The 243,154-nt window shown below is 41.5% G+C and overlaps 12 protein-coding genes, 2 long non-coding RNA genes and 3 other non-coding genes across 28 annotated transcripts; 5 read left to right on the plus strand and 12 right to left on the minus strand.

Annotated features, from left to right (window-relative positions):
* Window positions 1–26,212: 26,212 nt before the first annotated feature.
* LOC120800483 lies at window positions 26,213–28,474 on the minus strand. Its single transcript, XR_005708989.1, has 3 exons — window positions 28,281–28,474; window positions 27,644–27,711; window positions 26,213–27,284 (listed from the first exon to the last, which is right to left on the minus strand). It is a non-coding gene; the product is annotated as an uncharacterized LOC120800483 (long non-coding RNA).
* Window positions 28,475–38,654: 10,180 nt separating this feature from the next.
* On the plus strand, window positions 38,655–61,212 carry gna12a (guanine nucleotide binding protein (G protein) alpha 12a). Its single transcript, XM_040145947.1, has 6 exons — window positions 38,655–39,401; window positions 45,123–45,341; window positions 57,142–57,192; window positions 57,288–57,488; window positions 57,808–58,014; window positions 59,033–61,212. The coding sequence occupies exons 1-6, from the start codon at window positions 39,084–39,086 to the stop codon at window positions 59,192–59,194; spliced, it is 1,158 nt and encodes a 385-aa protein (XP_040001881.1). The 5' UTR covers window positions 38,655–39,083; the 3' UTR covers window positions 59,195–61,212.
* A 5,819-nt stretch (window positions 61,213–67,031) lies between these two features.
* Window positions 67,032–80,797, minus strand: ern2 (endoplasmic reticulum to nucleus signaling 2). Of its 4 annotated transcripts, none has more exons than XM_040146487.1 (24): window positions 80,460–80,797; window positions 79,065–79,182; window positions 78,938–78,971; window positions 78,290–78,362; window positions 78,135–78,207; window positions 77,852–77,974; window positions 77,653–77,754; window positions 77,254–77,313; window positions 76,909–77,125; window positions 76,126–76,204; window positions 75,781–75,931; window positions 74,503–74,654; window positions 74,167–74,355; window positions 73,362–73,515; window positions 72,981–73,085; window positions 72,782–72,869; window positions 71,869–72,058; window positions 71,622–71,718; window positions 71,205–71,404; window positions 70,767–70,914; window positions 70,196–70,323; window positions 69,786–69,909; window positions 69,616–69,683; window positions 67,032–69,487 (listed from the first exon to the last, which is right to left on the minus strand). In XM_040146487.1, exons 1-24 carry the CDS (start codon window positions 80,547–80,549, stop codon window positions 69,305–69,307), a joined length of 2,946 nt encoding a protein of 981 aa, XP_040002421.1. In that variant the 5' UTR covers window positions 80,550–80,797; the 3' UTR covers window positions 67,032–69,304. The 4 variants fall into 4 exon arrangements, with proteins under 4 accessions (XP_040002421.1, XP_040002420.1, XP_040002423.1 ...); XM_040146486.1 differs by having other exon boundaries at window positions 67,033–69,487; window positions 72,782–72,872; XM_040146489.1 differs by lacking the exon at window positions 72,981–73,085 and having other exon boundaries at window positions 67,033–69,487.
* A 437-nt stretch (window positions 80,798–81,234) lies between these two features.
* LOC120799755 (carbohydrate sulfotransferase 12-like) lies at window positions 81,235–88,520 on the minus strand. Of its 2 annotated transcripts, none has more exons than XM_040145099.1 (6): window positions 88,415–88,520; window positions 85,915–86,571; window positions 85,509–85,651; window positions 83,576–83,704; window positions 83,239–83,431; window positions 81,235–82,283 (listed from the first exon to the last, which is right to left on the minus strand). In XM_040145099.1, exons 2-6 carry the CDS (start codon window positions 86,458–86,460, stop codon window positions 82,038–82,040), a joined length of 1,257 nt encoding a protein of 418 aa, XP_040001033.1. In that variant the 5' UTR covers window positions 86,461–86,571; window positions 88,415–88,520; the 3' UTR covers window positions 81,235–82,037. The 2 variants fall into 2 exon arrangements, with proteins under 2 accessions (XP_040001033.1, XP_040001031.1); XM_040145097.1 differs by having other exon boundaries at window positions 81,235–82,310.
* A 3,261-nt stretch (window positions 88,521–91,781) lies between these two features.
* Window positions 91,782–105,920, minus strand: eif3ba (eukaryotic translation initiation factor 3, subunit Ba). 2 transcript variants are annotated; one of them, XM_040146026.1, is made up of 19 exons: window positions 105,914–105,920; window positions 97,697–97,887; window positions 97,468–97,587; window positions 97,321–97,378; window positions 96,991–97,119; window positions 96,723–96,880; window positions 95,907–96,038; window positions 95,726–95,792; window positions 95,593–95,639; window positions 95,270–95,480; window positions 95,109–95,181; window positions 94,896–95,018; window positions 94,709–94,787; window positions 94,328–94,466; window positions 94,117–94,242; window positions 93,764–93,841; window positions 93,243–93,351; window positions 93,014–93,126; window positions 91,782–92,347 (listed from the first exon to the last, which is right to left on the minus strand). In XM_040146026.1, the coding sequence occupies exons 2-18, from the start codon at window positions 97,705–97,707 to the stop codon at window positions 93,026–93,028; spliced, it is 1,761 nt and encodes a 586-aa protein (XP_040001960.1). In that variant the 5' UTR covers window positions 97,708–97,887; window positions 105,914–105,920; the 3' UTR covers window positions 91,782–92,347; window positions 93,014–93,025. The 2 variants fall into 2 exon arrangements, with proteins under 2 accessions (XP_040001960.1, XP_040001959.1); XM_040146025.1 differs by lacking the exon at window positions 105,914–105,920 and adding an exon at window positions 99,554–99,804 and having other exon boundaries at window positions 97,697–97,889.
* On the minus strand, window positions 93,973–94,057 carry LOC120800994. The gene has a single exon (XR_005709040.1). It is a non-coding gene; the product is annotated as a small nucleolar RNA SNORD60 (small nucleolar RNA).
* LOC120800995 lies at window positions 94,557–94,638 on the minus strand. Its single transcript, XR_005709041.1, has one exon. It is a non-coding gene; the product is annotated as a small nucleolar RNA SNORD60 (small nucleolar RNA).
* Window positions 99,770–107,677, plus strand: brat1 (BRCA1-associated ATM activator 1). Its single transcript, XM_040146024.1, has 12 exons — window positions 99,770–100,335; window positions 100,748–100,896; window positions 101,011–101,158; window positions 101,357–101,813; window positions 102,409–102,534; window positions 102,655–102,746; window positions 102,837–102,940; window positions 103,064–103,250; window positions 103,860–103,933; window positions 104,801–104,885; window positions 105,002–105,279; window positions 105,783–107,677. Exons 1-12 carry the CDS (start codon window positions 100,209–100,211, stop codon window positions 106,731–106,733), a joined length of 2,778 nt encoding a protein of 925 aa, XP_040001958.1. The 5' UTR covers window positions 99,770–100,208; the 3' UTR covers window positions 106,734–107,677.
* A 1,197-nt stretch (window positions 107,678–108,874) lies between these two features.
* Window positions 108,875–114,057, plus strand: LOC120800458 (GRB2-related adapter protein-like). Its single transcript, XM_040146578.1, has 5 exons — window positions 108,875–109,013; window positions 109,130–109,227; window positions 109,838–109,957; window positions 112,624–112,933; window positions 113,061–114,057. Exons 1-5 carry the CDS (start codon window positions 108,936–108,938, stop codon window positions 113,238–113,240), a joined length of 786 nt encoding a protein of 261 aa, XP_040002512.1. The 5' UTR covers window positions 108,875–108,935; the 3' UTR covers window positions 113,241–114,057.
* An 82-nt stretch (window positions 114,058–114,139) lies between these two features.
* slc5a10 (solute carrier family 5 member 10) lies at window positions 114,140–137,637 on the minus strand. 2 transcript variants are annotated; one of them, XM_040145879.1, is made up of 14 exons: window positions 137,608–137,637; window positions 135,857–135,961; window positions 135,213–135,272; window positions 134,586–134,690; window positions 134,338–134,443; window positions 133,682–133,762; window positions 133,354–133,559; window positions 129,651–129,786; window positions 120,100–120,207; window positions 119,859–120,009; window positions 119,487–119,655; window positions 116,397–116,612; window positions 115,763–115,856; window positions 114,140–115,600 (listed from the first exon to the last, which is right to left on the minus strand). In XM_040145879.1, the coding sequence occupies exons 1-14, from the start codon at window positions 137,620–137,622 to the stop codon at window positions 115,407–115,409; spliced, it is 1,746 nt and encodes a 581-aa protein (XP_040001813.1). In that variant the 5' UTR covers window positions 137,623–137,637; the 3' UTR covers window positions 114,140–115,406. The 2 variants fall into 2 exon arrangements, with proteins under 2 accessions (XP_040001813.1, XP_040001814.1); XM_040145880.1 differs by having other exon boundaries at window positions 115,757–115,856.
* Window positions 121,162–132,272, plus strand: LOC120800074 (protein FAM83G-like). The gene is made up of 5 exons (XM_040145878.1): window positions 121,162–122,814; window positions 125,034–125,201; window positions 126,095–126,219; window positions 127,320–128,718; window positions 131,079–132,272. Exons 1-5 carry the CDS (start codon window positions 122,323–122,325, stop codon window positions 131,448–131,450), a joined length of 2,556 nt encoding a protein of 851 aa, XP_040001812.1. The 5' UTR covers window positions 121,162–122,322; the 3' UTR covers window positions 131,451–132,272.
* Window positions 137,638–141,199: 3,562 nt separating the features above from the next.
* Window positions 141,200–159,116, plus strand: chtf18 (CTF18, chromosome transmission fidelity factor 18 homolog (S. cerevisiae)). Its single transcript, XM_040146595.1, has 21 exons — window positions 141,200–141,421; window positions 142,447–142,536; window positions 142,631–142,781; window positions 143,643–143,832; window positions 143,971–144,063; window positions 145,174–145,226; window positions 145,337–145,478; window positions 145,606–145,830; window positions 145,923–146,015; window positions 147,476–147,543; window positions 147,711–147,804; window positions 147,955–148,053; window positions 148,161–148,291; window positions 148,946–149,060; window positions 149,221–149,445; window positions 149,615–149,764; window positions 151,672–151,802; window positions 153,575–153,719; window positions 153,856–153,951; window positions 157,092–157,161; window positions 158,825–159,116. Exons 1-21 carry the CDS (start codon window positions 141,334–141,336, stop codon window positions 158,944–158,946), a joined length of 2,571 nt encoding a protein of 856 aa, XP_040002529.1. The 5' UTR covers window positions 141,200–141,333; the 3' UTR covers window positions 158,947–159,116.
* Window positions 159,117–159,212: 96 nt separating this feature from the next.
* On the minus strand, window positions 159,213–163,042 carry gng13a (guanine nucleotide binding protein (G protein), gamma 13a). Of its 5 annotated transcripts, XM_040147403.1 has the most exons (4): window positions 162,624–162,753; window positions 162,227–162,385; window positions 159,676–159,783; window positions 159,213–159,513 (listed from the first exon to the last, which is right to left on the minus strand). In XM_040147403.1, the coding sequence occupies exons 2-4, from the start codon at window positions 162,250–162,252 to the stop codon at window positions 159,408–159,410; spliced, it is 240 nt and encodes a 79-aa protein (XP_040003337.1). In that variant the 5' UTR covers window positions 162,253–162,385; window positions 162,624–162,753; the 3' UTR covers window positions 159,213–159,407. The 5 variants fall into 5 exon arrangements, with proteins under 5 accessions (XP_040003337.1, XP_040003341.1, XP_040003339.1 ...); XM_040147407.1 differs by lacking the exon at window positions 162,227–162,385 and having other exon boundaries at window positions 162,636–163,042; XM_040147405.1 differs by lacking the exon at window positions 162,227–162,385 and having other exon boundaries at window positions 159,676–159,780.
* Window positions 163,043–164,542: 1,500 nt separating this feature from the next.
* LOC120799771 lies at window positions 164,543–168,106 on the minus strand. Of its 2 annotated transcripts, none has more exons than XR_005708880.1 (6): window positions 167,846–168,106; window positions 166,567–166,663; window positions 165,528–165,684; window positions 165,219–165,313; window positions 164,911–164,997; window positions 164,543–164,763 (listed from the first exon to the last, which is right to left on the minus strand). It is a non-coding gene; the product is annotated as an uncharacterized LOC120799771 (long non-coding RNA). The 2 variants fall into 2 exon arrangements; XR_005708881.1 differs by lacking the exon at window positions 167,846–168,106 and adding an exon at window positions 167,398–167,618.
* On the minus strand, window positions 165,400–165,488 carry LOC120800996. Its single transcript, XR_005709042.1, has one exon. It is a non-coding gene; the product is annotated as a small nucleolar RNA SNORD60 (small nucleolar RNA).
* A 2,159-nt stretch (window positions 168,107–170,265) lies between the features above and the next one.
* Window positions 170,266–221,008, minus strand: si:dkeyp-9d4.3 (caskin-1). The gene is made up of 22 exons (XM_040146604.1): window positions 220,885–221,008; window positions 210,205–210,256; window positions 207,612–207,709; window positions 204,465–204,610; window positions 204,148–204,243; window positions 202,587–202,708; window positions 202,109–202,217; window positions 200,819–200,927; window positions 199,937–200,031; window positions 198,390–198,504; window positions 197,521–197,831; window positions 196,250–196,391; window positions 195,968–196,152; window positions 194,783–194,864; window positions 193,205–193,272; window positions 191,291–191,398; window positions 190,659–190,760; window positions 190,323–190,461; window positions 188,820–189,622; window positions 188,109–188,727; window positions 185,478–186,096; window positions 170,266–172,290 (listed from the first exon to the last, which is right to left on the minus strand). The coding sequence occupies exons 1-22, from the start codon at window positions 220,976–220,978 to the stop codon at window positions 172,194–172,196; spliced, it is 4,311 nt and encodes a 1,436-aa protein (XP_040002538.1). The 5' UTR covers window positions 220,979–221,008; the 3' UTR covers window positions 170,266–172,193.
* Window positions 221,009–224,255: 3,247 nt separating this feature from the next.
* LOC120799730 (suppressor of cytokine signaling 1-like) lies at window positions 224,256–232,863 on the minus strand. Its single transcript, XM_040145054.1, has 4 exons — window positions 232,639–232,863; window positions 228,602–229,048; window positions 226,459–226,646; window positions 224,256–225,372 (listed from the first exon to the last, which is right to left on the minus strand). Exons 2-4 carry the CDS (start codon window positions 228,836–228,838, stop codon window positions 225,048–225,050), a joined length of 750 nt encoding a protein of 249 aa, XP_040000988.1. The 5' UTR covers window positions 228,839–229,048; window positions 232,639–232,863; the 3' UTR covers window positions 224,256–225,047.
* Window positions 232,864–243,154: the final 10,291 nt, after the last annotated feature.

A 243,154-nucleotide genomic window follows, 5' to 3' on the forward strand; every position in this document is an offset into this window, starting at 1 on the left:
GATTACTTTTCCTTTACTGTGGAAATCAATGAGAGCACTCTATCGCTCAATTTAAAACGCCCACACCTTCCCAGCAAACTCAGATGCACAGACACAAACACACGTATACACAACGAAACACACACCTGTAGATGATAGTACAGGGCAGGTAGGGTTGCTTGTGATTGTGTGTAGGAGAGTGGAATGGAAATATTTTCTTGCACCCTGGTGACAGAACTTCTGGTGACTAAGAGAACTGAGAGAATTAATTAATTGACCCTCTAACACACACACACACACACACACACACACACACACACACACACACACACACACACACACACACACACACACACACACACACACACACACACACACACAGTCTCTCTCTCTTTTATTCAAAACAGTAACTCAGACTTCGTCCAGTATTCCTCTGACTCTCCATCTCAACTTTTTTTTATTCCACTCCACCACTTCTTTCATTCTCTGCCCTTTCTCACAGTGTATAGCTGGTCATGTGGTATTCTGAAGTCACTGCAGGTCACTGTCGAGTCGTGTGTGTGTGTGTGTGTGTGTGTGTGTCAGAAACACTGAGCCAGAGTAATGGGTTTGTTCAGCCGTCCGTTGCAGTTGTTTAGCCGTTGAATGATCCAGCAAACCGGTCAGAATCACCAACTACAGACACATTGTCAACTTCCAATTTTATTGTACGTACAAACATATACATTTATACGCATAGGCAAAACATGCATATCCAATTTACACTTACTTCAGTCACTTCATGCACCTTGGGCAGATCAGGTAGCAATCTGAAAAGATGAGGACAGCGTCAGGAATGGACTGCTCTACAATTCACATTCTGTCCAGATTTTGATAAGCTTATGCACCTCCATCTCAGAGCTGCATACAGAGTCCTTAGTCCTCCACTGTGTAGCTATGTTAGTGAGTGGTATATCAAAACAGACACTTCTAGGGTCTACCCCATGTGATAACGACTGGCAGAAACAACAATGAAGGCATATTAAACACTCAAGTTTCATATACAAAAGTACGGCGGGGATCTTTGGGAATCTCACAATTTAATTCCGATTCAATTCAGAATCGGTTCTCGATTCAAAACAATTCTCGATTCAATACACTATATTTTGGCTGTTACTCCAATGCACTGTGTGCCAAACCACTGACAACTGTCTTTTCCCACTGAGCTGCAAATGAAAAATAGCTGAGAGTTAAGCTAACTGGTCTTAATGGGGGCCACTGTCTGATTAACAGAAAAAAAGCAAAGACAGGTGTGTGAGAATTCGCAGTTTTGTTATTCAAGTTATTTTTGGCTGGACCCCAACAGCGGGGCCAGTCCAATAAACATGAATGTTGTCACGGCCGATGGAAGCAGCACAGGCAGGGTGGACCCGAATGCAGACCCAGACACACAGGCAGGTTGATGCAGTGAAGTAGCTTTTAACAAGGGAAAACAGACTTACTGTCAGACAGACGGACAAGCTGGAAGGCAGGTATCCAGGTACAGACAACAGGAAAATAAACGTAGGTAGCAGGTACATGGGAAACACCAAGGTACGGAAACAGGAACATGAGCAGAACATTAAGAACACAAGGGATCATACACAGACGTAGTGACAAAGAGTAAGAGACAGAGGTAGGTTTAAATAGCGACTGGGATAATGAAGTAACTGAGAACAGATGTGTGAGTGGGCAGGGAAGCTAGGTATTTAAAAGTGAAAACAGGTGTGTAGGTGTAACAGGTAAAAAGTCCAGGGACATCTGGCAGGAGGACGCAAAACGGCAAATAATCAGAAATGCAGGAAACATACAAGGGCGAGAAGCGAAAGAACAGTAGCACAAAGAAAGTGAATACAAAATTAAACAGGAAACAATAACACAGGGTCCAGGCATACAGTCACTCAGAAGAGCAGTATGTCTGTGACTGACTGAGTGACATGAGTGACACAGTGACTGACTGAGTGATAAAGTTACATCATTGGTCAGCTGAATGCTGAATGACTGAGTTCACCTCACACCATTGGTCGGCCCGCCGAGTTGTTGGAGTTTCCCCATTGGTCATTGCGCTTTCAAAATGAATTGGCGCATATAGTTTCTATAGGGTCATCAAGGAGCCAATGAAAGGCAATGTTGACAATTTCGTGACTTTGTTGCTAGATTCACCAACTTTTCACACCCCTTTAGCGATTTTTCTTCCCAGAAGAATCTAGCAAAGAATCTAGTGACTTTCTGGAAAAAACCTTAGCTACTTTCCTAAGAAGAGAGTCGCCAGTATTGCCTTGTGAGCGCGAGATCTGGCTTTTCCTCCGCAGGCACACCTCTCTATGCGGCTCACTCAACTTGACCACACAGCGGCTGACAAAGACATGAATAAGCTTCTAACTTTCTCTCTGAGTGATCATTTTACGAGTACTCTGTGTTTGTTTTCCACATTGTTTTTGTTCGTTTGACTAGTACTTACATACATTACACGACTTTTGATTACTGTTCATCTCGATGAACCAACTCGTAATATTCGCTTTCCAGTACTGGATATAAACATGCATTTATTCACATTTTCTTTTACTGATTTGCTGGAAGTTTGGTTTAAATTTGCTTTAAATTTGGATGTAAACTTGACTGATGTCAATCCAAGAGAACAGTGCTAACCACTGTGCTACCCAGTCTAAAATCAATCAGTCTCTGTAATGATGTATTCATTTCCACTTGTTCAACTTTTGGTGGCAGTGCATCTGATGTGATTCGGGCAGAAATCATGTTCACGGACAAAGTAATGTATCAAAGATTTATTCACGTTGCGTTTTGTCACGTCACTTCACTCTAATAAAGTAGCCGTAACATTGTATAATCCCGTATGCATTGGCCTGGTGGCTGGCACGAGCTATTTGTCACACAGCATAGTATGGTAGATCAGTATTTAAATGTTATATCAATAAATTAGCTCTCTACTGGATTACTGTGTTGCAAAATGACAAGCAATTCATGAAAAAAATATGCTGGGTTACAGAAAAAAATACTTTATTATTGTTACTGAGTATAATTCTGTGACACTGTATTATTTACACCAACCCTTGGGCATGCGTAACTATAGCAGCTAGCAGCTAGAGGGGGTAAAGGGGATATGACGCCATTGACAAGCAACCAAAATTAAATGCACCATTACATTGAATAAAACTACGGATTTCTCTGGGTTTGAATATTGTCAGTACCATTTGGAATAATGTAAGTACACATGCCAACATAACATATTACATTGGTCATTTTTAGAAATTTTAATGCGCAAATGTTGCATATTATTCCTTTAATAAGATGACTTTTTAGCCATCCAGTAGCTATCCCATCAGCTTGAGGCACATGAACCTGCTCAGCATAAATAAACTATTGACAGTCACATAGTGAGCTTCAGCAGAAAGAGAAAAAGGTTAGGAGAGCAAAGAGGCAACCAAGCAACCCATTCTTATCACTGACTGTCTCTATAGTCAGTGATAGCAGTGCCTCCATTCGCTCTGCACAAAAGCTCATTTGATCCAGAGTGACACTGTGCAGTCACAACACTGCTTCAGTAATGATCCCCAATCACTGGAGAGAAACCTGACAAAACAGGTGCGATACCAAATAATCAATAGTAAGATTTCCTGATTGTCAGCGGCAGCAAATTACATTTGAGAAAAAAGTTCCTATACCTCTATGGTTGTGTCAACATGTGCACGGGGCACGTTACAAAACTATTCGAGTTTTAATTAGTTTTTATTTTAAAAGTGATGGGTAAGATACTGCGTTAGCATGTTCTGCAGAGGTTAGCAGTCTGCTAGATTTATATTGTTATCTGCTGATGGTATTCTATTTATTTCCAATGCAGAGAAGGTCACATTTTATTCCAGGTGATTATGCTCTGAATTGCCTCCATGTCTGCTCTTGATGAATATTTGATACAGGCATATGAAAACATGGCTGACTATGGAGTGTATTCCATTTGCAGTGCAGACTTTTCTTTTCCGTGTGTGTGTGTGTGTCTTTGCCTGTTTGTGTGTGCCTGTGTGTGTGTGTGTGTGTGTGTGTGTGACTGTGTGAGTCAGTGTACAAGCCTGCCTGAAGAGGTGTTGTCTGTGACTAAGTATTTTAGAGAGTTTTTTCCAGGCAGGATTTATTATTTGTCCTCGAACAGACATTTCAGTAAGTGCAAACAAATATTGTGACATACAGTATGGCTAACAATATAAGAAGACTTCTAAAACCCTGACTGACTGTTGAAAGACTCATCATACATTTATATGACTGACTTCGACAGGATCAATTTGAAGGTCGAAATTAAAAAGCCCCAAACAATCTGAAGATAATGTATGTCGACTGTCCAAGGTGACCTGCCTTATTTTCCGCAGACCAGTAAGGATTTTCTACAATGTTGAAAATCAGTCGTCATGGCCAAAATGGAGTTACAATTGGGTTTTAAATCGTGTTTTGTGTTCCAAGCTTTAAACAAACAAATCTATGCTTGAACAGATCTTAGTGGCACATTTCACCTCTCTTGTGGTACTTGCAGGGAACAGCTAAGCAGCAGTGACAGACAAACATTGACAGAGCAATCATCTAGCAGATATGAAAAGAAATACTAACCAGATGCTTATATTTGGTCTCTTTTTATCTGTTTGTTAGTTAGCAGGATATTTACAAAAAAATAAATAAATAAATAAATAAAAACAACAACCTGTCAACAGATTTCAGGGACATTTGGTGAAAAGTTGGGCCCAGTAAGAACTAATTAGTTTTTGGTACCTCTCCTGATCCAACTGTGCCACAATGTTTCAATTACAAAGCACATAACCCCTGAACTCTGATGTGTAGAAGCAAAGCTGTATTATTCCTGGATTCCTTGTTTCAAGAAAAGTTTATATTTGAAAACATATTTTTTCACCCCTCCTCCAACGAATTTTATCAATTTTCCACAACATTTGGTAGATCAGACATTTGAAAGAGTGCCCAAAGTTACTTGGTTATTTCTAAAATGTCTCCTACAGCTTCTCTGTAATTGACTCCATATTTTTATTTTTGACGTAAAGCCTTGAGTGCATTGTACAAATTTTGATGACAAGTGCACTATGAGCTATAAGCGATTCTGCAAAATGTAATGTCATCCTGCCCACATGTGCTATCATTGCCACATGATGGATTGAAATCACCATACTGCAGGGGCAACGACTCTGAATTCATGGAAAGTTTGCATAGTTCATTAATAATTTTTTTTGTGCAAATATTGTTTTAAGGAAAGGTAATTGCTCCCTGGATTATGTTGCTTGTGAATGTTATTTCAAAATGAAGAAAGTGCTACAAGCTGCTATTTGTACCACAAGTTGTAAGGAGGTGGCTGAGGTGGATGGATGAACTGTACAAAGCGCAGAACTTTGACACCAGCGTTTGCACACAGTGTCCTGTCCTTCAAGTCAGGACCATGATCTTTCCCTAAACTTATCCAAATGCTTTAAGTGCCTAAAGTTAATCATAGCAAACATTGATAATGACTTAGTTGCTATGCACAGATTTTGTAGGTAAGCAAATGAAATGTGTTGTCACTGTACGCTTAGTGCAATAAGTAGCTACATTTTGTGACTTGGCAGATACATTCATTAAAACCATTTCCAAATTATGGTGATAAAAAAGTAATTGAGGCTGAATTAAGTGTTTTCCTCCGAACAGTACTACATGAACATTATCGTCAGAAGACATGGTTGGATCTTGCTTTTTGTTAATATGATGTCTGTTCATGTTTATAGTCAACATATATTAAGCTCAGTCTGGGAAACCAAAGCGTTTTAACCATCAAACCACAGCTGCTCTGTAAAGTAAACCCTCAAAAGTAAAGTTCCCATCCTCAAAATTCCTCTCAGAACTGCCGTGCAATTTGCCAAATATCATCCCGAACTCAGCCGGTCAACCTCCCTGCACTCAGCTGTTCTTCTGTATTAAGTTATCGACCACTATCTTCAGTGGTCGTGATTGAACAGTCGCCGTACACCCTATCACTCATCCAGTCAACGTTTCCGCTCAGTGTGCCATGTTAACACACTGAGACCTGATCTGGGACTTCGATAAGATTCATCCTGATGCCAGTCTACTGGTGTGTAAACTGGTGTTCGTCAGTGTAGCAGCATGCAGAGTTAGACCAGCATTTGCCTGTCTGAGGACAGTGGAAATCTCTGATGATGGATGGCAGCTGTAAATTCGGCAGAGGAAACATTTACATGCAAATAATAGCATCTGTCTGCCCGCTGCTTACGCATGACATGCACAAACGCGCAAATCCGTGCACGTACGCAAACATAATGCAACGCGCAGTAGCAAACAAGAAAAGACACGAGTAGAAATGCGAAAATAGACACACATGCAAACAGCAGAGGTAATGAGATGATGTATGAGAGCACTTAAGCCCCCTATCCAGGGCCTCCTTTACTTCACTCTCCACTGATCTGTTTGCCCCGTGTGTGTGCGTCTGTGTGTTCCTCTGTTGTTCTCTCTCCTCCCTCCTTCTCTATTTTCATGTGTATGTCCATCTCTCTCTTAGTGTTGGTAAGATATAACTAGATTACTCAAAGCTGATGTACTTGTTTACACCAGATCAGAGAAGAACAGAAGAAAGGACAGAAGCTGCTTTTGACAGTTCTGAGATTTGTGTGTTTGAAATCAGAGGATTAGTGTTAAAGAAAACCAACGTTGTCTCTGTGTTTTGTTTGAGGTTTTTTTTCTCCAGGATGATGAATCTGTCAAAAATCAATATCAGGATTACAACTGGAAACATAGTTCATACCTTTCTTCCTCGCTAAATGTATCACCACCACTAACCACAGGAACATTGTTTGATGAGGAGAGGTGAATCTTACCTGTCCTGAGGGTAAGAAGTTAATGTTAATTTCGTTAACAAAAACTGTGACCAAAAATATTAATTATTCTTATTTCTCATGACAAAAACAAGACTAAAACTAAATAAAAAGTAATCTTAAAAAACGAGAACTATGAAGAAACGTATCATAATGTCGTCAACAAACAAAAACTAATCGATATTAAAAATGGTTGATTTAATGACAGGTCTTTTTTATTGACCCGCATACACCTGCAGAATCACACACTGTAGTCTAGCTCCTGATTAGTAAAACAGTATCCTAAATGATCTGTTCTTTAAGAGTTGATTTAGTTAGCTGTTGCTCTATCATTAATAAGAAGCATCTAACATTTGGTCACATTGTGTGTCCCTGTCAGTGATGGTATCTGATGTTACCGGTTCATGGGAGAAACAGATTATTGGATTAAATTAATCTATAATCAACTGAGAGTTGGACAAGAAGTAGAAACAAAACAGCTGAGACAAACTACAAAAACATGCAGTGAGCACACCAACATTTATAATAAGTTAAGCTAATGTTAAATTATCAAGTGCTATGGTTGTAACGTTGATGTTACTATCAGACAGCTATCTTTCGTGTTGCTATCAGAAAGAATGAGTAATTTCCAGGAATAATGTTCCTGTAGATGTTCGCTTAACCTTTAAAATACACCGTCCCACCCTTGGGACACTTTGGCCTTGGTAGGGCTACTTCTGGTGTGTTTTGGTCTGTACCGATCAAACACACCAACTAATATAATAATGTATAATTGACAAATTATACATAGTTATACATAGTTTTATACATAGTCTCCTTAAATAATTTCACTGCGTCATCGAACATTTTAGCTGCTCTCAAGGTAAAACACAGACAATGAACAGCCTTTTAGCAAACAAGTGAGAAAATCAGCTACTCTGCATTGGAGAAAACAGGTAGCTGTGGTAATGTTAGGTGAGCAGGAATGACAGAGAGAGAGTAGTTGACACCTGCAACCAATGGTTACTGTACACAAGATGGCTGTAGCCTCAACGTGCATAGAATATATAAAAATTTAAAATGCATGACCAAACTGAGACAAAAATTTCACTGTCACTAACTAAAACTACATTAAAACTAAAAAGAAAAACATCAATTGATTAAAATTTGACTAAAACTAATACACATTTTCATCTAAACACTAAAACTAAAAACTAAATCAAAAACAAAATCATGTGTCAAATTTAACACTGGTCACAAGATATATCTAAAGCGTTGTGAGACAGTTAATGGGACAGGAAAAAACTACTCAAATTCCGATTCTCTTTTTGTGATTTTTCTGTAAACTTTGATTTTTTTTACCTAAAAAATCTGGATAATTTTACCTCATCTGGCCTCCAGCAGTTATTCATATGATTCAGTCTGACAGAATTAAAGGGGGGAAAAAAAAAAAAAAAATCAAGCTTTGGCTTAAGTGTTCTCAACTCATACAAACTTTCAGTCTGTGATGGGGTGTTCCAAGCAGAAACTACTTCATTATCAGGCCTCCCTGGTAAAACAAAAAAAGATGGGAACTAGAGGCCATCTTGTGATGGGTTCAGCTGCGACGCTCGTCAAAATATTGATGTTCCGACCCATGAGTACTCAGTAGTCATTACTACATTATTACATGAGTACTCGGTAATCATGGGTCTTTGCCCATCTTTGAACTCGACCTTCATTTTGATCTCAACTACACAATCAAAGTAAAAACAATACCAGCCACGCTGTCACAGCTGGTAATCATTGTGTTACACTGCCACTGCAGAGAACCAGTTCTCCTTATAGAAAAGTAGTATAATGCATAATGGAGGACAAGAATTGCCTCATCTTGGGTAGGATTTTGCAGCTAAACTTGTTGTCTGAGAGCTGTTTAAGCAAGAAGCTGGTACTCCTCAATGATTCACCAACTTTTTTACATGATGAAATTGAATTAGTTGATCAGACAATCTGAACTGTGTGAATGTGATGCAACAACTGTAAAAATCACTGACATTTAGTATCCTTGGTAATTCGTGGATTGAATCGGGTTTGTATACTTCAAGATATGATCTTTAGATAAGCTGTTTAGAGATGGAAGGTATTATATGGTCTCCCTGACAATCAGACAAAATTCCTATTAATTATGTTTTGAAGGCAACATAATTGCGACTGGATTATGTTTTCTATTAACTAAATGAGAAATGTTGTTAATGTAAGTATTTGGCAAGCCATAAAAATGTTGATACTGAACATATCACTAAAATGTTTACTTACAACAATCTTTTTATCCGATATTTCTGATATTGCAGTACAATATCTGCCTGTAGTGCCTACAGCATTATTAAAAATGTTTTATGTTTACGCATACGGTTAAGGCACTTGGTTATTGTTAGGGAAAGATAGTGGTCTAGTTTAATACAGTTAGCTTAGTTAGGTGATATGTTGATTTAAGTGTTGTTATTTGTATAAATTGGCTCTCAAAAACCTGTATAGCTGTGTCAATCTCATCCACATTCGTCATCTTTTTTTGTTTGAGATGGATTATTGCTATGGCACAAGAAGATGAGGTCAAAATGCTTAATTCCACCTATAGCTCTGATTGGCTGGGTTGGTTTTCCAACTGGGCGAACACGCGTCAATGAGCACAACATCTGATCTGAAAAAAAATCTAAGATGTGGGTGCTGAGCCAGAGGTCGGAAACCATGCTATAGTTTGGTAGATACAGGTATGTGAAGGTAGGGGCAGGGCAAAAATACTACCAGCCAATCGGTGTTGTGGATGAATAAATGAATAATGACTAATGATATGTTATATTAATGGACCTCAAACAGACTGTTTCAGTAGAGGCTGGTGAAGAGCTCTGAAAACCAAATGACTTTTGGCAAAACTGAGGAACTTCTAGTGAGAACAAGGTTAATGCGGTCATATCAATTTGTCACAAAAATAGGAAAATCTCAACTTGTAAAGTAATGGTGTACGCCAAAATGAAAGTTAAGTCATTATCTACTCACCTCAATTTAAAGGATCACTAAACACATAGCCATTCATCTCTTGCAACACAATTGCAGTTAGTGGGTCCAACTTTTTACTTCAACTTTCTCCAAACAGCTTCGACAGCATCGTCCAAAAGCCATGTTACCAAGTGTCTGCACTCTGGTAACTTACAGGATATTATTTATTATCATACTTATAGGAGAATGCTGAGACAGAACTGCAGGGGTTAACTAACCATTTGTCTGGCGATCCTACAAACCTTAAACATCTGACATTGGGTGACTATATAATTGCTGAATTTTCCTTCTGAGGTGAGCAGTTTCTTCAGTGCAGGTGAAAAGATGGTTGTGTATTTGTTTTACAGAGTGTGGAATATTCAGATAAGCCTGCGGAGGCAAATTAAGTGAACTGTTTTATGGAAATTTATATGGTGGCGTGACCTTGTTTGCTGAGAAAGGTCAGCCATTAACACTGTACTGCTACTGTACAGCAACACATCCATTTGCACTAACCTGCAATGTCACACACATACATAAACAAGCACTAATGCATGCTTACAGTGCAAAAAACGAATAAGTATTTGCCCGCATCCTGATTTATTTTATTGTTATATAGAGTATAGCTCATACTAAATCGTTTTAGATCTTCAAAAAAAATTTTAAATAAAGACTGAGTAAACAGAATATACAGTTTTTAAATGATATATTTATTTATTGGGGCAAATAAGTTATTTAACACAAACTGGGCAGGTGTGGGAAGTATTTGCCTCTGTAATCACTAAATCCGACCAAACATCATTGATAATTCGGTTCAGCTGCAGTAAACACACCCAGGCCCGATTATTTATTTGATTTAATAACCCTGTTCAATCTACTCATCATTAAAATAGAACTTTTTAAGCAAAATGAAGTTGGCTAAAAGGTTGTAACAAGTTGCAAACTATGCCACGATGAAAGGAAATTCCAGAGGAGATGAGGAAGAAGGCAACTGAAATACACTAGTCTAAGAATGGTTAAATCCATTTTTAAGGCTCTGGGACCCCGAAGAACCACAGTGAGAGCCATTATCTTCAAATGGAGGAAACTTGGCACAGTAGTGAACCCTAGAGCACATCGACAACTGATCCAGGAAGTCACAAGACAGCCAAGGAAAACATCCACAGAACTGCAGGCCTCTCTCACCTCCGTCAAAGTCAGTGTTCATGACTCTGGCATCCATGGGAGAGTTGTGAGGCGAAAACCACTGTTAATCCAAAAGAACATGAAGGCTTGTCTAAATTTTGTCAAAAAACACCCTTTTCTGATTCTGATTACCCTCGAACCTTTTGAGACAATGTTCTATAGACAGATGACTTGAAAGTGGAATGTTTGGAAGACAGGGGTCCTGTTACATCTGGCGGAAACCAAACAAACTTTCCACAATAAGAACATCCAGACTGTCCTCACAGGCTGTGACCCTTCCATAGGCTTAAACACATGTTTATTATTGTAATCATGACGACAAAGGTCCAGTACACTTGCAGAAAACAACAAGCAGTTTATTATGACCCATAGTTACACCTTGTTTTTGTACTGCAACTTTAACCAGCCACAGTAATTTTGATGGGAGCAACAGGAGAATTCAGGTGATGTAGTATATATGGATGGTCAGGTCAACAAAACACAGGACTCTGACACGGATGATCGCTGTTTGTTTGCATTTGAAACCAATAGTCATCGTTGTTTCTTTTATCCATGACAGTTCCACAACCTTAACTGCTTGTTTATTACTATAACCATGATGATGAAAGTCGTTTTAACTTAAACAAGTATTTATACCCAAACCATCATCTTTTACCAAACCTAACCAAGTTGTTTTTGTGCCTAAACCTAACCAAACCGTGACTGTTCCATAAGTTTAACTGCGTGTTTATTATTGTAACTCTGACAACAAAGGTCCAGTACACCTGCCAACGTGGGGGCACTATATGAGAAGATGCTTCTCTGGGCCATATCACAAGGTAGGGACATGACCTAAATGCTCGTTCAGTGTGGTGGGAGGACTTCACACCCACAAAAGAACATCCTAAGCATGGGGGTGCTAGTGTGATGGTGGGGAGATGCCTTCGGGGCCTGGGAGACCGGCCATAATTGAGAAAAACATGAATTCTGCTCTCTAACAGGAAATTCTGAGGGATATTATCCAATTAAGAGTTTGTGATTTGAAGTTCAAGCATAACGGGGTTATGCGGCAAGATAATGATCCACAGCATAAGAGCAGGTCCACCTCTGAATGGCTCAAAAGACACAAAATTTAGATTTTGGAGCAACCTGGTCAACGTCATGACTTTAACCTCATTGAAATGCTGTGGAAGGACCTCAAACAGGTTGAATGTGGCTGAATTAAAGCAGTTCTACATAGAAGAGTGCGCAGAAATTCCACCACAGCAATGTTGAAGACTGATCTCCTGGTGTCAGAAGCATTTGGTTGAAGTCGTTGCTGCTTAAAGTGGCACAACCAGCTATTAGGTTTAGGGAATATCATTACTTTGTCAGATGGGAGATATAGGTGTTGGATTACCTATTTGCTTTAAAATTATCATTTAAAAACTGTATTTTGTGTTTCCTCAGGTCTCCTTTGTTTTATTTAAAATTTAGTTTGAAGGTCTGAAACCATTTAGTATGAGATATACACAAAAACAAAAGAAATCAGGAGACGTGCAAATACGTTTTCAGGGCACTATATATGCAAATACACCCAGAACACAAACATTTATGTTCCTATAATTTCTGTGCATACTTTCAAGCATAAACTTGCATTGACATTAAACCACACACACTTTTCAGTTTTTGTATTAAATCTCCTAAAATGAATCTTCCATCTCCTCCACTCTTAATAGCCTGCAGGGAAAGATAGGAGAAGAACTGCAGAGCCCCTGTTCAGGTCTGATAAATAGACTTCTCTGAGCATCAGCTTTGCCTTCATCCTTTGCTAAAGAGGCTCCACAAAGTGTCTTGTCTTTGTCTTGGTGTTTAATTGTATGTGCATGTACGTGCACACACCTTTTTCATGTTTGCAAAGTAATCTGACACATCCACAACCAGCAACTTTCTGTCCAATGAGATCTCCCCCTGTCTTACTGCGTATCATTCCAGCTGATGTTTTCTCCTCATGCTTTGCATATAAATTGCTAAAAATGTTTTCATGATGTCTGATGAACACTGGAAACAAGCACCGACGATGGAGCAACAGAGCATAAAAAAGACTACAAAAACACAAAGAATATACACAAACATTACTAATTGTATGTGTGTGATATTGCAGTGGAGACTGTCCGAACCGGTTACTTGTAAAAAAAATCTCTCAGTTGCACATTAACAATCTGTTTCACTGTGTGTGTGTGTGTGTGTGTGTGTGTGTGTGTGTGTGTGTGTGTGTGTGTGTGTGTGTGTGTGTGTGTCAATACAGCAATCAAATGACCAACAATTCATCTGTTTACTGCTTTTTTTTAGGGTGATAAAGGTCTACTTTGCAGAAAACTAACAATTGTTTCATCAAGGGGTACAACAATAGAAGCCTAATAATGTTTGAGAAGGTGGTCTGTACAGTGATTACAAGTGAGAGGGTGACATGACCAGTATTTTCCATCAGTGAAATTGCCGCTTCCTGGAGAAAAGGTCACCATCTGTGTTTTGGTACAATGTCTCTATTTCAGTGGAGACTGTGAACAGAAGAACAAGCAAGTGCTCATCTTATAGTTTTGGGGGTTTTTTTGGAGGAAAGAGATAGCTGATCATGTGAAAAAAATAATGCTTGCGTATTAGTTAAAGGTACTGTACCAATATGTTCCACTTTCCACTAAAATAATTTTTTTCAGCTTTGAAAGTCACACTTCGAAAACTTCCACTGTCAAGTTTATTCATGACGTTATGATGAAAACTGTTGTTTGTTGATCAGCACCTGTGTTACAATTCTGGTTTGGACTCAAAAGCAGGAACTGCGGAGCGGAACAGCCAAGGTTAAATGATGTTCACTGAGTGTTGGTTCAAGGTCAGCAATAAGCAGTAAATCAGTGAAGGCAAACAAACCCAAATATGGTAAAAGCAGGCGGGCGAAAACCAAAAACAAGCAGAAATAATGAGCAGGCAGGCAAACAAGAACAGAAGCTTGAACGCTATGGTTACAGTAGCACAATAGACAATCTGGCAAATTGCAGTGGGAACGAAGACGGTATAAAGCTGCATTCATGCCATATATTTTAGACCATAATCACGAGTAGGCAAGTGACAGCTATGGTATCTCCCACTTGGCAAAAATAACTACAAAATTCAAACTGCTGGAACATGGATAGGATAGATGAACCACCAGCAGTTACATCTAAATAGAATACAATATTGAAACTACTACAATTAATTCAGTTTATTGAAAATGAGCTATAAACTATTTGTTTGTACCTGGTTTCACTTGCTAATGAACTGCTTCAAAAATGATTCAGGAAATGTATCTAGTGTGACTGCATGTCTACAATGTCTTAAAAAATCCCAAATTGGAGTAACAGGAGATTATGCAGTTCTTCCAATTGTGCCGATGTTCTTAAAAACAGCATGGATATACACTGAGGTTAAAGAAGGACAGGTGTGGGTGGGACAGACAGTGTCTTTGCGACAATTACACTGTCTCTTTGAAAACGTGATCAAACTGCCAACCCTGTGACTGGTGGATGACCCACTCTACCTCCTACACCCATATGTAATGCGATAAAATCACATTCCAAAACCATGGAAATCAATCTGCTGCTATAACAACCTCCAGCCTTGTAGGAAAATCCTCCTCAATATTGAGGAACCTGGCTGCAGGGGTTTGCCCCCCCCAAAAGTGCATTACTGAGGTCAGACACTGAAGTTGGCCGATAAGACCTGGCTCAAATTCATCCCAGAGGTGTTGAATGAGGTTGAGGTCAGTGCTCTGTGCAGGCCAGTCAAGTTCCTCCCACACCAAACTCAGATAACCATGGCTTTGTAGACCTCGCTTTTGCGTGGGGGCACTGGCATCTTGAAACAGGAAATAGCCTTCCCCTAAACTGCTGTCACACATTTGGATGCGGGCTACTGCCTAATTATATTTGTATGGTGTTGACTTTACATTTCCTAAGGGCCCCAGATGACGAAAAACAGCCTCAGGCCATATTGCATGTTTTAATTAACATGTTTCTGTCTTCATCAACACTAGAACAAACAATATATAATGATACTCATCACCTTGATCACCTATCAAATATAAACTACATGGTTTTTGAACATAATCACATTAAAAAAAAAATCTTTTGAACTAGCAAATATACACATACATTACAGAAGTTTTGATTAAGCTCTATAGTAGTAACCCTAATCCTGTTTCTAATATTTTATTCCTTCACGTATAAAAATGAGGTTCACAAAATACTAAAGCAATGTTCTAACTAATGGATCCCAAAAAAACACTACCACAGTTGTTAAGGCTAAAATGTGACCCAGAAATTAGTCAACACAGAAACACCTACAGCAGTCTCAACAAAAACTGAACATTTTAAAGGCATAGTTCAATATTTTTTTTGGGGGGGGGCGTATTTGATTTCTTGCAAAGAGTGACATATGAAAGTGGTCTTCTTATCTGCTGTGGGTACAATATATGGCCAGGAGCTGGTGAAGAAGCTGGAGCCAGGAGACGGTTAGTTTAATCAGCCCTAAAGACTGAAAAGAGGGAGAAACAGCTAGAACTGCCGTAATTTCTTATTTTTTCCTTCTTTTTTGTTTTGTTTTGGTTTTCCTATTGTTTTTTTGTTTGTTTTTGGACAGAATAAACTAAGAAGATATAAGGTTTTAATCAGTGAGCTTTCAAGGTGTTTCGTATTGTTGGTATAACAGACAGATATGAGAGAGGTTATTGATCTTTTCATCCAACTCTCGGCAAGAAAGTGAAAATGCACATTACACAAGATGTAAAACTATTCCATTAACGTAGTGTTCATTTTGAGACTGTTGCCCTGCAGTACATTGCCAGGTGTCTTTATTTTTCAGGTTACTCAGTGTGGGTGTATTTTCCTTTGAGGTTAATTTTCAAGGCTGATTTTGGCTTTAATCATTTCATGTGGTTTTGTTCTTATTCTAGTGTTTAACCGTATATTGCAACTTTCACAAATCAAATTGCTGGCCACTTTATGACAACACATAAGTGGAGAACATACACACACATAAATAAATGTAAAAGCCGAGTTGTTCACTTCAAAAGTATAACATCTTAAATGCCTCTCCAGTAGAGAAAAGAACACAAGAGCACATGCACAAATATACAGCTTCAATAATTAAGTGGCTAATCACAGAACATAGAAAAGAATAATCTCTCTGCTATTTACTGTCGACATAGCTGTGAACATGAAAGCCAGGACTGTCACACACATATACAGAGGGAGAGAGAGAATGATGTTTTCTTGTTTTTCTGCTTTCACCCTCTCATTTTCATGCCGTTTTATTCTGACTCATCAAGAATTCTGTAAGAAGTTGTCTTTGAAGACTTTGGCTCAGTACCATGCTCTCTTGTCCTGGTTTTGTTGATATTTTTCTTTCTAAATGTTAATTTGATGCTTATGTGTGTGAGTGTGCATTTGGATTTGTCTGTGTATGTGTGTGTGTTTGTTTGTGGTTCATGGAGTCCTCAGGGTGGTGTTTACAAATAAAGCCCGAAGCTGCGTGACAACAGTCGCCATGATACTCCGGCACTAATTAACTAATTAATACATAAACAGAGAAAAACAGTGTGGTGAGTGGACATACTGACTGACAGAACGACAGCGAGTTGCCGTCTGTACCATGAAATATGGTGAACTTTTTAGCAAACAGTGGCAGCGGTTACAGAGCAACATCACCTTTTCATTTGTAGTCATGTTTGTTACCAATATTCACTCTCCTTTAGCTCTATTTTTGGTCTCCACCAACTCCTGATGGAAATATCTGGTTCTTTAGCTGTTAAATGCTCTACTATGCCCGCAAGCTCGTCACTAACTGTATCTGTTTGTTTTTTAAATTCCTCAGGTAAAAAAGGGCTTGTAGAGTCTCTACGGTTGTAATGACTATTGTCTTTGCCATTGTTTCAGACACACGCATACACACTGAATCATCAAGGTTTTCTGGATGTTTAGGGTGGCACGGGGATATATGACTCAACTTGCAAAGGTAACACAGGTGCAGGTAACAGAAGCAATGGCACTTTGTACAGCAAGGTAACCTCTAAGAAAGAAAGTCTCTAAGAAAGACAAAAGTATCAACACTGTTTCATCTTTTACAAACACAGACATGATTTAATAACTTCCAGTCTTTCATAACTTCCTCCAGCAAACTGATCATACCAGCAGCAGGGGTCTTCTTGATATAATAACAGAGTCCTTTCATTTGTTTGTTTGTTTGACTCCCCTGACAGAAAACTGAGAGTAACAATCTTTCTTCAAATATGTGAAAGCATTTCACATCTTTGCACCTGCCTATTAACATGCACCCCGGGACATTTTATTATAATCATAGTGTCTAGATAAAAGTATGGGTATAAATAAATGCAATATGCACTGAGTTTATATCATATTTTGACAACTCAAACATGTGAATCTAAGGAACAACAAAGTGTGAACGCAGTTTTCAGTCCTCATTAATAAACTGTACACTAGTAAAAGTAATAAAGCAAAGTGAGTGGGCAGTCATAATAAAGAATGCTAATAATAATAGATTTTTCAGAAGCACAATGACATGGAACAGTTTACAGAAAGTAGTACGTTAAAGGATGTTGGGTAAACTCTACTGGGTGTTGATACAATCCTACATCAGATCGGTTCACAATCTGAATGATGTCAAAAAAGTGATAAAATGTGAAATAAAACCCGTTTTTGTTCCTCAGTCATCAAAGCCACACTCAAGAATACATAACTAAAACAGAACATCACACGTTAAATGATCAAAGCCAAGATTATATTATGAGGTTCTACCTCCAGTCACTAGCTATTGATTTTTTAAGAATTATTTTATTTATGTACTATTTATTTAAACAGGTCATTCCCACTGCGTTTAAGAATATATTTTCAAGGGTGACCAGAATACACAAAATATAACTATATGATTAACAAAAGCACATCTTGGATTTTTGTTCTTAATTCTTCTAAATTATTCTTGTTTGCCTTTTTTGAAATAAGACAATAGATCGATTTGACCATAACATAACAAAAACATAATAATGTGTTTTTACTGATATGTATTTTAAAGGTACCCTGCAGAGTCTGTGACCACTAGTAGTACTATGGAGCAGTTTTTATGAGGGGATTCCCGTTTTGCTTGAATCATGCCCATATTCTAGGACACATACGTATGCGTACGAATACACAGGGCTGTGCATTACAATTTCCTACGGCCAGTTTTACACTGACCCACTAACCCTTAGTTGGTGACAATAACATGCAACGACGATGTTTAAAAAAATATCTCTGTTTAAGAGAAAACTCAACAGGGGACCTTTAGGTGAAATTGGTGTGGTATTTACAAGGGCTGTCAAGTTTTCAAAAAAATCAATTTGGAACAAATGTGAACCAATTTGAACAGGCACATAATTCATTTGAACCAGTTCGAACGCTCCACATACTCCATACATACATCTCCTGTGTTCAAATGTCATCAAACATGCCCAAAATATAAAATAAAAGTTGAGAAAACAATTTCACCACATGGTCAACAGTTATTCTGGATCTCTTGGTAATATCACATGATTTTCAACAGCATGCAGAGAGGATTATCTGGGTGTCATCTAAACAAAATGCAGATTTGAATATCCAGAGTTCCATTACAGCTGGATATCTGCTGATGAAGAACATGTGATATGAATGAAACCATCAGAGCAGCCACTAAACGAACCATGTGGTGTGACTGTTTTCTCAAATGCCGTTTCCAAGGGCAAGAATGAACCCTGAGCATTGGATAAAATAAAATAATTAATTCTTTGGAGTGGGACTTGAGTGATATTCTTTCATCTTGTCCAGTTTTCACACTTGTTAACAAGCGACTGTGAAGCGCTTATTGATGTGCATGTGCCTTTTGGAAACACTATCAGTCTTTCACACTTAACATCAAGGATGAATTGCATAGCTCTCACAGCACAGGATTTCAAATTGTAAACAGTTTATTTTTAATGAGTACGATTTGAATTCTGTGTGGTCACAACTGGCCTGCATGTATGTCTGGAGAGTTAAGATCATCTGTGAAGATAATGACTTAATACCAGCCTGAAATCGGGTCGCTTTTGTGGTCATCCTGAAGCAAATTGGGCTCAAGATGGACCTGCTGATCCTCAAGTGTGTGATGGGCAATAAAGATAGGTGTAAAGAGAACCTTTATTCACATTTGTACCAAAATACTTCTAGCCACTTTGCTACAGAGCACACTGATTTTAAGTTAGGGGTTAATGATGCCTGATAGTTATTCCATGTCTTGAATATAAAGCATGGAGCTGAAGTGATTAGTTGATCAATTGATCAGTCGTTTGACAGAAAAATAATCAGAAACTATTTTGATAATCAATGAATCGTTTCAGTGGTTTATCAAGCAAAAATTGTGAAAAAAGCCATATATTTGCAGATTTCAGTCTCTCAAAACAGAATATTTGCTGCTTTTCTCTGTCATATATCACTATAAAGTGAATATTTATGGGGGGGGGGCATCTGAGGACGTCACCTTCAGCTCAGTGAAAGTTTTTGGTGTTAGATTGACTAACCAACTTATCAGCAGAATAATCAGAATAAGCAGAATAATGTGTGTGTGTGTGTGTGTGTGTGTGTATGTGTGTGAGAGACAGTGTCCTGGTTGGCGACAGACACCAATTACAAACATGTGGGTCAGGGACCGGTGTGTTTTGGTTACTTGGACAGATGCATTGTGTTTGTTCAGTCATGCAGGAAAACTGAAGCCTTTTCAGAGCAGACAGGGGAAAGAGGGTCATGTGTGTTAATATATGGCATACAGTTCCAGACAAACAGACACACACACACACACACACACACACACACACACACACACACACACACACACACACACACACACACACACACACACACACACACAATGAATACCTCAACAATGCTCACAAAGAACACTCTTACGGCGCTATTAAAGTGGAATATTGGTCTGTCAGGGGCAAAAAGTTTGCAGGAGAAAAGCGAAAACTGATTTGTTCAGCTCTGTCAAAAACTAAAATGTCAGAGCTCTTAATTAAAACAAATTCAATCACATTTCATCCATACAAATATACTACAGCATTACATTTTATTAATATTTAGAGGGTAACACACACAGACGCACACACACGCGCACACACACACACACACACACACAGACAAACTAACAAGCACATTAGTTCACCATTGTTCTTTCTGAGCTAATGTGTGTGATAACAACTTTACCGTCTAACGGTGGAGGGCAAATTAAAATTTTCATAAATTCCATTATTTATGCGAAATATAATTTGGAAATGATATGCCACACTGGTTAAATGCTGGTTATATATCCGGTTAGCACAGCACATCTTGTTGTGTCATGTCCACAAACAAATTGAACTATTTTCTGTAGAACTTCATCTGCCTGGAATATGCAGCATAAAATAGATTTAAAAGTAGACTTTCTGTCATAAAGCCACTGAAATAAAAACTGATAAGACTTCACAAAGATGTTATCAGGTTTGAGCTACTATTTTCTGGGCTTTTATATATTTTGTGATATTCTTTTTATTGTTTTTTAAAAGAAGAAGAAATTTCTGTCAGCACTAAGTTTATGGAAAATGCAACATTCAGTCGTAGATCTTTGTTTGGCAAAAAACTAATGATATGAAACAGCTTCTTACAACATCATATACCAGAGCCACTGGCTTCAACAAGCAGTCAAAAAAGAAGCTGGATCACAAACACATGGAATAATTACACCAACAATAATTAATTTAAAAACATCTCTAAAATGAGGTCCAGGTCAGGTCCAGATTACTCAGTTACAGTACTAGATGTATTATTACGATTTAACATTTGATTTTTTTTTCAGTGATTTCATATTTCAAAAACTGGACTTTTTTCAAAACAGTACTTTCAAATACTAAAACTTCTCATCACATTGGCCTAAATGATTTTTTAATGCCGCATCATCATATTGAGCCAAGACATTGGCTGCAGAAGTATTCAAAAGGAGTCAAAAAGCTGATACTTGATTTAAAAAAAACATCCAAAGATCATCAGATCTTAAGATACTTTGTTTGTCATATATTGTGAATTTGATGCCTTAAGAATATCTTTGCCCAAAACACAGTGCTTATAAACTATCTTTTGCATGATTTCATTTTTGGACACATCTGCCCACCAGGTGTGCAATAGACAGCACTTAATCTATTGTTCATTTTTGACAGTTTGTTATTTAGTTTTCATACTGTTATTATTATTTTTTATTTTTATTTTTTTTACCCTTTCACTAGTAAAATCCAATAAATCTTCATAGTAAAATGACCAAAATATATGTCACTTGTCATCATCTTTCTAATGATCCATGTAAAAATTAAGTGCTTACATGAATATCTTCTTATCTGCCACTTTTTATTGTTTGGTTAAACGTACGCAATTTAAACTACTTGGTTAAGATTTGGAAATATCATGGTCATGGTTCAAACAAACCAACAACTCTGTACACCATCCATCTCTGAGATTTTTTGTGGAGTTATGTCACACTACTTCCATTGTTCTTATTTTTACTTTTACATCATTATTTGCACAACAACTAAAGGTAACTCGTTGAAAAAAAAAAATTGGAACACGGAAATTTTGAGTTTTCAAATAAACCACCAATGCTGCAATTTTCTGTCTGTCCTGCCTTTTCTTGGTCTATAAATACTGTGTGATCTTTAAATTGCTTCATATTAGTTTTAATGGACCTCAGGAAGACTAGCAAGGGATCACAATAAAGAACAAAGAATAAAAAGAGAAACTGACATGCTGCAAAAAGATCCACGAACTCATTCATTCAGATATCAGACAAACTCACACAAACACACATTCAAATACAGCATCTGATAGCTAAATTGTAATCCAGGATTAGTCAGATTAAGATCTATACCTCTGCCTATGTATGTAGGACGATTAAAGCCAGACAGGCCTGTTTACAGAGAAGAAAAGATGATCAAATCAACAGGCTTGTCCTGGAGTGACAGCTGCGAGAGATAGACTGTGGAGAAGAGCAAATTATTTGTTGTGCGGTAAAGTCTCTTGTTCTTTGATGCAAAACCGTTGTTTGCTCTTCTAGTAAGAGCGGGAGGAGGGGGGTGAGGGGCAGCAGTGGAGACGGAAGTGTAATGAAACTAAAGAAAAAGATGGCAGAGAAGAGGGAAGAGTTTTCTGTGCGGCGACTGATAGAACCTGGATGAATGAAAAAAAGTTGTAATTAATAAACTCAAGGGATAATCAGGAGTCAGCATGCACACGTACTTGGACATGCAGGCTTTGCTCATTCTGTCTCACAGTCGTCCACGAGTTGCGCATGCACACACACACACACACACACACGAGGCAGAGTATATCGCTCCACACAGCCAAGGACCAGAGGCTGCTGTAGCGTGATGGAGAAGCTGAGAACAAATATAAAGTGAGGGAGCACCTAATGAAGATTTTAAATGAGGAAATTCCTGTGAAAATATGATAACCCTCCCTCCTCCTCCACTGTGTCCCTCCCCTCTCCCTCCCCACTCTAATGTCAATACATCTTCATTCCCTGCTCTCCCACCCCTCCCCTCCCCTCTTCCTCTCCTCTCTTTCTCTGTGTCCTGCACACCATAAACTCTGCATTATTTTAATTAGGATTTGTGCACTGCAACACTTTAATTTTCTCGTCCTTATTTTCCCCAGAAATCTCTGTTTTATTAGTTATCAAACCATTCCAGGCCACACTCATAATTACGCTCAGTCCCAGGGGGAAATGTGTGTATGTGTGCACACCACAGGGTTTACTCTAGACTTGTGAGGACTTAAGGAAACCTAATTCACAATCTTTGCCAGTCTTCCTGGAGAAAACAGCAGATTTTAGAGATAAAGACTTGGGTTTGTGGTTAATTTTACGAGGTAAAATGAAAGATTGTAATAAGGCTAATTAATGAATGTAAGTCAATGCAATGTACTCTAAAGTAGACCAAAACCACTGTGTTTGTGTGTATGCATGAGGGAGTAAAAGGAGGTTTTTCCCTCTTTATAAATTCATTGTTTGGCTAAAAGGGTGAGGGGTTATGTTATTTACCTGTAGTAATTGGTTTTCCCAAATGGCAGTTTTCCTCATTACACGCGTGCGTGCGCGCGCACGCACACACACACACACACACACACACACACACACACACACACACACACACAAACAGTATTGAAGGTAAAGACACCGAAGGTGCTACTGTATTTCAGATACGGGAAGCACAAAGTCAACACACTTGCAAAACACACACACACACAGAAACAAACAACCACACAGACCTGCGTCTGCTTGTGCGCGTGTCTGTGTGTGAGTAGCGGGCAGTGTTTTAGTGACACAGTGATGTAAAAAAGCGTATTGAGAGAACTAATCAAACACACGGTCTCACCCACAGTGTCACAAATACATCCATTATGCAAAAATTATGATCTCTTTGCTTTGTGCTCAACATGATCTCAAATGAATATTAAGGGATGGAAAGATGGCAGAAATTGTGTTTTGTGTGTCTGTGTGTGTGTGTGTGTGTCTGAGGAGCCAGCTTTTCCATCTCTCCCTCTCTGAGGTGAAAATAAACCTGTCATTTGTCCATCTCACCTTACTGCCTCTCCCTGATGTGGCTTTCCACCTATTTATCTCCTCCCAATCAGACTTCTACGGTCATTGTGAGATAAGACATTAACATTTGGTTTGGCTCAAGAATTATTATTATTTTAAAGATGCAGTTTAAGACTTTACACTGCAGTATATATGGCTATTAATAGTGTATATCTCACAAAAGGGTGCTTTACTTACAGATCATTTTCACAGAGGACATTTTGACATTTCACAGTGGGAAAAAGCAAAGGTGTATATAACTGAATCAACAATGACTTAATATCATTTACCTGCTTCAGTTACATGGCCCCGGTTTTGTACAAGCTGGTTCATTGTCACAGCGTCAGCGCTTAGCACCAGGGACTTGAACGGAACGGAGCCGAATGGTCATTCAATTAGTAACACTTATGCTGTTCCTACTGTCACAAGTCATAATGTCTGCTGTGAAAAATTTCTATTTAAAAAGTCCTAAAACACAATTATGATGAGACAAAGGGGCTGAAGATGTCTGGAAAGATGATGTCAGGGTTTCTATCCAAATGCAACGCTATCTCCTTAAAAATATGTTTGCGTACAATTAAACTGCAACAACAAATACATTTTGACATTACATTTTCTATTAACATAATGATGATGATAAACTGTTAATTTACATATTTGGCAAGTTGCAAATATGCTGATACTGAACATATCAGTAAAATGGTCACACACGACGTTTAGTTTTTCCAATAAAATATCTGATCTTGCAGTACAATATCCACTTGTATTGACTACGGCATCATTAAAGTTTTTATAGATATCTTTAGGCATTCACAGCACTTGGTTAAGGTTTGGGAAAAATCATGTTCTGGTTTAATACAGAAAAAAGTTCACAGTGACTTCAGACACAATGTGTATTTAAATTGAACCAAAACCATGATCCTTCCTTGACCAAAGTGCATTTGTTGCATACATTTAACAGGACAGGAGTCTGAATGTGAACCCCAGTCTCTGGTGTGACAGTCATGCACCTGCCATCCGTCCAACCACCTCCTGACGATTGCGATGGAGTTAATAAATGTAGCGCTTCATTCATTCAAAATATATATTAGCTATTCATGACATTTCTACCTGTCTGTATATAATACAGCCAGATATTATTTTTCTTACAAAATGTCTTTGGTGTTGCAGTTTATTTGTATAGAAATGTTATTGCTGGGAGACAGATTTCGTGCAAATATGGCAACTTAAACGTTACCTAAACATGAGATACTGTGTGAAATAGTCTGTCAGCTTGTCTCTACATGACATATAGATAAAGTTATGTTACTGTAAATAATACATGCTCACTGATGAATAGCTATTACAATAGCCCTCCTGAGGGCTAATGTGATTCTACTGTGGTTGACTCTTAATCGTCTGCTTTTAAATTACTGACCTTTGGTGTAAAATACAGTCCGGGAGCTGTCAATCAAACATGTTTTGCACATGCCCACATTTTCCTGGTTAAAGGTCTAATCAGTCAAAATAAGTAAAAGCCTATTTGGATTTAAGTATGATTCCTGTAGGTGTGCTAACCTTTCACTGTACCTTTAAACTGCAGTCAGAGACATAATAAACTAACCACAAGATTGTATCACTCTACAAAAAAATGTCTCTTTCAGAAAAAGAAAATAGAAAAGAGCAAAATTACCCCAAATCCAACTATTCCTTGAAAAGCCCGTTGTGTGAGAGGCCCATCATTAAGGCTCATTTAATATTAAAGACCCTTTACACCCACCCACAGGTGCTTTCAATCCTTCTGGCTGATTAGACCGCAGGTCGATGTCTACTGGTGCTATGCTGGGGATTACCTGAGGTCAAAGAAACTCCACTGTGTCCGAAATCACTCAGTAATTACTATTTAATGGGCTATAGGTACTTTTAGCTGCTTTATTTGAGTGTCTTATATCCAAGTGTGAAACTGATGCTCTACGTTGCCCTAAAAAAACCCTGTTATGGAACAGGAGAGTAGTCAATGGTACGTACACCATTTTCTGCTAATAATCCCATAGACCAATGTGACACATTTATAGTTGTGAAAGTAAGAGTCATGCAGCTCTACACCTGTGAGTGTTGACACAAAATGAAGATGATCCATCAGTGTCCAAATCTCAATTTACTGCCCCTACAGAGTAAACTATTAAGTGTCCATTATATAGTGAGTAGTGAATGAGTGAACAGGGGAGTGATTTATGATACGGTGCAGCAACAATGATGAGACATTTAAGGAACAGTCACATTACTTTTCCATTCAACCAAATTTCCCTGCACTCTGCTCTACAAAATGGATGTGATGTCACCGCTCTGATGGGAGTACGAGATAAATATTGATCAGAGCACGATCACACTATAACCAGTGTGTGAGAGTGACACCACACTTTGCAGTTTGGTGGTGTGATAATGTACAAAAAATAATGAGGAAACAACAAAAACAATTCCCATTCCCAAAGATTCACAGTGCAACAGTGTTTTTATTGACAGACCAAGCACATATGCGTATGGATATGCAAATGGGGTGAATATTCGTTGGTAAGAAATGTAATGTATCTTAATATAGGGGATAATGATGCATTCACACAATGTCACCAGAATGGGAAGAATGGGAAAAACTCTCTCATTATGCAAAGGTGGTTAGCCCAAGTGCTAACCTTGTAGACGCACCAGATAAACAGTGTAAATTAACTTCTGGCAGTTCATTACCAAGGCGAAAGGAGATACAAAAACAGTGTATAGCTTAAATACGCACTATGGATTGTATTAGAGTTCATATTCGATTTTATTTTTGTGCAACTACCAGCAGTGGTGCGGTTTTCTTTTCATCACATGGGAGATACTGTCGGTGTCAGAAATTCCCCATATGCCCAACTCTGAATTACAAGTTGGAGGCTGACGTGAACAGTTTTTCCAATTCCTCCTCCTCCTTTTCCACTTTCTCGTAATTACGATTGAAACAAATGTTAAATTACATGAATTTGTCCCACCTAATCAGGTGCAACAATACTAATGAGACAGTCAGTGAGATGTCAATCAAGCACATTTTGTACCTGCCCACATGGTCCTGTGAGGAGGTCTTATTAGTCAAAATACAGTAAGCCACACCTGTATATGCAGTATCGTTTGGGCCTCAATGATGTACTGTCACACTGCACTTACAAACATATTAAAGCTATTCATGACATTTCTACCTGTCTGTAAATCTGACCTGTTCCTTTTAAAGGCTATCATATATGTCTGAAATGTGAATAACTACTTTACATTCAAGGCCCTGCACACTCACACAGGTTTTCTCACTTATTGTGGCTGATTAGGTATCTGCTCAGGTTGAAGTTTTGTGGAGCTAAACTGGGGATGACGTGATGACACCAAAGTCCATGTGCTGACAGACTTTTCTTAACATCACATGTTTTGAGTCCTCATAGCAGAAAAAAGCACTGGTAAAAGTTATATAATTGATGATGAGTCAGTTCCCGTGTCTCTCTGTAAACCTGCGTAACAGACCTTTTTCACCGCAGGCGTTTTGACTTGTCATAGCAGGAAAATCACGGGCTGTGACGAAGATCCCTGCAATTTAACACATAAATGATGTCCAGACATAGTTAATGTTACTGGTTACGCCTGTGTTTGAAAGGTTTTAAATGTCTGCAGTTAAAAAGGGCTATATAGGCCTCCGTCTGCTTCCATCTAATTGCTTGTCGAATCATCTGACAATATCTGAAACAGTGTTTGAATAACAGTGGAGCCGGCGGGAGGCTTAGCTCCCCCGAAAGAGACCTGAGGTCCACTGGAAGTGTTAGAGACAGGTGCTACCTTAGTCCCACTTTGTGCCTCCTGTCTATTGGATTACTTTACCACTGGTTTCTCTAAAAGATAACTAACCAGCAGTGTTTGAAAAACTCATAAGGTCATTTAAACACACTTACTGCTGTTCTGATGGTATTTTGAGAATCCTCAAAGACTCTTGTAACCATCTGGATGCAAAAGGGGTTACCTGTGCAAAACATATTTATGACAGTGGTCAACAACACTGTTCATATCATCGTCTGGCATTCACTCTGTGTTCCTCTGCTGTCACTCTCAACTTTGAAAGGGGCTGTAATCATCTTCTGGTTTTGCTCCGAACCTCACCTGTATGAGTACAACTCAGTTTCTTAACACAACTGTCTTTTTAACTCTTTTACAGGTTGAAAACCTCCTATTAACTTTGACTGCATTTACTGGGTTGACAGGTTTCACTTTGCTAGTTTACCGCTTCTCTACTAGCCAGATTCTTAATTTTTTCAGTCTCAATATACAAAACAGTGTTTATAGGTCACAGCAAACACTATTAAATAACGTCACTTGAACTGCTGGGGTTGATCTAAATTAACTTAACATTTTAGCTGGCTCTAAAGACTCTAAATGACCATTAATGCTAACTTTTTCGAATGCTAGTAGGCTAATGCGCAAATCTCTAATGCTACCAGCACATATCCCTGCCTTGAAAAACAAATGTTTATCGTGTTCACAAGAGTGTACTGTATTTTGTCACCATGACGGTTCATATTAGAGTACTCTTACCCGTGCAACATATTTATGACGATAGCCAGCAACACAGAATCATCTGGCTTTCACTCAGTCTTCACTCTGGATGGGAAAACGGACTGTAATCATCGTATCTTTTAGCTCTGCTCTAAACTTCCCACAATACTTGCGATACACATTTAGTGTTTCCGGCTGGACCGCGACCATAGGGGCCGCCCCATAAACGCGCATGTCCGTGACTGACTGACCGAGGGAGTGAATGACAAAGTCACAGCATTGGTCAGCCGAATGCCGCGTGACTGAGTTGGTGTTACGCCATTGGTCGGCCGGCCGCGTAGTCTGAGTTTCCTCATTGGCTGTTGGTCTTCCATAACGGATTGAAGCAAACAGTTTCTATTGCGCCATCGGGGGTTTGGAGGGGGGCGGTTACGGGCAATGTTGAAAACTTTGTCGCTAGATTGACCGACTTTTCAGACCCCTTTGTTGACTTTTCTTCCCAGAAGCACCTGGCGTAAAATCTAGCGACTTTCTGGGCAAACCGTAGCTGTTTTAGGTCGGGCTTTCCGTCCGCGGGCACACCCCTCTATGCGTCCCACTCAACTGACCGCAGGGCAGCTGACAGAGACGCCATGAGCTGTAACTTTCTCTCGGAGTGATCATTTCACAAGTAAATGCAGCCGAAATCACAGCACGGTCGTTGTCTTTAACTTATGTGTGTGGTGATTTTTTTTTTTTTTCACATGACGTGGCGGTTATAAAATCAGGATCTTAGCAGGGCAGAGAAGCAGCTTGGAAATGGCTTGGAAGTGACTGCTGGTTAACATGTAGTCCTGATGGGCCGCGTTTCAGTCACTATTTCAAAATAGTCTGATAACAGAAATAGAAAAACATGTAAATGAGAACAGCTTTACTGGGAATTCAGCTGCATTGAATTACTGTATATGTGAGCAGAGAGAGTAGGAGAGAAGAGAACAGATAAAGCCATATAGTAGGTTTTGACCTGGTCTTGTTTAAACCGGTCTTTACATTATGCAGCTATGTTCATCACAAATTCACTGTGCAATTGGTCTATTAACCCCTTAAGGGCAACAGAAACTGATTAATAACCATTAGCATTTCTAGTGCTGCAGTGAATGATATAAGAATTACATCAAATCAAATTAATATCTAATGTCCTGTTATGTAATTTCAAATGTATATGCGCAGCTATGCTGAGATCAGTGCCTCTGACTTTATCTTCGGTCAATAATGAGTGTTGCATGATTGATCTGGACATGTGCAGGGTGTACGCACGTGTCCCTGCACGAAAAGACCCCCCCCCCCTCGCCCCGAAAGCCACAGTGTAATTCAAACACTTGTCTGAAACCCCCTTTATGATGGTGGAATTGGGGAGATGCGTCCAACATTTTTTCAAACTTTCCAAGGGGACAGTCACTCAGTGGTCACTTATTGCAGCGATTGGCCAGGTGTGGAGATGTGTCAGAGTAAGGCGGGGTCAGTCTCTCAAGCTCACATTGAATTCTTCACACAACTTTTTTTGTGCATAATTGAGTGAATCAATATCTTTGAAAGAGAGAGGAGCTGTCCGAAACGTGTGTGCCATTACCCCACTTGTATGATTCATCACATTGAGACTAAATGACACAGAATTTTTGGAGAGAGATTCGGTTGAAATAGAAGTCGTGTGACCTAGTTTATTTGAAACACACTAAGGCCTTAGGAATGATAAAGGTGGAGATTGTCCTACCCTAACAGGTGCAAAAAATGAATAAGAACGTGACAGAGATTTCAAACAAGCACAGTCATGTCTACAGAGTCCTGAAAAGAGATCTAATTAGCCAAATTAATTCGAAACACCTGTGTGATGTGCCATGGGTATGTAGGGGCATTTAATGTAGCTGCGCTGCAGTGTTTGCCTACTGTATTTGTCCCCCATCTTTCATTGTTTTGTGCCATTTTAGGCAGTGCAGAAAATCCATGCCACCCAGTCTGTTCCTTTATTGACGCCTAATGGTGGAAGAACTATCTTCTCTCACCAATCAGATGTGCAAAGTGACTCCTTATTTCCATAAAAGCTTATTTCCTAAGAAACACTTGACATAACCTTCTCCACACTGAAAGACATTTTCATTGTTCTCCTTTTCATTTACTTTCTTTAAAAAAAAAAACCTTCATCATTCTTTTGAGAGCACTTGCATGAATGCTACAGAGTCACAAAGAAAATTGCATGGTAATAGTACAAGGCTCAGCCTTGTATTCCTTAATTTTACTTGCTTATTATTTCAGTCATACAGGAGCAGAAGCTCACTCTACTGTTCCTTCCAGACTAATTCACTCTGAATAAGAGTGGCAGCTAAATGCCTCAAGTGTAAAATGGAAAACACTGGCTTGCAGACAGGAAAAAGCTGGTGGGTGGTGAGGTGCTGAAATACCATGTTCACCTGTATTAATGTGAGGAGCCAGCCAGAGCCTTGGCTCCATGGTGAGCAATCAATGGACCTCGACTCTCAGCAACCTGGAAAACTATTCAAAGTCTGGTTTTAGAAATACGGATCATTAATTCTATTATCAAAAAATAGACATCATCATTACAGTGGACAACAACAGGCATGAAGGAGGGTCACTGTCTGAAGTAAAACCATATATGAATCAAACTACAGCTGCAACTAATGATTCTTTTCATCATCAGTTCATCTGTCCATTATTTTTTATAGTAATCAATTAATCATTTTGTTTATAGAGTGTCAGAAAATACTGAAAAAATGCCATCACCGTGTCCTAGAGCCCAAGGTAACTTCTTTAAATTGCTTGATTTGTCTCAATCAAAAACCCAAACACATTGAGTTTACAGTGGAGTCAGAAAGAGAGAAAAGCTGCCAATCCTCACATTTGAGAAGTGAGTGTTTGGTATTTTTGCCCATTAAGTAACTTACAGCATAACATTGAGAAGATTGTCATAAATGATTAATTTTCTCTAGACTGATGGAGTAATCATTACAGCACTTAAATTCAAAATACATTGTTTGTCATTGCTTCACAAAATGACCCATGGGAGCATGCCCTTGTCTGACGCCTATATCACGAAAACACAGGCAAAAAGAGTGATTGGTCAAGGTGAAGAAATGATCTCTAGTCGTGGTTCAAAGAAGACAACATTGACTATCAGAGAACTAACAGAAAACAAACATGCCAAAGTCACACGCATCATTCAACCAACCATCCACCTCCTCCTGGAGAATTGGGACAGATGGCTACGACCTGCAAGGTGAGGGTCACATTACCAGCAGAGACAGCCGGAGCAGGCTGCTTCTTGTACCCTTGTTGGCTTTTGTACTTGCACTGTAGAAGAAGTCAGACAGCAAAGAAGCAAATAGTACAACTCCCCTTCATCAAAACTCCTTATAGAAAGGGAAAAACACCTGCTTCTGTTTCTGATCTGACAGATATTGATTTGAACAATCCAAACAACACTGCTTTAGTTCCAAGATCTTTGCAATTAAGGTTGTAATAAATTTTTAGCCACTTCGAGGCAGAGGAACCCAACACTGACATACTGAATCACATTTTAAGTTGATATGGAGAACTTGTTAGCTAACAGTTACCTATTCAGAAATCCAGCTTCTGCGGAGCAGAATTAGCTTTCATGTGGCGTCATTTTTATGGCCACCTGGTTAAAGTCCACTCTCTTTTAGCTGTTTTCGGTCTCCACAAACTCCTCAGGGAAATGTATAGCTCAGTTTCTAAATGCTCCATTATGCCCGCTAGCTAGTTGCTAATTTTGTCTGCTGTTTGGTGCTGAGCAGGTACAGTTGGTCTTTAGAGCTCTCGTTTGAAACAACGGTGATGAGAGCTGCGAATAGGGGGCCCTAAGACCGGAAAAAAAAAAGATCGGAAATTTGCTATAAACCTTCAAAGAGCTGAGGGGGACTGCAGAGGCGCCAGGAGATAATTCTCTGTGGGGTCATCACTATGGCTGACCCCTTTCACATTACACATAATCATTTGATCTGTTGTCATTGTTAAAATATTAATTATAGCCAGATTAACTTGGTGTGTATTATTACCAATGGGGAATTATGGCCAAAAGTATGAAAATAAGAAACTACTAGACTGTACTAGACTGAAATGTCCTTTAACATTGCAAAAGTAGTCAAATTCAAACACAAACAAAAGTTGCAAATCCTTTATACTGACTGCCACTCAGCCCACTGCATCTCATCTTTCTGACATCGAGCAATGAGAGCAGCTCTCCCATTAGAGATGGGAAGAAGAGAAGCATGTTGCGCTGACTGGAGTGTGGGCCTGTCAATCATTGCTAACAGCTGCTTTTGGCATTTCAGTCAGGTAGCAAAGGTGTGTTTGGTGCCAAACTACCTCAAGTCACACAGGCATTCAGACAGTGTGCCTGAATAACAATATTTCATCAGAGTAAAGTGGGAATAACAGGGAAGAGGATGAGCAGGGTAAACATAGTTCAGGATGGAGCGGCAGTCGTGTTGTTAAGACTTTTAACACAAAGGCAACATACATATGTCTTCAAGGTTCTCCTCCACCGTCTGTTCTCCAGCTGTAGTGACTCCTGCCTTCTTCTTAAACACACACACACACACACAGTCAGACCACTCTACACACTCTTCCAGGTTCATTAGCATATAAATAAATCATACAAATACAAAAACACAAACCGAGACAATGGGGCCAACACACAGATGCATTTTCCAGCGGTGTTAAGAGGTGAATGTGGAATATTTGTAGGTATAAGCAGACTCCAGTGGTTTCCATTAGCGAGTGTGTGTGTGTGTGTTTGTGTGTGTGTATGTGTGCCTGTCTGTATATGTGTTTGTGTGTGAGTGTTCAAAGTGTTCCAATCCTGATGAAAGGGCTTTTAGGCTAATTACATGAAAAGAGTGTGTTGCTGTCTTGATTAGTTTTAATCTTGTACTTGCATCACTCTCTTCCTCATACATACAAATAATATGTGCAGACTCGGACTGCACCGGTTCAACAGACTCAGGCTGCCGTTGAATTTTCAAATTAGAAAGTCATTTTAACAGAATAACTCCTTCTGATGTGTGTATGAGTGTGTGTGTGCTGTCACGTCTTCCACAACACCAAACTCCATGATTGAGCCAATAAAGTACATGATGTTCTGAGCGTGACTTACACAGCCCCTTCTTGGTTCGTTGCTAATACCTTGCTTGCTGACAGTGTATTTCATTCAGCGTCTCACTTCCCCTTCTGTTTTTAATTGAGGGATATAAAGGGAGAATTTTACACAGAGGAGGCACAAAATATATATATTTTTTGTTTTCAAATCTAATCTAACGGCGCCCTCTGTCCAGAGAAAGCCAGAACTGCATGATTACATCCTTTTAGATTTGACATGGATAACTGTCTCTTCTTTTCTCGGAGTGTTGATCTCTGGATTCAAAGGTGCAAAGTCCAGCAAGGTAAACTTTATTTATATAGCCAAAAATTATACATTTGTCTCAGAGGGCTTTAGAATCTCTACAACATATATCTTTGATATGAATAAGTAAAAACTCCACAATAAAACTCTGTAACAGGAAAACAAAAAGGATAAAACCACAGAAAGGCAACAGAAGAGGGATCCCTCTTCCAAGATGGACAGATACAGTACATAACATTCGATATTAAGTAAATGTTAAATGTAGTAAGTTAAAGAGTCTCGGGCAAAATGTAGAAGTGTTTAGAGTAAACACAGTGGATTGCTTTGGTTTTATTTTGTCATAAAACACATTTTCCCAAATATTCGCAAAAATATGTCAATATACAATAAAATATATATAATTATAATCCGTTATAAAACATGGACATACAGAAACACAAAACAAGCAAAACAAACAATAAGGAGCATATAAACCAAAGTTATTCTGCATAGAATTGAAACATGAGATTGGACACATACACACAAGAGATATAAAGCAGAGTCAGAACAATTAATATTTTATGTTGTGGGGTTGACATATTTGCTAGTTCAAAAAAAGTGCCTTTTCGTAACACTTACAAAAGAGGAAAATGAATGAGTGGTCTTCCGGGGGTACATGCATTCAAGATTCAAGTCTGAGCACAAATGCTCCGGCCTTTTTTGCTATCCAAATATTTCAGTTATATTCAATTATACAGTATTTTCCTCCCACTGCTTTTAGAAAAAAACTCCCTGACAAAGTATAACATGTAGAACTTTGTCTGTACAAAATCCAACTAAAAATCATTTAATTTAGATCATCTGACTGAAATGAGTTATAAATTAAATTTAAACTTTACTTTCTCAGTTGTTGTGTCACAGAAATATTCTTTGCCCACAAGGACGCATATGAAGCCTATTTCATGGAGGACATTGTACATGTCACAATAGGAAAAGCACAGGTCTAAATAATAAAATAATAAGGGCTGAATTAATTCCATTTGGCTACTTCGCTTTCAAGGTCCTGGTATTGTCCATGCTGGCTCACTGTCATAGCTAACAACTGTGCTTTTCCTACCATGATGAGTCAAAATCTCTGCTATGAACAAATAAAACATATACCGTATTCTACAGACGTACAGTTAGGTGCATGAGTATTTCGACAGTGACGCAATTTGCCTCTGTACACCGTCACACGATGGATTTGAAACTAAGCATTAACCGTTCAGGAATTTCGGCCATTTTTATACATAGTCCCTGGTTTTCAGAGGCTCAAAAGTAATTGGACAACTGACTGACAATCAGTTTCATGGCCGGTTGTGGCCTGTTCCCTCGTTATTTCACGACAAATTAAGCAGATAAAAGGTCTGGAGTTTATTCCAAGTGTTGGATTTGTTGAATTTGGTAGCTGTTCATGGGAACTCCCAATATGCGGTCGAAAAAGATGCCGATGCAAATGAAGGAGGCCATCATTAGGGTGAAAAAACAAAACAAACCTATCAGACGGATATCAGAAACTTTAGGAGAGGCCAAATCAAGGATTTGCTACATTCTTAAAAAGAAGGAATGCACTGGTGAGCTGAGCAAGACCAAAAGGCCAGGAAGACCACGGAGGACAACTAAAGTGGATGACTACAGAATTCTTTCCTCGGTGAAGAAGAACCCCTTCACAACATCTAGTCAGGTCAAGAACACTCTCGAGGAGGCAGGCTCATCATTGTCAAAGTCTACAATCAAAGAGACACCTTGATGAATGTAAATACAGAGGGGTTCACCACAAGGTGCAAACCCCTGGTAACACTCAAGAACAGAAAGGCCAGATTAGACTTTGCCAGAAACCTGGCATCAGCAAATGCATCTCAAGGGTCCTCCCTTAAATTGAATATCGAACACATTCACTCCAATGTTACACCGAAAAACCATCTGTATTACTTCTTGATACAATAACTGACATTCAGGAATTGTGTTCTCTCTAGCATTGACATCTGTTTTCCTGGCTTTGATAACAACTGAGAATCTATTTGATGTCATTTATTCCTTCACATCTCTGCGACAGAGATAAAATGGAAGAAAGAAAGTGGGCCGGTTTCTAAGGAACACCAAGATGAGGCCATGCCAATTCAAATTAAAATGACAAAAATGAAATAAAATTGCAACACTGACTGAGAACACTTACATGCCGATGTCTCAAATGCTGATTAGTTAGCATTGCTCAGCATCAATCCCATCCAGAAGGATTCTCTCGGGTGGCCCTTACTCCTCCTCACAGTCTTCCACCTCCATGTCTGCTGCCCCATCCAGCTGGCTGGTTTCTGCTGGGTCAGCTTCCTTTGGCTCACAGTCACCATCTTGGTATAAGCAGGCAGTTGGCGGGCAGAGAGGAGTCTGCTCGAGTACTCGAGGTCTGCGGACCCAACTGGCATGTGTGACGCAGATTATTCTCGTAGTGAAACTGGCCCTGAAGCAGCCTGGATCATGTGTCTGATTAGCCACAGACAAACTCCTGTTTCTCTGGCAGGGATGTTGTCAGGCAGAGGGTCTCCGGTTGGCTTGGCTGAGCAAGAGGAATCGAGTTTCCCAGGGACACGGACCGGTTTGTAAAGTAACGGATGCTACAGATTGGCTTGTTTGGCTGTTTGACAGGGAGGACAAAGTGGAGAAATTCTGATGACAAGAAACCCTGAGTGAGGAGCTGGCCTGGAGAGAAATGCAAACTTCGCGACTGCTCTACTCTATTTAAGCTTTATTCAGCAGAGAAAGATTTGCTGAGACTGGTCTTCTCTTTTTCATCAGTGCCTTGATCACGCTTGATAACGTGATACAAATTTACAATACTGTAAAATACAACCGCAGTCACAGTCACAATCTGCTGGCCTGTAAAAAATTGTCATCTTCATTACTTGCGCTTCTTTTTGTAACACATTTCACGGTTTGTAAATAAATAAATTAACCTGGTAAGAGAAATAATTACACAAACATTTGAGGTTGAATATATTTTACTGAGAAGGTTTTCTCTGTGTTGTTTGTGTCATGTTTTGTGGACGTTGTAGCAGCCGCTCAGCTGGACCCGACTGAAGGCACGAAGGCATACTTTTTAATCCACTGCCAACTATGTTCTCCGTTGTGGTAAATTATGGCTACTGCAAGAAAATTTAAGCTGTTATAGCAATCACCACCGCTTCACTTTCATTCAGGCAATAACTTCATCATTCAGAGTTGCCAGTTTTTTTCTTAGTTCAGTAAATGTTGGAGTAAACGTTTTGCAAGAGAGGAAATCCAAAAAAAATGGTTGTCCTTCACCTGACCTGTTTTAACAACCTGCAGCAGTTTTTCATCATGCAGATACATACTGTAGAACTTTATGAGTACAATAAGTCTGTAGGAATTCAATGGTTATGTGCATAAGGAACCTCATGTAAATGCAGTAATATATAAATAAAATCTCGCTGTTGTTGGATGTATTTACGTACAGTATGAAAACTACCGGGGTGGCGGTGGTGGTGGGGGACGGGGACGGGGGGGTGAACCTTATGTTTCATTTTGTAAAAGAAGCAAGACCCTCCACGGTGTTATTGATATATTCTCTGAACCCTCAATCTCTTAGTTTTAGAAAATACAAAACCCTGCCCCCCAGTATATCTCTAAATGATAAAGCTCTGTAAATAGTCAAGCAATGGTCCCCTATAAAGTAAAACAGCATTTAGTCAGTGTCTAGTTTATGAGGATTTATGTGTATAACTTTAGCCGATATGACATTGAAACCCTTGACCTTTGACCTTTACTGTCAGCCTCTCTGGAGACACTGTGACCACACTGTATCCTCTTAGTTTTCATGAATTATATGGATGGTTGTGCACTTAAATGTAGCTGTAATGTTGTAATTATACCTATCATTTGCATGTGCCTCTTTGGGGCAAATTTTGCCTTTATGTTTTAATTATATATATATATATTCATTTTAATCCTTTATTGATATTACTGATAGCTGATAGAGAGTTATTGTTTCAGTTGTGTTGTATCTATTACATTTTTGGTGTGGACCTTCCTTTCATGACTTCATTAATGTTTTATTTTGACATTTTTTAGTATGCGGATCCCATGAAAATTATCAGCTGCTATGGCAGAAGTTAATGGGGATGCAATTTACCGACCAAACTAAACAACAGAAACAAACAAACATACAAATTAACACCTTAAGAGGTTGAACAGGCTATAATACTGTGTAAATCCCTTTATTGGAAACCCTAATTTGACTCTCTTTTTTTAGATTTTTTGAACAAAATAGATTTGCATTTCATTACAATCAGAAAATTTTATATTGTAAGCGGAAACTACAATAAATGCTAGAAGGAAAAAAAACCAAAACATAGACAAGAAAAAAACAATGACGCTAAAAAGAGGGGGGGGAAATTCCAATTATAATCATCACCTTTACCATCAAATCAATCTTGGGGTCTCTTATATATTACATATTATGACATCTTTACCAGAAAGTTTAAAATCGAGTTTGTAAAGTTCTAAATGATCAAATTTTACCAAAATGTGTCGATGAAGTCACAGTCAGGGAAGAGCTGAATGAGAGATTCGTTTTCCTTTCAGCGGTGAGTACAGTTAATGTCGACGTCTGCGGATCCTGAAACAAAAACCGTGGCCGGATATAATTTATGTAGTGTTTTTAAACGTACTTCCCTCAGCACACCGAGTAGGCGGAATTCACACGGTACCAAACCAAGTTTGATTGCGACGCACAGCTTCAATTTACTGGTTCCAGAAACGCCTTGAGTCTCCGCCCGGTTCGCTCTGATGGCGTTTGTGCGGGTCACGCGTCTCGCGGACGAGGACTTTGAACTGTCGCTCCTTCCGCGTTGCGCTCGGTGGCGCCCCCTGACGGCGAGCTCCGGTAGTCCACCCTCCCTCCTCTCTCTCTCTCTCTCTCTCTCTCTCTCTCTCTCCGCTGCCCAAGTTCACAAACCGCTGGCTGTGTTTAGTTTGTATAAGCTGTCCCGCTGTGTGAGTCCTTGCGTTCGCCTTTACTATTGTCGTGCGTTGGATGGACACACCGACCTCAGATCAACTTCAGCCTGTATTTTCGGCGCAGGACGCGCTCAAACACCCCAACTTTGAAACTTTTTGGATGTTTTCTGCCTCGGTTTCTTAACTATCCACACTGATTTTTTTTTTTTTTTTGATGGCGCGGTCTAACCAAGATGGACACGTTTTGTCTGCCGGTTGGAGACTAGATAACCGCTTCATCCGCTAACTGTGAATGTAGACTTCATTTATTTACCCGCGGGAAACGTATTACTCATCAGGTGGATGTAACCGGACTGGGTCATTTCCACCCCAGAGGTCACGTCCTATAATGAACGTTTTCCCACTGAAGTTTCGGTGAACTTTTCCCACGACTCGCCATGTCGGGAGTGGTCCGCACCCTGAGCCGCTGCCTGCTCCCGGCCGACGCCAGCCGGGACCCGGGCGGCAGCAAGGAGAGGAGCCGGGAGAGGGACGCGGCGCAGGAGCGGGAGGCGCGGCGCAGGAGCCGGGAGATAGACGCGATGCTCGCCCGGGAGAGGAGAGCCGTGCGCCGGCTGGTGAAGATCCTCCTGCTCGGGGCCGGAGAGAGCGGAAAGTCCACATTCCTCAAACAGATGCGCATCATCAACGGGCAAGAGTTTGATCAGAAAGCAATGCTGGATTTCCGGGACACTATCTATGAGAATATACTGAAGGTAAGGACAAGGTTTCATGGGAAATAATCTGATTGAGGCCTTAAAGCAAACATTTATCCCCGAGTCCAAAGTTTAGTCCTCTACATCTATAATCTCTGCTGGCAACACATGTTTTGGTTTTGTTTTTATTTGTCTCTTGAGCCACACAGAGAGGTTTGTTGACATAGTACATATTTTTATCCTGAAGTGTGTGTGTGTGTGTGTGTCTGCGGGTGTGTGTGTGTGTGTGTGTGTGTGCGTGTGTGTGCGTGCCTGCGTGCGTGTGTGTGTGTGTGCTCTCCCTTTGTTTGCTGTCATGGCTGGGCCTCCTTCACCAGCTAACAATACCAGACTATTCCTGAGGGATGAGCACATCCGCCCTGAGTGCCACACAGCCCAGACAAGGATGATAAGAGCCCGCACTTCTGCACAGCCAAGGCACTATGCAGCACCCTGCCCCGAATACCAGCATACAGTGGCGGTCTTGTCACGTGCCAGACCCAAGACCCCCCGCCCCCACCACTATCTAAACTGCAGAAAAACATAATGTATAACGTGTAGGAGCCCATAGAAGAGGCAAAAACAGGCAACAGACACACTATTAGTATGACAGAGTTGCTGCAAGTAACAGTTATTTTCAGTAATGAATCTCTATTCCTTTTCCAGTTAATCCAGTCATCATTTAGTCCGACAGAATAATAATAATAATAATAGTGAGAAATGCCATAAGTCATGTCTTCCAGTTACTTGTTTTGTCTGACTGACAGTCCAAAACCCCATAAGTATTCAGTTTACATTCAAATAAAACAAAAAGGGAAAAGCAACAAACAACAATCAAATGATTATTTCCATCACTGACTAATCTGGCAATTATTTTCTTGACTAACTGATACTTGTTTGGGCTATAAAAATCTCAGAACATGGTGAAACATTGCCCAAACTGACATCTTGCTTTTTTGGCCGACTGTCTGAGAAACTGTCCAAAACCCAAAAATATTCAGTTTTCTGAAGAAATGTAGCAAATCTTCACAGATGACAAGCTGAAACCAGTGACCGGCATTTTTGCTTGATAAATGATCAAGATTAATCCAGTGTCAGAATTCATGCCAATTCATTTTCTGTCGATTGACTAAGCGATTAACACCCAGATATCTAGTTTTCCCCTTTTGTTTCCCCTTAAGTGGCTTTAAGGTTGTTAAAATCACCATTATCAACTACCAAAATAGTTACCGATTGGCTACTGATTTTGTTTCATCGATCACTTCAGCTCGATCCAACTCAAAGCTACATGATGTTTACAGTGACTGAAATATTCAAACCCAAGACCCCCACGTTTTTTATGGCTGCACCTTTTTGTCAGACGGAAAGAGATCTACACGTCTTCTGCATCGTTTAAGACACATTTACCCCCAAAATCCAGCCAGACATATTTGACATATCTCAGACGTATACGGTATCTTTGGAAGCTCTCCTATCTCCCCTACAATTTAAAATAAAGTTATGTGTATGCGTATGTGAACTATGTTTGGCTGCGCAGCATGAGTTTGAACGGAATGGCCCCCCCAGCAGCCTGTGAGTCGGCCTATTGCTCCAGTACTAATTACTATAATGTTAAATAACACAGATCATCAAATAGAAACAATTTAGTGGCAACTATAGGCCTGGAGGAGAAGGTGCATTAATTAGTACTCGTAAATGACACAATCCCATTGAACATTATGTAATGTTCAATGGGATTGAACATTACAACATTCAATGTTCATACAGTAAATTATGTTAAAACAAAACTTAATGTGTGTATGTGAAATTGACTTATCACAATGTGATTCACCACACCATAAATGAAACATGACTCCATTGATAAAGCTGAGAACCGCTGCTGGTTTGACTGGATTGCTGTCTACAGTTCTACAGTACAGTACAGTCTAGGGCGTTGGCGGAGGAACAGCTTCACCTGACCCCCCCCACACACACACACACACACCCACCCACCCTTCATGGGAACCTAATGACAGAGAAGGAGAACATAGCAGGGAGGAAGGAAGGATAAAGCTGAAAGAGAACGCACAGGTGTGTGGCACAATTCAGGTGTGGTTCTGCTCCCTGAGCGTCAGTAATTATACCTCCAGTAATGGATAAATCTCTGGTGTAGTCCTTGTCAAAGTGGAATCATTTATTTCTCGTGAGTTGAGTTTAAACCGGTGCAAGCTGAGTCCAAAAAGCTGCACACACCAAATATAGGTAGCAAGCTAGTAGGAAACAGCTTTACACTGAAGAGTGGACCAATGACTTTTCCATTTATTCCCAATCTCTACCTTTCGTAAATACAATTATCTATCTTTAACCTCTTTTTTCTAAACTGAGAACATGTTGGATTTCACTTTTTCTTTAAGCAGGTTCATCTTATCTCTCTTTCTCTGATTGTCCCTATTTGTCAAACGTTATCGTTTTCCCGCTTGACCGAGTTTTTGCCTGAACCCCATCAATCCGGGGTGACGCCACAAGTTCACAGATGGAAAGTTGCGTATGTCTTACACAAATAGTGCGGTCCGCTGATTTTTCTTAGCTCCTTTTCAACAAATTCCCTTACGTTTTCCCTCTAAGTAGCTTTAAAGCGAGACAGTGTAAGCTCTGAAAGAATGAGTAGCCTATTCCTTCTGTAGCGAGTAAAAAGTTGAATTCGTTAGCAATAAAAACACACCATCACTCAGTTGAGTACACTCACGGGTCTTGCTGCTACAGGTTCACTCGGCCTGGTACGACCAGTAGCTTGGTGGCTAATGTGATGTTAGCCAACTTGCCATTGATATTGCCGTGTCAGTTCACGAACTGTGTGACGTGTCCAGCTCCCCATTTAGGCTATTGAAGCCCCAAAACTCAGCATATTTGGCATCTTTGTAAAGTATTGGATCTCCATGGAAGTTAAAAATAAAGTTCTGCGGCTTTCAACACAGATTGTACTGATTGAACTGTACAGACTGAGGAGGTTAATTACTATTTAACGCTTGTTTGTTACAGGGCAGGGGGAAGAGGCACTGGTCACCAGATAGGATAATGTATTCTGACAGTTTTTGGTGTCTGCTTTACATTGGACAATGTTTTCTGTCTCCCTGTGTTTTGAGTGGATTATGAGGGGGGGGGGGCTCCTCCTCCAAAAGGCAGAGGAGGAGGGCAGTGCAGTTCATGGGGTGGACCACATTAATGCAGGAAGGCAGTTCCTGTGTAGGTACAAAACAGTGATAAAAGAAACAGACCTCTGACAGCTAGTGTAGGCAACTGCTAACAATGCCACTGACCACGTCATGACTGCAAGAATACAAGTCGTCAGCTCAGATGTCAGATTTTCATGTTTTTCTAGCCCCATGTAGCCAGATACTGAAGACCAGTGACACATAAGACAAATACCAAGAGCCGAGTTTTATCGAAGTCTGTTTCCCCTTTCGAATGGTGTTACCCTCCACGGTTGGGGTTAGGGTAAGGTTGGGTTCAAGTCCAGCCATTTAGCTCAGTGTAATACTCCCTGTATACTGGAGTTTCAGGTTTGTTATCTATCAGCTACACCTACTGTGCATGTCAAAGAGAGAGACGGGTTCGGAGGACGTGTCCCAGACAGAAGCTGTGGTCCAGGTCAGAGGCTGCATTCTGTGAAAGGACTTCAGTTTACAGTCCGAGTTGTGAAATTTAGTCCACCAGAATAAATGTTAAGGCATCTCTATAATGCCCCATTATCTGTAAAGCAACATATCTGGAATGTCAACATGAAAAAGGACATGACTTCCATTATTTACTGTTTTTTTTTCATCAGTGTAGTAGTTCAAGTAACCCATTTACCAGTGACTGATGACAACCTGAATGCTACCTGCTAAACACAAATTGGGCAAGTGCTATTTCCAGACAATATAAGTTGAAAAGGGTCACCTGAATACCCTCATAAAAAAAATTTGGCCAGTTCGCATGAGAGAATGGGGAGGACACTCTGGCATTATACTCCAAATTTGGGCAAAAAAAAAGGCAGCATTTCTTTGCCAAATCCGGAGAAGGCTCTGGAACAGGACAGGCCTGATCAACTTGATATGGCGTCGTCGTATTTGGTGTAAAAAAAATGTAAACTACAGAGGCGCACTTTATGACTAAGGACGTACACGCTGGTGCACCAGCAGGGAAACAGACAGCCGTACAAACATGCAGGCATACAGGAAGAGGGACAGACAAGAATGAAGTGGATTATGCAAGAAATGCACAGATTATTAAATTGATAAGGTTCATGTAAATTCACACACAGAAAAAAAAAAGGATTACATGGACAAGAGTCACGACTGGACGTGACTCAAGACTTCCTCACAGTGACTTTCTCCTGGCAGTTTTCCCTACCAACATGTCGGTGTTGGATCTGCACATGCGTCAGGCTATGATGACATGTGTGTCTTTGTGCTTTAACACTCGTCTCATTCTGGGGTTTTCTCAGTTGTTTATGTTGTCGTCTGTCTTACTCTAGTCGTGAATGACGGATCAGACTTAGAAACACAACCACACCACTTAGTCACGAAGGGGGCGTCCCAGGCAGACTACGCACACAAGCGCACACACAAGCTCACATGCCTCAAACATACACACATAGTAGCTGCAGTAGTGAGAAATTCTACTAACTGTCACATCTTCCTTTCTTTTTTTTGTATTTGCCTTTTTTTACACTTGTTATGCAACCATCTGTCTTAGGAGGCGGGACCTCTCCTTAGGTTTTCCGTGTCTAAGGTTTCCTCCAGATTTATCTCCTTGCTTTGGGTTTACTTGGAGGATTTTCTTTGTAGAGATAAAGTTGAGCTTCGTCAGAGACTGTTGATCTTGTCGGCATGTAAAGCCTATTGAACGTGACGTTAAGCTCTACAAATAGACTTGACTTGACTTGACTACTGCACAAAAGTTAGGTGGTAATGAGTCACTGACAGACACACACCACACACATGCATACAGGTCTTAACCTAGGGTGACCTCTGAAACGCTTTGTAGTTCACTGATGATGTTTGCTGCTGAGTCCTGTGTTGTGTCAAGCAATAAACTAGACAATCAAGCAAACAAGCTTTATTAATTCTGTACATTTTGAACTTTTAACATGCTATGAAATATGCTTCACATCAGAACCAATTATTAAGCCATAAAAGTTGACGGAGAGAAAAAGATAGAACGGAATAACAAGCAACTTAATAGTTAAAATAAATTAGATTTAAAAAGTAGTAAAGTAAGGTGCAAATAACGACTGTCAATATGAGACTATAACTAAAAAAAAAAACTTGAAATAAATTGGCTGCAGAACATCGCGGGTTATGGAGGGATTAGATGAAAAAAGGTTGAATAAAAAGAACAACAAAAGAAGAAACAGATATAAAACACTGAATATCTGTGTGTGTGTGTGTGTGTTGGTTACTTTGATCACTCAGGAGGAGACCTCCCACACGGATCGGTCCACATGGTTTTCATGGAAAACCACCAGCAGCCACACACGCATGTGTTGAGTAGACGTGTGTGCGTGTCAGAGACATGCTTTATGCTTACCAGTAACGCTAGACTAGGTGTTGACCTTTGTCTCAGGAAGCAGCACATGCAGTGTGTGTGTGTGTGTGTGTGTGTTTTTTCATCTGTGTGATCAGGAAATATTTGTACAATACTGCTGACATAAGAAATAGCAGTTGTTCCACCACTTCACTCTATTCAGGCTCGTACTGTCCCGCTTGTGCGTTTCTGCAGGGCGTGCGCGTGCTGGTGGACGCCCGGGACAAGCTCGGCATCAGCTGGCAGAGCTGTGAGAACGAGAAGCAAGGCATGCTGGTGATGTCGTGGGAGGGACGCGTCGGCGCCTCGGGGGTCGAGCCCAGCGAGTTTCAGCTGTACGTGATGGCACTGAGCGCGCTGTGGGCAGACGCCGGCATACAAGAGGCCTACACGCGGCGTTCTGAGTTCCAGCTGGTGAGTAGATTAGAGGGGTGGTTTCCAAATTTTTTGTCTAATGTACCCGTACGGCCTTGTTAGATGAGCTGAAGTACTCTTCTATTGACTCCACCTGTCTCATTACAAATGTGTGCCTCTCTACTGACTTTAAACTAGATGTTATTTAACAGTAGTGATTCCAAAACTAGATATAATGATACTATTTTTTTTCATGCAAGACACAGTGCTCCCAGATTTGTTTGGCTGTTGGAGCTGGTGATCTACTGATTATTGTGTCAATGAATAATCTTATAATTTGTAATTGTGATTTTTTTTTTGGGAATCAATGAAGGATGAATGGATGAATTAATGAGAATAGATAGATGGCTGTGCTAAGAACTTTATGACACTTTATTTACTCTAAATATCACTAACCAGAATGAGCATTTACAAAGTGCTTTTCAAAGGGCAAGTATGAAACAATAAAGTAACTCAAGTGAAAAATTTAGATCAAATAATAAGAACAAAGGACAAAATAAAATACCACATATATATTCCCGCATACGCAGACATACGCAGTACATAAATACATGCTTGGAGACATACGCATACACACACAACCTCACACACATATGCACGTGTACCAGATCCAAATACAATTATAAGAAAGCCTTACAGTGGAAGTGAGTGAGCAACTTAAAAGATATTAGAAGAAGATTTAGCAGTTTAAAGGAGTACTTCAGCGAAAAAAAGATAGAGAAAAAAAAGGTTCGTTAACTCTCATAACCTGGAAAGATGGAAGAAGGAATTTGTCCTGGTATTCAATCACAGACATTTCAGACATAGTCAAGTGAAGTTTTAGTTTTCTTGCATGAAAACGTCCATAGTTATGTCTCAAACTACTCCTGCAGCAGCCTTTGGACCTTTTAACTCGTGACCACTTAAAAACATCTTAGGAAATCTACTAATGACTGATTGTCACAGTTTGCATATGTCTGTGTGTTAAGACATCCTGAACCAAAGAGATTTTTTTTTGTTTATTTGTTTGATTTATTTAAATATTTTTTTCACAAGTTTGAACAGGAAAAATTTAGTTATTCACAAGAAAAAAACAGCAAACATTAGAGGAAACACTTAAAATATATATATATAATAATGCAGTACATAAATACATGCTTGGAGACATACGCATACACACACAACCTCACACACATATGCACGTGTACCAGATCCAAATACAATTATAAGAAAGCCTTACAGTGGAAGTGAGTGAGCAACTTAAAAGATCTTAGAAGAAGATTTAGCAGTTTAAAGGAGTACTTCAGCGAAAAAAAGATAGAGAAAAAAAAGGTTCGTTAACTCTCATAACCTGGAAAGATGGAAGAAAGAATTTGTCCTGGTATTCAACCCCAGACCATTCAGACATAGTCAAGAGAAGTTTTAGTTTTCTTGCATGAAAACGTCCATAGTTATGTCTCAAACTACTCCTGCAGCAGCCTTTGGACCTTTTAACTCGTGACCACTTAAAAACATCTTAGGAAATCTACTAATGACTGATTGTCACAGTTTGCATATGTCTGTGTGTTAAGACATCCTGAACCAAAGAGATTTTTTTTTGTTTATTTGTTTGATTTATTTAAATATTTTTTTCACAAGTTTGAACAGGAAAAATTTAGTTATTCACAAGAAAAAAACAGCAAACATTAGAGGAAACACTTAAAATATATATATATAATAATGCAGTACATAATAATATATTGTCTAGTAGAAATACTGTTTCTTTTTTCCTGCTTTCCAATCATCTTGTGACCCTTTTGGGAGGTTCACGACCTATAGGGTTACAAAGATGAGCCACTTCCACTAATCCTCCTATTAACGTCTGTATGAAAAACCCAGCCTCCGGGTCATTCACTGACCAAGAGTCACGTTTACTCATAAGTTACTCACTGGCTGAGCCGCGAAGCTTCTGGCTTCATGCGTCACAGTAGGCAAAGAGTACCCAACGAGTGACCTATGACCAAGCAGGACTTCACTCATTTATCAGTATGAAAATGTAATATGGCCTTTTGTGGATCAGTCTAGTGGCAAGTAGCAATTTCTGGTTCAAAGTAGTGAGTCAACCTCTTTTTTCTTTTCTTTAAAATACACACCAAATAACATCCTGGAACTGAATACAGCTCGGGAGCTTTGATGCCCATCATTGCTCTCCATTGTTTCTTTCTCACTCTGCTGTAGGCTGTCAAATTGAGGAGTGATGCCAAAAAATAACCTTTAATAAAACACCTCGGTCTGTGTGGGTTTTCCATTTCTGTAGTGCCCGTGGCTGTGAGCCGTAAATGTTTACACCACGGATTCCATAAATATTTCCCCATCACTTGAGTGATGTCGGCAGTCGAGACTTCATGGTAACACATTCACCACGGCCAGTTGTCGCCGAGCTAATGATCACTGACTTGCTCTAAAATGTCAGATGAATGTAACTGGATAATATCAGAAAGGTTTTTACCTGTCAACTCCGTGCAGGAGCCCTGCACTGAGGGAAGCCCGTGGAATTATTTATTGTTTTTCTGAGCAATTTACTTCTCTCTTTCATTATTTGGTGACTTTCCAAAGACGTAATTATTATTTTCTCTTTTGACTGTAAATGGAGCCGGCGAAGTGGAGCCCCGCGGAGTTTCATCTGCCACGCTACACTGCACCAAACCCAACCTGAAACGTCTCGTAGATTGCAGTGTAATTCTCTTCCCTTTTAACCCTAATATTTTAAACACTTACTGATCAAAACCAATGGGTTGCACACATCACCGATGGTGGGGTTGTCTCTTTTTATTATATAACTAGTTACATTGAATAGATGGAAAATAAAGCAGTATTTTTTTTTTATTGAAAATGCCAGGTATTCTTAAAGGGGTTTGATAAAATGGCACATTTACTTACCCAAATGCCAGAGCAAGGCTGAACTTCATTTATTTTTTAATTTGAGATACTTTGAAATCATCATCAAAAGACATTATAATATTATATTGGTAACTTGTGCCCTCTTTTTACCTAAGAGTTTTGTTTTCAGTGAGCAGTGGGGATGGAGGTAGTGAAAGGTAAAGGGGTGAGTCCAGTGCTTTCTTTTCTCGATGGTGCGTTTCTTGACAGGATCATGCGTTGTGATTCATCACGTACTTAGCAGCGATGGTTTTTATCCGTGCTAGTGGCTCTAGGGGTGGCAGCGTCAGTGTCAGTCACACACTTTGGTCAAGACTGAAATATCTCAGAAAGGATTGGATGGATTGCCTTGAGTGCCACCGGTGGGTCAAAGTTTTCACCTGTGCAGGCAAATGTCCCAACATTTGCAGGATGGAATGGCACAAAATGTGATGCATCCAAATGATTTTGATGGTCCCCTGATTATTCCTCTAGTTCCACCAAGACGTTTTTGTGTTTGTTAGTGAAATGTCTCAACAGCTATTGGATTGATCGCCACGAAATTTGGTATTTCCTGTGTCTAATATCTTTGGTGGTCCCTCGACATATCATCTACCATTGGTTCAAAATTTCAGTTTGTCCAGTACTTTGGTTTATAATCACATACCAACAAAACTAAAGACATTTCCATCAGTATTTCGTGTTTAGTTATAATAAGCAAATTTTAGTATGCTAACAAGCTAAGCTAAGACGGTGAACATGGTCAATACTAAGCTGCTATATGTTAGCATGTGAGCATGTTAACATGCTGACATTAGCGTTGTGCTCAAAGCACTGTTGTCCCTAAGTACTGCTTCCCAGAGCTGCTGGCATGGCTGCAGACTCTTGGTATTGTCATTTACTTTTTACAGGACAAAATTTGGGATAATTTTATGTCAAATAGGACAAATTTATATTATGTCAGTTGGGGAAATGAAAGCTTGTCTTTCTTTAAATTAGGCAAATAAGACAACTGTATTATAAACATTAAATCTTGCCAGGACTAGCTTTAAAGAATAACTGAAATGCTTAAAGATTTCATCGAAGAATTTCCAGAAAGAGTAACAAAGGATATCTGGCAGCCTATGACACCTGACAGTCTCTATTCAGTTTTTTTTTCCTTCATCTTTTTCTCTGCTGTCTGAAAGAAGAAGAAGAACCAAAATGATTTGAGAGTGGTGTAAAGCAGCCACTTAACTGTTGTTTAAAGAACGATTTCTGAGCGGCAGAATGGCTGAAGAACCAATTGCTTCTACAAGTGTCTACAAATATGCTGTGAGGGGGCCAGACAGACTGTTAATGACGCTTAATGGTTCAACAGAATGTCATGAATGATCACTAACCATATCCTCAACATAGCATCGCCAGCTGGTCTTGTTGTCAGTGCGCTTTGTATTGGCTCTGGCAGCAAGTTTATTTGTTCTTTACTGAAAGTGACACTGAAGCTACACTGTCTGCTCGGAGCTGTAAGCTTGACCTTTCGCCTCGTTACACATTTATCAGTGACAAAACAATCTGGAGTCAGACAGAAGCCACTTCCGTCTCCATCTCACTTAACATACTGTACGTGTGAGTGTGTGTGTGCGTGTGTGTGTGTGTGTGTGTGTGTGCGTGTGTGTGTGTGTGTGTGTGTGCGCGTGTGTGCGGGAGATGTCAGTGCACAGCTTCAGCACAGGGTCAGTCTGCCTTGTCTTATCTGGAGTCACTGTATGATAAAAACTAGTATGCTACAGCTGCACAGGCCACACATTATTCCGGCTTAAAGGATGAGGCTCTCGATATTCTATATTTTTCTCATCGTCGTAGCAAATCCCATGAAAAGACCCAAACCGACAATGAATTGAACAAGTATCGTCTGTGTAAGCCTGATACAGCTTAGTCCTCTGCGCCATAGAGCTCCATTGTTGTCCGAAAACTATTAAAATTACATCAGTGTTGCACTGGGTGACATGGGCCACAGTAATTGTTTTGTGTCAATCCCACATACACCGTCCTGGAGCTGTAAATACTCACAAGCACAAGAACATCTGCCCTGTAGGAAAATGTTTGTCTTTTTCAACCTGGGTGTTGTGGCATTACTGACTAGTGAGTCGTGCTGATTTTGCTCTCACCACCTCCGTTGTTCTTCCCAAAGCTTTGTAAACTTAAATTTTACATTCATGATTTTATACACTTGTCTGCAAGTCCAAAATGCTAGTCAACACGCAAAGCATCCCCATGTAGCGACCGCGCTAGCGTCTTGGTCAGCCACCTTACGAAATACTCATCTGCAGTCATAACAAACATTTTTCCCTTATCATTTCACACAGTATGTAGCATCTATTTCTACAGCTGTAAAGGGATATTACAAAAAATGCCCTGAAAGCCCTTGAATGCTTTGTAGGGGTGGTTATCGCTCCTGCTTACTACACGGACAGCTGACCATTTGGTCCTAACCAGCCAGTGCACTTCGTTTTCTTGCATTCCCATGTAAGACAGAACGTAAACAAATCCCCTGTCCTTTGCGCGACGTCGAACGCGAGCCACAGCTATAAATATTTAAACAAACCACGTATAAATGAACTGGTATTAAAAGGCAGCTGCTTGGTTTGCTGGCAAGTTGCCCAGGAAGTATATCTATATGCAGTTAAAGAGCACGATAGGGGTTACTTTCTGTTTCTACTTTTGTTTGGAGTTGTGTACAATTTAACCCTATTTGGGAAAACTTTAGGAGGATTGCACTGTTTGCTCCAATATACATTAAAGTGTGACTGAAGATAGTACAGAAAAAAAGAAAGGCACAATTTGCTCCTGTTTTGCTCCTATTTGCTAAAAAACTATGGAGCCCGTTGTTTTAGGAAACTACTTAACAATTTTTTCAAAACTGAAGTATACATTTCTAATCCTTTTGTAAGATTTACACCTTGAGTAGGAACAAGGGCTTTGGGGGCTAAGTGTCACATACAGGGTAGGGGAGCTATGAGGTATTGAGATGGGCTAACGCGTTGTCGGTTTTGATCTTTTTACGGGATTTGTTGACAATAAGTAAAATACAGAGTATCGCCAGCCTTATTCTGTCAAAGTAAGAAAAACAAAAAAATGTCTACTGTGGAGTAAATGTGCTGAGTTAGATCCCCCCCACTCTCGGAGAGGTTTTCCGGGGATACCACAGTCAGCTTTTCCCAGGCACAGCTGGAGCTGGGCCACAGGCAGAGAGAGGGAGAGGGAGGACAGAGAGAAAGAGAGAGAGTCCGGCGAGAGGGAGAGAGGGCAGGGAGTGGAAAGTAGAGAGGAGCAGCGGGGGGATGGGGAGGCTGAGAGAGAACGAGAGAAAACGGAGCGAAGGAGTGGAGATAGTGACAGAAAAACAAACTGAAAGCGAGCACATGTAAGGATTTTGTTTACTTGCAGGCTTCTCCATGTTCCCACCACACCCAGATAACACACAGTTTGATATAGGGTATAAACACCAAAACCTCCTTTGCTTCACAAAGACAAGGCTGCACATCATGCTGTGACGGTAAACTGTTTTGCTGTTGTCTACAGCGGCAGAGACTTTCTGGATAAGTACTAGTTTAGACTATACTGTATAGGGAACGTAAGACACAAAGAGGCTATAAAAGAGGCTGAAACGCACACACACACACACGCTCGCGCGCACACACACATTCCATATGGTTGAGCAAATGAGATTTCAACCTGGACGTCTCTGCTGCTGCTGCTGCTGCTGCTGCTACTGACATACGTACAAGTATTAGTTACTTTATCTACTTTAAGTGTTTACAGAGGAAACATCTTTTTCTGTATATCCCTGTTTCTGGGTTTGGGGGTTGTGTTAACCCGTCTTTGCTTCTTTCGTGCCAGCATCATCATGTGTGTGCTGTGGTAGAGAGCAACTCGAGCTAAAAAAATTCCATTTTCTGCTACTTTATACTTCTGCGGCCCACAGATTTATTACAGCTCGGGTCTTATTTTCATTGCATCTGGGCAATAAACAGAAACAGTCAGACCAACTTAAAGTACACAGGACTGTTTGTTTAGTTAAAGTCTTACCAATTTAGTTTTTAAAACACTGCAACAGTTTCAGGGAACAAAAGTTGTAGATAAGGAAATTGTGAAGAAATGAAACGCCAAGGCAAAAAAAACCAACGACTAATACATAGATTACATGTTTGCTTTTTAGTTAAATTCGTATCTGAAATTTTAGCCTATTAAAAAAACATGGCAAATAAAAGATTCAGTAAGGGATCTGTTAGATTTAATTCAAGTGACTGCTCAGAACCCTACACAACTAACAGAGTACTGACTTAATTTTTGATAATTTACTGGGCAAAAATGCCAAACATTCGCTTCTCAAACATGATCATTTGCTGTTTATATAATTATAAACGGAATATATTTGAATTTTGGACTGTTGTTGAGACAAATTGAACAATTTGAAGATGCCTCCTTGGACACTGGGAAGTTTTAATGGCCATAATCAAAACATAATCTATGGATTAATCGATAATTAAAAGAAGTGTTAGTTACAGCCCTGGATTATTACTCAGTATATTCACACTGTGAGTTAAAATACCACTGTAGTTTGTAGTGTGTAGTGAAAGACTTCATTGGTCAAACGATAGTGGCACACCCAGTCTCACACACACTGCAAGTGACACATATACCTGTGGCCACACACACACACACACACACCCACACACACACACACACACACACACACACACACACACACACACACACACACTGCAGAGTGTGAGCTTATTCAGGTCTTTGCTGTAATAAAGCCCCTAATCTGCCCATACAAGCCATGAATGGAGACATTCCTCATGCCTTATTCAACTACACACACACACTCACACACACACACACACACACACACGTTTGTTCCACTATCCCCGTGGGGACACTCGTTGACAAAATGCATTCCTAGCCCCTTCACCTAACCTAAACCTAAGTCTAACCTGAACCCTAAAACCAAGTCTTAACCCTCAAAAAGCAGTCTCTACCCGTGGGGACCTCAGTTTCTTGTCCCCATGAGTTAGTGGGATATAAGAACAAGTATACACTCACACACACACACACACACACACACACACACACACACACACATACACACCCTATAGCTATAGTTTACAGTTTTACTACTTATGGATCCGGATAACAAGGCACTAAAACTCATTCTCAGCCTAATAAAATTAATATATTTGCATATTTAGTTTGATGCTTCCACTGCGTGAATGATCAGGATGTGTCATTTCTGCTGATTGCAGTTATAGTGTCTATGGAAATGATCTGTGTGTTTGTGCGTGCGTGTGTCTGTGTGTGCGTGTGTGTGTGTGTGTGTGTGTGCGCGCTCACATATGTCCATGTCTCTGTCTGTGTTTGCGTATCCCTTCATCTCTGGGAATTCCCCTCTCCCTGCTTTTCCCTCCGACCAGCCCCTCCTCCCGTTGAACAACGTCCTGCTAAACCAATCAGAGTGTCCGGCTTTGTGTTTCCTATTGCAGTGACACTGTAGGTCAGCGGCGGGGTGATGGGGTCACATCTCACCCACACAGGGGTCACGTTTCCTGGTTGTTACGCGACACGACAGGGACGACAGTGATGAATTTAACAGCCACGCGAGAAGTTACTGGTTCTGTTTTCGCGACGGAAACTGAAAATCTGCAAAGTCTGGAAAAAGTTGCTGTCGAGATGGGTTTAAAGAGGAATAATTCTATATTCTAGTGAGGCCCAAGTGTGTGTGTGTGCGTGTGTGTAAGCATGTGTGTGTCTGTAATGGTAGTGCTAAAATGACTTCGTAACTCATTTCTGTCTGACTAGCTAATCCCTCCCTCCCCCCTGTCTCTCCCCACTGTTTTCACACACACAGCTGTTTCCTGTTGAATGTGTGTGTATCTAAGAGAGAGAGGGAGGAGGAGAGAGATTTAATTTTAAACTATAGTCAGGAATCATAAGTGTAAGGAAGAATATTTAAGGTAGTTTGAACATTATGCAGCTGATGTTTCAGCTTAAAACCGGGTTTTTTTATGTTTTATGTACAGTGTGTATTGTATTACAGATTAAAGTTTTGGTTTTGCAAGTTGTAGCTCAGTTACTACAAATTACATATAACTGACACCACAGCGAGCTGCAAATCATGCTGCTGTGCTTTAGAAAACTGATTGTATTGAACTTTTTCTCCTGTTCCAGGCCCGCGCCAGTTTCCATTCATTTCCGAAAAGTATGAGAATCAAATAGCAGCCTCTTAAAACATTCTTGAGCTGTGTAATCCATAACGGTGACGATCAGCCTGCACTTAAAGAGCTTTACTATTCAACAATAGTGTAGCATTGACAAGAATGAATGGAGATTTGATGTTCACTCTGATGGATGACAACTCAAATCGAGTCTTCTAATTGCTTTTCCTGCCGTACGAAAATGAAGTGAACTCAAAGGATCCCTTCAAGTGGTTACAATTGATATTTTTACAATAACAGTGTTTCAAAGGTCAGTGTGACAATGTGAATGGGATCGCTTGTAGTGAAGAAGCTACAGATAATTATCACCTCTCGCCCTCAGCTGTACAGAGCTTTATAGAGCTTTATATCTGTTCCAATCTGGTTCAGTTGCTGTTAAAAGTCAGGAGATAAAATCATAAGATGTGGGATTGCCTTCTGATAAAGTTGCTACTTTTCTTTCTCAATAAGATTATGTAAACAACTGTTTGATTTTTTTACAACTGGATTCAGGACTATCTAAGTCATGTAACAGAGAAATGAGAAGTCAGTTTATTAGGTTTTGGTGCAGAGCCAACTCCAGCTAGCTTTACCAAGCTTATGCTCTTTGTGGCCCACATCTCTTTCGATCCACCATCTCATCCAAACGTAACATTTTCCTCAGTTTCCTTGCCCTTTTCTGCACAAACAGGCACAACGAGTTAACAGCAGCCCTTTTTGGTGGATGCCTGTTTCTGTTGAAGTGCCAATAAAGTTACATGCAACAATTCATGTTCTCAAGGGATTTCAGTGGTTGCCTTGTGACGCAACATAAATCATAGTTAACCTCTCATCCAGTGTGTTGTACATGTCTCCGACAATATATGGTAGTTTGTGTCTTTCAAGACCAAAATAAATGCTTATGTTGGCATAAATAGTTTTTTATGTGTGGGATGTCTAGTGTGTGTAGGTTTCATCAATCTTAAAGCTGCATTAATTGATTTTTGGCTACTTAGGAGGTGCAGCAGAACAAACTGTATCTACAACATTGACATATTAACACCTTATAATGGCAGGCGTGCTAGCTAATAGTCTTCGAGCAGACATGGAGCGACATTTGCATTTGGAGTTGTGTTTCTGGCCAATAAATGAATATAAACCCATTACTAACTCTCTTTTAAGCTTTGTTTTGGTCTCCACCAGTCCTGAGGGAAACATGTGGCTCTTTTAAATACTTTGTCTGTCTGCTATTTAGTGCTGGACGGGGAGGGTGTAGTTGGTACAGTGTGTTTGTCAGAGCTTTTTTCCATTAAACACAACTGCTGCTGCTGGAACCAAGCTTGATGAAAGCGGAGTTTGTGGTCCAGACAAATTAATGTACTAAAAAACACTAAAACGCTACTTAAAGCTGAGGGGAGATGCAGTGTCTGGTGTTAATTCCCTGTGGGTTCGTAACTACAGGCGACCCCTTTCAAATTACACACAGTCATGTAATCCCTTGCTATTATAAAAAGTGCATAAAAAGTGCAGCTTGAATCTATGCTTACAGAGCTTTATGGAGTCCTGGAGTCATGTTAGTTTCTGTGTAGCAATGTGAAAAAGTACACTAAATGTAATTAGAGACAACGCTGATAAAAACATGGCACATTTAAACACAAAGAACCAGTTATGATTCAGTTACATCACTTGAGTCACTTCAGTTCACGGTCTAGTTATACATTCAGAACACTGTGATATTAGTCAAGCCTGTCCTCAAAAGTAGCTTGACAAGTATCAGAGCATGTTAGAAAAAATACAAGGGAATTCGTTAGGGATGTGCGTGATTAGTCGACTAAACGATTAAACGTTGCTACCCTTGCTCGTCGGCACAAGAAATACTAGTCGGTTAAAATCATTTAAAAAAATTTTTTTTTATGTATAATGCCGGTTAACTTTTGCATCTAAGATGTTAACTGCCCGCCTTTAATTGCCGGGCAACAGGCAAGGTGGAAAGTGGAACAGTTGACATCTCGTAAAACCGGTGGCAGTATTTTGATCTAGAAAACGAAAATAAGGTTGTATTCAGGCTGTGTCAGAATAAACTGGTATATTACCACTCGACCGCAGCAATGGGCAACCCCATTCAGCGCAGGCATGTGGACGTTAACCTGCAAGAAAAGAAGGCTGCTGGTGCTAGCACTGCTAGTGTTAGCCACACTGGGCAAACCAACACGACATGCAGTGTTTCCCATTAATTAACTAGACTGTGGTGGCCCGCCAGTCTAACTGGTCCCGCCATAGTTTCATAATGAACCGAAAATATTTTTACAACTTTCATAACAACATAAAGGATCTCTAAGGCGTAGTCGGACTGGCTACCGGAATCCCGCCCCCTCCCCCAACTAGTAGATTAGTCAAAATTTGAATTCAAGTTTAATCGACAGGGAAATTAATCAGTAGGAGCATCCTTCATTGATATGATTATGGTTGGTCGCATGTTTTCTGTCCTTTGTTGCATAGATTGATGTATTATTAAATCAATATGCTTCTATGAAATGAGACGTAAATAAGGAGAAAATACAAGCAATTAAACTGTTGAAATGATCAGATTAAATGCTTTAACTTGATTATTCGTGTCTAAATTTGGTTAATGTGTATTAAGATTACTCATTAAGATTACATTACATTTTCAAGTGTAATGTATTTCTTCCTTGTCCTGTCTACAGAGTGAATCAGTGAAATATTTCCTGGACAACTTGGATCGTATTGGACAACTGGTAAGGGACGAGTTAAATCTTAAGTTCACTCTTCATTGCTTCACCTTTTTCCTCTTTCGCTTTTTAAAAATAAAAAGTTTATCTCCCTTTTTCAGAACTACATCCCAAGCAAGCAGGACATTTTGTTCGCGAGGAAGGCGACTAAAGGAATCGTCGAGCACGACTTTGTCATCAAGAAGATCCCTTTCAAGATGGTGGATGTCGGAGGGCAGAGGTCCCAGAGGCAGAAGTGGTTTCAGTGTTTTGACGGGATCACATCGATACTCTTCATGGTGTCATCGTCTGAGTACGACCAGGTACCATTCAAGGACACATACATCCACTTCCAATCATGTAACGCTGATGTGGAGATTTTAAGAGGTTTGTCAGACAGTCTGATCATTATTCTCTTGACTTTTAGGATTATGAAATGGACAAGAAACATCAGAGAGACTCAACATTTGAGATTTACACAAAGCTCTCTTTGTGGGTTGGCTGAGGAAACTTGATTGTTGCCTCAGTCGTGGCTCCAGTTCAAATCAGCAGTCATATGATGAGGACTGAATCCTTAATTGGTGCTCAGATAAAACCTGAAAAAAAACAAAGGATAATGTGTGTGTGTATGTGTGGTTCCAGGTCCTGATGGAGGATCGAAGGACTAACCGTTTGGTGGAGAGTATGAACATCTTCGAGACGATCGTCAACAACAAGCTCTTCCTCAACGTGTCCATCATCCTCTTCCTCAACAAAACAGACCTGCTGGTGGAGAAAATACGCACAGTGGACATCCGCAAGAACTTTCCCGAGTTCAGAGGAGACTCTCGCAGGCTAGAGGACGTACAGGTACGCGCGCACTTATGCCCTCACCCACCCACACGCATACATTAAGCGAATGAGCATGTATACTTTACGCAATCAATCACAAACAAGGTTTCAGTCGGGGCACACAAGAGGGCAGGTTAATCCAACGGGGTGCTCAACCTCAAAAATACAATCAGTTCAAAAGCAGAAAAAGGTGGCTCGCAATCAAAGCCTGTAGAGCTTCACAGTCTATTAAAATATCATTGATGATGCATTTCGGGCCATCAGATATTTATGAAATATAACTTACTTTTTCAAGCCCAGTGAAACGAAGGGAATGTGGTGGGCCAAGATGCTTTGACCGGCTCAACACCGCCACCAAACCACAGGCCTTAATGATAGTTTTACTTTTAAACCTTTACAGCAGTTGCATTCTTGTATATCTGTTCTTTATAACAGGGTGTGCTTTGTTAGACTAGGCCTGGCGGTCTGTAGTAGCTTTCTGAGAGTTTACCCCCGTGTAACCTGCTACCTGTAACCTGTAAATTTGCATATGCACGCAGCAGGTCATTTCATTGCTTAGGATCCATTGCTTACTGATTTTAAATGTCATAGTGATACAATGCGAAGGTTCCTGGCTTTTAAAAACTTCAAAACATAAAAACTTCTAAAAAATTTTCTTTTGGGGGGGGGGGTTGACATAGATTCAGATGTTCAGCTCTGGAAACTTACTTGGATATTATTAATCATGTAGCCATAAATATTCTGAATGTTAGGATGTATCGCTACTTTTAATAATCCTTTTCCTTTCATCCTCCTCCCCCACGTTGCCTGAAGTCTTTGTCATGCAAATGTGTACATGTAATGAGCAGATTAGAAACCCGGATATCTGTATAAATGACCAAGAAGTTGGCTTTCTCCAGGAGAAATCAAGTTTCTCTAGTCCTAACTTGATTACGGAAACAGGGTTTCTCATACACATGACATTTAAGAAATCAGGTAACTGCAGAAAGCTGACTTTAACTCAGTTACTCAAGTGTCCCTGCTCCGCTCCTTGTAGGCGTTCCTGGTGCAGTCGTTCAGTCGTAAAAGGAGAAACCGAGGGAAGCCACTGTTCCACCACTTCACCACAGCGGTCGACACGGAAAATATCCGCTTTGTCTTCCACGCCGTCAAGGACACCATCCTGCAGGAAAACCTCAAAGATATCATGCTGCAGTGACCACGCTGCAGACGACGGCATTCTCTGACTGTAAACTGTGAAACCAGCCGTGAATCCAAGCCTGGAGGACCGCTGAGAAGGCCTGCTTCATTGTGACGCTTATTAACACTGACCTGTGGAGCAGTCAGTTGACCCACAGTGTGGATCCAACTGAACTCTGAACCTGTGGAACCATGAAGTGACTCTGGACCCGTTTGCCCACGTCGGCCTCTGTGGAAACTGTGAGGGTCATAGTGGACAAGACCCTGCATGTAACCTGTAAAAATGTGTGTATGCTGGAAAGACAGTCACCTTCTCCTACTCGTAGCACTCAAGTGTTCTTTCCTTAATATACATGTTAAGAAATGTATTAAAAAAAAAAAAAAAAAAAAAGCAGAAAAATGAGAGAAAAGCACCAGCTACATGACATGAGCACTGAAAGTGTTTTTCTCAGATGTATATATGACTATTGACAACCCTGTCACTAAACCAAGTCGGACTGCTGCCTGTTGAAATGTAGCTGGATGGAGCAGTGTGAGCAAACAAGCGGGAGGGAAGGAGAGTGAACAGAAAGAAAGAGAGAATAAGGAGGAAAGAAAGTTTAGAATGAGCTGAAGAACGCCCTGTCCTAATGTACATGTGACAGAGGGAGAGGGGTGAGGGTTTGGGACCATACCGGTCATATGCTGTGTTACGTGATAAGGCTGCACAAGTGTTCCTGTCAATTCCCCGTTCTCTCCTGCAATGTCTTTCTCTCTATCTTTATCCTTCCTCTCTTACTTTATTTTCCTCATCCTACCGTCATACAAGAGATGAACAGCTGCAGATAACAAGTTGTAAGTCCCTTTTATCCTCTCCCTCTCCTCTTCTCTCCAGCACAATAGATAGATTGTTCGCCTCCTCCCTCTACAGCAGAAACAGTAGACGGTCAAATTAGTGACTCTTCTGGGTTTAAAGAAACACACACACACACACACACACACACACAGAAACACACGACTCCTGGTCTTGCATGAATTATGGTTCATCTCTATCCCTATGCCTTTCTTCAGTTTCCCACCAACATCCCAGTATATGTACCACAATAGCCTAGACTTAACCTGAGGCATATTGAAAGTATCCGATTTACAAGAAGACTTCTGGATACGGTTACACTGTTTGTTCCTGGTCTATCGTCCTGTAAACGTGAAGGGACCAGCAGAGAATGACAGGGTTGAACTGTTAACGACTTCATTTGCATGTTTCTTTCAGCCATTTGGGCTTTACTGTACTGGGTGTAGCAGTTGGGGTGAGAAGTCCACCTAAAAGATTGACAAAAAACATCAAAACAGTAACGAGTGAAAAAAACAAGCCAGACTGAGCAAAAACACGTGGAATTTAGCTAACTTATGCAGATGATAACACACAGAGAGATCCTTTCCTGTACGATGTCTGGTATTTTCTTCATCAGGGACACCTCAGAGTGTATTATCACGCTGTTAACATGTTAACCCCATAGGTAAAAAAAAAATGTTTTAAAGTCAGTTTTAACCCTTTGTTAGGTCTAGATGGTAAGATCAAATGATTAGGCGATCAATTGAACAGAAATAGAAAATTATCCAAAAATAATTTTGATAGTCAATTAATCGCTTGTTAATAATCAAGTAAACATTTGCTGGTTCCAGGCTCTCAGATGTGGAAATTTTAATTTGGTTTTCTCTAATTAAAATGGATTTAAATTTCAGACTGCTGGTCGGGAGATGTCACCTTTGGAACTTTCACCATTTACTGAGATTTTAAAGCTGCACTAGTCAATATTTATATATTACCAATTGGGAAAAGTTCCTGTGTGTAAAGTAAAGGTTGCTGATAGTGATGAACCCACAGAGAGTTATGAATCGACTCTGCAGTTCCCCTCAGCAATGTGGGGCATTTAAGCATCTTTCAGCTCTTTGTTGTGGTTTTATAGCCCACAACTTGGTTCAGTGTAACTGTTTTTAAGATCACAATTTCCAGCTGCAACAGGCAGCTGATTTTAGCAAAAAAAAAAAAAAAAAAAATCTCTGAGAAAACTCACTGTACACACAAGCAGCAGACAGACACAGCAACCCACCAGTGAACATAGTGGGGCATTTAGCAGCTAAAGAGCCGGATAGTTCCCTCAGGAGTTGGTGGAGACCAAAACGGAGCTAAAAGAGAGCGAATATTAGATTCTTTCTATGGCAGGGAACACAACTCCAAATAAATGCTTATGTTGCTCTAGATGTGTAAATAAACAAGTTTGTCCTATCAACTTAAAACTTCAATGGCGTGTTCACAGCTTTTTGCAAAGCCCCCTGGTGGCCAAAATCAGTTGATGCGGGTTAAAAGATCACGTGAATAAATCAAGTAATCAAAACAATTACCGCCAGATTAATCACTAATGAAAATATTATTTATGTTTGTTTCACCAGTGAGAGTTAGCTGGTAATGTAGCATGAAACGAAAAAGTACTGTTGCTATGGTAACTTGCAGTTTTACATCCCTTGTGCACTGATTTAGAGCGGTGGTTAAACTGTCAACTGTTACTATGTTGGAGGTGTCCTTTTACGTGATTTTAATGAATACCCGTCAACCAATCAGCACACGAGCATGTATTTTCAAAATATGTTCAAATTCGAACGCATATCCTTCCCGGGATTCTTAAAATAAGTTCCCGTCTGATATGTTTTGTTTTTTTTTTTCAAGTGGAGAATTTGTGAAATGAAAACGCTGATTTGATTCCCAACATTTGGATGATGTGCATTTTGGTACGCAGCAGTAGGACACAGCTGGGCTGCTCCTCCCACCCTGAGTATTAAGTCCAAATAGCCTTGAGGGGAGTGAGGCTACTCATGAGCACTTCCACACGCCTTATTATAATACTGTATTAAACTGTGTAATTTGTCTGTTTTTGTGTGTGTTCAAAGTGAATTACGGCCCTTTTGTGCATGTTTATACTTCCTGTACATAAAATACTGTAAGTATTTGCCTGACACTGTGTGTAAACCGTACAATACAAACACCACTCAATCTAACAGTATCACTGTAACTGTAATGTTGCTGTAACATTTGTCGTTAACTAACCTACCTTTTCCACTCACACAAGTTTTTTGTAAGTGTCGTCATTGCACTGGATGTGTCCGAGAGAAAAACGACCAGAAAGGAAAACGTCTGGGGGGCGCAATGAAACAAATAAACAGACGGCGGACTTCGAAAGGCGAGCAGGGTGGAGGCAGAGGATGAAGAGAGGGAGGTCTTCTGCTGTTGTTTTTTGTTTCCCAGTCCTTTGGCTCTCCGCTCTGTGGTGAAATACACTGCCTTTTGCTGACATGGTGTTTCTTTATTTTCTCAGTGTTGGCGTCTGTGTGTATTTGATTGTGTATATGGTAAAGCAAGAGGTCAAGACCCTCTGAGCTTGGAAAGTGAACAGTGGTAGAAAGATTAGCGGGGGGGATGGCTGAGGAGTTTAAAAAATGTTTCATGAAGCAGAGACGTGACGAAAAAAAGAAATTCAAATATGTTTTTCTTCAGTCCTGGGGCAGTTCAATCACTATTAATGAACACAAGCAAAGTGAGAAAGCAGAGAGTTGAGTCTCCTGATAAGTAATGTCGTACTGATGTACAGCCTGGAGGCAAACCGTAGGCTGTCATTCCGCATAATGTAATATGAGGCTCATCAGCTAGAGCTATCAGACCACTGGGCATAAGAGTAAGGCTGAAGTCGGGGCGATATCTCCATTACCCAGCAGAGTCTGACCTTTGCTTTGGCTTCTAATCAGAGGAGCTCTGATACATAACAGACTGCAAGTCTCAAGAGAGAGGGAGGGAGCCCAGAAACAACCAGACCAGGGTTTTAGCGTTGTTTTAGAATTCACCGCTTAACATAGAGTTATTTACACAGGAAGTGAGTAGAATGTAATTTAAGGTCTACACATACAAACACACGCATGGCACAAACACATGTGGCAGCCTGCAGGAGCTCCGTAGCCAAAAGAGACAGAAATGACCCTGTGAATGGGTAGGCACAGGCTGGGGGACGGACAGACAAAGGGAGGAAGAGGGAATACAAGAAAAAGTAAGGGGGGGGGAAAGTGTGAGTGTGTGTGTGTGTGTGGGGGTGGGGGGGGTCATGTTTCCTCTGTTGAGCCCACTTCCTGTCCTGATCCCGAAATGGAGAGACTGTAAGAACGACATCCCTTTGCCTGTTTCGATCTGTCCCCTCCCTCTCCCTCTCCCTCTCCATCTCCCTCTCTATCTCTCTCTCTCACACACACATACACACACACACACACACACACATCGGAGAAACCCGAACCACCCTCCCGAGGTATCATACAAAGGAGATGAGAGGAAAAAGAGGCAGGGAGCAGAAAAATATATCCCCAGTGGTCTCTGAAACATAAGGAAGCCTTCGTTTATAGAGGCAGAGAGGCGCAGGACATTTTGTCCTCGAGTTGCACTTCAACATTTGTGTGTTAGATGTGGCCAACTGTATGTGTGTGTGTGTATCTGTGTTAAACTGTGTTAAACTACATATCATGGTCGTTACCAAAACACTCATACGGGATAGTTTAAGGGCTGAATACTAGTCTGTCCCGGAAGTGACTTATTTTATATTTTACAGATTATTATTATATAATGGTAACATGTAAATGTAGCAACACGTAGCGAAATACAAACTTATTAATCACTTATTACTTATTGATTACTAGATAAACCAAGGGCAACAGGCCTTTTTCACAGCAGACATCTTGACTTGTCATAGTAGGAAACAGGTGATACTAATAACATAAACGATGGCTCCCAGTCAGCCATGACAACAGTGAGTCAGTCTGTCAGCATCATTACTTTTATTATTTACCCCCGTGCTTTTTCCTATTGTAACATGCCAAAATGTCCTCTGTGAAAAAAAACAGAGCAGCAGGAAAGACGCAATTAAAAGTAGGTGGACGAAAAGGAACAAATACGGTAAAAGGGAAAAGATTAAAAGACCATAGAAAAGAATTTAAAAACCTGGCATAGCAACCAACTGTAAACGCACAGTGAACCACCACGAACAACATATCAGCATGCTGGTGTGGCAACTACCCAGCAAAAGCTTGGTGACACCCAAGCAACCCACCCCACATGAATGATCCCATCAAAACCTTAGTAACCACCTAGCAAACCCCTACCAACACCCCACTATAAACCAAGCAAAATGGGTTTTGCTAAGACAGCAAGCCCAGGTACATTTTCAAAAAATATAATCTTATTCTAGTTCTAATCTAAATTTGCTAAAATTATACATTAGAGAAATTAGAAATATCAGTAAAAAAAATCAGACTCTGTTGACTACACTAATATACAAAGACCCGAGTACTATCACACGTTTATCTGTATAGCTGTGTGTGTGAATGAGTGTGTGTCTGCATGTGCGTGAGTGAATATGGTCTCATGATTCTGGTTAAGCTGATGTTTCCCTAAGGCTGTTTTGATTGGACCTACAGCTGAACTCTGATATTCAATAATGAGCCAAGTGCTCCCTGTGTTTCTGCCTCTGCCCTTCACACACAAACACACACAAACACACACTCTCACGCGCACACACGCGCGCACACACACACACACACACACACGCGCGCACACACACACACACACACACACACACACACACACACGGGAACTGACCAAACGAATGAATCATACAGTGAAATATAAACAACTGGTGGTTCATTAGCCGATGATCTGGCCATGACACATCACTGGAGCCCAGGCCGTCACGTCATTAAACCACTTCTGTCTTAGTTCACACCGACAGTGGAATTAACTCTGTGATGCCTGGCAACTCATCTGCTCTGCAGCACGTGTTTTTCCTCTTTTGATGGCAGAGCCTTGAGGGCCTTTTGTTTCTTAATCAGGGGAAACGGGTACAGCAGATAAACAAATGCACGTGGATGTACAATGACAAACACATACATATGCATGCATAACCTTAGAAAAATTACTTCATGCCTCATGTAACAATTAAACGGAACATATGGAAACAGTTTAGTAATCATTTGTCTATCTTCGCCTCCATATTTCCATTCTTTAACACGAAGGGTCGTTTGGAGGCGCAAGAGAGAGATGTGCAAGGTAGATGTGTCCCTCTGCTGGTATAAAAGAAGTAATGCAACATTTTAATCAACTATATTGCACCACTGCCTGTGTCTTGGGCTCTCATGTTTTATCTTGTAACTCAATAAAAAAAAAAAAAAAGAATTAAAAAAGGGAAGGTAGGAATGCACACAAATACAGAAAACATTCACAAAAAGACAACAATGAGAAAAAAAAAAAAACAACCCTCATAAGACATTAAGCTGCAAATTTACACAGGAAGGACATTTTTAAGTGGGACATCTCCAGTTGAGTATTAGAGGAGAGAGGAGAGCACAAAATATAAAGGAAATGAAAGTGAGTAATGAAAAGTGAGTAAAAAGTGTATTTAAAAGTGATTTCTGTAGGTTTCACCATTGACTTCTCTCTTCCAAGATTCAAAAGCTAGTCATTGACAGGTTTCCCAGGAAAATATACTTCTGCCAGGTTTTGTGTGAATTGATCACACAGCATGTCTCAGCATGTCTCGGCATGGCTGCATTCACAAGCGCACGACGCATTCAGATCCTACTGTAAACTTAACCAGTTCACCTCCTCCTCCCCATCAGCGAATGTGTGCCTTGTGGTCGCGAGTAAGATCGACTCTTTCACGATGAAACCGAAAAACCTGCCGGATCCTGGGTCGTTAGGCTGCTGTTGTTGTTCTGCAGGAATCTGCTCTTAAATCTCAGAAGTTTGTCGGTTTTCATGTGTAGCTGGAGAGACTGAAAAACCAGGATCCCATATCAAATGAAGTCTCACATTGCATAATTAATGTCGCAGAATGCATTATTACTAATGCATCATTACACTGTAAATTAATTACAAACACTCTTGTTATTCTTGTCTATCAGCATTAACAGCATGAGGTTTCCCTCTCCAGGTGTTTTTAAAAAATGAAAATAACCTACTGCAATTATGCTCATTGCCTGAAAGTGAGACGGCTACACTGCACCCCTCTGCAATTAAGAGGTTTATTTTTAATTTATCTCATTATTTTATGTTTACTGTTGATCACTGCGGCAACTCCAACTGTAGCAAGGCCCTAGACAATTAAAACCTGTGTATTAGGTGCAGAACATTGTGCTGTAAATTGTCTAGTAGTACTGAATTAATTTAATGAATGATTCCAGGAAAAGGCAGGCCCTCGCGCTGACTTCCAAACTGCCACCATGCGTCACTGCGTTGACGGAGGAGGTTTGGGAAAGAGAAAGGCAGCATTTTTTTAAAGACATTTTATCTGTTGCGACAGAAAGTAAAACTGGGAAACGCAGAGCTGGACTCTCATGGACGGTAATTACATGCAGCTGATTTCACTCCCCAACAAAATCCCAGGAGTTTAAGTGGTACATTTTAATTAAAAAAAGAAAGTCCTAGGATGGCTTTTAAGGGAAATTTTGCGTAGTTACAATTGAATGTAATGTTCCAAATTGCGAAAGGTCTCTTGTACTGCCAACTATTAAAAATAATTCAATGTGTTCTATTTTGTTTTGTTTTGCTTCAGTAGAGGCTTTCCCATAAACCAATTTCTCCAGTATGTTGAGTATTTCTCTGTAATATCCATGTAAAATAGTCATGAATAAATAAAGTCAGTGTTTGGTGGAAAAAAAACAGAATTAATATCAGTGTTATCAATCAGCTAATGTGCTTCACCGAGACTGTGTGGGTGCGGTTTGGTCAGATATGATTGATTGGGCCTGGGAACACAAGCAAACAACCCCACAACTGTCTTCAGATCCTGATTCAAATGTTGCTTAATCCACGGACAAAAACACAAATACACAAATCCGTCATGTGAAATAACCAAAACTGTGCTGACTTTGGCAGAAAATAGTGCGTTCGTGCAAGACCACATCGCTCATAGCAAGAAAGCTGCTTGAAAACATGTTTTCAGGGTCTTTAAGACAGGATTTTTAAAGGTAAGTTTTACCTTTCCTGTAGTCTCATATGCAACGTTGACGACTAATTGATTACCACGCTGTAATAATGAAGACAACAGAATAATTATTTGTGACAGTTTTCTTTTTTCACTGAACACCAACTTGGCCGTAATGGAAGTGTTGATATTTAAGACCACAAATACGAACTGATCTTACAGTCTGCTTTTCTCTGTCCGTTTACAAACTCAACACGAGTCTTGATTTACGTCATTCTTTGGCACACCCAAAGCATCAATTTAATCCACTCATTCAAAGAAAAAGTACAAAAGTTTGATTCCTCATCATTCATTCTACTGCAGCACTATAAACAAACCGTCACCCAGTAGTTGGGGGGGGGGGGTCACGTGCATTTAGTAGCATTTTGCGAGGCTTTGTAGGCTTAAAGGCTCGCGCAATGCTGACGTTCAGGAGCGGTGATCCGATGAAACATACTGCATTTCAGTTAAAAAAGGAGTAAACAGCACAAAATTGCTCATACATGTCTGTAAATTAAAATGAGATGGGAGATGTAGTTGCCATTTTTGCATTATTGACCAGACACACTGGTGATAGATTTTTTTTTTCTTTTTTTTTTTTTTTTTAAAGATTTTTCACAGCATATGTACAATGCCAACATCTTAACAGTGCCAGTGATAGTTGTACTGCCTTCAGTGTAAAAAAAAAAAAAACCCAACACACTCAACAGCTGAGTACACTGTTCAGTGAACGTAGCCACCTTCAGCAATGCGGTAACGGACGCGCACACACACATACATCAAATACATAAAAAGAAATAGCAAAGCAAATATTGTGGAGTGTTTGGCACTTTCTTCCACGTGGGGGGGGGGGGGGAGCGCAGCAGGAACACCGACAAGGGGAAAGTAAACCGTTTCAGGAGCTGGTCCAATGGATAATGGAGATTTCTTCCATGACATGCAGCTTTGTAACACTTTGCTTGTAACAGCAACACAGGCTCCATTTTGAACGAAACCTGTTGTCCGGGGTCTGTGCTACCCATAGCGTGTGCATCTCGCTTACAGGTTGCTGTGCTATTTAATCCGGGCGCCGAAAGCCGCTCAGAAGTGATCGTCACCTTCCACAACAGGCTCATATTTTAGTAAACTGAATTGGTTCAGCAAGCTAAAATCCAACGAGGTTCCATTTAAATCTGTTATTGGGGGCTCTTATTGGTTCCAAAGGCAGAATTCCTATGTCTTTGAAAGCTAAAGCCTGTAGCTACAATCTGAAGGTGAGACTCGAGCAGCATTAGTTGTGACACTTGATGTGCACAGAATGTTTGTCATTTATTTCAAACGAATATCCTCATCAAATGAGCGATGTTTGCTTAATAAAATGCGATATAGTGATATATGTGATAAGCATTATATAGGTTTCAGGTAAACGTCATGGTGTAGATGTTTGCTGCATGTCATACCCCTCTCTCACCCTTGTTTCCTATGTGACTCTGTAATATGAACTATCCAGTAGTGTCAGAAATGCCAAAGAAATAATTTTAAAAAATTCTTTAAAATAATTACCCTCTTTAAAAGAAGCTGGTTTCCCATTTGTCCTGTTTGTTTGTTTGTCTTTTATCAGGATATCTCAAAATTGAGCTTTTGGTGAATTTTACAAAATTCACCAAAAGCCTCTCTCCTGAATTTGTTTTGGGAATAAACACATTGCTGAACTATTGAATTTCATTGAATAAAAAATATCTGGCACCTGCATCTCATGATTCGTTATGTGTATTCTGAGGGAGTAACATATTAAGATATAGTTTAAAAACATGTTCTATTATTAATATAACAAATGTGTGCAGCCTTTCTGGAGATATGCATTCTGAGTGCTTTCTAATTTGTTTTTTCAAATGATTTCTTTAGCAATAGCAGCAGAAAAATAAAATGAATCTATAAAACAAATCAAGACATATAAAAAAACTTTTTCACAGCACAGTAACTTCCCCCCAAAACAGTATGGGCTTTACAAAAGCAATAACAGGGCACTGTCAGGGTTTTCCTTTGCTCACCAAAAGATACACCAGTGTATGTGTGTGTAAATGTATAAAGAATACGGAGTGCATGGAGTCATGTGAGAGTTATTTGGCGCCGGGGGGCAGGTAGTAGGGGTGAAACAGTCTCTCGTGGGCGCAGATGTGCAGCGCAGCATGTGTGTGCATCAGCAACCGCGGAAACCGTGAGGTGAAGTAGCTGACGAAGCCTTCGGGGAGCTCGCCGAGAGTCTCCTGCACCTCCGGAGGCAACTCGTGGTAGTGATGTTTCTGGAACGTCCAGAATGAAAGAAAGGCAAAAGCAGGCTGAATGCGTCAAAGTGTGTCTGCTTGTTTAAAAAAAAAATTAAATTAAATAAAAAAATCGAAGCGCATGTCGTGTAATCATGCCGACTGACCTTATTCCTCATGGCTCTCAGCAGATCTCGGACCGAGTTTCCTTTATATGTCCTGAATCGCCGCAAGTCTGAAATGTACATGAGAAAAAATACATCACAGACCATTGAAGGCTTTGTTATCCGGCACAGGTATGTGATACTGCTGTATGTGGGCATGTTTGAGAGTGTACCTGTCTGTAGAGGCACAGAGATATGCATCCTCCAGTTGATTCGGACCACAACTCTCCCTGCAGTTTCCAGTCTGACCACGATCGGACTGTCTGCTGGTTCCTTCTCTATGCGGTCACTCACATCCTTCGAAAAGACACATGAAAAAATGTTTCTAGAGTCTACAGACAGAGACTTGGAGGCTTCGCAAAACAAAGGGCCAATACATAAGGAAAAGCTACACTACCCAGGCATTGCTCGATCAGTGTTGATCGCCAGAAAGCAAAAAAAACCAAAACGTCTATTTAGATTTTTTTTTAAAACAGCAAGCAAGATACAATAAGTTTTCCAAAGGCATGAAAAGAGACCTCCTGTAGTACCACAAACTTTGCGGTCTGAAACCAAATGAACTCATTAAACTGACTTAACACACCTGGAAAAAGAGCAGCTGCTTCTCCGGGCTCCAGAAGAACGGATGTTTGAGCACGCAGGCGGTGGAGGGGCGTGACTCGGCCTCAGCACTGATCATTTGCTCAATCAGATCCTGCGCTATGACGTCATCTGATTTGACAGATATACAGGGAATATCGCTTTCAGGTTAGATTTTTGTGATGATTACTATCCAAAATGCAGTCCGTAACCTTTTTTGTGTAACTCTGCAATAAACAGAAATGTCTGAAAAGTGCAAGTGAGCCAGAAATGCAAAAGAAGAGGCTGAAGAGGTTCATTTAGTGCAAATAAGTTAAGTGACTGGCGACACTCTCAAGTTAACTATTCCTGTTTTGGAATTTTACAAACATTTTTTAACAGGAATTCACAGCCTCCACAAAATAGCAAAGGAATTTACAGAATTATCTTTTAATTCTTTAATTTCTGGGACTGAAAGAATCCAGATTTCTTGAGGGACAGATGTATTAGCAACGTGTTTTGGAGTAAATACTATAATCATTAGGATTCAGGCGTGAACTAACCCAGAAGGACACATGCGCACTGACTGCCCTCACCGTGTATATCCGCCATAAAATGTGAGAGTGAATACTCTCCTGACAGGATGTTGACCTGCCGTCTCAGCGCATCGCCAAAAGGGTGCTGCCCCCTGCTGACCACGTAGTAAAACACACAGCCGGCTGAGAACACGTCCACGGCAGCTGTCTGAAGAACGAAGAACACAAAAAATGCAAACTTTATTAAAGATACGACAATGTGTACAGTCTCTCAGCCATGGTGTTCGGGTCTGGTTGATATGTACAAGCGGTCACAGGAGATTTCTAAGACTGAAAAATCAAATCAACCTGGTTTATCGTCTGTAACTATAAGAATTTCATCAAATAAATTATTTGTAAAAAAAAAAAAAAAGAGAGTGTTAAAGTGTCAATTTTGCATCTTAAGAGTTTTTTCTTACTGTGGCCAGTTGCCACTCGACCCTGTAACACGCATCCTACCGGTTTATTTCCAGGCGTATCCCGCAGTACTTCAGGTGCTATCCATCCTTCAGTCCCTGGTATTCCCGACCGCAAAGAAAAGCTGCTCCGACCGTCTGGAATCTTCTTACAGAGCCCAAAGTCAGAGATGAGAGCTCGGACCCGACCCAGCACGCTGGGGCCAGAAAGGAGGATGTTTCTAGGCTTCAGGTCACGATGGACTGAGGGAAGAGAGGATGGAGGGCGAACAGAAATTGTCATTTTTAAAAAAAAGCAGGTGGGTAGAGAGAGACAAATAAGAGAAGGATTTCTTATTTTTCAGCTGTCACAGTAAAGTAGTACTACATGCCACGTTTCCAGCTGAAATAGTTTAGGAATATCATTTGTGCCGACTTGTGGGTATGCACGTATACATGTGTATATGTGTGTATCTCAGACCTATGTTGAGTGAGTGGAGGTGTGAAAGGCCACACATGGTCTGTTCCATCAGAGTTATAGGATTCAACTCAGGAAAGCAAGATGGATCCTCCACATACTGGCGAGAATACAGACACATAATAAAACACGCAAAAACATACGTCAGTCTTGTCGTTAAGGACTGCCAAATATAAACTGCTGTATAACAGTAGAAAACGGGGCACTAATGAGGTCTCACAGTACTTTGCTCTTTCACAAACACACCGACCTGTTGCAGGGTTGCAGCGCACAGCTCGATGGCGATGTATGTGAAGAGGCGGTCTCTCTCTGTGCAGAAGTATCGGATGACATTCGGGTGCGTGTCAGACTCTCGGAGGAGCTGCACCTCTCTCTCTGCCACCTCAAAACACTCCGGCAGGATTCGCTTCACCGCCACATGCCGTCCGTCGAATTTACCCCTAACGTCACAAACGCAGCGCATTCGTAACATATGAAGTACAATGTGTGGCTCAGAACAATATATGTTGTTTCACAATTTCTGCAATTTTGAGGCAGTACAAACAGTGGAGAGCATTTACTGTTTTGACGGTAGACTGCATGCTTAAAGAACTGAGGTTTTGTTTATTTTAGCCCATTAACTGAAAAGTGTGTATGCTTTATGTCCCTGCTGACCATTTTCCAAAGCATACTACAAGTTTTTTTGTTTGATTTTCTACCCGCAGTCAGTGAGCCCCTGGCTTACATTCTTCTCACTACGGTATGACAACCAAAGGGCAGAGACTTACAACTTGTTTGAGGGGAGTTATCCAACACAGTGACATTCAGCAGCGTTCTTAATACAACAAATAACCAAATAGCTGCAAATAGGCAGCTATTTGCTCACTATGACGGATTACTTCCTCAAACTGTCTCACGAAACAATGTCTGCAAGTTCATTTTCATTCTGTAATGAAACTCATGTTAACAAATATCAGTGTAAAACAGTTTTATAACCTATGTAATGCTTTGGAAAATAGTTGGGAGAAATGGAAATCATACCTGTTTTGCAGTTAATGATCTGACATGCAGATCCACTAATACAGTCCACTGATTGAGGCCGAGGCTATCAACTATGGTGACAGCACTGTGGTAAAATATGGCCCAGGGAAAAACTCACATGTACACATATTATGTACTCGTACCTGAATACAAACGTTCCCGCTGTGCCGTGGCCAAGGACCTCGGATGGAGTGAAGGAGATTTTGCCCACCTGCACCTCCTCACTGTTTCCTTCTGAGAAAGAGGAGGGAAAGAGGAAAGAGGCAGAGAGAAATTAATCTCATCTGAACGGTGAGGGACGGAAGGAAATAATATACCACGTGTCTAAAACACACAAATTACCTGCTGTGGGTTTTTGCGCAGTTGTGCCATTTTTATCAGCGTCTGAGGTGCTACTACTGTTAGTGTGAGGACTAGGTGGAGGGTCAGCGGATGCAGGCGCAGAGCCTGGATATAGAAAAGTGTAGATGCACAGTATGTATGTATGCATCTCCCCCAAGTTTTACATAGAACTCACTTTTTCTGTACTCACTTTAATCAAGAAATAAATATTTCTAGGCTATGAGAAAAAAATGATGCTTCAACACTACTTTATGCATTTTAATAATCCTTCATGTCTCTGGTGCAATGGAAAGAAAAAAGTTTACTCATGGAACCAGACCCCTAAGTCATTAAATAAAGGGAATACAGCATAACAGGGAACATATTTAATCAGTTTCTTACCACGGGAGAGGTTTGTGTCAGTAGAAAGGGTTGTGTCTGAAGAAACCAAGGTCACTGTCTGAACGTTTGTCTGCATGTCGGTCTGCATGCGCTGGAGACGAGACTCAAAAGCCTCCTCCATTTGCCTTTGAGCTTTCAGCTGCTGGGCTGCGCGCTGGAGAAACACACACACACACACACACACACACACACACACACACAGACTCGGATCACACTAAATGCTATTAGAAGATGGAGATTGAGAGATCAGTATTGCGAATATTGAAGAGGAGGACTAAATGGAGCTCCTCTCTGAGAAAGATTAGAAGATTGTAAAATTCTCCTCTGCCACACCGCTGCGACGCTGTCAATAAAAACACAGCAAATGCCTTTCAAGACCAAAACTCCAAATACTTACATAACAAATTATGCTCCATTAGATAAGATAATGAATTTGCAAATATTTCTATGCTGATACGTTGTCTTCATACAGTATGACACAGAGGTGCTATCAATGAATTTCTTATTGTAATCATAATACACCCAAGCTTAGAAACATAGCTTTATTTCAACACAGTGAATTGCACTTGCGTGAAATTGTGCTCTACAAAAAAACTGAACTTGTTAATGAATTAATATACAAATTCATGCAGGAGGGTACTACAAAATCTAATCAGATCATTGAGTCTGTAGAGACAAGGTTTTCTGTAAATATGATGTGTCTATCGTGTATTGTAAGTGTAACTTCCAAGAGTAGCTCTTAGAAGTCTGATGAATACGAGCCCTGCATTTTAGACGCACGTAGACGTAAGACGCACAAACTCACAACGGGGTACGTGAGCACGAAGGCCAGCCATCCTCCCAGCAGCAGCGTCAGAACAGCCAGAGTCAGGCGGTCCTGAGTCATGTAGACCGGCAGCACGGTGCTCGGCCTCTGAGCCTGTCCTGAGGTCCCCCCATCCACCCCTCCTCTGTTAGCATTAGTGTCGCTATGACTACCAGCAACCGTCTGGAACTGAAGGACACAATAAGACAACAAGGTCTCTGGCGCAGCTTGAAGTAGGTTATAATGGACAGTAATAGATTAATAAGAGAGAAATACTGTCTGATATCATTACTGGGCTTTACTGACTCTCAGGTGTAAAGTTGGGGTGCGACTCACATATCTCTGGTGGTAGTGGGAGGCCGGGGAGACAGGGGAGGCAGAGGAGCCAGGTTGACGGGGAGGGATGACGGCCTCACCAGAACGCTGCAGGGTGACTGGGAAATCCCTCAGCATGGTGGTGTGGGCTAATGGAGGGAGCTCATGATGGCCTAAAACACACAAAGACGCAGACATAACGAATTTAGAGCCACATGAGTGTCTGTGTTTGTGTCAGGGCTGGGGTCGCTTTCTTGTCCGGTCAATAGATCAGAGAGCTACTTCAGTTCAGAGGGAGCGTTGCAACCTTTTCTTCTTAAGCTACAGTTCTTGCTTTTAAAACTTCTGGCATGTTAAAAAGGTTTCAAGATATCGAAGGTCCACTCTAATTAAATAATAGTTCAGCTTTATGAGAATTTTATTTTTAACCCAATTTTCTCAGCAACAGATAAACTCATGCGGTTTCAAGACATGCTGAACATAAAGTGAGATTTTCCAAGCTAAAATTATTTAGAGTTCGCCTGCTCCGGCTCAGTACTTGGATTTTCTATACAATCAGTAGTTTCTCTGCTCAAAAGTGATGAAATACACTTTCATCAACAACAGGGATTAAATACCTCACTGTTTTTTTTAAGTTAACATTTTCCTAAATTAATATTTTCACAAGAATATTAAAAACCCTGGTGATTAGTTTGTGGTTTGGAGTACCATTTACAAAATACACATTGTAATAATAATTTGCTATGGCTGCAGGCAGATGTAAACAGGAAGTTTCTTAATAATGAAATAAATGACTGTGTATTCAAAACATTACTTCGGTTAGATCATCCCTAAGTCTTTTGAGAAGTCTAAATATGTGCTACCCTAAATAAGATCATTGTTGCTATTAGATCCCACTCACATCCAGTAATGGAGGTAAGGTGGCTGCGTAAGCTCTGTATGTGTGAGTGTGTGTGTGTGTGTGTGTGTGTGTGTGTGTGTGTGTGTGTGTGTGTGTGTCTGAGTGTGTACTTGTTCTTATATCCCGGTGGGGACTATAACCTGAATGCACACTAACCCATTGGGGCTTGTGTCACCATGGAAACAAAAAAATTGAGGTCCCCATGGGTAGAGACTGCCCCTTGAGGGTTAAGACTTGGTTTTAGGGTTAGGGCTAGAATTAGGTTTAGGTTAGGGTTAAGGTACGGGTTAGGGTTAGGCTTTATTTGCGATGGCTAGGGTTAAGGTAAGGGGCTAGGGAATGCATTGTGTCAATGAGAGTCCCCACGGGGATAGTGGAACAAGTCTGTGTGTGTTTACCTATTAGCAGCCAGTGGTTTTTCCGGCTGTTTGTGCTTCCTGGTGGATAGCGCACATCAGTGGACGGTGTAATCTCACACTCCCCTCGCTCTCTGACCGTCACTCCAGCCGTCAGAGGACCTTCGATCCGAGCCAGGGTCAGACCCCGAGGCTGCCACGGGAACCAGAACCACAAACCAGTCACATAACAGCCATTTTATTATCACCACGATCATTATGAGTTCCTTACTTTTTGATACATCTGATCTGAGCAGGAGGGAGTATTACTACAGATGGGGACGTTAGAGGACACTGGGTGTGTGAATGTTGATATATGATAAATATGGATCATATATTTGAACTCACCACTAGAGAGACTCCATGGTGGACAAGGGAAGTCGAGGCATAGAGGTGAGAGTCCAGTTTTCCAACATAGAGAGTCGGTCTTCAGGAAACAAACAAACAAAAGCCAGGTGATTTCCTCAGCTAAAAAATAGTCAAGTTGTCAAGCTTGTTTGTTTGTGTTTCTATCAGCAGGAAATCTCAAACACTTACAAAGTGATTTTTATTTTTAAATCAAATATTAAATCGTCATATTGGTTTTTGGACAAGAAATAACTGATTAGATTATGGGTTTTCCACAGTGAAACAATCATCAGTTGACACCAATAACTTAAAAATGGAGGTAAAAACTAGTTTTGAATCACATCATATTATTCTGTTGCCAGAGAACATGCTGGTGTCTGACTGATTGGCAGGCGTCTCTTAAAATATAAAGTGTAACCAGACACCTCAAACACAGATCCAGCCATAGATGTCTTTTTAACAGAGCTTGTCTTTTTGCCTGTAGTGAGTGGATATGGAAGCATGATAATATAACTCGAAGAGAGAAAACAATAGACTCAGAATTTGTTTGCGTCTGCCTTGCCTGTATTAAATTTTAAGCACTTGCAACAACAACCGGGTTCAGTATAACAGCAGGCTGCGAAATTGTTCAGCAGTGGCCAAGGTTTGTGCTTTCTGCAAGCCTTCTAGTTACAGTTATTATGAAGCTATCAATCAGGAAACCAGCCAGAGGATATCACTTCAGGACCCAACACAACACAATTGGGAGTTTGTGTGTTTGTGTATATACAATTTTTCTCTTACACAAGTTGTGTTTGTGCGCTGGCTTGCTCCTTCACAAACTGATAGCTCCACTTCAAAGTGGCATGTGCGTCTGCCTGGTCGCCGGCAGAGGAGAAGGTGAGGAAGCGTAGCGTTTCCATGGCAAGGGACAGGTGGGGGGCGTGCCGTAGCGACTCACCAGAATACAGGTAGACCCCCACGACAGGTGAGCCATAGTTCTGACTCCACAGGACATCACCTGGAAGACAAAAACGCAGCACTTACACTTTTACTAGAGGGCAGAGATCAAATAAAGGCACACGTTCAACCCTTAGATATAAAGGCAATAATATATTCACATAGCAAAAACCACACACCTCTCCCTACCTGACTCTCTGTCAACTGTCACAACAAGTCCATCACCACTCGACACAAGATGGGCCATTTCTGGAGGTAAAGCAGGTAGCACAGGTTAGTATTGCACAAGTCGGAATGCAACATCTTTTTCAAAAAGGTTAAAAGATTCTTCGAGGTTTTGTGTTTAGTGGCGAAGCCCTCGCTCTTTGCAGTGTTCATTCTTGGACGACTTTATCTTGTTACGGTTGTGCACAAGTTTCCCAAGTAGAAAGCACTAAAAGAGCATCTACTGCGCCTCTGCAAGGGTGGCACAATCCTCAGAATTTGCTTTCTGCAAGGGTTTCATCAGTTCATGTTTACATTTAACTAATCCAGCTAATTAACCTGCCGTATCAGTCTGTCTGAGTGAATGTGCATCCAGAGACGTACTGTAGTCTTGTTTCTCATCATAAGGGGGAGCAGAGTAATCGTTGTACGTGGCGTTCCATCGCAGCTCCTGTGTCTTGGTGTCAAACATGGTAACCACATATTCTGGAAAACAAACAGGTGCCAAGTTCATAAAGCTCAGGGCAAGATTCGCGAGAATATCTCAGCCACGTTGCGTGTGTGTGGGCGTCAGCCAGTCTACCTGTGCGTCCTATGTAGAGCAGAGGAGTGTTGGGGCAGATGGATTCAGAGGAGGAGGTGGTTAAACTGGTTTGCTTCTCCCCTGTCTCAGGATCCACTACGAACCACACATCCTGCTTTTTGCCTGCATGCATGCGCACACACAGAAAGCAGATAACAAACAGCAATGAGGTATGTCAGATATTTATACCTTTCGTCAGTCTTTCACCGACGTTCTCCTGACAACTGTCTGACACAGTGATAAAACAGCTCATACTTTTCTCAGCATACACACAATGTCTCACCTGTATACAGTATACCATCAGAGCTCCTGCAAGGAGCTGACTGAACCAGCTCTGGGATGGTGAAAGGCAGTTTCTGCAGATACATCAAAACAAGTGGGTCATTAAATTTAAACAGAAACACAAACTGAAAGACAAACACACGTTGCGTCCCTCACCATCAGGCCTTCCTTGTACTTGCCACCCAGTACGTATAAACTGCCGTCATTGGGGTCTGGTAGAAAACCCGGCCTACAAAAACAATATTCATACATCAGTACAATGATTAGTTTATACGGTATATGTTTGTAGGAATGGGTGTTATTGGCAATTTTCAACACTGTTTTCAATTTACAATAATGTTGTTGTCAAAAAGAGAATATATTTTTGAGCATTTTCATGCCGTTATTAGAGATTAGACAACAGAGAGATGACAGGAAAATAAGGACTGAGAGACAGGGAACGACATGTAACGAAGAAGGTCTCTGGCCAGACCCGAAACGGCCAGAGCCTTAACCTCTATGCCACTGAGGTGCCCCTTCAAGTCCCTACTTCGAGGAATTTTTTTGAACATGCTTTTTCTACAAAACTCTTTAAATGTTGTTTAAACACAAGCAGCTTCGCCTGAATTTAAAAAAAAAGTGTAAAATTATGAAAATTTGGGATTTAAAACAGGAGATATCTGATCAAAGAATAAGTTAAGAAGACAACAAATCTGATCTCCTGATTTGTTGCAAGCTTTTGGTACTTGACAGTTTTCAATACTCCTTGGATACATTGCAGTTTGATATCCAGACCCTATGTGTGTGTGTATATATGCTACTCACTCTGTGAGGTAGACCGGCACTTGGATGATGGGGTCTGAAAGAATTCAAAGAAACAATTTCATGAAAAATATTTTAAAATGAAAATTATCATTGGGAAATAGTATTGATGTCTGTGCGATGTATGAACCTTCTCTTAGGGTCCACTTGATGTCTCCTGATTGTTTGGAGACGGCATGCAGACTACCATCCAGTGTCGAGACGAACAGGAGGGATTCTGGAAGGGTGACTGATCTGACCCCTCCGACCTGATGGGTGGCCAAAGAGAGAGGGAGAGAGAGAGCGAGAGAGAGAGAGAGGGAGGGAGAGAGAGAAACTTTAGGCCAGCTGTCTGACAGGGAGTTCAGTCACCGTGTCATGTATCCAAGATTTCAGCATAGCTCAACTACAGTTATGTGTGTGCGTGTGTGTATGTGTGTGAGTGTGTTTGTGTGAGTGTGTGTGTGTGCGAGTTTGTGTGAGTGGGTGTGTCAGGTCTGCCAGGGGTTGATAGTCCATCCTGGCAGTAAGTTTCTGCTCAAATAATCATACTGTGTTCCTCATTTAGCAGGATATCCTTATTCCATTTCTCAACACTACACCCTACATCGAGAGCTTGTGTGTGTGTGCGTGCGTGCGCGTGTGCGCATGTGTGTGTGTTTGTGTTCACTGCTCCCATATTTACCCACCAAGGGGTGGCAACTGGCAGCACAGAGCAGAACAGCACTCTGTGGTACGAGCACACGATGGCAAACACAGAGTCAAGATGTGGACAGAGACGCCCATGCGCGCGCACACACACATACACACACACACACACACACACACACACACACACACACACACACACACACACAGGTGGATTATATAAAAGGTATCCCTATGCACAGACTGGTAAAAGCCCCCCCCACCCCTCCTGCATAAAACTGAAAGACACACAAAACAGTTTGCGTCTCTTCATGTTAATTTTTCATTTCTTTGTGTTTTGTGTGTCTCTTTGTAGTAATTTGAGACTCTGTACGGTCATATTGTGTCTGTTTGTGGTTACTGCGCATTTCGTTATGGTCATTTTGTATCTCTTTATAGTCGTTTTCCATTCCTTTCTGATCATTTTGTGTCTTTTAACTAAGTGCTTTCAAACAATGGATATCAACAGTCACTTCATACAGAGTGCTTTGGCCCAGGGCCCCCCTGACCTCTCGGGCCCCTGGACACACACACACACACACACACACACACACACACACACACACACACACACACACACACAGACAGACAGAGAGAGAGAGAGAGAGAGAGAGAGCGCGAGAGAACGAGAGAGTATTAACTTTCTTCAGGCAATTCAGACTCTCTAGTAAGCAGCTAAACACTTTAAACGTCCTATCACATCATGGCAACTTTACTCGATCCCTAAATAGACACAGAAGCGCAGCGGGATGCCAGTTGCGGTCTAAACTCCGTATAAACAGCAGGACACAAACAGCATTAACAACAACAACAACAACAACAACAACAACAGAAAACAGCCACACAACACAAGGTTCACCTGAAATAGTTTCCCGTCCCAGGACAGCAGGAGAAGCGACAGCAGCAGGCGTCCCAGAGCCCCCATGACCCCGAAAAGACTTTCTTTCATGACTGAACAAACGGGGGACAGAAGCTATTGAACTAACAACAGAGGTCGAACTCTCTCTCCATTTCCAGCGCGGGGGTCCATCGGTCAGAAACTTAACACCGGCCGTTTCACATCCCCGGAGCCGTGCTGACAGTTGCCGAACACGCTGAGATCTAAGCTAGCAGTACCGCTTTAAATCCATAGTAACACCAACGCAACCGTTCTTGCCACTATTCCATGTTTCCGTGTTGGGACGGAACCGGTGACGTCAGCAGGGAACTGTCAAGGACCGGGGTGACGCGCCCCTCCCCCCTCCTCCCCGCGCGCTGAGTGACAGGAGGCTCAGCCAATGGGCGCGGAGGTTAGGAACAGAAGGGGAGGGGCTGCAGAAACGGCTGGAACACGTGGAAACAGACAGCAGGACAGCGGTGAACGCAACGAGAGCGTCTTTTTTGTGCGATGGAAAGTGGTGGAGGGCGTCATTATTCGTTGTCTCTTTGCACTCCCCACAATATCATACACACACCACAGTGGTGGAAAGTAGGTTCACATCAGGTTCTGGTCTTAGGTACGATTTCACGGTACTTTTACATTCATTTCTGCTGTATCTCAGTTACTGTACATACAGTATTTACTACTCTGTATACTTCCACTTAACAACATTTCAGAGGGAAATACTGTACTTTTAACCTTTTATTTTGCTACTTTGTATTTGGCAGATAAAGACATTGCAAGTTCAGATTTTACATAATGTCACAATGGATTGTTATACATTTACAATACGTTAAGTTTATATTTGGTACTGTGTTTTGACACATATGGATAAAGGATCAACTCAATAGCACCTTCAAAACATCAGCATATTTCAAAATTTTTAAACTCTATTCCTAGTTTGTAAAGCAGAGTTTCTGTTAAACATCTCAAGTCCCCAAGCATAAGCTGAGATCCTCATACAAGACAAAGCTCCTCCAGAGCCACAGCAGACATATAAGATTTACAGTGTTTGGTACTTTAAATAAAAAATTGAAATGAGAACTTTTGACTGCAATGGATTACTTTTGAAATGTGATGTTGGTTACTTTCAATTTTATCCACAAAAACTCTGAATTCTTCTTGCATCACTGCCTCGCCCACACGCACAGTAAAATTAGCAAAAGAAAGTGGATCATTTACAAAAACATTTTATTCTTGTGCAACATATTTCCCTTCAGAAATGTCAGCTAACAGTTAGCCCCAGTCCTTTCACCATGACTTACCAAATATACTATTCACAAAATACTATTCAAAGTGCCTTTGCATGGGGAAACAGACTGGGATAACGTAGCTTGTAAGCGGCTTCCAATATGAAATGATGACAAAAATAAAATAATACTGGCAGGCACTTCTGTCAATTGAGGTAAGCACAGAACAAATGAAACAAACAGCATCATGGATTTCTCTTTTAAGGCAGGTAGGTGAGGTGTGGGCTCTACACACAGTGCAGTGCCCAGGCCTTTGGCTCTGTGTGGATTACTGATGGAGTACGCTGTCAGGTTTGGGATAACCAAACAGCTCAAAGTCTGGTTCATAAAGCTTGTACAGTTCTCTCCTCATTGCTATGGGAATCTGTGCAAACCAGTCTCTTTCCCAGCTGGCTGCAGTTCGGTTCCGTGCCCCTGAAGGGAAGCGGAGCAGATGATCCACCTCCAGAAGCTTAAGCAGGTGATCCGCATCACTTTCCAGGGTTTCTAGTCGTCCAATGAAGTCATACTTGACCTGGCATGGATGGCACAGACGGTACACCTGAGACACACAAAAGTAAGGCAGGTACTTTTAAAACTGTTTTAAAATTGTTTGTGACTTTGTGTGTAATATCTGCCTCTGACTGTTTCTATCATATGTAGAATGCAAAAAAATAAGAGCAGAATATAAAAAAAAGGAGTAGAAAATAAAGACCACATTAGTGAATAAAACATGAAAAAGAATAAATGCCATTTAACATTTAAATGTTCCCGAAACCAATAATGCCATGAAAAATGAAGATATCTGTTAGTTTAAATATGTACTGAAAAATCCCAACATGCAGATTAAAATGGCTCCTTTTTGTGTGGTGTTGACAGGCGCTGTTGTTCCACAATACGACACACAATAAAAATGGATGATCTGCCTCCATTAACAAAAAAAAAGTTGTTGCCCTGGCTCGAACAACAGCTGACAAAACAAACGGGGAAACTGATCGGTACAAATAAGCTTTTATTGACTTTTTGTAAAATAATCAAATTGGAACTGACAGTGAGGTTCCAAAGGTGCCGTTGTCTTTGTATCCTTTCTTATTAGGACGAAAAGATAAATTAATTTCTTGTGTATTAACTGGGAATCCAAACCAAAACGGGGAAATGTCAACATTGGTACACTGTGTAAATCTTTATAGAATTACCGTAATATATAGTATGAAATTGGGTCACGCACAAAGTGCAAATGAAAGGGGACAATCTTAGGTAATAGCAAAAAAGTACATATAACGTATGTTGGTAATAATTTTAAAAACAGATGTGGATGGTGGGATATGACCAGTGGAAGAGGGGAGTGAGAGACAAACCAGGGAGATGAAGCACAGACTTTTTTATGTATGCATATTGTGATTTCACAAAATCCAATCATCTATGAAATCAAATTGTATTAAGTGTAGTCTTACACGGCTCGTGCCCCTGTACCCGTGTGAGAGAAATACCTGTCGCCAGTGTTCGTTGAAGATGCTCTCCTTCTCGGTGTCTGGATCCAGCAGGTATGTGATAAATTGCTGAAATGTCGGTTTGATTCCCGCTGCAAACGCCTCAGCTGCCGTCTCTGGCAAACTCCCAGAGACATTACCATAGCGACGCAGCATGACCGAACCAAACTGCCTGTAGAAGTCCTCGTTGGGCCTTGAAACGCACAGAATTGCACACACTTTAGTAATTCAATAATCAAAGAACTGCTGTTAAGTCAGTGAAGTGAGGCATATTCCTCTGCCTTGAACCAGTGTACACGCACAAACACACACTCACTCTCACCACCACGAAACACACCTTCCAAACTTGTTCCTGAAGGCAGAGATGAGACGTACGAAAGGGTCTCGTATAAACAGAAACTTGGTGTAGTGCTGGAGCTTGAGTGCCATCAGGTGGCGGGACAGAGAACCATAATGGCGCCAAAACCTGGTAAAGAAGACACGGAGACACACGCAAAAAACACCATGAAGGATACTCCGTTAGCGTCACTGTCTTCTTTCTTAAGCGGCAGTTGTGATGCTTTAGTTTGCCAGTCAAACGTCCAAATTGTGTAGCTGTTTAAAGCTTCATGCGATACTGAAAACTTTTGATGTCTCTGAATGACTTAAAAACAAAGCCAAAAAAAAAAAAAAAAAAAAAATCGGTCCTAAAGGGGAAAAAAGATGTTTCTTGCGCAAAGTTGCAGACAGAAAAAGGTATGTTCAGATGCTCATATCCAAACACAGAAAGCTCCTCAGGGGTAGAGAAAGGTCTGTCTGTGCTGCAGCACCAAGCCCCGCCTGTCGTTTCCACTCTCCTCTTCCAGGCGTCAACTCAGTAAATAACTCCTTTAGCATACGGAGAGTTTGACAAGCACGGTTTCAGTACCACTCAGGATCTAAGTGTCATCGCAGAGCTGATGAAAAAGACCATGTATCTTTTCATTAATTAATGCCCCTGTGAAAACGAGTGGCGACAGACACAACACGTTGCAACGCAGAGAAATCATACAGTAATTTTACAAACTTTCATTCGTTAAGTTTTAATTGAAGAGGTTATAACAGTGACATTTTCTGTATTTCTTAAAATTCTTACATCAACAATTTTTAGAAATGGATTCAGCAGGATATTTGGGAAACAAGAGACCCCTTTATATTTCCTTTATTTCATTTATGGCTTGCTAGGGAGATTTGAGTTGTTAAAAAAAAATTACAATGGGGGCTTGGTCTCTCTAAGTAGGAACTTGGTTTGTGTAGGCTACATATTTACTTTAAAATACAAACATGTTTTTTTTCTAAAAATATACAATACTTTTATATATACAGCTCTGTCCAGCAAGTGAGGTGTTTTTGCCAAAAAACTGAATGGATGAAGTGCTCTTCTTTTAGTCAAAAAGTAATGTATTTGTTGTAGCTTAATATTGACTGTACTTTGAGATCTGTCACCTGTGAGGCACTTTCAATTAATGATGGCTGAATTCCATTTAGCTGCTTAAGTTTCAGGGTCTTTGGGGGGCTTGTACAACCTGAAGAGGAGTTTCCATTCCACAATTGCTTCGTATCAAAAAAGTATAAATTTAAAATATAGCAGCATTAAAAAGGGTGAGAGAATTTACAGAAATAAAATTGACAGTTAAATCAATTAATAAAATTAAATTAAAAAATCCGATATTTCTACCAGAGCATTACTGGTGGCTCGTCAAAACTTTCTTCAGGCCTGAGGTGGCACAAGGGTGAATTTGGATTTTTGATGTCAGTAGTTTTAAAATCCTGGTTATGGCCCCTGCTCCTGCCTCTATATATACACAGTATACAAAGGCTAAATAAAGGCTTTCCATGTAAAACATATCGTGATCTTAAAAAATATCATGGACTGTTTTAGAATAAACTACCAACAGTATATTAAGTTGTTAAAGTTAGCTCCACCTTGACAGGATTAAATGCTGCTTACATGTACATGCATCTTTAAAGACAGTCAAATAATGTATATATGATAAATATACCTCCCTGAATAGTGCCATTTTGCATAATGAGTACTTTTACTTTTTATATTTAAAGTAAATTTTGCTGGTAATACTTCTGTACTTTTACTTAAGTACAATTTTGAATGGAGTATTTTTACACTGTGTTATCACTACTTTTACAATAAAAGCGCTCAGTACTTCTTCCACTACTGCAACTTAACAATACAGTTTTGAGTATTTTTAGGGTGTGTGTGTGTGTGTGTGTGTGTGTGTGTGTGTTTGTCATACTTGGCGAAAGTGAGGTGAAGAGAGGAATTGTGTACAAGGTCCGCAGGTACGGCCTCTGGGTCAGTGTAAGGTTCTCCTGAGGAGGGCGAGATCAGAGACTGAGACAAAACCACCATCACTCTCTTCCAGTTGGTGCACGCCACCTGAACGGAGAACAGCGATGGAAGGAAAGAAAAAGTAAAGACCAGCTGTTTCAGAAAGACAAGGGATACTATGAACATGTGCCTGTGAATGCGTGTTTGAAGAGGAAAAACAGGAAGCTGTGATTTTACTATGTTTTTGTCGTCTTACTTACTTGCCTTTTGTCTTACGCTTATATCCACACACAGTGGGCTAAGTCACCACCCACATGTGTACCACCACCTACATTTTCACACAAACACACACACATACAAGATATCTGTACCTTGGGAACGTAGCAGTAAATAATCTGGTGTGTATCATCCACTATCAGGTGATCCAGTTCCCTGTTGGGGATCTGCTCAAATGCCCGAGTCCTTCCAGGGAATTCCACCGCATCCTTTCCGGAACAAACATCCATAATCCTCCGCTTCCTTGCCTCCTGTTCTCTATCATCAACAGAAGTATGACTCCTTTTCTCCTCCTCCACATCCCCGATTGTTTCTTCCTTCCTCTGCTCTTGTTTGTCCTCTTCCTCCTCCTGCTTTTGTTCTTCAGCTGCCCCTCTCGTCTTCTCAGGGACGTGTTTCGTACTGGAAGCGGTGCTGGGGACAGTGGAGGAAGAACTGGTCTGGGCTCTGCTGGCGGAGGGGGAAAGTGAAGCACCTGTAGTCGTCCGGGGGCAAGAATCAGATTGAAGTGTCCTGTGTTTGGGGTCCTGCAGCGGATAGAGGTTGAAGCCCCCGACGTCGTCCCAGTAGACGATAATCAGCAGGATCATAAACAAAGACCCCAGGATGAACGCCACTCGTAGACCACGCCACGTACCCATGGTTATATCGAATCGGGAGCCGTGATTGGTGAAGAACAGAGGAAGAGATCATGTCAACTCCATGGTACTCTTCTATCACGGAAGGAGGGACTTCCTCCTTTCCGGCTGCAACTGAAGGGAAACAGGAAATGTTACAAAGACCCCAGTTCTCCTTTTACAGCCTGAGTTAAGTAAAAGGATTATAAGAGCTGGATATTATAGTAGCTAAAAAAACTCAGAAGCAAGTACATTTACTCAAGTATTGTACTTTTACTACGCTACTAAACATATCTACTCAAGTACTGACATATAATTTTGAAATACTACACTTGAATATTTTCATTACTGCATATACTACATTGTACCTACCCTCCGACAGATATCAGAGGAAAATATTGTACTTTTGAAGTTTTAAATTACTACATTTTATTTAACAGCTTTTACATCACCTTACAAAATATGATGCACTGTATGGACTAAATTAGACACAGTTATAACCACAGGTGGGCGGAGTAGTATTCAAGTAAAAGCCCAATTGCTTTTTGATAACAGTTACTCAAATAGAAGTAAAAGTTGGCACTTAAATACTCCATAACGTCACAAAATATCCAGTTGAGTACGTGTATGAAAGTATGAACTTTTTCCTCATAATGACTAATTTGACTTGTGATACTTTAACTACATTTTGGCAACATGCTCTCTCACTCGTACTGGAGTATTTTACATTGTCGTATCAATACATTTACTTAATAGCTCTTAACACCTTTTCCACACTGGGATGTGCCGAATCAATTCAAGGCTTTAAATCCAACTTTGTGTGGGACATTTGCGAATAGCCCAGATTAGGTTAATTTCAAAAGTATGCGATGGCGTATAACGCACTATATGCTCTGGCTGTATTGTTGTATTTTTGACCAGCAACCGAAGTTACCCAGGGGCCGTGGGAACCTCAGGCTCCGCCCGGGTGCGCTCAGCTGTCACAGAGCTGTGAACAAACTGGGAGTGCGGGGGTGGAGGCCAGCTTCGGTCCCGAGCCCCTCTAGAGGGTTTACACCCTTTAGTGTCCTTACCCATTAAAACATCTGCTGGCAGGGAAAACGCTGGAAAAAGTGACCGTCCTATTAAAACCAAAAAGAAAAAAGAAAAACGAAAAAAAAACCCAACACAATCCAGACGATAGCAGAGCACAGCAGAAACTCCCCCGGCTCATATTATGACGGAGAAAATTACTGGTTTCTGTGTGGTTTTTTTTTTTCCCCCCTCGAGGTTTTAAATCTAAACTCCACGTTGACTGCAGGGGCCTATTTCGAGAAATTAACATCCTCGAACTCCTCGTGTCTTGGCACGCGCTGTCCCCACACACGGCACACGCGCGCGCGAGAGGAGAGAAAAAGAAAAAAAGAAAAAAAGGTTAAACATATTCCTGATACATGAAATGTGTGTGTGGAGCTCGGTAGTCGGTCTGCGGTGTTAGCTGCAGCACTCCTTGTCTTGTTTTGTTTTGAACTCTGTTTTTAAGAAAAACCTCGGCCGTTCGCCAAGGGAGGTGCAGGTTATAGGACCATTTTATTTCAGGTAATATTCCTCTCCCCCCCCCCAAAGGACTCGCCATCACCTCCTCCCGGTCCTCGGTCGGAAAACAACCTTAATTTATACAGTACACAGGTTACAATGTGCCCATTCAACGGCAGCACCGGACACTGTCTCTCTCTCTCTCTCTCTCATGTGAACGGTCACTTTCGTTTAACGCCACAGCAACAGCCGAGGGCAGAAACTTATTATTATTTCCCCCCCCACCAGTCTCCTCTGCTTTTTCTCCCCACGAACCTCCTCATCATGCCGCCTTTGATGTGGGAGAAAGGCCGGCGGTTCCCTTTATGTCTTCACGCGACAATTAAGCCGGGACCGAGCGTAAATCTGTCGCTCTGAGGGAAAAAAAAACGCCACACAAGACCTGAGTCACGGTTCATCTTACCCGGCAGATGAGCGCCATGGTGTCGGTCCTTTTGTCGCCAGCTCTGTGTCCCCTCCTCTGTCTTGTCCGACAGCCCGGTGATGAGACCGGGTGGGCACGACAGGACCGTAGCGGTCTACGCGGTCCACAGAATGAAGCAGAGTCTCGCGAGATTTTTTTTTTTTTTTTTTTTTTTTGGGGTGGGGGGGCACCGGCCACCAGCTCTTCCACACTACACTCCTCCACGCTATACACACACTCCCGTTTTAACCCAACACATCGCCCGGATTTAGGGTGGGAAACTATAAACCCGCCTACGCCTATGACCCTGGTTTCCAAAGTACGGTCCTGGGACCTCCAGGCGGCCCCAGAGGACCCGATTTAGGCAGATTTAGGAATGGTCTAACTTCACTGGTAAGAAACAGCAAGGCCGTATTAAACATTTGATGAAAGCCCATTTCTGTTAAAAAAAAAAATAAAGATAATTTATGCATGATTAAAAAACTTCCTATGTAGTTGTTTTTTTTCTCAGTAATTCAGTATTTTTTAACTCTGTGCAATAACTTGGACTTAGTATCTCATTTTTTTACTCACTAAGTCAGAAATTTGACTCCGTGTGAAATAATTTCTCATAATTCTGCATTAGTATCTCATTATTTTACTGAGTAAGTAGGTTGTCTCATTCCATAATTCTAATGTGGTGTCTGATGCAGTAGGTCATAATATTAACTTAGTATCGATATTTTTAGTCTGTGAGGCGTAGTATCTCAATTCTGGCTGACCATGATTTACGATTTATTCTTTTATTTTTGAATGTGTGGTTTTAGCAACTTGAGTGGCGTTCACACTCTCCAATTAAAAAACTGATTCTAGTATTTTGGGACTGAGAATGTTTAGATTTGACTATTTTGGGGGCCAACACGATAATAAATAATGGAGAGAGTTTCGTTCGTGATTAAGTATTCTGAATAAGACCTGGATAAAACAATTTAGAAACTTTATATTTGGCCGTCATAAAGTACAGCTTTAATATGAATGAGTACAAACATAAAAAACAGTAGTCTCAGCTTAAATAAAAAGTGAATATTTCAAGTACGGTAGTATTTAATGCTGGTCTGTTGTGTTGAATTGCATTACACATTAGTGGGGGTTTCTATTTTTCTGGTAACTCACTGTAAATGCTTGCTTCTTCCTTCCTAAACTTATTTTGTTATAAAAACCTAAACATCGTGTCATCCAACTTGGAATGAAGGCTCGAGAGCTGCCTCTTAATGAGTATTTATAGCATCTGTGAGCCGATGGGAAAATGTCTCCACTTCAAAAGTCCCAGGCGGCTCACCAGCAGTCCACTGACAGTCAGGATCACACCGGCTCTTTCACTAAGGCCCCCCATTAAGGACCAGATACATCAATATATGGATAAACCATGACATTGCCATGTCAGGACCCAATGGGCTTTATACCTTGCTGTTTCTGAACCCAAATCGAAGGCCTGTTGTTGATTTTAGATGAAGTCCAATGTTTCAGGATCTTAAATATGAGTCGTGACTCAGACGGCGTTGAAGCTTGAAGGTACATTTGGGGACATACAGTACCTTTTCCTCACAGGAAGATAATGTCCTCTATAAATAAGTCATTAGTTGCCCCGTTTTTGTTCACCTTGTCAAACAACACAGTGAGAGTCTGTACAGGAGAGTGTGAACATACATTAGGTCCGTTAGGATTAAATAAGGTAGAAGATCTCTGCAGCCTATAGTGTCAATATTCTCACTAAGGGTGGAACAACAGTGTTTGACCTCACATTTCCATTGGGGATTAAACACACAGACTAATAAACAAAAAATGCTGCTAGTACATAAGAAAAAACTGTTCCCTGGATGGTGAGTTTCTGCAGAACTGGTCTGTCTTGGTACCAATGAGGCAAATGTTGAATATGAAATGCACTATACTGCAGTTATGGACGCCATAACAAAAATGCTATCTGACCAGTTTATGAATCCCTCACAAACAAAATAATACTATGTTTTGCATTCTGCAAGCAGATTAAATGGCTTTTGTGCCGGGGCTGGGATGGGTTTAGAATATATGAGAAAACTCAAGGATAACTTTCACCTTTATGACAGACCAGCAATCCAGAAGAACAGAACCCATGATCTTGGTTTTCCTAAAATATTTCAGGACCACTAAATACACAGTATGTATGAAGCAGTGAATGAGCTTGATTTATAAATATTTTGAACTGTGGTGAAAGATAGAAATATCAAAATATGAGCTCATTTGAGCAGAAAGGAATTTCCCCTTAAGCACATTTTCCCAGCAATTTATGACCTTGAACTTCTAGTGGCAGCTGCATAGGTGATGTGTCAGCGGCTGGATCTGGACTGAGACGCCGCCGTGTTTTCAACTGCAGTTCTGAGGAAGCAGTAATCTGTTCATGAGATGGGCTTTGTTCCAAACAAAACAGGTTTAAACTCATTTTTAACTCAAGAGTGAGGCTGCATAACAAACTTGCTCTCTGGGAGAAAAATGTACATCTGTAATCCCAGTCTCCTGCGTTTTGATTACATAATGAATAAAAAAATAAAAAAACATGCCGAACTGTTTTTTTTTTTGATAAAATCTTACTTAAAATGGATATAGAGTCTCAACGTGGACATTATATCTCTTGGTAAGCAACTTTCGTTTTATAGTTGCAGATGTACAGTAATTTTGTTATGAAGTTAAATGGATTTTTCATGCATTTTAAAAACAGAAAAAGGTGCCAATAATTCTTACGTACTGATGAGGACTGCAGCCTTTGATGGAATTTTTTCATTTCTGAACATTTGCAAAATCTGGTCACGCTACTGATGTATTCCAACAAATGCAGCCATAATTTCCTGTAAATGTGTGGTTATTCAATGATCAATAGATGAGAGATGTGTTTACGCCTGCATTTGGTTTGAACTAACAATTACTTTCAACATTTTCTTTCCAATTCATTGTTTAGTCTATGTAATGCCGGACAACAGTAAAAAAATGACCATCAGTCTACAAGAGCTCTTTGTAACATATTCAGCTTCATTACTTTGTGCAACCGACAGCAAAAAAAAAAACAAAAAGATATGCAATTTACAAGTATGTTGAAACAGAAAAGCATCAAATTCTTAAACTTGAGAAGCTTGAAACTCAGAATTTTTGGTACTTTTGCCTGTTAAATGACGATCAAAATGGTTGTTTTAATTTCCAATCAACTTATCAACGATCTGACTAATTCCTTTAGAGCTACCTGTATATATTTAGCTCAATAGTTGTGATCATGTCACTCAAGATTGATTCTGACCCGAACAGGAGAACAGATAACTCCCTCTATAATAAAAGAACCAAACACTCAGACAGAGCCAGGTAATATTGAGTTTGAATGTTTATTTAAAGTTATTCCCACTGCACAACCCCTCCCTGTGTGAAATCCTAGTCTGAAAGGAGGAGGATACAGGCCACTATAGCGCCACATCAACACATTTATTAACAAGGCTACTTGTTTAGTCACAACACCTCCACCCGCCACTGGTATGGCACTCTGTGTTGCTCTGTGATAACACACTAGCATGGTAAGGCTAGTTCAAAAAATAACCCCTGGAGGAAGAAAGAAGGTCCAATAAGAGACGGGGCTGAGATTAGAGGGAGTGACTCCAATTAATTAATAGAAAAAAGGAGCCAGTATTACTAAATATCAAGTTCCACAGAGAGAAAAATGGGGCTGATGATGGTGAGAGACAAAGAAAATATTCAATACAAAGTATCCTCTCTCTCGTCCCTCAATGTGGCTGCCGATCCGCAAGGCGTGGTTCGATGATGTCGCTAATGTTGAAGGTTGAGGCTTGTGATGAGCCTCAAGATTCACAGCGTGGTCGTCGTCCTTCTCCAATCAATGACGCAGTTCCTCTTTCCTCCTTCCACACAAAAACGGAATGACTGGGACAGAGAGGGAACAAGTTGAATACAGATCCAGAATTTGAGTGCCTATTCCCATTTTGGGCCATTTATACAAATAGGGAAACACCAGCAGTAGTCATCAATCTTAAAGGCTCAATTCATTATAAAGGCAATTGCAGAAATGTGACTAATCTTGTTGTCCCACGTTATCTAATAATTGTGTTCTATTCATTCATCAAATTCAGCAGCTGCACAAGGATTGAACGAGTCGGTCCACTTCAGCCAAAACTTAATTCTCCGAGAACTGCTGAAAGCATGTACTGTACTTTAGGGGACATTTTGTAATGAAAGACATTGTTGTTGCAGCTTTCAGTGCTTTGAGCAGCGCATAGTAAAATCCATTCATCTCCATTTGCATTGGGAGGGTGGCACAATTTTCACTTGCAGATATCTCAAAAGTTTGGCACATAAAACTGTAACAAATCTACATGGTCAGATACAACTAGGGGTAAATAACAAAATAAGGGGGTTGTTTGTGATATGGCCGTTCCTTTAACAGGGCCTAGTTTGCAGTTTAGGCAGGACCACAAACTGAAAGCGGACTACACAGTGACACAATTTATAAATAAAGGTTTTCCAATAAATCACAATTTTTTGTTGGACCTTTCAAACGATCTGCATGTACCGTATGTATGCAAGTGTTACCTGCGTAGGGGACTACAGATCTCCAAGGGGAATGATTTCTTCGTTGATAAAAAACTCAATGGTCTCCTCTTCCCAGTCATCCACATTGCTGTCCAGCTCATCGGTATCCACTCCTGGAAAACACACACACACACACACACACACAATATGAGGGAGTTTCTTAACTAAAAGTAAGGACTGTCGAGGGAAGCGAGGGAAGGTTTAGGAGTAAAAAATTGAGAGGTCATACCTCCTCTGAGCTCAAGGCGAACGCTCTTCTGTTCCAGATAGATCTGCAGCGCCGTCTCCCTGTAGCGACGGTACTCCTCCATCATGGCCCTGCGCTTGTCCACCAGCTCCTACTCACACACACACGCACGCACACACACACACACAAACATTTAGCATTTTGTGCTAAAACCCCGTTTTTGATGGATCATCTTATTGTCACGACACTAATGTTAACTTTATAATGCAAACTGATTTTAGGGCTTGTAAACATGCAGCTTGATCGTTTACATCGCTGGAACCAGTATCATTAAGTTAAATTTTATTTTGAAGACTGATACCACAGTTCTGCTTCAAAGCAGTTTGAGAGCTTTTAAGACTCTTCCTGAGAGACATAAAGATGCTAGTTTTTTTTAGCCTGAGGACAAATGATTTACACAACACACAATCATTTGTTAACACTCTTAACTGGTTAAAGATGGAGCACCATTCCCAACACAAAATGCAGGTAGGATATAGTTAAAGAAATGGAACGGGTCAAACCTTCGAAGCCTTGGACTGGCTCAGACGATCCTTCTGCTCAAAGATCTTTGAGTATTTCTTAAGATCCTTCTTGATCATCTGCAAGAGACATAGGGGTATTTACTGGTGAGGCAGACCGCAAAGCCACAAATCAAGAGTATGACTTGTCATAACATAACCAACACAATTTCAAGAATGTGCTGTAAAAATACAGAGGAAGTTTTAGCCATGAGCCTCAGATCAGAGTTGGAATCAGGAGCCAAAGTAGAGCTCTCATACGAGGTGTCAGAAAAGTTAGGTTAGTCATCACTGGCTCCAAACCTTATGTTACGTTACGTTGAGATATACTGATACATAGATAGATAAAATGGTACCTTGATCTGTTCTACACTGAGCAGGGTAGGAGGTCTTGGTCTCCAGAGCAGCTGACAGAAGCGGTCCTTGTTGTTCTTCTGAAGAAGACGGCCCTGGAACGTCCACAGCCAGTATGCATTGTCCACCTAGACAGAGGAACAGGCCAAGGTCAGTATGAATGTCAACCCATCAAGAGTGAATTGGTCTGGCTGGGATGGGAGCAGTGTGTACCTTGTGGCTCCACCAGGAGACGGAGGTGACGACATAGCGACCGGTTGGGTCCCACTCCACGTCAGAGGCCATGTAGTGCTCTGCTATGTTCATCATGGTGCAGTCTGACGTGTCCACAAAGGCAAGAGCTCCGTTCATACTGCACACATAGCGAAAAAGTGAAGGTTACACACACGCAAAAAGGCATTCATCGTAGCAGACACACACAAGTGCAAATATATTATGATATGAGCCTCAGATCAGAGTTAGAATCAGGAGCTTAGCTCTCATACGAGGTGTCAGAAAAGTTATTTAATTTGTCATCACCGGCTTAGTGTGTCTGTCCCTCACACAAACGCACACACACACACACACTGACACACACACACAGATTTAACTGACCTCCTGAGTCCAGCCAGCACCATAAACTGTCCCTGGGGGCTCCAGAAAATGCTGTTGGCCTGCTGCTTGTCAAACATCTCTGTAGAAAAAGGACACAGTGACACATTCAGTGGAAGTTTATGGGATGTCCTTGACTGTGCAACATAGTGTCAATATGACAGTTAGCATGTGTGTCCCATCTACTCACTTATGAGCTCAATCTTGCCGTTGTTTTTGACATGATAGAAGGAGGCGTTGATTCTGGGCGATTCTCCGTGGAGAACAGCGAACTTGCTGCCGTTGGGCTCCCATGCAAAAGCTATGATGCTTTCTGGAAAGACAAACACAACCAACCATAGATCGGGGTTCTTTTTCAACGGGAAACAACTGCTGTTACTTTGGGTGTTTGTTATGTTCTTACCCTTCATCTCCACCACATCAACAGGAACCTGCTTCTCTCTCATGCGGAAGATTTCAAAGTTGGTAACCACACCCTGAAGACGACAAAAAACTAGATTTAGCATTTGATTTTTACCGGTCAGCTCCCATCTATTTCCGCTCACTCTCTCTGCCTCCATGTACCTGTGTTCCTTTAGGAGTCCTGTCCACTTTCACACACAGGTAATCTCCATTCCTCTGCCAGTGCAGTTTGCAGTCAACAACATTGAAGAGGTTGCGGACTCGGATCTCCTGACGGGAAGGCATCTGCATCAGAGTCACTCTGGCTGGGATGTCTTTGTCCTCAGGTACCCAGAATGCTATGATGTTGTCTCCAGGTGACCAAGAGAAGTCCCTGCAGACACAAAAAACAGATTCTTGTTAAAATATCCATACAGAATGCTCTCACAATTGAAAGCATGCAATTATAGGACACTAATAATGATGTCATTATCAAGGACCCTTACTTGATCCCAGTAATCTTGAGACTCTTCTTGTCGAGCAAGCCCATAGACTGGAAGGAGCAGAAACATGGCTTTAATATCACTTGCACACTTAACATAAATACAAGTATATGTATTTTTTTGTAAGCCTGCTTACTGGAGTTTCATAGATGCTCAGCGTGTCTGGGGTCATCCTGGCAAAGAACTTTCCATCGTGGCTCCATCTGAGAACAAATAAATAACAGTACATTCAAACACCACAACATTAACAACAGCAAAAACAGTGACATTGAAATTGAATTCACTTTTAAAAGAAGAGAAACACGTAGTGAACTGACTTAAATATGGGCCAGTGTGCAGAGCTCTCGCAGTGGAAGCCTCTCTTCTTCTGTCCAGTTAGAATGTCCCAGATGATGATGGCCTGTGGGTCCTCCTTGGTATCCATCAGCGGACTGAAGGTCACCACATACCTGCATGGCATCACAACCACACATGAAGCGTTAGACAGCTCAGATGCCGCACAGTTCATCTAACAATATCCATCATTCGATACGTCTTCACTGTGCTTTTTCTGAACATTGGCTGACATCTTGTGCCATAGCCAGGTCATTGTCATTAACTGTGAAATATACAACGCCACATGATCCACAAGGTTTATTGTAAATCATTATTCTTTCAGATGATATTCTATTGGTTTTCTTGCTAAATAAAAAATGTACACATTGATGCTGCGATGTGCTGATGAAGGCACTAGCTCAACGTCTGCACGTCTACATCTTTCTTTTGAGCATGAGCCATATCGATCTGACTTTACATGACAGAAATAAGATGACTAATGATCAAATATCAAAATATAGCCTGAAATTGTGTATTGTTTAAATGGTGTGCAGACTGAGCAACAGAGATAAGAAGTGCAGAGGGGACTATGTTTCTGTGCATTTCTTTGCAGATTGCACAGAAGAATAATTTTGCCATATTTCATCATTAACAATTTGAGATTGGTATTCAAACAGCAGCATGTAGACATCAAGCAGTAAATCAGTCAATCCACATCCCTCAAGAACATTTGATGCTAGTGTGTATATGTACACACCGTGAAAAGCGCTTTATCAGGTAACACATTGTCAGTGCTGCTAAACAGAAATGTTGATTACCTCTCGCATGGTGAGAAGTCAATGAGAGACACGCCCTGATGGCTGAACCTCTGAATCTGTTTGAACTTCTCGCCACCCCACAAAGCAATGCCACGTTGGTGGAATGTCGCAAGATAGGTGCCTTTAGGAGACCAGCGCACGTACGTCTCTGTCCAGCGCTGCATCAAGACACAAAGACATTATTAGTCTGCAAACCTACCAGTTCTGTTGAATTATGTCTAATAAGGCTCTTTAAACTCTGCATTTCCCACTGTGTTCAACTACTTACTGCTCTCTCTTCAACTGTGATTGGCTCCTTAGCATCATTTGAAAAAATGGCGGTCCTCTCTCCAGCTTCGTAGATCACACTGTACTGGTCACGACAGTCTGGGTCCTCAATCCAGTGGCGCATATTACCCTGAACGGACAGACAAACATACAGAGTTAATGGAGTGGAAAAGCCTTTTGCGATGGTATTTGGTTTGTTGATATTAGGTGGCCAATTTTCTAGGGTTATGTGGAAAAAAACAGATTTCTTACCAAACTGAACAATAACCCCGTGAATAAAACTATGTACAATTAATAGTCAAGAGTAGTAACTGTCATTGCAAATACTCACAAAATCTTTGAAAGGCTGCTTTTCTGGAGTTTCCCACTCATCACTGATGTTCATGTACCTGACAAAATGAACACAGAAAATTAATGTTGTACCCTACAAATTTGCATTCACAACTATGGAATCTCTCGTCTGACACTGCACACTCACTTGTCAAAGTCCGTGAAGAGGTTGACCCTGAACGTATGCTGTTTGTCGAGTTTGTATCCGTCTGCATTCTTCACTGCCTCAAGGGCTTGAGTAGGAGCAGCATACTCCAGGAAGATGTACCTACGTTGGACAAAAGGTTTGTTTCATATCTTAAATTCAAAATTAAGGCAGTAGAAAAGGCATAAAAGAGTACAGACCAAATCGCATGTGTGAGACGACAGGCTCATACCCTTTGGTCATGCCATCAGCCTCTGGGTAGAACTCAGTGGTGATCTTGCCGAACTTGGAGAAAATCTTGTGTATGACGTTCTTCAGTTTCTCCAAACGTTCTGGGCCCACCTGAGGAACGTTGTCCACCACCACCACCGAGTCTATGCCATCAGCCTCCTGGGGCTTCTCCCTCAGGATGTCATCCAGGAGCTCTAAAGAGAAGAGGGGAAAGAGGGAAGATCAGGGCCGGCAGCAGTAATGTTAGTCTCTTATTTGATGTCTATGTGGGCTTCCTATTACATTTTCATGGTCCAAGGACTTAAATAAGACTAATGACAATACTTTTTATTATTTTATTTTTTTTAAAGTGGAAGGTAGCACATGGTCATTGGTATGATTGTCATACTGTATCCATTGTCCCAGTGATGGTACACTGTGATGAACATAGTCGCCCATGGTCAGAATTAGCTAACTGTTGAAAAGCGAAATAATAAACCACACAGTTTATTAGGTACATCTAATTGAAACAAATGCAGTTTAATGCAACAGTCCTGCAGGAAATCCTGCCTTCATGAAGGCTGTAGTGTTCAGTCTTTGATGAAATTGTTTTACAGAGGTAGTCAATCAACTTGATGGTAATTTTGAAGGCTGTAGTTTGTGGTGCTCTTGAACTGTATTGTAATATACTGAGAGGTGTCTGTAATAAGTGGCCTACCCTCACTGATACAAATGGGTGGACAAAATATTATTTCAGTACAATTAAGTATGATACAATTAGAGCTGCAATGATTAGTCAATTAATCGATTTCAGTAATTTTTCAGAGAAAAATGCCAGCCTCTCAATTCTTAGTAGAGTATTTGCTGCTTTTCTTTGTCATATATGATAGTAAATGAGATGTCGTCTAGTTTTTTACTGTTGGTTGGTCAAAACAAGCTATTTGAAGATGTCAGTTTAAGCTCTGGGAATTTTTTTTTTTTTTGATTTGTTCTTTTAAATATTTTTAAAGAATTGAGAAAATAATCAGCGGCTTAATCGAAAATGAAAATAATCATTTATCTCATCCCTAGATTCAATGGAACCAACATACCACAGCGTTAATTGACCATAAAGTTACTAATAAGCTCCCTAACTCATTTTCTACAAAAGCTGAATATTAAAACCAGCCCGAGGATTGGATTGCCTGCAGGACTGCTGTCTTAGACTGCATTAAACGAAGATAGGTGACCTAATAAACTTTCTCATTTTTGCCGAGGAATTTCCAGAATTCCCTGGAGTCTGTTTTGGAAAAGCAATGCCATAAAACACATACAAAGCAGCTTAGTAGAGGGGAGCACTCTGGTCAAACTGATGTGCAGTTCGTTCACGTTTTATCTGCAGGGTTGGGGGACGTTATAGAGCCAACTCCCATCCACTTTGGGTTAGGATTAACGTTACACTGACGCGAAAGCTATCTTTTATTAACAGCTGCTTCACGAAAACCACGGGCTGCAGGGTCGCAGTAGAGGTCTTGGCCTTATTTGCTCATTCGGGTAAGAGAAAATGCTTACTGTTAGCTTCATCTGACTAATGTGCTGTTTAAATTTCCCAAATGACAAGGCCACTGTGAGAGGGTGTGTGGGGTCTGGCTGAGGCTTTAATTGGCGTTAAATGGAAGTGTTTCAACACCGGCTGATGTTAGCTGGATTTGGGAATACCCTTGATTAAAATGGTGGAGTATCTGCAGTAACCGACTGCTATTATTACGTCCCTGAAGGCAAAGTGACAAGCTAGCTCCGTAGCATCTTTGGTAGGGCCACCGTTGAGCCCGTTAGTACAGCTCCTAGCTAACCGTTAGCACCAGGCCAGAAAGCCGGCGTCTTTCCTGCTGCCGCTCACCCTCATCCTCGACGTCATCTACGAAGTCCTCCGGGTCGCTGAAGGAAGGCTCCTCCTCTTCGTACTCGGGGTCGTCCACCATATCCACCGTATCTTGCATTTAACAGGACTACGAGACGGATTTCTCACTACAACGGAGCAAAAATCCCAAAAGCGAAGAGGCTGGCGGTCTTCGGCCGGTGTGCCACCATGTGCGACTACGTGAAAATGGACGATGTGACGGAAACGTAACACCGGAACCTGGTCGGAGGCGAGACGCGCGGCGCGTAAAAAGTGAAGTTGCAAAACATAGGGCCCGGCGGTACGTGGCGCCGGCATAAGTCATCTAACCTATCCACGTGTGTACAGATCGATAAACGGCGCCGCTGCCTTTATTATAACGCTCACATTTTACACTGAGAGAATAAAGAGGGAAGTCGCACACCGGTAGATCCGAAACTGTTTCCCGCGAGATGGACGACTAGAAGAACTACAAGGGAACACTACATTTCGTTTTTCAAGCTAGCGTATGCCACAAAACTTAGCTATATTCCAGGTATATTTCCAGACACGCTCATACTTCACTGGTAACTATTAGCGGCGAAGCAATAAGTTATTAGTGTCTGCTGTAAAGCATTCCGGTGGGTTTATTAACACACACAGGCAGGTTAGTACCATGGACAGAGAGTGCGTGTCGCTGCTGCCCCGGGTCTTTGAGGTGCTGGTGGACTCAGGGAGGTCTCTGCCCGATGACACCAGCCTGGAGAAATTGCTGGACTGGTTCACAGGGCACACCAAGGCTGGTTAGTACTGAGTTAGTTTTGGGATAGTTCGGTCACTCCTGGCTTCCTCTCCTGCTGCTTTCCAATTCATTGTCCTGCTGCGAAATACACTCAATTCACCTGCTCAATTGAAGCATAAACCTGAGGGTCTTTTCATATGGCTAAGGGACTTTTTTTTTTTTTTTGCAACAACATGGTTCTGAAATGTGCCCCACTAAATTACAACATAAACTGCAATAGGGCTGCCTCCAACACAGCCTAGAGTTGCTGCCATTTGTAGTCCGGCAAAAGCAAAACCACACATACAAAATGGACAAAGAGTGAGAGGAACAGGGGGATCTCTGTTGAGGTTTTTTTTCCAGCCCTGGATAGATTGATGGATAATAAATTCCTATCACTGTCTCATGTCCATTTTTTTTTCCTCCTGATGAAGGGGGATCTCTGCTGGAGGCGTACCCATGTCTGCTTGAATTCATATCCACTGCGACTAACAAAACCTCATCGGACCCCGGTGTCATCTCCTTCGCTCTCAAACTCTCCGGCTTAATAGCTGCCACTGAGGACGGCTTCAGTTTGCTTCAGGTAGAAACTCATGACACCTCGTACTTTTACGGAACTGTTATCACCAACTGTTCTAAAGCCAGCCAGCACTGACTGTAACCTGACTCTAGTGACCCCCCCCCCCCTCACACACAGGAGTGCTCCGTTCTGGACCTTGCCTTTAACCATCAGCGCTGGCATGAAGCAGGGCTTTGGGAGGATCCCTGTATACGGATCGGCTGGATCCAGGGCTTAAGGAGCATGCTGCAGCACTCAAATGCTCTCAGTTTCTTTGTACAAGCAGGTGACTCTCTGTGTAGGAAATGAGACAATCTCTTCTTGTTTAAAAAGACGATTTCATGACGGAGAGACAGGCAATGTTAAGGACAAAAGACGTGCAGTAGGCCTAAATTCATATTTCAGACGGAGCATGTTACCATTTCATGATTTAAATTCTGACAAATCCTGATACATGTTTTATTTTTTATGTTTGATTCTCCAGATTTCATTGCGCCGCTCCTACAGCTCCAGACAGACACGAGTCTATTTGTTGCCTCAGCTGCCAATCAAATGCTCGCCCACATCCTGCTCTCCTTTCAGCCACCGTCTTCTGCAGGATGTAACGGCGTAGATAAGAAACACGGGGATGACAAGAGGACAGAAACTCCCACCGCAGACGCAGAGCATCCAGGCGTCACCATGGAAACCAGCCAGGATTACACCGCTGTTGTCGTGGCAATCTCGGAGTACCTCAAGGAGTCGCTGGTTCCCAAAGAAAACACGCGGCTCCATCAGAGTCTGCAGATCCTCAAACTGCTGGCCCTGCTCCTGGCCCAGGCCAGGCCTCCTCTCCGGGACAAGCTGCTCCGGACAGTCGCAGACTCTCTGGAGGAACTGGTGACAGCAGGCTACAGTCAACTCACACTGCCTCTGATGGACATCATTCTGGCTGCATACAGGTAGACCGGCTCTCTCAAAAGGGGCGAAACACATTAGAGTAGAGCTTTAAAGAGCTTTAATGTTTGCCAGGTGCAATTTAGTTTGAAGAATGTAGTCACATGGTACACACAATGCATAATTATATGCAAAAATGACAATAAATTAAATAAAAAAAACTAGAGGACAACCATGTTACATTCACAAAAACTAATAGGCCAATTTTCACTGTTTTCTTAAAAAGCTAATAACTGATGGGACAAATTAGCTCACATGACTGTCAGTGCTAGCGCTAGAGAGGTAAAACCTCTGTCCCGCTGAACCCTGTGTAAAGGATGCTGGGAGAAGATAGAAGAAGATAGAAGATAGAAGATAGTAGTTGAAAATATTTTAATATATTAATATTTAATAGGCATGCTAAAGTTTTCGAGTATACTTAATTTTGTCATTTTCACAGTATTAATATGCGGCATTGATTTGGGACATAGCTGTAGACAAATACAACTACTGTGCATGAACATTATGTAAATGGGAGGAAAAAAAAGCAAAGTGATTATAATAAAATCAAGTCAGCTTTTAATGAGTGGGTTCGGTTTTGTTCTGCATGTTTATCTTCAGCAGCTCCAGCACTGGTGAATGTGTCCCAGACCAACTTGTCACCCATCTTCTATCATCCATGTTGAACGTGAACAAACCCTCGGACCTGATTCATGCTGCAGCTGCTTTTTTCCGCAGAGGCCGTCCGTAAGCATCTGTCCACAGAACAACAACTCACTCTTCACACGGACTGCTGGCTCAGCCTAACCAGTAACACCTCAGTTTCTAGAGATTTTAGCTAGTTTCTCCTTCTGTCTTTCTGTTCAGGGACACTGTCCACACAGCCCGGGCTGTGAGAATACTGCTGCTGCCCCTCAACATCATAACTGGCCAGACTCTACTGGGCACAAACACTGCAGGTAACACACAGAGATACACTCATTAGAAAAAAGTGAACAAGAATCTGTTGTTTAGCATCTGTGTGACTAATATATTTTCTGTTCCTGCAGTAGAAGAGCATCAGTTTACAATGGTAGAGCAGCTGAAGAGTAAGACCCCCTGCATCTCTATGATCTGTGTCTGTCTGACAAACACACCAAAGGTCACACTCATGGTGAGAATGCAAGGACATCTGAGAAGACAGAGGAAATGGACTGTATTTCTTACTGTATGTGTGGCAGCGTAACGTCACTGTCTCTCTCTTCTTCTTCTTTTTTTTTTTTTTCTTTGTGCCCAGCCTCCTGACTTACTGCCCTGTCCTCCAGTTTTAATTGTCACTGCAGTTCTGTCATTGTTAAGGATCTGCAGTGGCGACTCTCCCTCCTCGTCCACTGGCTGTCCTGAGGTTTTCAGGAATGTAATCGGCAGTGGCAAAGTTCAGAAATGTGCTCTAGAGGCTCTGACAGGTCTCAGCAGCAGCCCAGGTAAAACTTGGCCTATTGCAGTAGAAAAATCTCCTCCTTTCCTTTCCTGATCTCGTTTCCTTCACCTCAGTAGATATTGTAATGGGAAAGACAGCCACAGTGCCAACAGCATTCACCTGATTTCAGCTCAACTAGGCAACATATTAGGAGACATGACATTATACAAATCTAGTGTATATGAATAAAACTCTTAAAGTAAACATTGAAGACATACATCAGGGCGTCACAAAACTTCATAAGGTGATTTCTCTGTACAGTGTCCAAATGTCTGTCAGTAGGTATTAAAGTAAATTTAACTTAATAAAACAAAGTTTAAAATTTATCCAAATAATTTGTAGGATTCGAAATTGTATATAAACACAAAGCCAATGTGAACATGGCAGCTGTGGCTCAGGTGGCAGAGCAGGTTGCCTGCCGATCGCAGAGTTGGCCGTGTGATCCCCAGCTCGTCCTGTCCGTGGGCCAAAGTGTCCTGGGGCAAGAAACTGGACCCTGAGTTGCCTCACTTGGAAGTCGCTTTGGATAAAAGCGTCTGCCAAATGAGTAAATGTGAGATTAGAACATGTGAACGTTAGATGACAATTGACATTTTCCTTGTGTGTGTTTCAGGAGTGAAAGACAAGCTGATTGAGGTGTTCACAGTTCTGATACAATATCTGGACAATCCTGACTCTGACCCCACTGTGAGTCTGTGTGTGCGTGTCCGTGTCCATTGAACGCAACTTTCAGCGTTTTCACACAACACACATGCAACGCTTTCGTTTACTTTATCTTTGTCACTGACATTCTACTGCTAGTGAACAGTTAGTTACACCATAAGCCCATAAGCGCTTGGACGCTCGCACATCAAACCCATGCTACTCGCATCTCACTCCAAAGCCACGGAGGCGCAATGGCTCGCAGTCTCTGTTCCGGTTCACCCTAAAGGTGTTCAGTGGGGCTGAGGTCGGGGCTCAGTGCAGGCCAGCCAAATTATTCCAAACCAAACTGGGGAAAAAAAAATGTCTGTGTGGAATTTCACTTTGTGCATGGGGTCAATTTGCTCCCCAATCTGTTGCCTCAAAGCTGATTGAAGTCTAAAATATCGTTATAAGCTGTAGCATTAAGATTTTTAGCTAATATTGAGCTAAGGAGACGAGCCTAATCCAAGAAAAACAGCCCCAGACCAGAAGTGCACAGCGGGTCTGACCACATACTGTGCTTTTGGTCATCCGGTCTAGCAAAAGACATCATGACTCACTGATTGTCTTAACCTGTCTAAAGTTAGAACTATTCTCCTCCGTTTTTTAGAGTTTTTTCAACTTGATGTTTTTTAAAAATTGTTTCTTTCCATACATCTTATGCATTCTGTCATGCCAGACTTTATACATAATGCACAGGTATGTGGATATGTAGGCCATTTATGTTGTATATACAGTACATATGTAGATTATGAGTGTTGTCTCTGTGATTATACATGAGAGTCTCCTAACCAACCTAAAGTTTAGAAAGCTCGTAATGTATTTCATATGGTTTTGTATCATTAAAATTCCTATATCTGTGTTTCTCAGGTACTACACAAGTCCTACCAGGCCTTAGTAAAGTGGATGAGTGTGTGTAAAGACCTCTCCTCTATAACAGACAATCTCAGACAAGGTAAGGTTCACCAGCAGCCTCCTCACTGGAGCTCAGAAACGCAGACAACAGACTCTGCTCTCTTAGTGGCTATATGTCGTGTGAATGAAATTGTATGGTGTGTGTATCCCTATTAGATCTCATCGAGGTAGTGAAGAAACGTGTGTGCCACATGCGTTGGGAGGTGAGAGACTCAACTGTGGAGTTTCTGGGAAAGCTGTCAGGTGTCCTGACATCAGCCGAGGAGGGGGCGTGCGAGTCGTCGGCGGCTCTGCTGGCCGGCTGCTGTAGCGCTCCCCTCCTCAGGGCGGCGCTGCAGGATCCAGAGAGCTATGTGAGAGCCAGTGCCATCTCCGCACTGGCACGGACCTCGGCAAACAGCTGGCGGCGCGGGGCAGCACTCACACAGGAGCAGGTAGGCAGAAAGGATTTCATATTTGACTCTGAAAAACACGAGACTACACAAAACTTCACGCTAGACCCCTTCTGGGCTACCCACTAAAAAAATGTAAGCACTGTTTAACGACAGTAGTAAGTACATCTTGACTGTCAGAAAACTCCCTCCACCCAAAAAAAAACAGACAAAGCAGAAGTCATGATTACTGGGCCAAACAAATGTGCATCCAATTTGTCAAATACCACCCTCAGCTTTGATGTCGGTATTATTATTCAAAATTCAGTAGTTTAAATTCTTGGTTTCACTTTTCCTTCCGAGAGACACATCAACACTGTCACTTAAGTAACTTTCCTTGCTTTGCCGAGTTTGCCAATTTCTAACGCAGTCAGGTGCAGAAATTCTCATTCATGCATTCATATCATCTAAAATCAACTACTATAGCATTGGTCTTCTCAGGTCCTTCACTTTGTATAACCTAAACTCGATTGTATTGATAATCCTAACTGTCTGTGTCCCTCCAGACTGACACAGTGAGCCGGCTGCTTGAAATTCTCTCCCAGGACACAGAGGGATTCGCCAGGAGGGCAGTTGTGCGATATTTCATCGCCTGGTTTTCTTCACGCTCCTCACACACGTCTCCGTTGTCACGTACCTCCTCGTCCTCCTCTCTCCTGATGAGCTCTGTGAGCTCCGTGCTCTCTCTAGGCAGTGCGGATCTGGACTGGGAGGTCAAAGTTCACACTTTGGAGTTGGCTGAGCTACTGCTGGATGAAGCCTTCTCAGGTCACCCGGGTTACAGGAAGGGCTCAGACACACGTCACGGCCTACCAAACCCGTACGCTGTGGTTTCTGATCAGAATCACACGCTTCACACACACAGTGGGACACACGCAAAGGGTGTGGAGTCAGATTTGGCCGGTGTGTTAAACAATGTGGTCGAGCAGGGAGTCATCTCAGCATTGTTGAGCAGTTTGGTTGACTGCGACAGACCTGTGGGGCTGAAGGCCTGTCAACTCCTGATCACACTCAGAGAAACAGTCTGCCCTCTGTCGCTGGAGGCCTCGGATGCAACTGCTGCCATGGCAACAGTGGCCAGGGTGTCCTGTGAACTGCCCGGATGGGGCTGGGGGCGGGAGCTCAGAAAAACACTGGGGATGGAGAAGTGCGATCAGGCTAAAGAGGCAGACGTCTCTGCTCAGGGACGTTTCAGTGGAGCAGATGTGGTTGCTTCTGAGGGCTGTGGTGAGATGGGACAGGCGGGCGTGAGCGAGGGAGGCGGCAGTGCGCGTGTTGGTGTGTGCGAGGTGTTGAGGTCCCTGGGTTTAGATGCGAGGCTGGCCATCCTGAATCAAAGCAGTGACCACGTCCATAACTCTCCCCTCTCTCTGCTGCAGGACATACTGACTGCGAGTGCTGCACACGCTCATCCAGACACACAACCAGGCCAAGAAGTCATAGTGGACTGTTACTGACACACACACACACATTTTTATTTTTATATATATATATGAGTGTTTTTATGAATATAAGCAGGTATCTTAGGAAACAACATGATCAGTAATTTTTGACTTTGCAAAAAATTGCGATGGACAATATATTCATCCATAAGCCAACTGATTAAAATCTCAGCAGTTTGGAGAATTTCTAAACTTTTGATATTACAATTCCATTGAATACCGAGCGGGGAGTTGTTGATCTTTGTTGGCTTTTTCATGGTATAATGTTGAATGTCTATTGATTTTTGAATATACATTGATACAAGGCAGCACCATTTGTCTTTACTTCCAGCGGAGGGCAGTCACAGCTCACCAGTAGAGTTCTGCACAGGCCTTTAAAGTGAGACCTTACAAGACCTGAACCCGTTTCTTTTCAGCCCAACCTGACTGAACCCAAAATCTATAATTTTGCCTTTTTCATCCATTGCTCACCATTAGCTCGCCAGGCAGATTCACCTCTAGCCTATTTTGTGCTGCCCGCTGGGCATCCACACACGGGTGGAGACAACTGGCGCAGTCGCACTAAATCCACAGTGGCCACGGAGCGAAAGCAACACATTAGCGGTGGAGCAGCAGCAGCTTCATTCCCACGCGGCTGATGTAGAAAGCTGTGTTGATTTAAAAATGAAGCCTATTTGTTTCAACACGTGCGTGAGATGGATAACTAAAAAACACAGTTGAAAGGTGTCTAATGTAGACAGTAAGAAAGAGAAAAATAAAACCTTGATACCTCAGATTTGAAAATAACCAAACGTGTACTTATTTTGTTGGCACCTTTGTCAGGTAGCAGAACTCGCCAAACTCTCATATTACCATTATTATCGTGTCTCTTACACAATGATTAACAGCTCAATCAGAACAGCATTCAGTTCTACTGAGATCTGTAACCTCGTCTGCCTAATTTTCTATGCACACATTCATTTTTGTAAATAAATGAACAGATTAATCTTTGTGAAGTTTATATAATTTCTCTGTTTATCCATTAGCACAAAAATGTTGTACCAACCACCCCTCCTACTACTTCCCCTTTGTGTGTGCTGTTGTTGACTGTGCTGACATGGCATTTTGAATTATTCACCTCTAACACACCTTTTGGTCTGGTTCGATTTAGTTGCTCATAAGACACTATTGCATTATTCTTACAAGGTTCCTTTTGTTTACATATGTAATGCAATTTCAAAGTTTTCCAGACTCCAGTTACCTTAATTGCTGCAGTGGGTGGGAAATGCGGTTTTGATAAATACTTAGATCACCCGATGACACCTTTTCAAGGTCAAGGTTAAACTTTATCGCCGTTATACAATAACGGTTTGCAGAATGAAATGCAGTCGCAGCCCCCTCCACACGGTAACTCTATAAATATGTGAAATATTTAAAATTAGAATAGAAGAAAAACAAGCTTGAAGAAGGAAAAAAGAGAAGCACTGGGAGGAAGAAACAAAAAAAGAAAAAATATTTCAGCAAGATGTACGCTAATACCACTGCAGGTTGTAGCGCACAGACTTGAGGCCATAGCCGGAATGAGGGAAGAGCAAAGGGGGTGATAATAGAGTAACATAACAGAACAGTATATTTAATGGTGTGGCTTCTGAAGATGAAGCTTTTAACCATTGGTTTAGCGATCAGCTGTTAGTTTAACTTTTTTTATATTTGAAAAGGTTTGAAGAACAAAGAGTGAGCAGGTGAATCGGCCGGAAGCATCTGTTTAACCTCTGCAAAGACTTGTGATAATCAAAAGAAGAGGTCAGAAACACGCTGGGTCATCACACTTCGTTCTCGGGTTATTTTCATCCTTTCCCCTTCTGTCTCTCTTTTCCACCAGCCGCTGTCACTGATTTCCCTGGTGGAAACGCTTCATTAAAGCCCCAGAGTTTCAAGTGTGTGGACACCGAAAGATGGAGGGCAGCCGCTCCCTCCACGTGTTCACACACTCTCTACCTCGGTCACATGGAAGAACAGAGGGACACACGCGCAGAGAAAACTCTCCTCATTAACTAATGAGCAGGATGTCGGCGACTGCTCGCACACACACACACACACACACGCACACGCTGATTATCTCGTCCTGTAATAGAGTGTCATCATCCTGCTGAGCTCTACACACACAGCTGTACTCTCTCCCTTTTCATTCATGAGGTGAAACTGCTCTCCTGGCTGACTCCACTCGCTCTGTTCAGCATGGAGGCGGTGGCTCTTTTCTCTTTCACAGCATCAGAAGCAGACGAGATCAGTTTTCAGAAAGGGGACATTATCAAGGTATGTGGGGGTGTGTGTGTGTGTGTGTCTTGAGGTTTTAAAATTTGAAATTTGCCAAAAGTAACAGAAAGGCTGCATGTTTACATAGTGAAAATAATTGTGCATGTGTGTTATAGGTGACAGAAATGGAGGATGATTCTTGCTGGTTAACAGCAGAAATCCAGGGGAAGCGTGGCTACGTGCCCAAAAACTACATTTCCCTCCTTCCTCATCCGTAAAGAACAAATTTGTCCACATGTTGTATTCATTGAAAATAACAAATCAATTTAAAATAGAAGACTGACATTCATACTTTCAAAATTATTGTTAAGGTTTACTTTAACTTTGTTACATCAATGGTTTCCAACCTTTTTGGCTTGTAACCCTCAAAAATGAGGCGATGTCTACTTGTGGTCCTTCATCACAGGTTATGGTCTCAGTGTTCAACCAAAAAATGATTTTTCCCTCAGATTGTTTAGAATTTTTACTCTAAAAACATTTTTTTTAGAGGCCTTGAAGTCAAATAATCCATATTTTGCAAGAAAAAAAAAAGTTTAAAAAAAATTAGAAAGAAAAAAGATAATTACTTGTCAAAGTTTTTCTTTCCCTTTCTCTGTCACTGTAATCATTTTGTGACCCCTCAGAGTTAACTTGAGACCCCGTTTTGGGGTCCCGATTCACAGGTTGAGAACCACTGATGTACCTAATTGACTTGATTTTTAATTCAGAAGGTGCTCATGCTTATGCCGGTTTAAAGAGTAATATACATGAATATACCGTAACTCTCAAAAATACACTGGCTCAAGAGGAGGGTGTAATTTACATACCTGTCTGTGTTACCATAGATGGTTTGCAGGGCGGGTGTCGAGACTTGAGGCTGAGCAGCGTCTCCGCTGGCAGGACACCGGAGTGTTCCTGGTGAGGGAGAGCGAATCGGCTCCCGGAGAGTTTTCTGTCTCTGTCAGGTCAGTGAAGGCACCACATAATGCAAACACGGACATCATCCTCTTTCAGGGTGAAACATTGGTCTGACGGAGTCAAGGCAAACCTCATGCTGCAGACTGACGTAACGTTTCTGCTGCCATATTTGGATTTTAATAAGCTGGGAAATGCACAGTGTGGTGCGGCAGTTACTGTACATTTGTTGTTGTGTTGTGTGTGTTCACGTGTTGATTCCCTTCAGCCACCCCTCCCTAGCTCCGCTTCACCAAAGTGTGTCTTTATAACCGAGCATCTGCTCCCGGGTCGGATCTCAAAAGCCAAGAGACAGTTTAACACCTGGCTGGTGGACTAAGCTGTACAACCAGAAGCGCTGCATGGAACAGCGCAGGCAGCAGCATCTCCTTGCAGTAGGGTGTTTGTTTGTTTTTTTTTCCATCCGACTGAGCACATCAGCAAGTTCCAGCAACCACGTGTCGTTGAGTGTGTGTCACAGTCGGCAGAGGGGAGAGCCAGACTATTTAACAGTGTTCTACGAAAATCACCAAAAATATCACAGCCGCGCAGACGATAAGTGTGTGTGTGTGTGTGTGTGTGTGAGTGTGTGTGACAGACAGAGAGAGAGAGAGAGAGAGAGAGAGAGGGAGGAAGTGTAATTTGGGCCACCAAAGTGACGTGGGACACATTTAATCATTGAGGGTAAATGAAATGTGTTCAATAATAATCAGGGCATTATGTAATGCTACGCAGTCTTTAATTAGACACGGGTACATTATGCAACTGACACATGCCACAGACATGTATGTACATAGTGTTTACACATGAATGTTTTAAGGAACAACATCTGTCTCCCTGCAAGGGCTGAGAGTTAAGAGGTGTACTATTTTTATATACATACACACACACACTCTCACTAAAACACACACACACACACACACACACACAGGCAGACACACAGTGTAGTCCTCAAAGTGATCAGCAGGGGGATATAATATTCAAGGAATGTTCATAAGACTCATGAGTTGTTGTTTTTTTTTGGTTTGTTTTTTTTTCAGAGTTTTTTAGTTTAAAGTTATTAGTAACACCTGAGCTCTTCTGGTGTACAAAACCAAAAAGCATCTTGATTTCTTACATGCTATCTGCATAAACAATATATTATAAAGAGCGGTATGTGCCGTAACCAGTCAGTATGTTGTATGGAACTGGGACACAGCAAGTGACAAACATTTGCGCCCACATCCACCCCTGCAGGCACTTTAGGGGTCTCCAGGTAACCTCACCTGGAGGAAACCCGCGCAGGCACGGGGAGAGCATGCTGCGAGGAAGCAGCTGTGCTGCCCCGACATATTAACTACAACACCACAAAAATCCCCCAAAACATTTCACTTCTCAGGCTGATGCATTTCAGCAAACAAGCCTTTGTCAGAGCACCACAGGGCTCTGGAAGGTGTTGCCTTCTTTTTAGATTAATTATGTAATTATCTTAACAGTGTAAGGCTGGGACGGGCTTAGCAACCAACTACTCATTGGACAATAGACAGATTACTTCAAATGCAATAGTATGTTGTGCATGTTTGCTTTGTAATTGAAATATGTTTCTATCCGCAAATAACCGGACAAACAAAATGACCAAAGGCAATCACTCTCGACAAAGCAATGCAGTGGAAAACAATACACCACGGCAACGCAATAGAAGCATTATGTACAAACTGTGAAAGGTGTTGGCTGAAACTGCAGCATTATGCCTCTGATTTTTACAAGACATAATAAAGACTTTATTAGTAGAATGTGCTATTATGCTCCATTGTTACATAGCTGCTAGATAAAGAAGAATGGTCATCAAACATACTCTATTTGCATCAAAAATATAATGTGACAAGTTAAGTGCAAAATATTTTCTAATGTGAGGTTCTTTATTTTAGTTGAATTATGTATTTTATCAAGTATATTATGAGGGCTTTCTTTTTTTTTGTTTTTGTTTTTTTGATTAATCGATTAATTGTTTAGTCTACGAAAAATATCAAAATATTGTGAAAAAATCCCCAGGCTAGTGGCGAGGCTGTGGGGATGGCAGTGTCGCTCTGTCAGTCCATTTTGGTCCAAACTGAAACGTCTCAATAATATGTGATAGTTATTGAGATGAGTTATTGGATTGTCGAGAAATTAGCACAGACGTTCATGGTTCCCAGAGGATGAATCCTAATGACTTTAGTGACGCCCTGATTTTTCTCCTCTAGCTCCTCTGCTCTTCTATCTCTCTATCTATCTATCTCTCTATCTCTCTATCTCTCTATCTATCTGACTGCTAGTCCTGTTTCACTATTTTTGCTTTACAAACGACTGAAAGGATTCATTGATTATTCATTGAGTTGCCAGTTATTTGTTCTGTCGATCCACTAATCGATTGATTGTTTTTGCTCTCTATATATTACACCCTCTTTCATTTTTGGCGATATCTTCACTCACATAGTTGCTCACATACTGTAGTTACCTTTTCAAAACTACACAGAGCAGATTCATGCGAGGATACCTCCTGTGATGATTTTGGAGACGGACCTACACACGCGGAGGTTCGTGGTTTTCATTTCCCACAACACGCCTGTGTGGGTTCCTAAAATGAAGCAGCAGCGGGTGTTAGAGCATGAAGGAGTGTGTACCTGCCTGCCTTTCTCACCTCTCTCTCACTCTGCAGCTACGGTGACAGGGTGGAGCATTTCCGAGTCCTGGAGGGGGGTGGTCAGTACTGCATCTGGGACGAGTCGTTTTGCTCCCTCAACCGTTTGGTGGATTTCTACAGAACTCACAGCATCGGCGTGGAGAAAGTGGTCTGTCTCAGAGACCCTCCCTCATCCCCACGCCTGCTGCCCCACCCTGGATGTAACCCCTATCCTAACCCTTATAAAAGCAGCTCTCAGGAGTCCCTCCCCTCACCCCGCCTCTGCTCTCACCCCTCTAACCCGGAGAGAGAAACCTGCCCACATTTGCTGGAACAGGTTTTAGTGGTATGACAAATCTTCAAGTATTTTTTTATAATTTTTGTTTTTTTTGTTTTTTCAACAAACGCCTTCTGCTTCTGTTAAATACACACCTGTTTGTCTGATGTCATGGCTCCGCTCTGTCTTTGTCTAGAAACCTCGTCTGGCTCACGCCCTCTGTGACTACACCCCCCCTCAAACTGCCCACCTCCACTTCCTGCGCGGCGATATCGTTGACCTGCTGGACTGCTCTGGTTCGCTGACCTGGAGAGGGCGCTGTCGAGGCCGAGTAGGCATCTTTCCGCCAGAATGCGTCCAACCGCTGTTCCACTGACACCGTATCGAACTAAACACCCCTCAGTACCACGGCCGTATCGCTTACCCACCAGGCTGTACTGACTCACCTTACATATCCAATGACTGAGCTAGAGCTGAAACAATTGGTCCAATAATCGATCAATTGACAGCAATTTTCATTATTGATCAAATGCCCTGAAAACTCATTTTCCTCAATCAGCTTCTTACTATGAGCTATGGGTTCCTACTTGTGGACAGTATTTTCAGCCAAAGTTGGTACAGATTTGATTATTTACCATGAGAAATTTCTTTATCTCTGTAAAAACGATATCACGTACCTGTACGTCTATGTGGTAACACTTAAATTTAAATCCCCCCTTTTATCATTTATAAGCAGCGGACAAACATTTAATAAATCCTTTACAACACACTATGATGGAGTTGTAAGTGTTGGCAGACGCGGAGACTGCTGTGTGAATAGATAAGGAATGACAGTATTGTAAAACACAGTTGTAATGATATAAGATAAGTCTTAATAGGAGAAATTATAACTGCTGACAAATTAATATAAAGGTATAAATGTCCTTTATAGTTGTGTACAACTATGTCATAGTACCGTATTAACCATTTATTAAAGTTTATATAGTGCTTATAAATTCTTAATATGGGGACTTAAAGTATACCTTACCTATATGGATATTTACGTGTCGTTCTTTATCGTTCTTTATGACTTAAAAGTGAAGTTTAACTTTGTGCTCACTTTGTTTTACCATCTTGTCCATGACCCTAACCTCCTCTATAGCAAACTGCACAGAAGCCAAATAAAGAGTGATATTTTCTGGTTATAAATACTGTAACCTGCATTTGTGGACAAACACGTGCAGCTTTGATGAATATGTCTTTACATTTATTAAAGATATCACAAGAAAAAAACATTTGATGGAGAAGCTGTCAAGGTGTTTTGTCTTTGAAATGACATGAGCTTTTCACATCCAGCAATCTGCACTTCTGAAAATTTCTTAATGAATTTCACCAATAAAAAATTAACTCAAATGCACAGCAACATAGACCTTTATAATAGAGTTTCTCAGCCTTGAGATTGATGCCCCTTGTTATTAAATAGGCCGGGGCCATAGACAGTTTACGGTACTGATGAATTGTAATTTGTCAGATATATTTATAATCATTTGTATTTAAAAAGTACAACTTCTCATTATTTCAATATCATTTGGATGCATTTTGAGTTCCAGCTGCACTTTTGAAAACAGACCACAAATGTGTGCCATATTTAAATTTACATGACAACGTAGAAACTCTTACTGCGGTCATCAGTGTCTGGGGACTAAAAACAGTCACGGAGCAGAAAAGGTTGAGAAATTCTGATTTATAATCAATAAATAAAAGCTTAATAGCACGAAATAACTAAACAGATGCAAGGCCATCAACATAACTAATTACCATTAACCATATATGTAAATTCAAAAGGAAATGGAATTATGAGTCACACACAACCTAAACCACTTAGATGCATTCTTACGATATTATCTCACTTTATAATTTGTAAGCTTTAAGGACAAGATACGATGCGCATTCAGCACTAACTGCACATTCACGTTAGCTTGTTACAAGCCACAAGATTCATTGTAATTTGTACAATACCCTTCTAAAACTTTAAAACTTGGTTGCAACAAGTAAGAGGGAAAGGTTTTATGAACAAATCAATATCCTGTGGTGGAGCAATGGTAAAATTATAAACATAACATCAAAGAACATCAGTAGAAGTACTGTATGTCTAAGAAAGGGGTTTTTAAAAGACAACACTGAACACAGTCTGAGCTGGTCACCAATTACTATGTGTAATTTGATGCAGATGTAGATTGCTATTATGAAAAATAATACATTTAGAGGTTTCTGCAGCCTTGATGAAGGGATCTGCTCTCTGGGGATTTTTTTTTTACTTTGAAATGTGGATGTTTTACAGCACCTGAAACTACAACTGTGGCCCTCCTTTGTGAAACACACTGTGTTGATTTTTAAAGGATTCGGGTAAAATATACAGTAAAAACTGTTTGTTCCCCCACCTACTTGGAGCTGGAGAAATCGGCTGCCGTTTGGCAGGCGGGCGCTGTTTTCAGCTCACGCTGGAGAGACTGGCGGGAGTTCAGCACGAGGGCGAGGCAGGATGTTAAATCTGATTGTCCACTCAGGCAAAGTATGCATAGAGAAAAATGTTAATGCTTATCAGCAGGAGCGCGTTGGCACAGCAGAACCTGGACCAGAACACGCTCTCTCTGACAGTTGGAATTCTGGGGGCTGGAGTCTCCTCTGATCGCTGCACTGCTGAGATACACAACCCTACCGCCCGACCACATGTCGACCGGCGAGTCGGCTCAGAGCCTGCGACACACATGCAGAGCAGATAAAGGAAGTTACTCAAACAGTAACTAGAGCAGCATGTGTGTGTGTGTGTGTGTGTGTGTGTGTGTGTGTGTTTGTGTGACTATTTATCACATGATGGCCGGTTTTATTTTCAAGCGGTGTGAATACCCAGACGCTTACCCTGAGAGGTACGGTGGCTGACAGAGGACACTTTCTGTAGAGGAATTTCTCTTTGTGGCTCTTCGGTTAGTGTCCACCAGGTCAGGTTACACACCTGGGAGAGGAAATTTGCACAAGCCATGTTAAATGTAGAGTGGCTGAATGTGTGTTGAGTTTTATATCCAATATATCCAATTCCTGATTCAGTTTTATTCTGGATGTTTATTCCGGGCAATAATTCTTCCACACAGACAACACGGAGCATCAAAGTTAGGATTATGTTTTTTATGCAGAGAAAATTGCCTTTATATAACAGTAAAATGTTTGCATTTTTGGTGAACATACAGTATGTTACGGCATTTTATCAGAAACGCTGACGTTTGCGTTTTGAGTTCAAACGCAGGCCAGAGAGATGTCAGATGAGAACAAATGGGTCACCTTAAATAATGAGACTTAAAATATGAAGCATTTGGTGTGTCCTTCTATTGTGTGCAACAATACTTCTGCTTCTTCTACTTGTTCAGCTGACTGTTTCTTTACCCTCGCTTCATCTCAGTTTTTATTTTTACTAGATAAGATTACAGGTGTATCAATAGAAAAACCTACTTACATACTTCCCCAACAGTTCTGTTGTTTACTATCTATGTGTACACACCTGCTCGGGGCTGGGCGGCGGCGTGAGCAGTGACACTGCCGTCACCACGATGGCAGTGAGCCCACAGAGCAGAATGGCGAAGTGGAGGTAGTGGACGCCGCGCAGCACTGCAGGCGCAGAATCCACAATGCCACATCTGGGAGGAGGGAAAGCAAACTCCAGCACCATCCTACACACACCCACCACCAAACCCACCATCAGGCCCCAGAATGCACCCTGAAAGCACACAACACACACACAGGTGAACACATACAGATGACATTTGCATGCCTTCTTGAAGTGATATGCCGCTCTTCCGGCTGCTGAGAGCCTCAGTCCATTTCTTGGAGCAGCCCGGGGTCACACTTGGGTGTGTTCGGCTCGTAGCACTCTCGCTTTCCCACAATGATGATCTGTCGTCTTTGTCTTGTGACATATTAACACACTGTCGCCTTCTCTTTTCAGCCTTCATCAAAGAATGTGATCTGTGCGGTTCCACTTAACACACAAAGTAATCACCTTGTCACAGCACACAAAGCAAACATCTGTACCTCTGCTTCACTGCTCATCGTGTTTTCTGACTTTTACTCCTCTCTCTGTTCTCGGTCATTAAACTCTTTACTCTAAACCATTTCTCTCTTGGATCTATTTCTCTACATGTGAATAAAATTATTTAAGGTAACAGTGATTTTTGTTGTTTGGTTGCCTACGTTTGTGCAATGGTCTGTTTTTCTGACTCTGTTTAATATAAAATCTTAAAACAAATGGAGCTGAATACATCATAAGACACCACGTGTGCTAGAGATAATCACAGGGTTTATTAATGTTTTTATGAGTTACACTTTCTGCCGTGGTTCAAAGAGTAGGCCATATTCCCACGTCAACAGGTCTGTATCGTTTGCTCTCTACATTGTCAGCGTGTGACAAATCATGTCCATTAATGTGTACCCTTTGACCCCATGGGTCAACACCATAAAGCGATATGCTCACTGTGTTTATCTGAACAAATACAAACCTCGTGCCTTCTGTGTAACAGTGCTGTTGACCCTGCTCAGTAACTTATTTAAAGGTGTAAAGTGAAATGGTAACATCAAAAAGAAATGGATGGTTGGCTGTGACATTTTATAACTCCTCCAGTGAGCATGGGTTTGGTCTTTTGCAGGTCTAAAGGCGTCTAAGTTTCTAGCTTGTGTAAACTGAGCTAAATTTGGTACAAAAGCTAAAGTTTTTAGTCATCTAGGTAACCAGGGACTGTACATTAATGTGTAGTTAGTTACGCCGTTGAAACATGGCTAAAGAGGCTGTAGCGATGCTAGCCGCTGTGTGAGGCTGTACTTAGGCAGTGCTTTGAGCTAAATGCTCAATGTCATTATGCTACCGTACTTACAATGACAGCGCTAACATGCTGATGGTAAGCATGTGTAATGTTTACCATATTCACAATCTTAGCGTAGTGTGTTGGCATGGTAGTATTTGCCAATTAGCAATAAACACGGTAAAGTACAGCTGAGCCTGATGGGACTGTCGTTAGGTTAGCAGCTGTTTGGTACATGAAGAGTTAAAGGATCACCAAAGTTATTACAATTAACCGTGACGGGGGGCAGGAATGCGTGTACTAAATTTCACGTTAATCCTTCCAATAGTTGTTGAGACATTTCACTGAAAAATAAAAATGTCCACGTGCTGGTGGCGCTAGAGGAAAAGTCAAGGGATCGCCAAAGTCAGTGGGATTTATCATCCGGGGACCGTGAATGTCAATACCGAATTTTATGGCAATAGATATATTTCAGTCCTTTCACCTGCAAATGACCAAATCAGTATTTTCTAGGCTAATGCCACCTCATATTACATCCCCAGGCAAGACCATTGTAAACCCACTGTAATAAAAAGTAAAAGGTAAAATTTTAATAAAGTGGAATCTGTAGCGTTATTTATCGGAAATAAGTAATATTTACGTTACAGCAAAGGAGAAAACCCCTTTCATTCTGAAAAACCTGAGAAAATCTTCTTCATTTCAGTAGTTGAACAGAGTGCCAGCAGAGAGCAGATACACCCAGGATTTGCTGTAATAAAACAGAGATTAAATCTTGACTATCCAGCAGAGTGGTCTTTATTTGCAGTTGAACAGTGTTTCAAGACACGTTTTTAGCTCCGGGCTGATACACATTCTCACTACGGCACTGTTATCTCTTTGACCCCACTCTGTTACCTTTATCTTCTACTAATCTTACTTTCCTGCACTTTCACTCTTTTATGAGACAGAAACAATCAAATTCACTTATTGAATTGAAAGAGCACCACATTCATGCTGGTCCCCCCGGAGGAAATAACAAACAATACACTTCACGTACGCATGGACTCCGCACCAGGCCGTGAGGGATGTTTGCACTTAGCTGGATCCCATGTGAGGCTAATAAAACTGCACACCAGTACAGTGTAGGTGAAAGGACAAACAGTGCGCCGGGGAAAACCTCACAACTCCAGAATCTTCTGCTGGGTAGTTTGGTGTCCAGAATCGAGTGAACTTTGAATTAAGTTTGAGACATGTTCGAGACAAGACTCACTAATGAATGTTTCCAGTGTGTGTGTTGAGAAGTGTTGTCTTGTGTCTTTGAAGTAGTCACATAAGTCTTGAAATTTGATTCTGTTTGTTTTCTGTAATAACTACTGGCGTACATTTAAGTTTTTAACTGTAATTAGTGCAGTAATAATTACTTGATTAACGGATTTGTCAATCAACAATCACTGAGTCATTTCTTAAGTAAAAATGCCAAACATTCACGGGTTGTAGCTTCACAGATGTGAGGATTTGCTGCTTTCATCCCTTTTTTTTCTCTTACAGTATCAGTGTCAATTGAATTTATTTGGGGTTTTGACTGTTGATCAAACAAAACAAGTAATTAGAGGACATTATGTAGGCTCTGGGAACTTGCGATGGACACGTCTTTTGCTGTCTTCTGACATTTTAATGGCAAAACCATGAATTGATTAATGGAAAAAGTCGGATTAATAGAAGATAAAATAATCAGAAGGTGTAGCCCCAACTATAATATGTCTATGGACTCTTGCAGGACTTGCATGCATGCATATGTTTTTGGGTTCGTTACGTACCTGCTCATTGGTCCTCTTCCAGAAGACAGCCAGAGTGAATACAGCAGTGACCGGCGGAGCGAGGTAGCTCGTCACAGACTGGATGTAAACGTACAGTTGGCCACTATTGGCCGACTGCAGGATGGGGATCCACACTACGCTCACCACCACCAAGATCACTGTCACAATCCTGCAGTAAACACGTACAGCAAATCTCTTTCACTTTGTCCACACACAAAGCTTCTCTTTTCTTTACTGATCCGGGTTGGTGCAAGTTCGACCCACCACAGCACTGAGGGGGTTTTAAAGTCTTGCTCAAGGTCACGAAAGCACAACAAATGTTCTCCGACCACTGGGCTGCCCTGTGTGGCCCTCCATACATGAATAACTTACCTGCCGACCAGTAGCAGCTCTCTCTCCGAGGCCCGGGGGCGATGTTTCTTCCAGATGTCCATGGTGAAGAGCGTGGAGCTGCTGTTGAAGATGGAGGTCAGCGACGACATCAGAGCTGCCATCATCACCGCTATCATCAGCCCCCGTAAGCCTGTAATACACACACAGATGCATGCAGGTGAAAAAAAAAAAAGGAAAGGAACAAAAAAATCCAAGCATTGACACTGTTCAGTATTCTCACCGCTTGGCATGAGTTCAATGACCAGTTTGGGAAAGGCGATGTTGGAGCACCCAACCTCAGCTCCACACACTCGCACACACTCCTCGGGATCCACGCATCCGACAGTGTCTGAAACACGAAGACAGTCAGACACCATGTACACACAGGATCGGAAGACCAAACTAAACATTTTACTCATGCAGAATTCCTGTCGTCTCTCATTTCTGCTTGAGAACGGGCATAAAGAACTGAGGTAGAACTCCACTGTAAAACTCCACCAGAACCTGTTCTCAGGGAACAGATGTTTGTCAAATATTACAGAAGACAATGATAATACATAAATATATGACCTTTATTTTGCAGTAAAAGTATCTTAACCGGATACTTTTTATTCAACTATAGTATTCTATCCTTAGCCAACTGAGCTTTCGCAAAGAATGGCTTCCTTGGGCAGTTTAGGTGTAGTTTCAGTTGTACCGAACCTACTTCAAATGTAGTAAATTACAAGGCTTCACTCAAAGTGCACTGACTGATTCCAAAAAAATGTGACCAGTACATGTGTAATTACTCGAAATCCTGCTAAACTGCCATTTTTTTTTTTAAACTTTCCTTTGGATTAGACCCTCTTTTATTTTATTTGAAAGCTGTCTTTGCCAATGTTGTATTCCTTTTGGATGTGATTTTTTTATCATATATTCCCAGTGCACACACGGTGATGTGAAGCACTTTGAGCTGCTTTTTATGTATGAACTGTGTACTGTAGGCTCCACGACTGAGGCTGGACATTAACAAAAAGGCACAACTAGCATGATCACATTCATCCTTTGTTCACTGTTTGTGCATAGTGCTTATCGCGTGACGTTAGACTCACATGGGAAAAGCGGCCTTCATTTCTCGTCTCCCTGGGTTACTACGTTTAAAACCTAACTCCATTCTCGCACTTTGTTTTAACCCTCGGAAACCGCCTTGCTGAACCCGGGACTTGACCCCTCCTTTTATTCTTAAAACTGTGTCACAACCGATCCAGACATTCAGCTGTTCTTTTCTCACGCCGTGCTGTGACTGGAAGTTACAGCGGCCCACTCGGTGACACATCACCAACCAGCAGTTACACACAAATAGCGAAACGCTGAGTGTGTGCCCCGGATTTACCTAAAGAGGAAACTGCCCCGAACTGAAATTCCTCTCCCCGACATGACCATTATATCTAAAAACCGCAATCATTTTGGAGGTTTAACTAGAAGCTCCTAACGGAAGAGTGCACCCTGCCCCGGGACATAACGAAAAAAAAAAAACCCGCAATGGAGTCCCATAGCGCCTGGAAGAATTACTGGGTTAGTTATTAAACTGGGTTTCGTTCCTCTCCCTCTGTCCAGGCGGGAGGGTGGAGTTTAAACCGTCGCCCTGCTAGCCAACTACCGGACACTCCGCCCCTCTGCCTCCGGTAACCGAGCTTCCGTTGCGAATTCCAGGGGTCAGGCACAGACCGGCAACTCCCCCGCGGACCCGGAGGAGGCACGCACCGAAGGGGAAGTTAGCGAGAGGCAGACCGCCGCGGACCCGGACCCAGTGAAAGCCGAGACTCGTACGCGTCACGGTTGGGGAAATTTATGACTTTTCTTGTTTTCCGGGGAACTCGGCAGTTGCCATTTTTGAGCAGCTGCGCGCGGCCGCCGCCGGACTCCATCGCCCCGACAGAGATCGAGGAAAAGTGACTCGTCAGCGCAACAGTTGGACTGAGTCAGACCCAGTTTCGACACCCTCGGAGGAGGACTCGTGACCTAACGCTGCATCTCAAGCGCGTGTTCCGCTCTGCATTGACTCACTGGCAGACACGCGGGCACACTCATCCACCCGGGCGGCAGCCGCCGTGCCCCGCGGCTGCAGCAGCTGAACCGAGGCGCCGCCGCCGCAGGTACCGGCCCCTGTCAGGTGAAAGGCGTGGCGCTGGGCGGGAGTGGGGGAGCTTTGTTCTGACAACACCTGAGTGAGTGTGAGTGTGAGTGTGTGCGTGTGAGAGAGAGAGAGAGAGAGAGAGAGAGTAACCTGAGATCTGGGCTGAGGTGGAACCGTTTCCCCAAAGGAGGATCTAACCTCACGGGCCCAGGTCACGCGGACACGTTATGGACCGTAATGACAGATCGCGCTTTTTCGTGGTTTGACCCTTCGGACCGACGAGTGGAAACTGGGTCAGAGTGGTTTCGGTTCTTAACTGTTTATTGACCGGCGAATACGCCCAGGGCCATGGCGCTGTCTCAGATCCAGTGCCTGGACGACCACCACGTCAACTGGCGCGTGAGCGAGAGCAAACCGGAGTTTTTCTACAGCGAGAACCAACGGCTGGCGCTCGAGGCGCTCATCACCAAGGGCCGCGACGCCTTCGGGGACCACATCCGCGAGAGTGGCGTCCGGGCCTTCCTCTCGGACCGGGAGCTGGAGCGGATTGCACACACGGCGGAGGCCTACCGGCCCGGGTACGAGCATCATCAGAAACCAGAGACTCCGGGCCCGGGGAACATCACGCCGGGCTCCGGGGAAGAAGCCGGAGACGGCGAGGTGTCGCTCCAGTACTGGCCGGACCGGTCTGAGGCCTCCGTGGTGGAGCTGGACCTGGGCTGGCCCGAGGCCAACTCCTACCGAGGGGTGACGCGGGTGACCGTGTACACCCAACCTCCGACCGAGGGGCACACGCACATCAAGGAGGTGGTGCGGAAGAGCATTGCATCGGCCCAGAAGGTGGGAGAGGTGGATGGTGATGATGGTGGTGAAATGTGGGGATGAAGAAAGTTCAGGGAATCTCCAGCAATATCAGACAGAAAGTAGCAGAAACATTTCACAACACCCAGAGTAAAAAAAAAAGGGGAAAAAAAATCAAAGAAACCAGTGGTGGAAAAAATGCACTTACTGAACTACTGTACTTAAGTACGACTCTGAAGTACTTGTACTTTACTTGAGTATATCCATTTTACACTGCCTTATATTTCCACTTCACTACATTTCAGAGGGAAAAATTATAGTGTTTACTGAGAATAGCTGTGTTGATTCAGCTCTGGAGCATGTCTTAAAGATTATGCTTGTGTTGTTGTATGGGGTGTAATTATATCGTAATGTGTTTTTAATATCTGGCTCCTCTATCTGTAAAGCTGTGGTGGACAAAACATATGTTAATGTAACATAGTCCAATACAAAAGCACCACACTGTGCAGGTCCAAAATGTACCACGGCACTGAGTCGGCACACTGCAACAAGCTGCAGTATGAGTCTGAACAAAAGCTGAAGCGAGGTGGTATTTTTTTTTTTTTGCCCTGCTACTGAGTCCATCACATTACCTCATGGTTTTAATAGTTTTTCTGGTCGCTCGGTGTATAATCCAGTTCACTACCGCAACCCCACAAACTGCAAAGCTGTGCTTATCCGACACGGTAAAGAAAAGAACCTTACAGGTTCCACAAAGGTTTTGCAGAGCTAATGTGTTTGGCGCTGAAATGATTGGTTGATTAATCGGTTAGTCGGTTAACAGGGAATTCACTGGCAGCTATTTTGATAAAAAGTTGAGGTTTTTTTTGTTTGTTTGTTTTGTGCTAAAAAACATCAAGCTTTCTCTGGCTCTAGCTTCTCCGGTGTCCGGTTTTACAGTGTTCTCTGTCCTACGTGATAATAAACTGCACAAATTTGGACTTTTAACTGTTTTTCGTGAAAAACGAGGCATCTGAAGATGTGACTGTTGGGTCTGAGATATTATAATGAGCACATGTCACTGCTCTGTGACAGTTTAATTTAAAAAAAAAACAGGGATCAAAGAAACTGAGAACATAATTGGCATGAAAATAATCGTTAGGTGCAGCCCTCTAGCAATGACGAATTCAGAATGATTATTTGAGGTTTTGACTCCCTTTTCTGTTGCACATTTGGCCAAGTCATATATCTACCAAAAATAATCTGTCATTGTCTTCTTTGGACTGAATTTAATCCGGTGTGTCTGTCTTGCCTCACAAACCTACCTCCAATCTCTCCTCTCACATATGCCAAGTCACACAAGCTCACAACAAAGTCTTAATGAAACAAGCCTGAACTTGACATGCCAGTGGAAAAAAAAATGTTTTGGCGTCACTGAATACATTACATGCCAGCACCCCTACGCATAAATCTTTACCTCCTGCATACATAAATTCTGGCACATGCACATTCGGTAGCTCTGCCCCAGATCAACACAAGAAACACTAAGATTTAATTAATTAGACTCACCTCCGCTGCTTGGAAGGCAGTACAGATCCAACGCATCCAGGCTCAAAAACGAGTGTTTCCCGTTATATATTCAGCTTATCTACTTTCACCTTCTAGTTTTCTAACTTTTTCTGCGATCGGCAAGACCATGTTTCACTGTATGCGCGTAGACAAGAAGACAATGAGAGTAAAGTTGAATTGAAATGTGCGGTGAACAACTGGAACCCTCAGGTTCACCAGCTAGCTTTTTCCAGAGCTATTTTCTTGTTCAGTTTGTTCGTTAAGTTGTCGGTGTTCGGGGCTAACCTCTATCTATTTCTGCAGTTTTAAACTTAAAACCGGGTCGGGTGAAGGGTGAATAGACGGCGCTGTGAAGAGTGTGTGAAGACAATCGTGCTGTCATCAGTACTGCCGTGTTGATGAATGCGCACTGTCCAGCCACTTCACACATTATCACCACCCTGCAAAACACTTCTAGCAGTCCCTATATGGGACATCTAGTTTCAGGGCGTCTGGAATGTTCTCTGTCTTTGAGGGTTTAATTTATTGTTCAAATGCAGTTCTCACAACGTTCCAGCTTCCTTTGAGGGTTTAATGGGTTTAATATTGTCAATAAGAGCCGCTTAAATCAAACCCACCCACACAGAACAGGAAACACTAACGACATTTGTGGTTTCCTGTGTGTGTGTGTGTGTGTGTCTGTGTGTGTGTGTGTGTGTGTGTGTGTGTAGGTAATAGCCGTGGTGATGGATGTGTTTACAGATGTGGATATCTTTCGAGACCTGCTGGATGCAGCATACAAACGCAAAGTTCCTGTATACATAATCATTGACATGGCTGCAGTCCCCTGCTTTCTTTCCATGTGTGGCAGAGCTGATATGCACCGCGGGCACCTAAAGGTATGTATACAGACACAGACACACACCCAGATGATGTTTTGATAAGTGGGGGGGGGGCGAGTTGGATAGCTACTCTTGTATAAGCATACAATAATAGAAAATGGTTATTTTGATAAGCTCCAGTTCCAATATTCCAACAAAAATTTTCAATAATAAGTATATTATTATACGAGGGAAATATCTGAAAATAGGGTAAATCATTGACGTAGGGGTGTTTTCGCCCGCAGGCCTTGGTAAGATGCGTGCACCAGCAAGTTGTTTGCCATAGGCTGAATGAGTTGAACTGGTTGAGGCAGTAACTGAAAATACTTAGTGTTTCATGGGGACTATTCCAAAACATTTGGACTGGAGGCCAGAAAGACACTAAGCACATTCCTGTCTTTGCTGCAGACATTTAGATAAACCATTTACACACTGACTTCGCTTATTATAACATGTTTATCTTTCATTTCTCTTTTTTCCTTCCTCATAGCCTTGACCAGCAGACATCCCCCTCTTTAAACTTCTCTCTTATCTGCCATCTCCGCTGTTATCATGAGCAATAGTGTCTCCTGTGAGAATTCGCTCAGAACATTTACTTGCGAGCTAGCGCTCGACCTGGTACACACCCTTATCACATGGCTGAAGACAAATACTGCAGGGTGTGTCATACAAGCATGCACATACAGTACATAGATACAGTCCATGCTCTAACCTGTAGAGTCAGCCAACATGAAGTTATGGTGGTATTAAAAGGGAAGAGCTGTTCTCCAGCAACAAGAAAACTCATTCGTTTCTGTCTCTCCATCTCTTGTTGCCTTTTGTTTTCTAAAATCCCTCCTCCTGTAAGCACTAAATCCCTAAGGGTCTTTGTTTACATAGCATTAACTCTGTATGTACGTGTCTGTGTGTAGAATCTGCGTGTGCGCTGCTGTGGAGGTGTGGAGTTTTTCACACGGTCGGCACAGAAGGTGCGTGGTTCGCTGAGCCAGAGGTTTCTCCTGGTAGATGGAGACAGAGCCATCTCTGGTTCATACAGGTGAGCAGTATACTATGCAGTATGTTGTGCCTTTCTGTGTATCGTTTATTTGATTGTTCAAAGCCGAACTAATATTTTTACATTGGCAACAGATATAATGGCTATATGTAATGTGAAGGGGCTCACTCTTAAGAGATAAACCCACGGAAAATGATCACCTGACTGCAGTTCCGCTTTGCTCTTCGGAGCATTTGGCGTCTTTCAGCTCATTGTTGTGGTTTTCCGGCCCACAGATTTACTGTTTTGGTTCAGTCTCCCTGCTCTCATCGAGTCTCACCCAGTTTCCAACAACAGCAGACGGCTGTTGCAGCTGTTTTCAGCAAGAACAGATAAACCCACTATGCGCTATGTACCCAGCACCAAACAGCAGACAGACAATGTGTGGTGAACATAGTGGAACATTACGCCGCTAACGAGCCAGATATTTCCTTCAGGGGTTGGTTGAGATCAAAACAGAGCTGAAAGGAGAATAATTGTAAATTATCACACAACAGTTAGCTGATTCGTTCGCCGTAATAACTTAATAAGATGATATGTCAGTTTTGAATTTAGAGCTTATTGCACTGCTCCCAAGTGGCCAAAAAAGAAATTAATTAAAGCTGACATCATTGCACGCTAATTGACCACCCGAACGCCCACCCCTAATAACACTGATTTGAATGGGCTGAAAGCATTGACTGCACCTGCTTTCACCAGTATTGTATAGTTTTTCTACAAAGGAAAACTTAGACCACTACATCTGAAGCAAATCTGTAGCGTGTCTAATTTCGGAAAACTAGACAGATTTTCAACCACTACAAACCTTCACTTCAACACATGCAGACTTTACAGTTTACTTTCGATGTCATCTATTTACCAGTATTTCTGAATGTTCTTCCAAACTGCATCCCTTGTTCTACCAGCAAGTTAAAGAAAAACAATCTTGCAATGTGATGAAAGAGCACGATTCAGTGTGTAACTTCAGGGTCCAAATGACGAACTTGAACTGGGACAGCTTTAATAGAAAAAAAATGTTTGAAATCTGAGAAACCTTTTAGACAAGCATATTAATAGGGGAATCACTGCTGTGAATTTATGTTTCCATGTCTGTGTTTTTCCAGCTTCACCTGGTCCTCCTCTCGTTTGGACCGTAACCTCATCACTGTGATCACAGGACAGGCAGTGGAGACATTTGACCTGCAGTTTCGTGACCTTTATCTCATGTCCAGAGGTGTGTCTCTAAACAAGGTTCCCATGGTAGACGAACCGATCCCCGACCCGCTCCCTCAGGCGGCTCCTGCTCCTGTGTCAGCCACTGTTGCTAGGAAGCTCATCAATCCCAAATACGCCTTGGTTGCCACAGGAACCCACATAAGCCCATCCTCCTCTGACCAGAACTCCAGCAACAAGAACTCAAACTCTCAGAATCCCACTGGGCTAAAGATTATGAAGGGGCGTCTTAAGGACGTTATCGAAGAACCACCCATACACCCGGCTTTAGCCAATCTGGCCAAAGCGTACCTGATCCCATACTTGCCAACCTGGCCAGAGCCAGACCCACCCAGTGATGTGATTGGCTTTATCAATATCAGGGATGAAAAGCGGGCCAATCAGGTTCACCTACAGAGGTCAGAGAGGTTTGAGGTCAGCCAGGCTATACGCTTCAGCTCACCACTGACACTACCAGACCAGACTGAGGAACCTGCTTCAGGTCAGGATGCAAACGCTGCAGGAACAGCCAAAAATCCCTCTAGGATTACAAATCCAGAACCTTCTACTCCTGTGGGTCCAACCAACAAAGAGGTCAAAGAGAAAACACACACGGCTCTGAATAAAGACCAAACCGATACAACAGATTCCAGAGAGGCCCCTCCGCAGACGAACACACTTCCAACACAAGAAACACACAAACCAAATGCACAGACTCCCAAATCATCATCTAGCATTACTGCTGATTCACAACCAGCAGAAAATGCTAAACAAAGTCCAGAGACACAGACTGCAGCACCTCCTGTTCCTAAACGCCGCACACTGCATTTAGTCATCGACCCCGCTCCCTCAGAGCAGCCTGGCCAACCACAGGTGACTATGATAAAAGTGGACCAATTGGAAAGTCTAAATGACCCTTCTGTCAAAAAGAGAACCCGGGAGGAGCTGATGCCAGGCCGTGGCGGCATGACAGCAAAGGACGACGGCAGCAACGGCAACGGCAGCCAAGACAGCACCAAGGTCATGTGTGACCAAGCAGCCAATGATGATCCTTCAAGTGCTTCCACGGCGTCTGAGGAGGAGTTTTATGACACTCAGCAGGAGCCAAGTGACCTGTTGACAAACGGAGTGACGACAGGCTCAGGCCGCGGGCGTCGCCAAGGAGACGGGGTCAACATCATGGCCCGCCTCTCCCAGAGCATGCTGGACCTGCGGGAGCCCAGCCAATCAGAGGACAGCGCTGCCCTCATCCGCCAATCACAGCAGCTCCGCAGACAAGCTCACCCCTCCCCACACAGGCATATAGGACAGGTGAGCATCCAGTGGAAATAATTTCATTACTATTCCTCTAGTGTTGAAACAGTAAGTTAGTTCATAGAAAATTAATGGCCAACGATGAATCTTTCAAACCATTTTATATTTGCTGGTTTCAGCTTTGCTGCATTTTTTGTTTTCCAACAATGTGCATTTTTTCACATTTTACAGACTAGATGATTAAACAGTTAATTCAGTTTAAATAATCGACAGATCACTTAAAAAAAATACTATTAACTGTAGCACTGAAACGATTGGTTGATTAATTGACCAATAGAAAAAGTAACAATTTTAATTGCTCAATAGTTTAATTTTCAAGCAAAAATGCCAAATCATAACCAGTTCCAGCTCCATGTTTGTAAGAATTTGCTGCTTTTCTCTGTTTAATAACATTGTTTATTGAATGTTTGAGTTTTGGACTGAAGGTCAGACAAAATAAACACCATAAAGATATTACTGTGGGCTTTAGGAAAATGGTATGGTTGTTTTTCACTGTTTTCCCACATTTTATAAACTAAATGATTAATAGATTAACTGAAAAAATATTCAACAGATGAATCATAATTCTAAATAATTGTCAGTTGCAGTTTTACACACACGGTGATGTTGACGCAGATGTTGACGCAATGCTTGTCTAAATCTTTTAAATCCTTTTTTAATGTTTAATGACTAATCACTGACGAAAACAAGTGCAGAGGATCCCAGAATTGATGTTTGTCATGAACATGTTGAAAACACAGTCCAGTGACTGTCCATTTACAAGAAAGACACGGATGGCGTCACACATATTTATACAAATTAATTTCAGAAAAGGTGTGCTTCACCAGTGGTGTCAAAGCAGGCCAACTACCTGCTTACAGTTAAACATGACGAACCATTTTCCTGATTAAAAGGTGTGTGACTGTCAGCACACATGCGTGTGCACGCACCTGGATAGAGGGCTCGGCTGATCATGCCAGGGAGGATGATGAAGATGAAGGGCAGCATCTTCAGATAGGCAGCCAGGATCGATGCTCCTTTCACGTGACTCATGTTCTTAGCAGAGAGGGACCGTTGTACAATAACCTGCACATGCAGAAACACAAATAGTAATAATGTTAATTTTATTTATGTAGCGATTTTCATTTAACTAAGAAATGTATAGTGTAATAGAATATACATAAATAAGACTAAAGAAGGATTAAAGTGCTGTTTAACAGATAAAATTAAGAGAGCAAGTGCAGTACAAGCACACAATAAAAACAATATGAGAAAATGCTTTTCTAAAATAATTTGTTTTTAGAGAGTAAGCAGGCCACAAATATAGTCACACACGTACAGTATGTGACTTAAAAATTATTCAAATTGTTAAAGTTAAAGTTGAGATTAAATTATTCACACTTAATGAATGCATATAGACCACGATGATACTGTAGCTATTGCGCATATTTTTGTATATTTCAAAAGAGGATAAAGCCATTTTTTCCATGGCATCTGTTGACTGACATTTTACAGTTGGCATTACAAAGAGACTTCTAATAGCTAAAAAGTGGAGCACATCATAGCCCTGTAGCCTGTGAGCATTGATAGAATGTTCCCCCTTTTTCAACAAGCCCACTTAGTTTTGTACTTAAGGGTACAAAACCAACGCTAAGCCATCTATCCCTTTAAGACATTCAGCATTTGAGAGGAACCATCATGCTGTTATGTTTGAATGCAATTTTGAAAGTAAAATCTAGCAAGCTAGGCTAACTAGCTTACACTCAGAAATTAAAGGCCTGATTGCCATGCTTGCTAATGTTAACACTAATTTCCATAGTCATTAGTTTTCATTCATGTTGTGTCAAACTTTTGTCAGATGTGACACTGACTAACTGAAGAATCTGAACCTATGATAATCACATGTTTATGTTTTATCGGAGTTTAACTGAAGGAAGTTCTGAGATAACCAAATTTTAATAGTAAGCCAGATCTGTAGACTGCTCACTTGCCTGGCATCATTTGAATAAAAGTCATAAAATGATCTGGAACTTCCCTAGTTTGAGTCTGGCCAGGGACCTATGTTGCATGTCATTCCCATCTCACTCTGCTCTAATTTTGTTACATATCTCAACTGTTTAACAAAAGCATAAAATACCCAAAAATACTTTTTTTTGGAAAAAGGAAAATAATAAACATATGACCCAAACGTAACATATAGATAGAGAATAGTAAAGGACCCGGGATTGATCCCTGGGGCACTCCATGTGTGAAATCGGTATTGGAGGATTTACAGGATTTTCAGCTACCGATAGCCAGCCAACCCATAGCCACACAAATGGACAACATGTGTAACTCTTATGGACTTGTTCATGTCTCACTCATCTCTCTCTGTCTAGTTGTTCCAGACCTCAAGATCTCCGGGTCGTGATGTAAGACTGCGAGGACCTAAAGTAATCATTGCCAAACCAGGAAGTTACCACCGCCCCACCCGAGCAGCTGGCCCTGTGATAGGAGGACACCGTTACTGGCAGGGCCAAACACTGCACTCTGATTCGGCCCAGCTGCGCACAGAGACACGGTCCAGCCGGTCACCAAGACGCCACAGCCCAGGATACAGGAAGACTGAACACGGCTCGCCACAGCCGCCAGCCAACTCATCAGGGTTACTAGGAATTTCTCTCACAAAACTGAGCAATATCAAAAACCTGAAGGCACGAGGAGGACTGTCACAGAAGAAAGTGTCTCAAAATAACAAGGCTACTAGGTAGAACTGCCACTGCCAATACAGGTATACGAAGATGTTTGTTGATATAGACTTCCTACTAAGAAACTGGTGATTCCTCAATGTGTCATTCCCTTTTATCAAACCCTATGGCTCAACACACAAGAACCGGGATTTTTTGACTATGTCAACAAGGAATGGCAATTTGACTTGATGGCGTGTTTTAAGAGGTATTGTCTGTAAATGAATCGCATCTCCTTCCAAACAAATGCTCCCTGGATAAAGGCTTCCGATTGGATGGTTTCAGTAGTTTCTGGCTGACAGTGAATTTTAAAAGAAGATACTGATATCTAGGAGGAAATGAACTCTGATAATAATATAATGTATCAGCTGATATTTATGTCTTTTTTAGCAGGGATTCCTCAAATTTGGTTATAAAAAAGCTAAGATTTCTACTCGAGGCAGGTTATTTTGTAGATGATAACTGACACCCTACTAGATTTGGTCAGCTGTGACAGTCTTCCTTGCCAAATAAGCCACTTATTATAATAAGGCAAATATTTATAATTTACCCAAGTTGCTTTCCTTTTTCAGAATTTCATATTATAACGTATGTAGATATGATGTATCTGTGACATGCAAGACCAGCCGATCATGTTTGCCCGCTGACTATACGAGCCAGGCTCTAGTGTTGGTACCTGTGTGATCAGTTATTGATGGTGCGAGGGTAAAGCTACTGTGTTTATTTCTTTTACTTATGTGGCAGATGTTATTGATTACCTGTGCGGCTTTAGAGACAAGGTGTATGCAATGTTAAACACTGATGTGGGACCAAAACTGAATGTTGTAAATAAAAAGACAGATTGTTGCTCTGTTGTTGTCTCAACCAGCTCAGGTAAATCAGCAGTTGGTAAAGAATCCTGCAGCCATATGCATCTCTGTGTTTCAGGAAAGTCTTTTAGTCTTAAAGTGAAAGTCCATAACTCAAGCCTATAACATCTGCACCAAAACAACTGATCCGGAAATAATCCAGAACAGTTACAGAGGTATTTTTAAGTCTGTCTGCTTTTGCCTCATAGCCGTAGAAAAATATAATTGTAACTTTTAGGTTTCTAAAGGGATTTTTGAAGCCTGGTGTTCGGTGTATTTTGGCGCAAGATCATCATCTGGGCATCGGCTGGAACCTGACCTTTTTCTTTTGCAGAATCTTGTGGATGCAGCCGCATTAGTAGAGTGGAGTCTGGTAGGGCAAGTAGTATGAACAAAACCAAACAAATTTTTTAGGTTAAAATATTGAAAGGTCATTCTTGACCTTGGAAACCGTAGTCAAAACAGTCCCAACACACGGTCCATTTAGGAGCTCTTCGAGAGATTGAGTGTTTTGCGATACTTAATTGGAGGAGTGAACAAAGACACAGACCAAAATTATTTCCGAAACATCATAAATTTCTGGTTCAGCTTTAACCAGCCAGATTTACTAGAGTTGAGCATCTACACACTTTTTCCTATGCCATGGACAGTTCCGACAGAAATTTTGGATGTGCTCATTTTCCAGTTAATTTCCAAATATGCCTTATTAACAGACATCTCAGGATATTTTTACAGGACTTAAATAAATCTAGTAAGGCAAAACATTATTATTACTGGAGATTTTAGCAATTGAAAAACTAGGAAGACCTACCAAGACTATAGAAAACACACAAATTAAAATATTTTTCCTGTTGTATCATTTTAATCAACAACTGCCTCCAGAAAATAACTTATAAAAACACATCTGATGTTATTAAATTTTTGAAATGTATTTTGAGAGAGAACTGAGGCGTCTCCAATTCACTTGGAATCAGTTGGCCCTTCTGGGGCAAGCCCACGGTGGTCATTGGAGGAACTACACCTTTAGGCACGTGTGTATACGCGTGTGCATGTACTGTATGTGTATGCTGTAGATGTACCTGGTCGGTGCACCAGTACCACGTAGCCAGTATGGTGAGCCCCAGTGTCATGCCAGGCCAGGGCAAGTCTCCAGTGACGGCGTCTCTGAACAGGTGCATGGCGTCCTGACGTGGCAGGTGGCAGGTACTGTTTGGAATGATCTTACTGGGCACCGCCATGCTGTACACACGCTCCAGGTTACTGTACCCTCCAATCTTGTTGAAGGCTGTTGATCAAAAACACAACTCCAACTATACGTTCCTTATAATAAATGCTGTTTTATGCTCACATCTGCAAATGTGTATGCACAGTTTGTGTTTGCCTTTAAATGATGGAAATTGCACATACCGGTAATCGTTAGGATAATTGCTCCCACAATCATGATAACTGTCTGAAGAGTGTCGGTGTAGATGACCGCAGCAAGGCCACCTGAAAAGAAGGGAGTACGGGCTTTTTAGCATCAATCCACAACAACAGTTATATTTATTATGCCTCTAAAATTACACAAAAGCGGGCAAAACAGATGTGACTGCGTACAGTATGTCTTCTGTCGTTTATGAAATTGTATTTCTGACTCTAAATGTAAGTGTTTCCCTGATGACTGCTAATCCCTACTAGCCATTGGTCTGGAGACCAAACTGCGAGGTTGAGCGAGCATGCAGACAAATGTGAGAGTGCACAAAGATGTGAAAAGAGGGAGAGAGACACACTGTGAGCAAGGGTCCAAGGGGTTTTAGGGCACACAGAGCTGTGAATTTAATAGAGAACAAATGAGTAACAACTGAAAGAATGAGGTTATTGAGTGAACCTGTGGATAATAGCAATGCAAATAATAGTGTGTTGCGCACAGAATAGATTTTTTTTTTTTTTGCTCTAATTAATAGAGTAATTAACCTAAAAAATTCTGCACATGCAAAAAAAAAAATCTTTTTCTGTGTTTAAAATGTCCTGTGGTGTGCTCAAAATAGAGATACACATATAATGTTTAGCGTTTTTTTGTGTACCTGCAATAGTGTAGAGTGCAGTGACCACCAGCATGAGGACAGTGGACAGGTAGAGGTTCCATCCCAGACACACCTGAACGAACAAGGCTCCAGAGTACAGGTCAGTCTGGTGATGGAAATGCAACACATCCATCAGCAAAGATTCAGTCTCATAGCAGACGGTGTTTGTGTGTGTGTGTGTGTGTGTGTTTGTGTGTGTGTGTGTGTGTGTGTGTGTGTGTGTGTGTGTGTGTAACACATTGTCGTACTGATATCTTTGTGAAGACAGACAGCAGCAGCGAGAGGACGGCCAGGTAGGTTCTGATCCTCTCTCCTCCAAAACGACGACCCAGATACTCCGGCATCGTCACGATCTGAACACACACATTTCAACATCTTCGACACACCACAGCTACACAGAGGAGGCAAACTTAAGAAGCCTATGAGCTCAGCATGATCTACCAACCAGCAGGTGGTGACGGTGGATAAGTTCAATATGTTCAACCTTCCCCCGTTTAAATATAATTATAAACCAACAAGGAGAAAAGGTTGTGTGTGTGTGTGTGTGTGTGTGTGTGTGTGTGTGTGTGTGTGTGTGTGTGTGTGTGTGTGTGTGTGTGTGTGTGTGTGTGTGTGTCTGGCTGTGTGTGTGTGTGAGTGTGTGTGTGTGCTCACTGTAGTGTAACACCCTGCTGGGGAATTTTCAAGGCGGGGAATGCTTTTAAGGAGAATGTCCTTGGCACCCAAATGTACCTGCCGAACCAGCCTGAACAAGCAAGCTTGCACCCATACATGTGTGTGTGTGTGTGTGTGTGTGTGTGTGTGTGTGTGTGTGTGTGTGTGTGTGTGTGTGTGTGTGTGTGTGTGTTTGTGTGTGTGTGTTTCTGCAAACTAACCCCCGAAGAGATGTAGACAGGCACAAATACCCAGGCCAGAGCCAGCAACACATAGGTGGCCTGAGAGGGGAAACCAGACAGAAAGAGGACAGAGAAGAATGACCAGATTGCTATAATCAGTCGCCTCCGGAGATAAAATCTCCCTGGTCAAACTGAGGAAAAAACATTTAACTCTTTAAGTGGTCTGAAAACTCATGAGGAAGCCTTTGCACTGGTACTGTGGAATGACTCATGCCTCATGTTCACCGCCTCCTACAGCTGGGTGGCATTTAAAAAGTTCTGCTGCTGCCCCCTGCTGCGTGTTGCCTGCTGCATCTGTTGAAAGATGTTCAAACACCAACACACACACTGCAAAAGTAGTTTCATCTCGTTCAAGGAGGTAATTAGGTAAAATAGCCACTGCACTGCTGAGTACATATGTTTTCTTTTCGGATATAAAAGGGAATCGGTCATTGAAGATGTATGCTGTTGTTTTCTCGCACAAAATAGCTCGTATTTGTCTCGTCAGCACACCACGAAAGAAAAACCACATGCAGAGGGATTAGCAGGCTAGTTCCGCTCCATTCCAGACAACAATGTGTTCGGTTACTATTTCCAGATACATTTGAATGGCATCTCATGTGTGCTCGTGTTTTTTTACCCACATTCCATTCAAAACCAGTGACAGCGATGCCTCCAGCGGCTCCAGTCCCGGCCAGACCAATAAACAGACCCGAGCCCTCCGAACTGGCAAACAGAGAGGCGCCGATCTGTACACAGCAGTGATGGAAGAAGTGTTCAGATCTTTTACTTAAGTACCAGCACAACAACGTAAAAATACGTTAAGTGTTAGAAGTTAAATGAACTCAAAGTAACAAAAGTAAAAGAACTTTCTCTGCAGAAAAATGTATCACATATTACATTGTTGTTAATGCTGATGCATGAGTGCACAAGCAGTATATTATGGTCGTAGCTGGTCGAGGTGATGTTAGTTTCAACTAGATCATTTAGAGGTAGTTTAGTCCGGCGGTTCCCAACCTGTGGGCCGGGCCCCTCCAAAGAGTCACAGTATAAATCTGAGGTATCATGAGATGATTGATGGGGGAGGAATGGGGAGAAAACAGGCTACTGCTGGACAAAATTTGCTTTCTGGATGTTGCTCTTCTCTTTGCTTTATTTGTGAATTACTGGACACTTTTACTTCTTTGGGACTCAAACATTTCTTTAAATGAAACCACCTGAGAAGTTTAAGGGGAAAAATCATTCCTCAGTGGAACTGCCAACAACTCGTAGACATCTGAATCGTAACGACGGGCCCCAACTAGACACTTGTTCTTGTAAAAGGGGTCTCAAGTGAAAAAAGGTTGGGAACCGCTCATTTAATCTTCAGCAATGTCTTGTATTTTATATGCTTATCATACGTGTTTTTGTTTTTTCGTTTTTTAAATTGTAAAATCTCAATCTGAAAAGTAATTAGCCATCAGATGAATGTAGTGGAGTAAAAAGTAAAATATTCCCATCTGAACTGTAGTGGAGTAGAACCCAGTAGCATAAACTGGCATCCACAAATTACATTGTTCATAATGCCCAAGGTTCACGAACTATCAGTATCGCCTATCAACATTCATCTCCTTACTGATGTTTACAACCAGGCACTAGTTTATCAGAAAAAAGGCTTCATACAAGCACAATTTAAAAACACAGAACATCCAGAGAATTTAAACTTCTCCTCGGCCTTTTGAGACCTTTATGACTTGTCTTTTTTTTTTTTTTTTTTTTTGTCAAAAAATAGTTATTCACATGAAACTTATTCTTTGACTTTTTATCAACATTTTGTGTGGGTTCAACATTTCACATTTCCTGTCTTTGTTCTCTCTTCATTTGTACCATTTTTAATTTTGCACACATATCAACAGGTAGTCGAACTCTATGTAGAAATTAAAAAAGGGTTATACAATGATAGGTCTGCAGTTGTAAATGTAATTAGAAGTTTATGAGTGGCCCTTTTCCAGAAGATAAGTGCTCAAACTGTCATTTGGAGGGGTGTCCCTACTGAATTAAAAACATAGCTTGAAAGACAGTCGGAGTGTGGTGTTGGAGGGGGATTTTCCACAGCCTGGCAACTAAAAGTTGTTCTTATTAAATTGCTTATAACTGAACCATAAAGAATTGGTAAATGATTTATTAACCATTTATAAAGCCATTAATTACAGCTTATAAACCCTTTATAAATGGTGCCTAACACAAAGTGGTACCATTTTGACTAATAAAAAAGTTTTTCAGTCTAGGATGGGACAACCCAAATCTCAAAACCACTCAGAACGCAGATGAAAATGTATGTTGTGTTAAATCTATGATAAAATCATCCCAGCATTTTGCTGCGTCTACAGATCATGAGATGCAAACACACACTCACCGGCCACCAGGCCATGTCCCGTCCGGCCAAAAAGTATCCGCTCAGCGTGTTCCTGCTCACCCTGCATGACGACTGACGGAGAAGAAATGTCACGCACGAGCAGCCAGACGCACGCACGTAGACAACGGAAAAGCACACGCATATAAAACTCTGACTCTTACCCAGATGCCGACAGCCAGGTTGAGGAGAAAGTAGGTTGCTATTACAATAATGTCAGAGAAGCTGAAGGACTGCGATAGGGCGTAGAAGTTGATGGTGGAATTCGACATCCTCGGTGTTCACGAAAATACACACACACACTTTTAAAATACAGCAAAAACATGCGCGTTTGCGTCCTGAGTTGCCCTTTTCTTACAGCCACACACACACACTCACACATATACACACACACACACACACACACACACGCACGCACACACGCACACACACACACACACACACACACACACACGCGCACACACACACGAACCTGCTGAATCTAACCCTTAACAGCTACACAGTAAGAGTCTCATCCGACTACTGATTTACGCTCTCACAATCTGACAGTGGGGACCTACTTTAGAAACCCCCTAAACACCATGAAGAACACAATACACTCCCTAAAAACTTGGAAACCACCAGTCTAATAAAAACAAAAAAAACAAAAACTAACTTTAATTGCCTGCTGCCCTTCCAACACATCAACAAGAAGCAGTCTTGCTGACCAACACACAGCCAAACACACACTCCAGCCCTGGCCACAGGTCCCCTCTCAGCCGAACTATAAGCCGACCTGGCTGTTATCGAAACCCTGAGACGGAGTGTTACATGTGAGTGTGAAGAGGGCAGTCCCCTTGCTTGAATTGATGATTAAACACATCACCTTAATGCGGCACGCAGCACTGACACACACACTGTGCCAGGGGATAATGGAGTGTGCGGTGTGGGCGATCCGTGGAGTACAGCAGATGCTCATGTGGACCAGAGGCCATGCTGATGCACACACACACAGGCACACCGACACAGACCCAGACACAGACACACGCACAGACACACGCAGACAGACACATACACACAGACGGTCAATCATTGATGATGACAAGTTTATAATCATTAGCGTCCAAACACATCTGCCGGTAAGTGCTAAGAAGGGTCAGTGAAAGTGTGTGAGAGAGAAACAGGTTCAACAGTTTCTGAACTGTGAATGGTTTCATATTCAGTGACCTTCAGGAAGCCGTCACAAAGTCTACATGAAATTAACTCACTCCAATAACACGGCGAAATCCGGAAAAACCCTCGTGCCTGGTCTCAACGGAAAGATTCAGAATTTTTTAAGTCTGCCTTAAAACAATAGACAAGGGCCCAGAGGAATGTCAGGACAGTTTTTCTTGCCGTAATAATTCCTCCTGTTCTTACAGGCCATTGAAAGATCCCTTTCCCACTGCACTTTGTACGTGATGGGGTAAAAAAATCTGCAGTCCTTGTTTTGTGTGTCAGAAACGCAGTCAGAGGTTCATCTGAAGCCAATGAGAGACTGCGGCTGTCCAATTTAGTCAAGTGGATGTGGTCCAAAGTTACAACCTTTTTGGTACAAATTCCCCTCTTTTTATCATGGTCCTTCTACTGCAGCTCAACAGGGAAACATAAGGAGAGAATTTCAAACTAAAAGCACTGTTATTTTAGGCGATCCAGGCTTGATTTGTCTGCCGAAGCCTCATATTAGCTCCAGAGAGACTTTCAAATAATTTTTGTCGTAGTTCTCATTAATTTTCCAGACTTTGTTCTATAAAAGTGTTTGTTGCACCCAAAACATTTTTTCATCTTTAGCTTTTACATTTTGTTCTCTGTCCGTGTGTGTGTGTGTGTGTGTGTGTGTGTGAGAGAAAGATTAATGATGATGTGTGTGACGTCAGGGTGTCTCCATCGCCACCATCTGCTCCTTATAGCAGACAAACACCTGCCGGCGGGTTGTGTGTGACACTGAGTTAATTTCACATCAGAGAGCACGAAAGCGAAGTCACTCAATTCTCGGTCTCTCGCCCTCTCACGTTGTTGCTCAGTGAAAAGTGTCCACATGTGTTCAGATTGAAGAAACAGTTTTGTAGTTTTGTCAGCACACACACACACACACACACACACACACACACACACTTTGGTGTTTTGGAGTTTCACCACAGAGCCATCAAAATGAAACAAGTCACGTTTGAGGAAAAAATTACTGAGCTGTTGCCTCGTTCCTTTTTAATCTGAACAGCAGTGACACACACTGTATGCTGATGTAGTTACTTATTGAGGCACATGTCCATAGCCAGTGAACAGCACTTAATGGCACTTTTCTTAGGTTTTAAGCACCGTTTCCGTGCTGCACAGAACCCCACGTTTTACTAACACTTGTTGGATATTAAAGAAAAGCCCTAGAGCCCATGGGGTCGGCCATTATTTAGATGACAGTGGTCTCACGTCAACCATAATCATTGCAAAAAAATGTTTTGTTCAATTTCAATGTGCTCCACACAAAGGAAAATATTTGCACAAATACACTATATAAATATGCAAATTATAGCCAAGCCTAGCAAGGAAAGACACTGAATTCACAATGCGAAAACTTCATCCGGAAGTACATTTATGGCTGTAAATAAAAAGCAAAACCAAATTAAGTACAAAATGAAATAAAGTGTCTTGTAAACATGTGAGAAAAGAGAATGTAACATTTACTCAAGGACTGAAGTTAGGTACAGTTTTGAGGTACTTGTGCTGTACTCGAATATTTCCATTTTCTGCTACTTTATACTTCCACTCCACTACATTTATCTGACAGCTTTATTTCCTAGTTACTTGTACTGAAAAAATATATTTATTTCTATTAAAATATCATTAATAGAAAGATGAAGTACTAACATACAGTATGTGCCCTATCTGGGCCACGTAGCCACATAATTATAGAAAAGAGTTTGAGCGATAATATATACGGAAAAACATTATAAATAGATAAAGTACTAGTATCCTGTGTTAAGCTTTGTATGATACAAGGAAACGATTCTTTTCAACATGGTTTTATTTATATATAAATTCATATAACAAACTGTCATGCAATAATCTCTTATAGGATTCAGAGGAAAGTATGAGAAATTAGATCTGCGGAAAAAAAACCCAGTATACATAATGGTAACGGTGACTTTCCGGTCACACAGGACTCAACAGCACGTTATTCAAAACTGGAAAAACGTAACACAGGACAGTGCGACCTTTATGGAGAAGAAAAGATGTTAGAACATTAGAGGAGGTTTAATTCAGGGCGATGAAATTGAACTTTGATTTACGGGATATTCAGCGTAGAGGTCCATTAGAAAACATCCTCTCTGTTTTTGTTTGATTTACCTAGAAGAACACAAATGTTTGAGAGGATACGATAGTTTTTATTTATTTAATTACTTATTTAACATTTTATTTTTAACGGCTTAGAATTTGAATCTCGATCCACACTCCACGCCAAGTGGTGGCGGTATCTCACCATTTCGTTGTTTGGAACCAGAAGTAGAAGAGGTAGAAGAAGCAGGTGACCCTTTAACCCGGAAGTAAAACTTCATAATAAAAAAAAAAAAATTGCCGGGAAATTCAGCTCCGTCGAACCGTCTGCCTGAAGTAGCGAATTATTTTTTGTTTTTTTTAATTTAAAATGCATTAAGAGTGTGTTTGTCTTTAGACTTGACGAAATTACAGTGTCTCGACTTGTACCGTGTAGCCGACATGGACGAATACGACGAGCTGTTCGGGAGAGAGGACGACTTCGAGGAGCAGTTCGCCGACGAACTGGAAGTTTTGGCTCAGATGGAGGGTGAGTCCACTTGTTGTTGAGCCAGCTAACAAGCTCAAGCAGGAGCTTTCATGAATTTTTCCTAAATACCAAGGGTAGTCGCACTTAAGCTCGAACTGTTATGTTCATCTCCTCACACTTTGCTACAACTTCATACATCCAACAGAGGCAGACCTTTGTCTCTGTTGGACCCGTTCGTGCTTCTTCGAGTTGTTGTCCACTATCACTGGAATGTGAAATTTACACACTCTCATCTAACACCCACTGCCATTTAGAAATAAATCTGGATCAAACCTTACTCGAAAGCTGTTCATCTTGATTCACGCAGGTACAGTTACGAGATATGACTGAGATTCAAGTTTAAAGCTAGATAAAGATGCACTGGCCAAGCCTGTTATGAGATTATATCAGCTTTATTTAAAATTATGCCACACACTATTCATAACATAGGAAAGTTACATCTATTCATACTGTACATAGGGTTTTATTGCACATTCTGCCTACATCTTAGTATCATTCATTCATATTTATACACAACTATCCAGGTTTTGCTCCCGTTTGCTGTTTCTGGTTCAGATGCCAAACTGCATATTGATAAATGGATCCTTACTCTGTGCATTGACAATAAACGTCAGTTTCATCTAATTAAACCGTCTATCGATAGTAATACAACACACATAATAACGTCTCTTCTATTTTCATTATTGATTATTCTCTATATTTTCTAATAAATCTAATTATTAGCCTATAAGATGTCGGTAAACGGTGAAAAATGCCCATCAAAATTTCCCAGAACCCAAGGTAACGTCTTCAAATTACTTATATTTATTACAGTTATGATGATCTAAAACAGAAAAAACAGCAAATCCAAACATTTGAGAAGCTGGAACCTGAAAATGTTTGGCATGTTTGCTTGAAAAATGACTTTACTTATTAATCAGTTCTCAGAATTGTTGTTAGTTTTGTTATTAGTGGTTTATCAACTGATCATTTTTAGCAGTAATTATTATATCTGTGTGTGTTTGTGTTTGATTGTATGGCCCCAGGGGAGTCTTCCAAGCCGGTGAGACGTCAGTGTCAGGGTCCAGGAGATGACATTTCAGACATAGAGCACCTGCTGGACGGTCAGCCCATCAGTGAGTTCAGTCTGGGACTTCCTGTGTGTTTTGTCCTGGTTGTCTTCCTTTGTTATCATAACTTTGTACCTAAGATCTAATCATGTCCTTACAGCTCCAAAGGCAAAACGGCAGAAGCAGGACACAGGCGTGGCCAAGCAGCTATTCAGCACATCACAAACTCAAGAGAGCATAGCCCCGTCGCAGAGTGCTGACATCACACCTCCGTCCTCTCCAGAGCAGTTTGAACCCTCTCACACCGTCAGGTAGGAGAGATGGACGATGAAGATTGGGAATATTGGGGGGGGGTACAATTAAGTGGGCCGGTATTAAACAAAGTCTGAGGGTGGGCAGCTCATTGATGCTATGGAGGGAATAGGAGACACCAGCAGAAGGCATTCAATGTTCTAAACAAACAGGATGCAGCTGCACAGCAAAAATGTCATTATGGTCATTATATGAGTGTAGACTGATGCGCAAATTTGTCAATTTTATCCATTTACAATTAAATCTATAACACAATAAAGTGTGCAAAAAGTGAAGAGGTCTGAATACGTTCTGAAGCCGCTGTAAAACTTTTTGTATTGTCTGTACACATAGAAACTGTTAATAGATATCCATCAATAAACAGTGCAAAAAGGAGGTTCCCAAAATGTTTCCCAAAATAAGAAATGGGAAGATATTTTAATGCAGAAAGTACCCATGTTTTGATACTCAATTCGCAAACAAATTAGAGGCACTTTAAAGCATCACAAGGATGAAATATGGCAGTGTATGAATTCTAGAGACGCATAAGCACTTAGTTGCCTGAGGAAGAGCTGTAACTTGTGAGTCTCATCTTTGTGGGTTATGCTTTTTAAGGTCATATGTGCTGTCTGATCACTTAAATATTGTATTAACATTCAAGTGGCTTTTAGCGACTCCTTTTTCTCAATGTTCAACATGTAGAACTCAAACAGTTACTTAATAAATTCAATGATTAACACTAAATTACCCGATGACAATTTTAATGATCAGATTAAGTCAATTATAAAGAAGAAATTTCCAATATTAAAACCTCCCAATTCTCAGGATTTGCTCTGTGTCTGTTATATCATTATAATGTCTCATACTTGTTTGTTTTCTAGGTCTAGTCTTGCTGTGTTGGATATCAGTGGCTTTGCTACGATCCCAGAGACGCCCAGGCGACGTCCCAGAGCGTTGCAAACATCTCAGTGCGTGCTGAAGCGACCTCCTTTAGAGGGAGACTACATCAGTGTGACCGACTCATCAGGGAGTCGGGTCTACCTGCGGCAGAAGGAAGACACAGGAACGAAGGTTAAACTCCTCAGCAAATCACACATCTGCGATGTTGACTGATAAACAAACACCACATCCCACCTTGTTGTAAACACCTGATTGACCGCCCAGTGTTTATTCATGTCATATGTCTGTATCTCTCTGCACTTTCTCCAGGTGGTGGACTCCAGAGTGGAACCAAACTCCGAGGGTGCACTGGGGCTGCTGGCAGTGCCAGTAAGTGTGCTGAGAGAGCAAGAAGCAGAGAGGGTGAGTGGTCCCGCCAATGTGGTATGTGTTAAAGGTTCATTAGTTTCCCTAAATCACAACATTTATCTATCATGAGCCAAATACAGAGAATAGTACAACCACTTTCAAACAAAGACCTGAGTGTTTCTGCAGCCAAAAAAGTAAGTTGTTAAATGTCGGACACAAAACTATGTATACACTTAGCTCAGCAACCTCATTTTGTGGTAAGCAAATGTTTGGGATTTTTACATGATAGAAGTCTAAACGGAAAGGCATTATCCATCGATTTTTAATTTCAAATTAATATTTTTTTTCAATGTTATGGATTTGAAAAATTAGCATTTTATCTAATGCCTTAAACCCAGATACAAAATTTTGCAGTGGCCCCACTTTGAGGCCAAAACAACAAACCGCATACATGAATTCATTTACTTTATTTGTGGATGTACCCTTGGGTTTTTTTCACTCATTCCATTTTTTTTTAATTTATAATATTGGATTATGCTTTTTAACACATAAACACAGACATCTCCAACAATACCAACAATACGTAGTGGCCACAAGAACTAATACATCTGACGTAGAGCCACGATGTATGATGTACATACCAGATGACAGAGTGGAAGAGAGAACTTCGCATTCACACAGATATGTTGTGGAGGTTTAAATGGGATAATTCCAGTGCATCTTTGTATGTGTATATACGTATATAAGGTATTGTAAATAAATGCTCAGTCCAAATAACAGTTAAAATTATAATAATTAAGAATTTTGGAAAAATTATTAGTAAATTAAAAAAAAAAATCCCACCTAATAACCCAAAAATGTCAGTGGCTATTTTCATAATTGCAATCTATAATTCCCTTTAATATAATATTTGTAAGTCTTTTATCAGTATATTTAAAGAATTATGTCTTAAAAGAAATTATCCATTATACACTTAAATCAGTATGTTAGCTATACATCCTAAACTTCCAAAGCTATTTAATAAATTCATTGCACCACAACAATAACAAAGAAAGCGTCAACAGGTGCACATATTTGGTGACCGGTGTGTGCATGAATGAACTGAGTCGGCTGAGATTGTACATTTGGTTCACTTCCTTTTCTTTTCTCTTTTAAATCACGCAGCGTCATCAGCAAGTTGTGGAGGAATCTCAGCGCCTCACAGAGCTGCTGGCCAGGTAACGCCACCCGTCTCCCTCACACACATGCACATACACATACACACATATCAAGAAAGTGAATAAATGCAGTATTTGCTTTCTAATTGTCTTTTTGTGTTGCATCATAGCAGTGTGAACGATGTGTTAGTTGAACCCGAGAGCAGAGAGGATGAAGAGGACGATGATGCTGCGGACACAGAGGGCCGAACCTCACGCCTCTGGGTGGACAGATTTTCGCCCCGACACTACACAGAGCTTCTCAGCGATGATGTAAGTAATGTTTCTGTATAACTGAACTGAAAAGTAAATAAAACCCCTCTGTAATGGATAAATCCAAGTCTTTTGTTGACACTGATTGAAAATCTTACACCAGTTGTGCGTGACTGCGTCTTTGCAGTTTACCAACCGCTGTCTGCTCAAGTGGTTGAAACTTTGGGACACCGTTGTGTTCGGAAGAGAGAGGAAGTCCCGCCCGGCACGCTCCGACAGACAGGCTCCCAACCAACACTCAGCCAAACCCAATCAAGGCTACCAGAATGCGAATCGCTTCAAGAGCAAGATTGAGATGACTGAGGAGCTACTGGAGGCTGAGCTGGACCAGTACAAAAGACCCAAATTTAAGGTTGAACATCTGCATACTCATGCCAGTACAATTTCGATTTAATGACCTTTTAGTTGTTATAGAAGAGCTCATTTCTTTCTGTCCGTCTCTAGGTGGCATTGTTGTCTGGTCCTCCAGGCCTTGGGAAGACCACCTTGGCTCATGTTATCGCCAAGCATGCTGGGTACAATGTGGTGGAAATCAATGCAAGGTAACGCAAACCAAGAAGAAGAAGAAGAAGAAGAAGAAGAAGAAGAAGAAGAAGAAGAAGAAGAAGAAGAAGAAGAAGAAGAAGAAGAAGAAGAAGAAGAAGAAGAAGAAGAAGAAGAAGAAGAAGAAGAAGAAGAAGAAGAAGAAGAAGAAGAAGAAGAAGAAGAAGAAGAAGAAGAAGAAGAAGAAGAAGAAGAAGAAGAAGAAGAAGAAGAAGAAGAAGAAGAAGAAGAAGAAGAAGAAGAAGAAGAAGAAGAAGAAGAAGAAGAAGAAGAAGAAGAAGAAGAAGAAGAAGAAGAAGAAGAAGAAGAAGAAGAAGAAGAAGAAGAAGAAGAAGAAGAAGAAGAAGAAGAAGAAGAAGAAGAAGAAGAAGAAGAAGAAGAAGAAGAAGAAGAAGAAGAAGAAGAAGAAGAAGAAGAAGAAGAAGAAGAAGAAGAAGAAGAAGAAGAAGAAGAAGAAGAAGAAGAAGAAGAAGAAGAAGAAGAAGAAGAAGAAGAAGAAGAAGAAGAAGAAGAAGAAGAAGAAGAAGAAGAAGAAGAAGAAGAAGAAGAAGAAGAAGAAGAAGAAGAAGAAGAAGAAGAAGAAGAAGAAGAAGAAGAAGAAGAAGAAGAAGAAGAAGAAGAAGAAGAAGAAGAAGAAGAAGAAGAAGAAGAAGAAGAAGAAGAAGAAGAAGAAGAAGAAGAAGAAGAAGAAGAAGAAGAAGAAGAAGAAGAAGAAGAAGAAGAAGAAGAAGAAGAAGAAGAAGAAGAAGAAGAAGAAGAAGAAGAAGAAGAAGAAGAAGAAGAAGAAGAAGAAGAAGAAGAAGAAGAAGAAGAAGAAGAAGAAGAAGAAGAAGAAGAAGAAGAAGAAGAAGAAGAAGAAGAAGAAGAAGAAGAAGAAGAAGAAGAAGAAGAAGAAGAAGAAGAAGAAGAAGAAGAAGAAGAAGAAGAAGAAGAAGAAGAAGAAGAAGAAGAAGAAGAAGAAGAAGAAGAAGAAGAAGAAGAAGAAGAAGAAGAAGAAGAAGAAGAAGAAGAAGAAGAAGAAGAAGAAGAAGAAGAAGAAGAAGAAGAAGAAGAAGAAGAAGAAGAAGAAGAAGAAGAAGAAGAAGAAGAAGAAGAAGAAGAAGAAGAAGAAGAAGAAGAAGAAGAAGAAGAAGAAGAAGAAGAAGAAGAAGAAGAAGAAGAAGAAGAAGAAGAAGAAGAAGAAGAAGAAGAAGAAGAAGAAGAAGAAGAAGAAGAAGAAGAAGAAGAAGAAGAAGAAGAAGAAGAAGAAGAAGAAGAAGAAGAAGAAGAAGAAGAAGAAGAAGAAGAAGAAGAAGAAGAAGAAGAAGAAGAAGAAGAAGAAGAAGAAGAAGAAGAAGAAGAAGAAGAAGAAGAAGAAGAAGAAGAAGAAGAAGAAGAAGAAGAAGAAGAAGAAGAAGAAGAAGAAGAAGAAGAAGAAGCAGAAGAAGAAGAAGAAGAAGAAGAAGAAGAAGAAGACGAAGAAGAAGAAGAAGAAGAAGGAGTCCATCCTGCTTCGACCAATCATCTGCATCTGTAATGACCTGTAAGAGAGACTGTGGGCTTCAACAGCAGCAACAAAGTGGAAATTGTACATTTTTGTCAAAGCTTTATGGACATATAAATGTTAAACGTGTAAATTACGTCTTTTATATGTGTATTTTATTTACTTTTGTCCAGCCTTTCTCTCATGACCTCTTTTTTTCCTTTTAGTTATGTTTCAGCTCTCAGACCTCTCAGGCAGCAGGCCTTCCTCCTGTCTTTCCCTCAGACTCAGCCTTCCCGCCTTGCACAGAGACTGGCAGAGGTCAGTTCAAACACACACACACACACACACACACACACACACACACACACACACACACACACATCCACATGCAAACACACACTGACAAGGGTAGACAAACGCACGTAAACACACCAGCACTGCATCTTTATGTTGCGCTTTCGTTTGTAGATTTCACTCCGGCAGGGGATGAAGGCGGACACAGGCACTCTGATGTTATTGTGTGAGAAGACAGACAACGACATCAGGTCTTGTATCAACACACTACAGGTGGGTGGCAGCACTATGAAGGAGGGTCTAGATGTTGGTGAGCCTCTGTTTATGGGCAGGATGTTGTGTAATTATATGAAAGTGTGTGCACTTGCACTTGTGTGCAGTTCCTCCAGGGTCGTGGCCACAAGCAGCTGGACACCAAGACAATCCAGTGTGTCTCTGTGGGACAAAAGGACCAGAACAAAGGCTTGTTCCATCTGTGGCAGGAGATCTTCCAGTTACCTCGTACAAAACGGTACAATTTTTCCCCTCGTCTAAGTGTGGGTCATATCAGAGTTTTTCATGAAACCATAAACGTTTCTCTGCATCTGCTGGATGCTGAGACCTCTTTCAAAGACAACCATGGTCACTATTATTGTTATATACAGCCGGGAAGTACCAAGAAAAGCGTGATACAAATATCCATCAATTCATGCCCTTGGTATACATTAATTCTAAGCTTTATCATCCCTACTGGTTTTCATTGACATCTTTCATACTTTGGCCAGTGTGACCATGAAACAGGTATTAGATTGTATTTTGTGGTATGTGATTTTAAAAATGTCTTTAAAAATCTTAAATTTAACTTTGTGAACCTGCAGAAACCATTTATAATCTGGTCAAAACAAGGAAACAGTTAGTATTTTTATGGTAGTCATAAGTCTGCTGTACTTTCTGTTTTCTGCGAAAGACTTTTATATTGTACTTTGACCTGTGAGCCTGAAATGAAGATCATCACAGCCAGTCAGAGAAAAAGGGAAACCTTTGGTACAATAAAAAGGCAGTGCAGCAGGAGTGACTATGTTCAAGTTGTTACACCTCCAAATCAAAGGTGACATGGTCTCATCTGCTACCTCCCCCTGCTTCTTTGGCCCTCACTAACCGGGTGTTGAATAATTTGTCCTTTAAGGAAACGAATTGGTGAGGGGTTTGAGGAGGCGCCGGGCTCAGGAGGTGGAGCTCAGCGGTTTCAGCACATTCTACACTTGGCTTCATCTAGTGGAGAGTATGAAAAGGTTTCTCAGGTAACAGACATAGAGCACCTTGCTTCCTTCCGAAGGCCTCTACTTAAGTGATAAAAGTATCATGAAAACTGGCCCATGCTTTACTTGCACCAGAAACGCTCTCCATTATGATATCTTTTGACTGACCCTCGGTGGAATACTTCTGTCTCCTTTTCCTCAGGGTCTGTATGATAACTATTTGTCCATGCGTGTGAGGGACCCCAACCTGCAGGGTGTGTGTGAGGCTCTGGATTGGCTGTCGTTCTCAGACAGGCTGAACCAAGTGATTCTGCACGGCCAGAACTTCTCCCTGATGAAATACCTGCCCTTCCTGTCCGTCACATTCCACTTCTTGTTTGCCCACACACATGTGCCCCGCATCAGCTATCCCCACAGCCAGCACGAGGTACTGATCGACTAAATGCACCATTGTGGACCTAATATGACAAATAAAAAAAGGAGCCCAACGAAGCGAAAAAAGATTTAAAAAAGAACAGACGTATACATGGCATGTTTTAACCAGGAAAGTCTAGGCAATAACAGTTGAGGTGCCATCATTGTTGTTTCCTCTCCAGGCCGCCTCCCGTCTCCTCAGCAGCCGGAACGCCTTGTCCTCCATGTTGGCTGAAATCCCGGCATGCATCAGAACCAGGATCAGCCAGCTCAGCCTGTCGCTGGATATTCTCACACTGCTCCTCAACATCATCTGTCCCAAACTACGGCCTGTATGTAAAAGCCTATACAGTATACCTGCATTCATGTCGGTGTGTTAATATAGTTACTGGAATCTCAGGTTTTTCTGCCCTGAGTGTATTTATCACTCGTGGACCTGAGAGAAAATACACATAGAGTAAAAACATATTTATATAGACTCTAATAGCACCATGCAAATTATGTTTTTATATGACACTGGATTTAAGCGTTTAGTAACATTACTGATCAGTTACTTAAGTTACAGATGTTGCTGTCCCCAGTTTTAATGGGATAACCCCCAAATTCTAACATTTCAATATAATGTCCAGCTCAACATCACCTCTAACTACAACCTCAGTGTTGAGTTAACACCTCTCTCACCATGCCAGCAAATACTGAACGTTATAACTTTCTTTCTCACAGAACAATTGTATTGGATTGCACTAAAGGGGCCCTGTGGACTTTTCTTATAAACAAACAAAAGCGACGTTTACATTCAGTGTTACTCACCAAAATGTATTGTGTGCGTGTGTGTATCCTTGAGGTTTAACAAATGTGTCGAGTGCATTTCCTTCCTCATAAAAGATTTGCAAAGCTGTTTTTTTTTTTTTTAGGCATTCTAAATCCAGTGTTAGTTAGATCCACGTCAACTAGTTTGCGGCCTTATTCTTCCCTACCTCTGTTGGTGCTTCGCAGCACTTCTTGTCGTGTTACCCCCACCTTTTTATCAGTGGAATATTGCGCTACCTTTGGTAGGACTGTGAATCACATCACCTGTGTACATGCGTGCGTGTGTGCGTCCTCGCGGATGTGCACAGTATAGGTTTACTTAATAATGTGGCCAGGGAGTGTATTTTACTAGATGTAGGCAATGGTGAAAGCTGTTGAATGAGGTCTGATGGTTACCCTGAGTAGCTTGTTCCTGGAGTGAGGCATTTCTCTTTTTGTGTGTGTTTTTAATGCAATTTTCTTATTGTTGAGTGGTGGAAAAAAAATCCACTAATCTCAGTTGTACTGGTATGCTGACCTCAGCAAATACTAACTACCAAATGTGTCTGCTGCTAGAAACTACTAGTGGTTGTAATGTGGGTAGATAAGTGTGAAAATGTTTTTAGTATGTTTAAAAAAAACACCACAGAATGTATTCTAAATGAAATACAGTGTAAATGTACCAAAAAACTATGATTGTTACCATAATCTCCCTGGTCAAAGTATATTTAGTTATTGGTTTATTAAGTACACTTAGGTAAAACTAATGCAGTCTAATACAGAGAGGTGTTTATGCAACTTTATAATCAGAGGCTGCAGTTTGGGATTCTGTTTAATTGCATTGCGTTTTACTGACGGGTGTTTCTATTATTTTGTCCATCCCATTCATATCGATAAGGGTAGGTTAAACAACAGAATGGCTCTCTTTACGATACAGTTCAGTTCAACAACAAAACAAAATAATCATAAAGATGAACCTGGTATGTACGTAATATGCTGGAAATTGAGTGTATAAAGAGTCTAATTTTGGTAGTTTTGATGCTCAGTGCTTTGGACACAGCTCGGTTGATGCTCAGAAAGTATTGAGTTTTGATTCTCAGTCAAAATTTGCAGTTTGTGCTTTGTTGAATTCTTATTACACTGGTGGGGGGGACCATCAAACTCAACAAGGCGAGGTGGCCGAAAGCGCTTGGTGGATAAAGCATGGAGGAGAGTTGTGCAATGTGTGTTTCATAGACTTGCATTGAAGTAGAGCTGCATCAATTAGTTAGTTGACAGAAAAGTTAATCGCCAAGTATGTTGATGATTGATGCATCAAAGGTAAAATTTGCTATGGTCGGGAGTTCATAAGAAAAAAATAGGGGGAAGAAATTAACACATTGCTGATCGTGTCATTATCAGTAAAAAATTCAGTGACAGTGCCTAATTGCAAATCCTGTGTTTCTTCCAGGTAAATCCGCAGCTGTTCAGCAGCAGAGAGAAGGAGCAGATGCGTGACCTGATCGACACCATGCTGGCCTACAACCTCTCCTACAGGCAGGACCGCACACCTGAGGGACAGTACACATACGTGCTGGAGCCGTGAGTAGACAGACAGACAGACACACACCCACACACCTGTACGCCACTGTATCCTGCATGGGGGCACACGCAGAACAGATGTGTGTTTCTGGAGCGTTGAAGGTCGCTGCTCTTGTCCGCACTGTGGCTCTCTGTATGATGGCTTAGAGAATAATCCCTGTAACGCCTGGTGTTTGTGTGTGATGGTGGTGGCAAACTGCAAAGCCCTCACCAGTGGGGTGTACAGGTGGATTGACAAACAGAAGACAGGATGGATAGGTAAAGTTGTTGAAGGAGTGACGTTGGGAGGAAATAGGTGTTGAAAAAACTGGAGAACATCCAAAATAGAGCAACGTTAATCTAAAATACAAAACTGAAAGGAAGCATACCTGAGAACGTTTCGGTTCAAACTTAGGTCGCGCTTTAACCTGGGAGACGTTTGTTTACTTGGACCTTAATTTTTGTGACTACCGAGGACAGCCGAGACTCTGGTGTTGAAAGGATGGGATAACTAGTGTTCTCAGCCTGTTATGTGCTTTAATGTTGAACTTCTGTCTCTGGTGTTGTCACATATTCTCAGTGCTCTGACAATATGTAAATACAGTCAGTGTACTATCATAATACCCAAAAACAAATGTGACTCTGGTTAAGTGCTGAAACAATTAGTTGATTAACAGAGAATTAATCAGCACCAAATGTGATAACTGATTAATCATGGGAATATTTTCTTAAGCAGAGTGGTTTTTAGCCTCTCATATTTGGATATTTGCTGTTTTTATTTATTTATTTATTTTTCCTATGATACTACATAAACACGTTTGGATTTCAGACTTTTGGTCAGACGAAAGAAGCAGTGTTAATAAGTCGACATGGACTTTAGGAAATTGTGATTGGTATTTTTATCTATTTTGTGACATTTTAGAGGCAAGGTAAGTTTATTTGTATGGCTCCTTTTAAACGACCAGACAATTCAAAGTTCTTTACAGAAGACCTAAAAGGCATTAAGGAGAGAAACACAAGGCAATATTACAAGACACATTATGACAAAACGATTAATCCATCAAAGTATTGGCAGATTAATCCATTGCGAAAATAATTATTTGCAAATGTGGTTATCAGTTAATCTATCAGTAAGATAGAGCTAAATGCAAAAATACATAAATGTAAGTAATTTAAAGTTATGCTCAGTATATGTTACTTGAATCACTGAAGGTTGTGAATTATATGTAACTTGTTGTAGAATCTTAATTCAGATACTACAGATGACTACCTGTGCTCAGATTAATATCTTTGTCAGAGGTTAAACTAATATTAGCTGCATAGTGTATAACCCATCATGTTAATAGGGGAGTTTGAGCCCTCTTTCGTTACACTTTGCCAAGTTCTGATGATAACAGCACTGATAATTTATAATGATTACTTGCAATAAATAGCTTCCAGTTACACAGACTGGTATTATCTTGTTTATGTTATATTTAGGTCGATCAGGTGTGTGATGAGGGAGCGTTTGCGTGTGTGTGTGTGCGTGTGTGTGTGTGTGTGCTTGACGGAGATGGAGATAAGCGGAAACAGGATTAAGGTTTCAGATGATGCAGATTCAGGGTCATATTTTGGAAAACATAAACCATGGCACCAAAAATGGATGCTTTTTGTTATTTTGTTTGTCATCTAACAGAGTTCACTTCTGTGTCAGCTGGATCATGTTATGAGTGTGTTTATGTGTAAACAGTGGGTGCCTCTTGCTGTTTGTGTAGAGCTTTCTACTTAGTCTGTGTGTATGTGTGTGTTCACAGGCGTGTTGAGGAGGTGGTGAGGTTTCCTGGCCTGCCCCCACATCGCCAGCTAACGTATCAGGCCAAACAAACCATCAGCAGAGAGATGGAGCAAGAGAGGATGAGGAGAGCTGAGCAACTGATGCTGCAGCGTAACCCTGTAGTGGTGAGACTTCCATTACACAACATGGTTTACCCAAGAGATCATGGGTTTGTTGTATACAGTACAGCCCATAGACAATCAGGTCACTGTGTGTGTTAATAATCTAATGTATTTACAATTTACTGTCTGTCCAATGCAGAGAGAGGAAGAAAAAAAGAGCGCTTGTCCTAAACCAACCAGGAACCATCAGCAGAGGCTGGAGAACATTGTCAAACAGACCACAGTGGAGAGCAGGGTGAGACACATAAACACACACTCAAACTGGTTTTTGTCACTTAGAGGGTCCTAGGTGACACAAAAGGGAAATAAAGGGAAACTCTCACAGTTGTACCAAGAAAACCAAACGATCAAATTTATTTACAAAAACATTTACAAAATATACTGACTCAATGTGTGAAATTCTCTTTCAGTATGTTGTTTGTGTCTGTGAGTGATTGTGTATTAATAATGTGTGTAGAAAAATAAAGTTCAGCAAAACCGAAGTAAACAAAAGAAAGATTCGGTGCAAGGGGGAGAGTCAGCAATGAGGTTTTAGATGGAAGGAATGGAGACGGCTGAACTTTTACCCCATTTACACCTGGCATTAAAAGTCAGTCTGTATCTGGATAAGGAAAAATGCCAGGTGTAAATGCATGCAGAACACATAGGAATGCGACTGGATCAGCCAGACCGCATTTCGAGGTAATCTTCCTTACACTGTGATCAGATCTGACATTCTTCCACCCACCAAGTTGAAAGGTCACCTAACTCCGCCTTTCCCTGCAAGCTTAAGCAAGCCAAGCAATCGCTACATGTAGTATCAGTAGCCACCAAGTCTTCCCTAACAAAAGGGAAATAACGTCCATTTGAGGCATTGCTTCCCCTGACCTGGGATGGGCCATGTCTATTGACAAGTCTGCCAACACTGTCTAACAAATTTGCATATTGAGAGCTGATCTCAGTGTGGGCACAAAAGAGATAAAGTAACAAGAAGGCATTTTAAAACCAGGGGTTTCCAAAACCGTCCAACATGAAGTGTGGAAGGAGTATAAATCCTGCCTAAGTCAGGATTTTGCCAGATTGGGTAAATAAATAGTTGCCTGCGACGTTGTCTGACAAAATCCACCATACACAAAGGTTAAAGACAACGGCTGTGCTGTGATTTCGGCTGTATTTATTTGTAAAATTATCATTCAGACTGAATGTTAGAAGCTCATTCAGGTCTGTGTCAGCTGCCGTGCGGTCAGTTGAGTGAGTCGTATAGAGGTGTTCCTGCGGCGGGAGAGACTGACCTTGTGCTCGCAGGGCAATACTGGCGAATCTCTTCTACGGAAAGCAGCAAAGGTTTGTCCAAAATGTTGCTAGATCTGTCTCTAGGTGCTTTTGTGAAGAAAAGTCGCCATAGGGTCAGGAAAAGTCGGTAAATCTAGCGACAAAGGTGCTAAGTTCTTAAGACTGCATGTAAACGCCCCCCTGATGACGCAATAGAAGCAGTTTTTGCCAATTCATTTTGAAAGAGCAACGGCCAATGGTGAAACATCAACTCAGTCACGCAGCATTCGGCCGACCAATGGTGTAACTTTATCAGTCAGTCAGTCAGTCAGTCATGGACATTCGTGTTTATAGGGCTGGCCCAGCTGTTGTGGTCCAGCCAAAAGCAGAGAGGTACAAGCATACAAGATAAGCAGAGAGAATTAAAAAAACAAAAAGAAAGAGGAAAAAAAAAAAAAACTGACATGATTTTTTTTTAATTTGTCCCCCATGGATCTAACCCTTAGTGTTAATGCAATCAAACATGCTCTGGTTTAAAGTGAAGTAACAGTTTTTGGTGTTTCATGGTAAAAGACGTTTTCCTATTGACTGCTGCTTTGTCCTGCCAGTGTTGCTCCCATTCAGAAAACATAGTGAGTACAACTGTATTAGCATATGTTATAGGGTAAAACCACACCCTGTACAGTATATACCCTAAAGCAGTGTTTTCCAAAGTTGTGTCATGGCACCTTTGGCTTGTCCTTTAAGGCAGCCCAGGGGTTGCGGCAAGACTTGTCCATTCCCAATTTTTCTGAATATCAATAACGTTTTGCCACATCAAAAAAACACAAGGTGACATTTACTGTACATGAACTACATTTTATGTTACGTTTTCAAACATCAAATGAAAGAAATAGGAAAAAAAAAATTAAATTCACCCCATTTAAAAATCCTTTTAAATATGCAGCCATGATGCGGCGAATATCACTGACACGACAGCTCAAAGTTTTCACAGTAACACAACACCTTTACTTGCAGGTGACATTTCACAGGTACACAGCTTTCTGAAATATTGACTGTCAGAGCAGGTAATGGTAAGATTTATCAATGTCAGTAGAGCTCAGAGAAATCTTAACCCCCCAACACAGTTCAAGATGAACAAAATGAGCTAATTTTAATTTTTAATAGAACAAAACTTATTTAACTAATCAGTATATTTGTTTTTGGGCTTTTTTTCCCATTATTTCAAGTTCTGTATTCGGCCTGTATTATTTCATTGCAAATTTCTGTTAGTTCATATATGTCCCGTATTTTACATTAATATTATTTAATTTGTTACGTCACTCAAATAAATTCGTATAACCAACACAACAAGCATACATCTACAAATTTTTCAGTAAAAGATGACGCCATGGATATTAGCAGGCATTGAGGGGTGCCATGGGAAAAAAAAAATATCATTATGAAGGGTTTGGGAATCACAGCACTACAAGATGGGCAGCAGTCCATTGTTTAGCTTACACACTGGGCAGGTGCGCTGTGTTGCTCAAGATGTCTTGAAAAACATTCGATAGAAAACTGAACTGTTTTCGTGTGTTGTTTTGCAAGTTTTTTCGGAGGCGGGCTCATTGGGTAATTAACAAAAGATTAAGTCTTTTGTGGTTGCTCTGTGGTTATTTGAGAACGTTGTTGATTGGGACAGTAGTGACAGCACAGCCATCCTACTGGTGTTGCGCTTCCCACAGTTGTATGTGTCAGTCGATGCCTGTAGGTGGAGCCAGAGACGAGCCCTCGGCATCTGTTTGCACTGAACGTCAGAGTCGGTTTGATGGGGCTGCAGTGTTTTAATAGCTCAGTGATGAAGAGAGGGAGCCTCTAGAGGGCAGAAAGGAGGATAATGAGAAGCCACTGGGTTACGTTCCCCAATGATGAAACTGGGAATTTAGGCTAATGAGAGGGTGTGTGTGTGTGTGTGTGTGTGTGTGAGAGAGCGCGGAAGAGATTGTTCTTTGTTATTGACCTTTATTATTGAGGACAGTGTTTTAGAAACTTCCTGATTAACTTCTTCCTCCTCCTGTGTGTGTCTGTGTGTCTGTGTCTGTGTCTGTGTCTGCGTGTGCGTGTGCGTGTGCGTTCGTTCTGCAGCCGGAGGTGGATTTCTTCGGCCGAGCTATTGCCCCCAAACCTCAGAGGCCGCAGCCGTCCTCAGATACAGGTACTTGCAGACTTTGTGCTCAGTGACGTTAGTGTCGCTTCGTTTATTCAAACCCTTTGAGGGCATGGGCTGTTTAGGGAAAAAATGCCTCAGGGCACATCAGGTCCAAACACACCAGAGGTGAAAACTGATGTGTGTTATGTAACGTTTCTAATTTAGTGCTCCTAAGGCAGACTGCAGGCAGGCGATCTGAACTGTCAGCAGAACTGCCACCATAATGTTGGCCATATCATATCTCCGTTATCAACAAAAAGGACTTGACACGGCCGGATCTACAGTCTCCATCTTATATTTAGACATCTGCCAATAGAATACACAGTGTTCGTATTTTATTTATATGAATTAAACGTATAATAAAATCTAAATTAAAGTCCTATGTTCATTGTAGCTCCAGGAACATAACAGAAGTTTAGAGACTAGTTACTGTGGTTTGCCCTGCCAGTAGCTTTGTGTCATTGGAACCAAGCAAACATCGCAGTTCCAGACCATAAATAGAGAAATTTGCATTAACAATAGAGGTGTTCAACAGACTTTTGTATTTTGTTTTTTCTCCTCAAACTTGGCACCTTTTGCTTGCAGTTTTGAAGTACACACAACTTTGGAAAAGCATTTTACCGTTCCTCTGTGACTTCTTATCCAGTAACAGACACCCAGTTTTTGCTTTTGTGTTTATATATAGTACAATAATGTATTATATACAGTATTTCTCATGTACTGTATGAACATGCAGCTTATTCCATTCAAAGTGGAGGAAAAAACTATTCTGTGAAATTTAAAAATTTTTTTAAAATCTCTTAAGTCTAGTCTGAGTCAAAGTTGTGTTATTTGTCTGGATGACAGCTGTGCCGATAGATGACGACTTTAACTGTGATTCAGAACATGCTTTGCACAAGCACCTGTACGCTTTTGTTCAGTTGGTAACACAGGCCCAGATTCAGCACTCAGTGGTTCTGGCGATTTTAAAAGCGGACCCATTAAAATCACGAACCTCCCGGAAATTGACCGACAGGGTAATTGGGGTGGAAATGAAGAGTAGTGGCTGTTTGTAGGTCAAAGCAGGAACATCAGCTGAGTTCAGTCAACCGAAACAGGCACAGCCCTAAATCCCAGTCCTGATTCCACTGTTGAATACCTGGAGATCAGTTTGAGGGTGACTGGTTGGTGGATATGATCTACATTACTTTCTGAGATTCACTGATAAACTCCAAAATGGACAGTGGACTCACACTTGTGTTTTTTGCATACACACCTATATACGCTCTGGAATTTTACCATGTAGAATTTCTTCTCTGAGCTGCATTCATTCAGTCAAGGCTGTCAACTCAGTTTGTAGTGGCCTAGTGTGCCGCTTTTTATACAAATATATATCCCAACGAGTTCCATGCCGTGAGCGGTATAATTTTCAGATTTGCGGAAAAAAGATAGCTCTGGATATTGGATCGGTACTTGGTACCTGCAGAAACTCTGAGTTGAGGTATCAGGAGAGAAAAGGTTGGATACGTGGACCATCAAAGACACGAGCATATAACAAAATACATCACATACAGACTATCGTGGTGACACAGATGAAGATCAAGAACCAGTCGATGAGCCCTGTAATGTATGTTGTGTTGTTTTTTTTTTTTTTTTCTTTTTTCAAATTGCTCTTTTCCTCTCGCTGTAGGTGAGAAGTGTGTAGTTCTTGCTATGGGAACAGCAGTTGGCAACAGTGACGTGTGGTTCCGGTTCAACGAAGGCATGTCCAACGCTGTCAGACGAAATGTCTACATCAGAGAACTACTGTAACACACACACACACACACACATACACATAACTGCTCCACTTTCAGCTGTATATCTTTTACCTGTGTTGCATGTAAGCGTCAGAATCAATCCAAAATGCATCTGTTAAATTCAAAACAGTCTTTATTTTGATTGACAGTGTAAAGAGCCAATAAAAACGTTGTGTTGTTGAACATTTCTCAGCAGTCCATCAAAACAAACCTCTGGAGAGCTACTCCGTGCTGTACACTCACACACACACAGTAATCTTCACATAAATTCATAGCATTCAGGAGTGTCCAAATAAATAAACAAGATAATAGCAATATTGTGTGTGTGTGTGTGTGTGTGTGTGTGTGTGTGTGTCTGTGTGAGAGAGAGTGAGTTAGTGCAGAACAACTGAGTGTGGGAGTGCATGATTCTTTCATTTATATGCATCCGTGATAGTGTGTGTGTGTGTGTGTGTGTGTGTGTGTGTGTGACCATTAGAGGATCACACACTTCCCCTTTTCCACCCAGGGGTTTGCTCGCATCAGCTCAGGGTTCAGGAATGGATCTTCACAAACACAACCCTCGATCCACTTCACAAGCCTGCAAATCCAAAACACACCGTCAAGACAAATCTCATACTCTGTAATTAAAGAGATTTTGTGTGTGTGTGTGTGTGTGTGTGTGTGTGTGTGTGTGTGTGTGTGTGTGTGTGTGTGTGTGTGTGTGTGTGTGTGTGTGTGTGTGTGGACAGTACACACTCACTCAGTAACAGTGATAGAGGATTTCTCTCTGTTGATTGCCAGCTGATACTGAAGGCTTTCCACTTCTCTCCTCATCTGTGGGACATCTAACTCCTCCATGATGATACTGCTGTTCGCACACACACACACGACAAAAACACACAACAGATTGAGTAGATGGACGGCTACAGCAAGACTTTAGACACACATCAATCGTTTTGTCTATAAAGGGTCAGAAAATAGTAAAAAAAGAGCCCAAGGTGATGCCTTCTAATGCCTTGTTTTATCCAACTAACTGTCCCAAACTCCAAAATATTCAGTTTACTATCATGTAAGATAAAGAAACATCAATCCCTCACATTTGAGAATCTGCAAACGTTTGGCATTTTTACTTAATCAAATATATACTTTCAATAATTTTTATCAAAAGAGTTTGTCGATTAATTTTCTCATGATCGACAAATTGATTAATCTAATTTGTTGCAACCCTAAATGTCACTATTTGCAGGAAAAGGAGGAAAGAGGAAAGTCTGAGAAATAATAAGTTAATTTGATCTACTTTCTGCTCCACAGAAATGTTGTTTTCTTTCTTTCTTTCTTTCTGTTTTCCTCTGCCGTTAATCACATCACAACCCATAGGCTGGGAACCACTGCTCTGTTTGACAGTATCTGAGAAGTCCTTATAAAGACCAGATGGTCAATACTTTGGAAAGCTTCGCTGAACTTAAGAGGAAGTGGTTGATAGATCATACTGCAAGAAATGTCATATTGATCCACTAGTTGAGACCATATGTGAGTGGTTTTTAATACAAGTGCTCTTATCTTCTGAAGTAAAGTAAAACTTATTCTACTTGAGAATTATATACTCTTATTTTATCCACCACTGCCTTTTTTTTTTTGGCTGGACCGCAACAGCAGCAGGGCCTAGCCCTATAAACACGAATGTCCACGAATGATGACTGAGTTGATGTTACAGAATGTTACACCATTGGTCGGCCGGCTGAGTGGTAGAGTTGCCCCACTGGCCGTTGCTCTTTCAAAATGAATTGGTGCAAACAGTTTCTATTGCGTCATCAGGGGGAGTGTTGACAACTTAGTTCCTTTGTCGCTAGATTGACCGACTTTTCAGATCCCTTTTATTGACTTTTCTTCCAAGAGGCACCTGGCAACTTTCCATGGAAGAGAGTCGCCAGTGTTGCCCCGCCAGCTTGAGGTTCGGGCTCGCCCTCTGCGGGCACACCCCTCTATACGTCTCACTCAACTGACCGCAGGGCAGCTGACAGAGACGCCATGAGCTGTAACTTTCTCTCGGAGTGATCAGTTCACAAGTAAATGCAGCCGAAATCACAGCACGGCCGTTGTCTTTAACTTATGTGTGTGGTGATTTTGTCAGATGACGTCGCGGTTATAAAATCAGGATTTTACCCTTATATATTTTGGCACTATATAATGTATAATTTTCTTATTGTCAGTTTGTCACACAAAAATACCAAAACTAACAAGGCATCGTTCTTTCTCTCAGTACTTGTGGCTCTCAGCCCCAGGCCCGTTCATTCCTACTGAAGTCACAAATCTTTAAAAAGTGGTTGAAATAAATGCAATTTCATTTAAAAAAAAAAAAAAAAAAAAAAAAAGGCTCTGTACACTCCTAAAACAGCTGGGCACTTTAGCTTTCAGCAAACGTTACTCAAACAGGAGTAAATTGTGCATTTCATTATGGACTATTTTCACATTTGGTGCTGTTAAGGTTAAGGTAAGACTTTATTGATCCTCGGGGGATATTCAGGAGCTACCAAGAAGTATTTAAAGTAATTAAAAAAATCATCCCCATGTTTAGCAGCTGCAACATTAAAGTAATGCGCACATAAATGTATTGCTAACTGATCGAGGAATAAAATATACATTACTCCGAAACGCTTATACATTTGTACTTTTACTTCAGTCAAATTTTCAATGCAGGACTTTTACTTGTAACGGTATTTCCACACTGTGGTATTGCTTCTTTTACTTCAGTAAAAGATCCGAGTAATTCCTCCTCCCGGTGGATGGAGTGGAGCGAAAGTAGTGAGTTGTGCCAAATGGAAACACCGAGGGAACCATACAGATGACCTTGAGTACAGCACTTTGTTTTTACATTACAACACCTACGGCGAGTTACCTCAGCTGTCAAATAAATGCGGTGTGGTCAAGTGTCAAACTGCAGCATATGGAAATACAAAAGTAAAATCTTTAGGTATTTATACTCAACTGGAGCACAGCGCTTGAGGGAAATGCACTGTTTTTTTTACATTTCTAATGTTTAAAAAAAAAAAACCTTCAAGTAATCCAACCAAGTGCACTGGCTGCCTTCACTGTCTTCTATTTCTACTTATTGTAAATCCTGCCCCACCCTGCCACAGGCCACATTACAGCAGGGAGAGAGAGAGAGAGAGCCCAGATGAGAGTTCAGGGCAACCATGGATCAGTTCAGTCCTCTCCATTGGAAACTACCCCCCCCTCCCCCCTCCTCCTCCTCCTCCTCCTCGTCACTCATCCTCCTCATCTTTTTAATGGAACTAAGTAGGTCGGCCAACCCGGTGCCTGCTTCCGCCACCAGCATCCATCCCGCTGTGCGTCTCCAGCAGGACAGCTGTTCCGTGCAAAGGCCCGCACATCATTTAATGATTACTTCCTCCATCAAACGCGCTACAGTGACATCAGCTCCATCACTCAGCAGTCCGGGAGATTTCAGGCTGCCGGTCACAAAATTGACAGTGCAGTAAGTCGTTTGTGACATAAACAGTAGTGTGTAGGAGGATACATCGAGTATGGAGGATTCACTATGTGCCTAAAAACAATCAGCTCAAACGCAGACGTATCGTGCTTAAATGTTGATGGAAAGCTTTAACACCCCCCCCCCCCCCCCCACACACACACACACACACACACACAGACACGCACACAAACACACACAAAAACAGCCGCTCTCACCGTCAGGCCTACCGGACAGGTCCGCTGGTCGATTTCGTGTGCAGCCGGCAGATAGAGGATGCAGACTGGGCTTTAACGGCGAGAAGAACCGCTGAGGGTCTGGAGTCGGTGGAGTTGCCTCGGCAGATGAGTCCGGCTCCAGTGCAGGACGAAGAAGGAGAAGACGACGACGACGACAAGGAGGAGGAGTAGGAGTAGGAGGAGTAGGAGACGCGCTGTGTTTGTCGGCCGTTCCGCGGCGCAGGGCACTCCCCTGCGCTCCCTGACTGGTAGCGACTGGATGCGGGATGCGCAGGGCGGAGAAAAGGAGCCCCGCCGCCTCGTTTGACAGTCAAATGAGAGCTAGAGCCGAGGACGCACCTGTATGGAAATCCGGACAAACGCCGGGCCCGAGCAGAGGCAGCAAACACGCAAATGAGGACGCGCTCCGAGGAGAAAACGAGCCGGGGGTTCACTTTCTATTCAGATGACCGGTGATGAAGTCGCGATCTGGGTTAATACGCGGCACATTACCCACACCAGAGTGCCCAAGTAACGCGAGAAAAGTGAGGTTTGGGACGAGGAATTGGCACAGTGAGAGAACCCCGCTTTATTTGGGCTTAATGTTTTTAGATGCTTCAGCCCAGCCAATCACAATAAACACCTGAAGCCACACAACCTCCATCGGACGGTGATCCGTCGCGTTTATCCTGGGTTGGACCCCCAGCGCTGTTATGTCTGCGTTGCAGTGGTGGAAGGACAATTCAGATCCCTTGCTTATGTAAAAGCAGCAAATACCACAATGTAAAAGTACTTCATCGGGCTAGTGTTGCAAGTAAAAGTGTTGCATTCGAAACTCCGCTTGAGTAAAAGTACATTAGTATTGCCAGCAAATCAAGTATTAAAGGTGATAGTACTCGTTATGCAAATCGGCCCCTTTCAGAGTGTTAAATTACAGAGCCCCCATGGTCGAGCTTATGCGCACAAGTTAATTTGTGCTTTAAAAATAAAGATTTTTTTTTTCAGGACTTAAGAGGCTCTTCTGTTTAGTTCTGTTGCAGGAGAAGTTACAACTTCACCATTTGTTTGGGTACATATTGATGAACCCAAACAAATGAGACAGTTCCCTACACACATCGTGCGTAACACCCGCATGTCTGTACAGGGAATTTGATCTACAACAATGCATCATATTTCAGTGTAAGTTTGTTTGGTTATGCTATCATGTATAATAAAAACAACCTCAACTATAGTTATTGCATGTAGAGCAGCTCTGAGTAAAAGTATAGAGTAGCCTGCAATTGAAATACTCAAGTAAAGGACAAGCACCCCTAAACTGCTTAAGTGTAGTACTTGAGTGAATATACTTTCTTTCCACTCCACTGTTAACTCATTACAGAGCTGTATAAGCTAAAGCGTGGTGTGATACCTGAACTAGATTTAAGTTAGTGTCCTGTGAAGCGGTTAAATGTTTGTTTTACACTGTAAATTGGAAACACAGCTTGAAAAGATGCAATTCAAATTTACAACAATCTGAGAAACAAATTAATTCCAATTCATAAAACTTATGTAGAGTATGTGCATATACATAAAATTTATGAGGTCAAAAATGTTGCAGATTGTGCGCCTTCAAGCTGCGGTTGCGCATCTAAAATGGCTAGAAACACGTCTACTTTTGGTGCAGAGAAGGTCAATGTTAACTTTAAGTCTCTGGCAAAGTTTATAAGATTTATTAAAACTCACACCAATTTAAGACCAGCAGGTCTTTTGCCAAATGGAACATAAAATTCCCACCTTTCAGTACAAGTGTTTCCTTAAAGGCAAAACAAACGTACTCCATTCAGTCACATTATGGCTGGTATGTAGTACTATTGGGCAAAAATGCAGCAAATATTACGCAAAATGGTACCAAGGTTTCCCAGTAACATTACAACACACCATTTAGAAGTTAACCAAGTAACTGTTTATTCAAACGACACCAACTTGACAGTGCGATGCAATAGTTTCAACATTATTTTAACACCATGACTGTAGGTTCCATTATTTTGTTCACCACTAAACATGATAAAAATGATAAGTTTCTTCCCTCAGGTTTGTTGTACAGCTCGATGGCAGCACTTTTCTGGACGGTGACAATATTTGCATAAAGTGTTGGGGAACCCTGAAAGAGACAAATGCAGATTAGAATGTGTTACAGGAAAAAAGGAAAATAATCCATGGTAGTCTCATAAAAAGTTAGAATCGGGAGCTGGTAGCTGTCATATGAGGCCTCAGAGAAAAAAAAAAAAATTTGTATACATGGACCTACCATTCAAATGAACCAGATCACCAGTTGCCTGACATCAGCAGGACCATCAGGAGTATTTATTTCCTCTGTGTTGAACCATGACTCTACCTGCAACAGAGAGGGACTCAGTTACAAGTCACAAAGTAACTGCTAGCATCATGTGTACATATATTTACTTAAGGAGCCTCAGGAAAAAAAAAAAGCTAGAATCAGGAGCCGGAGTTCAGCTCTCATAGTAGGTGTCAGAAAAGTTATTTGATTTGTCATCACCGGCTATTTAAAAAAAAAAAAAAAAAGTGTTCAAATTCCAACGTATTATATGGACTCACCAGCTCTCAAACCGAGCCGTGTTCCCCAGGTCAATACGAACTTCGATCCCCTGAAACACATGGGCCTTGGATGTTTGAAGCCTCCTCATTCTTACCTGTAAAGTGGTTTAAAATTTTAAAACACAAGGTTAGAGAAAGGGGGCCATTTCGAGGTGAAGACTGCGCTAATATACTGATAATGGAGCCTCAGAATAAAGTTAGAATCAGGAGCTGCAGTTCAGCTCTCATAGTAGGTGTCAGAAAAGTTTATTTTGTTTGTCGTCACTGGCTGAAACGTAAACGTTTCACGTAACCAAACTAAAGACTCACCAGCTCTCCCACCTGACGAGGTCCCGTTCAACTTGAATCTCAGTACCATCACATCGTCCCTGAGGGATCGAGTTCAGCCAGCTCCAAAGTCTTCACTCTGCTAAACGCAGATCCATCCGACCCTCGGCCTCCCCACCGTCATCTGTTTCTGCTTCAACTGTAAATGGAATATGAATGATTAGACAAAAACATGATAACTTTAAAATCACAGTGGAGACTTCACCTCCCATAGTGCTGCCTGCTTCTTTTTGGAAAAGAAGAAATCAATGATGGATAAGGGTGGTACTGTAGGAGCTGCTTTCCTTGACATTAGAAAGGCTTTTGACAAAGTAAATCATAGGATTCTTATTAATAAACTGATTTGTCGTTTGATTGCCTCAAATGATAGAATCATATTTAAATGGCAAAATACATATGTAAAAGGTTCATTTTCATAAATCCATCATTCTTAACACATGTACTGGTGTCCCACAAGGATCTACTCTTGGACCACTCATATTTAGCCTGTATATTAACAATCTGCATTCTGTTTGTCCAGATTTAGAGATCCAGCTATATGCAGACAACACAGTGAACTATGTATATGGCCGCACAAAATGGCAGGCTGCTTCCAAACCTACATATGCTCACACTTTCTCCACTTCAGACATTTATTACGCAAAGAATGCTTTCAGTAACAAAAAAAAAGCACACACTTTAACGTGCACTGGAAACAAGTTCTGTCCCCGTGACTTAACAAAATATGAACATTAGAATACTAGTGGTCTTTTTCTGCTGCCCTTGCGCTGTCTGTCCTTTGCTCTATTAGCAAAGGAAACTTAACTTATTTAGAACAGACTGTCGCTAACTACTCTTAATCATGTTGCGACACTGACTGTTGGTTGTGTACTGTAGGCTGCCCTTTTAACATCTGGCCAGAGACAACAGATTTGGTTTCATGTCATATGTATCATGTGTTTTACATTATTTAGTTATACCGAGGCAGTCCGTTGTATCCTTCATTTATTCACATTGCAGTTTATGATGCACACTGACTTACATTTACTCTCAGAAGCTGCATCTTCAAGGCGAGTCGTTTTCCGTTTCTTCAAGCAAGTCGTCAGGACTCCAGCTCCAGCATGCTTCCAAGCGAGTGACTGATTACAGAGGAAAAGAACAGAGCTCAGAAATAAATTTAACCTTTACCTCAGCTTTTTAAAATCAGCAATGGGTAAGTTACCTATTTCAGTATTTCATTTCACACATGCAAACACTAACTTTTAGGTGTAATTAAGTGGATCTTTAAACTTACGTTGTTACTATTCCATGTTTAAAAACTTTTAAGCTTTAAAGTGTCTAGAAAGAGACAATATTTAGATGTTTCCTGTTTTTTTTAAAAAGTAACGTCGGTGACCGAACAGACTTAAGTTTTTGCCGTCATTCTTCAGCTCCACATTCACGCGTAGGAGAAAAGTAGACCACATTAACTTTAAAATCTTATGAATTGGATGCATTTTTAAGATCAGCCACCCCTAAAACTTTTACAGCTTTTTGCTGAAATCACAAAACAAAAACATTTTATAAAGTAACGTACTGTCTAAGGAAAACTAGAAAAAAAATATTAGAGAACTTTATAAATGAAATTTAAGACTTAGAAGAAAATTGAAATCAATGCTTTTTAAACCATGCAGATACCCTGATACAAAACATGACATCAGTTTATATAAAATATAATGCATTATTCTAAATTAAACTACCCAAAAGTACATAAGGCAGTAAATACTAGCTCCACCTCAACTAACAAGAATCTTAGACTTGTCACATCTGGGCTAGATTAACAGGGAGGGTGGAAAGACTTATTATCAGATTGATGAAACATTTATTTACTTACAAGTTTAATGCAATGGTTTCTGATGCAGCCAAGGCCTGATAGGTATACATTTTTATTAAAAAAAAAAATATATACATATACGGACCTGCTGTATTAATGTCTGGATGGAGAATACGCAGTGGAATCGCCACTGTTTTGCAGTGCAAATAAAATAAAGGTTTCACGAATTTGAGAGTGTTTTAAACGGCGTTGAGGCTTTAACTGCGACGTCTAACACACTTTCCTTTCACCGCAGCAAAAAAAAAAAAAAAAAAAAAAAAAGCGGACAGTCGGTCGCTCAGTATCGTAACTGGAATTTCTTTCCACGTTCCCCGACGCAGCCGAAGTCGCGTCGTGAGAGAATGGTGTCAGCGCGCCGCTGTCCGGCTCTCGCGCATCGTCCACGTGCTGCCGTTCGGGCCAACATGGCGGCCCGAGGGACTCCGCGCGTTAACTACATGATACTCACTTGTCCTCTCTGACTGAACAGTCAGGCCTCTTCGAGACCAGCTGAACCACTCGGCGACAGAAAGTGGGCGACTCCCGTCTCTCTCTCTCTTCTTTTAACGGTCATGGCGTGAGGGTTGTAGAAGAAACTGGTAACGGTGTAGCCGTGGTCCGTGTCCCCTCACCGAGCCGCGAGTAAAGGACTGGATGTGACCGGAGCGACGAACATATACGGCTCCGGTCCAACGGAGAGTCCCTCCCCTTCCTGTTCTGTGTTCTTCGGACTCTCTGACAGGCGGAGACATCTCTATGGGATTTTCCGACCCACTCTTACTCATGTGCTGGACCGTGCTATCCGAACAGCTCATCATTTTAACAAAGCTGAAATAAAAACGATTTTTCTTCAGCATGGAACAACTACATCTCCCAGGAGTCTTGAGAGTCAGAGTCCCTCTCAAAGCCTCATGGGAACTGTAGTTTTTTGAATGCCGGCGAACTATAGGCCATTCGATCCCATACCAAGTCATACCAGGGCTAGGATCACAGATATCGACACCTATATATGTCATGATTCATAATTCATTCATGAGGTAGGCTACATCTGAAAATATCTGAATTACAACCAAATAATTTGCCAGATATGATGCATTTATTTTTACTATTCTTTTAATCACATGCATGTTTAAACACAGAAGTAAATGAATGTTCAATATGTGAATTCTTACATACACACAGCATAGCATAAATAAATTCACAAATGATATTAACTTTTTTTTTCAACCAGAACAATAATAGGGTAAAGTATAGGGGCTATCAAGGCAGATAGAATTTATTGTCTTATGAAGCTGATAAATTTTTTTTTTTACAATAGTAATTTGAGAAACACAACTCAAACCCTTCAGTTATGTAGAGTAAGTGATTAAACATCAAATGTATGGGCACGGACAAATTGCAGACTGTGCCCTCAAGCTTCAGTTGCAATGGTGAGGAATCAAAATAGCCCAAGACGAGACAGGCAGGTCTTGGAGTCTGGGTTTTACTTAAACCCCATCAGCTTCTTGAATCGGGCCCCTGTACACGTAGCGTTCTCACATTTGTGAACGGCTAATAATGCAGGCAAGCCTTTTTGCACGTTGTCTGGGTTGACACGCATTTTCAACAACTATCTCAAAAGCTCCAAATATAAACCCCTCATTGAAAACAATGCTCTTAACCCAGTATATCACAGGGTAAACAAGGTGTATGACTGGTGATAGGGAGCAATGAGAGTCACTCTACCAATCAGGACGGGTCTTGCATTTTTAGAAATATTTGGGGGTAAAACAATATTGGCCTATTGTCTGATTCGTAAATACACATTTCGTGAAGAATCTCTGGGAGCAGGGTATTTTAGCAGTGATTCGTAATGTGTTGTATGCTGTATGCTTATAGGTGTTAACACTGTCAACCTAGGTGTTTCAGAATATTGTAACAAGTCTACTGGATATGCAATATTAGGATGACACTTTCTCAATGTACCCAAAGTGCTTTATTTCTGCATCCTGGACAGTAATTATTATTTGCGTGTCATTGAGTCAATGCTGGCGCATGATATGGTCAAGAATGTGGTCACTCCCGTCGAATTACTTTCATGTGCAGTTTTGATCTGGAGCGGTTTTTTCTTCGTGGCTTGAGTTAGGCCCTTTAGTTCCAAGCAGGGGGAAATGTTAGAGCGACTGGACTCGATAAAATTTGAGACAAAAGTGAACAGGGCTGCAGCAGGGATTTGAGAAGTACCGAGGTACAGAGTCCAGAAGCTTTAAAAACCCACAAAATTAGATTAAAAAAAATGTATGTATTGAGTTGTCCATTTATGTATTCTGTAAATTATAGTCTAAATGTTTAAAAGCCGTCTTTACAGTGCCAGGTATGTAATTCTGGTTAAAAAAAAGAAAAAAACTCCCTTTCTCTTGATTAATTTTGCCTAAAACTGTCAAAAATTTTAAAAAGAAGGTCTAAAAATATCATAATCAACCTTGAAATACCCCATTGTATGTAATATTTGCGAAATCCTCACATCATTTAACCTCCCAAAATCCCCAAAATATGGCAGATGACATGACACTGTTGCCTGCATGGGGAGCTACAAGGGCTGGCCCTATTTCAAATGGGCCCAAATCAGTCTCCCAACCCAACCTCACTACCAAAGCTATCAAGTGGAGGCTGTTGTCGCAGCAGAACAATGCCGAAGGATTTGGAATGACATGTTCAACAATCACCCACGGGGCGAAATGACTTGGGTGTGATCAAAGTTCGCATTTGTTCAATTCAATTTGTATTTGTTCAAAACTGGGCCCGGTCTAGTGGACGGGTCTACCAATAGTTTCTGACATTTCCTTAGCAGATGAGACGTAAATGAACCACACTCACAGAGTCGTGTAAAGTTTCATTTTATACATTTATTCTGACCACAGCTGTACAGGAATGCATCATCACAGCAGAAACACAACCTAAACCCAACCATGGCACAACAGCCGTCACAACACATCCAGAACTCAACCATAAATGTACAGGCTCAATCAGCTCACCTCAGTTCAACATGTAGAATTACCATCATTATTATCATTATTTTTATCATTCACATAGAACCATCTGTCTCTCAAATATATTTTTGTTTTCAAAGAGCATAAAAATACAAGTAGACTCTTCATCGGGATGAACACTGGTGGTTGATCCACTGTCTGGCCTACATGGGGGACCACTGAAAACTGGGGATCCAAGGAGGAGCAGAGCCAATTTATTACAGCTTACGGGGCGGGGGGGGGGGGGGGGTCTTATATGGGCTCAAACAAGGCTTCTCTATGGTTACAGGAGGACTGGAGACAGAACGATTGATTTCGGGAATCATATAGGACTCACAACTCAACCTATAAGCTACTTTTGACATCACAGACACAAGAGGAGCGAGGGTCTTTGAGGAAAAAGAGAAATTTGGAGCCTAAAACAAGAAAAAAGAGGCAAAAAAAAAAAATCAATTTGAATATATGAAAGAATACTACCAAGGCACAGAGAGATGCAGAGTTGACAGAATAGACACAGGGAGATAAAAAGGGGAGACAAGATGGAAGGTGGGCAGATTAGAGGCAGTTTCACTATCCAACACTAGAGGGAGCTCTAACAGCTCAAATACCCAGGTATATTATAAACTATGTATGTATACTGGATGTACTATATAAAGCATTGAAATATAGGATTATCTTTTAAAAACACTGTTCACTGCAGCAGGACAAAGGGATACACCGCATGAGTGTGCTTGTATATACGTGTCTTTGCGTGTGAAGTTGTGTATGTCAGTCTTTGTAATGTATATGTGTAGATTCATTTCCAAGCAAACCTCCATGGGTGGAGCTAAACACCAACAGAGCAGAACATCAGCGAGATTAAAACCAATGTAGTGTGCCTTTGTTTGTGTCTGTGTGTGTGTGTGTGTGTGTGTGTGTGTGCGTGTGTCTGTGTGAGTGTTTCAAAATTCATGGACACACATCTAGCATATCGTCGTTCTGATCATTTGTATAACTACTGTACGAGTGGGAGGACATTGACATGAGCATCAGCAGGGACTACACACACTCATAACGACAACAACGGCAACAATAACAACAACAGCAACAACAACAACATGAACAGAGACAACACACACAGGTCAGGAAGTCCGGCTAACCACAATCCTCCACTCACACAGAAGAGAAACAGAGGCTACGATTCTTCTGGAAAAATGCATCCTGTTGACATTGCAGGAGTGAGACAGACTCAGAAAGCGGCCTGTCTTTCCATGTGCTTTGAAAAATTCTCTTCCAGCGTCTCATCTGTATGCATCTCGTCTATCTATCTAGCTGTCTATCTGCCTGTCTGTCAGTCAGTATATGTGCTTTATTTTTGCAAGCAATGTGCTTATCTGCCTGTCTCCCTGTCTGACTGAGTTGGCATCTCTGTCCTAGCCAGAGTCTGTAAAGATAAAAGATGAGGAAAATGATTGTGCTTCTCGGTCCACACAGCTGTCTGAGGCCCGGTGGCGGCGGCGGCGACTCGCCAGGTTGCGGAGGTCAGAGGTTGTGTGGGAGCGGCCTCCTCGCATCGGGAGGCGTACTAGGGCTACTGCAGCAGACGAGGAGGACTCCCTCCTCGGTATACTGTACAAGGCTACATGAGAAGCGCTCGCACAGGTGGGACAAACTCTCAAAACACACACACACACACACACACACACACACACACACACACACACAAACTCTCAGAGCGCCAGCATCGAGCCTCGGGAGAGCTTTCTTGACACACCTACACAAGATGGGGGGAGGGAAAGGGCTCGTCGGAAATGAGATTTGGGCGGGAGATCAGTCGAGCATTGCATCCAGTTGGTCTGCCAAGTCGTCAAACATGCTGCCGATGTCGTCCAAGATGGAGACTGTTGCCTTTTTGCTGGAAAGGGAGCTGGGAGTTGGATCCCAAAGAAAGAAAGAAAGAAAGAAAGAAAAAAAAGAGTTTAGTTGATAATGAGGCTGATACATTCACAGTAGATTAGAGATGTTTTTCTCCCATTGTTAGTCTGAATTTGAAAGATTTCTTTTAAATATGGCCCCAATGTTCCTCAACATAGACACACGGGAATCTCCTGGATAATTAACATTACTCAACTAAGTACAATTACTCAAGTACTGAACTTGAGTACAAGTCTGAGGTACTTGAACTTGAGTATTATATACCATTTTCTGATACTTTTATACTTCTGCTCTGCTACATTTCACCAGCAAACATTGTACCTTTTACTCCACCACATTTATCTGACAGCTTTAAGTACTAGTTACTTTTCAGACTCAGATTGTTATTACCAAATATAATCAACAAATGCATTATGTATTTTATATATTATATGCGTAATTATGTATTATTACGGTATAAATGACGCAGCAGTATATAAAGTAGTTAAAATTATCCTCACCTTTACCAGCGGCAACATTAAAGTCATACATACATGAATGCATCAATAATTATAATACAATAATTTAATATATATTATTCTGAAACGGATTATTCTACATAATGAGCAGTTTTACTTTTTGCACTTGAAGTATATTTTGATGCTAATACTTTTGCCCAAGTCAAACTTCTAATGCACGATTTGGATGCACTGTGGTAAAACTACCTTTACTTAGGTGAAAGATCTGAGTTCTTCTTCCACCATTGGCAAACAGTTGCTTATTTACACATCCAGCCGTTACAGAGCAACATTATCAGTCATTTGGAGTTGTGTTTCTGGCAACCTGGAGTACGTCCCCACGAACTCCTGAGGGGAATATCTGGCTCTTTAGCTGCTAAATGCTCCACTATGTTCACCAGCAAGTTGCTAACTGGGTCTGGATGCTGTTGCTGCCCAGCAGTTGTTATTCAGTGGGTTTCTCAAGGCTTTTTTGCTGAAAACAGCTGTTTGCTGCGTGAACCACGCTGAGAGCGATTCCGAAACAGTAAAGCTCAGCGCCAGACGGCTAAACAATGAGCTGAAACTCACAATAAAGCTCCATAAAGCTGGGGGGAGCCGCCGATTCAGGTGTTAATGCTCTTTAGGTTGATAACCAGCACAAAGCCTTTCAAACTGTCGCATTGTTTTCATATTGTCATTTTATACATTCCTTTTATAAAAATGTCTATTATAGCCACTTTAAAGTTATTATCCTAAAAATTTTCCAGGACTCAAACCCCCCCGTTTTTACACTGTTCACAGTCAGCACTACATTAAATGTATTTACATTGAGTAATTATCTCTAGAGATAGTTGCTGTGGGTATTCAATATTTGTTGTGTTATCTATTGTGCCTTATGTTATATGCAGCTACATGTAAGCCAAGAAGAGATCACACTTCACTGATCAGCAGGAATCACAGAAACACAGGACATGACCCCAAAGGTCAAGGAATCAGAAAACAGGCACAAGCCATAAAACCACAAGGCGGGCTTTACGGTACCCCCCATTGGGCTGACTGAGATATACAGCATATAAAAGACACACACATAGAGCTCAAGTCAGATCTCTTCATGGTATTGCTGCTTGTGCAGACCTGATTGATCTCCGCTCTCTGCAGACAGCGAATAAATACTCATACTTATTCAATTGAGTTTCCGTACTTTGTTTCCACATCTGAACTGGGAGACTGTGGCTGAAACAGGTCACAACAATTTTGGGGGCTCGTCCGGGATGTGGTAAATGAAAAGCGGAACATTCGACCTAAAAGAGTTCTTCATGAACAAAAGACTGGGACACAAGCCGGCAACAAAATAAGGTAAGCAGACACCTGTTAAAACAAAATCTGCGTATTGAATATTTTAAAACTGTGTCCTGTCTGACGTATCGTGCAAGAACTCTGCCCAAAAATAAAATACGAGTATAATAAATTAAGATAGAATATAAGTGTGTAAAAGGAAAAGAAGAAAAGTAGACGATAACCGTGGGTGTGGCAAACCCCAACCGCTACTCGACGGAGGGCGGATAGAACTGGGTTCTAAGCTGGGTTAGAGTCCCGGGGATTCGACTCCCGAATTCTATCTAAAATTGCGGAACTTGAATTGAACTTTTGAAGAAAATAGAATTAATAAAGGGTGAAAGGCCCGTAGGTTGAAGTCCTACAAATCGTCTACTATAAAATAGAGGGTGAAAGGCCCGTGAGGTTGAAGTCCTACAAATCGTATACTATAAAACAGAGGGTGAGAGGCCCGTAGGCTGAAGTCCTACAAATACGTGTGTAATAATAATTAATGTGTGTATTTAAACTGTAAAAAAAAAAAAAAAAAAAAAGGGGGTGCGGGAAAATAAAACTCTGCAATCTTAAGTGGAGGTCAGTGTCATAAGCAGTGTCGTAGCGTGAACTGTAAAGCGGACAGAGGAAACCTAACGGTGCTAACACAATCTGTCTGCGTGGAGGGAAAACCTCACGGTGTCAACAAAACCACCGGTTCACAGCTACTCGGGGCAGTTGCTCGGCCGTGGCATACAAACTGTCTGGCTGCTAGGCATTGAACCAATACCGGCTAAATAAACGACACGGTTCGTGAATAAAGCCGAAGAGAACAGAGTTTAGAAATATGGATGGAGAATTTGACAGAGAGATAGAAGATGGAGGATGGAGTCCGGGAGGACTGTGGTTAACACTGCAGGACCAAATGGATAACACCCTCAGGGCCATCGGTTCTACATGCACTCAACACAGCAGGGACAAGAAGGTGAATAAAGCTAAAACAAAACTGAAAGAGTTAATAAAAGAAAAGGGCAAGAACCCCACTGATACAGGATCCCTAGGCAAATTACTATATGAGAAAATAATGGAAGCTAAAACTAAGAAAGATGAGGCTACAGAGCAGGGAAAACAAGCTGGTCTGTTACAGAGATCGAAGCTGAAGAAAAAAGCCGACGAATGGGACATAGAGCGACGGGTTTGGTCTGAACTGACGGTCTGCTGGCAAAGCGTGAAACACCTGCATCAAAAACAACCAAAGGGAAGCAGTAACTGCATCTGACACCCACACCACTTGCCCACCTCCGTATGTGCCACCCACAGCCACAGCTAGCCTGTACCCCACTCTTTACATAAATAGTGGAACCTTAGACATTGGAAAGGATGAGGATGAGGATACAATAGAGTCCTGCAGCACCAGCCAACCATTGTTAGGCACAAGCAGAAAAGCTAGCAGCACAACACATAACCAGCCAACTCCAGCAAGGGAGGAACAGATAACCCCGTTCGCAGACCGACGGGCCAGAGAGAGAAATAGGGAAGTGAGTGAAGATGAAAGGATACAGAGGTTAAAGAAAGTTCAGCAGAGGCAGACAGAGCAGGAAAGACAAGAGGAACTGATACAACAAGAACAGATTGCGCTCCGGCGAAACTAGCGGCTAGACAGAGAGAAGAAATAGGAAGTTGCGGTGCAAATAGGGAAGGTACAGAAAAGGCCACAATGAGGGCTTCTGGACAATGGGAAGGAGAAGAAGAAGAAGTAAGGGTCAGAATGCAAGTAAGAGGAGAATACAGGGACGAGATAGAGGAAGAATCACTTCGGGATCAGGTAATACGTATAAAGTGTCACAAGCTGATGAATGGGGTGGATCAAGCGCTGAACACAGCTGCTAGTCTGACGGATGCCTTAGGACGACGTAGGTCCGAAAGACTGAAGAAGAAACAGGAACAGGAACAGGGAGTAGATGGACTCTTGTTCCAAGCCCCACTGACAGTGACCCCTGGACATAGAGACCGGTACAAGCCGTTTACCATCGGGGACTTACAATCTATTGTGGATAAATTGCCACCAGTCTCTGAAGGTGGTAATATGTGGCTGAGCAAACTTGACTCCCTGACTGCAGGACAGACCCTAGCTCTAGGAGACTTTAGGGCAGTAGCTGCACGATGTATGACCCCTGGTGACCTAAGAGATGTCGAATATGATGCAGGAACCTCTCGGATACCTGACGAGAATCCTTTTACAACAAACAGCACCAAAATAGGCACGGCCATGCGCACTAAATTTCCTCTGCCAAACGCTGCAGCCATGCCCAAAATGCGCTGGGACTGCAAACAGAACCCACGCGAATATATCAATGAAGCCAAGGAACTGTGGGTAAAGCACACAGGTTGTTGTCCGGGTAACCAGGGTTCGCAGACCGAATGGTTCCGGCAGGCAGTGTTGAAAGGTGTTCCTGACATAGCCCAACAAAAAATGCGTGACAACCCGGACATGCTGGGCTGTGAGTCCCACGTGTGGGAGAAACACCTTATACATTATCTAACAGCTGCCCAGGACAAAAACCAACAGGATCAGGATGAGTTGCAGGATCTGAAGGCCCAGCTGCTTAAATTACAACTTAATGAGGCCAGACAGAAGGTTAGCGATAAAAAGAAAAACAAAGGAGACCAGCAGGCTAAATTGCTTATGGCTACGCAGGTAGAACCTGAAAGCTGGGACAGCGGTAATGATCAGGCTTATCCGGACCTGTACCCCACCCCTCCATGGGGGCCACAACCATCGAGAGGGGGAGGTAGACCTTATAGAGGGAGGGGAGGTTCGCTGAGGGGAGGATTCGAGGTAACATGGGGCGTGGGTCGTCACGGAGGAATCGTGCTTGTTTCATCTGCGGTGACCCCAACCATTGGGTTGCGACTGCCCTGCAAACCACACGACCTGTGAGGCAGCCCCTACCGAGAGGAGGAGAGGAAATGGACTGCCACATGCTGTGCATCAGCCAACACCAAGTGCTACTCAGTTCCCGCCTGGTATGATTTTGAGTGACACACCCCACAGAGCCGCCCTGACAAGTACCTAACGGCAGAACCGGTGCTGTCAGTCACTGTGGAGAACACCACGCTGCCCTTTCTAGTAGATACTGGTGCTACTGTATCTACAATAAAGACTGTGCCTAAGAACTCTTTATCATCTGGCGTAATAACGGTGACAGGTTTCTCTGGGGTGTCCATTACTCTGCCATATACCAAACCACTTCCAACCACAGTGGGAAGACAGACTATGATGCACTCTTTTGTCTACTCTCCTGCAGTCCGTCCTAACCTCCTGGGGCGGGATTTGCTGACCGAATGGGAGCCTCTATTCTCTGCACACCAGACGGTCTGACAGTAACTTTTCCTGACGCAGATACACTGTAACACCGCCTCTACCCTCTCCAGAGGCCAGTTCCTCATACAGCCAGTAGGGGAGAAAGCTGCTGACATCTATTGGGGTTTAATACGCAGTGAAACAGCAAAGCACGAGGGCATCCTGTCGGCCTACCTCCATTGGAAGCCCTGGATTTCTCAGCTACACCCTTATGTGACTCCTCCTGATCCCCTACACGTAACCCTATTTTATGACAGGCAGAGTTCCGAATGGTATGAGAGTCAGTTTCAGAACAGATCGAGGGACATGAATGGACTATTCACACTAACTGCATTTATGTGGCAAGAGTAGGGGTTGTAGCAGGAGTTGACCTTACAAACGAGCAACAGCAATGGTACATGATGGGTGAAGAGGCGGCGCCTCACGTGTCGCTCGCCCTCCATCCTGATCATCAGGCTAAAGAATTAGGGACGATCGTGAGAACAGCATTAGCACAGACAGATTGGCAGGCTTCAGCCGTGCCCCGTGCACTATTCACCTAAAGCGAAATTTACAAAATTCAGATCACTTGTAACGACACTGCCTTATTGGAACATGTTCAGGTCTCCAGACACCATGGTAGGGAAAACTGATCACCCGACACAAGCACCATGCTACAGGATCTCCCTAACACCCTGTGATAGCAGGACCCACGGACGTGGAGTCTAGTCGAATGTGAACCTATTTCTTTCAGCTTAAATCTCCAGAACCGATTTGGATCAAACAGTACCCACACAAACCAAGGGCTGAAATAGGCATTGCAGATACCATTACTGGCTTGTTACAAAGGGTCTTACAACCATCCACCTCGCAGTGGAACACGCCTATTCTTCCAATCGAAAAGAAAACACGGGTAAATTTGAATGGCGCATGACCTTAGGGCCATCAACGCTGCACTGTCGACGCCACTATTCCAGTTCCCAACCCGTATGTGGCTTTGACAAACCTTGAACCCCAACACCAGTGGTTCACTTGCATTGATCTGGCAAGCGCTTTCTTTTGCCTTCCGCTAGCTGCGGAGTGCAGGGACATCTTTTCGTTTACCTACCAAGGTCAGCAGCTGACTTACACCAGACTTCCCCAGGGTTTTGCTCTTTCACGGGAATTTTTAATCACGTATTAAAAGACATGTTAGCAGACTGCGACCTGCCTCCTGACACCACCTTGATTCAGTCGTGGGCGACCTCCTACTCGCTGCCCGACTGCCTCGCTTTGTTTGTGACCACTCGTTCTGTGTTGGCGCACCTTGCAAAGAAGGATTCAAGGTTAGCAAGGAGAAATTACAAGTTGCACGCAGGGTAGTCTCATTTTTGGGAAGACAGATTTCGCAGAAAGGGTCAGGATTATCCACGCAGCACAGAGACACCATCTTGCACCATACAAAACCACTCACCGTCAAAGACATGCTTTCCTTCCTAGGCCTTACGGGCTACAGCAGGAATTACATTCCTGACTACACCAGCCTCACAACACCCCTTAGGGACATGATCAGAGAACATGGTATCGCCAACCTCACTGCCCAGCTTAACTGGACGGCGCAGGCTGAAGAGGCCTTTATCAAGCTAAAACAGAGCCTCGCGACGGCATCAGAGCTCGCCATTCCAGACTATACTGCCCCGTTCTTTCTTGATGTTTCTGGAACAAACCTCTGTGTAAACGGGTATTGTTCCAGAAAAAGGGGGAGAGAGGAGAGTTCTGATGTGCGTCAGCACAATGCTGGACAACATGGAAGCATACCCAACTTGCATACAACAAGTAGCTGGCATTGCAAAAATCATTCAAAAAACAGCACACATCGTCATGGACCACCCTCTACACGTTCTAACAACACATAGCGTAGTGGCATATGTCCAATCCTCTGCATTTACACTCACACCACTGCGTCAAAGACGCATTTGCAACATATTGGAAGCACCAAACCTCACGTTCACACGAAGGCATCAACATGGCAGAACAGATAGGATCAGGAGAACCCCACCAGTGCACAGAGAAAGTTCAGAAGGAGGAAAAAGGTTAGAGAGGACTTACAAACAGAACCATTGACAGGCGCAAGACAGTTGTTCACTGACGGTTGTTGCTACAGACATGACCAAAATGGCTTGATCTCCGCGTACGCAGTGGTAGAACAGACGGAACAGGGAACACGCATACTGAAAGCAGAAAAACTCACAGGACCGCAATCTGCTCAGAGGGCAGAAGTTGTAGCAGTCATTGAGGCTCTCAGAATCGGTCAGGGCCAGAACATCAACATTTACACTGACTCAGCGTATAGGGTAGGAGCAGTACCGTGAAACTACCACAGTGGTTAAGGACTGGTTTCCTCACAGCGGCCAACAAACCCATTAAACATGAAACGGAGATGAAACAACTGACAGAAGCACTGATGCTTCCGAAACGAGTTGCAGTAATTAAATGCAAGGGACATGATAAAATGCAGAGTAGCACTAAAACAGGAAGCAGCAGCGGCAGATGCAGCAGCGAAACAAGCAGCAGGCTACAATCACAATTTGGTAATGCTGTGTGCAGAGACAGAGGCAGTGAAAACAACACACAACACTGACACCGAATTAGAGCAGATTAAACAGGAGCAAGACAAAGCCTCTCCACAGGAGAAAACATTACTGATAGCTAGAGGATGCACAAACGTGCAGGGCATGTGGAGAGGACCGGACGGCAGGTTAATTCTGCCCCCTGGAATCAGACAAACTGCCATTGCAGAAGCACACGGAGTAGGACATGTGGGAGTGGCGCAGATGATGCGAAATTTGGAGCATTGGTGGCATCCATTTTTGAAAGATATGTGCAGACACCATGTGAACACATGCGAGGAATGCATGCGTTACAACGCCAGGCCGACAGTCAAACCTCACCCAGGTCACTTCCCATTGATAGCAAAAACAGGTAGCGAAATCATCATTGACTACACAGACATGGTAATGCCAGTCAGGGGCTTCCGGTATCTGCTGGTGTGCATCGGCGCCTATTCAGGATGGCCAGGCGGTCCCTACAAAGCGAAGATAGCAAAACAGTGATCAAATTCTTAATCAATCAGTACATTCCCGACACGGGTTCCCTGAGAAAGTAAGAACAGATAATGGTACACATTTCAAAAACAAAGATCTCCAACAGGTTGAACAGTTGCTTGGGCTTAAGCACAAGTTCGAAATGTACCATCCCCAATCACAGGGCAAGGTAGAAAGAATGAATCAGACTCTCAAGACTAAATTGGGCAAAATCTGTGCACAGACCAAATTGACTTGGTTAGGCGCCCTGCCCTAGCACTCATGTCTATTAGAAGCTCGGTAAACCAGAGCAGGATTCACTCCCCATGAGTTGACTACAGGAAGAGCATTTCCTGGACCACCGACAAAACTGACAGGACTAGGACACGACTCTCAAACTCTAACTCCAAAGCAGTATTTCCATGAATTACAGAGTCTCGTTGCAGCTTTTGCAGAACAAGTAGGCGGCGAGCAGGAGGAAAGCGACAACGCCAGAGACTGAGTGGGTGTTACTGAGGGTCATCAAGAGAAAGTGGGCGGAGCCAAGGTGGACGGACCCTACAAAGTCACGGAACGCACCTCCCATGCTGTCCGGCTGGATGGTAAAGGTGACACCTGGTATCATTGGAGCCAATGTGCAGCGGCTGTGGCGCCAACCAGGTCACTGAAAAAAACACACAGGGCTCTGTGTGAAGACAACGCTGGAAAGACCACCAATCAACAAGGGACAGAATAATTCCCTGGTGGCAACAAGGGTGAGGTAGTCTAACCAATAACCCTGAGAAGGGAAGAGGTGAAATAGCGTCCTTCTCCATCACGTGGCGTGCCAAGCCACCAACCAGGATCATCGAGGAGTATGAGGAAGTGAAGAAATGAATGAGCCACTCATCGATTTCTTTGTTTTTGTTGGATGTTGGTAACTATGGTATTCCTTTGGGCACTCATACACCTGTCCACCACAGGAACCACAGTGTTATAAAACCAGCTGATTGCATTATATTACAAGTATATTTCTCTAAAAATAACGAAAAATAATAAATAATAAAATAAATATTTCGCATACTAATAACGAGCTGTGTGACAGTAGAAAGGAAGAAGGTTGTAAGCTGTTTCAGGGGTAACCCCGCCTGAAACATAACAGTAGAATAGCCTGTTACAAGAAGGACATTGCTAAAATGTTGTATGGAAAATGGAAACCTCTGATAGGAGCAGGAGTCATCTCAGGGATTGTAGTGATAGTAATTTTGTCTCTAATTGAAGAGACTGCGGAAAAAGCTACAAAGCGAAACAATAGAAACATAACACCTGAGGAAGCATCTTGGGTCCGACGGTAACACTCGGGACACCGAGCAGTCTGACTTGCTCTTCTGTTCACCCGCTAATGATTCTACAATAGTCATCATACCGTTTACCGCCTTGAAAAACCAATGGAGGCAGAACGGACAGGAGTGGGGAGGAAGGTATGTATGGTACCTGACTATGGGAACGGGATGGGGTTGGTTGGTAGCTGAAACAGACGGCTATGACTGGTCATCGTACAGCATAGAGAATGCGCGAGCGGAGAGACAGAAGGTGAGCATGTCCAAAGATAACCACCAATTAATAATCTCGTACAATTCCACAGGAAGTTCCAAATGCGTTTCATTCACCCTGGGAGCCTGGTCTAGCGGCTCTGACCCGCAGTTCCCAGTGACGCTATGTTACAACTCGTCTCGCGCCACGGCTGAGGCGACGCCTGCCACTGCTTTAAAAGGGGGCAGGGTGGTTGTTATCGGAAAAGGCGGCACGGATGATTGGTTTAATATCATTACAGGGATCTCAGCGACGGGGAACAATTGGCTCCTACTTTCATGGAGCAAGCATAGCATACTCTAGACAGAGCTGTGTAGTGTGCATGGGATCGAGACCCATGCTACGTATCATCCCGCAGTTATCACACCCGAATGCATTATTGATGTCATGAAGAATTCGGCACCAACCTTAGTCAATTGTACCCATTGGGACAGGGTATATCCGTTAACTTTTGCTACCAAATTGAAACCAATCTTTTCCACAAAAGTGGCTCCGGCTAACTTCACCTGTGTCCAGCTCACTGGCCGAAACGTGCTGGGCAACCTTGACCCTTCCCAATGTGCCGTCAATATCACCACCAACGGCGCCTTTAATCCCAAATCGCGAAGCGACATCTGGTGGTGGTGCGGTGAGGACAAATTGTACGATCGCCTCCCTCGCAATTCCTCCGGTTATTGTGCGATTGTGACCTTACTCCTGCCTGTCTCCCTTTATCCCACTTCAGCGGAGAATTTACTTGATCGTTTTACTAGTCTGGTCCCCTATCGATGGAGACGTATCAAGCGCGATACCGGAGCTGCAGCCTGGTTGTCCCAAGGGGACCCCACGTATAATATTGGCGCCATGATAATTCCCCGTATTGACCAGAGGTGTATAAGTTAATTGGACCAAGACCGTGCCGTGGGGTTTGAATCCACCTAGAATAATGTAATTAGAATTAATCCCATGATAATAGAATTAATTAAATCCATTATAAAGGAAGGAAACTAATCAATTGACCCAGAAGGATTCTCGGCGGTCCACCCTCGCTTCAAGCCACGCCTCATGGCACAGACTTGCAGACTTGAAAAGGACATGTTTCATGAAAGAGGGGGGCGATAGTCGATTTTTTCGTAACACAACACTGACTATTATCACCAACACTTACCAAGGCCATTGTAGGGCCGCTGCTGCCAAAAAAAAGATGAAGGAGCACGATAAAGGATGAAGACACACTGTTGATGGATGTTGTTTGAAATTGATAAGTCCTACAAGTCCCTGGTGTCCTTTGTCGTGCCGCTGTTTGTGTTGCCCTGTTTGCCCATCCTCTGCTGTGGGTTGCAGTTCCTGGCCTGCATTAGGTCACTGATCACATCACCACTACTGTTGAAGTCGTATCCCATCATATCAGATGATGTCCCTCTCACCACGAGAGGAGTTGAAATGGGATTTTGAGGGTGTCCTGAGTTTAAGGAGTAATTCAATGAGATAACAATTTTGTTCTTTTATGTTTTTTCCTTTTCAATGTTGATCTCGTAAACGAGATCAAAAGGGGATTTGTGGGTATTCAATATTTGTTGTGTTATCTATTGTGCCTTATGTTATATGCAGCTACATGTAAGCCAAGAAGAGATCACACTTCACTGATCAGCAGGAATCACAGAAACACAGGACATGACCCCAAAGGTCAAGGAATCAGAAAACAGGCACAAGCCATAAAACCACAAGGCGGGCTTTACGGTACCCCCCATTGGGCTGACTGAGATATACAGCATATAAAAGACACACACATAGAGCTCAAGTCAGATCTCTTCATGGTATTGCTGCTTGTGCAGACCTGATTGATCTCCGCTCTCTGCAGACAGCGAATAAATACTCATACTTATTCAATTGAGTTTCCGTACTTTGTTTCCACATCTGAACTGGGAGAGACTGTGGCTGAAACAGGTCACAACATTGCTTTTATTGGTGGTGACGCAGTCTCCCATTTTCATGCTGGATTCACAGCATGCGATCCAGTGCAATTTGATCTCATTTATAAAAGCCTTACTGCATCCTGTTCACTCTCCACACGCTGCATTAGAGCTGCATCAAGTCGCCGCTAATGCAAAACGGAACATTTCCTGGCAAAGCACGGGGTGGCTCTTATTGTGAATCTGCCACAAGAAATGCAGTGGTTTTTTTTTGGGTGGTTGTGCTGTGAACAGACCCACCAGGTGCTCTTTTGTTGTCTCCCTGACAAAATAAGCTGCTCAGAGTGTTCGCCGTTACCACGCTAACCGAGGATTTAGACAAATCAACCAGGTCTGAAGCCCTAATGATTACAACTTCAGGTATATGCCGCGCGATAGGTTACAAATATCCCGTCCCTTGTTTCTGTCAGTTTGATACAGTGTAAGGCTCCGAATACTACGGTACACATCAGCCTTGGCGACCGTTGCTATGTTAAAGGTAGCAGACAGCGGCACAAATCAGAGCGGTGGTAAATTAAGTCCACTTTATCGCTGCAAATGGTGATAAAACACTGCACCACTGACCCAGAATTAGAAAGTTAATGAAAGTGATTTGAAACGCTGAATGTTTTATCAGGTTTCTACAAAGTGTAAACCTTGGCTCCGGCTGGCTTTGAACCCAGTGATTGAACGTGTCTTGCGAGGTTTAAGCGACTTTTCTCCTTGAAGGAGTAGTTCAACAGTTTAGAAAATACGCTTATTCGATTTCATTTTGAGGTTGATGTAAGAAAACTGTTGCCAGATATGGCTGGCAGGCAACAGGTCTTGGCAGAAGTGACTGAACACAGCATTTCACTTTTCGGTTTTAAAGGTTTTACTTGTCACATACGCAGACTATGCGTAGTGAAATGCAGCGCGGCGTACTCGTTAAGGCCTTGCTATCGGACACACTGGATTTAGAAAAAAACAAAACGCAGAGGATCGAAATTCTAAGATAAAAATTCTAACTACATATATGACTTGTATGAAGGGAATGGTTTGTCAGTTGCAATCTTATGTTATGTACTTTTTCCATTTTGAGAGAAGATCTCTCAAAATGGAAAAAGTACATACTGTTGCTACAGTGAATTTCATTTGTACCTAAGAGAAAATTCTAAGTACGAGAAAACTAATTAATGCCACAATTTGTCTTAAGTCGCACGTACGTGCCACCTGAGAACGAATCTGTTCGCACAGCTGGCTCTTGCTTGAGGCCCATTGTTTTTTGGAGAAGGAGACCAGGACTATAACCTCCATAACACGGAATGCCTGAAATAAGTCCCCTCACTTTTCAGCTCTGCATTGTGTGGAAAAGCTAATCGATGCTCCGATCCTCTCATCAGCGACTAGGCCGCCAACAAGCAGTCCAGAGCGATTGTTGTAGCATATAAATGGTACATTCTGTGGCAAAATATGCTTTATAATTAGCTTTATAAAATACTCACTCATTTTGTGTGTCCTCCTCTTTGATTTTATGCTCTACAGCCTGCAGAGCTGCAGCCAGGGAGGCACTGGTCTCCTCCAAACGATCCTGCACCTCCTCCTCCTGCTCTACTGCCTCCGCTTGACTCTCCACCTCTTCTCTCGCTCCCTCCTTCCTTGAGGGCTTCCTCTCCAGCTCCCTCTGACTCTCTTCCTCTGCTTTCTTCCTCTCCTCCTCCTGCTCCCTGTGCCTCTTGAGCTCCCTCTCTCTACTCCTCTCTTCGTCCTCTCTCCTCCTCTCCTCTTCCTCCTCCAGCTCGCGTCCTCCCAGCAAGTCGATGGAGAGACCGGCGATGGAGGAGCGGGGAGGTTTGACAGGGTGTGATGAGGGGGTGGAAGGACTCTGGGCCGGAGAGGGGGACGTAAGTGGGAGTCCCGGAGAGAGGGCAGGAGCAGACGGGGTGTCGGGAGCTGGAAGGGGGGCGGCGGAGAGTGGAGAGGAGGGCTTGGGGGCTGTGGTGGGACTGTTAGCAGCAGGGCCCGGGCTGACGGTAGCTGAAGCTACTATTGCCTTGCCTGGCTTCGGTGCTGTTGGAGGCCCGCGGGGTTTTGGGGATACAGGAGGAGGGACACGCTTCGGCTCTGGCCAGAGAGAGTCAGAGACAATGCTGTCAGTTTTTTTATATGCCATTGTCCAAAGTAGTCACTCACACACATATAAGACCAATTGACCTAATGCGTTTCAGCAACAAGGAAGTGATCTGACTCTATTGTTTTGTCTTTTTACTTCCCTGTCTATGACATGGGAATGTGTCACATCGTGTAGATTGGCATCTGCTGCTTGTGATCAACCTCCGCCTACATTTTGGCAAATATCTGACCAGTTTAATAACATAACTTATGGCAAGAAGGCTGGACAAAGCCGGAAATAAATGGGAGACTTTCCTCTACAGCAGTCTGAGAAAAAACTAACTGCTATTTAAATAGCAGCTTTAGTTCTCCAACACAGCATCCGGATCAGCTGGCCATCTTACTGTTACATTAGTCACGGTCATTTCTCTGAATGTGTTGGTATTTTAATTTCCTTATGTGTTTATAACAATATGAAGTCAGCACACGATGTATTTGAGTGTGTCCATGCTAATACGATATTTCTTCATCAAAGACACACACATTTGGTTAGTTACACTGTTAATCACAGTCCAGTTCTCCATGACAATGGCTTATTATTGTGAAATGAGCTAATTGCTAACTAAAATCAATAAAATATATATTATATATAGCTGGGTAAAAAGATGATGATAAATCAGATTCAAGACCAACAAAGTAAAAATGGTCTGGTTCAGTGATAATTTGCGAAGAATGTAAATAATGTCAAATAACTTTATAACCTGCATCACTGTACTGGAAAAATTAGAGCTCTTGAATTTTTCCACCTCAGAAAAAGCTACTGTGACACCAAGTAAGCTAGTTGAGCTAGCTGTGACCGAGGTTCACAATAAATGTAACTTTGCATCAAAGATAGCCTTTTTAATCACCAATGGAAATGTGTTCCCAACTTTGATAAATATATAGTAGGCTATGTGAACCGATCAGGACTGAGACTTTTTACTTGTATTTACTAAAGGCATCAACATCGGCCGTCCGATTAAAGACAAAACCGGAAATGGAAAAAGCAAAAAAAAAAAAAAAAGGGATTGTTGCTGGATATCTATTTGCCTGATGAAGCTCATCTTTGGTGAAACATCACCAATAAATCAAATCTTTAAAATAGCTCTGTTTATTATTCATTATTATTTGTAGTATGTAGGGCTAGAGGGCACTAGCCTAAAGAAATATTCATTTATCATGGGGCTGCAATTTAAAATTATTTTCATTCTCCATTATTACTTAGTAAACGACTAATTATTCGGTCTTTAAAATAGTGGTAAAATCCTGCCATAATTTGTTTTATTTTTTCCTGACTGACAGTCCAAAAGACAGAACTATTCAATTCACAAGGATATATAATAGAGAAAAGCAGTAAATCCTCATATCTGAGAAGCCGGAAGCATCAAATGTTTTGGCATTTTGCTAGAAAAAAAGGATTATCTAAATAGCTGCAGATCCATTTTCTCTTGATCGACTAATTTACTAATTATTTTAGCTCTAGTTTATCACCATAGGTGTTATTAAAATCAAGACAACTCATTACAGATGACTGCTTTAAAGCATATATGTAGGGGCATCCGGTAGCCGAGCAGGAAAGATGTTTTAAAATATAAACGCAACTTTGCTGCACGTCAACACCCTTTCTCTTTTCCCTTCCCTGTCTGTATCTCTAATATTTCTATCAAATTAAGGTAGAAGGCCAATAAACTACCCCCCCCCCCAAAAAAAAAAAAAATCATTTAAAAAACCAATTCACTGGTGGAATAAAAAAGACACTGTGGCAGACAGAAAAACAGGTCAATAATCCCACTCCCCACAAGAGGTTTCAACATGAGGACACTGTTGTGAGGACTAAAGGCAACATATTGCCTGCTTATTTTCTCACAAAAATGAATACTGAAGGACGACATATACATTAATCTAGGCAAAAAGTTCTGTCACAGATAAACTCAATGACTAAGTAGCAAATCTTAGTTTTGTGTGTGAGAGCATGTCTGTCTCACCAGGGCTTTGTGCCGTCTCCGCATTATCAGGCCCAGGTATGGGGACCCTGCGGGTTGGTGTTGGGGGCTCAGCTTGTGTCTTCCTTAGGGCGACTGAGGATGGTTTGGGTGAGACCGCTGGCTTTAGAGACCTCCTGGCCTCCATCCACTCGCAGCTCTCTCGGTTGGTCTCCATCCTGTCAGAGACCTCAGACACTGGCCTCCGCCTCAGGACCACGCTGCCGTTCTGCTGCGCCTCACCTCCGTTTTTCCGGCTACTATCTGTTTGCTTTGTCTGACCACTTGGAGATTCTGACTGGTTATTGCTTTGAATGACACCTTCTTTATGCTCAGACATGCGTGGTCGCCTGTGTATCGTTTCCGCTTCAGAGTCAGTTGCCAGGGGATGCGGCTTCCTTCGGAGCGTCACGGTGCCGTCTGTGATCTCTGATGCTGAGGTGACCACGGTGGAGCGGGGCCTGGGCTCTGGACGTTGCTGGGCTGGTTGCCGAGGTACCAGGTCAGTCTGATCAGTCTGACCTTCTGGTCCAATGATGGTCCTGCGCCGACTAATGGCATCATCATCCTCAGAACCAAGACCTCCTGCGCCTGCCTGGCGACGCAGTATAGGTGGACTCACCTGGGGATCACATGATCGTTACACATGCATATTGCCAATAAAAAATTTAAAATACGATTCTCAAAGTCCAAACCAAACACCGAGAAACCCACCTGTAGGTAGTTGGTGCCGCTTCCCAGATTCTTTGGCAGGGTCTTGGCTCCACCCACGATGGATGTTTCCAGCATGGCGGCGAGGCTGCGAACACTCCCAGAAGTCCCCTCTGATCTCTCCAGGCCCGCTGAGTCCTGAGTTCTTAAAGCTGATCCCAGGCTGCCGCAGTCACTGGCACGCCGCTCCCGATAGGTTGGCAGCCCTAGTAGTCCTTCCGCCTGTCCCTCTCCCTCCCCGTCACCCCCGGTAATGGAAGAACAGGACCGTTTAGGTGGTGTTGGGGGCCGACCTTTCCGACGGGGACGGAGGGTGACAGATGATTGGCTGCGGTTCACAGTGACATCATTAAGGGCGGCAGTACGTGCGGAGCTGCTGCGGCACACGGTGGCGTATCTAGAGTCTGATTCTGAGCCAATTAGACTGTGAGTTCTACGTCGCTCTTCCTCCTCGCTGGGCAGCCGGAGCAGCGGTACCGAAGAATCTGCCGCCGCCATCTGGGTGGAGGGGCGGGGCCGAGCCCTGGGGGAGGACTGCTGGGTCCGGGCATGTGGTGGCGTTTGTGGTGGGGTTTGTGTCGGTGTATCGGGAGGGGTCTGTGAATGTGCGAGACCCGGGCGAGGCTTGGCCAGCGGGCTGGGGACACCATCCCTCTGCTTTCTCGCCTCCCTCCGGGGCTCTGAGCCAGTGCTGCCACCTGCGCCGGATGGAGGTGTAGAGGGGCTCGGAGGAGGCTCAGAACCACTCTCTCCTCTCTGTAGCTCCTTCAGTCTCTTCACTCCCAACATCAGTTTCTTCTGATGGCCTGAGGAGAGGCAGCGGTGTGGAGGAGAAGAATTGAGGAACAGTAGTTGTGAGGTAGCGAGAGAATGAAAACGCATTTAGACTTCAAAGCTAGAAGAGATTCCAGAGCATTTGCTGTTGATTTTATAAAAGTAACCACGAAATGGTATATTTCCCAGAAAACTCACTAGTAGGCATGACCATTAAATCTAACCCAGAGGTTTCCAATCCCTGGGCTGCGGATATATTTGCTACCGGGCTGCGAGTACAGTACAATTTGATAATAAGCTGAATAATAATTATATAACTATTAACTACTATATTAGGCTATCATAAATTATTTTTCTGTTTTGAACTATGAAGGTTTACTCTGTTAAAAAAAAAAAAGAATGTTCTGTGGTTAATGACAACTATCAAAACCACAGAGAAGCTGAATAAACTCAGTCCAACTATTCCGGACACAATAACAGAACTTATATGGCATTTAATTCTTGTATGTGTTGTAATGCAGCATAAAACTCGGTAACAAGTGGGACGTTAGGATTCTTGAAATAACATCTGTAATGACTTTAATCTTGCCCTGAAAGTCCATTTTATTCACAAGTTTTGACAATCATACGAGTTATTTACATCAAGTGAACAAAATGAAGAGCTCTATATCTCTCCTTGCTTTGTTTCTGTGTAACCATATTTTCCGTTTTAATAATGTAGCTGCGACTCACCGAGCTTAGTGATGCCAATCTCTTGCAGATCTTCAAGGCTGATGTCGGAAATGAAGTCAATGTTTTCGTATCCATTCTGCACCAGGACCTGGTAGTACTGACTGAGGCCCAGGTGAGACAGCCAGTCTGCCAGGTTGGCCTACATCACACAGAGAGCACACAACGTTTAAAGCTTGTGTCACAGATCACAAGCTACGGAACAGAATTGCGATTCTGACAAAACAGTTTCTTAACGAACTGAAAGAGCTGCATGTGTGTACGCTTGTGTGCGTGCAGCTGCCGAAACTCAACATCTCCCCCTTTTTCTTGTTTGTGTAGTGCGCGTGAGGGCCTTACAGGCTTGTGGTCTGGCAGCCAGTCTGTGGAGGGCAGCTTGCTGATCTCTGATGTCAACTTCTTTCGATGTCCAGGCTTCATGACCCCAATCGCCGTCAGGTCCTTCAACGCAAAGCACACTTAGTCGCATCAGGAATTCAACACAGCTACTGTAAGTGTGTTTTTGTTTTTTCTTTTGAATGGAAACATTTTTATGCGTACGTTTGACATTTTTACATGGGTTGCGTGTGATATGCCTTCAGAGACACTTTGCTTTGGATAATCTTCCGATGAGCGTCCCCTGCCCTTTTGGGGTTTACGTCATACCACCGTGTCTGCTTCAGTACACGTACACGTACACAAACGCACACAATGGCACTCGAAACACACTCAAGGACAAACACAGAGTAGCGTTTACAGCACAGACTGGAACACGCGGCCATGTGTATCCACAGGTATGTAAATGAAGCAGACAGAGTATGAGGAGTGACTGGTTGAGGCTCAGGACTCACACCGGGGGGTCAGGTGACAGAGACAGGAGGGTCATGATGACATCATCCAGGTCAGCGGGGGAGCTGATTTGAGAGCTGTGCTGGGCAGAGCCTTGACAGACAAGGGGCGGGGCGTGAGGGGGTCAGGGGTCATGACCTTACCTCAGGGGTCATGCGGCTAATGGTGTCTAGATCATATCCCGCGGTGAGGAAGTGGGTGGTGTAGAACTGCAGCTGAAACTCACCCAGCCACGCCACTACTGCCTGCTTCTAGAACACAGAACACAGAACACTACTGCCTGCGTCTAGAAGAGTCCACAGGGTTCTTCTACCGCACAGAACACACACACACACACACACCTGTTTTAGAACACAGCATAGCAGCCTGTTCTAGAACACAGGAGAGAAGACTTTTCTAGAAAACAACATAGAAACGTCCGACGTAATTCCAGGATTTAACCCCGCTCTACAACAAAATCTAGAAAGTGTTTACCAGCAGGGAATGGGAAACTGCGCTGGAACACATAATATACATAAAACGCAGAGCTACAGCTTGTCTTTAGCTTACAGAACAATAATCCGGCAATACTTCCATGGTGCACAATGACAGCACCAATTCAAAGCATGATACTGCCTACATTCATGCTCAAAAAACAACTGTTTCAAAATACTGCCGCTAAAATACGCAGTAAGGAATAAGCGGACTTTTCTAGAACGCACATTACTCCCCCAAATAATTCTGCTTGCAATTCAGAAAGGTGCGTGTAAATAGCAAGACACATACCAGATAACAAAAGAAGAACTAAATGAAAATAAAACAAGCGCCACTTTCCCCTAGTGATAACTAGCCATGCAGATTTATTTGCAAAAGTTCTGAGATCTCTGCTGCTGAGACTTCTGCCACCGCCCCGAATCAATGGAGGTAAACAGAATTTCATTCACGGTGTTCATTACATTGAAACATTTGAAAATCCTTAAAAGCAATGTGTTTTTCCAGGTACTATTTTTATTTGGCTGACGCTTTTCTCCAAAGTGACACATGGGGAGAAATATTTTGGGCTAACTGGCTCGATGATGGACACTTTAACATGTGGACAGAAGGAGATGGGCAGTTAATGACAATTAAAGGCCAAGCAGCGTCACCACCTGATCTACTGCGTTTATTGGGACTGTTTCAAAGACCTTGTCATCAATAGTTTTCTTTAAGAACCATTTACTACTGGAGGTAAAGATACAGAAAAACTTTTCAGAGTGAGTGCTGTGGAGTATCCTGAGTAAAGTTTTCTGTTTCCGGAAGGAGTTTGTCAGTTATGTCACTGATCTGAGCACCACAAATAAATATGCATTTACCTGTTTTGTATGTAGTGGAGGGAGTCTCAGTGCCGAGGATCTCATAACCCCTGCAAATGAAACTACCAGTATGGCTAGATACCAGTGAGGGTAATGTGGACATAATGATTTTGTAATTTGGGTTAACCGACCCTTTAAAGGCCAAATCAGAGAATTTTTGAAATACATGCTTTATTTTGTGAACGACTTTAGTGTCAGTGAACGGTGGACGAGATCAACCAATGACGACACACTAAGAGCACTCCTGCTTTTGCTTCTATAACGGGACGCTGCTGTCGCCTGGCAACCAGTAAATACTCGATTCGAGGAATGTGGCATCTTCTCGACTCCAGAACACACAGAGAGGACTTGACCCTCGGCTTCACAGAACACACAGAGCCACTGGCAGGTTCTAGAGCAGAGCGGCAGCATGTGGGTGTACGGTGTCTTCAGTGCGGTGTGAGGGCAGGGGTCGGGTGAAGGGACGGAAGGCAAGACAGCAACTGACTCCTCGATGTGTCTGTCACTCTGCCTGTCTCCATGGTGACACACTCGCATGCCCATCCTCAGGGTGTCATCTGTTCAGGTGCAACTCAACCGCCCCTGGCAGACACCTCACTGTGCCCACCGCCTGAACCCCACCCATGTAGATGTCTTTCTCTCAAACCAAAGTGTTGGTTTAGAAGAAACGGAAGCAACAGAAAGAGGCGTCCACAGAGCGAACCGATTCGCCACTCCAAAACTCACTTTCCCGTCGTCCTCCTCTGCCTTCCGCTCAAACGACCGCTGTTCATGGACTGTGCAACTGGAAGAGCCTTGGGGTGGAGGTGAACAGGCGAGAATGGTAAGAGAGAAGAGGGAAAAACAATGAAATATATTACTTTTCTCAGTAAAGGACAATGTTGTTAATTCAACTCTTTTCTGTTCACACCTCGTATTCACATGAATCCTTACCCATAGGCAGTGTATTTCTATTTGCAAAACTTTGGGTTTAATTTGTATAAATGCTACATTGCATCTAAAAAGGTCCCCAAATTTCCCTTAGCCCTCAGTAAGTTCTAGGAAGCAATGTCACATGACAGATTTTTATTTCATGTAGATATGTGTGTCATGTATGGGTTGGCAGAGCTTTAGTTTCTTGGTCCCGAGTTTAATTTTAACTAATGATTACCCAAGAAAAAGGAACCTGTAATTATTTACGAATCATAGTGGAAAAAAAAGACGTACTGTACTTCCTAATTTACTGAAAATGGAACTTCTGCATTTATTTCTAGTTAATTATTAAAAAATGAACAGCTTTGTGTGAACCCTTTCCTCCTCTGAAATCAATTTTCACTTGAACTTCTGTTTCTTTGCGGCATTTCAAGTTTCTTAAAATGCCGTAAAGCCGGGAAATGATGTTATCTAGTGATCAGGTGCAGTCTTTGAGGGTGAGAAGCAGTGGAGAAATCAAATCAAGTCAGGTTTATATTGCCTATGCAGTCCTTGATAATAATGTGGAAAAACATTGCATGCCCGGCTGTCTTCTTCCCAAATATCACTTAAACGGATTAGACATAGCAGACATAGATTATAGCAGATTAAAATGTGATAATTTATATGCTTCTTTAAGAGTGAGATTAGTAAATCAACTACAAGCACAGTCCCCCAGTTTAAACACCATATAAATGTCTATTCAATATACTGTGTGTGTGTATATAACTGCATCCATCATGATTTATAGACACATTGTAACTGTCCCATTTTGTGTAGCCCCAAGCAAACTCTCAACTGATAAGAAGAGCGCAGCTGCTTACAGTAATGTAAATTTGTAAATGCCTTGTCAGGAATAAAGTTCACAAGTTACAAGCAGGCCCTGGTCCAATATAATTATTAATAAAGTTCAGTTCAATTCAGTACAGGCCTTGGTTATGTTAAGTAGGTTGAATGCTGTATATTCTAAAGTTCACCCTGCTTAATCCCACTTAAGTTGTCTTCCTCTTTTCATTTTTTTTTTTTTTTTTTCTCTTTGGATGTTACAGTGAAGAACTTTGATTTTTCTGGTCTTACTCCTCATCTACTGTCTGGTAGCTATGGCTGCTCAGGCTAATCACACAGGTTTTTTTTTCTGCTCACTGGATCACTGGTTTAAATTCTTTTATTAGCAAGAGGGACAAAGTCTGTAGTATCTGTATCTCTGTAGTTTCACTGCTCTGTTTGATTAATTAGCAGAAGGCAGCAGCAAAACAGACCTTTAACTTCAATGAAAAATGAAACAAGTTATCACTTCAAATAAAGCCGAGGATATTGCCTTTGGGTCGCGTTTGGATGAGTTTGTGTGCTTACTCGCTGACTGCTCAACAGACTGCGACTGCTCCAAGAGATGCTCCTTGGCTTTAACCGACTGGGAAAGCACGGTGGCCAGAAGCTAAGACACAAAAACACACACCAACACGCTTAACCACACATAAAAGTGGGCACACACACTCACAGAATGAAACATTTAGTCAAGCATTATCATTCAAAACCCAGAAGTGCCTTGTGACTCAGCTGAGTGCACATGTAACAGACAGACAGGCTTGTGACCCTCTTCCTCTTGCATTTCCCGCAGTTTACCAATACTGCTATCAGAGAAGTCCTAGAATAACTGCTTCTTAAAACTGATGACGTGCCTCAAGCATAATATGGGAACTACATCCTATTTGGCTAATTGCTATTTCAGTAAATTTTAGGAATTACCTAAAAATAGTTACATCCAGTGATTAAAAATTAAATTAGAATGCACTGAAGCTGTTAGAGAGCAGACCTGGGGGGTGCAGAATTTCACAAATTATGAAATGAAAGCACACTGGGCAATGGGAGAAAAAAATCGACACTATGCACAGACAATAAAATTCACTAAAGACAAACCCTGTTTCTATCACATTAGTATTTTGACCCTAGTTAGTAAGTTAGTGTTGTTAATTTGTTTTTCAAACTCAGTCTCATATGAGTTTGTAGTTTAGGAGAACTCACTGTTGTAACTTTTCCATGAAGCATCATCTGTTATGTAATAAAAATACATATTGACAGTTTTCACTTGCATATTTTGTTATTCCACCAAGATATACTGTTCCGGCACCTGTGTTGATCTTGACACATGATATTCAGAGATGCTTACGCAATCTCATGTAACGAGTCTATTAGAAATGAGAGGTGATGTGAGCTGCAAAAAGATGTTTTTATCAGTAGAATTGAGCTGTTATAGTTTGTCTAGACAGAAATGTTGATGTTGGAAATTACAGGCCTAATTTTACATTGTGATTGATGAAAAGGACAAATTCCTTGGGGGGGGGGGATTCTAATCTCTCCAACGGAAAAACAAAATGAGCAGGAAACAGAATTGTGGTTGACTTGTTAGCTAGAGTTGTGTTCATTTCCTGAAAATGCTTTGTTATTTCCAAGAAATGACATGCTTGTTGTTCTGTAAAGATCCAGTAGCAACATGACGTGCAAATACATGCGCACAAATCAATGCGAGGAGTCTCTTACCTTCACCCCTTCGGCTTGTGCGTGCAGGCCTGGAGCGTTAAGGCCGTGTGTGTTGACTCCTGGTGTGGCTGCAGGGTGCGGACTGGGTGCAGGGGTGGTCAGAACATGGGTGTTTCCAGAGCTCTGCAAGCTGCTCGATGACCGAACGCTGCCGAGACTGCCCACACTGCCACTGCGCTCGCCACCTCCAAGCACAGACACACGCGTTGAGGGGTGCAGTGTTTTACACAGAACGTCCCTCAAATACATAGTTTCACATCGTTACCCAGAAACACCGCTTACCTGCCAGCGGTTTGCGTAGCACCCAGATATCCTCACTGGTGCTGCTCTGCTGTCCTAGGGTCGGAGAGCCTTGAGGACTCAACTCTGCAGTCCGCGAACCTGTCTCGCACAGAAACACGTACACACAAGCACACACAGACACACACACACACACACACACACACACACACACACACACACACACACTTGCTATGGCCACTGTTTTGTCTATTTTTAGAAGACGTCCTTAAAACTAAAAGTGCAGTAACTACTTAACAGCTACACGGACCCATATGATAATGTGTTAATATAGCTTCATATATAAATATGTTTAACTCTTAAATGGACACCATCAAGCACACAGGCTCACAAAGATACACTCACTCACCTATGCATTCATAAACACATTACTCATAGTGGTTGCACCACTTCTCTGTAAAACCCTACAGACCCTTAGGCAGGTAAATCATTGTGCGCTTGCACAATACTAACAAATATTGCGCATACAAGCACCGCTCAAAACACCATGACTTTATTTTAAATAAAGCATCCAATTAAATGTGGTATTTCAGGCAAAATTATAGGAAAATGTATAAAAAATGGTAAATAATGCCTCTCAAATTTTAAATAATATGTACAACATGTGAAGTTATAAAAACTGTGCCTTTAATTTGAATATTTCAGTTAAAGGTTCACTTCACACAAATTAAATGAGAGCTCTACCATCACAATGGAGGCTAATGGAATTTCTTTCGTGGTAACTGCTGCATATAAAAAGGATGTTTTAAAAACTGAAAACAAATAGCTCTTCTCAGAAAAATAGTTTAGAATATAAATTAGAATAATCCATGGATTGTTTCCTTTGCTAGAAAATAGTTCCCAATGAAATTGAATGGCAGTGGAAATGTATCTACACCGTTATGAGTAAGTGGAAAAATATACCTTTTTGCACCCTTAATTGTATCGAAGATTTAATTTTAAATGATTAAAATGGACATTTCTGCCCACCAATCTACACTCAATAACCCATAATGACAAAGTGAAAACATGTTTTTTTTTGCAAATTTATTAAAATCTATTAAAAATTGAAAACCAAAATCTCTCATTTAGTATATATATATATATATATATATATACACACAACATTAAAACCACAACATTAAAACCGGTAACCGGTTTTAATGTTGTGGCTGAATGCTGTATAAATACAGTATATATATATACTGATAGCTAGATATATAGATGATATATTGTACATGTGGTTTTGTCAAACAGTGTGGAAAGAATGCTTATCTGTGATTTAAAGTGATACTACAGTATGTACCTGTCTGACTCTGCTGCTCCTGAGAAGTGGAGAGAGGAGGAGGAGGAGGAGTGGACAGAGGAGGAGTAGACAGAGAAGGAGGAGAGATGGGAAGAGGAACGTACCCAAAAGAGGAGAACCGAGGGAGGGACTGTGTGTTGGGATGAGGGGGAGGAGGGGGAGGCAGATGCAGGGGGAGGACTTTGGAGGGGGGGTATGAGTGTCCGTTGACCGAGGCAATGGGACAGGGGTTGGGCCTGCGGAGCAGGAGGGTGTGGCACTGCTGGGAGGGGGAGTGACCTGGGCACGAGCCAGGAGGAGAGAGGTGCAAAACAACAACAACAACAACAACAACAACAACAACAACAAATCAGTCAACTTGAAACAAAACAAATCTAATCAGATCTGAAAATGTATAAAATCCTAACTGATTCAAATCAAAATATGAGAAAACAATACATCAACATATCCACAGGGAATATATCTCCATAAATTAAAATATAATGTCACTGTAGCAATAAAGCCAACAAACAAAATGAACAAAGGCATCACAATCTAGGAGAGCAGGTTGGTTAGACGGGTTTACTAATTAGGGAGGGTGACAGAGGGAGCAGAAATAAAGAGGAAGGGAGTAGGGAGGAGGGTAAACAGCAGTAGGGCGAGTATGTGATCAATGGAGATGATTGATAGGTTGGGAAAACAGATGGGCTGTTTAAAGAGGCCAATGACGCTGCAGCTAGCTACAACTATTGATCAGCTATAGCTACAGAACAGCTGCTGAACTCACACATATGCGAAAGCACGCTCACATCCTCCCACCCATACACAAACACACACAGCTTTGACGTGGGCGGTCACCTGCCCTCTTGATGACTTCCACCATGCTGGAGGGAAAGTAGCCCACACGGTCATTTCCTGTGCGGTTGTCGTGAATACAGCCCTTCCATCGACCATCAGAGTGCTGCTCCAAAACCTGTCAACACGCACAGATACAGTTGACAAAGATTATCACCCGTTTAAGCCTCAAAAACAATAACTGGATTGGGCTCCGCGTGCTAAACATAAATCCATCACTAGGTTTGAGTGTAAAGTCCCTCCTAAATTGATAGTACTGGCTAGTTTCAAACTAGTGATTTAACAAAATCGGGCAGTAGCATTCAAATTTTAATTGGCTAGATATTTCTTAGCTAGTAGACACCGTAACAGTGTGTAAATAGGTCGCTAGGAAATGCTTGTAGCACCATAGTCAAAAGTAATAAACCCTTAACAGGTCACTGCAGTATCACCAGCTGTAGAATGACAGAACAGTTTTAGGGATGCAAATGATATTTTAAACTTAACTGACAATCTTTGTTTTATCTACATATATGGAGGATTAAGTGTGTTTCAGAGTTAGTCTGCGTTTTAGAATGAGTGAGACATATACAATTAAGCTAACCTAATTTACGTTATTTAGTCATTTAGTTTGTCTAGCTAGCGTTATTAGCACAACAATTTGTAATGTCAGGTATACTGTGTTATTCTCGTAAAACATAACCTAAATTCTCCCAGTTGATATCATTATTTTATAGCCTTTTATCAAGTGTCACAGTGAGCTGACCAGATTCCAAACTACCTCATTTACTCTTCAGTCTAAAAGGGTCATATATTAGCAAGCTAACATTAGCTCCGTCAGTTATTTACTTCAGTTACCTACGCAACAGTTACACCTGGCAGTTACCACTGTGTAAATGTATAGTAACAACTATCTAAACTTGTTTTAATTTGGTGATGTGTCACTTAGTAGACACATTATAACCAGGCTATGGTGTTACACCATATTTTGTGGCCCACATTAAGTGTGACCGTAGGGGGCGCTGTTTCATGGCTTTTACCTTGTACAACATTATTATTAACATTATTCAGTCTTTAAAACAGGTGAAAAAAACGGCCCTGGAAATATTTAGGTGCTGCATATTTTTGTTGAATGCATTTCATTCTGTTGTGTTTCCGTTGACACCCGATAGATGTTTTGGTGTTATTCAGTCTTTAAAGACGATGAGAAACGCCAAGTATCACAGACCATTAGAAATTGTGCGGCAGGCCATCAGAAATTGTGACCCTACTGTCCCTGGAAATTGAAAAAAAAGAACAAACACCTCCATCCCCCCCTTTTTATAGACCCCTAACTCGGTAGTTTGAAACAAGCTAGTAGGGATATAGGAAAGGCTTTAGGAAAGGCTGCAAAAGTTGTTACCAATGCTAAAAACTCTGTTTATATGTCTATGTACATCCATAAAGAATATAATTAACTACATTGCATATTTGCTGCATTGACAGATGAAGTTCTGTAGACAGACATGCAGCACTTTGATAACAGGTTAAGAAATGTATTGTATTTGGGGACTATTAGTAGATCTATGTACCGTGATAATGTCTCCAGCTTTGATGTTGAGGCTGGTTAGGTCGTAGTTGTTGCAGTAGTCCTTCAGTGCCCGCACCTGCATTGCGGCCGAAGCATCTACAAGACCAGATTGTAGGTATGAGTGAGCAGAAGAGACGCATGGGGTTAAGCAGTGGACAGGAGCGCAGCAGAGATTTTCCGGATAGCAGAGCAGTAATGAGGTGGGAGCAGAAGAGCACAGAGAGGGAGGCGGTGGAGATGGGAAGATCGATATGGAAGTATCAATAGTACTGATAGTAAGTCTTGTTTTGAGTCTTTCTATAAGTGTCAAAAAAGTGATGCAAGAAAAGTCAAAACAAAACAAAATAAATACATCTCAGGTTGGATCATACTCTAGGCACATTAACACTAATCTTGGTGCGTTCACTATTTGTTTCTATGCATCAAGGGTGGAAATGTGCCATTGTGTTAAGTAAAGGTACGCTCATTCTGAAAAATTCACTCGAATTCACTTCTGTCATTTACCACTGAAAACTGTCCTGCCTTTTAACATGCATGTAAGTTAGTAATAAACAGAGTCTAGTGTGGTGTTGGTGGTAATGAAAAATATTGCACATTCAAAAGTAACCTATTAATGATGCATTCACCTTATAAATCTGAAGGCAACTCTCCCCTACAGAGTACACTACCTGCTTTCGATAATAAAAAGGATGCGTTTTGAAAGTAGTGATTTCACCACTCGTATTAGTTGGTATTTAATCATATCGAAGAAATTTTTTGTGGTACTGCCCACTGCTTGAAGAGAGTACGCAATGTGTGTAACAGTGTCTGTGCGTACGTGTCAAAACGTGTCATACGTGTCATGTCTGAGTGTGCGTTGGCGCTTGTCCACGCATGCACTCACCTCTCAGTAGTTGTTTGATCTCTCGGCTGGCCTGTGTGGTGGTGAACTGGTTAACAATGTCCAGGGCGGTTTGACTCAGAGTGTTTCTCACTCCTGCACTGATGCCGCTCTGGATGGAGGTGGAGAAGAAAAATGAAATGAAAAGGAAAATAAATAAACATGGCAGAGAGGGTTCTCGCAGAATTTGACAGAGTACTTGCCCTTTAAAGCTGCTACGTGAAATTGTGGCACATTGAGTTCATAATAGGGATATACTGTGTGTCTGGTGCAGGGATGGCTTATGAGAAATTGGGCCTCTCGGTAAAGTCAGGTGAAAGGCCCCTCACCCCACCTATATGAGACCTCGACACTGAAAGACACCCAAAATTACCACAAACAAAATGCGTTGTTTTTTGTCTCTTTTTGGTAGTTTTGCATCTCCTGTTGGTCATTTTTCTTCCCTTTGCAGTCATTTTGCATCTCTTTTTGGTAAATTTTTGTCACTTTTTTGGTAATTTTGCATCTCTTTTCGGTTGTTTTGTGTCTCTGTCGTTGTTAGGTGTCTCTTTGTAGTAGTTTTGTGTTCCTTTGTAGTCATTTTTTGCATCTCTTTGTGGTCTTTTTGCGTCTCTTTGTAGTCTTTTTTGCATCTCTTTGTGGTTGATTAGCATCGCTTTTTGTGGTTGTTTTGTGTCTCTTTATGGTTGTTTTGAGTCTCTTTGTGGTTGTTCTGCCTCTCTTTGGGATTGTTTTGCATCTCTTTGTGATCATCCCGTGCCTTTTAACTGAGCTGTGTGACTTTCAAACAAGAAATATTAACAGTCACTTCACACACAGGCTCTGGCCCAAGGGCCCTGAGCCTGTGTCTGGTAGGCCTGTTTGATAATCCGTCCATGATTCAGTGTCAGTCTGGCTTTGTGTACATGCCTGCTGCTAACATTTGTTGGGTGTGCTGCCTCAGCAATAACATCAGAAGTGAAATACAGCAGGATGAGAGAGAACACTGAAAGCAGGCCCTTGTTCAAAAGCAGGGTTAAACATCAGCATTCTTATTCATCTGAAGGTGACAAAAGGACTAAAAATCAAAACAGAGCTGGTTTGAATATTGCACGACAGGTAGAATGCTAGGCAGTCAGCTACAGTTTTATGTAACAAGCAAACGTAACCCACAGGCTTCATCACACATCTCAGTGGGATGAATGACAACTCCTGAGGTGTAAACTTGCTCAGATGAGGAGAGAGAGGCAGCAATAACAACAGTTGCTTATGTAAACACATTAAACAGACAGACAGACAGACAGACAGACTTACATCCAGCAGCAGGCGTACTACTTCTGTCTTCCCACAGAGGGCAGCCTGATGTAGCGCTGTGCCAGACTCGGACTGTCTGTTGATATCTATACCGGCCTGAATCAGCAACCTGCAGCACAAAAGAATAATGATATTGACCTTTATTTATATAGCATCTTTGATAAAATATGTCTATAAAATAATACAAATGAAAAACTAAATTTTAAGCAAAAACAAGTCTATACAAAAAGACATTGTGGAATTACAAACCAACTACATCAATGCAAGGAAATAAAAGTGTGTCTATAGAAGTGTTTCTATATTTTCTGTGCAGACCTATATCTTCTTTATACCGTAACAGATTTGTAGGTTAGATTCGATCGGGCAGCCAGGTGGACATACAGAGGGACTAACTGACTGACCGACAGGCAGACAGAGTGGGCATGCAGACAGACACATACTAAGAGAGAGGCAGACTGAAAGGACAAGGTTTTCAGACCGTATGACTTCGATGTGTCCGTTCTTGGCGGCGAGATGCAGAGGTGACACGCCGTTGGGGTCGGAGGGTTTTGGTTCCAGCATGGCTGCACACATGTTACTGCTGAGCAGGAGCTGGACCACCTTAAAACAGACGGATCCACAGTAAAAGTTATACAAACGTAATACCTGCAACATGGACTCCTTGTTATGAACAGTTCCAAAAGTCCACACTAAATCAGGTTAAAAAAAAAAAAAAAAAAAGCTTTTATGCACGCTGCTCCCTCTGTATGGAAACTCCTGCAAAATTAGATTTGAAATTGGAAAAGATGTGAATTCAAGTCAATGCTGCAGAAATTGTGCGCTCTGTCTGAAAACTGCAGATGATTTGGGGTATTTTAGAATCTAGATGTGTTAGTTTCAATAAGTCATTGTGCTGGAGTGGCCTCGGTTGTTTTTAGGTTTCTCGTTGTAGATACTATTCACTGTTCAGCAATAGCCCTTCAAGATATCATGTTTACATTAACATTAATTACATTTAGTTACATAGTTATCTCTCCGGGATTCTTGCATTGGGATTCAAATTGCCTTCAAGCGGAATGAGGGATTCATTGGGAATGATGCGTATAATCTAGCATACTGTTTTTAATTTGGTCTCTTTTTTTCATTTATCTTTTGGGGTATTTTTCCCTTTATTGAACATTTGACAGTGAAGAAAGCAGACACCAAACCAGGGGAGAGAGAAAGGGTATGACCTGCAGCACAGACTGGGTTCTAACTGTGGACATTGCGATGTTGTAGCATGTGCTGTACCCATTCGGTTACTGAAGCGCTCCTTTTTCTTCTTTTATCCTAAAATATTTTCTTCCCTGCACTATTCACTGTCCTAGCACTGTATCAGAGCTGCATTAAGTTAATGGTTATGCAAATCAGATACTCTCTTTTTTTGTGTAGGAAACACAATGTATTTTTCAAGGGTTTAGCAGACACGGGAACTGTTCATCAAAAAAGCGTCTACGAGACAAGACAGTGTATTTTTTTGTCGACACATTGTCTTCTGCATTTTTTGTCAGCGGATCAGTTTAAGATATTGCGGGGAGTAATGAAAAGAGGAGCAGCCACAGTGAGCTGCAGGATACAGGCTGCAAACCTCCGACTCCGACCAAATTTCCTCTAGCCTGCTGTTGTCAGGAAACTACTGATGTTTATGACAAAGAAGCTGCTCGAGGGATCTTTGTGGTATTAAACTGCAATTACTGTTACCAGAGTAACCACAGGTTACCAAATTAACCAGAACTGATTTCTTAAGGATTATAACATTAAGGTACAATTTAGGTGCATTCTTTAATATAACTTGTATAGAAATTATACTCATCATATTATAATCACATTTCCCTTTAATTCTGATTATCTTATATATATTTTCTTACGTTGTTTATCTTTAAAGTATTGTTACTGCTCCCCATCTTGGCCTTTGCACTCTTAAAAAAGATACTTCTAATGAGGCTTTCCTTCTTAAATAAAGTTTAAACGCAATTAAATAAAAATACAAATTCTGTTTGGTTTCAGTCCAATCTACTCACCCCGACACGTCCAAATTCGCAGGCGAGGTCCAATGGCGTTTTCCCAGCTGAGTCTGAGATACACGGGTTGGACTGGTGTTGCAGCAACATCTCCGACTGTAACAAGCGAGTGCACACACACACACACACACACACACACACACACACACACACACACGCATACACAGAAACATCTTACTTGTGACAACCAAGATCAAGCATGCATCACCAGGCGCACATAACAGATAAACAGACCCAATAGAAAAAAAACCAAAAAAAACCCACACATGACCACTATACACACCTACACACACACTTACACACAGGCACACAGTTACCCCATCATAATGTCCATGCTGAGCTGACAGGTGGAGAGGGATCTGTCCTTCATCTGACTGTCCGTTGACTGACGACCCGGCCTTCAGCAGCATTTTCATTGGTTCAGTCTTCCCCTGCCATGCAGCATAATGCAGAGGACGCATCCCTACACAAAACACACACACACACACACACACACACACACACACACACACACACACACACACACACACACACACACACACACAGACAAACGCATACCAAAACACACAGCCAAATACATGTACATACAAGACCCCATGAGCACATGCACACGGACACATACAAAAAAATGAGAATCTTTGCAAATACGCACTCAGTTATTGTAATTTTTTTTTTTCACAAACTAATCAGATTGCCACTGGACATACAGCAAGCAAAAAGAGCTCTGATTTTATCAACCATTTTCTTTTTGGATTAGGGCTGAAGCAATTAGTTGACTGACAGAAAATTAATCAACAACTATACCGATGAATTTTTTAATTGTTTAGGTTGTTTTTAAGCAAAACTCACTGGTTCCTGCTTCTCATATGTGACATTTTTCTGTTTTTTTTTTTTTAAGTATTAAAGTGGGCTTTAGACTGTGGGTTGGACGTCACCATGGTCTCTGAAACTGTGGAACTCTGGAACTTGTGATGGCCATTTTTGCTATTTTCTGACAATCTGTAAACGATTAATGGATGAATCAGTAAAACAATCAGTAAATTAACTGATAGTGAATGCAATTTGTTGCAAACATTTCTGTAATATCTTACTGTAGCAACAGAATTAGGCACAGGCTCCCAGTGCCCCGCTTGGAAATGCAATCTTATTGTGTTTGACACGCTTGTGACCCTTAGTGACCTGGGGAGGACTTCAAGCGTCGCACTCACGGGACATCCGAGACAAACTGCTTTCAATCAAAGGGCAAGACAAGAAAAACCCCTATAAGTGGCCTAACAAGACCTCAGAGTAGGTTGAAGGGGACCGGACAATACAGCTCAACCATTCAGAAAACGCAAGGTGATGCAAAGCTCAGGTGAGAACAGCACATAAATTGCCCGTTGAATGAACCAGTGCCTCTAATCAGAAGACTTTAAAGATCGCTTTGAAGCAGTGGCTGCAAGGAGCAGTGAGTATGTTTCTCATGGCAGCAACCCAAGGCCCCCAGTCTTGATACCAGCGATGAGCCACATTATCAAACTGACTAAAGTGCCCCTCTAGGCTCAGTTGGCATGAGGTACTCCTGACTCAGAAGAGAGGTGCTGGCAGAATAAAGAGGCACAGTAGCCGCAGGAGTTGCAGGAGCTAAAGCCTGAGTACAGTATATGAAGAGATGTGAGGGCAAATGAAGGAGCTACTAGAGAGTGTTCTGGTGATTCGGTAAGACAAGGGAAGAATTCACCCAGACTGTGCATCCTGAATTTCTGAAACTTTAGTTGTAGAGATATTGTGAATTGAGGACATATTCCCCCGTGCATATTAGGAATGGTGTTTTATTTGACAGGCAGTGGTTTTTCATGAAATACAATGCTGAGAAAACTACACCCTCAAGTTAAGTACGGGCAGTGGGAATCATGACCTCGTCATATTTGATATTTTTGCACTGGTAACAATAACGAAAGTCTCACAGAAACTCGGCATTCTCAACTAAATGGGATGACTCTTTTTGAAAATACCCTTATCCTTGTTCCCGGCACTCCTTCCAGATTTACTTTATACATAGTTGTTCTTCCCGTTTCCTGTTTATAACTCTTTCTTGACAGGATACCGAGTACAGAAGTCTAGGGCTGCAGGATGTCTAGGTCAGTAAATCTGAGTAATCTTGCCCAGTAATATTTTACCACTGGGTCTGGCATGTGTCATAGAGACAAGTTGTCTCTGTCAGCTCACTCTTAAGCTTCCAAATGCTCTACCTGCTATTATGTTCACCAGCTAAATTTTGGTGTGGATCTGGTTAAAGGTACGGATCCAGTCATTTTTTTAATCACTTTCCTTAACATTGCCAGATAGGGTATTTTTCAGTATACACTCTACTGAGTGCCATTCTAGTTATCTTATGTTTTATTTTACTCTTTAAATCCCATTTATGTGTGTCTTTTTTATGTTGCTTAATGTTTCTTTGTATCTCGTCTCAGTGCCTTTTATGTCTCACGTAAACACTTTGTATTTCCTTGTTGCCGAAAGGTACAATACAAACAAACTTGCCTTTCCTTGCTGCGAGTGGAAACAGTGTGAACGAGAGCGTTGAGAGTGAATAAAAACACAAGTTTTGGACCGGACAGAGACTGTAAACAATGAGCTATAAGACGCTCAGACACTCTGTAGAGCTCAGCTGAACTACACCATCAGGGGGATATTTCCCTGTGCATTTGTCACCACAAGTGGCTCCTTTCATGTAAACACAGTCATTTGATCCATTGTTTATATAAGATTATTGATCATAGCAGCTTCAAGACTGACCCGTGGATTGGTGCAGGATGTAAAATAGTGTGAGCATTAGACTGAACTGTAGTGAAGACAGAGGGGAAGCACAAAAAGCCAAGGTTTCCAACGCTCACTATGAGCTTTAGTTAGGTACTAAAAGAAAGATTTGAGGTTTCCCCAACACCTCCATGGAGAGAAACCCATTGAGGAGCTAGGACCACCTGGTAAGGAAGGCCGCCAGGTATATGCCTATATTTAGAGACATACTGGGCATGACTGAATGGGAGTGTAGAGACAGTAGTCCAACATCCTGGAGGGATTATATCTCCCATCTGCCCTGAGATTTCTTCTTATGGAATCTGCCAGGGTGGGAAGGAGATATTTTCTGGTGAAAAAGGGGAAATCTGGGCTGCTCTGCTTCCACTTGGCTCTCGTTCCTGCAACCAGAAAGTACTTCTCTTCCATTGTCTATTGTTTGCTGTGCACACAAATTTGTCACTCCTCATAAAGACTGGAAACTAAACAGGGAATTTTTTATTGCATCTCCAACAAGCTCAGCTTATGTTACATGAGCCTATTATTGGTCACACAGGGTGAAGCTGGAAATATATATTTGTTTTGCTGTTTTTTGTGATTGTTTTTGTTCTAGCCTGCCTTGTGTGTTTTGTGCCTGTTTCATAGTAACATAGTGAGTTGTAAGGACACTAGAAATGCATTTTTACCTTTGTGGTCTTTAATATCCACTGCTGCCTGGGCCTCCAACAGCAGAGAGATCAGCTCCTTGTTACCACTCAGAGCAGCATGGTGCAGCGGTGACAACCTTCACACAGACACAGATTATGTATAAAAATACACATATTCATATACGTAGCGTAAAACCAGAGCATAACTTTGCTGAAATAATCTTCAGCGTACAGCGGCTCCGCCCCTCAGCTCTGTGTGAGCAACGGGAGGGGGCAAATGACCTACTTCCATTAATAAGCAATCTCTCTACCCCCAAGCCGAGCGTACACACAACGCGCCTCTGTGTGTGTGTGTGTCTAATGGATCCCTGGTGACTATAAGGGCCGAGCCCTGGAGTTAAATCAACGAATCAACAGTCATTACACAAAGAATTGAGTCCAATTATCTGATTCCAATCAACATAATAAAAAGATCTTTGTTATCTGATGGAGCCAAATGAAACACAATCGCAAACCAAGCATGTGCACACAAAAAGCTCAACCAATCATGAGTCTAAATATAGCCAAAAATCCATAGTTGTAGATTCAGAGCTGATACGGGAACAGATCTGAGCAAATTAAGAACTGAGAAATGTTGGCTTAACTTTAAGGTAATTAGTCTTTAGATTTGAGCTCTTCGGCTGGCTCCAAGTTTCAAAGACAGATTTAGGCAGGGGATAATGTGTATTGTGATATGGATTATAATTTATTGATCATTTACAGAGATTTTTTTTTTCCTTTTTGCTTGTCCCCGTCGTCGTGGAGATTTTGCTGATTATTGGTCAACTTGTCAGCGAGGAAAGTGTTCAGGAGCCCAATATGTCTTATGCTGAAAATATTTATTGAAGCTTGGCCAAATAGAATGGAGAAATTATCCATACAAGTTATCCTTTACAGATTAGGCTGCAAATACTTTAAGCCCAGCAATGGTCAAACCCAATTCAGATCATGTTGCAATGTAGCCTTCAGTAAAACATCAGAGCATCCTGGTCTGGAGCCACTGATATCTGGCTATGTCAATGGATTCTAGCAGACCCCAATCTATGGCGTCCAGGCAGGAAAGAACAGCCATTTCCTTTGACCTTGGCTACTACAGCAACGCTGCCTCACTTTTATCAGAATGGCTGTTTTCCCCAAATAACCTCCGACAGCTGCCCAATGTCTCAAGGATAGAAGACATTGTTTCTTTCAGAAATATTTGCCACTATTTCGCCTGAGAACTCAAGGTCCATGCTTGACCTGCGTTACCCAATAGAAAATTCCCTAACACTCGTCATTTTGATGATCAAAATATGGGTCAGATACAGGACAAAACCTCTGGGTTTGGTGTTTTGCTCAGGGTTACTTAAGTTTTGAGGCTTTTTCTTGTCTCATGGATTAAATCTGAGATCTTGGTTTGAAGGACAATACTTCAACAGTAGTGGTTCTTAGTGTTTTGTTTCTTTTTAACTTGTGATCCCTTAAAATGAGTCAGTTTCTGAGCCTGTGAGGTAACCCCCCTAACAGGCTCTGGCCTTAGAGAGGACGTGGACTGTAACCAGTTCAACCAGCCCAAGTGATTTTTTTTCTATCTCAGAATGTTCATTTAAAAGATTTTTATAGACATAAAGATGAAAAATGATTGATTATTGATTAATTTCATACAAATACAAAAGTCTAATTAGTGCTGAATTAGTCCATGAAACCTTAGAAAAAAAACACCCAAAAAGAAAACTTTCTTTTGGCAGAGCAAGGAGAAAAGCTTCAGTAAAGTATTACAGTATTTTAGTAGGAAAACTTAAAAAAAAAATTAAAAACAGTAGAAAAGCAGATATTCTTTTTTTCTTATATCTTTAAATATCATGTGACCCCTTAGATTTATCTTGGGATCCCTTGAGGGGATAGTGATCTCCAGTTTGGGAACCACTGCCTTAAATGCGGTGTCCCACAGCTCCACAAGAGGTTTACATTTTGTACAGGTGAAAAAATGTTTAGATTCCAATTACAAATCTGAGTAAAGTAGAAGCAAGTCTAATGCAATATTATTCCAAGGATAGCTACTATGTTAAGTAGTTAGTTAGTGTGTCATGCACATACAAGTGCCAAAAAATGACTGCTGTAGTGGTGAAATATTTGTCTAATGTGAACATATCTTATTACATTACATTGCAACCAATGAACTTTGTCCTCTGTCCCGGGCTCTACTCCACAATTCAAGCTTCTTATAATCATTAATCCAACAGAATTCATTACAAATTTTACTAAATAGTGTAGCCCCTAAATCATCATTTAATGAGCAATAGAATAGAAAATAGACTTTGTCATCATTCTCACCTAAATCACATATTAAAGAAAATCTTTTCTCTTCAGGAGAGATCATATGTAATATAATTAATATTACTGTTTTTCTTAGTCCCCTGGCGGAAAATATGGAATTGGTTAATATGAAAGACAGAATCAATAAAGAAAATAAAGAGAGCAAGAAACCAAACCAATAAAGAAAATTAGGCACCAAAAAAAACAAAAGAAGAGTAAAATGAATAATAAAAAAAAGAGGCACGGATGTGGTGGAAATGACAGGAGGACAAGAAACAAACATGTTGTTGTCCCTCACCCATCTGCATCCTGGATGTTGACATTCACCCTCTTTGCTGCTCCGAGTAGCTCTGAAACGTAGAGAGAAAAGAGACACAGAAAATGAGAGAGAGAACAGTCCAAATTTAAACCTAATCAGAATTCAGTGATTAATGTATTCTGTCCTTGAGATTATTCTAATATTTCGCTCCCTGTAGGTAGAGTTGACAGCTACACTTTTATACCTGTGAGAACAACCTCTAGAACAACCTCTCAACGCCTCTACAGTTTCTTCACTGCAACAACAAAAAAGGTCAAGGAGAAGTGACAGGGTAAAGGAGACAAAGAAAAGTCTTTTCTGGGAAAATCATCAGGATTCTACACAGGCGCAATCTGTAGCTTGTTTTTTTTTTTAACGGAGCCCAAGTTACATATAAAATCCGCAATTTGTTTGTTTCTCAGTTGATGATAATTGTCGCAGAGGCATGTTTTACGCTGAGCATTACTAATGTAACATGAATAACTTTGATTTAGTTGTTGTTAAGTGTTAATCCTCTTATTAAAAATAGACTTTACGTGTTAGGGCTACCACTTTGTCTACGTTTGAATTTCAGATTACATTACTATGATTATGCACCAGACACATGTATCTTTGTTTACTGATGTATTTCACAAGAGAAAGGTTTATGTAGCTCTTCAGCAATTAAAGTAAATAAACTTCAGGGAACAGGTCAGCCTCGTGGGGGATATGCTTGTTTGCTTTCTTTCTGACACTTAAACGAGTAGGTGGATATAAATCTTATGTCTGCGCGAAGTGTGGCGCTGGAGCTAGGAGCCGGTTAGCTTAGCTTAGCATAAAGACTGGAAGTAAGGGGAAAAAGCTAGCCTCCCTCTGTCTGAAGTTCCATGTATTAGCTGATGTTAATCAAAAATTAGTTACAGCACATTCTCTTGATTGTTGGATGAGCAGATCGATACCACTGTCCATTAAATATGACGCTAGAGCCAGAAGACAGTTACCTTAGCTTAGCATAAAGACAAAACAAACAGCTAGCCTGGCTTAGAAATAGTCCAGCACATTACCTCCCACAAAACTACAACTTCTTACAGATAAAACAAATGAAGTATAACGTGAATTTCTAGGCGCCGGTAGACATATTGTTGGACTTAGGACAGCCAGCGAGCTAGGCTAGCTGTTTCCCCCTGCTCCCAGCCTGTATGCTAAGCTCACCTAGCTCCATACTTAACGCACAAACATGAGAGTCGTATCGATCTTCTCATCTAACTCTTGCGGGAAAAAAGCAAAAATGCGTATTTGCCAAAATGTTGAACTATGCCAATATGTTTTAGCTTTTGTACTGATAGACTTGTCATCGATCCGAGAGTGATAGCAGTTCTTGTGTGATGTTGTGTGTACATTTTAGGATTTCTTCCTATTTTGTTTACATCTGTATCGATACTGAGTTTTAAAATTTCAGGTGCATTTATAATTATCAGTTATTATTATTATTATTATTATTATTATTATTGTACACCAGACATACTATATCCTTATTTATTTGTGCATTTCAGCGCAGCCAGATTTATCTAAACCTCAATAAATTAAAAACTCCAAATTTAGTTTCACATTTGATATTAGTCTGTGTTTAGCATTTCACATCCTTTCAAGTGTACTTCAGCAATCCCAACTTTATTTTGCAAAAATAACCTTTGTTTATGTGACGTCAGGAGAGTTTGTTGTTTTACTGATCAGTGTGGTAGCTGTGCAACCGTATCTCCAAGAAATTATGTTTTGCAGGAAACACAACCGCTGGCTGGATTTTGTTCAGAGGCAAAGTTTTTCTTTTAATGAACGAAGTGCTACATTTATTTAGGGCAGCCGAGTCACCAGGAGTTGTAGTTGGGGTGGATGGCAGGCGTACAAAGTGCACAGCTGCCACACCAGACACTGGAGGTCACATCCGCAGTCCTGCCTGTGGTTAGGTATAAGCAACAAAAGCACTTTTCGCAGATTAAGGAAAGACTTCACTACAATCTTTTTCTAACTTTAACCAAGTGCTGTGAGTGCCTAAACGTAACCATTCAAAAGTTTAATAATGCTTTAGTCACTACAAGTGGATATTGTGCTGCAAGGTCGGATATTTTGGCGGAAAAAAAATATATCTGCTAAAATTTTACTGACACGCTCAGTGTCAACATATTAGCGACTTGCCCAATATGTAAATGAACCACATATCCTCATGATGTTAACCGAAATTCCCACAAAAAATGTATTTGCAGTTTAGTTGTATATGAACGTAATTTCTAGGAGACAGGGTTGAACTGTGGGTTCATCAGCAAAGAAAGCAAAATGTGTGTGAGTTGAGTTTAAGATGACATAAAATAGAGAAAAGCAGAAAATCAGGGACATTGGAGAAGCTGGAAACAGAGTATTTTTGGCATTTTTGGCATTTAAAAAATCACTTAAACGATTTTTACTTTATTTGATCTCTCTGTCATATATATGAGACTGGGTGTAAGCGTTTGCATGTATCTATATGTAGTTATATAGTGTTTTGGTGTATACATGCATCTGTGACTGTGATTATGTGAATGCGCATGTGTCAGTAAGTGATAACCTTGATCTTTGACTGAAGCATCAGAAAGATGAAGACAACAGGAAGGAGAACACACATGCCAACACTCACTACACACACACACACACACACACACACACACACACACACAGTCTGAAAAGGACAGAAAAAGCGGCTTTTTTGTCTCTCGGCCTCTACTTTTTTTTTTTTTTTTTTTGGTCAAACCCTCATAATCCACAGAACGTAATCTGTAGTTGTCCTGTAATCTGGGGAAAAGCTTCTTCCTCTCTCTGCAGCTCTAGCTACTCTTCATCCCTTCATCCTGCTCTCACACTCTAATTTTCCCTGTAATTTGCTAAAGAGCGCATGCTGACGGGTATTTCTGCTCGTTTCCGTTTACACTCTGCAGCTGACATCATTCTCCTGCACGTGTGTGTGTGCTTCTCTGTGTGTGTGTTTGTGTGGACGTGTAGGTTCCCCCAGTCCATCTTGGATTAAAAATAAGAACCTCCCCCCTCCCCCGCCCCTACAGATGAATCAATGAGTGCAGATATCTGTGTCACCATCAGACTGTCACAGAGCCACATGACCCCCACCCTGAACATAAACCTATGACAGAGCCTCAGTACTCAACGCCCACAGTTATTCCACTGTCTCTTTTCTTTTTAGATTATCCTTCTTTTACTACAAGAAGTCTGGATTATGACATTAGTCAATAATGCTACCCCTATGACCCAAAACTGTATATGTATGTATGTATGTATGTATATATATATGTATATATATATATATATATATGTATATATGTATATGTGTGTGTGTGTGTATATATATATATATATATATATATATATATATATATATATATATATATATATATATATATATATATATATATATGAAATACTAGCTGACGGAGACGGGGCATTACTCTCCTCTTAAACAATCCATCTTTTCTTTTGGTTTGGGAGCCACATTGATTCCCCTCGGAACAGATTTTCACATTAAAACTTGAATTGATTTAATGAATAAAAAAAATACTCTGTCTGATTGTATCACTGACTAAATTTGGTGCTTAAAATTTCAGATTTACGCATTTTCCTTCTCTGACATGAACTGTTTGTTTGGGAGCGTCACCGTAATGTTTCTGTGATGGTGTCGTTGGACCAGGGTTCATACTTTTTTATGATCATTTTAGGCATAACACTGCAACCGAGCCCCGGTTACCATGGCAACCCCCCAATTTGCCATTCTCACAGACTGTCAATCACTTGGCAGGGATTACTATGATATTATTTTGCAGCATCGCCCTCAAATTGCAGCTATTTTAGAACTTGACATGAAATCGCACCATTCACCTCTAATTTGAAACCTTGAAAAACGGGCAAGCGGCTTCTGTCTAACAAAGCAACCTTCAAGGTATCGGAGCAGATTGCCCAACCTCAGGAGAGGTGAAAGCGGAGGGTTTCTCAAGGGTTCTCATTACCAGAGATGTTCTGAAGTCCAGTTTCGATCACCTCTGACTTTTCCTGTCACCATGCATTTGGAGTTTCAGTGTAACATGTTGCCTAGAAGAAATGCCAGCACTGACATGTCTGTTCTCTTTCTGTCTTCAGACGATTGCACACATATGTTAAAGTGACTCGACTCAGGGTCACAGTATGCTGACGGTCAAGGAAAGGTATCACATTTTCATCTAAAGTACAAAATGACAGGATAACAAAACAGTATGATGAGAATGCTGTAAGGGCCATAATTAGAAAAAGCAATGCCCAGATATATGTTATACTATAATATAATGTCATAATATTTGACATTTTCAATTTTTTTCTTATTAAATATTAAAAATTTGCCATTTTAATGTTAACGTTGTGGTATTCAGAATGTTTTGATAGCTCTCAGTTGGGTTTAATTAGTCTGTGGGGCAGGATATTTTTTTTTACAATAAGAATATTTTAACCTGCAGCATTTCACTTTTCATCGTGAACCCTTTTGAAACGGGGTCACCAGCTTCTGACACTATTATTATACATCGAACTTTAAAAATTGCTTTTTCGCAGACTTTAACTCAGTGGTGGTGATTCAGAAAAAAACGGAAAAGAATGCCACAGCAAGTGCCAAAGATTATTCTGCACTTTTCTATACATGCTGGAAAGAATACAATTTTAAGAAAGGCAAGCCGTTACTATGGAGTCCCTTTCTGGAAGGTGGTGTGTTTTGGCTACAAAATGGTAGTCTAGTATTCTTAATAGCTACAGCTTCAAAGAAAAAAGGCCTCTTTACCATTCTGCACACTAAAATACACCAGATACCTAACAGACAGAGAAATAAATGTCCTCTGTATTAGCAGGTGTTAGTTTGTTAAAAAAAAAAAAAACATTAAAAAGTAATTCTTTTGTTTCTCAAAGACCAAAAAAAAAAAAAAAAAAGTAACAGAGGACATGAGAGGGACGATGCACTTCTGGCTTTTTTTCAGATACACAAAATTTCAAACACAACATTGACCTTTTAAGTTGATATGGTGAACTTGTTAGCAAACAGTTGCTTATTTACACATCCAAAAGCTACATTATCATTTATTTGGAGTCCCCTGATGAATACAAGTTCAATAATCATTCTCTCTCGTGGCTACCTCTGTCCGTCTACTGTCTCGGGGAGCTTTTACACTGGAGTTTTAGAGCTTTTTTTTTGTGGAAATCAGCTGCCTGCCAAACAATGAGCTGAAACTCGAGCTGCAGATTCGGGTATTAATTCTCTGTAGGCTCATCACAATGAGCGACCTCTTTCTCATTGTCATATTGTTTTCACATTGTTATTATAAAAAGAATGATGATGATAACCATTTTTAAGGAAGGAAACACAGTTAAACATCGCTGCAGCCAGTAAACTTTATAGGGCTTTAACTAACGATTATTTTCAATGAAGGTTAATCTTCTGATTGTTTTCTCAAATAGTCAAACAACGCTTTCGTCCATAACATGTAGAAAAATTGTGAAAAATGCTGATCATAATTTCCCACAGCCCAGGGTGGCGTATTCACATGGCTTATTTTGTCCAACTAACAGCCCAAATCCTAAAGATATTCAGTTTGTTAACATATAAATCAAAAACAGCTAATACTCACATTTGAGAAGCTGAAACCAGCAATTATTTATTTGTTTATTTATTTGTTGGCCATTTTTGCTTGAAAAGTGACTCAAGGGATTCATTGATTTTTTTCAGTAGTTGAAGATGAAATGTTTTTTGTCAACTGACTGACAAATTAATCAACCAATCTCTTAGCACTTGGATCTGTGCGGTCCCATGGTTACACATACACGGTATACTAGGGGACTTGGGGATTATTGTGGTTGTTGGTGCTCAGTGCTAATGAGTCACTGACATTTCTGGCTTTCACTTGTTTTTGAACCGTTCCTCATTCTTAGGGTGGGGGGACAGTATTTTGAGGAGGTGATCGACATTTCATGTGCAACTCCCGTTGATCTCAAGCCGAAAAAGCAAATGAAAAATAAATATTTTCACTACATTGTGCTAAAGCAGCATGTTACCACTTAGTATTTCTGCTGGTTCACTGCGGGTCTACTACAGCTCAGTTCAGATACAGTCATGTACTTGATGTACCAGGCCTTTATTATCTCAGTCCATTACAGACTACTATGAGCCGTACCAAAAAAACGGTCACTGTTGTTGCTCTTCCTTGAGCGCCGATAGCGACCGTGACATTGTATAAATTACTCAGTGCCCATTTCAGTTGGTTGCAACATAAAAGAGATGCGACTATGATAAAAAGTTCTCATATCTCAAAGATAAGGAGCTTAATTGCAACTGAACCAAAGATAAGGAACCATTACCAAATTATTTAGGTATGTCCCTTTCTTTGTGAAAGCAGGACCTTGCTTTTGATGTAATCTATTTGAATGTGTTGTATCAGAGATTAGACATCCCTCCGTCTGAGCTGATTCCTTCAAACTCTAAAGAATCAATTCTTGAGCCAAAACAATCACAGAGGACTTCCTGTAAAGAGAAACTCTTCGATCAAAGACTACAAACTTAAAAAATAATGCTGCATTTTTGTTACTGTCTAAAAACTATTAAAAACACGTCAGTCAGCCCCACCAATGCACCGGGTTACATCTTCCATCTTTACGATGCAAACACACACACACACACACACACTGCACCAAATGTTTATTAATCAGCAGCTGAAAATAGTTCCCAACCAATGCACTACTTCCTCTCGTTTGAGTAACATTTGCAAAAAACTACAGTGGCCAGATGTTGTAGGAAATTACTGAGGATTTTTTTAAACAATGAAACTGTATTTGTGAACTGTTATAAAAGATTTATGTCTTCAGTATGAGCAAATTGGCTTGGGGCTGAGAGCCTCAGACAGGCTAGAAGTCAGAGAGTATTGAGAGACAGTAACAAATTGTTGGTTTCGGTCTTTTCATGGGATTTATTAACAGTCGAAAGAAAAACGGCAGCATTATCCTTAAAGCTATTTGAATAACTTACACCTTCTGAATGTCCTAAATATGTTAGTTATAAATACACCGTATATGAAAATATGAAAATTATCTCAAAATTATTGAAGCTGTTTCAAGTTAAAGTTGAACAGATTCTTTTAGTGTGACTCTGGGTTTATCATGGGAGATTGTACTCTCTGTAGGTTATGAGATCCTGTTGACACTTCAAGGAAAAATCAGTGAGGCTCAAAATTTTGTGAGATATAAAAACCAAAATGTAATTACAAATTACTTGGAGACGTACAGGGACAACAGCTCTACTGTCCCACAGGTTACCACTTTCTGATAAGGCACTGTTTTTAAGGTGTGATTAATGACTTTATCTGAGGTTAATAAATAATTTAGCAATTCTTTATAATTTAGTTAAAAGCCATTAATGAGAACAACAGGTTTCTGGAAAATCCTCCTCCAGCATGACACTGTCTTTTTAGCTAGCTCTTTAATTCATTAGAGAGACCTCTCCAATTGCCTGTTTGACCCACTACCCTCTGGAAAATGGCTGCAGGACATCTGGACCAAATCCATTTATTAACACACTTGATGGATCGTTGTAGAACCATTTATTAATGATTTATCAACATTTAAAGGTGACCGACTCACTTTTGCTGACGGCTTATTCCAAATCGAGAAACCCACTGCGCTGTAATAACTGGATGCAAGATGACTTATTACAGACTGAGAAACATGGCACCCTTTGTTAGTGACTTCCTAACATTTAGAACTGCAGACTCGATGGCTCGGAGGGGGTCTCCCTAGTGAGTTTAAGGGCTAGTTAAGTGTCATGCTGGAGGAGGATTTTCCACAACCTGGCAACCCAGAAATTGTAATAACTGATCTGTAAAGCATTAGTAAACAATTTATTAACAGTCATTAATCCCCCCTCATTAAATTTTAACATTTTAACAGAGAAAACAAAACAACTCCAGAAGCGCCCTCTCACCTGCCACACTGCTGCTCTAACACCATTAACATACTGTTAATAACACAAACACCAGGCACCAGGCACATGACTAAAACCTAATGTGTCTAGTGTGTTTCTGTGCATGCTTGACTGTAATTGTGTGTATTAGAGGTGTTTATGTTTGTTTGTGTAGTAGGGCAGTTATCGAATATTCTAATCGTGGAATTTGACTGTAGAAAGAGAGGAACATTTTTTAAAATTAATTAATTCACTGAATGCGCTGCATGACGGACAAGAGTCACACAGCGTCAATTTCATTGGTTGAGAATGAAATGTAGGTCAAGCTGAAAATAGCGAATAATTCGACAACAACCGTGGGGTAATGATGGCAGACAGTTCACAACCCAACTCGGCCGCCGAAAGAGTGATTCGCACTCTGAGCCGTCTAAAAAGCCCCGTTTGGAAAAACTTCGGATTTTGGTCATTAGAAGGCAAAATTGTGGAACCTCGAGATAAAGTTGTACGCAAACTATGTAGGCTACAGTTAGCCTTCCATTCCAACACTAGCCACCTGAGGCCACATCTCGAATATATGCACCCAAGAGGTTAGTCTCTCGCTGTATTGCTTTGCCTTCTTATGGACATTGTGCACAAAACTGTATATTTGAGTTGTTCGAACTTGTGTGTTTTTTTTAAAAGGAATAATCAAAGGTATGATTGGCCAATTTTGACAGTGCTAGTTTGTATGCAGCGTTTATCCAGCATGACTTCCTGTTTAATTATTCAAATGCCAACCTGTATTCAAGCAGTCACACACACACACACACACACACTCTCACACACACACACACACACACACACACACACACACACACACACACACACACACACACACACACACACACACACACACACACACACACACACACACACATTCCAAAACTCCCCCTTTAACCTCTCCCCATCACTTCCTGTCTCTTTACTTCCCTCGTCCATATCTCAGTGTTTCCCTCCTCCTGTCCCGCAGTTCTCTCTCTCATTCTAACCCTCCTCGTCACCCTCACCTCGCTCACCCTCTACCCACCTCCCTCTTTCTCTTTGTCAGTGTGCAGTGGACTGAGCACTCAGAGCTGATCTGTTCTGGCATTTGAGGAGAAGCATTTTTCTTTTCCATGGCACTGCTGGAATGTTCACAGACAAACATGCACACATGATAGGAGACGAGAGAAAACAGGAGGAGGGGAAAGGGGAGAGGAGGAGAGGAAACGAGAGGAAGGAAAGGAAAGGAGAGTAGAGAAGGAAATGAGCAGAGGAAAATAAGCAAGAAGACAGGAGGGGGAGACCGTAAAGGAGGTGATTAGAGGAAAGGAGCGGAAACAGGAGGAAATGAGGAGTAAGGACAGGAAAAAAGTGGACAAAAGGAGCAGAGAGGACAGGCGAGAAAAAGAGAGGAGAGGAGAGAGGAAAGAGGAGAGGAAGCAGGAGGAAAGGAGGAGAGAGAAGAGGAGAGAGGAGGAAAGTAAAAGTGAGGCGAGGAGAGGAGATGAGGAGATATGACTGAGGAAAAAATTAGAATAGGGAATTGTAAAAGAGAGGACGGGAGATGACAGCAAATAGGAGGAGGGCAGAGAGGAAGTGAGGTGAGGAAACAGGAGCAAAGGAAAGGAAACAGGACCAAAGGAGGAGGGAGAAGAGGAGAGCAGAGAAGAGATGAGACAGGAGGAAACGAGAGGAGAGGAAATAGGAGAAAAGGAGAGGAGACGTGAAGTGAGGAAACGAGGGGAGCAGAAGAGAAAAAAGAGAGGAAACGATGAAACAGGAAGAGAGGAAAGTAGGCAACAGGAGAGGAGAGGAGAGAGGACAAAGGTAGAGGAAACAGGAAGAAAGGAGTAGAGAGAAGAGGAGAGAGGAGGAGAGGAAAAAGGAAAGAACAGGAAACAATAGGAGAAGACAGGAATCGAGAGGGGCCCGGTGGTGAAATGGAAGAGGAGGAGAGCAGTTTCAAGGCTGTAATTGAAATCTAATTATCACCTCAAGTCCCAGCTGACTCCACGTCGAGCACCCACACACATGCACGTTTGAGCGCCACATATGCGCACGCATGCAAATGTCTGCGCGTGTACACTCACAGTCATCACATTATTACCACCAACATCTGGTGTCTTCACACACCAATAATCCCCCTGTCCCGAAAGCAGTGTAGGACCTTTGTGTACTTCCACCTCTCTCTCTTACACACACACACTCACACAGCGATACACACGTCCTCTCGGGTGTGCACACGTAGACGCCCACACATATATTTGTGTGCATTCATGCACACAACCCCTACAAATGGTGAACTGTGGGAAATAGGTTTCTAATTTCTTATTACATTTTGATGACCGCTCTCACACATGTGCAACGTCATCACTATCACACACTCAACGTCATAGCACAAACACACATACATAGACGCACACATGCATGCAGGACAGCACAAACACACACACACACACACACACTACCCGTCATTGCCAGGTCAGGACAGTACAGGCTAAATCTGATGTGATGCCATTTATCCTAAATGATGCACTGTGTGTGTGTGTGTGTGTGTGTGTGTGTGTGTGTGTGTGTGTGTGTGTGTGTGTGTGTGTGTGTGTGTGTGTGCGTGTGTGTGTGTATGTGTGCGTGTGTGTGTGAGAGTGTGTGTGACAGGAGGATGGACGGATACTGACTGGCTTTCCCCGGCCGTGGTCTCTGTAGAAGCCGCTGAGCTGTCAGCAAGTCCTCGGTCTTCACGGCCTGGAGCAGCTCCTGGTCCTTCCCCATGTCCCCTCCGTCCCGCCTCGGTCCTCTCGGTCCCGCTCTCTTCCTCTGAGCGCCCCTTTCTCCTCCGTTAATCCGCTGCTACATCCTGCCGCCGCTCCGGGCCTCCCGCTGGAGCTGAGGCGCGGAGGGATGGATGCTGCCGGGACTGTGGGATGCTCCGATTCGGCCCGGAGTCCAGCGCAAGTCCGGCTCTTCCTCCCCTCCGCGTGGTGCTAGCGACCCCACACCGACCACCGACCGACCGACCGGGCCTCGCTCTCTGTCGGGATGCTCTCCGGCCGCGATTCCACGGATTCTATCCGCGTGACGATTTCACCGGGTCTAGGTGCGTGCGTGAAAAACGGTAGAGCTCGAGCGCCCTCCTATATGCTGGGTCAAATCCGCACCGCTGAAATCTCACGAGCCCTCAATCCGCCGCCGCGGTGCTGGACCAGCTCGCGCCAGCTCCAGCGCGCTCGCGCGCGCACACATACACACACACGTGCACTGTCACATATGGCATTACATAAACACGAGCTGCTTGTGCCCTCGCCTCTCCAGCTGTTGTAATCCCCGTCCGCCGTGTCGTGTCAGAGCGCGTGCGGGCGCGCAAGTCAAGAGAGGTCGTTTGACATCGTAATAATAATGGACTCAGTCGCGTGCAAGAGGTGCACTCAGAGCACGGGACAGTGGGAGCCCGGGATCGCGCGGACCCATGGGACACTCGGTGTGGATGAATCTTTCTAAATCTGAAATATTGGCTTACAAACTAAACTTGGTTTAATTCATTCATATTTTGCACTGAACTATAACTGCACTGGAACATATTTTTTTTATTCTCCTGCTTATGTTGTTTTATTCAAATCGTCCCATCTTTTAGGCTAATTCGTTTTACCCTTCTTAAATCCTATTTTCTGGCCATGTGTCTTTTCACATTACTTTAATATATTTTCTCAGCGACCCTTTTTAAAGCATTTTGAATTGCCTTGTTGTTAAAAGGTGCTGTACAAATAAACTGGCCTTGCCTCTATATGTGTCACAGTGGTGATAGTTTTACGTCAACACTTTAAGGTTAATGGCACAGAGATAATTTGAGGGCAGGAAAAGTGTGTGTATGTGTGTCTCCCTGGTGCAGGGCTAATTTAAACTAAAGGGGCCACTGCCAGTCAGATTTAGGACTGGAAGTGGAACAGATAACAGAAGACATTTTTTTATATAAAAATGGGAAAAAAAGTGTGTATGTGCAAGCTTTAGATGTGCATATTTGTGTACAGCTTCATACAGGGCTGGGTAAACATCTAAGGAGTGCCCAAGGCCCAAATCAGCTGTGGGCCCCTATTCACCCCCCCCCCCATCTTAGTTTGGTAACAGTTAGATTAAAAAAAAATGTATGGATGGCGCATATGGTCAATGTGCGAAATTGAGGACAAAGTTGTGGGACTGCTGTAAACAACTACTTTCATTGGAATGCATCTAAGGCCTGTTCGAAAAGTCGCTGAATGTCGCTTGATGATGTAGTACACCAATTAGCATATTTATGACGTCTTCGTGTCATATTTGCATTCTGCCTAGTGTCAGCTAGTTTAAGCCCTTTACCTGTTTGCTCCTCTCCTACTCTCTGTGCTCACATACAAATTAATTTAATACAGCCGACTTCCCAATAAAGCTGTTCTCATTTACGTGTTTTTCTGTTTCTGTTCTCGGACAACGGAACAAGTATGAAATACAGACTGAAACGCAGGCACATTAAGACTGAATGTTAACCAGCAGTCACTTCCAAGCCATTTCCAAGCTGCTGCTCTGCCCTGCTAAAATCCTGATTTTATGAGGTTTGTAGTAGCTAAGGTTTGTCCAAAAAGTCCCTACATTTGTCACTAGCTTCTTTTTTGTAAAACAGTCGCTAAAGGGGTCTGAAAAGTCGGTAGGTCTAGCGGAAAAGGCGCCAAGTCGGCAACACTGCCTGTACACACCCCCCTCAGATGTAACAGAAACCGTTTGTGCCAGTTCATTTTGAAAGAAAAATGGCCAATGGGGAAACTCCGACACTCGGCTGGCCGACCAGTGGTGTAACTGAACTCAGCTCTATGTCTTCACTACCTCACTCAAAGACATATGGGGATGTCGTGCTGGTCTGGACAAAAAAGGCTTGATTTTAATCGTGCTATTAATATGCATTTCTGTCCCAAAATGCAATGCACAGAGAAAGTGGAGGAGTAGCTAAAATTTTAAATAAATTGCAAATAGTGGCGAGACAGCTCCAGAAAGGTCTTGGAAAACAAAAATAATAAGTATTACATCTTTAGTAAAGATTTTGTGTACTCTTTGTGAGGTATCAGCTTGCAGTGGCTTTTTTTAAAGTCACTGTGTGATTGACTTCCAACAGCACACTTGTTTTGTAATTTCCTGATAGTGTAACACAATGAAGTAAGTTGATTTGTTCTCACAACAGAAGCGGTATATGATAAAGATAAGTATATTATTCATGCTTTATGCAATTAGTATGTAGTATGAAATTGGGACTTTGTTGTGCATATTACGACAATACTAAGAGGCTACAGCCATGCTAGAATTAGCAAAATGCTAATGTCAACATGCTAACAGGGTGACAATGACAATGCTAAAATGCTGATGTTTAGCAGGTGTGTTTCACCATGGTCACCATCTTAGTTTAGTGTGTTAGCATGCAAACATTTGCAATTTGGCACTAAACACAAAGTACAGCTGAGGTTGATGGGAATATCATTAGTTATACACAAAGTCTACTTTGTGCATAAACCAAAGTACTGGACAAATTTTGACCTGATGGTGGCTCTAGAGGCAATGTCAAGAGATAACCAAAGTTATGGAAATTCAACCTGTGGGGGACGTGAATGAATGTACCCAATTTCATGGCCATCCATCCAACTGGTTGAGTTGTTGAGATGTTTCACTAAAAACTACAAACGTCAACCTCATAGTGGCACTAGATGAAAAGTCAGTGGATCATCAGAGTAAGTAGGATTCATTCTCTGGGGACCATGCACAAAATTTCATGTCAATCCAACCAATTTTTTTTTTTTTTTTACATATTTCAGCCTGGAACAAAGTAGTGGACTGACAGGCCGACATTGCCGTCCTTAGAACCTTGCTCCTAGTGTTACTAAAAATAAAAATTAAATTAATCTTACTACCTCAGAGTGTTTGCTACACAACCAGTGATCCATGAGAGTCTGGGTCCATGGGGCATTTGCCTGCTTTGCCTGGTCAGTAACTTATCCTTGGGTTCACATTTTAATTTATTCAACCAAAAAACATTTTGCAAAACATCACATTTTAGTTCAGTTGTTTGCTGTACCAAAGAACTAAAGGTAGCAACTACACATGTAAAATTATTTCAAGTGTTGGTGAGTCCAATCTTTAAAACTGCATTGATCAATACTTTTCAAGCTGACTCAAATTTGGTGATTCATCTGTACTATAACTTATATCAAGAAAACAACACTGTTGTTCCATTTGTCCCATTATGCAGAGAAAACGACCTATTGTTAACCGTTTATTACCAGTGACAATTCTTTGGCTGTCGGCTTCCATAGGAAACAGAGTAAATGAAGAGAGAATGTTAGACTTCCATTCATCATGTAGTCGGAAACATCACTCCAAATGAAGAACTTGCTACTATTTTAGCGATAACCTTTTAAATTGGCGATATGTCAGCTTGTTTTGATCTTTTTCTGCCCCCTAGTGGCCAGACATCAATTAATGCAGCTTTAAACAGCAGCAGCAATTTGAACATTTTTATGGAAGTTACTAACTGACATGTATCATGGAAGGAAGGGATTTCCTTAAAATTGTATCCTGAATACACAGATAATAAGTGTGGACTTCTGACAGGAGGCTATGTATTGTTCTTATTTAAACAATATAAAATCTCCCATGTATAAATCATACCATTTTGGTAATGTGTGCAAATAACCCTTGAACAACTTTCAGATAAAATACTATCAATCTGTATGTCTGTTATTTATACTAACAAAAACATGAATTAACACAAACAACATCAAACAAACAACATCCTGGTACAGCAACATGCACTCTGTCCACAGTTTTGCATCTATATACAATGTGGGTATGCAGTAACATAGTTTTTAACTTGAAGGCTCACTCCAGGTAAGGTGCTTATATTTTCTGTTCCATATGTACGAATAAAAGCCCTCCTGGATGTCTGCTTCAGGCTCTCCGGACGCTGCCTGCGATAGGGCACCGTGAGTTTACAGGATGAGCTGGTGTAATAAGTGAGCAGAGCAAAGAGTGACCCAAAAGTCCTTTGGCTGCCATGCAGATTGAAGAGCAGGTTGTTCAGCTGCACACGAACACTCGTTGGGCCCTCCTCGCTTTGGTAACTCAGAGTGAAGAAAACATCAGGCTGGCCGCTGTCTCTGCAACAAGACATAATCACACACTCACTCTGTGTGCATTTACTGGAGTTTATTTTTTCCGTAAAATGCTTCTTATTTGACCCGCAGTAGAGGAAAATGGTACAACATTACAATACATATGCTTGTCCTGTTTTTACCTATAAGATTTTTTTTTTGTTTTAAACCAAAAATATGGGCAGAGAAGGAGGAAGAGGGATTTTCCAGGTCTGTCTAGAAATAGTCAGGTGCCCATATGAACATATAAACAGGTTTTTCCTCCTGTTCATACTGGCCAGTAAGAGATCCCTTCCTGATGCACTTTCAATTTAAATGTTTTGGAGGAGAAAAAAATCAACGCTTCTCATTTTGTGCAAAAAAGCATTCAAAAGTTTAAAATCAAATGGATATCTTCCAAATTTACAGTCTTTTTGGTGTAAAATTCCTTCTTTGTGTTTCCCGGAACAGCGTTTCCCTGTTGAACAATAGTAACAAAAAGAGGGAATTTTGTAGTAAAACGCCTGTAACTTTGGAAAATATATCCTTGAATTGTCAAACTCAAACTGTTGAGTCCTTGTATTAACTTCAGATAAACCTCTGGAAAACAATTTTGCACAGAAGGATTTTGTCCCTCCTCTCTAAACACTGAAAGTGCATTAGGAAGGGATCTCATGCAGGCCAGTATGAAGAGGAAGGAATCATTACAGGAAGAAAAACTGTTTAAATGTTCATCTGGGCATCGCACTATTATTAAGATAGACTTGGACAAACTGTTGTTCCTCCTTCTCTACCCATATTTCCTGCTTTAAAAACAAAAACAAAGCTTAGCTTGGCTGTTCATAAAACAGGTTTTTTTAGTGAGGAAAAGTCGTGAGGAATGTAACTGCAAGTTATATACAAGTTATAAATACAGTATTTTACATCATAAATGGATGGTAATGTAAATAGACTGCACTGGTAAACTTTAAAACACTTGTTGTATTTTTTTATTTTTTATATATTTAACCAAATACATCTAAGTTTAGGTGGGAATCCCCGCAAACCCCATAACACCACAGCAGGTGAACAGATAAAACACTGTCATTCTCAAATGAAGGGTGGGTAGATTACCTGATGAGGAAGGTGCCCAGTAATGCGTGTGTGAGTATTTCGTGTGCCTCCTCCATGGTCATTGGTCCCCAGTAGTAACCACTGTGTTGGAGCTGCTGGTATGTGAGTTTCACTAGTTCATACTCTTCCTGGCTGCTGAATGGACGGAGGTGTGTGGGCAAGCTGTCAGCGTCGGCTCCAGTCACCGGCTACAGCAGAGAAGGTATTGGACATAATCAGAGAACATGCGCAGATGAAACCGGGTGTGTACTGTGTGAAAAACACGAATTACTGCAGACACTACTCAGGATCGAAAAAAGGTACTCCAAACATAATTTTTCGGATATTATTTTTATTTACAGTTCTTCTACAAAGACACTAGAATTTAACATCAGTCTTAGTTGAAAAAGTAAAGCACTCTTTGTAGTGGATATGCAAATACAACATTATGTTAGAAACTAAAAATAATTTGAAGTAGGGTTTGTGCACAAATGCTTATATAAGTAATTCATTTTTGTTATCCTACCACAATTTGTTATTTATACATATCATTTTTTTTAATTCATGGTTAATGGTAATAATAATAACCATAATAATAATCATAATAACTAACATCTTTTTTCATCAGTCCCTTTTTAAACAAAGACAAATAGTGCAATCAGGAGCCCTGCGAAAATCTCCCTGAATAAATTCAACTGGCTGTTGTATCTTATTTCAAAAAACCGGTGGAAACTCCTTTAAAAGATTTTTTTATTTCCACAGTCACTTTTACAACAATAACTTGATGCCTTAGGATCATTTATTATCCATACTATTTTATTGCCCAGGTTTTCATGTCTATGAAGCACTTGTTATATCAGTTTTGAGAGATGCTATACTACATGAGTAATACTATTAATAATGTAATCGTACTGCATCCGCTCTGCATACCTTGGAACAGAAACTTGTAGATTACAGGCCCGGCGTTCAGATGCTGCTGTCAGATTGAGCTGAATACCGAAACTGAAATGTTTTCATGCCAACAGTCAAAGTACAAGGATAAACCTAGATATCTGACTTTTTAAAGCTGACGATGACAGTGATAACCACAGAAATTTTGTGTGTGGGGAACTCCGCTTGTTTTCTCTGGAGGATTTGGTGCAGATAAACTAATTTCATTTGAACAACAGCTGTGCACACAGTCCATTTATATCTTAAACAATGATGAGTTTTACTCTTCTCAATAGAGTAGATACATCACATTTTGTTTTTGCAGCAGTTGAAAAACTTTTATACACTTATATGTTTATGGTTTATCAGTAGTTGTATTATTACAAGTATAATCAAAATATATTCAATAAATATTACTATTATTGTTATTATTATATAATCTTTGGCTAAAAAAAACTGCACATGCATACCTGCATAATATCAAAATAATACAATAAATTGTTTTTATTATTATTGTTGTAGTTATATAGTGTTTGGCTGGAACAAATCTACTGAGGCTGAGCCAAAACTCACGTGGAAAGTCTGTTGCTGATCACTAATAAAGTGATGAATCATCTCATAACCATGTTTTTTAAAAAAAAGGTGTTTTCAAATGATTTTAAAAAATGTACGTGGTGACATGTTTTTTTCCCAAAAAATAAACAGAACGGATGTAACCAGTATCGGAAAGTACATTTACATCTACATTTAAGTACTACATTTCTATGGGAAATATTGTTCTCTTCACTACAATACATTTATTTGATTATTTAGGCTACTAGTTAAGGATTCAGTTATTATAGAATAAGCTACCACTGGGCTAACAGTATAATAATCCAGTTACGTAATCTTTATTATTCTTAAATGAGCCATTCTGCATGATGAGTAGTTTTGGTACTTATAGTATATCTTGATGTTCATGCTTATGTACTTCTAATGAAGTATTTTTGAATTTAGAATGCAGGACTTTTACTTTTGACAGAGTATTTCTACACTTGGGTTTTGTTACGTTTACATCAGTGAAAAATCTGAGTGCTCCTTCCATCACTGAATCTAACATTCACGAATGAAATCCTGGTGTTTCATTCCTGGCTTTGCCTCGCTCCAGTCATCTGTCCACTGTTTAAAAATCAATATCCCACAAAAATAAAATCCACGAACTGTGATTCAAAGTGCATTTACTCTGAATACTAACCTGGCGCCAGGGTTCAGGTTCTTCTTCTAAGCTGGGTTTGTTCCAGTGCAGTAAATCTGGCTCCCTCTCTGTTGGGTCTTGGTTGTTTGGTTTAACTCTCTCTGCGCTCGGCTCAGGGCCTGCAGGTTCTTTGGGGTTTTGACTTTGGCTCTGTGTCTCAGCTGCGTGGTTCTGTTCTCGGCTCTCTACTAATGTTTTATCCACATTGTCTCTGACCATCCTACAAAGGAGAATCATCTTCTTGACCACCTGATGCACCAGTTCCTCCACTTTTCAGCTGCAGGTCCTCCATATTCGACTCCTTTGTGGTTGGTCATCTGCTGCCCAGTCCTCTTCGAGACTCCATGTTGTTTACACAACAGCTTGATATTTTAAATCAAGATTTATTAACATTACCACAAAGTGTTGGAGGGGAGCGGAGGCTTAATATCCTCATCTGTTCTTGAGCTGAAACATAGGAAAGTGAACACAGACAGCCACGGTCAACATCTTGTATTCGACTGAACTGCATTTCACATTAACTTGAAAGTAGCTTTTAAATTGTTAAGTAACAACATTATCATTTATTTTTAGTTGTGTCCCTGGACATCTGGGTAAGTCATACAGCTAAGTCCGTAAGTATTTGGAGACTGACACAATTTTCGTAATTTTGCCTCTGTACACCACAACAAATGATTTGAAACGAAGCCATCCAGATGTGGTCGAAGCGAAGACGTTCAGCTTTAATTCAAAGGTTTTAACAAAAATGTTGCATTAACCGTTTAGGAATTTCATCAATTTTTATACATAGTACCTCATTTTCAGGGGCTAAAAAGGAATTGGATTAACACACATGATCATAAATATAAGGATGGTTTTTAATACTTGGATGAAAATCCTTTGCAGCTAATGGCTGCCTTAAGTCTGGAACCTGTGATCATCACCAAATGCTGATTTTCATCCCTTGAGATGCTTTGCCAGGCCTTTACTGCAGCTGCCTTCAGTTGCTCCTTGTTCATGGGTTCAGTTTTGTCTTTAGTAAGTGAAAAGCCTGCTCAGGTGGGTTGAGGTCAGGTGACTGACTTGGCCATTGAAGAATATTCCATTTCTTTTCCTTTAGAGGCCCTTGCGTTGCTTTTGCAGTATGTTTTGGGTCATTATCCATCTGTGCTGTGAGGCACCGTCCTATCAGTTTTGCAGCAGTCACATCATCAATAAACACCAGTGACCCAGTTACACTGGCAGCCATACATGCCCACGCCATATCACTGCCTCCATCATGTTTCACAGATGATGTGGTACGTTTTGGATCATGAGCCGTTCGTTTCCTTCTCCACACTCTTCTCTTCCCATGATTCTGGTACAAGTTAAGTCTTGGTTCATCTGTCCAAAGAATCTTGTTCCAGAACTGGACAGGCTTTTTTAGAAATTTTGTGACAAAGTCTAATCTGGCCTTTCTTTTCTTGAGTGTTACCAGGGGTTTGCACCTTGTGATGTGAACCCCTCTGTATTTACATTCATGAAGGTGTCTCTTTGATTGTAGACTTTGACAATGATGAGCCTGCCTCCTCGAGTGTTCTTGACCTGACTAGATGTTGTGAAGGGGTTCTTCTTCACCGAGGAAAGAATTCTGTAGTCATCCACTTTAGTTGTCCTCCGTGGTCTTCCAGGCATTTTGGTGTTGCTGTGCTCGTCGGTGCATTTCTTCTTTTTATGAATGTGCCAAATTGTTGACTTGGCCTCTCCTAAAGTTTCTGATATCCGTCTGTTAGGTTTTGTTTGTTTCTTCAGCCTAATGATGGCCTCCTTCATTTGCATCAATACCTTTTTGGGCTGCATATTGAGAGTTCCCATGAACAGCTACCAAACACAAATTTGGAATTAACTCCGGACCTTTTATCTGCTTAATTTTTGAATGAAATAAAGAGGGAACAGGCCCCAACCGGCCATGAAGCTGATTGTTAGTCAATTGTAAAATTACTTCTGAGCCTCTGAAAATGAGGGACTATGTGTAAAAATGGCTGAAATTCCTAAATGGTTAAGGCAATATTTTTGTTCAACCTCTTGAATTAAAGCTGAAAGTCTACACTTCAATCACACCTTGATTGGTTTGTCTCAAATCCATTGTTTTGGTGTAAAGACGCAAAATAATGAAAATTGTGTCATCGTCCAAATACTTATGTACCTAATTGTATATTTACTCTCGTCTAGCTGTTTTTCCTTTTTTCAAATCCTGAGGGAAATATGAGGCTCTTTAGCTGCTAAATGCTCCACTATGTTCACTAGCTCATCTCTAACTGTGTCTGTCTGCCGTTTGGTGCTGAGCCGGTAGCGTACAGTGAGTTTTTAGAGCTTTCACACTAAAAACAGCTGCCTGCTTCAATGAACTAGGGCTGCAAATAATGATTATTGCCATTATCAATCTAAATAAATTAATCTAAAAATACATATGGTCTACAAAAACATCAGAAAACTCTGAAAAATGGCCATCGCATTATTGGGTTTTTGCTGAAAAAATGACTTACATGACTAATTGATTATGTAAGTAGTGCCAATTAATTTTCTTTAGCTCGAGTAACCAATTAATTGACTAATCGTTGCAGCTCTACAATGATCTGAAACTCACTTTAAGGCTCCGTGAACCCGAGGGGAGGTGCAGTTCTCTGTAGGTTCATCACTAGGAGCAACCCGTTCGGCTTGTCATCCGATACGCTCTTATAAATACATTGTTATAATGAAAATATTACTTTGAGAATTGCTTTAACTTCATTGCATACTGCTGCAATACATGTAACCCAATCTGTCTGTGTGTGTGTGTGTGTGTGTGTGTGTGTGTGTGTGTGTGTGCGTGCGTGCGCGTGTGCACGCCTAATGTAGAATCTGAGGTAATGTGACTGCCAATAAATCTTTTGTGTGTATCATCAGTGACTGTTAAGGGCGGATGTAAGATTGTAAGAATGGAATAATAACGTTACATGAAAGCTTTCACTTTCTCTAAGTTTTTCTGTTTTGCCCTTATATTTTAAAGTGCGTTTTGTTCAGAAAAGTGCTCTATAAAATAAGTTTTTGTATTTGATATATAATTTATTACTTCGATTATAGTGTTTCACTTGATGACAATTACCAGCCCAGCTATGAAAAGATAAGCTGCTTTCTTTTACCGTCTTTCGCTTTCTTTGGCACTTGAGGTCTGTTTTGTTTCAACTTTATCCTTTATGTCCTTGCTCAAATAGTGAAAAGAGCATGTAGACATCAAAGTTGGTTGTAATCTTGAGCACTTATTAAAAAAACAAACAAACCCAAAACAGACAACTTCAACATTTCAGTGCAGCTTCACCAAACATTTCACTTTCCCCTACGAAAGCCCCGGCCACATACTGCTGCACTATGGCATTCAGCATTCTGTTATCAGTTTTATCATCTTAGATTTGAAGTTAAGCAGTGACTATGAGGTTTAACTTTCCGTTGGTAGGTTTTTTGTTTTTTTTACATCCCTGCCTGTGCCGTTTTTGAGTAGGGCAATGATTCCTGTGCAGCTGAGAGTGGGTGTCAAAGCCACGATTCAGAGAGGAGTTACAGCACTTTAACCTCGCTGTCACTGTCTTACTTGGACAAATCCAAATGCACTCCGAGAACTGCAGAAATGTGCAGAAACGTGAGAAAAGCATCGCAGAAAAATGGAGTAGATGTGGGAAGACATCTGTGTGTCCTTAGTGATGCATATTGTTGTGTTGCAAAAATACATTCACATACTGTGGTCTTTTAATTAGACCCGTTCAATTCTCAAAAGCCAGTGATACTGGAGAATGGTACGGTTCGGTTCCAGAAATAGGAGTCGATATGACCGGGAAAGGTTGTAACAACTCTCCACACCTAACGGAATTCAAAATGTGTTTGTTTTTTCATCTCCCGGCATGACCGCTATTCAAGCTGCATCGCAAAAAACAGAACAAAACACAAAAAACCACCCAGTTCCGACGGACCCCGCCACCTTTTGGGCTCAGATGGATGAAGGGATAATTATGCATCGATCAAACTGCTGAACCGAGCGTACTCACGTGCGATATCGGAGTGTCAGAGCCGTGTTGGGCGCAACACAGCCGGGGAGCCTCTGTCAGTTTCTCCCCTGCTCAAAGCCGCCGGTCGTGTTGAGAAGAAACATCCTACGTTCGTTACGGGTCTTGCTAGAGGCTGTGGAGGCGGGGACGCTCTTTCGAGAAGCCTGTTGATATAGAAGTCTGTAACAAAGTAATTGTCACCGGTTGGTCAACGAGGGGCGCATGCTCATCTAGGTCTCACACACACACACACAGACACACACACACACACACAGACGCATAAATGCAATCGTTCAGGTACTCCCAGCTTTACTTTTGCTTTCACTTCAGTCCGCTGATTCTTCTAAATCACGTGATCTGCCAGCAATATGAGTGTGTGTGTGTGTGTGTGTGTGTGTGTGTGTGTGTGTGTGTGTGTGTGTGTGTGTGTGTGAGTGTGAGACATTAAATGTAGCTTACATTTATATATGTTTGCTCTTTAATGGCGTAAAAATGCAAATGATTACATGCTGTCACTCCAGATCCAAAGGCACAAAAGGATCAACGATGGCAGACAACGGTGGGCAGCGAAAGAGTGGCAGGCGTGCAAGCTAACGTCTGCAGGGCTTTGGCCACTGGCACCGGGGCAATTTGAAAACAGGTGGGGGGGGTTGCTTAGGTAAATGAGAACAGATGCGCGCAGGGGCGGAGAGGCCAGCAGGAAGGACACCCGAGCAGACGTGAGCGGCTGGCTGTGAAATAACATGAGAGTTGGTGACAATGAAAACATGGACCAGGCAGAAACACTAGGTCAGTCTCCCCTCCCCAAGGGACAGCTCCCAACGTTGAGGTCCGGCCCTCCCGCCTTGGCCGACATGTACCATGTCAAGTCCATTGTATTCATACAGCACTGAATCAGAACAGAGGTTTTATCTCAGGGCACTTCTCTAATGGAGCAGGTCTAGACCGTGGTCTTTGTGATGTTGTTCACAGAGACCCAACATTCCCCGGTCAGCAAGCCCTTGGGGACAGGGGTGAAGAAAAAACTCCCCTCTAAAAGGAAGAAAACTCGAATAGAATCTGGCTGATGTTGAGAGGCCAACTGCCGCGGCCAGCAGGGGGGAAGAGAACGTGGCGCAATGCAGGTTCCACATAAAAATGTATAAAAGTAATATTAATAAGACTGACAATAACAATAAAAAAACTAATAAGGAGGATAATAATCATCAAGGAGACTAATGATGGGGGCAGTAGGTGGTTTGCAGTCACAGATCCAGACTCTGCAGCTCCAGAAGAAGAAATAACTGCAGAAAGCGAAAAGAAGAGAGAGGAGAGAGACAAGAAAGCACAGAACTACTGGAGAGAGAAAAAGCCAAGTTAGTAACAGGCATTAATGGGATATGAATGAGTATGGCCAGAAAGGGAGAGGAGCTCAGTGCATCATGGGAAGTCCCCCAGCAGTCGAGGCCTATAGCAGCATAACTAGGGGGTGGTTCAAGACAAGCCCGAGCCAGCCCTAACTATAAGCTTCATCAAAAAGGAAAGTATTAAGCCTACTCTTAAATGTGGAGAGGGTGTCTGCCTCCCTGACCCAAACCGGAAGATGGTTCCACAGTAGAGGATCCGGACAGCTGAGGGCTCTGCCTCCCATTCTGCTTTTGGAAACATGATCTCCACAGTCTCTCTGGCAACGGGTAACTTGGGCAGAAGAACGAAATGAGCAAACTTGGAGAACCTATCAACTCCAGTAAGGATGTCCGCGTTACCGCCAGACGAGGCAATGGCCAGTGACGAAGTCCAAGGACTTGTGGAATCAGGAGGGGGTGAAGCCGGCCCGCCAGTCGCTTGTGAGACCTCTTATTCTGGGAACAAACAGGACCTGCTGCCACAAAGTCCCTGGCATCGTGCTCAATAGTTGCCCACCAGAAATGCTGCCTCAGTCATCCCATCGTAAAGCGAACCCTTGGAAACCCTACAGAATAGTTTCGGTTATAGTTTCGGGTTGATGAATTTCGTTCCATGTTGTTTATTATTTTACTATCGGCCAACCTTGAAGCTTAAAAGTCCTCTAATAACTTCTGAGAAAGAACTACGCTGAGCGCGGTAACTGTTGTTGCTGATAGTTCTTGGCGCCAGTCCCGGGCATAGCAAAAGAACAAAAACAAACTCATATTAAACAAAAGACGATGAATGCAACAATGTCTACAACCTCAGACATGATCTCTGTTGCATTCATGAATTATTCAATCTTTAAGGATTGAAAACCTTCATTTAATGTAGTGTGTTGTCGTGATTCTGATTATTTTACAATGACTTGACTTGAAGATAGTCTCGACACCTAATCACGCAACAGTCTTACACAAAGTTGTACGATTTTTGTCATTCGCCTGACTCTCCAAAACATTTAACTGGGGACACTGGGCTCTGTGGGTGATAAAACAGTATATAAAAATAAACAAAAAATAAAACAGTGGTTTGGTCGCGGCTCCTCAGCAGAGAATGGACACCTTGTGGAGAAACGATTTAACTGTGCACACGCACATAGACACGTACACCCACACACTAGCAGGACTTCCCATAATATCAGTGAATAATGATCAGACAGCACTGAGCATTTACATGGCCTTTATTAACTAAAGGTACAGCCGCCGGCTTTCTGACACCCGTAGGTGGTGTCAACCCATTTCCTTCTGTGAATACAAACGTCTCTGTGACGTGTTCTTATCCCTCAGGCTGTGGAGCCGGACGGTTCTTTTTTGTTTTGTCTGTGCATCAAGTAGGCACCTGCTGTGACGACCAAGATCCCATAGGTAGCCAAGACACACTGGAAGAGAGCAGAGGGAGAGGGAGACACAGTTCTGACTTGATATGTAAAAACTTCATAAGTGTTCAACATTTAGCGGAACCTCTGCGTGTGTATGCGCATGTTATGTACATTTCGACGCCCCTGCAGGGTGTAGCTATTAAAGTACTTCCTCCAACCAGTCAGTTCCACAGAAGCTGGAGCCTCGATGCCAAACAGCTGCCTCTGAAAAACACAAAAAAAACAAAACCACACACGCACACACACACGCAATCAGAGGAAGCACTGCAGTCAAAATATCTTGATTTTTCTTAAAGTTATTTCCATTTTACCTCTATATATAAAAAATGCAGTTTGTCAGTAAAATTATAGACAATGTAATTTCTACACCACATTTCATTGCAAGCAAACTCAATGTGCAAGAAAGATATAGTAAATAAAATACAAATCCCACTTGAAAAATTAAAGAACAATTAACCACAAACAGAAAAAACAGCATCGGTGAACCCTGCACCCACCCTGTGTCAAATAAGAGAAAGTCAGGCACAGCACATTTTACCGTCAAAATGAAGGTGAAACCGTCAAATTTAAATTATGTGACCATGTATTCTGCACATCAAACAGTATGACACATCAATAACTAAGCTCTAGTGAGTCTCATATAATATATATAATCTAGATGAGGCTCTGCTCCCTGCCATTTTTTTGGTGACAAGGAGAAAATGCTGCACACAAACATTAAATACAGACCACAATTTAAAGATTTGACACTAGAAATTTAGCGAATTCTCTGGCAGTGTCAGTGTTCACACACACACACACACACACACACACACACAAAACCATGTTCAAACAGGCATTCCGCTGACTAACATGACGGTTTGGGTTGCGACAAAATGGTTTCTGGTCATGTAAGTCACATTCATCAAACCCTCTGACTTAGATTTAACTGAATTATTCATCAGCCGGAAATCCAGCTAATTATCTGGACTTGCTGGTAGCACAGAGCTCTCATTCTCCTCAAGCTCTCCACTGTATTTCTGTGTGATAATAGCTTCAAACTGCGATTCCCGTTGGTGGAAGATTTTGAAGTTTTTCTTATAATGCATATGCTGAGATTATTTAAAAAATATATATATATCTTACTCCTCCATCTGTCACAGAAATCCAGGAAATTACAGGAAAATGTACCTTTTTCTGACACTGACAACATCATAATCATCTAAGTTTCTAAAACTATGAATGCGTTTAAAACTCATGCCTTCTCCATGCTAGGTTTTAAAATGGAGGTCAGATATGAAGCTGTAAATGAATAAACTGACATTTTGTGATACACACCTTTTCTCTTCATTGCTGCGAGTTAGATGAGAGGATCAAAATGCTCTCATGAGTGTACATTATATATAAAGCTGCCACTAGGAGATGGCTATTTTTTGCTCAGCATAAAGACAGGAAACAGAGGGAAACAGCTTGCTTGGCTAAAAACCTGGACCTCGGCTTAAAAGGCTAGCTTGAAAAAGGGATTGGCTTGAAAATCACACACATTCATATTTCTCCGGTGTACCTGCAGTAAATAAACAAACATCTACCATCTCGTGTGTGTTTATAATATGGCAGGGGCAGAAATAAAGCAAATAACCTGGAGATGATAAAAAAGTATTTAGATCAAAACGCAAAAGCTATCCCTGACACTAACTTTCTAAGCGCTTTATGAAAGTCGACTGGACTTGCTTGTGGTTCCTGAAATCGGGAATAATATCCAAAGGCTAGTCTCACAATGTATCACAGTCTCTAATAGGTGAGGGTCTACAGTGTGACAATGTAGTGCTTTACAGCTTGTTTATTGCTGCCCCCAAGTGGCCAACATAAATAAACCGGTACTGCAGGTCTCATAGAGTGTTTGGATTTTAGCAAGTAAAATACATTTGATGACCTCATGAAACTAAATACATAAAATCATCCTTCGCACAAATACGTCCATCTAATGTTATCTTGTCCTTTAACATGACTTGTTATTGGTATCCTTACTTCTGCACATTTCGGCCTGTAGATGGGCATTTATTTGCAAAATCCACAAATCATAAGCCTTACATATGGTCTTATATCGTATATAATGTAGCCATTAGCCTATAGATTTTGAGGGTCCTTAATTTCTTATCTTGTCTTATTTATTTTTTAAATAGTTTGTTTCGGTTTCCTGCCTCTTTAGACTGTTTCTTGCACTGGTGCAACGCCAATTTCCATTCTAGAAAACAGCCTGATCTCATTTTAGCTTATTTTATATGATCAAGCCAGAAAAAGGTTTGTGAAAGGTGCTCCACATAAGGTACAAATGCACCAGCAGGAAAAAAAGCTAAAATGAGAAAGCGGTATCTTAGGAGCAGTGGCAGGGGAAGAATTCAGATAAGTAAAAGTGTCAGCAGTGTGAAAATACTACATAACAAGAAAGTCTCCCGCTTTTTAAATTTTAAAGTACAAGTAAAAGTCCATAAGAGTTTCATTAGTAAAAGTACTCATTATGCAGAAGGGACCTATATTACTGAATTATTTTCACCTATGCATGAACATGTAAGCAGCATTTTAAGGTGGACTTCATTTGAACTATGTCATATGACAATCATATTGTGTTTCCTTCTTAAAATAAGTGAAAGCCTGTCTAGTTAGATTATTTCAACGTGTTTCCGCCAGAAATCAACTTGTTTCAATGAATTTTTTAGAAATGAGTGAGAGAATCTTGGAGGAACACAAAATACGGGATTGGGGAGGGAAACAGGTGGAAATTATCTCACCGCAATGGTAGATTTTTTTCACTTGTTTTAGGAAGATAAGACTTGGGACGCAATAATAAAAACGAATTACTTGCTAAAATTAAGATTTTTACAGTGTTTGCACCGTGGAAATTATTAATCTACAAAAAAGCAATGGTAATGGAGTAATAAGCACAATACTCCTTCTGAAATGTAGTGGAGTAGAAATATAAATTAACATAAAATGAAAATACTCAGCAATAGTTTTGTATTAAGGGTGGTTACACAGTGGACTGTCTTTGTTTGTCTAAAACAAAAATATTAAAATCTGTAGATATTTAAAAAAAAGAGTTAATTCTCTATCAATCTCAAAATGTAACAGGTAAATAATATTCACACATGATTATTTAAATTAATTTAAAACAGTATCAGGCACAGAAAACGTCTGTTACCCCATAAATGACTGTAACCTATTATTGTATTCTTTTTACCAATGCATTGATGCATAACCAGCATTTTAATGTTGCTGCTGGTTGAGGTGGAGCTCATTTTAATTACTTCATATGCTGCTGGGTAGTTAACTCTATAACACTGGGTCATACTTTATCAGCTGATCAGATATTTGGCTTTCAAAATCTTAACTACCGCTGTCACAAGTACAAAGGATAATATTTACAGTATGTGGTGAAGTAGAAATATACATTTGAACAAAGTGGGAATACTCAAATTAGGTACAAGTACCTCAAAATTGTACTTAAGTACACTACTTGAGTAAAAGTACTTAGTTACTTTCCACTGTTGCTTACAAAAAACAAAAAATATATAGTTGATTTACAATGACATGAACTGGGAAGTGCGAAAAAAAAAAAAAAATCATTGTTTGCTAAATAAAACCCCAAATCTAAAGACATGGATCCATTTGTCTCTTGGAAAAGATTCGATTCATTCCATTAATGATCGACCAACCTTTGTTTTGGTTATCGGTTGCGATTTCGCCGCAGCCCCTGCAGACTGGACATGCAACAGTCGATTCCCGATCTTACCTTCACCTCTGTTACCAGATGACCGAAGCTGGTGAGGGGGATCCGCGTTTTGACGGGAGACGTCGGCATTTCTGGAGACAGACTGAATGGGGGAGAAAAAAAAAGCCACGTTACACCGCTCCCCGTGTCCCACACAGTCACCGGACGGCCTCGGCTTTCATTTAAACGGTCCCGTCGGTGGGCGGAAAGGACGGGACGCTTACACAACGCTGTCATGCGCGGGCGTTGCGTTCCGGCCGACAGCGGCGTCCTGTCCAATCGCGTGTTTTCTTCGTAAAGGCGCCGACCAATAGGCTGTGGCCCGGTTGGGCGGGACTCGTAGGGTTGGTTACACAAACGGCAGCTCTCCGTGCGCTGCCGGTCGTCCACTCGTCTGTCCGCTAGAGGGCGCGGGATTAAAGTCTATGAACGGGTATGTCCACCCGCGCACGGGACCAGGTCAAACAAAAGGGGAAAATAACTGTTTTACACAACCATCAACGCAGGGCCCGGCAATTAGTTAATTAATAATATTGACAATTTTCTAATTTGATGGCAAGGTTTTTTTCCCCCCAAAGATTATTTTATTTATTTTAAGAATAATAGCAGATTTATAAAACAACGGCTGTTGATGGTGGTATACAGATCACAAATGCATGAACACAGACTGTGTTCTCTCCGCTTTCTTGTCCATTTTAACTAGTTTGCTTATTGATTTGATCGTTATTTACAGTTCACAGCTTAAAGAGATCAGTTGTCCCTGTGTTTGGCTAGGTTTCAGTCCGTGCGAGTGCTAGTAATATTCATTTTGAAATCAATCTGTCACTGCATTAATTTACAATTGAATACATTTCCGTATGTGATTTACATGTAGCTTAAACAACAGATCACATGAAATTCCCTAGTGATCAAAAGTGAGATGGCAGCTACTGAGATCTTTGAAGCTCTAGCAGTTCATCGTGAATTGATTTAGCTGCTGCTTTATTTATTCATGTGGAAGAACAAACTGAATAACCAAAATGTCAGCTCATCAAAATTTTGTATTTTTCATTTACAGATAACGACTAGTGGAAAATCAAAAGCTAAACTCAGCTTTAGTTTTAGCTAAGGCTAGCTAGCCTTAGCCGCAGCTATCTCACAAGTTGGCTTTCGTTTGATATAGCCCTCTGACTTTAGCTGTGAGTGAGAGCAGAGTGTGCAGTCAGTGTGGTGACTAGTGCAGCATGCAGATTAACAAACCAGAGTGCAGATAATGTGTTTGTAACCAAACCAGTTTTTAACCAAATATGTTACTGCATTTTGCCATTTTGCCTTTGTGTGGCGGCATAGGCTACCCCGAGCAACATGAACGTAAGAGGCTGAGGGGAAAAAGCCTCATTCAGCTGTTCACCGGGGGTTAGAAACACGTCCTCTAGTGTTGCCCACCTGCTCAGCATACAGTACACTAAACAAGCTCGGGTTTAAACAGAGAGATTCGGCTTATGTTATATGATTTGCACGGAGCAGAAACCTTCCAAGAGAACTCAGCTTGACGTCACCACCGAGGAGGGCTTGTTGTCTTCAGTGTCTAAAGGCTGATATGCTGTACATTCACTGGGCACTGTATTAGGAACACCTGTACATCTGCTTATTCATGCAATTATCCAATCAGCCAATCATGTCGCAACAGAGCAGTGCCAAAAATCCTGCAGACACAGGTCAGGAGCTCCAGTCAATGTTCACATCAAACATCAGAATGGGGAAAAAAACGTGATCTCAGTGACTTGGACCGTGGCATAATTGTTTCGCACCATTTTACTCAAAATGGTGCGAAAAACAAAAAACATCCAGTAAGCAGCAGTTCTGCAGACAGAAACGTTTTTGTTAATGAGAGAGGTCAGAGGAGAATGGCCAGACTTTGAGGCGCTTGGGCTACAACAGCAGCAGACCATGTTGGGTTCCGCTCCCGTCAGCCAAGAACAGAAATCCGAGGCTGCAGTGGGCACAGGCCCATGAAACCTGGAGAGCTGAAGGCTGGAAAAACATATTTGTTCTGATGAATCTGGATTTCTGCTGAGGCACACAGATGGTAGGGTCAGAATTCGGCATCACTGGACTCGACCTGCCTCATGTGAATGGGCCAGGCTGCTGCTAGTGGTACGGTGGTGGGGAATGTTTTCTTTGCACAGTTTGATGGCCCTTGATACGAATCAATCATGGTTTGAATTCCACAGTCTATCTGAGTATTGTTGCTGACCACGTGCTTCCCTTTATGGCCGCAATTAACCATCTTCTAATGGCTACTTTCAGCAAGATAACGCACCATATGACAAAGCAAAACTCGTCTCAAACTGGTGTCATGAACATGACAGTGAGTTCAGTGAACTTCAGTGGCCTCCCCAGTCACCAGATCTGAATCCAGTAGAACACCTTTGAGATTTGGTAGAACGGGAGATTGGCAGCATGAATGTACTGCTGCAAATCTGCAGAAATGATGTGATACAATCGAGTCAACATGGACCAGAATCTCAAAGGAGCATTTCCAACTACTTGTGAAATCCTTGGCACGAAGAACTGAGGCTGTTTTGAGAGCAAAGGGAGGCCCTACCCAGTATCATTATGGTGTTCCTAATAAAGTGCTCAGTGAGTGTATAAACCAAAAGGAATCGCTGCTCAGAGGGTCTTAAGCAGTGAAAAGCTCCCTTCCATTATTTTAATTAGTGAAGTATTTCCCAAACTGAAAGACAGGCGAGCACACACACAATTTCCTTAGAGTTTAGTCATTTGTGCACAGGAATGAAAACTGACAAAGCTCCAAGTAAATCTCAAATTATTTTCTTCATCTTCCCATTTCTGTCACCACAGTCCATGTTTACTGCTAAACTACACCATCATCTGTGTGTTGGCAGTAGTGAAAGGAAGAGTGTGACTGAAATTGAGAGTCTCACAGCAGCACTTCCTGTATTTCACAGCAGCACTTATTGTGTACTCCCTGTAAATATAACCCTTAGATTTCTGCTCCAGCTGTTTATTGATCTTTTGCATCAATGACTACTTGTTGACTGTATAATCCCACTAAACATTCGGGATAATGACCAGTATCTTGACCCAAATTTGAAGGCAAACGCTCTAAAACAATGTACAACTTATTGAATCAGTTTTAACTATAAAGTCCAATATCACAAATTTGCCTCAAGTGGTTCTTACCATCTGAGCAGCATTTGACACCCTCAGTCCTTAGACCCTCTTCTCCATTTGGATGACATGTTGCGCTACCTTGTACTTTTTGAGTATAGATCTACTTAATATCAGTCGCAAGTACTCTTTTCATCTCAGGTGCCCTTTTCAGATTAAACCATCAGGTTTCTCAAGATAAACAAGGCTGAACTTGTCTGAGGCTAATTTCTAGTTCAACTTGTCCACTAATTATATTATTTAACCCTGGTGCACCTTTTTTCTATAAAGCCTATCCTGGTTAGCAAAGAGCACTCAAGACCACCTGAATCTTTTCACCCCCCCCCATGAACTCCTTAATTTTCTCCACAAATGTTTACAATTGGATTATTAAATTCTTCAAAAAAATGACAATCTGCACTGAACAGCAACAAATAGTTTTTATTTTTTGTAACTTGTAGTTGTTGTTTTTTAAAATAGATTTAAAAAAAATATTCTATTTACTTTTATTTTTGGCATAGTTTATTACTTTTGATATTTTACTGATAATTCTTCAGATATTTTACTAAAGGTTTCATATATTTTGCTGATATGTTACAAATTTGTCAGACATTTTATTTATTTTATTTTATTTTAATTATTTTATAATTAGAGAGCTAGATTACATTTTACTCTCAAGAGGTCACAACTGCAAGTAAATTTATAGGGTTTTGTTGCTTTAACTGGGATGTTTACAGAGACAGAGGCAGGTGGGGCTGCACTGCAACATAAATGTAAGGTTCCTAGTCAGTGAGGTTACAGCTTTTAGAGTC

This window comes from Xiphias gladius, chromosome 15 (assembly GCF_016859285.1).
Source record: "Xiphias gladius isolate SHS-SW01 ecotype Sanya breed wild chromosome 15, ASM1685928v1, whole genome shotgun sequence".
Classification (NCBI taxonomy): domain Eukaryota; kingdom Metazoa; phylum Chordata; class Actinopteri; order Istiophoriformes; family Xiphiidae; genus Xiphias; species Xiphias gladius.

Bases quoted from the DNA above. Each gene is read 5' to 3' on its own strand.
- gna12a (XM_040145947.1), top strand. From the start codon at position 39,084: ATGTCGGGAGTGGTCCGCACCCTGAGCCGCTGCCTGCTCCCGGCCGAC. The intron at 39,402-45,122 runs GTAAGGACAAGG...GCGTTTCTGCAG, and splicing joins TCTATGAGAATATACTGAAG to GGCGTGCGCGTGCTGGTGGA. The intron at 57,489-57,807 runs GTACCATTCAAG...GTGTGGTTCCAG, and splicing joins CATCGTCTGAGTACGACCAG to GTCCTGATGGAGGATCGAAG.
- ern2 (XM_040146486.1), bottom strand. From the start codon at position 80,549: ATGAAAGAAAGTCTTTTCGGGGTCATGGGGGCTCTGGGACGCCTGCTG. The intron at 78,972-79,064 runs GTTCATACATCG...GAATTCTTTCAG, and splicing joins CAAGTGGACCCTAAGAGAAG to ACCCCATCATCCAAGTGCCG. The intron at 78,363-78,937 runs GTGAGTAGCATA...TTGTTTTTGTAG, and splicing joins GTGCCGGTCTACCTCACAGA to GCCGGGTTTTCTACCAGACC.
- LOC120799755 (XM_040145097.1), bottom strand. From the start codon at position 86,460: ATGGGTACGTGGCGTGGTCTACGAGTGGCGTTCATCCTGGGGTCTTTG. The intron at 85,652-85,914 runs GTACAGATATCT...TTCTCCGTTCAG, and splicing joins TTTACTGCTACGTTCCCAAG to GTGGCGTGCACCAACTGGAA. The intron at 83,432-83,575 runs GTGTGTTTCGTG...GTGCGTTTCAAG, and splicing joins TTCAGGAACAAGTTTGGAAG to GCCCAACGAGGACTTCTACA.
- eif3ba (XM_040146025.1), bottom strand. From the start codon at position 99,653: ATGCAAGATACGGTGGATATGGTGGACGACCCCGAGTACGAAGAGGAG. The intron at 96,039-96,722 runs GTAATCAACATT...GATGCCATGCAG, and splicing joins GACTTCTCACCATGCGAGAG to GTATGTGGTGACCTTCAGTC. The intron at 95,019-95,108 runs GTAAGAACATAA...TTGTCTTTCCAG, and splicing joins TGATGTGGTGGAGATGAAGG to AAAGCATCATAGCTTTTGCA.
- brat1 (XM_040146024.1), top strand. From the start codon at position 100,209: ATGGACAGAGAGTGCGTGTCGCTGCTGCCCCGGGTCTTTGAGGTGCTG. The intron at 100,897-101,010 runs GTAGAAACTCAT...CCTCACACACAG, and splicing joins ACGGCTTCAGTTTGCTTCAG to GAGTGCTCCGTTCTGGACCT. The intron at 101,814-102,408 runs GTAGACCGGCTC...GTTTATCTTCAG, and splicing joins ATCATTCTGGCTGCATACAG to CAGCTCCAGCACTGGTGAAT.
- LOC120800458 (XM_040146578.1), top strand. From the start codon at position 108,936: ATGGAGGCGGTGGCTCTTTTCTCTTTCACAGCATCAGAAGCAGACGAG. The intron at 109,228-109,837 runs GTAAAGAACAAA...GTGTTACCATAG, and splicing joins ATTTCCCTCCTTCCTCATCC to ATGGTTTGCAGGGCGGGTGT. The intron at 109,958-112,623 runs GTCAGTGAAGGC...CTCACTCTGCAG, and splicing joins GAGTTTTCTGTCTCTGTCAG to CTACGGTGACAGGGTGGAGC.
- LOC120800074 (XM_040145878.1), top strand. From the start codon at position 122,323: ATGGCGCTGTCTCAGATCCAGTGCCTGGACGACCACCACGTCAACTGG. The intron at 122,815-125,033 runs GTGGGAGAGGTG...GTGTGTGTGTAG, and splicing joins GCATTGCATCGGCCCAGAAG to GTAATAGCCGTGGTGATGGA. The intron at 128,719-131,078 runs GTGAGCATCCAG...CTCTCTGTCTAG, and splicing joins CACACAGGCATATAGGACAG to TTGTTCCAGACCTCAAGATC.
- slc5a10 (XM_040145880.1), bottom strand. The intron at 135,273-135,856 runs GTGGGTAAAAAA...TTCCCCTCTCAG, and splicing joins TCACTGGTTTTGAATGGAAT to GCCACCTATGTGTTGCTGGC. The intron at 115,857-116,396 runs GTGTGTACACAT...TTCCTCTCCCAG, and splicing joins CGCCGCCCAGCCCCGAGCAG to GTGTGTAACCTGACCTGGTG.
- chtf18 (XM_040146595.1), top strand. From the start codon at position 141,334: ATGGACGAATACGACGAGCTGTTCGGGAGAGAGGACGACTTCGAGGAG. The intron at 145,831-145,922 runs GTTGAACATCTG...GTCCGTCTCTAG, and splicing joins ACAAAAGACCCAAATTTAAG to GTGGCATTGTTGTCTGGTCC. The intron at 149,061-149,220 runs GTAACAGACATA...CCTTTTCCTCAG, and splicing joins AGTATGAAAAGGTTTCTCAG to GGTCTGTATGATAACTATTT.
- gng13a (XM_040147403.1), bottom strand. From the start codon at position 162,252: ATGCTGGTGGCGGAAGCAGGCACCGG. The intron at 159,784-162,226 runs GTTGGCCGACCT...GTGTGCGAACAG, and splicing joins GTGGCGGAAGCAGGCACCGG to CAGTATCATCATGGAGGAGT. The intron at 159,514-159,675 runs GTGAGTGTGTAC...TTGGATTTGCAG, and splicing joins TCCTCTATCACTGTTACTGA to GCTTGTGAAGTGGATCGAGG.
- si:dkeyp-9d4.3 (XM_040146604.1), bottom strand. From the start codon at position 220,978: ATGGGGAAGGACCAGGAGCTGCTCCAGGCCGTGAAGACCGAGGACTTG. The intron at 204,611-207,611 runs GTAAAAATGCAT...TGTTTTGTGTAG, and splicing joins GGATATTAAAGACCACAAAG to GGATGCGTCCTCTGCATTAT. The intron at 194,865-195,967 runs GTAAGAGACTCC...TTTGTGTCTTAG, and splicing joins CACAAGCCGAAGGGGTGAAG to CTTCTGGCCACCGTGCTTTC.
- LOC120799730 (XM_040145054.1), bottom strand. From the start codon at position 228,838: ATGATTCTCCTTTGTAGGATGGTCAGAGACAATGTGGATAAAACATTA. The intron at 226,647-228,601 runs GTTAGTATTCAG...TCTCTGCTGTAG, and splicing joins AACCTGAACCCTGGCGCCAG to CCGGTGACTGGAGCCGACGC. The intron at 225,373-226,458 runs GTAATCTACCCA...GTCTTGTTGCAG, and splicing joins CTGGGCACCTTCCTCATCAG to AGACAGCGGCCAGCCTGATG.